This window comes from Poeciliopsis prolifica, unplaced genomic scaffold (assembly GCF_027474105.1).
Source record: "Poeciliopsis prolifica strain line A6 unplaced genomic scaffold, Auburn_PproV2 SCAFFOLD002, whole genome shotgun sequence".
NCBI classification, from domain to species: domain Eukaryota; kingdom Metazoa; phylum Chordata; class Actinopteri; order Cyprinodontiformes; family Poeciliidae; genus Poeciliopsis; species Poeciliopsis prolifica.
Window position 1 is genome coordinate 1,037,847 of NW_026562377.1, and position 266,552 is coordinate 1,304,398.

General features: G+C 42.1%; 23 protein-coding genes and 2 long non-coding RNA genes across 45 annotated transcripts; 7 read left to right on the top strand and 18 right to left on the bottom strand.

The window, feature by feature from the left end:
* Positions 1–9,422: 9,422 nt before the first annotated feature.
* On the bottom strand, positions 9,423–22,306 carry ntmt2 (N-terminal Xaa-Pro-Lys N-methyltransferase). The gene is made up of 4 exons (XM_055060094.1): positions 21,899–22,306; positions 15,500–15,672; positions 10,597–10,849; positions 9,423–9,800 (listed from the first exon to the last, which is right to left on the bottom strand). The coding sequence occupies exons 1-4, from the start codon at positions 22,095–22,097 to the stop codon at positions 9,544–9,546; spliced, it is 882 nt and encodes a 293-aa protein (XP_054916069.1). The 5' UTR covers positions 22,098–22,306; the 3' UTR covers positions 9,423–9,543.
* Positions 22,307–23,870: 1,564 nt separating this feature from the next.
* On the top strand, positions 23,871–55,426 carry kifap3a (kinesin-associated protein 3a). Its single transcript, XM_055060303.1, has 21 exons — positions 23,871–23,892; positions 24,564–24,745; positions 25,427–25,558; positions 25,991–26,136; positions 26,208–26,266; positions 26,339–26,477; positions 29,297–29,396; positions 29,555–29,679; positions 29,758–29,856; positions 29,955–30,133; positions 32,262–32,424; positions 35,670–35,770; positions 39,989–40,094; positions 40,168–40,280; positions 40,359–40,524; positions 41,189–41,314; positions 47,636–47,734; positions 47,821–47,906; positions 49,663–49,879; positions 49,960–50,050; positions 54,381–55,426. The coding sequence occupies exons 2-21, from the start codon at positions 24,723–24,725 to the stop codon at positions 54,538–54,540; spliced, it is 2,430 nt and encodes an 809-aa protein (XP_054916278.1). The 5' UTR covers positions 23,871–23,892; positions 24,564–24,722; the 3' UTR covers positions 54,541–55,426.
* Positions 55,427–55,434: 8 nt separating this feature from the next.
* On the bottom strand, positions 55,435–74,974 carry niban1a (niban apoptosis regulator 1a). Its single transcript, XM_055059365.1, has 14 exons — positions 74,662–74,974; positions 67,735–67,865; positions 66,970–67,098; positions 66,776–66,890; positions 63,526–63,690; positions 63,142–63,257; positions 61,081–61,185; positions 60,830–60,992; positions 60,576–60,763; positions 59,190–59,336; positions 59,005–59,115; positions 58,342–58,449; positions 58,067–58,178; positions 55,435–57,614 (listed from the first exon to the last, which is right to left on the bottom strand). The coding sequence occupies exons 1-14, from the start codon at positions 74,714–74,716 to the stop codon at positions 56,560–56,562; spliced, it is 2,700 nt and encodes an 899-aa protein (XP_054915340.1). The 5' UTR covers positions 74,717–74,974; the 3' UTR covers positions 55,435–56,559.
* Positions 74,975–75,468: 494 nt separating this feature from the next.
* Positions 75,469–83,187, bottom strand: trmt1l (tRNA methyltransferase 1-like). Of its 2 annotated transcripts, none has more exons than XM_055059406.1 (16): positions 83,085–83,187; positions 82,172–82,330; positions 82,026–82,088; positions 81,227–81,340; positions 81,091–81,155; positions 80,567–80,723; positions 80,376–80,496; positions 80,221–80,300; positions 79,453–79,705; positions 79,172–79,384; positions 78,656–78,846; positions 78,079–78,145; positions 77,845–77,999; positions 77,697–77,762; positions 76,067–76,193; positions 75,469–75,993 (listed from the first exon to the last, which is right to left on the bottom strand). In XM_055059406.1, exons 1-16 carry the CDS (start codon positions 83,143–83,145, stop codon positions 75,795–75,797), a joined length of 2,091 nt encoding a protein of 696 aa, XP_054915381.1. In that variant the 5' UTR covers positions 83,146–83,187; the 3' UTR covers positions 75,469–75,794. The 2 variants fall into 2 exon arrangements, with proteins under 2 accessions (XP_054915381.1, XP_054915374.1); XM_055059399.1 differs by having other exon boundaries at positions 77,836–77,999.
* A 665-nt stretch (positions 83,188–83,852) lies between these two features.
* On the top strand, positions 83,853–88,870 carry LOC129379211 (interferon-induced protein with tetratricopeptide repeats 5-like). The gene is given in 3 exon segments (XM_055059878.1): positions 83,853–84,610; positions 85,068–85,316; positions 87,144–88,870. Coding segments are annotated over 2 exon segments (1,302 nt in total). The 5' UTR covers positions 83,853–84,610; positions 85,068–85,311; the 3' UTR covers positions 88,441–88,870.
* A 193-nt stretch (positions 88,871–89,063) lies between these two features.
* prpf38a (pre-mRNA processing factor 38A) lies at positions 89,064–98,145 on the bottom strand. Of its 2 annotated transcripts, none has more exons than XM_055060062.1 (10): positions 97,954–98,145; positions 96,920–97,079; positions 96,698–96,819; positions 95,572–95,657; positions 95,300–95,410; positions 95,106–95,212; positions 95,004–95,030; positions 94,839–94,930; positions 89,767–89,815; positions 89,064–89,436 (listed from the first exon to the last, which is right to left on the bottom strand). In XM_055060062.1, the coding sequence occupies exons 1-10, from the start codon at positions 98,081–98,083 to the stop codon at positions 89,391–89,393; spliced, it is 930 nt and encodes a 309-aa protein (XP_054916037.1). In that variant the 5' UTR covers positions 98,084–98,145; the 3' UTR covers positions 89,064–89,390. The 2 variants fall into 2 exon arrangements, with proteins under 2 accessions (XP_054916037.1, XP_054916028.1); XM_055060053.1 differs by having other exon boundaries at positions 94,839–94,933.
* A 2,333-nt stretch (positions 98,146–100,478) lies between these two features.
* On the bottom strand, positions 100,479–102,925 carry LOC129379172 (zinc finger protein 37-like). The gene is made up of 2 exons (XM_055059826.1): positions 102,818–102,925; positions 100,479–102,256 (listed from the first exon to the last, which is right to left on the bottom strand). Exon 2 carries the CDS (start codon positions 102,239–102,241, stop codon positions 100,883–100,885), a length of 1,359 nt encoding a protein of 452 aa, XP_054915801.1. The 5' UTR covers positions 102,242–102,256; positions 102,818–102,925; the 3' UTR covers positions 100,479–100,882.
* Positions 102,926–103,709: 784 nt separating this feature from the next.
* On the bottom strand, positions 103,710–106,638 carry LOC129379260 (zinc finger protein 771-like). Of its 3 annotated transcripts, none has more exons than XM_055059965.1 (3): positions 106,381–106,638; positions 105,784–105,918; positions 103,710–105,469 (listed from the first exon to the last, which is right to left on the bottom strand). In XM_055059965.1, the coding sequence occupies exon 3, from the start codon at positions 105,463–105,465 to the stop codon at positions 104,332–104,334; it is 1,134 nt and encodes a 377-aa protein (XP_054915940.1). In that variant the 5' UTR covers positions 105,466–105,469; positions 105,784–105,918; positions 106,381–106,638; the 3' UTR covers positions 103,710–104,331. The 3 variants fall into 3 exon arrangements, with proteins under 3 accessions (XP_054915940.1, XP_054915935.1, XP_054915946.1); XM_055059960.1 differs by having other exon boundaries at positions 105,784–105,921; XM_055059971.1 differs by having other exon boundaries at positions 105,784–105,940.
* Positions 106,639–106,995: 357 nt separating this feature from the next.
* Positions 106,996–110,037, bottom strand: LOC129379251 (zinc finger protein 572-like). Its single transcript, XM_055059950.1, has 2 exons — positions 109,627–110,037; positions 106,996–109,399 (listed from the first exon to the last, which is right to left on the bottom strand). Exons 1-2 carry the CDS (start codon positions 109,669–109,671, stop codon positions 108,272–108,274), a joined length of 1,173 nt encoding a protein of 390 aa, XP_054915925.1. The 5' UTR covers positions 109,672–110,037; the 3' UTR covers positions 106,996–108,271.
* A 538-nt stretch (positions 110,038–110,575) lies between these two features.
* LOC129379227 (zinc finger protein 3 homolog) lies at positions 110,576–115,457 on the bottom strand. 3 transcript variants are annotated; one of them, XM_055059919.1, is made up of 2 exons: positions 114,934–115,457; positions 110,576–113,594 (listed from the first exon to the last, which is right to left on the bottom strand). In XM_055059919.1, the coding sequence occupies exon 2, from the start codon at positions 113,577–113,579 to the stop codon at positions 112,365–112,367; it is 1,215 nt and encodes a 404-aa protein (XP_054915894.1). In that variant the 5' UTR covers positions 113,580–113,594; positions 114,934–115,457; the 3' UTR covers positions 110,576–112,364. The 3 variants fall into 3 exon arrangements, with proteins under 3 accessions (XP_054915894.1, XP_054915884.1, XP_054915903.1); XM_055059909.1 differs by lacking the exon at positions 114,934–115,457 and adding an exon at positions 114,819–114,887; XM_055059928.1 differs by lacking the exon at positions 114,934–115,457 and adding an exon at positions 114,729–114,808.
* Positions 115,458–115,851: 394 nt separating this feature from the next.
* LOC129378630 (zinc finger protein 184-like) lies at positions 115,852–135,185 on the bottom strand. Its single transcript, XM_055058999.1, has 4 exons — positions 135,030–135,185; positions 130,921–132,587; positions 120,195–120,786; positions 115,852–118,982 (listed from the first exon to the last, which is right to left on the bottom strand). Exons 2-4 carry the CDS (start codon positions 132,501–132,503, stop codon positions 117,705–117,707), a joined length of 3,453 nt encoding a protein of 1,150 aa, XP_054914974.1. The 5' UTR covers positions 132,504–132,587; positions 135,030–135,185; the 3' UTR covers positions 115,852–117,704.
* Positions 121,643–125,428, bottom strand: LOC129379051 (zinc finger protein 70-like). The gene is made up of 2 exons (XM_055059619.1): positions 125,113–125,428; positions 121,643–124,261 (listed from the first exon to the last, which is right to left on the bottom strand). Exon 2 carries the CDS (start codon positions 124,244–124,246, stop codon positions 122,498–122,500), a length of 1,749 nt encoding a protein of 582 aa, XP_054915594.1. The 5' UTR covers positions 124,247–124,261; positions 125,113–125,428; the 3' UTR covers positions 121,643–122,497.
* Positions 127,442–129,257, bottom strand: LOC129379371 (zinc finger protein ZFP2-like). 2 transcript variants are annotated; one of them, XM_055060136.1, is made up of 3 exons: positions 129,233–129,257; positions 129,031–129,110; positions 127,442–128,673 (listed from the first exon to the last, which is right to left on the bottom strand). In XM_055060136.1, the coding sequence occupies exon 3, from the start codon at positions 128,563–128,565 to the stop codon at positions 127,774–127,776; it is 792 nt and encodes a 263-aa protein (XP_054916111.1). In that variant the 5' UTR covers positions 128,566–128,673; positions 129,031–129,110; positions 129,233–129,257; the 3' UTR covers positions 127,442–127,773. The 2 variants fall into 2 exon arrangements, with proteins under 2 accessions (XP_054916111.1, XP_054916104.1); XM_055060129.1 differs by having other exon boundaries at positions 129,031–129,233.
* A 2,790-nt stretch (positions 135,186–137,975) lies between the features above and the next one.
* On the bottom strand, positions 137,976–141,479 carry LOC129379145 (zinc finger protein 391-like). Its single transcript, XM_055059776.1, has 2 exons — positions 141,283–141,479; positions 137,976–140,061 (listed from the first exon to the last, which is right to left on the bottom strand). Exon 2 carries the CDS (start codon positions 140,044–140,046, stop codon positions 138,607–138,609), a length of 1,440 nt encoding a protein of 479 aa, XP_054915751.1. The 5' UTR covers positions 140,047–140,061; positions 141,283–141,479; the 3' UTR covers positions 137,976–138,606.
* Positions 141,480–142,189: 710 nt separating this feature from the next.
* LOC129378667 (zinc finger and SCAN domain-containing protein 2-like) lies at positions 142,190–151,993 on the bottom strand. The gene is made up of 4 exons (XM_055059059.1): positions 151,686–151,993; positions 149,309–150,722; positions 149,072–149,190; positions 142,190–144,415 (listed from the first exon to the last, which is right to left on the bottom strand). The coding sequence occupies exons 2-4, from the start codon at positions 150,648–150,650 to the stop codon at positions 143,087–143,089; spliced, it is 2,790 nt and encodes a 929-aa protein (XP_054915034.1). The 5' UTR covers positions 150,651–150,722; positions 151,686–151,993; the 3' UTR covers positions 142,190–143,086.
* On the top strand, positions 146,408–149,248 carry LOC129379409 (uncharacterized). The gene is made up of 2 exons (XM_055060185.1): positions 146,408–147,027; positions 149,016–149,248. Exons 1-2 carry the CDS (start codon positions 146,451–146,453, stop codon positions 149,045–149,047), a joined length of 609 nt encoding a protein of 202 aa, XP_054916160.1. The 5' UTR covers positions 146,408–146,450; the 3' UTR covers positions 149,048–149,248.
* Positions 151,994–160,120: 8,127 nt separating the features above from the next.
* On the bottom strand, positions 160,121–165,053 carry LOC129379126 (gastrula zinc finger protein XlCGF26.1-like). Its single transcript, XM_055059741.1, has 2 exons — positions 164,712–165,053; positions 160,121–162,965 (listed from the first exon to the last, which is right to left on the bottom strand). Exon 2 carries the CDS (start codon positions 162,899–162,901, stop codon positions 161,363–161,365), a length of 1,539 nt encoding a protein of 512 aa, XP_054915716.1. The 5' UTR covers positions 162,902–162,965; positions 164,712–165,053; the 3' UTR covers positions 160,121–161,362.
* A 676-nt stretch (positions 165,054–165,729) lies between these two features.
* Positions 165,730–169,510, bottom strand: LOC129379239 (oocyte zinc finger protein XlCOF6.1-like). Its single transcript, XM_055059940.1, has 2 exons — positions 169,152–169,510; positions 165,730–168,347 (listed from the first exon to the last, which is right to left on the bottom strand). The coding sequence occupies exon 2, from the start codon at positions 168,330–168,332 to the stop codon at positions 167,121–167,123; it is 1,212 nt and encodes a 403-aa protein (XP_054915915.1). The 5' UTR covers positions 168,333–168,347; positions 169,152–169,510; the 3' UTR covers positions 165,730–167,120.
* A 1,349-nt stretch (positions 169,511–170,859) lies between these two features.
* Positions 170,860–175,172, top strand: LOC129379280 (gastrula zinc finger protein XlCGF8.2DB-like). 5 transcript variants are annotated; one of them, XM_055059987.1, is made up of 3 exons: positions 170,860–170,990; positions 171,110–171,274; positions 172,358–175,170. In XM_055059987.1, the coding sequence occupies exon 3, from the start codon at positions 172,378–172,380 to the stop codon at positions 173,482–173,484; it is 1,107 nt and encodes a 368-aa protein (XP_054915962.1). In that variant the 5' UTR covers positions 170,860–170,990; positions 171,110–171,274; positions 172,358–172,377; the 3' UTR covers positions 173,485–175,170. The 5 variants fall into 5 exon arrangements, with proteins under 5 accessions (XP_054915962.1, XP_054915954.1, XP_054915970.1 ...); XM_055059979.1 differs by having other exon boundaries at positions 171,113–171,274; XM_055059995.1 differs by having other exon boundaries at positions 171,188–171,274.
* Positions 175,173–177,720: 2,548 nt separating this feature from the next.
* On the top strand, positions 177,721–181,457 carry LOC129379002 (gastrula zinc finger protein XlCGF57.1-like). Of its 3 annotated transcripts, none has more exons than XM_055059523.1 (2): positions 177,721–177,826; positions 178,895–181,457. In XM_055059523.1, exon 2 carries the CDS (start codon positions 178,904–178,906, stop codon positions 180,743–180,745), a length of 1,842 nt encoding a protein of 613 aa, XP_054915498.1. In that variant the 5' UTR covers positions 177,721–177,826; positions 178,895–178,903; the 3' UTR covers positions 180,746–181,457. The 3 variants fall into 3 exon arrangements, with proteins under 3 accessions (XP_054915498.1, XP_054915506.1, XP_054915515.1); XM_055059531.1 differs by having other exon boundaries at positions 177,739–177,816; XM_055059540.1 differs by lacking the exon at positions 177,721–177,826 and adding an exon at positions 177,846–178,052.
* A 1,072-nt stretch (positions 181,458–182,529) lies between these two features.
* On the top strand, positions 182,530–190,569 carry LOC129379015 (gastrula zinc finger protein XlCGF57.1-like). Of its 8 annotated transcripts, none has more exons than XM_055059563.1 (3): positions 182,530–182,592; positions 182,709–182,887; positions 184,008–186,866. In XM_055059563.1, the coding sequence occupies exon 3, from the start codon at positions 184,023–184,025 to the stop codon at positions 185,814–185,816; it is 1,794 nt and encodes a 597-aa protein (XP_054915538.1). In that variant the 5' UTR covers positions 182,530–182,592; positions 182,709–182,887; positions 184,008–184,022; the 3' UTR covers positions 185,817–186,866. The 8 variants fall into 8 exon arrangements, 7 of the variants coding, with proteins under 7 accessions (XP_054915538.1, XP_054915530.1, XP_054915549.1 ...); XM_055059555.1 differs by having other exon boundaries at positions 182,541–182,592; positions 182,706–182,887; XR_008608127.1 differs by lacking the exon at positions 182,530–182,592 and having other exon boundaries at positions 182,616–182,887; positions 184,008–186,687; positions 186,791–186,866.
* An 8,473-nt stretch (positions 190,570–199,042) lies between these two features.
* Positions 199,043–205,460, bottom strand: LOC129379501 (uncharacterized). The gene is made up of 7 exons (XR_008608189.1): positions 205,144–205,460; positions 202,925–203,000; positions 202,429–202,703; positions 202,315–202,338; positions 200,994–201,041; positions 200,049–200,335; positions 199,043–199,695 (listed from the first exon to the last, which is right to left on the bottom strand). It is a non-coding gene; the product is annotated as an uncharacterized LOC129379501 (long non-coding RNA).
* A 2,730-nt stretch (positions 205,461–208,190) lies between these two features.
* orc1 (origin recognition complex, subunit 1) lies at positions 208,191–219,301 on the top strand. The gene is made up of 17 exons (XM_055059376.1): positions 208,191–208,456; positions 209,143–209,270; positions 209,352–209,524; positions 210,535–210,925; positions 210,997–211,252; positions 212,342–212,401; positions 214,326–214,412; positions 214,489–214,696; positions 214,770–214,876; positions 215,126–215,227; positions 215,658–215,829; positions 216,511–216,618; positions 217,050–217,199; positions 217,931–218,050; positions 218,125–218,279; positions 218,354–218,441; positions 218,982–219,301. The coding sequence occupies exons 1-17, from the start codon at positions 208,362–208,364 to the stop codon at positions 219,174–219,176; spliced, it is 2,595 nt and encodes an 864-aa protein (XP_054915351.1). The 5' UTR covers positions 208,191–208,361; the 3' UTR covers positions 219,177–219,301.
* An 809-nt stretch (positions 219,302–220,110) lies between these two features.
* On the bottom strand, positions 220,111–220,589 carry LOC129351052 (uncharacterized). Its single transcript, XR_008604683.1, has 3 exons — positions 220,396–220,589; positions 220,298–220,321; positions 220,111–220,216 (listed from the first exon to the last, which is right to left on the bottom strand). It is a non-coding gene; the product is annotated as an uncharacterized LOC129351052 (long non-coding RNA).
* A 2,455-nt stretch (positions 220,590–223,044) lies between these two features.
* LOC129368837 (uncharacterized) lies at positions 223,045–233,244 on the bottom strand. The gene is made up of 9 exons (XM_055043996.1): positions 233,146–233,244; positions 231,861–232,080; positions 229,713–229,787; positions 229,366–229,633; positions 227,985–228,023; positions 227,201–227,230; positions 226,404–226,507; positions 225,601–225,709; positions 223,045–224,906 (listed from the first exon to the last, which is right to left on the bottom strand). Exons 3-8 carry the CDS (start codon positions 229,776–229,778, stop codon positions 225,605–225,607), a joined length of 612 nt encoding a protein of 203 aa, XP_054899971.1. The 5' UTR covers positions 229,779–229,787; positions 231,861–232,080; positions 233,146–233,244; the 3' UTR covers positions 223,045–224,906; positions 225,601–225,604.
* Between the last annotated feature and the right edge of the window lie 33,308 nt (positions 233,245–266,552).

Sequence of the window (266,552 nt, forward strand, 5' to 3'; positions counted from 1 at the left end):
ACAGCAACAACCATTAACTCTTCAGCACATCTGTATCAAATACAATATAAAAATCAACCGAAGAAAAGTGCTCAACACAGGAAATTGGATTCTGGTAAAAAAATCTACATGATTAAAAAACAGGACAACTATAAATGTCTACTCTGTATATTCAGACATTATTTCATCTAAAATTATTTCACAAGAACAGAAGAAAGAATGGTAGGATATTGGTCATATAGCACGTATTTCTTGACACTTTGCTCTTTGTGCTTCTGTCCAGGTTCAGTAACTCAGTTAGATTCTCATTGTAACAACAAGCTGAACTCTCCAACATGCATGAAGAAAGAAATACTGCCAAGTCTCAGCCGTGCGTAAAATGATACCCAGCTTTATAAAAATAACACTCCAGCTGAATGTTTCTCTGGTTTTAACTCTGCTGTGAGCACAGGTTCATCTCCAGACACGTTGGCAGATTTATGAGGAAAAGTTGCGAAAATCTAAACATTAAACTGATACATCGACCCAAATGATGCAGCATTGACTCAATATTACTACACTGTGCTGGTGCTCAGTCAGCGCTGAAGAATCACTCACCTCCATATTCTGAGCAAACAGATTAGGTCGGCTGATAACTAGCTGACCACTAGGAGGCACTAATGGAGCATTGAACTTTATTTGCCACAAGATCAGCAGATAATTAGAAGAAGCAACAATATAAAATAGCCGATTTTCATCCTTCACCAATGCATAAATTATGTTTCAAAGATATGAATGAATTTCAGGATTCACAAAGCACATTATATTTCCAGACACCAATTTTTTTATGCTGATATTTAAGAAACTTTTATTTGAAAATAATTTAAATTTCAATGACTAAATTCATCTGTAGCTCTGAATCACACTAAAAAACTCAAGAATTCAAGGTTAGATGGAAACATCAGTTAAGCAACACTTCATTTTCTCCCTCGCTCACACTGAACCTTTACTGCCCCCTAGCTTTTGGAGTCTGCATTGCTGCTGCAATTGTGACAATTTTCTAACTTTAGCTCCAGTTTCTACCCTATGTTTGATGTAAGATGTGGCATCTCTGTGTTGATTTCATTGTAAAAAGCAAATATTTCTACAAACTGAAGCAGTTCTGGTGCATAGCTGCAGACAGAACCATGCCAGATCTGATCCAGCAAATCTTGTTGCTGTAAAACATCTTGTTGCAAGTAGATCAGCAGGACTCTGCAGCTTTCCTGTACTGCTAAAAACAAATCTGGCAGCAGAAGTTACTGGTTATCCCCGCTTCACCGAACACACCTCCAGGGATTCAGAAACAGATGTTTTACATGACATACATAGCTGTCTAAAACTAGACCTGAGCCAGCCCTGAACTAGAAGCAATTTGATCAAATGAAAAAAAAAAGCCTGGTTTGGAAAACTAAACTCTCTGATTTAATGCGAAACATTTATTTTTTTGGATTAAAAGCCAGTTAGAGCAGCTTTTTTATTGACAATTACCAAATTATGCTGTGGTTGTTTTGTTGGAACATTCATTTTTCAGAACTGGTTGTAAATTAAGAAGCATTTTGCAGTTTTTCTCATGTGTCGTTTAATAAAATAACCCAGTTACAGGAGCTGGCTGCACACACTTCCCCCCCAAAACACCACAACACTTCACTGGGATCCACAAAATGTAGCCGAATAATAAACTGCTGGCATCAAACCTCCACTTATTATGCCGGTCGAACCCCCGCCGGCAAGAAATGAGCTCTGCCTCCCGAGATCAAGAGGCAGGAAATACCTGTAGCCGAAAGGCCGAGGCGCTCCGGTCCCCGCAGATTTACTGCAGAGGCTAATGGCTCCGAGCGGGGCCCTTTCCCCTGGCCTCCTCCTCATGAATACATCACATGTCACTCAGAGAGGGCCCAGACACACACGCATGCACGCACGCACACACAAACACACCCCCACACACACTGACATTCCTGCCTCACTATCCTTGCACGGACTTGCATTAATTCTGTAACAAAACCCTGACCTTTTCCCTAAACCTCAGGTATATACCTGACCTTACCACAAAAGTTGTGTCTTTACATTGTGTGCACATGGCAAAATGTCCACACAATAAATAATATTGACACAGTACTGGTTGATAGCTTTTCGGCAAAACATAGGAGCTTATAAATAGTAAATAACATAAATAACATTTAACATATAATAACGATTTTAAAAAGTACAAGTTCCACTTATAGTGTGACATTTTTCCCATGTAAAGTTACGTTTCTTCATTGTTTCTACAAGGCAAGATATGCTGAAAAACATTAATGTCCAAACAATGCTGGTCATCAGCTTTCTGGCAAAGCACTGCGAGTAAATAATTCATAAATATTGATTAATAAAGGACTATTTCCACTGATAAGAAGACATTTTCCCCTGAAAAGTTATGTTTTAAAATCCTCTATACCATGTCTGGTTGTACAGCGTGGAGCCACACAGCATTGCATCACAGGGCAGGTTTCACTCAAATCTCGCAAAGTCTCTCGAGATCAACCCCCAGTTCCGCGCGCGAAGAAGCGACACAGAGACGTCTCCTCTCTGGGAGGCCATGACGGTTTTCTGTCTTTTTATTTAAGATTTTCCTCGCTTTCTGCGTTAGGACCAACGCGTTCAGCATTTCTGTCTAAATGTTGGTTTTGTTAGTAAAACCTATTTTTGAATTAAACACTCTTGTTGGGGCCCTGCCCATAGCAATGCATAAGGAGAGCAGTTACTGACTTGCGAAGCAAGTCAGTAACTGCCTCCATGCATTGCATGGCAGGCACCTATTGTTCTTCACCTAATAGAATGTCTCTTTATTCTTCTTTATTTTTCTTCCGTAGACCGGAATGCGGCTCGCACCGCTGCGAGCCCACCCACAAAAGTGGCATCAAAACGTGCGGCTTGTTCCCGGCATTGGAGCTATTACTTTATGGGGAATCGGCGTTATGACGGCGACGTAAAAAGCAAAAAACGAGCAAAATTTCCAACTGCCGAACCGAAAAGCTCAACTGCCAAAACCTAGAGTGTAACTGACGTTTCGTTAGAGTGTGGGAAGCAGTGCGATTCTGACCCCAAATAAATTTTGAAATCGCCGCCACGCCCACAAATATCGTGCAATCGGTATGAAACTCGGACATAACATCGATACGTATGTCTGCTCCGGTAAAATGTTTTCAAAATTTTTCTAGGGCTTACGGTTTTCTGTCAAGGTGCTTTAGAGCAAAATCAAGTTCCAGCCTAACTGACGCTCTCCACCATACATTTTCATATTTTTATGGAAAATTTCAGACCTCAACACACACCATTTTTCTCTCATCGCTGTAATTACTATGAATGAGCTACAGATATGATTTGCAGGACTAACGGAGACAAAAAATAGCTCTCTCAAATGCTTCAAACGGTTTTTCGATACGTATCACGGTTTCCGAACGGCAAGGAGTTGTTCGGGCTGCTTTTTCCATTATAACTGACTGAGCTGTCTCACAAAGATAGAAATCTGTCTCTGCCTCACACACATGACGGTTGACCTCTTTAGAACTACAATTCCTGAAGGTTAGAACTACAACATGGCGGAACACTCAGTGCCTACAAGAGGTCTGAGCTGATTGTCAGAACTACAACATGGCGGAACTGTCAGTTACTACTGAGGAGGGATGAGCTGGCCTTTAGAATTACATTGTTTGGGCTTTTTATCACTGATTTTAACCAACCATTGTTACACACAGTATTTGTGTGGAAATTTTAAATTAAGCTGAATGAAAATTTCAAAATAAAAGCTGGAATATTTCCCTCAGGCCTATCAGAAAAACTAACTTCTTCAAGCATTTACAATTAAGTCTCTCCTTGTGTGTCCCACTGACATGAGAGTTGACCTTCTCCTTAGAACTACAATAACTGCAGGTTTGGACTACAACATGGCGGAACAGTCAGTGCCTACAGAAGAGGTCATAGGTGAATATAAAAACTACAAACATGGTGGAATTGTCAGTTACGACTGAGGGAGGACTGAGCTGCTCTTTAGAACTACAATTCCAGAAGGTTAGAACTACAACATGGCGGAACACTCAGTGCCTACAAAAGAGGTCAGAGCTGATTGTCAGAACTACAACATGGCAGAACTGTCAGTTACTACTGAGGAGTAATGAGCTGGCCTTTAGAATTTCATTGTGTTTGGGCTTTTTAACTGATTTTAAGCAACCACTGTTACAGACAGGAGTAGTGTGGCAATTTTAAATTAAGCTTAATGAAAATTTCAAAATAAAACCTTGAATATTTCTCTCAGGCCTGTCAGAAAAAACTAACTTCTTCAAGCATTTATAATTAAGTCTCTCCTTGTGTGTCACACTGACATGACAATTGACCTCCTCTTTAGAAACTACAATTCCTGAAGGTTAGAACTACAACATGGCGGAACACTCAGTGCCTACAAAAGAGGTCAGAGCTGATTGTCAGAACTACAACATGGCGGAACTGTCAGTTACTACTGAGGAGGAATGAGCTGGCCTTTAGAATTATATTGTGTTTGGACTTTTTATAATGATTTCAAACGGTTGTGTAACAATCATTTGTTACACACAGGATTAGCGTGGTAATTTTAAATTAAGTTGAATTAAAATTTCAAAATAAAAGCCCTGACATACTTTTATATTAGGGAATTGCTCTCTTGGGGATTATGTGACTTTTTTTTAACAAAACCACTGTTACACTTTGGATTATTTTGGACAGTGAAAATGAAGCTTACTGAAAATTTCAAAAATAAAAGCCTTAAGATTCCTTTCTGACTCATGCCTATTTTAGGGAAAATGGCTGCCTCAAACTGATAGAATTAAGTCTCCCCTGTCTGACTTACAGCTGGCAGAGGATCCATTACCATGGCAACGGAACACAAAGGGGCCAGCTGATTAGGACTACAAAAACGCATCACTGTAGTTCTAACTATGGCAGAACTCAGAGAAAAAAGCTGGAGTTTAGAACTGCTTGTGTTTTGGGCCTTTGATAACTATTTTTAACCAACCATTGTTACACATGGAATTAGTGTGGAAATTTTAAATTAACTTTAAAAAACCTTCAAAATAAAAGCCTTGACCATTTTACATTAAATAAGTGCTCTTTTGACCATTATATGTCTGATTTAACCAAATCACTGTTATACATGGGATTACATTGACCATTTAAAATGAAACATTCTGAACATTTCAAAATAAAAGCCTTAAGATTCGGCCGTGGCTAATGCAGCGCCGCAGGCGCTGCAATGATATTAGCTTGCATTATCTTTCCCTCTCAAGTTAGGGCACTGTCTTGCGCAGCAAGGCAGTGCATTAGCATTAGCACAAACATTAGCATTTCTCTGTTCCCCACCAGTGCACTGCCGTAGGCAGTGCAATAAGATTATCCTGCATGATCTTTTCCACTCAGGTTAGGGCTCTGCCTTGCACAGCAAGGCAGAGCATTAGCATTAGCCTTTTACCTTGCATGAGGTATTAGCTATTTCTCTTACTTATTACCCATATTTAGTATACTGAATGCAGTCAGTCATGCTTGTGACTCTCCACATTGTATTGATGACATTGCAGCTTTCTTAGCATGGATGCTAATGTTTAGCATCAGAACTCTGGATCCAAATCGACGGGCAAACTTTGGCAGGGCCCGGTTAAATTTCTTCAGGAATTTTCTAGTTCTTCATGGCGTTCTCCGATTGGAATCCGCTCCAACAGCCGGAAGTGAACTACAGCGCGGGGCATTCTGGGTAAATTCAACCAAAACAAACATGCTAGCCTGGCGCTAGCAGGAGAAATGGCTTTTTAGCACAAAAAAAAAAATCCTCCAACAGTTAGAATGTGATGGCTCAGTTTTTGTCCCGGTCCGGAAGCTCAGTTACCGCCTCGGTCCCTCTGTGAAGCGGATTAGCTTGATGGTTCAGGCTCTGAGCGGGAAATTTGAGGACTGGGACGGTAAGGCCCTGTGTCGCTGCTTCCACATCCAAAATGGCGGGACTAGTCAAAACGTACAACTGCAACAAAAACGTTTTAAATTCCTAGTAAAGGTATTTTTGGTTTCCTACATCATTGCTGCAGATATTTGGCTGTTCAAGTGTTTTGTTGATGACAGAAAATTTTATGTAATCACTAATGATCAGTGAAACTAAAATTATTTCAATACTTTACTTTTGAAAACTGATTTTGAGGAGCTCATGCAGCTGTAAATCAATCCCACATCCTCATCCCTCCACCATCGTGCCTCACAGTCAGATTGCTGATCTTTACTGTCTCCAAACACGGTTCTGCTTCTGTTGGTTTGGGTCAAACATCTCCACGTTGGTCTCCATCCATCCAGCCCGTCCTCGGGGCCTACAGATGGGAAGGATTTCCTCCGCCTTGTTGTGGTGAGCGGATTATCCGTCAGTCGCTGCTCAGCGGGACGTTGGAGTTTGAAGCCCAAGTTTTTCTTCTTTTCTTCGGTTTTCATGTTTCGTGCGGGTTCTGCTTGAACGCTGGTTTGCGAGCTGCATCGCAGTACGTCATGGTTTTTATTCAGCTCGGAGATAAAACCTCCGCAGTCAGAAGCACCTGATCCCGGCTCAAAGCTGCGCTCACTGGGTGAAATATTACATGTTCAGAACCGAACCGGGTCAGGGGAAAGAAAGTCTGTAACGAATCCCTGCCTGGAGGCCTGAGCGGAGCTGAGAAAAGCACTTTGAGAGGCTTGACGACATGCAGGGAGAATGAAGAGGCAGCCACTAGATCATCATCTGAACCGTTTCTCTGCACTGACGTGATTTACTGTGAGAAATGAGGAGAAGGCGCATTCCTCCAGCGGAGCGCCCCGGATCCAGGGAGGATCCAGCCGATTCCCGCTGCTTTCTCCCGGAGGTGTTTACTGTCCCCACGGGACGCGGCGAGCCGCAACACGGAGCAGGCCGGCGGCCTGCAGGGCGGATAGCGGCCTCTACAGGCCGAGAGGGGAGCTGCAAGCTGAGGAAAGGCCTCAAAAAATTAAAATAAAGACAAATAATTTACAAATACACCATGAAATAATACATTGCATCAAATATTATTCTAAATTAATATGATGATATAATATTAATAAATATACATAAAACGTGATTATTTATAGACATGTATATGTGTGTATAATAAACTAAATAGTGTCATAGACATGGCAAATTATAATACAAATGACAAATAAATGTATAATAAAATGCCAAATATTATATTGACATAATAAAATGAATTTAAAATATTGTAAACAATAAATTGTATGTTAATTAATTTTTTGAATTATTTGGAAAATGCAGATGATTCCTGTCTTCCTACTTATTTTAAAATAACACTTTTCATCATATCAACTAGAATGTGGGAAGCACACAAATCCTAGAACACAACAAAAGCAAAGATGCAAATGGAAATAATTCAATGACCACTTAAACTGGTAAAACTTATTTATATTTTAATTTTTTTTAAACAACTTTATTCCCAGACTGGCAGACATAGTTTTTGTGTCAGATTTACTCACACAAAACTCGCAAATACTAAAGTTCTAGCCGGAACGTCTGTATGTAGGAAAGAAAAATGTAACTAATTGCCTTAAAATTAAATGGATGTAATTATTTGATCCCAATGAAAGTACCGGCTCTAAATAATAATGATGCTAAATGTTTAAATAATCCTGGCAGTCGTCTCAAAATGCAAAGGTTGCGGGTTCGATTCCGGCTTCTTGTCTTGTTGATGTCGATTTCATGTGAGGTTAGAAACTGAACCTTCTCATTCTGTCACAACAGGCTTTCTATCCAAACAGAAGAGAGACCCTGTTAGAGCCACAGCACCAGGATCTGCTGACAGGCCCTGGGACTCCAAGCAAACAGTTTTCCTGGACAGTGTCATTGAAGGAAAGTAATCATTTGTAATTTTCAGCACTGGATATTATGTTTTATGATATTTTCATTGGGACAGTGGAGCCGAAGTGTTCCCAGACACGAACTCTGCATCTGATCTGCTCGGTGTGGGTCTGAAAGGCGTGACGGGACAAATTAGTGTTACTGCAGCTGATGTATGGAAGCGGCTGCAGGCTGCTGAGCTCTATTAGAGGCGATAGCTCTGACTGTCAGCCACGCTAACCGCTCCTGAAAAGGTGACGGCACATTTGGCTGCCATTAGCTACAAGTTTAACTTTGGGCCATTTTGATCTTTAATTCATGCTGGATGTGGAGACGCAGGGAGGGTCATGTGACGCCAGGCGGCCCGGGCCTCACAGGAGGGATGGATGTCCTCTGGACGGGTTTCATCCAGACAGAACCTGACAGAACCTGAAGACAAGCCAGCGCTGATATATGAAAACAGGCTCTGTTTGTTCAAACCGGGCCGGTATCTGATCCACCTCAGGCTGCAGCTGAAAACCATTAAACCAAAAACAATCTGCTGCCTCTGCTGTTTATAAAAACACAATAATCCTGGGGAGGATGAGTCCCAGGAGAGGACAAGATCTTCCTCATCCTGCTGCTCGCCCACCGGGCTTTTATGCTCAACTGTAAATAATTTGTAGCTTTTAATGATTTATTTAAACGGCTCTTCTTCCAGAGTGGAGAGGTTACCGGTTTAAACACGGCTCTGGATTTATTATGGATGTTCTCTATTCCATATGCAGTTTGTAAAGCTGCACAGTCAAAACTTAACAGCAATAATTTCTTTATTTTAGCTTTTTATCAGAGAAAACCAAGAGATTCAATCTTCAAACTTTCACCTTATTGTTATTCATTTATATCACTTAATTAGCAAGATAAACATTTAATTTGAAACTAAACATTTGCTATATTAACCTAGTTTCTAAATAGCTACAAACTAAATACTCAGCAAGCTAAATAGTTTAACAACTAATTGTTTATTTTCATACTAAACATGATGAAGCTGATGTGATCTACATTTGGTTAACATGATTTTGTCATGTGATCCAAAATTATGGCCAACATTTTAATGATCAAAATAATTTAATGTTTCTGAGTTTAAACTGCAACAATAAATATTTCAGTTTCTGTAGTTTAATGTGATTAAACTAAATCAAATCTTTAATTCGTAAGAAATGCAAAATCTGAAAGACAGATGAACTGATGAATAATCATTTGTTAATAAATGCAATTTATTCATAATTTCATTTGTTCAGTGTTAAAAAGCTAGCTGATTGAAGCAAAATAAAAATGCTATTTATTTATTTGACTGTATTTAATAAAATTATTATAATTTTTTCAGTTACAGGATGGAGGATGAAAGTAAAGTTTAATTTCAGCAGAACTTTAAATGTAGTTCATGAGCAACATCATCCTTAAAAATATAAAACAAGTTCTTGCATTCAAACAGAATATTTACATCTGATGCATCAGTGCAGCTACAGGCGGCTCAGACGATGCGTGACCGGTCCACATCCACCGTCACCTCTCAGAAAAACCGGACCAGCAGGGAAACAGAACCAGAACCACTCTCCGTGTTCCTCCCAGCATCTTAAAACCATCTGGTGTCGAGTGAAACGTTTCTGATTGGAGGCTGTTCACTTCATGGCCATCATCCAGACGGGCATGATGACCTCTGGGAATCCTTCCTGCCGCTCCACCGCCAGGATCTCCAGGCCGGCTTTGGACACGATAACCTTCATGATGTCCAGGTGGCGGCTGATGCTGCTGTCGATGGGGTCCAGCTTGCAGCCCTGCCGCGCCATGTTGTCCTTGATGATGAGGACGCCGTTGGGGCGGAGGCTCTTCTTGCAGCGAATCAGGAAGTTCAGCAGGTCTTTGTCTGTCAGGTGGCCTGGAGGAAGAGAAGCCAAAATGTTAGCCGGGTTATTTCTGACTCAAAACCTCTGAAGTGGTCTTGGTCAGAGCCGGCCCCAGGCAAATGCAAGCTAAGCAAATGCTTAGGGCCCCAACACCATCAGGGGGAACCCAAGAACATTTTAAAAATGTATATACACTTTAAATAACATTTTATAATACCTTCTAAATGCCATTACATATGGAAAAACGAAAAGTCAGGTCAAAGCAGACCGGAGATGGATCAAAGTGGACCGGAGTCGGGTCAAAGCGGACCGGAGTCGGTTCAAACCGGACCGGAGTCGGGTCAAAGCGGACCGGAGTCGGTTCAAACCGGACCGGAGTCGGGTCAAAGCGGACCGGAGTCGGGTCAAAGCGGACCGGAGTTGGGTCAAAGCGGACCGGAGTCGGTTCAAACCGGACCGGAGTCGGGTCAAAGCGGACCGGAGTCGGTTCAAAGCGGACCGGAGTCGGGTCAAAGCGGACCGGAGTCGGGTCAAAGCGGACCGGAGTCGGTTCAAAGCGGACCGGAGTCGGGTCAAAGCGGACCGGAGTCGGGTCAAAGCGGACCGGAGTCGGGTCAAGGCAGACCGGAGATGGATCAAAGCGGACCGGAGTCGGGTCAAAGCGGACCGGAGTCGGTTCAAACCGGACCGGAGTCGGTTCAAACCGGACCGGAGTCGGGTCAAAGCGGACCGGAGTCGGGTTGGTGTGAATTGCTCTTTCAAATTTCTCTTTTGAATCAGTTCTCAGTTGCAATCAGGGAACCTCAGTGAAGACCAGGAAGCACTTACACGCCACCCACTGCATCCAGATGACATCGTACTTGTTTCTGGGAGGCGTGAACTCCTGCAGGTTGAAGCAGTAGTAGGTCTCGATGCGGTCGGCGTCGTCGCCCAGATACTCCTCGTGCGCGTGGAGCAGGAAGTGCTCCATCATGTCGGCCATCTCTACTTTCTCAAACACGGGAAGAAGGACGCCCTTGGAGACGCGTCCGATCCCGGAGCCACAGTCCAGAGCGCAGTGTGTCCCGGCTTTCCCCGGCCCCTGTTGGGAGACCTTACATCAACGATGCGTCAAAATACAACTTGATTGCTCAAGGTTTTGATATTTCTGATCATTTTATCTCCTATTTTTGATCGTGTTTGAGAGTTAGGAACTCATAGAGTTAAAAACCAATCATCTGGTGTTAAATTCTCTTGAAACGTGCTTGAATCTGACATCAGGATGGGCGTGTAAAGTTATTTTCCATATTTAAAATCTCCATAAAGCTCTGTGCTTGGTTGCCGCGGCGTTTGGGTTCAGAGGAGCCAACAGTTCGGCTCCTCAGGGCTTCAAAGCAGTGAACTTTACCACCAGTCAGCAACTAAAAGTCAGCTCGACTTGAATCACGGCGGCTTTTCTTCCCTTTGGTTTGCTGTTCTGACCTCAGCCCAACCCTTCTGCGTCGGGGGGCCCCTGGGTGTGATCCGATGGAGGAAGGGGCCCCTGAGGAGCCCCTGGTTTCAGTGAATTACTGCCACATTTCTCTGCTTGTATTTACACATCTGCTTAACACGGACGGATTTTCTGCCACTTCTAATGCTCATGAAGGTGTTTCTATCGCAAAATCCTGTCTAAATATAAAACCTTAGTGTTTTATATTTAGACATATTTAAAGAGTTAATTGTATTAAACTGTATAATTGGCAATTAGCTGTACTTTCTGTGTTAAAGTAGCTTCTCAACTACGAAGGGAAATTTATGCAACCACAGACTTAAAGTTTAAAAAGTGGAAAGTTCTGGCTGGTTTTCACATTCTGAACCATGTGGTCATAATTTAAATAGAAAATGTTCAAAGTAAACAAGTAGCTTCCTTTTTAACTGGAATGAACATCCAGGGAATACAGGAACATTTAGAGATTTTATGGTGTTTTAAATTAAAAAGCAAACATTATAAATCATGGCCTCAGGGAAGAAATCCTTTTCCTGGTTTAGTGCAGAATAAAATGACAGCTAGGATTATTGTTTTCTGTTATTTATCCCATAGTAATAAAATTCATGCAACAATTATTGAATTTAGTTCATTTTATTTATCTGGTAATGTAATTTCATTTATGCAGCTTGTTTTCAGCAACAAGGCGGTCCGAAGTGCTTCTGAAGCCAAATGAGAACATCTCATCTGAAGGAACTTTACAAAACAAGCCAGTTTAATCCAATTAGCAGTGGAGGCTAACAGGCTAGCTGTGCTTAACCTGCACTGACCATAAATGCATTAACATGGGATTTAGCCGTAGCTAACGCTAAAGCACTGCATCAACTGCAGGAGCCAAAACTCAGTTGTAGTTTATTCAGTTTGGGGATAAATTAAATTTATATTCCTTATGATAATTCAGGTTTATTAGGATAAAAATGAGTATTTACCAGTTAAAACTGTCATGTGTAGGAATGTATTGCATCCGTCACTAAGGCTCTCTGGTGAATGTAAATATGTACATTTGTACTGCCGACTTGTTAAGCAGCTTTTATGTGTCGCTGTGCAGGAGCTACTTGGAGTGGAGACACGGTTTTCTCATTGTTTTACTCTTTTTGTGGCTAAATTACATCTGTGTCATTTTTATTTTTGAAGCAAACAGTTGAAATGTAAGAAGTGGATTTTTTGTCATGAACTGGACTGAAGGGAAATATAGAGAGAGTCGAGTTTATAGTTTCATTCACTAGGATCCGACAGCAAGTCATGATTCAGCAGCAGCTACAGCAAATTAACAGTAAAGCGTTAATTTCAACCATGTTGACAGCCAGTAGAATTAGTTCTCGGAATGAAAACCATCAGTTTGTGTTTATGTTCTGACTGTACTGCAGTGTCAGCCAGTAGCGGCGCCCCTATAACTCCTGAGCGGTGCTGTGTTTATATTAAAAGCTCTTTAAAGCACAAAGTGTTGGCAGTTTATAATTAGAGCAGCTGTTTAACAGATCCTGGATATAAGCAGGTCTCTGGGCCAAACATGTCCCCAGAATTAGCAACAGCATCACCCCCAGCAGCTAAAACAAACCTCGACAGAGCCGTCATGTGCTGCGTGCATGCTCCCCGCCGCATGATTATTATTTATATTCATCTAGACACGTTTGCCTCTTTCAAAGACAAAATAAGGTCGTTTTATCAGCTTTATTAGTTCTTTTGAATCTAATTTATAACCCGGTTTCTGGAGCAACAGCAGCTTTTAGATTCTGTAAAATCTTTGATTTTCTAGAAAAGGTGCAGAATCTTTTAAAATACTGCCTAAAAACCTGAGACATATCGTGCATAAAGCCAGAGGACTGATGCCAGAAATAATCACCCTGTAAGAAGCTGAGTTTTAATGTTCTGGTGGTGAAACAAACACTAGACACACGTCATCATATTAACAATTATCTACCAAAATCCAAAAAAAGCATGCAGTTTTATGATTTAAAATAGATTTACTCAGAAAATTGACTCAAATGTTCCACTGACAGGTTGAAATTTATCTCAGCCGTAAAATTTACATCATCCAGACAAACATTCAGATCTTTAGTTTTTAATACAAAATCAAATCAATAAGTCTTCCTGTCTAAGAACCGACGGTCCTCCAAACCTGACTTTGATAAGAAAAATGATTGTTTTTGCTGTTCTTTTTGAAAAGTTCGTTTTTCTTGTCTCTGGCTCACTGTGAAACATGTCCAGCTCTGTTCACTGACTCATGAAGTCAGTAAATATCTTATGATTTTATAAGATATTACAAGCAGTACTGCGTACTTTGCAGGCCTTCCCCTTGTGCCTGTTCTCCGACTCAAACTAGGAGAAATTTCTATGTGAAACACAACAAGGAGAAAAGGAAACGAGGAACCGACATCGTTTCCCAGCTTTCCCATCGTTTCCCCGTCGTTTCCCATTGTTCCCATCGTTCCCACCGTTCCCATCGTTTCCCATTGTTCCCATCGTTCCCATCCGTTCCCATCGTTTCCCACCGTTCCCATCGTTCCCATTGCTCTGGACATCAAAACTCTACCATAAAACAAATACTGATCCGAACCAAGTTTGGCTCATTTTTCCTGCCCTTCTCAACTGGCCCGGATTCTGATTGGGCCCATTTAGCAAATATAATTAGTAAACAGAAAAGGTTTTGCCCTTCGTACAGCTTTGTTCAGGGAGTTTTGGTATTTATTTTAAATTGCTGACTTGTTTCCGTCTAGTTCAAACAATAGATGTAGACTTAATGATGGATCAGCTTCAGTTGGTTTCAAACCCTTAACCAGTAAAATAAAACCCGACTCTAAAGTCCAAATGGGAGAAAGAAGAACTTGTTAGAACAGTCATGCTGCTGGCAGCTCGCTCGGTCTGGATGTGTCATGATATGTGGCTTTGGTTTGGATCTTTTCTTTGTTCTTTTATTACCAGATCTTGCCATTTTGCTTTATTTCTAGATGTGTCATGATATGTGGCTTTGGTTTGGATCTTTGTTGTTTTATTACCACTTCTTGCTGTTTGGGTTTATTCCACTGTTAGCTCCTTTATCTGTATTCCTGCCTGCATTTGGACTTTTCTTCAGATTAAAGCTCTTCCAGTTTATTACGTTACCTTCAGGTTCTCTCCGTTGTGTTTATCGCTCACCTTTCCCTCAGCCTGTTTCCCTCCTCAGCTGTTTTTTATCTCCTGATTTCCCGCTGCCTGCGCTTTGCTGCAGCTGTTTCCACTCACCTCTGATTAGCTGCTTTGGTTTCTTTGTCACTAGCTGTGTTTCCATTACAGATGTGCGTAAAACTTCGTTGATATTCTGCTAACGTAGAAAAAACACAATTTTGCAATTGCGGTGTTTTTCAGTAAATAAGAAATGCTTTTAAAATCAGACGTAAATAAGTTAATTAACGCAATAATCCATTTCAGCTAAACGTTTTCTACGTTTTTCATCCCGAGTTCTGGTCACCATTTTGGTTTTGCATCAAACTTAAGCAAATTTTATCTGCTTTTAGGAACGGCACATAAATCTAGGTGAAATTATTTCTGCAGAGACGGGATGATGAATTTCTCTCCTAAAATAGACTCTGATATTCAGCGACCAGCAGCAGAGAAACTGATCCAGCAGTGGAGGGAAACCAGAACTACAGCGAAGTGCAAAGCTGACGGAGAAGCAGCAGAATTATCAGGTTTACTCTGAAACCGGCTGATAGAACCGGCGATGTCTCACAATGCAGACGTTATTTCTGCATTGATAAGAGGTTTTATCTCTTCATTCAGATAAAAACCCACAAAGGAGCAATAAAAATCCTTCCTATCTATCCAGAAATATGTTGAAAGCAGCAACAAAGTGAATTAAACAAATTTTATTTTAATTTTTACATTTTATTTGTTTTGTCATTTTTTTTACTTTTCCAAAGAGCAAAAAAAGACATTGCTGAAACACCACAAGAATTGGTAAACAATATTTAAATTCCTGTCAGTGGAAATAAACTGTAAAAGTGAAGCTTATTTTACTTTCACTTTGTTTGAAATAAAACATCAAAATCAAACAGCAGAATCTTGTTTATTTTTATAAACATGTTGTAGAATTTCAGATATAGCTGCAGAAAAACTAACAAAATAAAACAATCATCTTTATTGAATTTATTATGAAATTATTTTCTTTCATTGTTGAACTTGGAGTGACAGCAGTTTTAGCTCAGGTGCATGAACAGAGCGCCGTAGTGCCATTGAGCAACTCACCACAAACCTCTTCAGAAACTGACGGGAGCTTTCCAGATCCACGTTGGAAATCTCAACGAAGTCTCCCATCATGCCCTCCTCGGAGGCCGGGACGTCTTCGTAGAACTTCTGCGCTCGGTAGTAGAACTGCTTCTCTCCCTTGATGAACTCGCAGGTGACGGGAAACAGCTTCACTGCGGAGACCGGAGACACTGTCAGCTTCAAACACTTCATCATGAAGGGAAAGTTCAGCGCCTCTAACGGGACGATGGGACCACCAGAACCTCAGAATGCCACCCGGCCCACTGCTGGCCAGTCCAACCTGTACCATTCCCCTCCTCACCTGTGGGGGCGCTGCGCCAGGAACCACTGAGGAAGACCCTGAGCACGACTTCCTTCTTCACCAAACGGAAACAAAATGGAGGCATCACATTTTAAGGGTTTCTCTTTTGTCTTCCTGCTAGCGAGGCTAACACATTTGTTTTGGTTGTATTTACCCAGAATTCCCTGCGCTGCAATCCACTTCCTGCTTTTGGAGCGGTCTCCAGGCCGCTTGGCGTTCACATACGGATGTGGGCAGCATCAGAGCAATGTTGCCAGGTTGCTTTCTGCTCAACCTTTGAACACATTTGGCTGGTGGTTAAAATTTGGGCTGCTTTTCACATCATTTTTTTCAGGTTTAAATAAAACAAATTTCTAAATAGTTTGCAGAAAAGCACAAAACCTCTAAAAATGCTACTACTTTTAATTTATGAGTTTATTTATCTATGGGAATCTCAGGGTGACATCTAAATTTAAGAGAAGAAAAACTCAAGTCTTATTTTGTTCAGAGTCAAGTTCTTTGCAGTCCCAGTGGGAAACGGTTCTGGTCAGAATACAGAACAAACAAAATGTACATGAATCACAGTCAGTTACATATGGGACAATCAACAAGTTTTATTTTGGGTTGAAATTTGGGCTAGTTTTTGTTTTCCTGTTGGGAGTTGGATGGGTTTTACGTTGCTTTTGGCTGGAGACGTTCAGTCAGATCTGGCAACCCAGAGTTCACTTCAACCGAACTGAAACGGAGGTTTGGAAGCGGATTGGAGTCCAATTACACATTCAGACCTTCCCAAACAAACCAGACAAGAGGATTAAAACGGACTGGAGTTTAATTTAAAAAGCCTGATGTGAAATTATGAAGGATGCATTTAAAATTCCCGGCTGATCTTTCGTTCTTTGAAGCAGGAAGTAAATCCTCCTCTTTGATGTCTGACTGTATGTCAGTGTTTCTGGGCCCGTTAACCCCGTTAACCCTCGTATTGCTGCCGGCGTCCTCCAGGGTTTATCTGCACTCAGCAGATCAGCTGCAGCAACAGGCTGAGACACTTTGGGAGGTCAGTTGTTGAGTTCCTTAATTTCAGATGTTTGCTTTGGATGGTTTCCTGCTTTGGATAAGTTTTCTCATAAAACCATCTATAAATGCTCATCACTGGTTCTAAGGACTTCTGTTATGTCATTTAACAGCTGAGGAGAGCCAGGAGGAGTCGCTCCGTGCCAAGCTAAATATAGAGCTCTGCTAATCTAATTATCATCCAACATTTCCTTTGAGTGGAGATCAGAGCTTCAGAGCAGCCAGCTGTCATGTAGTGAATGTCTCCTCCTCAGCTGCAGCATCTAAACAGCATTCTTCATACTTTGTAGCTTCCTACACTGATCATTGGACGCTCTCCAGAGGAAATCCTTCCTGATTCTGTTTGTTTTTAAAGTGCAATAAAAACTTTTACCAGTGTTTTATTGGCTGAAACATCCTGTCTAAAAAGTACTTCAAATATTAAATGAATTGATTTTAAAAGTTTGAAACAGAAGATTTGTTGATTTTTGGGCATCCAACAATCAGTTGTTTATTCTGTACCCAGAATGCATTGCTGCTGATCTTCTGCATGCTTTCTAATCATGACTATTAAAACAAAACCAGTAACAGTTATTAATATTCAACTATAAAACTGAAACTCAGTGAAAGTTCTGCTATAAACTGACTTCCTGAAAAACAGAAAGTCAGTTTCTGTTCTGCAGTAGCAACTGTGATCCTGTTGAGGGCGATATAACACGTTGTGTCAACACCATGGGGAGAGATGGGGTTCAATTTAGTGCTTTAACATTAGCTCATGCTAATTACCATGTTAACACCTTAGCATAAATAGTGTTTATGATCAGGGCTTGTGGGTTAGCGCAGCTAGCTTCTGAGCTCTTATGGATATTACATAGATTGGTTTTCTGGTTCAGTTAAACATTGCAGTCAATGTCACATGACCGAACAGACACCACATGACTGACCCTGATTATAGACATTACCTAAGCTAGCGCTAAAGCACGACACCAAGAAGTCATTTAGCAGAAGCTAACGCGCTAATTCAACCCTGTCAAATGTCCTTTAAGAGCCTCACTACATGAAGAATAAAAGCTGAACTTTATTCTACCGAAAGTTTAATAAACCTCTAATTTAGCAGGAAAATAATTAAGGGAAAGCTAAGTGCGCTAGGTGTTTTCAAAGTTATCAAAACCACTAACTGAAAAATTAGTTAGTGGTTTTAGCTAATTAGTGGAAGTGCGGCCTCAGGCAAGAAGAAAGCGAAACACCTGCTTTACTCCTGATGCTCCGTGTTTCCCTCTCAGGACTGGTTCCTGTTCTGAATAACGACCATCCCAGTGAAAAGATGTCTGACTTCAATCTGAGTGTCCTCCCGCTCAGGAAGCACGTGTTTGTTTGGATCTCCTGTAACTCGATAATCACTCGTCATGTGACACTCAGAGGGAAGGTAAGTATAGAAAGTTTGAGCAGGACAAAAGCGAGGAAACGCCAGCATGATGTCTGCAGAGCCGCCGTCTTCATCTGCCTCCCGCATCCAGAGCCCGGCTCGTTAGGTGCTGACCTTTCAACTTCTCAGAAAGAAGCTGTTCACCAGTGAAGGAAAAGATAAATGTGATGTTTCCAGTTTGAGCTTCGGTTCTGGGAGTTTAATCAGGAATATTCGGTGGAAGGTAGAAATGCTTCGTTATGCTGTAAATAATAAGCGGGGCCCGTTACGGTCATGTTTAGCACCAACTGACATGAGTTATTGCTTTCATGCCTGCCATGCCAGGCCATTAAAGGGCTTCACAGCGGCCGAGACGCGGATCATCTCCTGTTTCTGCAGCTCCTGGTCTGATGATTGACAAGCTGAAAGAGAGAAGAACTTTGCTTAGGGTGTCACATTTAAGGTGTGTTGCTTTCTTTCTGTGGCTGAAGTTCCTCAGGGTTCTGTGCTGAGTTTCCTTAATTTACTTATAGTTGACACTTCACTGCAGGGCTGATGACTGAAGCAAGATTTAGTGCTTCAGAGCAGAACAGAGAGCTGTGGGTTATTTCAACCATCAGGAGGTCCGATGGCTCAGCCTGTTCACTCTGGGTCAGCAGGACGGCCGATTCTCCAATTCAAGAAGTGGCTTCGCCTGGTGGGAGGCTGTCCAGTCCGCTTCTGTTTCTCACCTCGCCCCAAAGGCATTTTCAGGGATTGGTGCAGGAATTTGTGCCATTACTCAGCAGCTGTGTTCATTTCCAGCTCATGTTGGACCGGAGCAGGACGCTCGGTGTCTCTCATCCTGTTTGTCCTTCAGCACAGGCTCGCAGTCTGACGTGGTTGAAATGAGATTCAGCAGGATGACTCTCAGCTGCAAACGTTCTTCATAACCAGGTCCATCTTCTTGTCTGATCATCAAGTATGAATTATGGCCAAGAAAACAGATTCCTGAGCACAAGCAGCTGAGATGAGCCGCCTCTTCAAGGCGCCTAAAGCCAAAGTCACGTCTCACTCTAGGCGGTTCATGTCCAGCCAAGTTGGGTGTGTCTTCATTGGCAGCGTGTTCATCACTAGGGGTGAATATTGACAGGAAGGTGTGAGCTGCGGTCAATGCGCCAGTCATGCAACTTACATTTCAGTTTCTCTGAAGTCACTCCTCTGCCATAGTTGCTAAAAACTCATGTAAGCCTCCAGGCTGGTTACTGCAGACTGGGATTGGAAACCGTGGTTCAGACAATATTCAAGGAGTTTTAAAGTACCGCGTTTGCTCATCCAGAGACATAAATCTATGTGAATGAATGCAGTCTTCTGCCAATCACATCGCCTGTGCACAATACGAGGCTCGTACCGTCTGAGGACAGTACCGTCTGAGGCCCGTACCGTCTGAGACCCATATCGTCTGAGGCCCGTACTGTACAGTCTGAGGCCCCATACCGTACCGTCTGAGGCCCATATCGTCTGAGGCCCCATACCGTACCGTCTGAGGCCCATATTGTACCGTCTGAGGCCCATATTGTACCGTCTGAGGCCCATATTGTACCGTCTGAGGCCCATACCGTCTGAGGCCCATATCGTCTGAGGGCCCATACCATACCATCTGAGGCCCATATTGTACCGTCTGAGGGCCCATATTGTACCGTCTGAGGCCCATACCGTCTGAGGCCCATATCGTCTGAGGGCCCATATTGTACCGTCTGAGGCCCCATACCGTACCGTCTCAGGCCCATATTGTACCGTCTGAGGCCCATATTGTACCGTCTGAGGCCCATATTGTACCATCTGAGGCCCATACCGTCTGAGGCCCATATCGTCTGAGGGTCCATACCATACCATCTGAGGCCCATATCGTCTGAGGCCCCATACCGTACCGTCTGAGGCCCCATACCGTACCGTCTGAGGCCCATACCGTACCGTCTGAGGCCCATACCGTACCGTCTGAGGCCCTTATCGTACCGTCTGAGGCCCTTACCGTACCGTCTGAGGCCCATATTGTACCGTCTGAGGCCCATACCGTACCGTCTGAGGCCCTTATTGTACCGTCTGAGGCCCTTACCGTACCGTCTGAGGCCCACACCGTACCGTCTGAGGCCCATATTGTACCGTCTGAGGCCCATACCGTACCGTCTGAGGCCCTTATTGTACCGTCTGAGGCCCTTACCGTACCGTCTGAGGCCCACACCGTACCGTCTGAGGCCCCATACCGTACCGTCTGAGGCCCATACCGTACCGTCTGAGGCCCTTATCGTACCGTCTGAGGCCCTTACCGTACCGTCTGAGGCCCCATACCGTACCGTCTGAGGCCCTTACCGTACCGTCTGAGGCCCATACCGTACCGTCTGAGGCCCATACCGTACCGTCTGAGGCCCCATACCGTACCGTCTGAGGCCCCATACCGTACCGTCTGAGGCCCTTATTGTACCGTCTGAGGCCCATATTGTACCGTCTGAGGCCCATACCGTACCGTCTGAGGCCCATATTGTACCGTCTGAGGCCCATACCGTACCGTCTGAGGCCCTTATCGTACTGTCTGAGGCCCATACCGTACCGTCTGAGGCCCATACCGTACCATCTGAGGCCCTTATTGTACCGTCTGAGGCCCTTACCGTATCGTCTGAGGCCCATACCGTACCGTCTGAGGCCCATATTGTACCGTCTGAGGCCCGTACCGTACCGTCTGAGGCCCATATTGTACCGTCTGAGGCCCGTACCGTACCGTCTGAGGCCCGTACCGTACCGTCTGAGGCCCGTACCGTACCGTCTGAGGCCCGTACCGTCTGAGACCCATATCGTCTGAGGCCCATATCGTCTGAGGCCCATATTGTACCATCTGAGGCCCATGTTGTACCGTCTGAGGCCCGTACCGTCCCTAAGGCGCTTCCAAAAACTGGAGAGGATAAGACAAGGGTCTCCATCGTCTGGGAGGAGCTGAGAGTAGAACTGCTGCTCGTCTGCAGCCCGTTGATGAAGTTCAGCGTCAGTTCAAAATTATCAAAATATCGTCCTATCAAAACCATAATGGCTGGTGCTATGACTAAAGAGCTAATGTCTCATGCAGCATCTTAACTTAGACTCAGTTTATGACATCTAATAGAAACAGTTTTAGAAAATCTTTGAATGTTCTGAAAATTGTTTTAATGATATGATGGTGAACTTTATTTAAACAGGAACAACGTACAACCCACATAAATGTCACCATTTGACTTTACTACATTATTGTTATAGAAAAAGGTAATTAGCATCTAGAAAAAATGATTTAAAATGTAATAATATGCATATTTGTAATTTGTAAAGAAACTTCAGATGCAAATTAGTTGTTTTTAGAATAAAATGTACTTTGTCAGAATCTTTTTAATTTGTGTAAACTTGTTTGATTCTACAAAAATCTGAAACTCAAGAGTTTGAATTTAAGGAACACAATCTGACCTGAATATTTCAGAAAATTTACTGTCAACCTTCTCTGAACGAGTCCCAAAGATTCATTTAATCTTTCAAACTAATAGATGTGAAGGTGCGATTACTCAGTCTAAATAAATGTTTCCTTGTGTGGATCTGAAAGCTTCAGAGGGAGCGAATGACCCAACCTGCGAGCGATGCATCTTACCCAGAGGGATCTTCTCCATCAGGTACAGGTAGCTGGCGAAGAAGTCGCTCTGGAGTTTGTGGTGCAGGTGGAAGGACATGCTGTGGCGACACATGGTGTCGTCCGTCTCCTTCCAGCGGTCCCTGAACGCCTGATGAGCCGCCTTGAACTCAAAGTTTCCTGAAGAGTTGTGGTTTTTGTCTTCAAGGGTAATCTCCATGTTTCTTCCACCAGTGTTGGTCTCCAGAAACGGCGTGAAGGCGACTGACGCTTCGGATTCTGCAGCTCCAGTCTGGGACGCTGCTATATCTGTCCGGCTGAGTGATCAACACGCCTGTGACGGTGTTCAGTGATCAGCAGAGATCCTTTTCACTCTGGAGGTCCTTCCAGATTTACACATCACCTGCTGGGAGGGAGGGAGGCTTGGAGCTGAAACCTGTCCTGGCCAGCAGGAAGACGCCTCACTTCACAGCTTAAAGGTTTGAAATTCCCGTCCAGAACATGAGAATCCAACAGTTTGGCCTGAGAGTCACAACTTTAATCTGGCCGTCAGGTCTCCAGTCGTTCCTGTGAGTAAACGGTTTGGAAGGAGACGTTCCACATTGAAATGCATCATCTTCACTCTGCAAACTGGCACCAACATCATGATACATTGAGTTTATCATGCCAGGGCTCTTGCAGTAAGTCCTAAATGTGTGAATATCTGTTGGCACTCTGATGCGACCTGCCCACCATGCTGAGCTCTGACTGGTGTCACTAACAGAACTGGACCGGCGCCGCAGTGGGGATCATTTCAGCTCTGGAGTTTCATGCCTCTGACCTGCCCACCGCCTATTACTGTTAATCATGTAATTATGACCTGACATAATTAACAGTGCACCGCTGGACAGTCATTGATCAATCCACCGTTTCCAGGGACATGAAAACAAAACCCGAAAGAGGAAACCGGCCCAAACGTCCCGGTTCCCCTGATTAGTGCCACTAAAAAGTCACCAACAAATTAAAAAGCCAAATAAAGCTCTTTTCCAATGGAAATCTGTTAAAGAGTAAATATTTGAATAAACTTTCTGAGTAGGTCAGTAAAATAAGCTTTTGAATATTTCTAATAAATATTTGGTCTTTTGTATCGATTTGTTTCCTCTGAAGGTCTGTTAGCCATCCCGACACATTCACATGTTTTTATTGCGACTCGGGGAAACAGGAGCGCCTCAGGGCGCCGTTCTCGGCCCGGCCTTTTATTCTCACATCTCTAGATAAATAAATGAAGTGAGTATTCACAGTGCAGAGATAGTTGTATTGACATTTAGTGTTGTGGTTCTTATCAGTCTGCAATGTGCTCACAATAATAAAACTGTAGACTTTTATTTTGCTCTTTGAATCTCAAAACAAATTTGAAACTATAAACATGAAATGTAGAGATTCTGCAGAAACATTGTTCTAAAATTAGAAATGAATTATTTTGGTGAACAAATACCAAAACTAAACTTGAGAGATTTAAATTTCACTCTTCATTAGAAAGTTTGAATTCCCAGTTTGGGTTTAGTGGATCAGCAGAGCATCTGTGTGAATTATTTTCTCTCTTCTTTGCCGTTGATCTGCTGGAACCAAAGTATCAGTCGATCTGCCTGGGAATCGTTTCTGACCCTTCACACAAATGTCTCCGCCTGGTTCCTGACAGCCAGAGGATAAAATTAGAGCGATGACATCACAGATGGCCTGCTGCTGCTGAGACCAGCAAATGTTTTCAGGAGAGCCAATCCGCCGGGCCGGTTCTGTGACCGTCCGCTTCAACAAAACACTTCAACGAGTCAAACTAAATATTTCATTTTGCTTTTCTGACGTTTGTCTTTGTTTGATAGGAGATGTTTTATGTTTTAAGGTCAGAGAAATCACCATGACGATTTTGCCCAGCATCGAGAGCGAACGTCGTGCGAACCATCCCATCATGAACACAATCGAGTATTAGTGGCAGAGAAACATCCCACAGCATGATTCTGCCACCACCATGCTGGATGGTTTGATCATTTCAAACATCAATCTTTGTCTTCTATGACGTTAAAAAATAAACTTGTATAGTCTTTGTTATTTAGTCCTTTAGAGACGTCCAGTCTGAGGACGACGTTTCGGTCAGTTTGTTTTCTCAGATCTTCTCAGCAGTGATTTGTTCACTGAATCATAAAACAGCAGATGAACTAAAGTACAGCCATGCAGAAGCTGCAGCTTGGCTCCAACTCACTGAGCCAGAGGCAAACTCAGCCATGAGCAGCGACACCTTTTGACCTTTCCTCAGGTCGGCCGCTGCGTTGGGCCTGGTGTTGACCTCCTGACCTCGGTCTGCAGCATCCATCAGCTCTGCAGACGCACTTCAGTCTGAAAGAGGAAGTTTTACAGGAATCATTTTTGATCCTGGTAGAGACATTTTTAAGTATTCTTAAAAGAGGCTGTTCTTTCTCCAACAGCCAAATTCAGTGCATCTTGCTGAGCCACACAGGAATAAAAAATGGCTGACATGAAATTCCTTCTGAATCCTGAAGAACATTTTCAAGCCAAGCAGAAATGTTTATCTTTGCTCTCACTGAATAAAAGTTTCCCTAAAACTAACATGAAACTGAAAAACTAAAATCACTCACGTTGTTTTCTCTACGTCACAGTTGTTCTCGTTTGGTTTTATTGTTTCCGGGTGTAGAGGTGTTTCTAACAGCCACACCAGCAGGGGGCAGCAGCGGCCAGTCGCTCTGTTTCCGGTGAGCCTCCTGGCAACAGGCTGAGCTGACAGACAACATCCGGTCTGCGTGTCCTGCTGCTGCTCGTCCCTGCAGGTGAAACTGGACTCAGCCTGTCTGACATGGAGCCGCGCTGTCTGAAGAGGTGAGACCGGAAGCATGACGTCACGGCTCGCGTTCCGCCTCACAGCAGTTCAGGCCTTTATATAAATATGATTATTAAAATCTCGTTTTGCTCCGAGAAGCGGCCTGAAACCTGTTGCCATGGCAGCAGCAGGGGGGCGTGGTTCTTCCTAATATTTAATATTTAATTTGTTCTTTTTGCTGCATCTAAGAATAATAATAATTTACTAATTTAATTTGCAAATCTCTTTCCTTTAAGACTTTTATGATTTTCTTAAACTGAACCTATTTAAAATGTAACGTTTTAATTTGTCATTTATTGTAAATCTACAAATTTTCATATTTTATTTATAGTATTTTTTTATATTTATATATTTTGTTTAGCATATCTGCATCTTGTTTATACGCGTTTAATTTTTTAAATACAAGTACAAAGTTGAAATTAATGTTGCTGCCATTTTTAACACCTGGGTTAAATAAAAATATATATAATTTATTGAGGGAATCAATGAAACATTTAATAAAACCCATGAGTATTTGCTCAGCATCGAGAGCGATGCTGATATTGGCATTCATTTAATTGAGCTGTGTTTATGCTGCATAATATTTCTATGAGAGTAAAATAAATATTTTAACTGGCAGTCGGAGTTAAAATCTGAGCAGAGTTTTATTCTCTCCATTTCCCGTGTTTCTGGGCCTGAAGGAGGGTGACGGGATGCTCTCTGGACGTCCACCCCACTGAGAAGGCTCTGGTGGTCCAGTACGAGGTGGAGGCCACCATACTGGGAGAACTGGGAGAACCGGTGGTGGAAGAGCGAAAAGACTGTCAGAAAATGTGAGGAAATGAAAGTGTTGAACTGAAATGATTCAGTTTTAACTTGGGATGAACTGATCCATCTTTTCCACTTCTGATATCTGAGGTTTAGTATCGGCCAATCAGATGAATTTACTTAAAATGTTTATTTTTTCTAACCTAATCTTAAATATAGTGAATCTCAAATGAACCTGATAACTGCAACACACCAACAGCTTCAGCAGCCAGTGAAACCAGGAGATCATGAAGAAATAATGAAGAAACTGAAACTGACAGAAACAGCAGGTTCAGCCAGACATGGGAAAATAAACAATATTTCTTTTTAATGGTTAAAAATTCTGAATATAATGTAGAATAAATCATATGACGTGGCAAAAAGTACAGAATGAGAGAGAATGGATTGGGATCTTAATATCTGGTCTCTGGTTTTGATGAGCCGAGTGTTTGTCCCAGGATCCGCCTGAAGAGCCTGAACGCCAACACGGACACGGCTTCTCTGGCCCACAAGGTGGTGGAGGAATGTCAACTCATCCATCCGTCCAGACTGGCCGAGGTGGAGCAGCTGCTCTTCTACCTGCAGAACCGGAAACAGAGCAGCGGTACCAAACCCGCCTCGCGTCCTGCTCCCTGTGTCTGGATCCCGCTCTCAGCCCATCCATCTTTTCCACAGACAACCAGCAGAAGAAGAACGTCTCGCCTCGGGACTTCGCGCTGTACGCCGGAGTGGAGGTATGAGCCGACCGCCTGACCGCCGCCGGTCCTCTGCAGCGTCCGGGTCAACCGGGTCAACCTGTGTTGCAGCTGGAGGAGGCGAGCATCGGCGGCATCGACGAGTACGTGGAGCTGCTGTACGAAGAGATCCAGGAGAAGATCCATGGCGCCGCGCTCATCTTCCAGCTGGCCCAAAACCCGGATAACCTGGAGGAGCTGATGCAGCATGGTAACAGTGACGCAGCACGGTGACGCTAACGCAGTCGGTGACGCAGCACCGTGATGCTGACGCAGTTGCTGACGCAGTCGCTGATGCAGTCGGTGACGCAGTCGTTGATGCAGTCACTGACGTAGTCGTTGATGCAGTCACTGACGCAGTCGTTGATGCAGTCTGTGGTGCAGTCGGTGATGCAGTCGCTGATGCAGTCGCTGACGCAGTCGTTGATGCAGTCGGTGACGCAGTCGTTGATGCAGTCGCTGATACAGTCGGTGACGCAGTCGTTGATGCAGTCGCTGACGCAGTCGTTGATGCAGTCGTTGATGCAGTCCTTGATGCAGTCGCTGACGCAGTCGTTGATGCAGTCGCTGACGCAGTCGTTGATGCAGTCTGTGGTGCAGTCGGTGATGCAGTCGTTGATGCAGTCGCTGACGCAGTCGTTGATGCAGTCGTTGATGCAGTCGGTGACGCAGTCATTGATGCAGTCGTTGATGCAGTCGCTGATGCAGTCGCTGACGCAGTCGCTGACGCAGTCGGTGATGCAGTCGGTGACGCAGTCGCTGACGCAGTCGGTGACGCAGTCATTGACACAGTCGTTGATGCAGTCGGTGATGCAGTCGCTGACGCAGTCGCTGACGCAGTCGCTGATGCAGTCGGTGATGCAGTCGGTGATGCAGTCGGTGATGCAGTCGCTGACGCAGTCGCTGATGAAGTCGCTGACGCAGTCGGTGATGCAGTCGGTGACGCAGTCGGTGATGCAGTCGCTGATGCAGTCGTTGATGCAGTCGGTGATGCAGTCGCTGACGCAGTCGGTGACGCAGTCATTGATGCAGTCTGTGGTGCAGTCGGTGATGCAGTCGCTGATGCAGTCGCTGACGCAGTCGTTGATGCAGTCTGTGGTGCAGTCGGTGATGCAGTCGCTGATGCAGTCACTGACACAGTCGTTGATGCAGTCGTTGATGCAGTCGCTGACGCAGTCGGTGATGCAGTCGCTGATGCAGTCGCTGATGCAGTCGCTGACGCAGTCGTTGATGCAGTCATTGATGCAGTCGTTGATGCAGTCGTTGATGCAGTCGTTGATGCAGTCGGTGATGCAGTCGCTGACGCAGTCGCTGATGCAGTCGCTGACGCAGTCGTTGATGCAGTCATTGATGCAGTCGTTGATGCAGTCGTTGATGCAGTCGTTGATGCAGTCGGTGATGCAGTCGCTGATGCAGTCGCTGACGCAGTCGGTGATGCAGTCGCTGATGCAGTCGTTGATGCAGTCGGTGATGCAGTCGTTGATGCAGTCCCTGATGCAGTCGTTGATGCAGTCGTTGATGCAGTCGCTGACGCAGTCGCTGACGCAGTCGCTGACGCAGTCGCTGATGCAGTCGGTGACGCAGTCATTGACGCAGTCGTTGACGCAGTCGCTGACGCAGTCGGTGACGCAGTCATTGACGCAGTCGTTGACGCAGTCGTTGATGCAGTCGGTGATGCAGTCGCTGATGCAGTCGCTGACGCAGTCGCTGACGCAGTCGTTAATGCAGTCGTTGATGCAGTCGGTGATGCAGTCGCTGACGCAGTCGTTGACGCAGTCGGTGACGCAGTCATTGACGCAGTCGTTGACGCAGTCGCTGATGCAGTCGGTGATGCAGTCGCTGATGCAGTCACTGACACAGTCGTTGATGCAGTCGTTGATGCAGTCGGTGATGCAGTCGCTGACGCAGTCGCTGACGCAGTCGGTGATGCAGTCGTTGATGCAGTCGGTGATGCAGTCGTTGATGCAGTCGGTGATGCAGTCGCTGACGCAGTCGCTGACGCAGTCGGTGATGCAGTCGGTGATGCAGTCGCTGACGCAGTCGCTGACGCAGTCGGTGATGCAGTCGCTGATGCAGTCGGTGATGCAGTCGTTGATGCAGTCGGTGATGCAGTCGCTGATGCAGTCGCTGACGCAGTCGTTGATGCAGTCGTTGATGCAGTCCCTGATGCAGTCGTTGATGCAGTCGTTGATGCAGTCGCTGATGCAGTCGCTGACGCAGTCGCTGACGCAGTCGGTGACGCAGTCATTGACGCAGTCGTTGACGCAGTCGCTGACGCAGTCGGTGACGCAGTCATTGACGCAGTCGTTGACGCAGTCGTTGATGCAGTCGGTGATGCAGTCGCTGATGCAGTCGCTGACGCAGTCGCTGACGCAGTCGTTAATGCAGTCGTTGATGCAGTCGGTGATGCAGTCGCTGACGCAGTCGTTGACGCAGTCGGTGACGCAGTCATTGACGCAGTCGTTGACGCAGTCGCTGATGCAGTCGGTGATGCAGTCGCTGATGCAGTCGCTGACGCAGTCGCTGACGCAGTCGTTAATGCAGTCGTTGATGCAGTCGGTGATGCAGTCGCTGACGCAGTCGCTGATGCAGTCGTTGATGCAGTCGGTGATGCAGTCGTTGATGCAGTCGGTGATGCAGTCGCTGACGCAGTCGCTGACGCAGTCGGTGATGCAGTCGGTGATGCAGTCGCTGACGCAGTCGCTGACGCAGTCGGTGATGCAGTCGCTGACGCAGTCGGTGATGCAGTCACTGACACAGTCGCTGACGCAGTCGTTGATGCAGTCGCTGATGCAGTCGGTGATGCAGTCGCTGATGCAGTCGCTGACACAGTCGCTGACGCAGTCGTTGATGCAGTCGTTGATGCAGTCGGTGATGCAGTCGCTGACGCAGTCGGTGATGCAGTCGCTGACGCAGTCGGTGATGCAGTCGCTGATGCAGTCGCTGACGCAGTCGGTGATGCAGTCGCTGACGCAGTCGGTGATGCAGTCGCTGATGCAGTCGCTGACGCAGTCGCTGACTGTGTTTCAGAGGCGGTACTGGGAGCGCTGGCCAGAGTGCTGAGAGAGGACTGGAAGCAGAGCGTTGACCTGGCAACCACCATCGTTTCCGTCTTCTTCTGCTTCTCCAGGTGAACACAGGACAACATGGCGCTGCTGTCACATACCAATATGTTAGTGACAGGAGAAGTTAGGTTTGATTTCACTTGGTGAGATTAGAATGCGTCTCTTTGTAAACTTGTAGTTTCTCTGCAGCTTCCAGGTTTAGATTCCTGGATTTTTTTCCCAGCTTCTCCCAGTTTCACAGGCTGGTGACCCACTTCAAGATCGGCGCCGTCTGCATGAACATCACGGAGCACGAGCTGAAGCGCTGCGAGTTGTGGCAGGACGAGCTGCAGAAGAAGAAGAAGGCCGATATCCTTTCAACCCGCCCTGCAGCCGCGCAGCTGATTGACATTCCGCCGCAGGTCTGAGCTCCTTAACGAGATTCACCTGACGAGTTCCCCGACAACCAGAGTCTTAGGAAGGATCTCGACAAGTCGCTGAGGAAGTACCGGAGTCTGCTGGCCAAGCAGGAGAAGCTACTCAAAGGTCCAAACCTCCAGGCCTCCCGCTGTGACCTTCAACTTGACCTCCAGCTATGACCCCGCCCAGACAGGTGAACCTCTGTCTGCTCCTGGTCTCTGCAGTGTCTCTGTATCTACTGCTGAATCTGGCCGAGGACACGCGGACCGAGCTGAAGATGAGGAACAAAAACATCGTCCAGATGCTGGTGAAGCTGCTGGAGCGCGACGACCAGGAGCTGCTGCTGGTGGCCGTGAACTTCCTCAAGAAGCTCTCCATCTTCCTGGAGAACAAGAACGACATGGTAACCGCAACAGGAAAACAACAAAACTAAACATGATGATCAAAACAGAAGGAACTACTTGGAGAGTCGGAGGGTTTCTCTTCTACTGTTTTTCTTGTGTCGTCTCTAGAAAACTTCTGTAATCCAGACTCAGATTGAAACCAAAATATTGAACCTGAAAGTATTTCTGTTTTGGACTTTAAACGATGTTGTAAAAGTGACTGAAAGCTTCAGTAAGTTGGTTAAAGTTTGTAATTTTTAATGTTTATTAATCCAAATTGTTAAGTTCAGATTAATTATGGAGGAACTTTGATCCAATTCTGATTCACAGAATTGGTTTGATTCAGTCAGTCGAGGGTTTTTATCAGGACCAGACCCGGTTCGGACCCGGTTTATTCTGCATCTTTGATTCAGAGTAAATGTCCAGCAGGAAGGTTCTGGTTGGTTAATGGGTCCGGTTAACGGTTCTGCTCAGCGGCTGGACCCGGGTCGCACAGATGGAAGCTGAACTCCGGCTGTAATTGATTCAGGCTGCAGCTGATTAAGCAGCTCTGCTGGTTTCCCACACAGTAGCAGCAACTGGTTTAACTGGGAGCAGGTCGGGTCAGAGCAACATCTGAACCAGTGGCTTCGCTCTGATCCGTTCAGAACCCAGGTCCAATTCTGAGCCGAGACGTTCATCAGCTCAACGCTTCCACCTGCAGGACGGGAGGAACAGCCCAGTTTCTAATACCGGGCAGCAACCACAGAGACCGGGTTCTGGTTCCGGGTCTGGTTCTGGTTCTGGGTCCGGATTAACTGGTTGAAGGGAAAAGATGCAACTAGCATCAAGTCCAGATGTTTGCAGAACTGAACCCAGAATCATCCTGGCAGCTGCAACAGAAAGCAGCCGGGTTTCTAACAGGAAGCAGCCAGGTCTGCAACAGGAAGCAGCCGGGTCTGTAACAGGAAGCAGCCGGGTCTGTAACAGGAAGCAGCTGGGTCTGTAACAGGAAGCAGCCGGGTCTGTAACAGGAAGCAGCCAGGTTTGTAACAGGAAGCAGCTGGGTCTGTAACAGGAAGCAGCTGGGTCTGTAACAGGAAGCAGCCGGGTCTGTAACAGGAAGCAGCTGGGTCTGTAACAGGAAGCAGCCAGGTTTGTAACAGGAAGCAGCCAGGTTTGTAACAGGAAGCAGCTGGGTCTGTAACAGGAAGCAGCCGGGTCTGTAACAGGAAGCAGCCAGGTTTGTAACAGGAAGCAGCTGGGTCTGCAACAGGAAGCAGCTGGGTCTGTAACAGGAAGCAGCCGGGTCTGTAACAGGAAGCAGCCAGGTTTGTAACAGGAAGCAGCTGGGTCTGTAACAGGAAGCAGCTGGGTCTGCAACAGGAAGCAGCTGGGTCTGTAACAGGAAGCAGCCGGGTCTGTAACAGGAAGCAGCCAGGTTTGTAACAGGAAGCAGCTGGGTCTGTAACAGGAAGCAGCTGGGTCTGTAACAGGAAGCAGCTGGGTCTGTAACAGGAAGCAGCTGGGTCTGTAACAGGAAGCAGCTGGGTCTGTAACAGGAAGCAGCTGGGTCTGTAACAGGAAGCAGCTGGGTCTGTAACAGGAAGCAGCTGGGTCTGTAACAGGAAGCAGCCGGGTCTGTAACAGGAAGCAGCCAGGTCTGTAACAGGAAGCAGCCAGGTCTGTAACAGGAAGCAGCTGGGTCTGTAACAGGAAGCAGCTGGGTCTGTAACAGGAAGCAGCCAGGTCTGTAACAGGAAGCAGCTGGGTCTGTAACAGGAAGCAGCCAGGTCTGTAACAGGAAGCAGCTGGGTCTGTAACAGGAAGCAGCTGGGTCTGTAACAGGAAGCAGCTGGGTCTGTAACAGGAAGCAGCCAGGTCTGTAACAGGAAGCAGCTGGGTCTGTAACAGGAAGCAGCTGGGTCTCTGTGGTTCTTCTGTCTGCCGTATTTTAAAGTTTTATTTTTTCACGGACTCCCGCCCTCCAGATATTTAAACTTGAGGCTCGTTGCCCTGACCTTCCTCCTCCTCCTCCTCGGCTCTGTGGAGCCGTTGGGTTGACCTCCTGGTGCTGCAGAGCTGAGCTCCTCCCTGCCTGGTTCTAATCCTTCTGGTCATTGGACCGGGCCCTGCCGTGTTCTGACCGTGGCTCCCTGTCCCCCCCAGGCGGAGGCGGCCGCCGTGGAGAAGCTGGCCCGCCTGCTCCCCTGCGACCACCAGGAGCTCCAGAGCGCCACCTGTCGGCTGCTGCTCAACCTGTCCTTCGACACGGCGCTGCGCGGCCAGATGGTCCGGGTCGGCCTCGTTCCCAGGCTCTCCTCTCTGCTGGGTAAGTGGTTTCCGTGGTTACGGGCATCGTGTCTGGGCGGGGGCTCTGCGGCGTCTCCGGGGGCGGATCCGATAGCAGAACATAATTAACGGAATATATTTGTTAGAATAACACGGCAGAACCTCTGCGCTCAGCTTGTTTTTGTAGCAGCGAGTCGGAGAAGCGAAGGAGTCTTCAGAGGTTCGGGGGAGAAGGGGGAACTGGGGGGGGTCAGACGGGGGGGGGTCCTGCAGGAAGTTCCCTGAAATATTGCGCCGCCTCAAAGTTGTGACACTGTTGGGTCGGCCTGAATCAGCGAGAGTCCGCTGGGCTCTGCACGCCAACGCCGGCGCCATCAATCATCCGCCGGCTTCCCGCCTTTCATCCACCGCTGCTCCTGAAAGGAGAGGAGGCCTGACGAGAGGTCGTGACCCCTGGAGATCAGATCCCCTCCCGTTTGGTCCAAAACCGTCGCTGACCTGAAGGAAGACCTGTGTGATGCCCCGGATGACACCGGAGCGATGTCCGACCCGTCTGCTGCCGCTGCTGAGCAAGCTCTGCAGCGGCGGCAGCTTCATCCACAGGAACAGCAGCAAAACTGTTTACATCAAGTCAAACAGCAGGCCGTGAATCAATAACGACCATAAAATGAGCCAATCAGAGTGGAGATGTGAAGGAATGTCGATGTGACCCTTTAAAAAAGAAAACAGATCATTTTTATACAAATATGACCTCAGAAAGTTTTTAGAGAATCAGAATGCTTTTAGGTTTCATAATCAAGAGAAATATGAACATTTCTGCCATAAAATCACATTTTTCTCTACAGGAAGCTGATATAAAATTATCCAAACGAAACATTCCTGACTGGATGAAATATTACTGGAAATAAAACTGTATTTATTATTATATGTAAATTTTAAAACATCTGTTGGATCCTTATGGTCGTTAAAGACTCTGTGGAAGCAGACATAGATATAGATGGCATAGATTCTGAAATGCTGATACTTAAAACTTAACAATAAATAGTAGAATTTATTTATGCTACATAAAATAATCAATATAAATTTGGACTAAAATACAATAAAACTTGATCTTAAATTGTCTCAGTCCAATAAAATCAGGAATAAATCATCTTCGTTTGTAAAAGTGGGACCTGTTGGTTGCTGGGAAGACTCCCAGCTGATGGGATTAATGGGATTAAGGCTGATAGTGGTCTGGGTTTAATCTCATCAATGTGAGTTTAACGCCCCTAAATTACAGGTCATCCATTAAGCGATGATGATGATGAAGCATCTTGGTGTGAGTCTCCGACTGGTTTAAAACCAGTTAGTTCCAGCTGCTAACTGGGAAACAGTGAGAGCTGCTAATCCAGGCGCTGCTTTAAATCACTGGTGGAACTGGAGCTCTCCCAGTAAACCGTCCATCAGTCTAGACTCCATCCACACAGTTCAGTCCGGTTTAACCCAACTCCGGTTCTGTTGGTGAGGTGTGAACGCTTATTGACCTCTGACCTCTGGTTGAACTGAACTCTGGTTCAGTTTGAATATGACCAGAATCCGCTCCAAAACCAGGAAGTGGACTACAGCAGGGCATTCTGGGTAAATACAACCAAAGCTAACATGCTAGCCTAGCGTTAGCAGCAGAAATGGCTCCTGGTCTTCAGCCAAAGACTAAAGAGAAATCACTAAACTCTGACGCCTCCATCTTGTTTCCTCTGGTGAAACAGGAAGTTGCTCTTAGTGTCTTCAGAGGTCTTAGTGTCGTTTCCTGCAGTGGTTGTTGGTGCAGCGCCCCCACAGGCCAGGAGGGGAACAGTCTGGTTTGGGTCAGAACCACAGCAGCTGGAGTTGGAGCAGATGGTGGAGTTCTGGTTCCAGTAGAACCGGGTCGACCGGACCATCAGGGGGGAAATCACCTTAATGTGTGTTCTGGTTCTGGTTCTGGCTAATGAGAAGCAGATGTTCTGAAAACTGAGACTGAAACTTATTAAAGGCAGTAAAATTGATGCTTCCTCCTGGTTTCCCAATTAAAGTGACAGCAGAACTCACCTTCCCTCCCTGGGCTTCATCTGGTTCTGATTCTGACCCGCCGTTTGGACAGGGACCGGTTTAAACCGGGTCAGGCCGGTGGCCGGGGCGTGGTTGGGCGCTGGTTCTGGTTCGGTGATAATCTGCTCTCTTAACACATCAGACTGCGCTCTGAGGCCCGTTAATTCTCCGGGTCAAACCCATAAAGCTGCCGGTCCGGTCCGGTCCGGTCTGGTCCGGTCCGGTCCGGTCTGGTCTCTGTCTACCTCCCTGCAGCTCAGCTTTAAACATTAAAGATTCTGCAAATCTAATGATCAATAATCAATAATCAGACACAAATGGGATAAAACATTGTCAGAGAAACATTCAGCAGGAATCTTCAACAATCCCAGGAAAATCCTCAAAGGTTTTAAAGCGTTAAATAAAATCACAGTTTATGATCAAAGCGTAAAATAAGAAAACGAAGCGACGTCTGTTTTTGTCCCGGAGTTTAATTCTCTGCCTGTGATGGAAACGAGATCTGGGCATCACGAGTCCCACTGCTTTTTAATAAATTCGTAGTATTTGAACTTTTCAGTTTGCTATTACATATTATTGTTTTTACTATTATCATTGTTAGTCTTGTTTTTTATTTTCAGTTTTTAACTTTTAGTTTGAATAGGACGCTGCAGTTGCACCTGAATTTTCCATTTGCAGGGCAATAAAAGCTGCTTCTATTCTTCTGTTTAATTGTTAAATTGATGAAATAGCAGCACTGCTTGAACGAATCTAATTTATCTTTGATAATTCATGAAGAAAACAGCAACAAGAAACAAACTGCAGCAAACTGCAACAAACTGCAGCAAACTGCAACAAACTGCAGCAAACTGCAACAAACTGCAGCAAACTGCAGCAAACTGCAACAAACTGCAGCAAACTGCAACAAACTGCAGCAAACTGCAGCAAACTGCAGCCCTTCAGGACCAATGTGAAGATGAAAGATGTCGAAAGTGTAAAAACTGTTTGTTTTGAGCCAACTGTAGTTTTCTGTTTTTTACTGTCGGCTGCAGAGCCGTGAGAAGCTGCAGCCGCCTGCGGTTGACCTCCGACCCCCGGCTGTTAAACAGTCCATTCAGGCCGGTGATATTTGCAAAGGAACAGTGGGCCCCTCCTGGATGTGGTCGGCGGCGTCCTGCGGCGCGTTGCGGGACAAGCGGTCATTCATGGCTGACCCGCCTCCTGCATGTGTTTGTGTTGCAGCTGACGAGGTGCAGAGGCAGCGGGCCGTGTGCGTCCTGTACCACATCAGCATGGACGACGCATTCAAGTCCGTGTTTGCTCACACCGACTGCATACCGCAGGTAAGACTGGCTAACGTCGAGGCGCCCGCAGACCGAAGCGCCCGCAGTTAGAGACGATGGGAGGGAACAGAGCCTGGCATGGGTTCGGGTTCTGACCGGGTTCTGGGCCCGTTTTCCTCTTGTGACATGTTTGACAGATCAGCTTTAAACTTAGGATTAGCAATTTAAGGGGAATGTAAATAATTTCCAATGAATCTAGTTTATATAGCAGCTTGTAAGACCCGGCTTTTATTTTGATAGTCCACTTCCAAAAACAAATTGACAAATTAGCATTAATATTTAGCTCTGACCTAATATTTACAGCTAATCCCAGCTTCAAACTAGATATTTAAATTCAAGCACACCAAATATTTAGTTAGTTAGCTAAACATCTAGTTATTTATTTTACAGATTAGTTAGCAAAGTAAATATTTAACAAGATTATTTTATTTGGTTTGAATCTAATTATTGATTTTGCTAATTATATTTGTTGGTAGAAGGCTAAATATTTAGTTTTGATCTGAATATTTAAAGTCATGCTAAATATTTTCCTTGATAAAATAAAATTAATTTTAATGCATAAAATTAATAATTATGTTTCTAATGAAGTTTTTTAATCTATGACATTTATAAGTGTATTAATAACATGGTGAAAGTTTGACTTTTAAAAATCAACCCGTCTTATAACCTAAATTATTTACAATCGGCTGAGAGAGAAGGAACCCGCCCTGACATTTGTCCAGGTTCTGTCTGCGGTTCTGATCCAGATCAGCCCAGAATCAGATTCGCTCTGTGGGAAAACAAAGTTTCCCCCTCAGGCTGATTTGCTGGGAGTTTTGGAGCGTCAGTCGCTGCGTTGCGGGCGCTCCCTCCTGACCCGGCCGACCCGGTTGCCAGCCGACCCGGTCGCCGGCTCCTCTCCTGTCAGCCGATTGGTCGGCGCCGCGCGGCGTTAGCTTGCTGGGATTGAGTGTAAATGCTGTCCAGATGTGGATGTGAGGCTCTGCTGTTTGTTCAGAAGGTCGAGTCGGCAGCAGATCAGAACCTCGGCAGCGTGACCAGGATGTGACCTCTGACCTCGGCCCCGCCTTCCTCGCTCTCACTGATCCTGCTGAGAGACTTGGACTAAATGAAAGAGATGAATGTTTTTTCTCACATCCACAGCTGAGATCCTCAGACTTTTAGTTTTAGTCTGAAGACGGAGAGTAAAATTTAGAAATCATTTAGAAATTATAGATCTGTTATAATAAACCTCCTTCAAAATTAGATTTGCTTTTTTTTTCTTTCTTTAATTTAGTTCTCTTCTTTGGGGAGCATAAAGATGAACACATGATCCTGAAGAGAGGATCGAACATGAATGAGTGATAATTGTATTTGTTTGCAGCCCAACCAAACCGATCAGATCGTTGGACGTTAGCAGCTGATTGAGCCTCATTTACAGACGTTATGGATTAATACGTTTAACTGTTAGCTTCATTAAGTTTTATGACCTGAATGTTTTCATTTTACTTGATTTTTTTTCATGCTTTCAGAATCTCTGAGGTGTGAGAAATATGATATGGAGGAAAAATCGAGGAGCTTTCATCTGATAATATGACAGGTTTAATGTGAAGAACCAGATTTTATTAACGTGGGAAATAAACCTTCAGCTTCCTGAATCAGTTTTCTGCAGATGTTTTCCTCCATCGACTCTGTCGTCTTCTGAAGGTTCTGCTTCCATGAAACACGTCTGAAATCATCAGTTTCAACCATTTCTACTGATTCCCAGTGGGATTCAGGTCAAGGATGCACATTTATCACATCATTAACATTTTTTCTAAGTATTTTGATTTATTGTTTTTTTTTTTGTGGTAATTTTCAATGAATAATATTTAAAACACTTTAACAGTCCTTACTGTGGGGATTCATAGCTTTCTTTTATTCTCTCCCGTGTTTGTTTAATTAAAGCATCGATAAAATTCCAATAAAAGTGGAAATGCAGTCATGTTGTTCAGTTTACCGATATAAACCTGACTGGTGTCCTAAAGACATGCGTTACGGATGGGAGCGTTGTTCCAACTTTTATTATAACAACAAAATATTGTGATTAAACTTCTGAGTCTATATCGTCCCTAATTAAGGTCTGGACTTTGACTAGGCCATTCTAACCCAGTCCATAATGTCTTTGACTGGAAGGAGAGAAATGGGGGAGGACACACTTTTCCTTCTGTTTGTGTTTGTAAAGTGAAACAAACATCGAGGTTCAAAGGTCATGAATACTTTTAAAACCCCGTAAACATGTTTTCTGCCTTATTGTTGACTTTAGTCCCAGAAAGTCTCTGCTGACTCAGCAGGTCCGTCCAGGTGTGAAAACATAAACTTCTGTTCCCACCTTTCCTCCTCCGAGGCTCGGCCACTTCTCACTGGTCTGACCCCCCCACCCCTTCAATGGGGTCACCGTCCAGGAGCAGCAGCGGAGGCGGAGCAGGCTGCGGGCCCCCGGCGGCCCCCGGTGGCCGTCTGCGGTAAATGAGCAGACGCAGGTGCCAGAGAGTCTAGACGAGGCTGATTTGGGATCCGGGGCCCCCGGTATGTGATACCTAACCCCGGCCCCGCCGACGCTCCTGATGCTCAGCTCCTCACAGGGAAGAGCTGCACCTCCTCCAAACCTCCACCTCCTCCTCCACCTCTCAGCTCAAAGCCTTTCCTGTTTAATGTTAAATCAGACAGAGGGACGGGTGGACAGATGGGAGGATTAACATGAACTAGCATAATGAACTAGCATGATGCACTAGCGTGGACTAGTATAAGGTGCTAGCATAAACTAGCATAAGGCACTAGCATAATGAACTAACATATGGCGCTATCATGAACTAGCATAATGAACTAGCATGATGCGCCAGCATGAACTAGCATAAGGCACTAGCATGAACTAGCATAAGGCGCTAGCATGAACTAGCATATGGCACTAGCATGAACTAGCATAATGCGTGAACTAATATAAGGCGCTAGCATAAACTAGCATAATGAACTAACATATGGTGCTAGCATGAACTAGCATAAGGCGTGAACTAGCATAGTTAGCTAACATGAACTGACAGTCTCAGCTGCAGATCTTCAACACGTCCAGCTTTAATTATCACATTTCTACTGAACTAGAACCAGGAACTGATTCACTCTGACTGATTCCTTTAGAGCTGCAGTCTGATGATTCATTAACCGGTAATTTATTAAACTGTGGAGGTTATGATCAGTTATTATTATAAAACTCTGGAACCTCCAGCGTTGTCTTTTGTCGTTTGGATCAGATTACTGATGAGTCGTGAATATTGGGGATATTGATTCCTGCTGGATTAGTGCAGCTAGCTGCAGCTAACTCAGCCTGGATTCATCCGTCAGACTCAGACCTGCAGGGTTTATTCAAGATGATAAAAACCAGGACGTCAGATACATTTAGCATTAACCGATCACATTAACAACATTTAATTATAGTTTTGAGTTGATGGATATATGTTGATGCTCTCATGGAAGCAGCAGCAGAAAATATGATCAGTGTCGGTTCAGGAGTTTGAATGTCTTTCACTGAAATCTGATTTCAGGGTAAATCAAAATTTATATCATGATAAAATACTCACCTTGCTTACTAGTTCATATGTTATCTTTAAACCCTGAGTTCAGTCTGACATGTTTAAGGTTTTAGATATTCTGATAATAGAAATTCTTTTTTGTGTCTTTTTCTCTCTCTTCTCTCAGCTGTTCACATGACAGAATAATTTTTTCAATGTTTAAAGATCTCGGTGGAGCAGTTGTCTTCTTGATGGGAAAACAGAGTTTAGCTTTGTTTGGTGGGCGGAGCTAATCTGCACCAGCCAATCAGAATCCTTCTGACTGAATCAGGAAGATAAAAAGTGAATCCTGCTCAGGAGTTTCTGTTTTATCTGTTTCTTCACCCCCGCCCCATTTAGGCCCCGCCCCCTGCACGCCCAGCCCCGGCCCATTTAGGCCCCGCCCCCTGCACGCACAGCCCCGCCCTGTTCTGGGTTCAGAACTGGAGTTAAGCTGTAATTGGGCCAAGTTTACCTTTTGGGCTGGGACTCCAAAATTTCAATGTTCAGATCTGACGTCTTCTGTGATTGGCTGGTTCTGACTCAGATGAGCTCAGGATTGATGAAGCATCTACCTGAACTGATGATGATGATGATGATGATGATGATGATGATGATGATGATGATGATGATGATGGTGGTTGTTGTCTGGCAGCTGATGAAGATCATGCTGGGCGGTGAGGAGCAGCTGGACGTGGAGCTCGTCTCGCTCTGCATCAACCTGGCTGCCAACTGGAGCAACGCTCTGCTCTTCTGTGAAGGTTTGAGCTGCCGACCATCAGAACCGATGAACCGGAACCGACTGATCAGGTCCCATTGTCTCCTCCTGCCCAGGGAACGGCCTGAAGCTGCTGATGAACCGGGCTCTGAAGCTGAAGGACGTTCTGGTGATGAAGGTGATCAGGAACCTGTCTCAACATGGTGGACCCACCAAGAACCTGTTCCTGGTCCGTTTCCGTGTCCGTCGGCGGCGCTGCAGCGCCCGAGTCCCGGTTAGATGTTTTGTCTCCGTCTGGTCTCTGCAGGACCACGTTGGCGACCTGGCGGCCCAGATCCGCGAAGACGAGGCCGAAGAGTTTGTGATCGAGTGTCTGGGAACGCTGGCCAACCTGACCATCCCGGACTTGGACTGGGAGCTGGTTCTGAGGGAGTACGGCCTGGTTCCGTACCTAAAGCGGCGCCTGAAGCCAGGTACTGAAGCCTCCGGCTGCCATCGCTCGGGCCCGGTTATCAGTCAGGAGTCGGCTGAGGATGGAGAAGAGCCACGGCTTCCCTCCTTATCTGGAGCTTTGATTGTCGGTGACCTCTGACCCCGCTTTCATCTGTCCTGAGTTCACTGGATGCCGGCCAGAGGGAAGGTCTGGAGGTCGCGCTGCGTTCAGGGTCCAGACGGTCCGGAGGATTACAAACGTTTCTCTATTTTACTTTATCCAGAATATTAAAAAACTGAACAACCTTCTGGGCACTGGAGAGAAACAGTTTTAGGTGAAAGGTCAGAGGTCAGGAGATGTGGTTCTGCTACCAGGCTGCTCCCTGTCAACCCAAAGCATCTAGAAAGAAATGTGGAGGAACGCAGTGGAGCAGAGGCTGCAGGCCTCAACCCGGCGGCCGGCGGTTCGATTCCCGGACCATCTGCTGCATCTCTTCCTTCGTTCTCTGCTCTTCTTCCTTCATTCCTCCAAAATAAGAGCTGGAGGCTCCAAAACACTAAAAGCAAACCTGGAGTTCAGTAAGAAATGATTTAGATTTTGGCCTCGTTTAGCAGAAACATGGAGCCGCAGCAGGAAGAATCGGGCTGAAGCTGTTGAGCGTCTAGAGTTCACACGTTTCCTGCTGACGCTGCGTTTCCCAACAGGCTCTGCTGAGGACGACCTCATCCTGGAGGTCGTCATCCTGATCGGCACCGTCTCCATGGACGACTCTTGTGCCGCCATGTTGGCCAAATCCGGCATCATTCCTGCTCTCATCGATCTCCTCAACGGTGAGTCGCTGACTCTTCTTCTTCCTGTCAGGTTTCACCTCCTGCTGTTTACTGGCAGGAGGAGTTTAAACTCTGCAGGCGATGCTCATGACGTCTTTTCAGAAATTGCAGTTTCAGGTTTTACACAGATGTTTCAGAGCCAATGCAGAAAGAAAGGAAAGCAGTTCTTTGGCAGTAAATTTCTCCCAAAAAAGAAAAATCCAGAGTTTGAAAAGTCCAAAATTTGCTAGAAAAATCTCTGAAATTTTTAGATTTATTTCAGAAATATTTGAGAAAAAAAAACTTTCGAAGTAGTTTTTTAGGCCAATTTTTTAATTTCCAAAGTTTTTCTACAACTGAAAAACTGAGATCTATTCTGACCACCAAAGTTTTGCTTCTTTGTGGTGATATGATGGTTGTTCTAGTGTTTGGTGGTGATGTGATGGTTATTCTAGTGTTTGGTGATATGATGGTTGTTCTAGTGTTTGGTGATGATATGATGGTTGTTCTAGTGTTTGGTGATGATATGATGGTTGTTCTAGTGTTTGGTGGTGATATGATGGTTGTTCTAGTGTTTGGTGGTGATATGATGGTTGTTCTAGTGTTTGGTGATGATATGATGGTTGTTCTAGTGTTTGGTGGTGTTGTGATGGTTGTTCTAGTGTTTGGTGGTGATATGATGGTTGTTCTAGTGTTTGGTGGTGATATGATGGTTGTTCTAGTGTTTGGTGGTGATATGATGGTTGTTCTAGTGTTTGGTGATGATATGATGGTTGTTCTAGTGTTTGGTGGTGATATGATGGTTGTTCTAGTGTTTGGTGGTGATATGATGGTTGTTCTAGTGTTTGGTGGTGATATGATGGTTGTTCTAGTGTTTGGTGATGATATGATGGTTGTTCTAGTGTTTGGTGGTGATATGATGGTTGTTCTAGTGTTTGGTGATGATATGATGGTTGTTCTAGTGTTTGGTGGTGATATGATGGTTGTTCTAGTGTTTGGTGATGATATGATGGTTGTTCTAGTGTTTGGTGGTGATATGATGGTTGTTCTAGTGTTTGGTGGTGATATGATGGTTGTTCTAGTGTTTGGTGGTGATATGATGGTTGTTCTAGTGTTTGGTGGTGATATGATGGTTGTTCTAGTGTTTGGTGATGATATGATGGTTGTTCTAGTGTTTGGTGGTGATATGATGGTTGTTCTAGTGTTTGGTGGTGATATGATGGTTGTTCTAGTGTTTGGTGATATGATGGTTGTTCTAGTGTTTGGTGGTGATGTGATGGTTGTTCTAGTGTTTGGTGGTGATGTGATGGTTGTTCTAGTGTTTGGTGGTGATATGATGGTTGTTCTAGTGTTTGGTGGTGATATGATGGTTGTTCTAGTGTTTGGTGATGATGTGATGGTTGTTCTAGTGTTTGGTGGTGATATGATGGTTGTTCTAGTGTTTGGTGATGATGTGATGGTTGTTCTAGTGTGTGGTGGTGATATGATGGTTGTTCTAGTGTTTGGTGGTGATGTGATGGTTGTTCTAGTGTTTGGTGATGATGTGATGGTTATTCTAGTGTTTGGTGATATGATGGTTGTTCTAGTGTTTGGTGATGATGTGATGTTGTTCTAGTGTTTGGTGGTGATGTGATGGTTGTTCTAGTGTTGGTGGTGATGTGATGGTTGTTCTAGTGTTTGGTGATGATGTGATGGTTGTTCTAGTGTTTGGTGATGATATGATGGTTGTTCTAGTGTTTGGTGGTGTTGTGATGGTTGTTCTAGTGTTTGGTGGTGATATGATGGTTGTTCTAGTGTTTGGTGGTGTTGTGATGGTTGTTCTAGTGTTTGGTGGTGATATGATGGTTGTTCTAGTGTTTGGTGATATGATGGTTGTTCTAGTGTTTGGTGATGATATGATGGTTGTTCTAGTGTTTGGTGATGATGTGATGGTTGTTCTAGTGTTTGGTGATGATGTGATGGTTGTTCTAGTGTTTGGTGGTAATGTGATGGTTGTTCTAGTGTTTGGTGGTGATATGATGGTTGTTCTAGTGTTTGGTGGTGATGTGATGGTTGTTCTAGTGTTTGGTGGTGATATGATGGTTGTTCTAGTGTTTGGTGATGATGTGATGGTTATTCTAGTGTTTGGTGGTGATGTGATGGTTGTTCTAGTGTTTGGTGGTGATGTGATGGTTTTTCTAGTGTTTTGGTGGTGATATGATGGTTGTTCTAGTGTTTGTGGTGTGATGTGATGGTTGTTCTAGTGTTTGGTGATATGATGGTTGTTCTAGTGTTTGGTGGTGATGTGATGGTTGTTCTAGTGTTTGGTGATGATGTGATGGTTGTTCTAGTGTTTGGTGGTGATATTATGGTTGTTCTAGTGTTTGGTGGTGTTGTGATGGTTGTTCTAGTGTTTGGTGATGATGTGATGGTTATTCTAGTGTTTGGTGATATGATGGTTGTTCTAGTGTTTGGTGGTGATGTGATGGTTGTTCTAGTGTTTGGTGGTGATATGATGGTTGTTCTAGTGTTTGGTGGTGATGTGATGGTTGTTCTAGTGTTTGGTGATATGATGGTTGTTCTAGTGTTTGGTGGTGATGTGATGGTTGTTCTAGTGTTTGGTAATGATGTGATGGTTGTTCTAGTGTTTGGTGGTGATATGATGGTTGTTCTAGTGTTTGGTGGTGTTGTGATGGTTGTTCTAGTGTTTGGTGGTGATGTGATGGTTGTTCTAGTGTTTGGTGGTGTTGTGATGGTTGTTCTAGTGTTTGGTGGTGATGTGATGGTTGTTCTAGTGTTGGTGATGATGTGATGGTTGTTCTAGTGTTTGGTGGTGATGATGATGGTTGTTCTAGTGTTTGGTGGTGATATGATGGTTGTTCTAGTGTTTGGTGGTGTTGTGATGGTTGTTCTAGTGTTTGGTGGTGATGTGATGGTTGTTCTAGTGTTGGTGGTGATGTGATGGTTGTTCTAGTGTTTGGTGGTGATGTGATGGTTGTTCTAGTGTTTGGTGGTGATATGATGGTTGTTCTAGTGTTTGGTGGTGTTGTGATGGTTGTTCTAGTGTTTGGTGTGATATGATGGTTGTTCTAGTGTTTGGTGATGATATGATGGTTGTTCTAGTGTTTGGTGATGATGTGATGGTTGTTCTAGTGTTTGGTGATGATGTGATGGTTGTTCTAGTGTTTGGTGGTAATGTGATGGTTGTTCTAGTGTTTGGTGGTGATATGATGGTTGTTCTAGTGTTTGGTGGTGATGTGATGGTTGTTCTAGTGTTTGGTGGTGATATGATGGTTGTTCTAGTGTTTGGTGGTGATATGATGGTTGTTCTAGTGTTTGGTGATGATGTGATGGTTGTTCTAGTGTGTGGTGGTGATATGATGGTTGTTCTAGTGTTTGGTGGTGATGTGATGGTTGTTCTAGTGTTTGGTGATGATGTGATGGTTATTCTAGTGTTTGGTGATATGATGGTTGTTCTAGTGTTTGGTGATGATGTGATGGTTGTTCTAGTGTTTGGTGGTGATGTGATGGTTGTTCTAGTGTTTGGTGGTGATGTGATGGTTGTTCTAGTGTTTGGTGATGATGTGATGGTTGTTCTAGTGTTTGGTGATGATATGATGGTTGTTCTAGTGTTTGGTGGTGTTGTGATGGTTGTTCTAGTGTTTGGTGGTGATATGATGGTATTCTAGTGTTTGGTGGTGTTGTGATGGTTGTTCTAGTGTTTGGTGGTGATATGATGGTTGTTCTAAGTGTTTGGTGATATGATGGTTGTTCTAGTGTGTTTGGTGATGATATATGGTTGTTTTAGTGTTTGGTGATGATGTGATGGTTGTTCTAGTGTTTGGTGATGATGTGATGGTTGTTCTAGTGTTTGGTGGTGATGTGATGGTTGTTCTAGTGTTTGTGGTGATATGATGGTTGTTCTAGTTTTGGTGGTGATGTGATGGTTGTTCTAGTGTTTGGTGGTGATATGATGGTTGTTCTAGTGTTTGGTGATGATTGATGGTTATTCTAGTGTTTGGTGGTGATGTGATGGTTGTTCTAGTGTTTGGTGGTGATGTGATGGTTGTTCTAGTGTTTGGTGGTGATATGATGGTTGTTCTAGTGTTTGGTGGTGATGTGATGGTTGTTCTAGTGTTTGGTGATATGATGGTTGTTCTAGTGTTTGGTGGTGATGTGATGGTTGTTCTAGTGTTTGGTGATGATGTGATGGTTGTTCTAGTGTTTGGTGGTGATATTATGGTTGTTCTAGTGTTTGGTGGTGTGGTGATGGTTGTTCTAGTGTTTGGTGATGATGTGATGGTTATTCTAGTGTTTGGTGATATGATGGTTGTTCTAGTGTTTGGTGGTGATGTGATGGTTGTTCTAGTGTTTGGTGGTGATATGATGGTTGTTCTAGTGTTTGGTGGTGATGTGATGGTTGTTCTAGTGTTTGGTGATATGATGGTTGTTCTAGTGTTTGGTGGTGATGTGATGGTTGTTCTAGTGTTTGGTGATGATGTGATGGTTGTTCTAGTGTTTGGTGGTGATATGATGGTTGTTCTAGTGTTTGGTGGTGTTGTGATGGTTGTTCTAGTGTTTGGTGGTGATGTGATGGTTGTTCTAGTGTTTGGTGGTGTTGTGATGGTTGTTCTAGTGTTTGGTGGTGATGTGATGGTTGTTCTAGTGTTTGGTGATGATGTGATGGTTGTTCTAGTGTTTGGTGGTGATGTGATGATTGTTCTAGTGTTTGGTGGTGATATGATGGTTGTTCTAGTGTTTGGTGGTGTTGTGATGGTTGTTCTAGTGTTTGGTGGTGATGTGATGGTTGTTCTAGTGTTTGGTGGTGATGTGATGGTTGTTCTAGTGTTTGGTGGTGATGTGATGGTTGTTCTAGTGTTTGGTGGTGATATGATGGTTGTTCTAGTGTTTGGTGGTGTTGTGATGGTTGTTCTAGTGTTTGGTGGTGATATGATGGTTGTTCTAGTGTTTGGTGATGATATGATGGTTGTTTTAGTGTTTGGTGATGATGTGATGGTTGTTCTAGTGTTTGGTGATGATGTGATGGTTGTTCTAGTGTTTGGTGATATGATGGTTGTTCTAGTGTTTGGTGGTGATATGATGGTTGTTCTAGTGTTTGGTGGTGATGTGATGGTTGTTCTAGTGTTTGGTGGTGATATGATGGTTGTTCTAGTGTTTGGTGATGATGTGATGGTTATTCTAGTGTTTGGTGGTGATGTGATGGTTGTTCTAGTGTTTGGTGGTGATATGATGGTTGTTCTAGTGTTTGGTGGTGATGTGATGGTTGTTCTAGTGTTTGGTGATATGATGGTTGTTCTAGTGTTTGGTGATGATGTGATGGTTGTTCTAGTGTTTGGTGGTGATATGATGGTTGTTCTAGTGTTTGGTGGTGTTGTGATGGTTGTTCTAGTGTTTGGTGATGATGTGATGGTTATTCTAGTGTTTGGTGGTGATATGATGGTTGTTCTAGTGTTTGGTGGTGATGTGATGGTTGTTCTAGTGTTTGGTGGTGATATGATGGTTGTTCTAGTGTTTGGTGGTGATGTGATGGTTGTTCTAGTGTTTGGTGATATGATGGTTGTTCTAGTGTTTGGTGGTGATGTGATGGTTGTTCTAGTGTTTGGTGATGATGTGATGGTTGTTCTAGTGTTTGGTGGTGATATGATGGTTGTTCTAGTGTTTGGTGGTGTTGTGATGGTTGTTCTAGTGTTTGGTGGTGATGTGATGGTTGTTCTAGTGTTTGGTGGTGTTGTGATGGTTGTTCTAGTGTTTGGTGGTGATATGATGGTTGTTCTAGTGTTTGGTGGTGTTGTGATGGTTGTTCTAGTGTTTGGTGATGATGTGATGATTGTTCTAGTGTTTGGTGGTGATATGATGGTTGTTCTAGTGTTTGGTGGTGTTGTGATGGTTGTTCTAGTGTTTGGTGGTGATGTGATGGTTGTTCTAGTGTTTGGTGGTGATGTGATGGTTGTTCTAGTGTTTGGTGGTGATGTGATGGTTGTTCTAGTGTTTGGTGGTGATATGATGGTTGTTCTAGTGTTTGGTGGTGTTGTGATGGTTGTTCTAGTGTTTGGTGGTGATGTGATGGTTGTTCTAGTGTTTGGTGGTGTTGTGATGGTTGTTCTAGTGTTTGGTGGTGATATGATGGTTGTTCTAGTGTTTGGTGGTGTTGTGATGGTTGTTCTAGTGTTTGGTGGTGATGTGATGGTTGTTCTAGTGTTTGGTGGTGATGTGATGGTTGTTCTAGTGTTTGGTGGTGATGTGATGGTTGTTCTAGTGTTTGGTGGTGATGTGATGGTTGTTCTAGTGTTTGGTGGTCTTGATAAACGTTCCCTGGAGACTGGAGTGTTTTTCCCGTTTCAGCCCAACAGGAGGACGACGAGTTTGTCTGCCAGATTCTCTACGTCTTCTACCAGATGGCGTTCCACAAGACGACCAGAGACATCATCATCAAAGACACGCGTATCCTTCGCTGTGCGCTGGAGTAATTCATCCTCATTCACCCTCATGGCGTTGCAGGAAATCTTCTCCTTTACTCCCGACACCAGAGGCTCCGGCGTACTTCGTTGACCTGATGCACGACGGCAACGCGGCCATCCGCAGAGTGTGTGACAGCACCCTGGACATCATAGCGGTGAGTGGCGCCTGCAGGGACGGCTCCCCCTGCTGGAGGAGGACGCAGTGTGTAAATGACGATCATTAAATCGTAGACATGAGTTCTGATAGTTTTTCAGGTTCGGTTGGGTTTTATCAGGGTCTGGTTTCTATTCGGAGCTCATTTTTATGTGTGGTCACTAAAATCCTTCTTTTCTTGGACTCTTCATCGGTTTCAGAGTCTTCCTCACCTCCTGAAGGCTCTGAGCAGAACAGAAAACATGTCATGATCTTTATTTTTCTGCTGCAAGCAGAACCAGGATGTTATCAACGAGTCCCCACCAAAATAAAAGCATGATGAACAAAAACTAAAGTAATTTTCCACAAGTCCAAGTCAAGTCTCTGACTTTTTATTTTGTTTTCTTTTGATCGATTAGTGAATGTTCCTCCTGTTGTTAATGCTGTTGGGATGGACTCCATTAGAGTTTTTATTGTGCTAGTCACAGGATCTGTACTTAATTAACTTTATTTTAATCAAAACCAAAATACTGAGAAAATAAGCAACATTTTAATTCAGCAAATGTATGAAATAATTGGATATGTCAGCTGAACTGCAGAAATATTTATTGTTTTTAATCTGTTATTGATTATCTAACCATCCGATTTAAGCTGTTATTTTGATCATTATTGATAAATAATGATCAAACTATAGATCCTCAGTCGTCCAGGTTTTTCTGAGAGAGAAACAGGAAATCAAATCTTCTCGTCTGAAACTTGATTCATTTTGTTTTCTTAATAAAATCATAAATGTTAGATATTTTTAATATCTTAGCAGATTCTGCTGATGTTTGACCGTCCGTCCATCAGATCGCAGACCAGGCGGTGATGGACGGCTGCGGTTCGCTGCCAGCCGCAGCGTGAGCGCTGCCAGACCTCCGATCAGCGAAATTATTTGAGACCAAAACCAGGCGGCCAATCGGACCGAAGGAAGTGTTTCATTTAACTGATCAGGGAGGCGATTTGCACATGAGAGGCAAGCAGGGGGCGTCTGGAGTGTGTCAGGGGCCGACGGCGCCGTCATGGGGGAAAACACACACACACTCACACACACTCACACCCACTCTCACACATACACACACTCACACACACACACACTCACACACACACACACACACTCTCACACATACACACACACTCACACACACACACACACACACTCACACACATACACACACACACAGACAGACAGACGCACACACACACTCACACACACACACTCACACACACACACACACACACACACACAGACAGACGCACACACACACACACACACACAGACAGACAGACTCACCTTTGATCAGAGCAGCTGATTACATCGCAGATTTATGGAGAAAACAGGAAGTAGACGAGCTCATACTGCTGATCAATAACCGATCAGTGTCGCTAACCCCAGCGCCGCCGCTGGCTCAGCTCCTGATGATGGTGATGATGATGATGATGAAGACTGAGGTTCGGAGTATTGAAGCTGCAGGGAAACAAAATATTTCAGCAGAAACAGAAACTGAACACTGGAGGCTTGTAAGGATTTTATCACAGATTAATACTTTGAGAGTCAAATCTCAGCTAACTGGACCCATAGAAATCATACCAATAATTTTGGGATTTTTCAAGATGGCTGACATGATTGTTGTGGAAAATGAATTTTCACACTAACGTCACCAATGAGATGAAAGTGTTTGGAGTCCAAACATCCTGAACTGTAGCGGTCATGTCTGTCCCGCTTCGCCTCTCCTCAGGAATACGACCTGGAGTGGGCCAGGAAGATCCAGACGGCCAAATTCTGCTTCTACAACAGCCAGTGGCTGGAGATGGTGGAGAACCGGCCGCCGGACGAGCCCTTCCTGTTCGGAGACGAGCCCTTCCTGTTCGGAGACGAGCCCTTCCTGTTCGGAGACGAGCCCTTCAGCGGGAACCGGGCCGTGCTGGAGCGGCCGGACCTGTTCTACGCCGCAGGTACCTTGAGAGCCCCGAGTGGGACCGAACCCCAGGGTCGGTTCGGGTCGGTTGGGGTCTCAGTGTGTCGTGTCGTTCAGACGGGATTCTCTCCGGAGACGGATCCGTCAGCCCTGGTTTCTACGCAGAGATCCAGAGCGATGAGCTGGGAGAGGCGGAAAACCTGAGCAGGTATTGAACAAGCCGAGCCGACGGTCCAACGTTTCCGAAACAGAGAGGCATGATGGGAACTCAGGGCCAATACTAAGATCCGCTGTTTATATCGCTAATCGATATTATCAATATTATAGATCCCTGCTGATCCCTGAACTATTGAGCTTCCAAAATCGAGTTTGAACAAACCTTGGAGTCACAGCATGGCCTAGTCAAAGTACAAACCAGGGTGGAGGAGAGTAGAAGAAGTGGGTCAGGCAGGATGTGGTGGAGGAAATTAAAGCACTTCTGGCTCACAGAGGGGGCGGGGCCAGAATGTAAATGAGTTACTTTCAGAATGATCAGCAGGGATTGATCAATAATCCGATCAAAATTACGTGTTCAAGGTAACTGTGGCATCACAGCACATAACCAGATCCGGTTTTACTTATCGGGCCGGTTCCGATGTTAATGCCGATTTATCGTATGTCCCTAATCCCGCCTGAAACTCCGGGCGTGTTCGTTAGGAAGCACTGAACTCCGCCTGCTTCCCTTTATCCCGTCCTCTGACCGGCGCCGGTTCCCCTGCCGGCTGACCCGGGTTATCGGGCCGGTCCCTGAAGGCATCGCTCCACCCTCTGAGAAGCTTTGAGAACAAACACTCTCCGGCCGCCTCCACGGCTCCAGTGGATCTACCCACTCCATTCCGAATCCCATTCCGACATTCCGGGCTGAAACTTAAAGCCGATGGCTGGGAATTAAAACTCATTGCTGTTATCACCAGAACCGACCTCGGGTTTCCTGCTAGTCCCCAGAACCGGGCAGCAGCTGATGGGATCCACGGCTGAGTTGATGGATTGTTTGGGAAATCCAGAGTAGATTCAGAGAAAATTGTCCCATTATCGGAGCGCTGCTCGCGTGAGATGAAGCTCCTGTCGGCAGACTGTTCAGCAGGAATTTTTTCTTTGGCCCCGGCCGGGTCCAGAACCCGATCCGAACAGACGACAGACGCTTCGCCTCCGTGGTGTTTGTGTTGTGCTGTCCATCAGCGCGTCTCTGACAGCCCGGAGCGGCGGGGGAGCCGCTCGCTTTCACTTAGACTCAGCAGAATAATCAGAGCCAACCCGGCCGCCGGTTCTGAACCGCGTGAAACATGGTGTGAATCGGACCTCAGAGAGCCGGGCCAGAACCTCAGGAACGTGTCTGGATCTCGATCCACAGGAACACTGAACATCACCTGACACAATCCAGAAACGATTTTAAGGTTCTTCCTGCTTTAAATAGGCCGATTTCCAGTTTCCTGAAGTTCCAGTTCAAGTATTGAAACATGAACAAATGAAACCATGTTGATCATTACAGGAAGGAGGAGCTAATCAATAATCAGGCTGATGAAGCGTCTGTCACGCAATCACTTCAAAAATAAACCTTTTCAATAAAGAATATGCTGCTAAATTACTGAACAATATTTATTGTTTTTAACCTTATTTAGGTTATTCAAACATCTGATAAGCTAACTCCATTAGCACCACGGCTACACATCAGTTTGTCCCAGCATCCAATCAGATCCTTTAGAAGCAGAAATTAATCTGAGAGAAGACGCTCCGACATTTCAACGCTTCGATGTTTCGTTTAACTTTACGGTTTTCTGAGGCAGAAACATTAGAATATAAATATTCTGTCCTGTTTACAAAGAAAGAAAGAGATTAATTGCATAAAATTTTTAGCGTGTTGAAATGTCTGTAACTAATCAGTGTGGTTCATTTATCAGCTGGTTCTTCACTGCTTTCATTTCTATAAAATCCTGCATGTTCACTTTGTAACCATCATTGAATTTTGATTAACAATAGAAGTTTTTGTGGTTTCTCAGATTTTAATATCCTGGTAAAATGTTTGGAAGACGATGAACGACGTTTATCATTTTCTCCACTGGGAAAATGAGAACTGCAGACGCTGGAATTGCAGACGAAATGCTGGAAAATTAATTTCCTTTCTCAGATTTTCTGACAGATGAAGGTGAAACTGAGGCGATAAATTCCCTCTAAAGCGGCTTCTTCAGGGGAAATGTCTCAGATTCTCCTCCTGGTCCGGTCCGGATCCCGCCGGAATCAGAGCTTCACTGTTCCTCCTTTAGCCCAAATCCCAAATCCTGTCTGACAGCCTTAGCGTGTGGAGAGGGAAGGGACATATTTCTGCCCCGGTGGGGGGGAAACATGGCAGAGGAGGAGGAGGAGGAGGAGGAGGAGGAGGAGGAGGAGGAGGAGGAGCAGAATGAGGAAGAGGAGCAGAATGAGGAAGAGGAGGAGGAGGAGGCGCTGGACGTGATTTAGATAAAAACTTAATGACTGCAGCGCGGCGGGGAAACGCAAGCAGCTCGTATTTTAGCCAGACAGGAAGAGAAACGCTCCCACCTTCTGGAGAAATCCCAAAAGTTCTGGATGTGAGGTCATGATGATGTGAGGTCATGATGATGTGAGGTCACGGTGATGTGAGGTCACGGTGATGTGAGGTCACGATGATGTGAGGTCACTGTGATGTGAGGTCACTGTGATGTGAGGTCACGGTGATGTGAGGTCACGGTGATGTGAGGTCACGATGATGTGAGGTCACGGTGATGTGAGGTCACGATGATGTGAGGTCACGGTGATGTGAGGTCATGATGATGTGAGGTCATGGTGATGTGAGGTCATGATGATGTGAGGTCACGGTGATGTGAGGTCATGATGATGTGAGGTCACTGTGATGTGAGGTCACGGTGATGTGAGGTCACGGTGATGTGAGGTCACGGTGATGTGAGGTCACGATGATGTGAGGTCACGGTGATGTGAGGTCACGATGATGTGAGGTCACGGTGATGTGAGGTCATGATGATGTGAGGTCATGGTGATGTGAGGTCATGATGATGTGAGGTCATGGTGATGTGAGGTCACGATGATGTGAGGTCACGGTGATGTGAGGTCATGATGATGTGAGGTCATGGTGATGTGAGGTCACGATGATGTGAGGTCACGGTGATGTGAGGTCATGATGATGTGAGGTCATGGTGATGTGAGGTCACTGTGATGTGAGGTCATGATGATGTGAGGTCATGGTGATGTGAGGTCACTGTGATGTGAGGTCACGGTGATGTGAGGTCATGATGATGTGAGGTCACGGTGATGTGAGGTCATGATGATGTGAGGTCGGTGATGTGAGGTCATGTGATGTGAGGTCGGTGATGTGAGTCACGTGATGTGAGGTCACGGTGATGTGAGGTCACGATGATGTGAGGTCACGGTGATGTGAGGTCACGATGATGTGAGGTCACGGTGATGTGAGGTCATGATGATGTGAGGTCATGGTGATGTGAGGTCATGATGATGTGAGGTCATGATGTGAGGTCATGATGATGTGAGGTCATGATGATGTGAGGTCATGATGATGTGAGGTCATGATGATGTGAGGTCATGATGTGATGTGAGGTCATGATGATGTGAGGTCATGATGATGTGAGGTCATGATGATGTGAGGTCACGATGATGTGAGGTCATGATGATGTGAGGTCATGATGTTGTGAGGTCATGGTGATGTGAGGTCATGATGATGTGAGGTCATGATGATGTGAGGTCATGGTGATGTGAGGTCATGATGATGTGAGGTCACGGTGATGTGAGGTCATGATGATGTGAGGTCATGATGATGTGAGGTCATGTGGAGTCACAAACAGCCATGCTCCTCCTCTTCATCGTCCTCCGTCTCCACGGCGATCCCCTCCAGCCATGAACTCCTGCTTCCCACTCCCACTGTGGGCGGCTGGAACATTTGGGCCTCTGCAGGTCCGGTTGGTGGACGGAGGACGGGTTGGGCCCAGAGGAGGTTTGGGAGTGGAGTGAGAGCTCCACCTAGTGGTGAGTTCTGTCTCTGCAGCTTCAGTTGTTCTGAGTTGTGGAGGTTTGACCTTCAGGGTCATGAAGATGGTTCCAAGGTCGGCCTTCTGCCAGCTGAAGGTCATCCAGGGTCAGAGGAATCCAGAGAAACTGATCCATGTTCACCCGTCGTCCATTTACTGCACAGCAGGGCCGGAACCAGCCCTCTGGGGCCCGGAGCACATTTCATGTGTAGCTTCATCGTTGCTAAGCTACAAGCTGCTAGCATTAGCATCATCCCGTTGTAATTATGGTGACTGATTTGAACAGGAATAAGAACCTGAAGTAAAAATATATGATGTCTGAAACGCAGAGTTTTATGTTTGCCATATTATGAAACTTCTGGAAACATCATGACATCATCTTCCAACAGAGATGAAACAACTGGGCTGTAAAAATAATAGAGGAAATTTATTTCCCTGTGTGACAGAACTTACTATATCGACATGTTCCTGTTCTGTTTTCAGGTTCTGGTTCTTATGCTGGTTCTGGTTCTCTTTGTCCTTCAGCAGTTTGGACCAGTTCATCCCGTCAGTTTCCGGCCCGATGAGCAGATCTTCTACAGCTACAGCGCCAACGCTTCCCGGTAAACCCGGATCCTTCCCCAAGGTCTGGGACTTGGACTAGGCCTTCTGGTTTTCCTTTGTGTCTGTAAGAAACCAGAACCTGGATGGTTCTGGTTCCGTTTGAAACCTCCTGCGAGAGAGGAACTGCGTTGGGGTCAAAGTTAATTCATATTTAGGGTTTCTAAGTGGTTGGGTCTCATTTCCCTGATCGATTCTCTAATCCCAAAAATCTCAAAGCCCGCAGCACCACCAGCCTCCACCATGTGGGAAACTGGGTCTAGTTAAAGTCCGATTGTGTGTGGTTAAACCGCTTTAAAGGGCCCGTTACTGTGGCAACTGCAGACGGGCAACTCAAATGCTCCTGATCAAAACATGTAGAAGCAAAAGATCAACAGTCCGAATGTTCGGCAGAACCAGAACCGGGCCACAACAGAACCTTTGAGTTTCCACAGGAGATCATAAAAAAGTAGATTTTGATTCAGACAAATTGAAAATATTTAATCCATAAACAGCATAAATATATTTATTACATGTATTTAATGTTATTAATCTGGATCATTGAAACTATAAATGACATTTTGAATTCAAGAGGATAAAACTCCAGCAGTGAAAATAAAAAATATTTTCCTTTTTTTCTTTGTTTTTATGGCTTCAATGTTTTGACTTGTTTTGTCCAAAATGTCCCGATCCGACCCAGACTGACCCAATCCGACCCGGTGTAGAACTTTAATGTCTGGCTGATGTCTGGATCTCTTACCTTTCAGCCTCACTGGTTCTGATGCAGCAGGTCCGGTTTTGATGGGTGTCCAATGTGCGGCGCGGGGGCCATTTTGTGGACAGATTGGTCACAAGTGAAGGCTTTTATTTTGAAATTGAAATGTTTCTGTGCTGATAAATCACTGCGGCTCAATCTGCTGCTAGTTTCATCAACTTAAATAAAAAAACAAGAGCCGACTGAAACCTTCATGCTTTTATTGTGAAACGTTACTACAGATGTCTGTTGGTTCTGGAACCAGGAGGAAATGTTCTGGTTCTGACCCAACAGAATCCTGCTGGTTGGTCTAAACAGCTTTGTCGTCGTCATCCTGCTGCGTTTGCTTTGCTGGGAGAACAGAACCGGTCCGGCGCAGGCACTTCGGTGAGGAAGCTGCCCGTCTCCATGGACAGCGAAGGCACCACGTGTTTTAAATTCCCACTAAATCCAGTTTATCCATGGAGCAGAACCAGCTGGTCCAGAATGCTGCTCCTGGACCAGACGGTTCTGGTGAAACAGGAATTCAGTTCCTGCTGGGATTCTTCATGTCGGATCGAACGAAACCAGCAGATCTGATCCGGCTGGATTCCCACAGTGGGAACAGCGGGAATCTCGTCCCGGAACGTCGGGAAGCAGGTCAGTGATGGAGGTTCTGCTGGCACCACGGCAGTAGGGGAGAACATTCCTGACAAAACTCACAGTCTGATTCATTTTCCAGAAAAAATAACTGGATTTCAAGAGTTGAAAATTTGCTACAAAGAAAATGGAATTTCAAAATTAATCTCACAAATATGAGAAAAATCACTAAATTTCCAACAAAAAGTCAAAATTTTGATGGGAAAAAACTCAATCTTTGATTTTTGAATCAGAAATCATTTTTTTTTTCTATCAATGCCGTCATATCTGGACCCGGTTGGATAGTTCCAGACCCAGTTGGGTAGTTCTGACCCGGTTGGGTAGTTCTGACCCGGTTGGGTAGTTCTGACCCGGTTGGGTAGTTCCAGACCCAGTTGGGTAGTTCTGACCCGGTTGGGTAGTTCTGACCCGGTTGGGTAGTTCTGACCCGGTTGGATAGTTCTGGACCCAGTTTGATAGGAAAGAATCATCCTGCAGGACGTCACCGGCAGGAACCCGGTGAAGTTCTGCAGAACTTTCTGCTTGGACTCAGATGAAGCCAAATGGTTTAGAAAAGCTTCCACCATAAAACGTCTCAAAGTTCCTAAAGTCGCCTCCAGCTGAAACCTGATAAATGATTTGTTTAAATAAGTTATTATATCTTCATGCAGCAGTTAAGGCGGTTCTGGTTCTGGTTCTGGATCACCCAGTTCATTCCTCTTTGGGACAATGATGCTCCACCTCGATCACCTCCACCAACAGGTTGCGGATGTCGTTCACGGCGTCCAGCGGCTGGACATCGGGCCCGGCGGGCCGGGAGAACGCAGCTCGGTCCGGTTCTGATGGACTCTCTGCCGTGGTTCCGGCTCCGGCCTCCACCCCTCCGGTCTGAGCCTCCATGGACGGTTCTCCCGCTGAGGTCTGGTCCTCGGATGTCAGCGCTGACTGGACCTCCAGGAGCTCAGAGGTTTCTGAGGTTCCTGCTGTGGACTCCAGGTCGGACCGTGGAGAGTCACGACCCACCGAGACGCCCAGGGGGTTGGGATTCGAGGCGGAGAGGGACTCCGAGGCGGAGAGGGACTCTGCGTCCTCCGTCTTCAGCTTCAGACCGACGTCTTCTGCTTCTTCACCACCAGGGGGAGCCGCCAGCATGGCTGATGGCTGCTGGCCGGCGGCTGCAGGCTGAGATCCGGTTTCTTCTGCTGGATGATTCACAGGTTCATCGGTTTGGTCCAGACTTGGAGCTTCTGAAACAACGGAAGGTTCTGGAGCTCGAGGTTCTGGAACTGGAGGTTCTGTAACAGTTGGACCTTCTGGAGAAGCAGCAGGAGGTTCTGGAGAAGTGGTTTCTGCCTCTTGTTGGTCTGTTCTCTGGGTTCTGGGTTCTTCGGTTTGGATGGAGAGATTTTCCTGGATCTGTGGTTCTGATGGGTCCAGAGTCTCGGCTGAAGGTGGTTTTGGGTCTGCTGAGCTGATCCCTTCTACCTTCAGCGTTCGGTCGGTTCTGGTTCCTTCGACTGCTGTCGGTTCCAATTCCTTCAGCAGCGTCTCGGCCGCCTGCAGGACTTCTGCTCCTACGTTCTTCTCCGTGGGACCGGGGCGCGGCCCGTTGACGGCCAGGGGAGACGGAGGAGTCTGGGACGGGGACCTGATGGAGGAGGCCAGAGCCGGGGCGGGGCTGCCGGGCGTGGAGACGGAGGACAGGCTGGAGCGGCTGCTCTCCTTGAACAAGTTGTGTTTATGCAGGCTGGCGGCTTCCTTCACCACTGCAGGACCAGCAGAGAACAGGAGAGGTGAGGAGAAGGAGGAAGAGGAGGAGGAAGAGGAGGAGGAGGAGGAAGAGGAGGAGGAGGAGGAAGAGGAAGAGGAGGAGAGGCAGGAAGAGGAGAGGGAGGAAGAGGAGGAGGAAGAGGAGAGGGAGGAAGAGGAGGAGAGGGAGGAAGAGGAGAGGGAGGAAGAGGAGGAGGAGGAGGAGAGGGAGGAAGAGGAGAGGGAGGAAGAGGAGGAGGAAGAGGAGGAGGAAGAGGAGAGGGAGGAAGAAGAGGAGGAGGAAAAGGAGGAGGAAGAGGAGGAGAGGGAGGAAGAGGAGAGGGAGGAAGAGGAGGAGAGGGAGGAAGAGGAGAGGGAGGAAGAGGAGGAGGAGGAAGAGGAGGGAGGAAGAGGAGAGGGAGGAAGAGGAGGAGGAAGAGGAGGAGGAAGAGGAGGAGCTGCTTCCTACCCTTAGAAACCTCCTTGTCCAGGATTTCCAGGAGGATCTTCTCATAGACGTTCTCCACATGGATGAAGTTGGAGTAGTCAGTGTAGACGGTCTGTTCCAGACCCTGGAGCTCCTGTGGACAGACAGAACCGGACCGCATGAGGACAGAACCGGACCGCATGAGGACAGAACCATGAGGACAGAACCATGAGGACAGAACCATGAGGACAGAACCGGACGTCTACAGCCCAGAGCTGCAGGTGCGTCTGGACAAGGTTTACTGGTTTGAGGCTTACTGGTTTGCAGGAGTCGGCCAGGTTCTTCTTGATGAAGGGCAGCATGATGGAGACCAGGGCTTCCTGGAAGATCCTCTTCCTCACCGTGCTGCTGTCGTAGTCAAATTGCTGCAGGGAGAAGAGGTCAGAGGTCAAAGGAGTGTTAACTTTAGATGTGCAAGTCGTGGGTGAAAAGTCTGGGAATATTGGTCAAGTCAAAGCTAACAGCAGATCCATGCTAATGGACAGCAGAGGGAAAAGGAAAAGCCAGCGGCTGACCAGCTGGTCTCCAATGCTAATGCTAACACTAGCCATTACTCTCCCCCTCACTTAGAGCATCGACGGCTCAGTTACCGGAGCCAACCCGTCAGTCAGATCAGCAGCTTCATGAAGCATCCTGCCTTCAGAACAACTCAGAGTTTAACAGTTTTAGTTTTTAGCGGCTGCAGCAGCAGCTGCTGCTGCAGCTGAGTCCAGCTTCGCTGCTTCCAATGCTAAAGGAAAAGTCACAAATGTCATCAGGCCACATGGATGTTTTATAGAGCTAAATGTGAGTCCATCTGTCCGACAGCTGAAGTTCTGACCCAACTGGGTCATCAGCAGAAAATGAATAACTGTTGCAGTGGTCTAGTCAAAGCCCACACCAGAACCTGCCTGAAAACAGTGACGGTGACCTTAACTGACCTTCAGGATCCTGTGCTTGGCCTTGTCCATGACGGCGCCGGCCGTGTCCGGGTTGTCCTGCAGGGCTTTCTTCAGCATCAGCTCCAGAGTGTACGCCGCGTTCTCCATCAGCTGGAAGCAGCGAGGAAACCGTCAGACCTGCAGCAGCAAAACTAACCGGAAAACCTGGCAGCTCAGCCTTCCACCTGCTGCAGGTCGATCTGAGCGCCGTGGGTCACCGCCGTCATGGTGCTGAACCCGAAGCGCTCCTGCAGGTGCTTCAGTTTGTCCTGCAGGGAGCTGATCTTCAGGCAGCAGTCCAGCAGGTTGGGTCTCGCCATCTCACCCAGAGCCTGAGGCAGAACAGAAGGACGGATTTAGACCCGGGACTCTGCACGGCTCAGCACACGTGCTCAAATGATTCTCAGTGTCAAAGCTGTGAGATCAGAAGATATTCAGCCAGACAGCAGCATGGATCTGAGAGGCAGTAGTTCAAGGCCTTAAGGAAGTCAGTCAATATTAATCCCTGACTCGGTTCTGGTCCGATGCAGCAGCCAAACGTCTCCAACAGCTTCCCTTCTTTCTTCCTTTGATAACATCTCAGTACAACTACATGTTGCAGCTCGTCAATCATTTCCTCCAAAGTTGTGTGGTCGATCAGAAACACCCTGATTGGTCCAATGGAGCGACTTCAACTTTTCTCCCAACTTATTTTTGACGGTTTAGCAGCTGCTGGTTGGAGTTGAGCTGATTTGTGCGTAGTGAACCCAAAGACAGCAGTTGCAGCTCAGAAACGCCTCCCTCCTGATGCGTTTGTTGACTCATCATTCATTCAGTCACTGTGATGACTGAATGAACTGAAATGAGCCGATGTTTCTGTGGTAACACTGACCAGACTCAGAGTCTCCAAGCGAACCTGTTTTGTTTCTATACATGGTAAACCATGATGGTGGAGCATTGTCTCCATGGTTAGTAATGATTTTAATGAAGTTAACTTGAACACACAGAGAGTTTCCCGTCCTTATTATCGCCGTTTTCTCCCCTCATCAAGCGATTAACGATGAAACGACACCGACTGTCAGGCTGCCAGCGGTCTGCATTCTGGAAAACTTTAGAGGAGACGTTACTTTGAAGTTTAAGGCTCAGAGGGACGTTTTCTGAAGGTTCAGCGGCAGGAGAAGCTCGATTCGGCTCGGCTCGGCTCGGTTCGATTCGGTTCGGCTCGGCTCGGTTCGGTTCGACTCGGTTCGGTTCGGTTCAGTTCGGCTCGATTCGGTTCAGTTCGGCTCGGTTCGGTTCAGTTCGGCTCGATTCGGTTCGGTTCGGCTCGGTTCGGTTCGGTTCGGTTCGGTTCGGCTCGGTTCGGTTCAGCTCGGTTCGGTTCAGTTCGGCTCGGTTCGGTTCGACTCGGCTCGGCTCGGCTCGGTTCGGTTCGGTTCATGAAGGTCTGAGTAAAAATGAACGTCCTGGTCGCCTGGTTCTCATCACGCGGAGAGGAAACCTGGAAGATCCAAGTCCTGTACAGGTGAAGTTCTACAGTGAGTCGGTACCGGATGGGGTCCGGCAGTTCCAGACCTGCAGGAGGAACCGACCTGTTTCAGCTTGTCGTTCTCTGCTCCCTGCAGGACGGCCTGGCACACCTCGTCCATCTTGGCCTCCATCAGCTGCCGGCCGTCCATGAAGCCGGAGCTGATCGGCTCCATCAGCTCCTCCAGAACCGAGCCCAGGTAGGGCTGGACGGACTCGGAGCACAGCTGCTCCGCCGGCGCAGAGACCTTGGCTGGAGAAAAGAGTCAGAACGGAACCGGCTGAAGCTCTGAGCCTGGCGCTGCAGGCGGCTCGTTACCTCGGATCTTCTCCTCCAGCTGCCGCCGGGCGTCGAGGATCTGGTCCATGTCGGAGTGCATCAGAACCTCCTGCTGCCGGACGGACTCCCTGCACTCCTCCTTCAGCGCCGTCAGGCCGTCCAGCAGATGCTGCTGGACCAGGATGTAGGCCGCCTCCATCGTCTGGCAGGTAGAGGAGTCGGAGCGTTTCAACCGCCGGCCCACATTACAAGTTTTAGAAGGAAATTCTGAAGGTTCTGATCGGACTCACGATGAACCACGTCTTCTTCCTGTCGGTCTTCCTGGCTTTGAGGCGAGGCAGCAGGTCGTTCCCCAGAGACGGCAGCAGCTTCTCCATCACCAGGTTGGCCATCACCTGAAAGCAGAACGCAGTCCAGCCGTCAGAACCCGGAGGATCAAACCCAACCCTAACCTTTAACCCTTAACCCTACCCTAACCTTTAACCCTTAACCCTACCCTAACCTTTAACCCTTAACCCTACCCTAACCTTTAACCCTTAACCCTACATTAGATTATTATGTTATGTTGATAACATAGAAAGAGAAATATTAGTTTAGTTCAACTAACTAGTTATACTAGTTTTGATGTCACTAAATATTTAGTTAGCTAGTTAAATAAGTTAAATAGTTAAGTAGTCAACTACAAACTAACTAAATGTTGCCCTGGTGACATTTCAAATGTCTTTGAAAACAAAACATTTTCTCTTCTGAACAAACAAATGGTTGCTGGTCATCCTGTGTTGCTGCATCATCAGTTCATAGAGCTGCAGAGCTAGAATGTACTCAGACGCCAAATGGGGGCGGCGATCTGATGAAGGTTCTGAGGCTCTGGACCGCCACGATGAAGCAGACGCGCCTGACCCCGACGACCCCAAGGCGGCCTGACGGTCAGCTGATTGTTGCCTTTGTGGAGCAGTTTGTTTCATTTCTGGAAAAATAACTGAAGCATGCAGCTAAAAATGTAGCAAACTTTCTGAACAATGGTTCAGTGTTCAGATGGGATGCATGACTCTGCAGGCGTGGAGTGAAGACCAGTCGTCCCAGTCATCACTCAGCTCCGAGCCTGAGGCAGAAACTCTGAGCTGTCGGGTTTATTAGCAACAGGAAGCGTGACTTAACGCTGAGCTCAGCTTCCTGAAACAACAGCAGCACACAATGGAGCGGCGTGTGGGCGGGGCCTGCAGGGGAGCCGCCACAAAGAGCCGCTCTCCTCCGGGACTCAAAGCTGAAAACTTCCTGCAGACCCAGAACAGATGAAAACAGGAGCAACCAATTTCATAACTGTAAGAAAACCAAGCAGCAGGTTTTATTGGTCAGCTGCAGCCAATAGGAACGTTTCCTGTTCTGATGTTTTCAGGCAGTTTGTTCCAGAACCCAGAGAACCAAAGGCTGCCTGGTTCTGGTTCTGGTTCTGGTTTCAGTGACCTTTTGGAACAACCGACTGATTTTCAGCAGGATGGTCCTGCTGGTATGGAGTCACATTCCTGCCACAAACAATGAGGCGTGTTTATGAGGGAGGAAGTGTTTGACCCTGAACGCAGCACGCTGAGTTCAGAGCAAAGCCGAATTCATCTCATGAAATTCACCTGAACGCCCAGAAGAACCAGGCAGGCAGAGGCAGCGTGCTGCGTTCAAAGACCTGGAGTAAATGGAAACGCCTGTGTTCAGAGGCATTTCTGTCTGGATTCATAACTCTGCTGCTCTGACTGCTTCCTGAGCTCCTCGGGGTTTTTGGCAGGAATGTGACTCTTTCTGCTGAAAACGAAAAGACGCAGCAGATTTTCTGTTTCCTGTTGAGACGTGAAACATTTCAACCCGAGTCAGCCGATTCTGCCTCCCTGACCCGGCTTTCACTCCTGATCTCCACCGTTTCCATTTTGGGGGTTTTATTGTGAAAAGCAGCAGGAAGTCCGGCCCACTGATGGTCCTCTGGTCCTGAATCATTTATGAATATGAACAGAGTTCATGTTCATAAACTGTCTGGTCTCGATTGGAGAGCAAATATCTTAATAACCAGACAAAACTAACTTATAAAAGTGACTTTTTAGCAAGAATTTGATGCTTGTTTTCAGTCAATAAATCCTTGATATTGATGCAAAAGTTCATGTATAATCTGATATTCTTCCTTTGTCTGCCAGTGGAATCAGAACCGCTTGGTTCTGATTGTCAGTGGAAGCTTATAGATGTTGAATGAAAGCATTTCAAGAACAAAACCTTGAGGAACTCCAGGGGGAATTTTTGTTTGCCCAGAAGTATGATTAATAAACGACAGTAAGACGTGGCATGATGCCGCCGCGCCGCAGCAGACCCACCCGCACGTCGCTGCCGATCAGCATGTCCCAGGCCTCGTACTGGCCCCGGTCCTGACGCAGCAGCTGGATGGCCTTCAGGAACGCCTGGACTTCACACGTCTTCTTCTTCTGGAAGTCTGGAGGAAACGCAGCAGAGTTCAGGATCAGTCTGTCGGCTCGTTCATCGGCGTCGGCGATCTGCATCATCTAAAGGTTCCCCGGGTGCTCAGGTGAGCCTGTCACCATGGCACCAGGGAAGCCAGTTAACCTTCAGCTGCGATGCTGAGCATCACAGCTGAAGGTTTCTGTGCAGCAGCTAAACGTCTGATTCTCATGTGATCGTCAGGAAGGTTTAAACTCGTCCTGCTCAGGGAGAAGCAGCAGGACTGAAGCGGCGTTTCCCACCTTGGTTCTGGTGCTTGATGCAGTCCGACAGGAAGGAGATGAAGGCGGCCTGCTTGGCCTCCTGCTTGAAGCAGAAGTAGGAATCCCTCCGGTAGGGCAGGCGCAGGTAAACCGGGAATTCCCCCGGCATCCCCAGCAGAGGAGGTGCGAACTCCTCCTTCACGTCTGAAACAGCAGGAAAAACTCCAGGTTGGACCAAACAGAGACTCCAACTAAACCTCCTCCTATTGGTCCGGCTTCAGACAGAACTGTGTCATCACTTCCTGTTTCCTGTCTGGATCCTATAAACTACAGCAGCAGATTATTTAATGTTTCTAACTCAGAGGATGATTAATAACCTTTCAGACTCATATTTGTTGTTGGTGTTTATAGGAGGATCGACTGTCTGACCTTCAGGAAGCAGCAGAGAAAAAATGATAAAGAAGAAATACTGCTGCTAAAAACAGTTGGAGAGAAAGTAGAGGAAGGAAAAAAAATAGTGGAAGACGAAATGGTAATAATAATAATAATAATAATAATAATAATAATAATAGTAATAAATAAATGTCATAAGTTAAATCATTCCTGATGGTTCATCCTGCATCGTCCATTTAGAACCAATGTTTACATTAAATATGCAAAAAATGGAAACCAAGTTCTGTTTTTCCACAGAACGAACTTTGTTTTTCGGTTCAGTGATGCTACAGATTGACCTCCAGATTGACCTCCAGATACGAGCAACAGGAGCTCTGATTGGTTACTGCTTCCATCCAAATCAGCTGCAAAAACTCAAAACAAAACTTTCCAGAAACCTGAAGCTGAGCAGAGACGGTTCGTTTTCAGAGCAGAAATTATTGCATCATCGATTCCTGCAGAGAAATGAGTCGGCTTTAACACAGAGACTGGATCAGGAAGCAGCGGGGGTCAGAGGTCAACCAGGCAGGTTAGAACACATTAAACTGTTTCCAAACTACTTCAGCTTTCAGTAAAACCGAAAGCTGGAGCAGAAACCTGGAGCTGCACTGATCTCATCGAGAGGAAGGTATGGAGACAAGAATGAAATCCAAAAAGCTTCAATATTTGATCATTTGAGGATTAAAGGGTCAAAAGGTTCATAATTTACCAACAAATCAAAGAAGATTGTCTCAAAATGGAATAATAACGAAGGCTGTCTGTCATCCGAGTGTCGTAGAAATAATCCTGATAGTGGAGGAGCTATCATAAAACACCCCTGAGGGACACCACAGCTCATCTGAGGTTCTCAAACAATCAAATCTTGTCTGCAGGTTTCTGTTGATCTCAAAATGAGATTTTTAGGGTAAAGACCAAGTAGACCTGGTTCTACTGGAACCAGAACATCTGCTCCACCTCCAGCTGCTCTGACCCAAGCCAGCCTGTTCCCCTCCTGGCCTGTGGGGGCGCTGCACCAACAACACTGCAGGAGACGACACAAAAACCTCTGAAGACACTGAGAGCAACTTCCTGTTTCACCAGATGAAACAAGATGGAGGCGTCAGAGTTTAGTGATTTCTCTTTAGTCTTTGGCTGAAGACCAGGAGCCATTTCTGCTGCTAGCGCTAGGCTAGCATGTTAGCTTTGGCTGTATTTACCCAGAATGCCCTGCGCTGTGGTTCACTTCCTGCTTTTGAAGCAGGAGTAATTGAACTTGCTGTTCACATTCAAACTGAACCAGAGTTTGCTGCAGCTGAACACATATGGAGCAATTTTCCTGCCACAATTCAAGAGCAAACATTTTCCGTCTGAAAGCAGGTATGGATATCTTTCTTCTCAAAACTTGTAATGATTGTATTCAAAACTTCTCTTCGCGCTTGGTCAGTTTAGAATCTGGTCTCCATCAGACCAGACTCTAAACTGTAAAACTCCAAGCTAATGACTAATGGCCACCAAGCTGAAGGAATAGCTTCAGCTAAAGGAATAGCTGAAGCTGAAGGAATAGCTGAAGCTGAAGGAATAGCTGAAGCTAAAGGAATAGCTGAAGCTGAAGGAATAGCTGAAGCTAAAGGAATAGCTGAAGCTAAAGGAATAGCTGAAGCTAAAGGATAGCTGAAGCTGAAGGAATAGCTGAAGCTGAAGGAATAGCTGAAGCTGAAGGAATAGCTGAAGCTGAAGGAATAGCTGAAGCTAAAGGAATAGCTGAAGCTGAAGGAATAGCTGAAGCTAAAGAAATAGCTGAAGCTAAAGGAATAGCTGAAGCTGAATGAATAGCTGAAGCTGAAGGAAAAGCTGAAGCTAAAGGAATAGCTGAAGCTAAAGGAATAGCTGAAGCTGAAGGAATAGCTGAAGCTAAAGGAATAGCTGAAGCTAAAGGAATAGCTGAAGCTAAAGGAATAGCTGAAGCTGAAGGAATAGCTGAAGCTGAAGGAAAGCTGAAGCTAAAGAATAGCTTCAGCTAAAGGAATAGCTGAAGCTGAAGGAATAGCTGAAGCTGAAGGAATAGCTGAAGCTAAAGGAATAGCTGAAGCTGAAGGAATAGCTGAAGCTGAAGGAATAGCTGAAGCTAAAGGAATAGCTGAAGCTAAAGGAATAGCTGAAGCTGAAGGAATAGCTGAAGCTAAAGGAATAGCTGAAGCTGAAGGAATAGCTGAAGCTAAAGGAATAGCTGAAGCTGAAGGAATAGCTGAAGCTAAAGGAATAGCTGAAGCTGAAGGAATAGCTGAAGCTAAAGGAATAGCTGAAGCTGAAGGAATAGCTGAAGCTGAAGGAATAGCTGAAGCTAAAGGAATAGCTGTAGCTAAAGGAATAGCTGAAGCTGAAGGAATAGCTGAAGCTAAAGGAATAGCTGAAGCTGAAGGAATAGCTGAAGCTAAAGGAATAGCTGAAGCTAAAGGAATAGCTGAAGCTGAAGGAATAGCTGAAGCTAAAGGAATAGCTGAAGCTGAAGAAATAGCTGAAGCTAAAGGAATAGCTGAAGCTGAAGGAATAGCTGAAGCTAAAGGAATAGCTGTAGCTAAAGGAATAGCTGAAGCTAAAGGAATAGCTGAAGCTAAAGGAATAGCTGAAGCTGAAGGAATAGCTGAAGCTAAAGGAATAGCTGAAGCTAAAGGAATAGCTGAAGCTGAAGGAATAGCTGAAGCTAAAGGAATAGCTGAAGCTAAAGGAATAGCTGAAGCTAAAGGAATAGCTGAAGCTAAAGGAATAGCTGAAGCTAAAGGAATAGCTGAAGCTAAAGGAACAGCATAAATATGGGACCCAAATGGGGGAACAGAGAAACCTGAACAAACAGCAGCATCTGATGAGTGTTTCTACTCACTGCTGTCATCAGGGTAGCATTTGTCCACCATCTCCATGTACTTGTCCTCTGTGGTCAGAACAGTGCCCCCTGTAGGCAGCAGCTTGTATAACGCGTTGGCTCCTTTAACATAAGACTGACAGCAGAACCAGAACCGGGTTATGAACAGAACCTCCTGGCGCAGCATGTTGGTACCAGAGCAGTTTTTCACTCACCTGCAGGCTTTCATGACACTCCAGGCAGTAGTTAGCTCTCACCACAACGAACCGCTCCCTCCACTTCCTGTTGTCGTCAAAGTACCACACGGCGTCTTCATAGAGGGCGATGGCTTCCTCTGGCGCCTCCTGTTGGTAGAAACAGTCAAAGAGGAACTGAAGCCATGAAGACGATGCTAACTTTGAAAACGCTTAGCGCACTTAGCTTCTCCTAAGCTCATATGTCTGTATGAATTCATTAGCACTAATTTTGTTTTGTAAACTTCCAGTTGAATGAAATGAGGCTTTTTGTTATCAACTGCTAAGAATTCAAGGAGTTAGATATTCATGCTCTTATTTTGAAGGGAGAGTATTTTCTGAGCAATTCTGTTTCCTGTTCTCTTTCTTTTCAAACAGGAAACATGGGAACAAAATAAACATAATATAATATCTAAGGACTATATAGAATATGGAAATTATTATGTTAGATTTAAATACCAGCATTTAAACCTGATTTTATATAGATATTAAAATCAGGTTTTATGTGACTCTAGGAAAGGTCATAAGGTCATGTGATGACCTGGGCTTGTTTTGCTTTGATAGTGAATCCGCCCAACTTCAGTCACCCAAACAACACAGCTGGAATCAATACGTTACAGTGGCCTAGTCAAAGGCCAGCCCTTATCCTGCCTGATAATTTATTCATTTATTCATCGACCCGCTTCCCATCAACATCCATCAGCGACCGTCTGAGTGGCGGCGGTCTCCATGTCGACGCATCCTCACCTTCTGCTTGAGCAGCTGAGTGATCAGCTGTTTGTTCTGCTTCAGTTCTTCCTCCACCTGGGCGAACCGGGCCACCGAGAACTGCTTCCTGTAGTACGGAGCGAAGTCCTGGAGCTCGGCCTGCGCCTGGCCTGAACCACAGAACGGACACAAGAAGAAGAAACAAACATGGCGGTCAGGCGGCTGATGGAGGACGAACAGATCCGACTCGACCCGGATCCAGACGGAACCGGACTGATCCGGACGGATCCAGACGGATCCGGACTGATCCGGACGGATCCGGGTCGAGTCGGAGAAACAATGAAACGTTATTAGATCCAAATCAAGAAAATCCACTGACTGAAGATGATCAGAAAAATCTGCTGACATAAATAAATATCATTTATGGATTAATTTATTGATTTATAGCCATTAAGTTGAACCATAATAATGGAACATTAACCAATATATTGGATCATGTATTGATCAACGATCATGTATTGATCGTTGTGATGATGCCACTCATCAAATTGAAATAGTTGTTTCATTTGACTTGATACTGAAATGTGACAAACTAATAATTTTCCTTTTAGTCACTAATCAGATACTATTATGATTATTGATTTGATTATGATGATGTTTCTGATCCAGTTCATCACCTGGATCAGCAAATTTCAGAGAAAATCCTCAGATTTTATTCTGCTGAAACTAAAGCAGTGAATCTGTTTCCGCTGGTTCGTCTCTGCTGGAGCCTCTAACTGGTTACACTGGGAACCATCAGCTCCAGTTGGAGGAAACTGGCATTTTAAGCCTCATCTTCATGGATGAACATGCAGATGTTTGGCTCCATCATCGTCGGGTTTCCCCACGGCGTCCCGCCTCCCAGTGGGAAACAGCTGGTCCCAGTTAAAATGAGAACCCAGAGAGCCAATCAGGAAGCAGCAAAATGTAAAACTAATATGATAATCAATGATTTGAAATAAAAGCTCATCACAAATCCAGACCTGCTGGTTTGAAATGATGCAAATATTGGCTGTTTAATAGCAATAATCGATCAGAAGACTGTTTAAAATCATCTGTATAAATCATGATATTTAAAGGGCCAGTCTGCTTTTTCTGCAAGCAGCAGCTGCACTTTGAATCTCCTTGTTTTCTTCCTTTGGTTCTGAACAATACGGATCATTAAAGCTCCTGATGATTTGCTGCCGACTGAACGGCGTGGACATCCGGGAGGCTCAGCTGGAAAACGACCTCTGACCCCAAACACAGCAAACTCAGGTGTTTAACAAAAACTGATGTTTACTTCAGGATCTCTCATTTTAATATTAATAATATAGAAAGTTAAAAGTAGAAAATACAAAGACGTTGGCGACCGTCGGCCTCTGCCTGCTGACCGACACATGCAAGCAGAAAACGTGCAGCAGGTTTCGGACCTGATGAGTTCTGCAGCTGCTGTCACACACACACACAACACACACACACACACACACACACACACACACCACACACACACAACACACCACACACACACACACACACACACACCACACACACACACACTCTCTCTCTGCTCTGGTGAGCTCATCTGTTTAAGGCTGGACCAGCTGGACTCAGTTCAGCCTCACAGGAAATTTGAATAGAGACGACGTAGTTCATGCAAAACATCTGCAGCTCTAGTTTGTTTCTTCTTCTCTGTTTCAGGTTCCATCATAAAACCAAAATGGAGGAAAGAATCTGGAGATGAACTTTGAAACTTTGTTTCTACTCAAACACTGAGAAACTTCTGCAGATCAGAGTTTTAGTCCAACAAGAGAAAAATAAAAAGACTCCTGAAAACAATTGGCTCATTTTCTGTTGTTCACATTCATGAGCGATGAGCCGCCGGTCTGCTCCGCCTGCTGACTAACACACTAATCAGATCCAAATGAGCTGCAGACCAAGCAAATAAAGTGGAGCAAACAAAGCATCAGAGCCGCTTTATGGAGGAAAGAACCGCAGAGACGACCATCGCCTGGAAAAAGCAAATCACTGCAGGAGGAAAAACATCAGTTTGGTGTTTCGGTCAGAAAAGACGGGCTGTGGGTCCAGAGAAGAAGAGGAACGATCTGGATCAGAGGCAGTTACCGAAGCAGCCGACAGTCAGAGCAGTGAATGAAGCATCAACTAACAGGTTGGGCTTCCTTTAAGCCTTTCAGGATATTTTCCACCTTCAGTTGGGTCGACCCGGTTCTACTGGAACCAGAACATCTGCTCCACCTCCAGCTTCTCTGAGTCCAACCAGCCTGTTCCCCTCCTGGCCTGTGGGGGCGCTGCACCAACAACCACTGCAGGAGATGACACAAAAACCTCTGAAGACACTGAGAGCAACTTCCTGTTTCACCAGATGAAACAAGATGGCGGCATCAGAGTTTAGTGATTTCTCTTTAGTCTTTGGCTGAAGACTAGGAGCCATTTCTGCTGCTAGCGCTAGGCTAGCATGTTAGCTTAGGTTACCCAGAATCCACTGCGCTGTAGTCCACTTCCTGCTTTTGACGAGGTCTCCAGTCCACTTGGTGTTCACATTAAAACTGAACCCAGACCGACGTTTAGAGGACCAGAGGTCAGAGGTCACACCTCACCAACCGAACTGGACCTTCTGGACCGACGGGCTGGACTCAGAGAAAATCCAGCCTCAGAAACTCTGGATTGTTTCTCATGAAATCCTCGAAACAGAAATCATTTTAAAAATGAATTAAATGTTTATAAAAACAAAAGATCGTTTTAATTTTCCTGCAAAATTCTCATCCAGCATGAATCTGCATAAATCTGCAGGTCAGAGGTTCTGACTCAGTTAGCCAAAACCTCTGACCTGCAGACCTGATGCTGTGCTGCTGTGCCCAGACAGGTTTCATGTGACCTTTGACCCCAGAGTAACTCAGGATTGTTTCCTCCAGGCGATATGAAGACCAGCATCTTCACCTCTTATTCAAACCGTTTCAGATCTGAAAGGGCTCAGATATTTACATACGCCTCCTGGTGTGTGGAACCAGCCGGCCCGGTTCTGGGCCGGCCCATGTCTCTGGTTCTGGTGGAGTTTCAGTCTGGATGTGAATCATCATGTGAAGCGGGGAGCCGCTCTGCCAGTCGGACCGGCCCGGCCCAAACCAGCGGCGTGTCGGAACGCGGGTCTGTCGTTTCCATAGCAACACTCTGCTGACCTCACATCCTGCTGCCAAAATAAAAGCACGACAGTCAAACCTGGATGAAAACCTGCAGCCATTAGAGGCTCCGACCCAGAAACACAGCCGGTCCGGTTCTGGTAGAACTGGATCCGTCTAAACCTGATCCGTGAACACGTGAAACTCCTCAGCTTCTTATGAATCAACATTTGTCACAAAGTCTGAACCTGAATGAAGGATTTCCAGCTGCAGGCGAGTCGCCACATGTCACACGTTTCCACACACGGCAACATGTAAACAGAGGGAAAGTTTCCACAGTGGGAACCGGTTCGTCCACGGCGTCGATCCACAGGGAAACTTCCCAAACAGGGAAAACGGCAGGAAAACCAGGGATCACAGGCCTGGATGTCAGAGGAACTTCACTGGAGAGACGAGTGTTTGAGTTTCATTTGAGTTTCATTTGATTTCTGATTTAATGGAAAAGCAACACTAGTCTCCATTATCTCCATTTCAGCTGTAAATTATTCAATAACTTTTATATTTATGTTGAAAAATGAGGAAAATCAGGATCCGGATTGTTCCAGCTCCTGACCTGGATGCTGGAGTTCAGCATTTCTGATCATTTTTCTGTTTGGACCAGAACATCTGAAACAAGAACTCTCAGATTCTGCAGCTCTGACATCATTTTTAAAACATATTTCTGGAATCTAAAGGTCTGGCGCCGGCCCAGCAAGGCGGTGCCGGGAGCAGAGCCGGTCAGACGTGAAGTTTGAAAATCCTGTCAGCATTTCTGCAAACATTCCTGCAGCTGGCAGAGGAACGTTACGACGCTTCGCTCACACTCTGAGGTGAGGACTCGAGTCGGGCCGAGTCCGGAGCGTTGGGTTTCCCCTCCGTCTGCATGTCTGAGCGGTGGCGTAATGGCAGCTGGCGGGAGAACGGGAGGAAACGCGGAGCGGGAACGCCAGGATGGAGCAGCAGCTGCTGCTGGAGTTCAGACTCCTGACTGCAGCTCCTCGCTTCACCAAGAAGCTTTTAGAGCAAATCTCTGGATTTACATGAATGTTAAAAATGGATCGATCCAGTAAAATGAAACTTTTCCATGTAGAAGAATAAAAAAAAAAGACAATCAGGGATTCTGGAGTCTCAGTCCAGAACAGAACCTGCACATGTGGTTCTGACTGAGTTTCTGCATACATGAGGAGAATAGATTCATAAATTCATCAATAGATTTATAAATCAGCTCAACGTGTAAATTAACCTGAATTATCTGCCACCAAATTACTTAAACATCAGAAGATTATCAGTTTCTGATCAGTGATCAGTGATCAGGAAGCTGAACTGAATCAACGCCTCTGTGTTGTTATTGTTTTAAGTGAGAACAGAAAAGCAGCGACTACACTGTAAAAACTTTTTTCTGGAAAAATTGGCTGATTTGAATATTTGGGGATCAGGTAAAAAAAAAATCATAAAGCAGCAAAAAACCCAAATATGTGAGAAATGACATCATGAACTGAAATGAGCTTCTGTCTGTTATGATCGACTGAGTTTCTTAGAGGTTTGACATAAACGTATGTATTAAAGATCTGCAGCTTTCAGCTTCTATGCGACACGAATCTGGAACAAACTTCCAGAAAACTGAGAAACTGTCGAAACACAGAGTTCCTTTAAATCTGGACTGAAATGCAGCCGATCAATAATAATATTGATCAACATATTGGTTGAGTGTCTGCTTTGTTACTGAAATGTTTTATAGAAATAAACTGGACTCCAGGTTCTACAGAACCCTGCTTCATCATAAACATGATGAAACTGGATCCGGTGTAAAACAGAGACTGAAAGGTTTGGAACCAGAACCAGAACCGGAACCAGAACCAGAACCGGAACCAGAACCAGAACCGGAACCAGAACCGGAACCGGAACCAGAACCCGAACCGGAACCAGAAGCAGTGAAACTACTGGAGTCAAGATCCAAACATTTATAGCATCTGATGAGATCTGGTTGCAAAAATGACAATGATGATGATGATGATCCAGAAATGCTCTAATTCTTCCTCATCAGGCAGCAGGAAGTGAGAAACAAGAATCCAGCAGAGTTGAGATAAAATCTGGTGTTTTATATCCAGGTCATGTTTGGACTAGACCGTTTAGCGTAGCAACCAAAACCAAAGAAAGGTTTCTTGTGCTGAGCTCCATGTGGAACCTGAAACCAGAACATGTGATCACACCTGGAACCGGTTTGTCAACATGAGGCTCAAGATCTCCAAAGTGTGGAGGGCCGACGAAATCTTGCATGAAAACATCAGGAAGTTCCCGGCGTCCATGAGGCTTTATGAGAACCTCAACGCTTCGCTTCCTGAGAGCCGTTCGGTTTGAGGCTCAGCGGATTCATGAAGAACCCGCCTGAGTCTGGAACCGCAGCAAGATCAATAAATATTTACATTTATTGATAGCTGGTCGTCCTCCAGCCTCAGAACCGACGGCTTCATCTGGACAGACGCTCCGCAGAATCTCATCGGCTGCTTTTCGTTACAAATGTGTTAAAACGTCACAAGTCTGGCGTTTCCATGAAACAGGAAATGAAAGTGAAATCCCAGATATCCCATCGATCAGCCAATCAGAACAGGCCGAGAGACAAGCCCCGCCCTCCTGGGAGGATGGATTCAACATGGCGGCGTCATAGAAAACAGGAAGTCGGGTCGTTTCCTCTGGTTGTTGTGACGCCTGACTGTTGATTCCAGTTTGTTTATGAAATAATTTTATTCTTTATCATTGGAAACATTTCAGAGAAAACTGGAATTTCCTTTTAAATTGGCTTTTTATGAAATAAATGAAGTTTTTCAAGATTTCAAGTTGGATTTTCATCCTGATGGCTGCAGGTCCAGAACCAGAACCAGACCAGAACCAGAACCAGAACCAGACCAGGACCAGAACCAGAACCAGAACCGGACCAGGACCAAAACCAGACCAGGTCCAGAACCAGAACCAGAACCGGACCAGGACCAAAACCAGACCAGGTCCAGAACCAGAACCAGACCAGAACCAGAACCAAAACCAGAACCAGACCAGGTCCAGAACCAGAACCAGAACCAGACCAGAACCAGAACAAGAACCAGAACCAGAACCAGAACCAGACCAGAACCAGAACCAGAACCAGAACCGGACCAGGACCAAAACCAGACCAGGTCCAGAACCAGAACCAGAACCGGACCAGGACCAGAACCAGACCAGGTCCAGAACCAGAACCAGAACCAGAACCGGACCAGGACCAGAACCAGAACCGGACCAGGACCAGAACCAGAACCGGACCAGAACCAGGACCAGAACCAGGACCAGAACCAGAACCAGTCCTCCCTCTGTTTCTCTTCTCTGTTTTCACTGAGTAAGTTAGAAAAAGTCTCCGAACCGAGAGAAGATTGACGAACTGGGTCAAATTATTTCTCTGCAGCAGAACCGCCAGAGCCTCCGAACTGCGGCTGAGATTCTCCCAGCAAACCCAGTCTGATCCGAACCGGAACACCTGCTTTTCCTGCACCTGCGGCTCAGGTAATCTGCACATAAAGCCAGCCGTCACCGCAGACACGCCCAGAGCCGCACATCCCGCAGGGACCCGCAGCTCAGGCAGCAGGAAAACCAGAACCGAGCCGGTTCCTCAGGAAGAGAACCAGCGGCAAGTAATCGGACTACTGTGATCCAGTACTCTGATTACACCGATCCGCGCAGACCAGAACTTTGTTCTGAGTCCAGGTCCCCCTGCGCCCGCTGAGAGTCCGCGGACCCCAGGTCTTACCTCTGATGGAGGCGGATTTGGCTTCATCCAGCAGGCTGGACGCGGAGACCCCCATGATGCTGCTGCGGCTGGAGCTGCTGCGGCTGGAGCTGCTGCGGCTGGATCCACAGGTGCGAACTGGATCAGCGGCTCCGCGGAGAGGAAGAGGAGGGAGGCTCCTCCTCCTGCTCCTCCTCCTCTTGATCTTCCTCCTCTTCCTCCTCCTCCTCCTCAGTCCCGCAGGTTCCTCATGTTCACCGCAAGTTTATCATCTAAATTATTCATGTAAATAAAATCCAACAACCAGAAACAAAGATTATAAAATAATCCGCCTCGGCCAGAAGTTTACATACTGAAAGCAGGAATCCCGGCTGATGATGTCATGGGTCTGGAAGCTTGTGATTGGTTAGTTTAAAGTCTTAGAGTTGAATGGAGGAAAACCTGAAACTTAACTGTTTCTACGGACACGATTATTTTACTGGACGATAAATTGTCCCAATAATTATTGTGATAAATGATAATATTTAACATTTTCCATTAACCTGATAACATTAAAGTGATTGAAGTTATTCCTCGAAGAGACTTTAACCCACAAAGCAGGTTCCCTAACAGAGGCAGGTTGCATTGTGGGAAATGTAGGAGCTCAGGCATCCAGACTGTTATTATTATTAATGTGATGAAACTTCTAATATTTATCTGCAAATCAAAATATTTCAACAGGCAAAATTCATTTCTGTGAAGAAATTTTTAATTTATTGCTGGAGAAAAAATCTGTCAGAATTTTATTAGATTTGGTTTTTAACTGAAATATAAAACGGCAGCAAAAAATAATTTTCAGAAAGATTTTTATTAAAGAGACAAATTAAGATAAAAAGGATAAAATAAAGATTTTGGGTCAATTAAATAGAATCTCATCAGTTTGTGCTCTAATAAAAGTCCAGCAGGCAGGACTGGGTCGGGACCGGGTCAGGTCCGGGTCGGGTCAGAACTGGGTCGGGACCAGGTCAGAACCGGGTCAGAACTGGGTCGGGTCGGGACCGGGTTGGAACCGGGTCGGAACCGGGTCGGGACCAGGTCAGGACCGGGTTGGGTCAGGCTGGAACCAGCTCGAGTCTAGGTCAGGTTTGGGTCTTTCAGGAGCGGCGCTGCCCGGCTCAGACCGCCTTCTCGTTACTCTGGCCGGTGTTGGTGCCGGTGTTGGTGCCGGTGTTGGTGCCGGTCGGGACGCTGTACTTGCTGAGGATGGACTTGAACTGCTGCAGCGTGGCGTCGGTCCGGACCCCAATCGGGTCGAAGTGGGTCCGGCTCACCCTGAAGCCGGCCTCCGTCAGGTACTGCAGGAACTTGTTCAACCTGCGAAGGCAGAGCAGCGGAGCCGTTGAGCCGGGCCGGACCGGGTCGGTTCCGGGCGCGTCCAGGGACTCACTTGGGCATGTTCATGCCGCGGATGCTGTGCCGGTGGATGCTGTAGTAGAACGGCGGATGATCCAAAGACGCATCAGGCCTCAGCTTCTTCATGACGTTCCCACAATCCTCCCCGCTTTTCCTTTTGCCTGCAGGAAAACGAATATCATCATCTGCATCATTATCATCATTATTATCATCATTTTTATCATTATTTCTATCATTATTATTATCATCATTATCATCATCATATCATTATTATTAATATGTTTCACTCGTTCCATAACTCAGATTATGAGGAATTTATAGAAACACAATTTATAGATCGTTATACAGAATAAATATCAAAGACTTGATGGTTATTATTCACAACTTAATGTTTTTTTTCTTATTTTATTATAGTTTATTATCATTTTATTAATGGAAGATCATTTATTTGTTGGTACTTTAACACATTATACAGAACAGACATGAATATATGAATTATATGAATTATTACAAATTTCTGATAATTATTGTAAGATAATATTTTATTAAACTTCTCTGTTTATATCTTTGTACACCTGTTTATAAATATTTATATCCTGTATAGAACTTCTGGATAGATGCAAACTCCATTTCGTTGCTTTGTACATGTGACAGTGCAATGACAATAAAGTTGAATTCAATGTTCACGTTTTCCTCCTAATTATTTGTTCTGGTTGTTTCCTACGGTTTTAGAAAATGTGCTTCTAATAAATAAATGAAATATGTAAAGTAGAATTTGCTGCTCATGATTACAAATCGGTAAAGTAAAACATATCTAAGTATGAAACTGTTGAACAGGCTGAAGAATCACAGCTTGACAAACTGAACTAAACAGTTCAATCAAGACGCTGCAGCTGCAAGAAACTGCAAATCTCAGCTAAGATCAAAGCAGAAAGTAAAAATAGATTCTAAATGAGAAGATGTGAAACTTTTCTAGATGAAAGAGCTCTACGTGTCGGAGGACTGCAGACCGTCAGAGGAAATCTGAGCCCTGGGTTGATGAAATGTTGCTGCAGTAAGAGACACATTGACTCCAGGCAGAGAACAATGCTGCACTGTGAGAACGACTCAGATTGTTTCAAGTTGTTTCGTTTGCAGAAAACCAAAGTTCAGCTCAGCAGAAACAGAATCGCCTCGTTTGGATGAACTTTCCTGTTCAATGTGAAGCGAAAGACAAAAACAGTGAGGAGGTTTTTTCACTCCGGTGGAGACGAGACAGACAAGCTTATCCAGGTTTATGATTTAAGTATAAAGAAATGTGGAATAATATCTGTTGTTTTGTTAGAAGTATTTTAAATAGAAGCTCAATCCTGTTCAGATGTTATGACTTATTCACTGTGATGTGTTAGAAAAATTATTTACATGATTATTATTATTATTCACTGAGTTTAAGATTCAAACTGAAAAAATTAAAACTGAACAATTAATGTTCAACAGTTTGAGTTATGATTGGAGACGTTTCCACTAAATAACAGCATCCATGAAGACTTTTGGTAAAAACCCAGAAACTTTTTACTTGCAGGAAAACATTTAGCAGTGAATTCTCCCACACTGCCCCCTACAGGACAGACCGAACCACTGCTGCTGTTTTCTGTGCAGACGGAGCTAAAAGCAGAGAAACTGACCGGCCTGATCAGCTGGACCTCCATCCTCTCCGCTCTGCAGCGTCTTGATGACGACGCCACACTCCACTGCAGCACAAACACAACATTCAGCGTTTTATGCCGCAGGTGCACCGGGCGGCGTCAGAGCCGAGGCGGTTACCCTGGTTACCGAGCGCCGACGACCCGTGCACCAGCGACTTGAGCGTGGTGCACTCGGACTCGCAGATGAGCGTTTTGACGAGCGGCTGGATGTCATCCATGCTGTGCTGCACGGCGGCAGACAGCATCCTCCTCAGGAAGCCGGTGTTGAAGAGAGGGCCGGCCCTGCAAACACAGCCGCTCATCCCACTGCGTTACACTTACAAACAAGCTTCCAGTTTTAATTTATGCTCCTGATTTTTACCACAGAGGGCCCAGCTGCACCGCCGTCTTTCCAGGCAGACTTCCATGACAGTGACAGGGAACAGTGTCTGCAAGAAAAGGAGTTAAAACAGAATTTATCCTGCAGGTAAAAGTTAGTTTCCTCCAAATGCAGCAATAATTGTGTTGAAATCAAATAAATTTCAACACAATGACAATGTGCTAAGAAAGTTTAACAAAGCTAAACCAACATAATCCAAGAAGTTAGGTTAAGATGAAGCAAAATTAGAAACAAAAACTGAGCTTTAAAAAAAGTTAAGTGAAGTTAAATCATCTTAGAATCTAAGCTTGTAGATCTATGCTAATAGAGACGTTTGTTCCTGTTTCCTCCAACAGGGATCAAATCAAATCACAAGCTCTGCCTGCTGGCTTCTATTAACATGGTCCATTTTAGGGAACTTATCACTTATATTACTATTATTATTATTATTATGTTGACTTGATTTGTTTGGTTTTTGCATTGTTTAGTTCCTCCTCATTCACTGAGCTGAGATAAAACTATCATTCTCTACTTGGAGCAACAGCCGAAGCTTCAGTCGCCCAGTCTGACCGCGGCTCACCGTCCACCATGTTGCCCAGTTTCAGGAACTCTCTCTCCTCACACCACTGGCAGTGGACCAGCCTGCGGAGTTTCTTGGCCGACTCGTCTGCTTGAGTCGGGCCCCTGAGGACTCTGACCACCACCAGCACAAAGTGCTCGACGGCCACGGCCAGCAGAACCTCGATGCCTTTGTTGCAGCGCGCCGCCGCCCTGCAGGACGTCACAGGAACAATTCACTGAACGGCTCCATTAAAAACAGTCAGAAAAGAAATGATGTCACGAATCACTACGCCTATTTCTGTAACCTGGAAATATAAATATGCGGCAGTGGTGCGCCGCCTGTCGCATTCCGACCAATCAGATTCAAGTATCTGAATTTACAGCAGAAACAGGAAACTTACTCCACAACTCAAGCAAGCAGCAGCAGACGCGTTCAAGAGCCACTCAGAGAAGATACTTTATTCTGCCGCCCCTTTCTGATGCCGCCCTGGGACACCGCCCACACCGACATGCTGTATTGACTCAGAACGTGTACCTGGCTACCGTGGCGACCACCATGCGGGCGGCCAGCTCTTTGTAGTACTCGGTGCGTACGATGTGGCAGCCGTAGTGGCGCAGCGTGACGTTGGGCGACTTGGCGTAGAGCGAGCCCGTGTCGGTGGACGTCACCGAGACGATGCCGAGGTTCCGGATGTTTCTGAAGGCAGCATCCAGGTAGTTCACGGCCGTGCCGAAAGGATCCAGGTGGCTGGAAGGTTAAAGGTCGAAGCATTTACGTCTGACATCAGACGCTCAAAGGTTTAAAGGTCAACCTACATGTAGTCAAACGGCCGCAGATGCATCATGACATTGGCGTCCATCTTGACGACCTCCACCGTGGCGACGGGGGCCGTCTCCGGCTCGCAGCCGGCCCTGTCGGGGCCCCGAGGCCCTCGAGAGCCGCCGTCGACCCGGATGCCGTTCAGCTCGCAGTTCTCTCTGATCATTTTCACGCAGGCGTCGCTGATGTCTGTAATCGTCACTCTGACGGTGCTGCGCAGGTGTTTGGCCCACTGGAGGCCCATGATGCCTGAGGAGCAGCAGAACCCACACAGTTACTCCGACCCAAAGTTCATTCAGGTACTTTTCCCATCTGAGCTCAGTTTGGTTTGGAAGATTCATTTTCCTTTAATTAATAAAACAATCATTTGAAAACAGTTTTTGATTTTCTGTCAGGCAGTTTGCTGCAGGCGCCCCCTGTTGGTCCGCAAGGTACTGCAGGGATTTACTGTTGTGTTTGAAAATAATAATGGATAAGAGGCGCTCATTCTACGAAAATCTGAAGAAATGAGTAGAAAGAAAAACAGCAGGAATCATTAGATGAGCTGAAGATTCATGTCTGCAGGAAAAATCTTCAGTTTCTCAGGATGAAAGGCCAAAGTTTTGGTTCCAGGACGGCAGCTCGATCCTGAGCAGGAAGCAGTTCATTCAATCAGGCGTTTAGTAACTAACAGTTTCATTTCAGGTTGTAAATGTAAAGTAGTGTTTGTGAAATCTGTTAATCCATCAGTCTGCTGGTCTCTGTCCAGTTTCATCTGGTCTCACCTGTGGCTCCGAAAGCATCCAGACACTCCAGCGGGTTCCTCTCCTCGGCCAGAACCGCCAGCGAACAGAACACCAGCTGCCTGCAGCACAAACACGCAGCTTCAGCTTCAGCTTCAGCCTCGGTGTTCACTCACTAACAGACGCAGCGTCTCCACCTGTTGGTCTTCATCTTGCGGTTGAAGTACGTGTCGCTCTTCAGCGGGGTGCTGTGGTTCGGCAGCAGCTGGACGTTGGTCCCCAGCTCCTTCAGGATCTCGTAGGCCTGACCCGAAGGCGCTGTGGATGACAAGCGGATCGTGAGTGGAGCGTCCGGCCCCGTCGGACTCGCGGCGGCGGCGGCGCTCACCGGGCTCGTCCAGCTGAGCGTCGGAGCCGCCGGGGTAGCTGGCCTCCGTCTCTCCCTTGTTGAAGTGGCGCTTCAGGTGGCTGATCATGTCCGTCTTCCGGGCGATGGTGACCGAACACACCACGCAGTGGAAGTGGGCCATGTGTCGACCCGACGCCTGGAGGACGGACAGAACCGAGTCCGCTTCAGGAACTTCTCAAAGTCTGGCGGCATTTTTTATTTACGTTGTGTTTTTCTGCTGATCGCTGTGTCATCAGCGTACAGGATCACTTTTCTCTGAAAGTTTGTTATGATACAGATAAAAAACAACATGCTTCTGTTTGCTGGGCGGCTTTTATGTAACCTTCAGTCTGCAGACATTCTCTGCAACTTCCTGAAACATTTTCTCCAGTCTGAAGGCCGAAGAGCTGAATAATTTAGCAGCAAAATGGTTTTTGAATGGAAAATGTGACTTATTAAAATGAAATGAATTGCAATTGATTAATTCAAACCCTGCAGTGATTAGCAATGGAAATCATCCTCACCTGATCTCCGCTCAGGCTGGGTTTGGGGTTCCTGCAGGCCAGGTGACAGATGCACATCCTGCTTCCTGCAGGGAGACGGAGGTCAAAGGTCAGCATCAGGCTGAAGCTGTCAGGATGCGCGTCTCTGCTGTCCTACCTTTAAACTCCACATAGACCTTCCAGTGGAGGTTCTGCAGGTGGCGGCGCAGCTTGTGGCTGTAACACGCTTTAAACTTCTCCTCAGGACACAGAGGGCAGGACTTCCGACCCGCTGGACAGAAACGGACAAACCACCCGCAGTCAAATGATTCTTCATCCGCATTTAGTAGAATATGTTTCGATTTGAAGAAATTAGCGTCATTAAAGGGGCAGTATCATGTAAAATTTCGTTTTTTCAGGTTTCCATCATGTCAGAAAGGTTTTCTCATCAGAAACAAACCTGGACTGTTTTATTCTTTCATGCATGTTTCAGAAACCCTTTGATCTCCATGGCAACCATTAGCTGTGCTGAAGGCCTGGGCGGACGAAGCCCCGCCTTCGAGGCAAAACTCCTCCCCCACTCAACTCCTTCAGACTAGCCAGCAGCAAATAGCAAACAACTGATGGAACTGCTGAGCTCCTTATGAGAGACGGAGGCCTAATTCAAGGCATTAAATCAGGAAATAACATTTCTTTTAAGTCATATTTGATATATTTAGCATTTTCATAAAAACTGAAGGTAACATAGTGACTTGATTCACCAAGTCCCTGGAAAACACACAACATTGCCCCTTTAATTCCTGAGTTAAAGCCTGAAAGTCATTATTTTATCATCACTTTTTCTATTAAACTTTCAATTTAACCCCTTATGTGATTCCTATGTAATCTTAATCAACTTCTGATATTTTATCCATATTTTTTCCTCCATAAAGAATAAAAAGAAGACAGCAGAGAAATTCCTGAGGACCTGAACTCACCACCATCAAGGTCCACCAGCATCTCCAGTCCTTCCAGTTTGGTCTGGATGGAGATGTGTCTGTCTGCAGGCAGGAGGAAACCGCGACACGTCGTTACGTCCTGCGTTCCCAGCCGCTCGCTGAAACCAGACGGTTGGGTGACTTACCGCAGCTGGTGGTGGAAGGTTTGGAGTCGCTGTCAGCCGCAGCATCGCTCCGCTCTGCAGTGCCTGCAGCACCTGCAGCAGCACCTACAGCACCTGCAGCAGCACCTGCAGCAGCTACTGCAGCACCTGCAGAGTCTTCCTCCCTGGTGTCTTCATCACCTTCACAGCCGGATGAGAAAAATTCAAATAAAAACTAAATAATTACCAGGTGATTATATGTTGAAAGTAAACTCTGACAGACGCTCAGCTGACTGAATGTTGAGGTTTTTATCATCTATCACGTCTAACAGTTTATGGTTTAAAACTGAACAATAAGAGGAAAACAGAGATGAACAAACCCCTCCCCCACTTGTTGCTGCTGCAGCTAAATAAAGTTAGTAAATACAATAAAAAGTTTGTTCATATCTTAAGATTGTAATAATTAATGCACAACGTTGATTTTTGTGTTTTGATATCAGAATTTCATACCAACCAACATATGGATTAAACTTGGAAACAGATTTTTTTTTCTCGCATCAGTTCCTCCAGTTCTGGTCACGTCAAGTTTTTGTGCGTAAACTGGAAAGATGCGCACTTTTCTGCACAGCGGCTCTGCAGCGCAACTCCGTGGTGATTCCGCCGCGCATTAAATATTCATAATGATGGTACTATTTGGTTTGATCCCGGGGAAGCCGCTGCAGCTGCAGACCCGCTGCAGGCGTCCAGCTCTGCGCCTCCAGCCTCCCGCTGTGTTGACTGTTTAGGCCCAGTGGCGGAGCTCCGCGCTGAGGCCCTCGTCCCGCTGCGCACTTAAAAACTCAGATTCCTCCAAAATTCACCACGCAGCAGAAGCAGCCTCCAACGCGGTCATTTAAAACGCGCTTTTTCTCCGCAAAATGAGCGCAAAATGGTAAAGTGGCGCAGTTTTACTCACGTTTGATGCCTTCGTCCTCCTGGTGCTGCTGAGGAGCGTCCGCCTCTTTCAGCTCCGCCATTTCCAGCTGCAGCAGCAACCAGGAAGTGCTCTGACGTACGGTTACGTACGTAAACTGCGTAACTGCGCAGCGGAGTCCGCTGCAGAAAAAAACATTCTGCCTCAAAGTGAAATCAGTAAAGTAAATATGATCCAAGCCGAAATTACAGGAGAGATATTATCATGAAATTTTATGGCAAATAACTTTTCAGGCTTTGTTTGAAAAATAGGCGTTTTATTATCGAACCGCAGCATCAGCGGCGCAGCGGCCGTTAGTTAACGCGCAATGTGCAGGCGCCAAATTCAATTCAAAATTCCAGACAATTTCTGAGACTAAAAACTGAAATATGAGGAAACAGACATGAGATCAGCTCTGTGCGAAATTCAGCTTCATTAAATGAAATGTCAGCCCACATAAGGCAAAGAACCGGTAGAAATTTAAACAGCACTAAATTCACTAAACCGTTTAGTTTGATTCATAAAGCAATAATCAAAACGTCCAGCCGCCATGTTGGATTTCTGGCCCAAAGTTTCGTTTCAGCTCTGAAGTTTCAATCCCGGGAAAATGAAACTTAAGGTTCGTCTGACTGAAGCGACGTCGCTCTCTGGACTCACCCGCCGTCGCGTGACGTCATTCCTACAATAACCCTCAGCGCGAGCGCCGTGCGATCATTCCGCAGCTGCGCCTCTCAGAGAAACCTGGAGAAGAGACTGAAACCTGGAGAAGAGACTGAAACCTGGAGAAGAGACTGAAACCTGGAGAAGAGACTAAAACCTGGAGAAGAGACTGAAACCTGGAGAAGATGTGAAGGCCGAGAGGCTCAATTTTTCTGTATACAAAATAACCTGCAGGATTGTGGACAGAGGCGCAACAAACCGATAAAAGGGATACAATAATTTATTTTAAAAACAACTAGTTAAAAAGGAAACATTTACTGAAGAAGGATTATTATACAAGTCCATATAAAAAAGTCTTAACTGGCCCACAACAGGGGGAAAAGGAAGGGGCGCGGTCCGCTGCTGCTCACACGTCCAGCCCGGTCCAAACAATCCTCCAGTCACACGAACCTCAGTGAGCGCTAGCCAACGGCTCCGTTCAGGGGAACACGGTCCTTACTGCTTCTGTACGTCCAGCTTGATCTCCGGTTCTCAGCCCAGCAGTCCCACTTCCTTAGCCGGCCGCCCGCTCCTCTGCCGCGACCAGATTAGCAGTCCTCAGGGCCGGTCCCTCCTGTAGCCAACGCCTGAAGCCAGTCCGAGCCGTCTGCCGCTCCTGTTTCCACACATCACTCTGTTGAGATCGAACAGTGTTAGGGTCCCTTACCGCGGCATGTCGCTTCAGGCCATCTTGGACTTTGTTCCTCTTCTAATAGAAGAGCCTCTTGTTGAACAGCGCTGAAGGTCGCATCAGGGTCTAGGCGCACAACTCGCTTTAGCAGCTGAAGCATGGCGCCATCCTCCAGGCCAAGCAGGAATTGGTCCCTAAGGTGAATATCAGTGGGTGCTTCAGTTGCATTGTGTTTCTGTAGTTTACGGTACAGCTCTCTCAACCGGAGTCCGTATGCCTGAACGGACTCACCTGGTTTCTGCACACAACCAAAAAATTGTGATCGTAAAGCAGACACAGGAACCTTCTTTGTATACAAGTCATCCAAAACTGAAAATATTTTTGTCACCCTATCACGTTCATCATCACAGAGCACATTAATTTGGCGTCTGGGCAACCCAGACAAGGCACCAATCAAAATTTTTACCTTATGCGATTCAGGCAAATCATTTGCATCTAAAAGACCTTGTATTTGCTCCTTCCATTCGTTATATTTAACATCTTCATTTTGCCCTACAAATTTAGGAATCCATGGGGCACCAGGATAAATGGGCATCATCATCTTTTCCCTTTTTTTAAAAAAAATGTCTAATAAAACACTGTTCACAATCCCGCAGACCCTGCTCACAAAGAGACTGAAACCTGGAGAAGAGACTGAAACCTGGAGAAGAGACTGAAACCTGGAGAAGAGACTAAAACCTGGAGAAGAGACTGAAACCTGGAGAAGAGACTGAAACCTGGAGAAGAGACTGAAACCTGGAGAAGAGACTAAAACCTGCATTAGAGACTAAAACCTGGAGAAGAGACTAAAACCTGCATTAGAGACTAAAACCTGCAGATCCCAGAGAAAACAGCTGGAAAATGAGGTGAGTGATGAAGTTAATGACCATAACTTCACATGTTAACCAGTAATTTCTGTTTGTATTTATATTACTCCAAGATAGGGGAGAAATATAAATTCTTTATCGTTTCAGATGGAGAAACAATAAGGAAACATTCATTTTATTATTGTTATTTTTTTACCAAAGCGAAATATAGAAATACATTGTCTTAGAAGATTATAACTAAAACCATGTGAAACCAGGAGCCTAACAGCATCAGGGGTTTCTTTACTGTTTACACATAAACCTGTTTATTAGGAAATAGTTCATAAATCTTCACAGCAGAGACGCCTCCTGCAGCATGTCGTCATTTATTGGTGGTGTAGTTTTTAATGTTTAAATCAAAGTTCTTCTAAAAGGTCCTACAAGGCAAATTTCACATTTTGTATGTTTTGATACATTTGTGTCACTAGTGCTTCTAAAAAAACTTTCAAGAACATTCATCTGTTTTCTCATGCTTGGAAAATTAGCCTGTTCAAAACCCTCCAAAATGTTACGTCACATTTGGTTGGAACTGCACCTAGCAACCACACAAGAGATCCGCCCGTCACCTAGCAACCACAGGAAACCTCCGCCCGTCACCTAGCAACCACAGGAAACCTCCGCCCGTCACCTAGCAACCACAGGAAACCTCCGCCCGTCACCTAGCAACCACACAAGAGATCCGCCCGTCACCTAGCAACCACACAAGAGATCCGCCCGTCACCTAGCAACCACACAAGAGCTCCGCCCGTCACCTAGCAACTCAAAGTGAGCTCCAGTACATTTGGTCAGCTGGTTTTACTGCTGTAGATGCTCTACAATGGCTGCTTTTCCTAAATGTTGCCATTAGCAGCTTATTTGGATTTGAAGTGACAAGAAACCCTAAAACAAGAACTGAGCAGAATAAAACCTCATCACCTAAGAATGATTTTGGACTTTAGGATTTGTAATGAACACGTGTGTAGATAATAGATGTGTGTAGATAATAGATGTGTGTGTAGATAATAGATGTGTGTAGATAATAGATGTGTGTAGATAATAGATGTGTGTAGATAATAGATGTGTGTAGATAATAGATGTGTGTAGATAATAGATGTGTGTAGATAATAGATGTGTGTAGATAATAGATGTGTGTAGATAATAGATGTGTGTAGATTATAGATGTGTGTAGATAATAGATGTGTGTGTAATAGATGTGTAGATTATAGATGTGTGTGTAGATAATAGATGTGTGTAGATAATAGATGTGTGTAGATAATAGATGTGTGTAGATAATAGATGTGTGTAGATTATAGATGTGTGTAGATAATAGATGTGTGTAGATAATAGATGTGTGTAGATAATAGATGTGTGTAGATAATAGATGTGTGTAGATAATAGATGTGTGTAGATTATAGATGTGTGTAGATAATAGATGTGTGTAGATAATAGATGTGTGTAGATAATAGATGTGTGTAGATAATAGATGTGTAGATAATAGATGTGTGTAGATAATAGATGTGTGTAGATTATAGATGTGTGTAGATAATAGATGTGTGTAGATAATAGATGTGTGTAGATAATAGATGTGTGTAGATAATAGATGTGTGTAGATAATAGATGTGTGTAGATAATAGATGTGTGTAGATAATAGATGTGTGTGTAGATAATAGATGTGTGACATTCAGTGTCGCTCTGGGCAGAGAAAATCAGATAAAAGAAGAAAGTGCAGGAGCAGGAATAGAGAAATGTAAAATTAGTGGAAAGCACGAACAATACGTGTTTTATTTTCAATTACACTGTCTAAAGCTCTTTAACTTCATTAATATTTGTTTTTGTAATTTTTTTCAGTTCTGCTCAGAGTCTGCAGTCCAGACTGAAGGCCCTGGATTGCCACTTCACCTGGGATCTGGACCCCAGCAGGGGCAAACTGTTCCGTATCAGGGATAAGCTGGAGGACATCGGTACCGATGAGGGAAACGTCTGGCTGGGTCACATCTACAACCTGCTGGGCTTCGTCCAGTACCAGCTGGGCTCTAGTAAAGACGCCCTGGACCTCTTCAACCGGGCCGCTGAGACCTTCCAGAGGCAGAGAAACGCTGATGAAGGTCCCTGGCTGATGGTGAACTTTGGGAATCGGGCCTGGCTGCACCATCACCTGGGAGAAGATGAGAGGAGTGAAGACTTCCTGTCAAAGGTCGACGGTCTGATGAGGAAGAAGAAGGGAGAGCGCCACCCAGAGGTCTTGGCTGAGAAGGCCTGGACCCTGATGAAGTTTGATAAAGAGAAGAAGCAGCAGGCTTTAGAGCTCTTCCAGAGAGCCATCCGGATGCAGCCGGACACCGTGGAGTGGCGGAGCAGCTGGATGATCGGGCTGCTGAGCACCTTCAAGCACAGTGAGGTGGAGCCAGAGCCTGGCATCTGGGAGGACCTAAGGGTAGCTAGAGAAGAAGATCCAGAAAACTTGTACCTCGCCGCTGTGGACCTGAAACAACAAGCCAAGAGAGGCGAGCGAGTTGAAGAGGAAGCACAGGAGTTGTCCGAGAAGATTTTACTGAACCCTGTCAGCTGCTACAGTGGCATCAAACCCCTCCTGAGGACCTACAGACAAATCGAATCCTACGACGATGTGATCGACGTGGTGGAAAGGGCCCTGACGAAGGATCCAGGTTCCCGGTACCTGAAGAGATGTGCTGCTCTTGCCTACAAATGGAAGATTGTTTTTTCCAGAGACAGACGCCCGAGTCAAAGAACCTTTGACCGAGCAATCAGCTTGTTGGAGGACGTCATCTCTTGCTACCCTGAGTCTTGCTTAAACAAGAAGTTGGACTTTGCAAGTGTGTGGGCCAAGTCCGGTCGCGGGCTGATGAAACCAGATCAGATCTACAAGGAGTTGCTGCAGAAATCTGTGGATCCTGCAGACCAACAGCAAGTTTACAACTGCTACGCCTAGTACCTCCACTTCGACCGGCAGGAAAGGAACAGGTCCGTCGAGTATCACATGAAGGCTGCAGCCATTAACCACGACTCTTTCTCCCGGATGAACAGCATCAAGGCGCTGGAGAAGATCCGAGACCGCGGACGGTCCAGAATGTGCTCAGAGATCCGGGAGTTTCTGGAAAACCTGGAAGGTGTCCAGACTGTGTGAAAGCCACTTTCACAGACCAGATCCAATGATCCTTCTGAATAATGTTCTGCTTCTAATCCCATAATTCCTGAATTTATATCTAATTGTGCTTAAATGTTATTACTGGTGTTTTGCTGTCAGATGACTAATTACTTGGATAAATTTGAACTTTGCACCAATCAGCGTAGCTTTAGGTACAATGCTAATGCTAGTATTCTGACACAGTTTGGTTCTCAGATTAGCAGAAATGAAGGTTGGAAACGTTTCACGCTGATGGATTTCTGGATGAGACGTTTCATTTTGAGGTTTTTCACCAGGTTCTGATGTCCCAACGTTAGTGAAATGTTTTAAAGCTCAAGGTTCATCATCTCTGCTTCATGTAACCAAGAACAGATTTACTTCATTCAGTTCATGTGTTAATAAAATGGCACAAATAAAAAACTTAAAAGAATCTGTGTTTGATCTCTTGCAATAAAATAAAATCAGCAAAGTTCACAGAATATTTTTATCCCAACAGAAATTAATTCAACTGAATGTTGTATTCATAAATGAAAACACAAACAGGATTAAATTAAACTATATTTTGTAAACATTTGTAAAAATTGAGCTCTGCCTTAAAGGCGACGCTAACCGTATCACATCCATCAGATTTTCCAAGATTTGTTTTATTTCACCTGAAAACTTCCCATTAATTTTCTCACAGCATAAAAATCATCTAATATCAAGGTTTTTATTTCTGGGATGTTTTCATTGTTCAGAAACTCAAACAAAACAAAACAACAACATTTCATTATTTACAGTTTTATCTGAGGCGCCCAAAGCATCTGAGAATATTGTTTTGTTTCCAGAACCATCAGGGATCCAGATTATCAGAACCTGAAACTGCTGGAATAAAAATAAAAAATAAAAAATGAAAAAGATTGAAAGGAAGAGTTTGTGTGTGGAGTAAAAAACGTCCAGAGGGACGGAGGTCAGTCGTTTCCTCTCCGGCTCTTCTTGTGGCTCTTTTTGGAGCTTCTGTGAGAATAAAGCAAACAGAACCTTCAGTCCAACAGAACCAGGAACAGAAATCAGGATTTTACTGATTTTAATGGATAAACTCAGGCGTAAATCCACACAAACACAGGAAACCCTGACAAACATTTAACCGCTTTAATTTTATATGAAATATGAAATATCAGTGCTAATGCTTTAAACTGGAACAGCAGTTTAACCCCACTGGTTTAATGGGAACCAGTGGGACGTTTTTACCCCAGAAGATGTCAAGCAGGAGTTTCTGCTGCCACATGAAAATGATTTTTGTTGGTAAATTCAGATTTAAATCTGCTGCAAGCGATCCGGACTCACCGCTCCGGGGTTTTGGAGTGGCTCCGATGTCTGTGGCTTCTGTGGTGACCTGATGAACAAACAAACAGCTCACATTTATTTCCCATCATGCAGCAGGAGAAAACATCTGTCTAAAAACGTCTGAACTCAAACTGAAGCTGCAGGTTTAAAATGTTGAAACAAAACAAAGTGACGAATTGAACTGCAGAATAAACAACATCTAGAGATCAGGGATGATTCAGGATTCACCGATCTGAGCAGGACGTGGAGTCACACGACCAAACTACAGTCACACGACGACCAAACTACAGTCACACGACCAAACTACAGTCACACGACCAAACTACAGTAACACGACCAAACTACAGTCAAAAAACCAAACTATAGTCACACGACCAAACTACAGTCACACGACCAATCTACAGTCACACGACCAAACTACAGTCACACGACCAAACTACAGTCACACGACGACCAAACTACAGTCACATGACGACCAAACTACAGTCACACGACGACCAAACTACAGTCACACGACGACCAAACTACAGTCACACGACGACCAAACTACAGTCACACGACCAAACTACAGTCACACGACGACCAAACTACAGTCACACGACAACCAAACTACAGTCACACGACGACCAAACTACAGTCACACGACCAAACTACAGTCACACGACCAAACTACAGTCACACGACCAAACTAGTCACACGACCAAACTACAGTCACACGACCAAACCACAGTCACACGACCAAACCACAGTCACACGACCAAACCACAGTCACACGACCAAACCACAGTCACACGACCAAACTACAGTCACACGACCAAACTACAGTCACACGACCAAACTACAGTCACACGACCAAACTACAGTTACACGACCAAACTACAGTCACACGACCAAACTACAGTCACACGACCAAACTACAGTCACACGACCAAACTACAGTCACACGAACAAACTACAGTCACACGACCAAAGACCAAACTACAGTCACACGACCAAACCACAGTCACACGACCAAACCACAGTCACACGACCAAACTACAGTCACACGACCAAACTACAGTCACACGACCAAACTACAGTCACACGACCAAACTACAGTTACACGACCAAACTACAGTCACACGACCAAACTACAGTCACACGACCAAACTACAGTCACACGACCAAACTACAGTTACACGACCAAACTACAGTCACACGACCAAACTACAGTTACACGACCAAACTACAGTCACACGACCAAACTACAGTCACACGACCAAACTACAGTCACACGACAAAACTACAGTCACACGACCAAACTACAGTCACACGAACAAACTACAGTCACACGACCAAAGACCAAACTACAGTCACATGACCAAACTACAGTCACACGACCAAACTACAGTCACACGACCAAACTAGTCACACGACCAAACTACAGTCACACGAACAAACTACAGTCACACGAACAAACTACAGTCACACGACCAAAGACCAAACTACAGTCACACGACCAAACTACAGTCACATGACCAAACTACAGTCACACGACCAAACTACAGTCACACGACCAAACTACAGTCACATGACCAAACTACAGTCACACGACCAAACTACAGTCACATGACCAAACTACAGTCACATGACCAAACTACAGTCACACGACCAAACTACAGTCACATGACCAAACTACAGTCACACGACCAAACTACAGTTACACGACCAAACTACAGTCACACGACCAAACTACAGTTACACGACCAAACTACAGTCATACGACCAAACTACAGTCACACGACCAAACTACAGTCACACGACCAAACTACAGTCACACGACCAAACCACAGTCACACGACCAAACCACAGTCACACGACCAAACCACAGTCACACGACCAAACCACAGTCACACGACCAAACTACAGTCACACGACCAAACTACAGTCACACGACCAAACTACAGTCACACGACCAAACTACAGTTACACGACCAAACTACAGTCACACGACCAAACTACAGTCACACGACCAAACTACAGTCACACGACCAAACTACAGTCACACGAACAAACTACAGTCACACGACCAAAGACCAAACTACAGTCACACGACCAAACCACAGTCACACGACCAAACCACAGTCACACGACCAAACTACAGTCACACGACCAAACTACAGTCACACGACCAAACTACAGTCACACGACCAAACTACAGTTACACGACCAAACTACAGTCACACGACCAAACTACAGTCACACGACCAAACTACAGTCACACGACCAAACTACAGTTACACGACCAAACTACAGTCACACGACCAAACTACAGTTACACGACCAAACTACAGTCACACGACCAAACTACAGTCACACGACCAAACTACAGTCACACGACAAAACTACAGTCACACGACCAAACTACAGTCACACGAACAAACTACAGTCACACGACCAAAGACCAAACTACAGTCACACGACCAAACTACAGTCACACGACCAAACTACAGTCACACGACCAAACTAGTCACACGACCAAACTACAGTCACACGACCAAACTACAGTCACACGAACAAACTACAGTCACACGACCAAAGACCAAACTACAGTCACACGACCAAACTACAGTCACATGACCAAACTACAGTCACACGACCAAACTACAGTCACACGACCAAACTACAGTCACATGACCAAACTACAGTCACACGACCAAACTACAGTCACATGACCAAACTACAGTCACATGACCAAACTACAGTCACACGACCAAACTACAGTCACATGACCAAACTACAGTCACACGACCAAACTACAGTTACACGACCAAACTACAGTCACACGACCAAACTACAGTTACACGACCAAACTACAGTCATACGACCAAACTACAGTCACACGACCAAACCACAGTCACATGACCAAACTACAGTCACACGACCAAACTACAGTCACACGACCAAACTACAGTCACACGACCAAACTAGTCACACGACCAAACTACAGTCACACGACCAAACTAGTCACACGACCAAACTACAGTCACACGACCAAACTACAGTCACACGACCAAACTACAGTTACACGACCAAACTACAGTCACACGACCAAACTATAGTCACACGACCAAACTACAGTCACACGACAAAACTACAGTCACACGACCAAACTACAGTCACACGACCAAACTACAGTCACACGACCAAACTACAGTTACACGACCAAACTACAGTCACACGACCAAACTACAGTCACACGACCAAACTACAGTCACACGACCAAACTACAGTCACACGAACAAACTACAGTCACACGACCAAAGACCAAACTACAGTCACACGACCAAACTACAGTCACACGACCAAACTACAGTCACACGACCAAACTAGTCACACAACCAAACTACAGTCACACGACCAAACTACAGTCACACGACCAAACTACAGTCACACGACCAAACTACAGTTACACGACCAAACTACAGTCACACGACCAAACTATAGTCACACGACCAAACTACAGTCACACGACAAAACTACAGTCACACGACCAAACTACAGTCACACGACCAAACTACAGTCACACGACCAAACTACAGTTACACGACCAAACTACAGTCACACGACCAAACTACAGTCACACGACCAAACTACAGTCACACGACCAAACTACAGTCACACGAACAAACTACAGTCACACGACCAAAGACCAAACTACAGTCACATGACCAAACTACAGTCACACGACCAAACTACAGTCACACGACCAAACTAGTCCACACAACCAAACTACAGTCACACGACCAAACTACAGTCACGACCAAACTACAGTCACATGACCAAACTACAGTCACATGACCAAACTACAGTCACACGACCAAACTAGTCACACGACCAAACTACAGTCACACGACCAAACTAGTCACACGACCAAACTACAGTCACATGACCAAACTACAGTCACACGACCAAACTACAGTCACATGACCAAACTACAGTCACACGACCAAACTACAGTCACACGACCAAACTACAGTCACACAACCAAACTAGTCACACGACCAAAGACCAAACTACAGTCACATGACCAAACTACAGTCACATGACCAAACTACAGTCACACGACCAAACTACAGTCACACGACCAAACTACAGTCACACGACCAAACTACAGTCACACAACCAAACTAGTCACACGACCAAAGACCAAACTACAGTCACATGACCAAACTACAGTCACACGACCAAACTACAGTCACATGACCAAACCAGAAATACAAACAGCAACAAGTCAGAAACCAGCATCAGCTGTTCATATCGACTCAGTTTTCTTATCGGACCAGAACCGATCCTAATGCCAGTGAAGTCTGGAGCTCAAACCTAAACATGCCACACCTGGCAGGTACGCTACGGAAGCCCAGAGGGGTCACAATTTAATACATTACAGGGAGCAAAATAAATAGTTATATATGTTTCAAACAAAACTAGAGATTCATGAATCAAATAAATTCATTAATATTTATCTAAAGTAAATTTAGACATTTTGTGTTTTATTTTATTTAAAAATGTCATTTAGTGCAGCGCATCATATTTACTTTATCCTCTGCAGTCAGTTGGCTGAATTATGGAATAAATTAAGATCTTTAAAATACTTTTTATTATTAATTTGATGCATCAAGTTAAAAATTTTGAATTTTTAACCAACATTTTCCACAGCAGGATTATTATGTACATCAAACGTAAAGAGGAAACTGATCTGGTTCTGCTCCGGTCCGATGCAGCTACGGATCAAATTTGGATGAATTTAACCTGAGAGGCATCAGAACCGGGACAGAACCTGGACAGAACCGGGACAGAACCCGGACAGAACCGGGACAGAACGGAGATCGTTTCTGTCCTCATGGCTTCCTGCTGAGAAATTTTTCGACTATTTTTGCTAAAAGTTGCAGCCAAAGTTAAATGTTTGTCATTCTGTCCACACAGCAGTTATTCTGCAACAGAATGGATCTGCAGCGGCATAGTCAAAGTCCAGATCCTAACCCGACTGTAATGCTGAGCCTGGATCAGAGAGCAGAAAGAGCGGAACGTACCGGGCGATTTGGAGCGGTGCCGCCGGTCCCTGGAGCGGCTGCGGTGGCGCCGCGGGCTCTTGCTGCGGTGACGCTCTCTGCGAGGCGACGGGCTGCTGGGACAAAACAAAACTCCTTTAGAGTCCCAGCAGAACCCAAACGGGTCAACGCAGTCGGGATTCAAACCTCCGTCTCTTGGGCGATCGGCTCCGCCTGAAACGCAAACAGTCGGGTTAGCGTCGCCGCGGCAACAGATCGGCTCTGATCGATAAACGGGCGACAACGAACCGGCGAGGAGAGCGGCTGCGTCTGTAGCGAGGCGACGGCGAGCGGCGAGGCCGGTCGTTGTCTCGGTGACCACGTCTGTGGGGCTCCGGGCTCGGCGGCCGCTCGAACTGCAGAGCAAAAACTGACAAGTTGGAAGAAAAAAGAAACTTTCCGTCGTTCATATGAACTCAAGTTAAACGTCTTTAAAGGGCGACCTTCTCCTCTTCCTCGTCCTCTTCCTCGCTGCTCTCCACCTCGTCCAGGTCTTCCTCCAGAGCGCTGACCCGCGGGTCCAGCATCTCGGCTTCCTCCAGAACCTGCCTCTTCTGCAGCACACAGAACAAAATGGAGTCACCTTCACTGGGACCAGGATGTGAAGAAGACAGGAAGCTCAGAACCAGCGCCTGGAAAGAACTTCCTGTCTGAACCGACTTGGACGGAACCAAACCGGACCAGACCGGACCAAACGCTGAACAAACAGACGGACCTGAAGCCGCGGCAGGATGATGTCACACACTCTCTCTGCGTGGAGCAGCTCATCGATGAACTCGTCAACATGCATCAGCTCAAACTCTGGAGGAGGAAAACACACACACACACACACACACACACACACACACACACACACACACATGCACGCACACACACACACACACACACACACACACACACACACACACACACACACACACACACACACACACACACACACACACACACACACACACACACACACATGCACGCACACATGCACGCACACATGCACGCACACACACACACACACACAGGTTCCAGGTCAGAGGATGAACCCAGCACCACTCCAGTAAAACCAGTAAAGACTCCCAGCTTCTATTAATAAATGTTTTACATCCTTCAACTCAGCAGAAACTCAGAAAAAGTTTCACTTCATATTTTCTTCTAAATTATTTTAAGTTTTCAGAATCTGAATCTTTTTCAGCTACAAAAAATTCAGACATAAACCAGGAAGTGTTTATGTCTAAATAAATATAAATATTATCAGATAATATTATCTTATCAGATATTAATATCTGATAAGATATTAATATCTGTATTGGTCCTGATGTTACAGGTTCAGCTGATGATGGTCCACAAGGGCAGATCTATTCAATCTATTTCTATGCTTTATTTTACATTATACTTTCTGAATCCTTTGACTCAAAGTTTATTTTTGTTTTTTTACATTTGACCAAGATAATCAACTTATTGTTTTTGTCAGTGTCATTTTCTTTATTATTTATTTTACACTGTCTGTTATAATTTTAACTCCACTGAACAAATTAAAGTTGTTTTTTTACATGTTTGACCAAACTGGTCAAAATATTCATGGATTTCAATTTCAATGGATTTATGACTGTTTAAAAATAGAAACGTTTTAAGTTAATTGAGCTGTTTTTCAGTGTCAGGTCGGCCGGTTCTGATCCACAGATATCAGCGGTGAAAAGGCGGATCAGTGAATCTCTACGTTACATCACTCACATAATTCATACGGAAAAGAAACCAGATGTGGTTTCAATCTAAAGAATCTTTTGGACTTCCCGTCTTTTCCCAGAATTCCTGTCGGTTCCGGTCCCAGTGGATCTCCACCAGCTCACCTCCGTTCCGGTTCTGACTCTTGATCTTCCTGTAGTCGTTGTAGAGCGGCTCCAGGTACTTGTAGCAGTCCACGGCGGTGCCGGTCAGCCTCATATACATGGCTCCCAGCAGACGAACGTATCTGAGGAAACAGAAGAAAACATTTCCTCTGAGCGTCATGAACCCGCGGCGGGTCCGACCCGCAGCTTCTCTTGAAACCCTGGAACCTGGAGGAATCTCACTTAAAATCCTCGTTTTTGATGAACTCCACGATGATGTCTTTCTCCGGCTGGATCTGGAGCATCTTCAGCGTGAGGCAGAGGAACGGAGTCGGCTTGATGTTCCCGCCATAAACTCCTCCCACAAACTTCAGCTCCATGGCTTTGTCCACCACCAGCTCCGCTGCACAGACAGACACCAAACTGAATTTATTTAAACTCCCGGAGGAGAGACTGAGGGACGAGACAGGAAGTCAGAGATGAACCCAGGAAACATCAAAGTGGGAGAGAAAAACAAAAACTGGGTTCAGTGCTGATCATATCTTTAGCAATGAAAATATCGCTGATATGCAGAATAAATAAACATGATGCAAAACAACAACGAGAAACGCTGTTAGTTCATGTTTAGTTTATTTAATATCAAGATAATTAACTGATTCCATAAATTAGTGATCAGTGCAATAATTGCTCTTCACTAAATAAGGAAAGCTAACCATGTCGCACAAAGTTTTATTTCTGTGGACAAACTGCTGACATTCTGACTGTATTTTACTTCATAAAGCCAAAGGAAAAATTCCACCTCAATAGAGAATAAATTTTGGTCTGATATTTATTACAATGTAAAGTTTCTTGCTTGGTGTTTTATGTTTTGTCCTTGACTTAATATTATTTTCTATCTGCTGAACCTTTTGGACGTCAAGTGAAGAAGCAATAAACAGTAAATATAACTGTTCACATTTCATCCTTTTATAACATACAGTACCTACTGTAAATATTAGTTTAACTTTCAAGTAGAAAAATGTGACATTTCCACCTTTACTTTAATAAAACTTAGAGTTTTATTAAATGACTTTCTGGCTCCTCCATCCAACAGAAAAGGCGATTCAGTGCCATATTAACTTAAATTAAAAACAACTGTTTTACATAAAACGTTAATAAAAAATATCCAAATGTAAACCTGTATTTTAACTATAACTGCCACCGTCAAGCTGCCCTGCAGGGGCTGAATGAAATCTCGTTCGTTAGCCTTCAGGGAGCTAACATGCTAACTCACTGACCGGTCAGGCCGAAACATTCCTCCTTCCAGTATTTGGACTCATAGATTCGGGTCCGGATGATTTTCTCCACCAGGTACTGCGGGTTGGTTCCGTGGATGCTGTTTGCATCTTTAACGGTTCTGTTTGCCATCGGAGGGAAACTCTGCTAGCAACGAGGCAAACGCAAGCTAATAGAGAATCACTTCCGGTTCAACTTTGTGGGGCGGGAGGACCGTTAATACCCCTCATGTCCAGCAGGGGTCACTGTTTGACTGAAAAATACTCAATTCGGATGAAATTGTTTACGTTCAAAATTTAATACATGAGAAAACTATTAAAAAGTTATTTAAACAGTAACTCTATCAATAGTAAACCTTTGGATATTAAAACCTTTGAGCCTTCATTTTTGTTGTGATAATTTTCTGTTTCCAATCAAAGAAAATACATTTAATTTTAAAATATTATTAGACTTAAATAAAAATGTGGAATTACTGAAAACTACATTCAATACCTATATAAAGGTTCTTTTCAAAATGTATTTTTGAATCATTAAATGCCTTCATCTGATTACATATTCTGATTTCTAGATAAGGCTGTAACTGCAGAACTGAATGTTAGTGACATTAGGAAAGGAGTGTATCGTCATTTAAAACCTGGATTCTTGTTGCTTGTAGAAAACTAAAATGCATAAAACGCAAACCAAATGGAGCTCAATAAATAACTTTTTGAAATTGTATTTTAATATATTACATATGGAACAAATATCAAAACTAATGTATTTAGTTATTCAAAACATTTTTGTCATGTGTACAGAAATATGTGTTAAATTAAGTAAACTACCTCAATAGTTGCTTTTGTAGTCAACATCGTTTTGGGGTTGGGGACAAATGTCAAAGGATGGATTTGTGTTTTTGCAGTAACCCAATTATCTAAATGTGGATTATTTATTTCTTCTTAAATTAACATAGACATTAAAAATGCTGATGACAGAACTCAAGAGTTAACGTTGTTGCATTTCTGATACAAACCTCCTTAAGGTTGTCTTAGACATTTCTGACTGAAAATTAGAGAATCCCTTCATTTCCACATTTAAAGCAGCAACCTCTTTCCTAAGTGACATAAAATAGCAGAAGTTCAACTTTGATTGTTTCATCCATATTTGTCTCCTTACAGAAATCCAACCCTTCTGCAGTCCTACAGATGACAGAAGATTGGCTGATGGAGGAACCTCTGCTCCTCCAGTGATGCTGCTTTTCACATAAAAACATTTTTGTTTCTTTGACATTTGTGTTACTTATATAAATGCTTCATAATTCATAATTCTTTCTAGTCAGTGAAGAAACAGAAACTTCCCACCAGTCAGTCTGACAGTCGTCCGTCTTGCAGTACGCCATCACCAAAAAGCAGAAAAGACCCATTCCACTGGTCAGAGACCCAGTCTACTGGTCAGAGACCCAGTCTACTGGTCAGAGACCCAGTCTACTGGTCAGAGACCCAGTCTACTGGTCAGAGACCCATTCCACTGGTTAGAGACCCAGTCTACTGGTCAGAGACCCAGTCTACTGGTCAGAGACCCAGTCTACTGGTCAGAGACCCATTCCACTGGTTATAGATCCAGTCTACTGGTTAGAGACCAGGCGGGGCGTTTGACGCAGCTGAGAACCAACTGAGCCACTGTTCTACCAAAGGCCAGCACTGAGACGGCTTTAGAAAAAATTATGCAGAATTAAACAAATTTACACAAAAATGTCAAAAATTTGCACAGAAAGACAAAGACATAACATTAAACACCTACTAACATAGGTAACTTGTGACTGTAGTTTGTCTTTAGTGGCCTTTATTTGAAAGTAATTTGACAAGAAAGACATGCAGCAAATATTACCAGGCCGGGAATCGAACCTGCGACTGCTGAGGCCTCCATAGGGGGTCATGCTTTGCCTCTGCACCACCACAGCACGAGATAATAAAACCTTCTTGAGATCGATTATATCTTTTATTTAGCTTCTTCTGTGTGGAACTTCAAAATAGAAGAAGCAAAGATCGATTTGTTTAAGACGGAGCGCATCTCGCAGTTCACTGAGAATAGACTTTAAGAGACTGTTGTAGGTTCAGAAAGGACTGAAGGGCTGAGCACCATCAAACATCTGCTGCTGTTTTAACTTCCAGACCTCTCAGATCTTCTGGTTGTGGTCTTGAGAGATGTGCCCAATATGTAAATGTGTTTATGTTCCCACTGCTGAGTCAAGGATGTTGATGAATGTATAACATGGATTGGTGGTCTAAAAAAAATGACTTTCATAATGGGAGCAGAGACGTACCGGTCTTCATCCATCTTCCTCCTCTCATCCCAACCAGCCACATATTAATATGTCCATATACTACATGTTATTCCTTTAGTCTGCAGATATTTTGTTGTGCATGGGTCAACACATTTTATGAGAGATTGTCACAGCATGAGCCAGGAAATAACTGAAAATGAACAATAATCCTTAAATTTTAGATCACAAAAACATTAAAGCTCAATGAAACATAAGAGCCATAAATAATCACCTTTATTTCCAATTACATCTCGTTTCAATAAAAAGCTAATTATGAATTAATTTGTGATGTTCCAGGAAATGCACCTCCTCTGGTTCTCCATTGTGATTCCCCAACCTGCCGTCCCAGTTCAGCCCCAAGTTAAACGCATATCTGAGCTCCTCTCTTCCAAACTTGATCTCGCTCCACTTTTGCAATCTTTGCTCTGTCATGTTACGACAAACTACATTTGCTTTCAAATGTGCATTAAACCTCAGAGTTAAACGTTTACAGGTATGTTCAGACTTCAGGAGGGATGTACTGATGCTGTGTCAACCATTTTACAATGTGGCCTTTCAGGCCCGGGTCAAACTGCACAGTGTATGAACTATGACAACGACGACAGTCTCACAAGCACATGGCCATGTGTTGACTATCTCTCCTCTGCTTTGTGAGTTGTCATATGTCTGCCCATGCTACCACATTCAGTAAAAGATTTACCACACACCTCACAGGAGTCGGGCTTTTCGCCCGTATGAGTTATCATGTGTTCAGTCAAATTGCTGCCGTACCGGAAGGAGTTACCACAAACTGTGCAAGTATACGGCTTCTCGTGTGTATGACTCCTCATATGTCTGTCCACTCTGCTACATTCACTAAACGATTTACCACAAACTTCACAGGAATATGGCTTCTCGCCTGTGTGTGTTCTCATATGAATAGTTAAATGGCAGTTTTTCCTGAAGGACTTACCACAGACTTCACAAGAATATGGTCTTTCTCCTGTGTGGATTCTTGTGTGAACATTCAAACGGCTAATAAAAGCAAAAGACTTGCCACACACTTTGCAAGCAAAGGGTTTCTCTCCAGTGTGAGTTCTCATGTGCCGAGCCATGCTACTGCTGCCACTGAAAGATTTACCACACACCTTACACACATGCAGCTTCTCACCTGTATGGGTTCTCATGTGACCCACCAACTCACTGCTCTGTCTGAAAGATTTACTGCACAATTCACAAGGGTGGGGTTTGTCACCTGTGTGAGCCTTTATGTGACGTGCTAACTCGCTACTCCGCTTATACGATTTGTCACAGAGCCTACAGGAATATGGCTTCTCTCCTGTATGAGTTTGCATGTGAGACGTCAAGTATTTACGTCTTGTGAAGGATTTGCCACATATTTCACAAGAAGGAACATTTTTATGATGTTCTAGTTCTGAACTGTCCAGATTGTCCCTGATATTTCTGATGTCCAGATCTGTATCTTTACTGGATCCTGAGTCTTCCTGGTTGCTTCCTTGTTCATGACGGTTCGCATCTTCAGGATGGATCCCAGAGAGGTTCTGGTTCTTGTTTGGTTCTGGTTCACTGCCGTCCCTTAGCTCAACAGGTTCCTGTTTTAGTACAATCTGCTTCCCATCCTGATCACTGCAGAAATCCTCCTGCTCCTCTTTAATCTGGATAAGTTCTGGTTCCTCCTTTGTCTCCATCATCTGCTCCAGTTCTGGCTCATTATGGAATATTTCCTCATCAGCAGGAATCGCCATAGAAGTGTTGTTCTCCTGCTTTGGTAAAATCTGCCCATCATCCTGGAAGATCCTCAGTTGAGTCTCTTCTTCTTTCATTGACAGAAGTTCTGGTTCCTGTTTCGTCTCAGTGATCTGCTGTGGATCTGTTTCCCCCGGTTCCTGTTTTATTTCTACAGGATTTGAAATCTTGTGATCAACAATTGAATTCCTCTCTTTCGTTATTAGAAGATTATCAGCCAGAACCTCCCATGTAGTGACAGACATGATGCTGAGGGAGACCTGAGGACATAAAGAGGACACAAAGAGGACATCGCTGTAATGAGATCGAAAAACAAAACTAGACATAGAAATTATAAGATCTGGACGATTGAGCTCATCCCAACTCAGCTGCACCCACTAACTTTAAAATGAAATATATTGACAACTTTTAGTGAAACATATAGCAGTAAAACAGAAATAAGTACCAAAAATACTTTTCCAAACATGAACATAACAAGGCTCCTTTAAAATAAAAAAATAAAATAACAATAAAGACATATTATATTCCATATGGGACATTGTTTTGTTGCGGATTAACTCTGATTATTGGCATGTATATTGTTCGGTAGTTCTAGTTTGTGTTGCTACCTGGAGAAACGTTGCCACTCACAAGATGGTGGCGGCGTGACGTATTGTTTCTACGAGGCATCTGCTCTTTATTTTTCGTGTTTATGCATCAGATTATTTAATCTCCAGATAATCTGACTCTGGCCGCTGATTCCCTCTCAACATGTTGGAGGCGATCATTGCGGTAAACAGTCAATATTTACGGTCAGAACCGATTAAATATGATTCTCTCACCTTATTAACTTGTTTTTATTCTTCAGAAAACAGAAAAGCGTCCAATAAATGTCCAGCAGCCTGAGACCGTTAAGAGCTGCTCTCCAGAAGGAAACGGGTTCCCTGCGCTTCTCTGTTAGCACGGAGGCTAACAGGAAATGACCTTTAAAGACGGAACAAATACGATCAGTCAACACTCTGTTGGTTCATTACTGCCACCTCTCGGCCAGTGTTTGTTCCTACAGCGTATTTCAGCAGTAAGGAAGTTCAAAGTGATAAAAGATAACAATAAACAAGCAAAAAACAATGTTTACATTAATTTGGCACAATAAAGGTTTTAAAGTAAAGAAAAGTTGTAATCCAGACTAAAATTAATCAATTTCCCTTTTATTATTAACCAAAGGAAACGAACAAACTGATTTTGTCGCTGTGATTTGAAGAAAATCAGTTTTGCAGTTTTCTGAAAGTTTATTCCATATAAAAACCGAATGTTATAATAATGTTTTCTGTAAAGACATAAAACAGTAAAAAATGTGACAAATGTGAATTACAAAGAAAATAATAAAGAGTTAGTCTTTGGTCAATCAAGGAAAACAAATCTATACTGCATTACATTTTAAATAAGTAAACAGAATCAATTAGTGTAAAAAAAAGTCAACATGTTAAATATTCCACGCATTATAAGCAGGACAACACAAATTTAAAAAATAATATAGATGTTAGAATAAAAAATGTTTTGCTCTTTATGCATTTTGAAGTTTCACAAATCATTTTAATTTATGAAAAACGGTTTAATAATGTAAACATTTGCATCCATGTGTGGGGATATACTAACTCACCCTTCACCATGTAATGATTTTTTTAAAATAACTGTTTCAAGTCCGATTTAAAGGAAAATATAAAGAAAGGCAGAAAAGTCAAGACTTTATTAATGAGAGTCAAAAGTTCAACAATAAACAGGTTTATAATATACAGAAACAGATGCAGGTTATACATTAAATACCAATGGTTTCTGTATACAAAATAAAAGTATGTGGACATGATTTAAAACATTTAAGTATACAGACACACAAAACAGATGGCAACCCTACGGTTGTCATGATATTAAAGCTTCAAACTCAATATCAATACTAAGAAAATACCATAATATCAATAGCGTTGAGTCCAGTTAAGAGCAAGACATATGATTAATGCAATGATATTTCAACTTCATTAATCAGGGACAAAACCAATGAGTATGGGAGAATTCAATCCTCATTATAAAAATATGATTTAAAACTGTCAGTATAAGAGCAGAAAAGGTCATGCTTTCTAAATAATAGATGTTAGCAATGTAAGCAAATTATTCTCTCTGAAAATGACACTTTTACAGCAACATCCATAAATAATCTCTTTACAGTTTATCAGCAGGAGATGAAAAGCATGTGATTTACATCCAAAACTGCACGTAAATACAGCTTCTCACCTGTATGAAAAATGAAAAGGTATTTTTGTACCTGAAACCTTTTCCCCCAATCAAACATGAGAAAAGCTTCTCATCTGTGTGAGTTCTCATGACGACTCAAATGGCTGCTATATCTAAAAGACTTTCCACACATTTTACAAGAGTAGGGCTTCTCCCCTGTGTGGGTTCTCATGTGCACAGCCAAGGAGGATTGCCTTGTGAAACCTTTTCCACAGGTCAGACAGGAGAAAGACTTCTCACCTGTGTGACTTTTAAGGTGACGAGTCAAATCACTGGGCTGTACGAAAGATTTATCACACACTTCACAAGTATACGGTTTTTCACCTGTGTGGGTTCTCATATGTCGAGCCATTGTATTACAGTGACGAAAAGATTTACCACATGCTTCACAAGAATATGGCTTCTCCCCTGTGTGTGTTCTCATATGTCTGGCTAAGTTACTACAGTGGCTGAATGATTTTCCACACACTTGACAGTGATAAGGCTTCTTACCTGTGTGGGTTTTCATATGTTTGGCTCTGGCACTACAATCAGCAAAGCATTTATCACACAGTTCACAAGGATATGGTTTCTCACCTGTGTGAGTTCTTATGTGGTCAGTCAGGTACTTGTATGTAGTGAAACATTTGCCACATACTTCACAGGATGGTATATTTAGTTTAGCTGCTTTTAGTTTTGAGTTGTTTCCACCCGGGTTGCTTCCTTGCTGATGCTGGTCTTCAACTTTAAGGCTGTTCTCAAAAAGAAGTTGGTCCTTGTTTGGTTCTCTGTTGTCCCTAAGCTCATCAGCAGGAGTCACCATACAGGTGTCAACTTCCTGCTTCTCCACCAGCTGACCTCCATCCTGATCCTCCTCCTCCTCTTTGATCTTCACAGGTTCTGGTTCTTCTGGTTCCTCCTTCACTTGTACAGGTTCTGGTTCCTCCTTTGTCTCCATCATTTGCTGTAGTTCTGGGTCATAGTGGAATATTTCCTCATCAGCAGGAGACACCATAAAGCTGTTGGTCTCCTGCTTCACTAAAACCTGCCCTTCATCCTGGGAGATCCTCAGGTCAACCAGTTCTGCTTTGATTGGTTTTGGTTCTGGTTCCTCCTCTTCCTCTTTTATCTGTGCAATGTTTGGAGTATTGTAATCAACAGTTAGGTTTCTCTCTTTGGTTATGAGAAAGCTGTCCTCCAGAACCTCCCATGTAGTGACAGACATGATGCTGAGAGGAAGAACAGAACAGATTATTTACATTTCTGTAAAATGTTTTTATTAAGAGAAAACAGTAATGTGAGGTTTGTCATTTAAAGTGATGGTTGTAATTATTACCATGGTTGGTTAAGTAATCATCAATATAAATACATTTAAATATGAAATCAAATTTGTTTGCAATTTAAGCAAATTGTAAATATCAAAACTTGTTTAAATTACTCAAAATGTTCATGTAATATTTGTAATTTTAATTTGGAAAACTTAAAGTCCAGCAGGAAGTAGCAGGTGGGCAGGTTGAGGACCTGGAACCACATGTTTACTTACAGAAAGAGCTGGAAGCGGTTCAGAGCCCAATAAATGTCCAGTGTGATGTCCTTTTTGTCCGCTTTAGGAAGAGACCCATTTCTCCTCTTTGTCAGTTAGCTTGGAGGCTAACTGGGCTCCTTCAGGCTGCTGTTGCTGCTGAAACAGAGAAAAATCACTGTGAAAGGGAAGGTTAATAAAACTGTCAGCCGTTAGAAGGAGACCAGCATAAAGGATGTTTTTTCTAATACAGTATCACAATATCTCAATCGACAACAAAGACCATTTTTTTCTATTCTGAGTCCATTACAATACTGTAATAATTCAAATTAAATTAAAAATAAAAAATACTTTATTTATCCCAAAAGGAAATGAAATTCTAAGTACATTATTTGCATTAGTTGAATGGAGACTTGAGATATTTTTGTTATTTGCTTAATAATCTGACAGATTAAAGTGTTTATCTCTTGCATCACAGTGAAACATTCATAACGAAGCTGAACTACAGATCATACAAATTTAAACATTTTACTCGTTTTGTATTTCACACCATGAAACCCACTAAATAAATAAATAAAGCCATTCAGTTGGAAACAAACAATGATGAGGAAAACAAACCATGGAGCTGATAACGCGGACACGTCCCGGTTCCTCCGCGGCATTAACTAGTTCCTCGGTCATATTTTCTGTCTTCCAGTTGATTTGGGGTCGATGCTGTTGATTTTTTTCTCCGGAAGTTGGTCTTATTAATTCTCTCTGAAGATGAACCGAAGATTTCGTCAATGTTCCCACTGAAATATCCAGCTCACACAGCAAAAACCGTTTTCCAGCCGAACATTTACAGATGGAACCCTGGAAGCTAACGCTACTAGCTTGTCCTTGTTTACTTCCGCCGGAAGTCCCACACAGAGAGTTGCAGTCAAAACAGTTCACATCCTTTGAGTTCCGCCTCCGACTATAAGCATTTGGGTTTTTATCAACTATTGATATTCTGTTTTTTTAATTATAATCAACATAAAAATATTTTTTCTATTTATATTTTAATTATTTTATAGATAGATAGATAGATAGATAGATAGATAGATAGATAGATAGATAGATAGATAGATAGATAGATAGATAGATAGATAGATAGATAGATAGATAGATAGATAGATAATGTAGTTCTGAGGTATTTCTGAAAAACATTACATCACTCATAAAGTTTCCAGAGGAAACTGGAGGAGTCTGTAATTAAATTCAGCAACTTTATTTAATATCCAAACAAGGCACCTAAGGGCAATAGAATCAGCTACAGCTGAAATACACATAAACAATTAAAATCCATCCATTTTCTTACACCTTCTCCCTATTGGAGGAGCTGCTGCCTGGGCGAGAGGCGGGGTCACCTGGACAGGTCACTGATGCAGGGAAACACAGAGACAGACAGGAGACACACACACACACACACACACACACACACACACACACACACACACACACACACACACACACACACACACACACACACACACACACACACTTACTTTGGGGTTAATTCAACCGTTAAAAGGTTTTCTAAAACGATGTGCTCTTATTTATTAAGTTATGCTTTGCAAGGGTCAGTACAGCCTAACAGAAAATATTAGTACATTGAAACTGGGGGATTCACAGCAGAGGCTTTGGGGAGACAGAAGTTTTCATGCCCAGATTATTTCTGCAGATTGTTAACATCTGTTGAAATGGTTTTCAGATGTTTGTTTTCACACAGACCCACTGAGCCGAGCTCCTGGGAAACTTAAACAGCAAACATGGCACAGCGGTTCAGCTATTACGAGTTCACGACAAACACGCAACAAATATCCAAATGATCAAACATGTCGTGTTAAATACTGAAATAAAATCTACTTATGTTCCAGTTATAAATCAAAGGCAAATGTAAACTTTTAGATTTGATTTAAATGAACTCAGTTTTACAGTTTTCTGTCAGTTTGTTAATTTTGTTTGGTTCTGGGAACTTGAACCGAAACCTGAGTGGTTGATATGACGACAGGTGATTTATGGATTTTGGTGCGAAGCCACCGTGTGATTTATAAACCAACATGTTAAAGTCTGTTTTTTTGGGTTACAGGGATTTTAGAACTGGGTTGATGAGCTCTTCTTTCCTGGTTTGGTGAAAAGTTAGGAAAGAAGAGGAATAACTAGTTACACCAGGACTTTTAAGGCTTTGGGACCAGCTATTACTGCAGATAAGAATCAAAGATCAAATAGACATCAGAGTAAACATTGATCTGATTGTAGAAATACATTCATCCTGATTAGTTTTTGTACATTTATTAACTGCAGTCAGCAGTTTATTAGTACTAGTTCTGAGTTCTCTTCAGTTTGCCTCCACCATTTGTTCACAATTCCTCACATTATTACATCACAGCCAATTCCTTCACTAGCAAGCAGACTAATGGGAGATATGATGCTTTCTGGACCTACTGGTTCTGCTGGAGCTGGGAAACATTTCAACTGTTAGCAGCAGCTATAATTTTCTGCCAGTCTCACCTGTGTGAGTTTTAAGGTGACAAACTAGACTTTTTCTCAATCTGAAAGATTTGTCACATAGTTCACAAGAATACGGTTTGTCACCTGTATGAATTCTCATATGGCAGACCAGAGCACGATGCTGTACAAAACGTTTATGACAACATTCACAGCTGAACAGTTTCTCGGCTCTGTGAGTTCTCAGGTGATCAGCCAAATTAACTTTCTGTATGAACGATTTGCCGCACAGTTTGCAGGGATGTGGCTTCTCACCTGTGTGAGTTTTAAGGTGATCAGCTAAATGACTGTTACGTCTGAAAAGTTTATCACACAACTCACAATGAAATGGTCTTTCATCTGTGTGAGTTCTTTGGTGACAAGTTAAAATACTTCTCGTGCTAAAAGATCTGTCACACATGTCACATGGAAAAGGTTTTTCACCAGTGTGTGTTCTGAGGTGACGTATTAAATTACTTCTTGTGCTAAAAGATTTATCACACGTGTTACAAGGATTTGGTTTCTCCCCAGTGTGAGTTCTAAGGTGAGCAGTCAAGTAGTAAGGCTTAGTGAAATGTTTTCCACACACACTGCACAGGGGCAAATAGGACGTTTGTCTTTCTCGTTCTGCATTGTCCATCTGATTTCTGGAGCGGTGAGGTTTCTGCTCTGGCTGCAGATCTTTATCTCTACTGGATCCTGAGTCGTTCTGGTCGCTTCCTTGGTTCTGATCTTCAGCCTGGATTCCAGAGAGGAGCTGGTTCCTGTCTGTTTGCTCAATGTTTGGAGAAACCATCACAATTTCAGGCTCCTGCTTCACTGTCAGATGATCCTCCTCTTCCTCTTTCATCCTCACAGGTTCTGGTTCTTCTGGTTCCTTTTTAATCTCTACAGGTTCTGGTTCCTGCTTCGTCTCCGTCCTCTGCTCCAGTTCTGGATCCTCATCAGCAGCAGTCGCCGTGGAGACGCTGCTCTCCTGTTTCACTAAAAGCTGCTCTTCATCCTGAAAGAGTTGAATTTGTTCTGCTTTGATTGGCTGCGGTTCTGGTTCCCCCTGCTCCTCTTTTATCCGTCTTTGATCATCCATCAGAACATCTGAAGTCGTAACAGACATGATGCTGCGCAAGACCTGAAGGAAGAACAGCAGGATGTTAACGGCAAATGTTTAAAATTAATATCATCTGGAAAAACTTTAAGAATTCATATTTTACTAATGTTTTTTACTGTAACGTATAAAATAGCTTTTAAACATCATATTGTAAACACAGGCAAAATATTTCTCAATCATTTTAGGCCTCAGGAGTTTCTGGTTGCACATTTTATCAGAAAAGGATGAAAAGTCTTCAGAATCCACACCTGAACTAAAGTTGTCAAAAACACGAATCTGTGTCTGTCCTCCATGTTTCCACGTCATTCAGCCACCAGTGACGTCATGAAACCCGGAGGGTCAAAAGTCACAAACACAAAATCTTCTGATGCTGCAGCCCAAAATAAACCCCCAAAAAACCAAATCACACACATGTCTCCTTCCTCCGCGGTATCAACTAGTTCCCTGACCCAGTTCATTCAGAACCGCGCAGTGAACGTACCGCGAGGTTCCGAAATCATTTGGGTTTTCCAGCTGATATCCGACAGTCTGAGCTGATCCTCCAAATGACGTCACAACAATATCTGGTTTCATCCATTCAGATTAATGAGAGTTTCAGCAAAAACATTTAACCAGATATTCAGGATGAATCCTGGAGCTAACGCTGCTAGCGCCTTCTGGTTTACTTCCGCCGGAAGTGTCACATGTAGCTTTGCACTAGAAACAGTTAACATCCTTTGAGTTCCGCCTCCAGCTCTAAACGTTTAGGTTTCCATCCCATGATTTATTTTTATATTATTTTGGACATAAGCCAATCATTTAATGTGATGTATTACTTACATAAAATTAAATGATTTACTTTTTACAGGGACAGTGCATATTATTTACATTTCTGTAAAAACACCAGTTAGCCAGAAGACTATTTTTTTTATCTGCAGCCTCCAGACAAACGTTAAAGTCTCCAAAAGAATCAGAGTAAAATGACATATTTGTTTCAGTGAATTCATCTTGAAATCATCCATCGTCTGTGTCAATTCATCCTCACACAGGAGCTTGTTTGTTGTGTGGAAAATCTCTTCCTCCTCATGGAAAATGTTTTTAATATTTCTCCAACAGCAGCAGCGAGTCGCTCTCTGATGATTAACCGAACATACTGAAATATTCATCTGCAAACAGCAAAAATCACTTTATAATAAAAGGTAACAAGGATGCCTGGAACTTTTTTATTATTATTAATTACTTAATTATACAAAATCATGTGGCATATACATACATGGAGAAGTCAAATTGTACAGGCTTAAGGCACACATATAACTAAAACATAATAACAAAATAATAATAATAATAAAAAAAAGTTAAATAAATAAAATCAATAAAATCAGTCAGACATTAAACTGAGGGATTACAGAACAAAAAACAGAAAAAGACAAAAGGGCTTTAGTTCTCAAATAAAGTCAGGTCGTTATGAGCGTCCAAAAGTTTGTTTTTGATCAGTTTTAAGGTTCTGAAGTGGTTTTCCATCAGAAGGTTTTTACAGGCTGAAAAGTCCGGTTTTCTATTCCCCACTTACAGAGTGGATGAAGAATTTGGCGAGGATCAGCAGTTTGTTAAGAACCAGGTCGGTTAGGATGCCTGGAAATCTCACAGCAAAGTTTCTGTTCTTCTTCTTCTTCATGTCGCAGGTAGTCAAAGAAATAAACGGTGCATTACTGCTTTAAAAATAAATACGTTTAAAAATGCAATGAGACTAAAACCTCACTTATCATGTCAAAAATCAGTTGGATGTTTTAGAACCATCTTTTCTTCTGTTTCTGATACCGTTACTTTAACCTGTTTGACACTTTCAATTTCTAATCTAATGAAATTTTGATCACAATTAGCCAGAAGACTATTTTTCATCTGCAGCCTCCAGACAAATGTTAAAGTCTCCAAAAGAATCAGAGTAAAATGACATATTTGTTTCAGTGAAGTCATCTTGAAATCATCCATTGTCTGTGTCAATTCACAGGTTCCAACTACAAATATTTTTTCTGAGTCTTGATCTAAACATAAACATATTTTTTGCCAATTGATTCAAACAACTTTAAGAATGACTTTAGCATATCCATAATCTAACAAACTGCAGTCATGTAAAATGAATGTTTATTACTGCTCTGGATTAGGAGGTTCTGAAATTCTGCAAAAAATCCATAATTGAAGAAGTATACACCCATAACATATTTATGTATATGTGAAATTAATTGTGTTACAATCTGGTCAACCACTGCAACAAAGGAAAGACATAAAGCAGAGATAAATTATAATCAGTGTGTCTTGGTCTTTTTGTACATTTTTGCAGTAAAAATTGCTGATTTTAAAAATATTTGTAAGAACTTTTGTTGTAGTTTTTCCTCATTGGAAGAAAAAAAGTGAATAAAATAAGCAGACAGATTTGGGCACAAATCTTTTTACTCGTTAAAGAGATTCAGCTCAATTTCAGGTCCCAAATAAACATGAAGCAAGAAAAGGGAAGGCAGGTCAGGATTCTTTACACCATGAAAACAAACATTCAGCTTCAGCAAAATCACTAAATATTGTAATAAAACTAAAATAAATCTATTTTCCAGTTTGTATTAATAAAGCACAATTATAAAGAAATGGGATTTTAACATTTATTTAAAAAAGCTGTTCCAAGCTTTGATAAGCGGTGAAGTGTGTATCTACAGGAGCCAGTCAGTGACGTTCTCTACTGTCATAGCTTTGACTAAATACCAGCTGCACCAGGTTCTAAGGCTTTGAAAGCAGTCACTGCTCAGAAATGCTCCAACTGGGAAAAGAATCAAAGATCACTTTGTTCTAACATTATTTTATACTATATACATGGCTCCAATCAGATTCACCATTTGTTCACTTTTCCTCACATTATTCATTATTATAAAGCTGCTAATTCCTTCACAAACAAACAGAGGAGTCATGAGTGGACACCTTTAGCAGAGTTGGCAAGTACTGAGTGTTTAGCAGCAGCTAGCTAAGGGTTTTTGTCAGTTGCATCTGTATGAGTTTTAAGGTGAAGAACTAAACTTTTTCTCCATCTGAAAGTTTGATCACACTGCTTACAGGAATATGGTTTCTCTCCTGTGTGAATTCTCATATGGCAGGTCAGATCACTATGATGTATGAAAGATTTATCACAGGACCTGCAACTAAACGGTCTCTCCCGGGTGTGAGTTCTCAGGTGATCGTCTAAACAGGCTTTCTGTGTGAAGGATCTGTCACACAGTTCACACAGGTATGGCTTCTCCCCTGTGTGAGTCCTGAGGTGACGCAATAAATTACTACCATGTTTAAAAGATCTATCGCAAAGTTCACAATGATATGGCTGCTCACCTGTGTGAGTTCTGAGATGAGATAATAAATTACTTCTCTTTGTAAAAGATTTATCACACATATTACAAGGCAGCTGCTTTTCACCTGTGTGAGTTCTGAGGTGAGAAGCTAAATGACTATTCCGTTTGAAAGACTTTTCACAAAGCTCACAAGGAAAGAGTTTCTGTACAGGTCCATCCGAGTGGTTCCTCATGTGAACCGTCAAGTACGATCGCCTGGTAAAATATTTGTCACATATTTTACAATACGGCTTATCCTTCATGTGGGTTTTCAAGTGAGCAGTTAAGTAGTAAGGCTTAGTGAAACGTTTACCACAAATGTTACACTGGTGAAAATCTGATTTTTGCCCTTGTATTTCTGAATTGTCCACATTGTTGTTTCTACTGGATCCTGAGTCGTTCTGGTCGCTTCCATCTTCAGCCTGGTCCTTGTTTAGTTCTGGATCACTGTTGTGATTTTGATCATTAGTATGAGTCACCATAAAGGATTCAGGCTCTTCCTTCACTACAAGATGATATTTAACCTGATTGCATTCCTCCTCTTCCTCCTTAATGCTCACAGGTTCTGGATCTTCTGGTTCCTTTTTAATCTCTACAGGTTCTGGTTCCTCCTTTGTCTCCATCATCTGCTCCAGTTCTGGTTCACTGTGGCACATTTCTTCATAAACACGAGTTGCTGTAGAGGTGCTGGTCTCCCGCTTCAAGATGAGCTGTCCGTCATCCTGAACGACCCACAGCTGGATTTTTTCTGCTTTCTTTGGCCGTGGTTCTGGTTCCTCCTCTTCCTCTTCCTCTTTTATTCGTCTCTCTTTATTTATGAGAAGATCATCAACCAGAGCCTCTGAAGTAAGAGACATGGTGCCGTGAAAAACCTGAGGGAAGAACAACAGAACATGAATGACATTTCTGTAAAAACCCATCAGATGAAGTCTGTAAAAAATTTCAGGGTATAAATATCCTTAAACTCTTCACTATGAAACAGTTTTTTAAAATGTATTTTAAATCTATCTAGACAAACAATAGATCTGAAAATATAAAAAAGGAAAAGAAGAAAGTAAAATATGAACATTGGTGAACATTTTCTGCAGAGCAATTGTCTTATTCTTAGACAATAATTATGTTACCGTTATGTTATTGGAAGATATTATTGACAAAACTCATGCACCAATTACAGGGTTTTAAAAAGATGAAGACAAAAATACAATTGAAAGAAATAATGTTTTGCACCTCAGGTAATCCCTTCTTCAATCAAACTATATAATGCTGGTCACATTTAAAAGAAAAATAAATGACAAGAAACGTCATTTATAATAATTAGCTTATTATATTTATTATAGATTACCTATAATAAGTATAATAAGCTGAATTAAGGAGTCTTTGTGTAAAGCTTTGCTGTCTTTTCCTAAATCCTACCGTATAACTCAGAAAATCTTTTTCTTCTGCTAAAATAGGAGAATTAGTTTTCTCCACTGGGTTTACTAAAACCAACAAAGCTCCTGAAACACAGATCTTTTGTCAGTCTCCATGTTTACACCTGTCTGATTTTACAGCTACAGTGACATCAGAGGAGGATCATAATTCATAAACACTGGATTCTTCTGGTGCAATTTACTAAAGCCCACTGTGGAAAATCTGAATTTAGCATCTGGCATAAAAAGACTTTATTTTTCATTCAACTGTAAATTTAAAACGTGCATAATCAGCAACATTCTGTTGAAAGACTCGAATAACAACATAATAAACACGAATAAAGTATCAATATAAATATGGAAAGATAAATGGGAGCTTGGTAATCTTATGGCATGAGGAAATTAAGGCCTTTTAATGTCATAAAATAATTTCATAACTGTACGCTTTATCTACTCTGGTTATTTTTTTATATTATTTGCTTTATTAACAGAAATTATAAAGCGTAGCAACAAATACTGCGCGGTTTAGAAACACAGAATAAAGTCCTAATGAAGCTGCAGATCGACACGAATTTTACAGACATTACTGATTCAAACCTGTACTTTCACATCACGAAAACACCAAAAAACACAATAACTCCTAACAAAACAGCCAGAAAAACACAAACGGTGACGAATAAAGCAAACCATCGAGATGTAAACTTAACACAGACACGTCCTCCTTCCTCCGCGGTGAGAACTAGTCCCCTGAAAATATTCTCAGCATTTCAGTTATTTTATTCAGAAGCTGCTGTCAACATACCGGGAGGTTCGAGATGACTTGGAGTTTCCAGTTGTATCCAGCAGTCTGAGCTGAGGATCGATATTGATGAATATTTCTCCAGCAGCAGCAGTTAGTCGATCTCTGATCAATTCTCTCTGATCATTAACCGAAGATATTTTACTGTAGACACTGAAATATTAAGCCAACCAAGCAAAAATCGCTTTTTAACCGACGACAAACACAAAGAAGCTTATGAGCTAACGTTGTTAGCGCATTGTTTTACTTCTGCCGGAAGTCGTCTTCATCTACTTTTTGAAAAACCTTTATTGAACAAAATGAACAAAACGAAGAGCAGCGCATATATTAACTGTAGACACTGAAATGATCAGTTCACGCGGCAACAACCGTCAAATCGGTAAAATACAGTAAAATCCCTCAGAAGCTAACGCTGCTAACGCTGCGTTGGTTACTTCCGCCGGAAGTCCCACACGGATGTCTGCGCTAGAAAAATGTATATCCTCCAAGTTCCGCGAGATTCAGATATTTTTTTAAACTTTATTTCCAACATTATATTTTGGTCACTGCAGTGCAATATGTTTCGTTAATATTTTCACAAATTAATAAATCTAAGCTAAAACTAATGCTTTTGTTTCTGTGTTCAATGTTCAGCCAAATAGTAACAACACTTCAAAAAATAACAGGTTGGCTCTGCTGCCATGTTTCATCTGCAAAGGAGTCTTCCAGTCAGAATTCACTTCATTGGAATAATGTATATAAAAGACTCTGCAACAATCAGTGATTTAAACAAGTTTGTACATGGAGGTGACAATTGTTTAAAGAAAGCTTAATGACAAAAATAAAATTCCTTGGATGAAAATAAAACATTTTTATTATATTAGTTTTAATTTTATTTACACTCTCCATATAGATACATTATATCTATATTTTGCTTTAAAAACATCGTTTTGCCCAGGCCTCCATGCAATCAGCAGTCCGATCATCAGATCATTCACACACCTGATATAAACTTATTGCGTCTCTGGAAGTGCTGTTTACATTATATAGATGTATAATATAAGATACATTTATTGGCCAATTGATTTATTGACCAGTTGATTTGTGGGTGCCGATTTCCTGAATTTTGGGGGATTGGCCGATACTTACATGTGAAGCCCATCTTATCCCCTGATCTTATCTTCGTCAGCAAATGGAACAGCAATATCAGGGTTACGAAAGACATCTCTTCACTTTAATAATTAGGTAAATGTTTTTTAATATAAAACATCCAATTCAATTTATCTGCCAGGCGAGTCATTGGTGCTGATTTCCTTAATTTTGGGAGATCGGCTGATTTTTACAGGTGCAGTCGATCTCATCCACCGGTGTTATCAACCTCGGCAAAGGTCTAAAAATCAACCACTGTGCTTTTCTTTTCTCCCGTGAGAGAGCTGTGACTGACAGACCGGCCGACCAGCTCACATCTGCACATTTACAGTTAACAACAGTCACCCATTTTTTGCCAATTCAGCAACTTTTCTGATAGACTGAACAACATTTCAGACAAAAAAATGGTATCGGAATCGTTAAGTTTGGCTTTTCAAACAAAACAGTAATCGGTGATCGGCCAGAAAACTGCAATCGGTGCAGCAGACAGGAATGTTTAGGTGAAAACATTTCACTTAGGCTGTTGCTTTCAATATTTATAGATGTTAAAATCTGCGGTTAGATCACAAAACCAGGTAATGAGGAGTCAGATAAAAAAAAAAATCGAATGAACAGCTGGAGAATCCAAAAATTACAAACCAAACTGGTTCCAGTGCTTTAAATGACAAACTATTCAGATATTTGATGAGTAGAATCATAACTATTGGATATTTTTAAAGAAGATGTGCTTTCTCTTAATAAATGTGGAATATAATTTTTTAAATCACATGTGTCTTTTTAATTTGAAAAATCTTTGCCATGTACAGGAGACAGGAAGGCAACAAACCTCTGATCAAATTCATTAATCAATTTGTTGTCAATGCAAACAAATGTTACAACTGAGGGACAAATAAAGGGTCATTCTGTACTAAGATAAATTGTGTTTCAAAACCAACATGGATCCATTTTTACAGTGTAAACAAGGATTTGGTCCATGGAGAGCAGCAGCCCTGTACAGTTACTATCTGGTCATTTTGCTGAATATGATTTTTGTGATCATTTTCTTTTGTGATGTAGCAGAAGGCAGCTACACTCATTTATTCTCCAACATGTTTTTGTTGCTTCACTATTTAGCATCTGATTGAACATTTCTCTTTAATTTGTAACACTAGGAATGGAGCAGCTGTGAAAGTCGTCTCAACCAGAACTTCATCAGTAATGTTTTACTGACCATTTAAAGTTTCTCTCAGACATAAGTGTCGTAGCATTAGTTTTCATGGCATCTTGTTTTTTTCCTATCTATCTGCCTCATAGGGAAAGTATCTCTAGCTTTAGTGTTCACCTCATCAGCTAAAGAAGGTTATTTTTGGAAACTTGAGTGAGGATGAACAGTTTTCCACCTCCTCATAATGCTAAATTGCACATATTTGTCCAAACACATCAAAATTTAGCAAAAAGTTAATTTTTTATTTGTCCAGTAGATGGACAAACTTCCTGTAAAGGCATCACAAGAATAAATCTTTTGGCCTGTTGTATGAATTATTAATATAAATGGTTTTACTTTACAAAAAAGTAAAGGGGCTGAATTGTCCCTTCCTTCCTTGTTTCAACCAATGTATTAGTTTTTAACTAAATAACTGCTTCCTACAAAATGCCTATCTCATAATTTATGACCTCTCACTTGTATGCGTTCTCATGTGATAAGTCAAAGCACTACTTTTTCTAAAAGATTTATCACACAACTTACAGGGATACGGTTTCTCTCCTGTATGGGTTCTGACATGCTCAGTTAAGGCGCTTTGCTTGGTGAAACCTCTTCCACAAGTCAGACACGAGAAAGGTTTCTCACCTGTGTGGGTTCTTACATGAATAGTCAACTGACCACCATATCTGAAAGTGCTATCACAAAAGTTACATGAATATGGCTTCTCACCTGTGTGAGACCTCAAGTGCACCGTCAAGTTAGACTGTTGGGTGAAATCTTTTCCACAAGTCAGACAAGAGAAAGGTTTCTCACCAGTGTGAGTTCTAAAGTGACGAGCCAACTCATTAGGCTGTCTGAAAGATTTATCACACAGTTCGCAGGGATGTGGTTTCTTGTCTGTGTGAGTTCTCAGGTGTTTAGCTCGATTACTGTGGTTAGTAAAAGATTTACCACAAAATTTACAAGTATATGGCTTCTCCCCTGTGTGAGTTCTCACGTGGTCTGTCAAGTACTTACGCTTAGTGAAGTATTTACCGCATACTTCACAAGAGGACAAATTAGTGTTTTGTGTTTTTGGTTCTGAATTGTCCATATTGTCTCTGTGATTTCTGGTGTCCTGTGGTCTCTTCTCTGTCCTCAGGTCTTTATCTCTACTGGATCCTGAATCTTCCTGGCCCTCATATTCAGCGTGGTATTCAGAGAGCAGCTGGTCTTTGTTTAGTACTGGTTCACTACTGTCTTTTTGTTCACAAGCTAAGGTTATTACAAAAGTCTTGGTTTCGTGCTTCATGACAAGCCGTTCTTCATCTTGATCACTGCAGATATCCTCCTGTTCTTCTTTAATCTGAACCCGTTCTGGTGGTTCTTCCTTAATCTGCACAGGGTCTGGCTCCTCCTGCTCCTCCTTCATCTCTACAGGTTCTGGTTCCTCTTTTGTCTCTATCATCCGCTGCAGTTCTGGTTCATTGCCACCAGGTGTCACCATAGTGGTGTTGGTCTCTTGCTTCACTAAAACCTGCCCTTCATTCTGAAAGATACATTGTTCAACCTGTTCTTCTTTGACTGATTGAAGTTCTGGATCCTCTTTTATTTTGGTCACTTGCTGCGTTTGTGCTTCCTCCTGTTCCTTTATTTCTCTAATGTTTATCTTTTTCTCAATGACTAAGGTCTTCTTTTCAGTTACAAGAAGCTGCTCAGCATCAACCTCCCATGTAGTAACAGACATGATGCTGCAGAAAGCCTGAAGAAATAAAGAACAATAGGAGATTAATGTTTTGTGTTTTTTTTTTGTGTGTGTGAAATGGTCTTCGCTTGTATCATGTCCAGCCGATCCCAAAGCGTTTCACTCTCCATTTCACACCCTGATGGTGGCAAGTTACTGGGCAGGAGCCACAGGTTCCTGAAGGCGATCTGACAGAAGCAAAGCTGCCACGCAACTGACCACCACCAGCAAGCAAGATGGCTGAAGTGTCCAAAGATGGAAACGGATAGAGTAGGGTTCAAACCAGCCACCAACCTATTATAGGATGAACTCCACTGTGTTTCAGAAAACTGAACCAAATAGTTTTCTGTTTGGTCTTATACTGGTTCAAAGCCAGAACAAGTAAAACCAGCACTGAACTGGTTCAAGAAAAACGGTTTGGTTTTGGTCAAGTGAAGAGTTGCACCATTATGTCGTTTTAGATGTTTTGATCTGAAAAATGAACTCCAGAGTTTTAAATGTGGCTCTCAAAAGCTTGTCCAGATGGGATGCAGTTTCCTTTGAGTCTTTGGCCTTTAGCGCCTGGCAAAATGTTAGTTATGGGGTTCTGCAGGGTTCAATGCTTGGACCACCATTAAACAGCATGGGATGCATTTCTCTTGTTAGGAGGATTATTCTCAGCTGTAATAATCTATGAATCCCAATCCAGAAGACATAAGCAGCAGCATTACTTTTAGGGAAATCAATTATAATCAGAGGCGGAGCTGATTCCAGTCATTCTCCTTTAGTTTGTGTCAGTTCTGTTTTCTTTCAATTTCTTTAGTATTTTCAGTCCTTATCCATAATCCATTTGCTTTATTAGCTATTAGATAAGACAAATAATTTGTTTCTGATATGATTAATTTTTTGGAGCATTTTAAAAAATATCCAGTGGAAAGGTGACTTTAGTTTGGATGATTATCAATATTGGATGAGCTGCACTGAAGGTCATTGCTTTGACCATGAAGTGATTATTGGAGTTGAAATTCGGGCAGAAGTTCGGGTTCCACATTCATTGATGGTGGAAACCCACCAGTTCATTTTATTACAAACCCACAGCAGTAATATCTAAATATCACCATACAGACTAAATATCACAAACTGGAAATCTGTTTTCAGAAATTAATTTCCACCTCAATACAAGGACACATTTCTCATGAAAATACCACCACATATTTTGCACAGACATGAACTGGTCATTCAGCGGCTCACCCTGCAGGGTTCTCCTCTCCCGCAGCGGTTCTCCTCTCCCGCAGCGGTTCTCCTCTCCCGCAGCGGTTCTCCTCTCCCGGAGCGGTTCCTCTCCCGCAGCGGTTCTCCTCTCCCGGAGCGGTTCTCCTCTCCCGCAGCGGTTCTCCTCTCCCGGAGCGGTTCTCCCCTCCCGCAGCGGTTCTCCTCTCCCGGAGCGGTTCTCCTCTCCCGCAGCGGTTCTCCCCTCCCGCAGCGGTCTCCCCTCCCGCAGCGGTTCTCCTCTCCCGGAGCGGTTCTCCTCTCCCGCAGCGGTTCTCCTCTCCCGGAGCGGTTCTCCTCTCCCGCAGCGGTTCTCCTCTCCCGCAGCGGTTCTCCCCTCCCGCAGCGGTTCTCCCCTCCCGCAGCGGTTCTCCTCTCCGCAGCGGTTCTCCCCTCCCGCAGCGGTTCTCCTCTCCCGGAGCGGTTCTCCTCTCCCGCAGCGGTTCTCCTCTCCCGGAGCGGTTCTCCTCTCCCGCAGCGGTTCTCCTCTCCCGCAGCGGTTCTCCTCTCCCGCAGCGGTTCTCCTCTCCCGCAGTCTGAGCTGATGTTCGGTGTTTGTTCGGTTTGTTTCTCTCTGACGATGAAAACAAGGTTTTGTTGCCGCGAAGGGAGCAGCAGCCAATCAGCTGGCGCAACAAAAAGCGTCTCTAACCGATGATAAACAGAAGGTCTGGAAGCTAACGAAGCTAGCTGCTTGTTGTTTACTTCCGCCGGATGTCTCACACTGAAATGTCCTCTAGAAACAGAGCTTTGCTCTTCAGTTCCTCCCCCTCCTTCAATTGTTTTTCATTTAATTCAAATTATTTCAAATATTCTAAAGATAAATGTTGAACAACAGGCTGAAACGACAGTTTAGAAACAATGAATAATTATAGTAATATGGAAATAACAGTTAAAAATGGACAGTGGTCATTATCAGGAGACTTCATAAAACTTTTTTAATTAAGTTTTTATATTAAAGATATCTGCATTTTTAACGTCCTGTTACCAAAACAATGATGTAATCAAAAAACCTTGTTTGAAAACTTTGCAGGTAATTCTGATGTTTTTCCAGGCAAGAAAGTCTTTATTTAATTAAAATTGAGTATTTGCTCAAATAACTATTTGTGAAATACTGTCAAATTCTATGAAACTAAGTTTTTCTTACGAATCCAAAGGCATGTTTAACCTCTTAATAATATGAATAAAATGGTACTTCTACATCGTTCATAAATAACATTTAAAAGTATAATCTATTATAGAGAAAAGCTCACTCACTCACTCACACACACACACACACACACACACACACACACACACACACACACACACACACACACACACACACACACACACACCTTTAGCCCCTCCTACTGAGGAAAGGGGGGTCCACTCCTGGTGACCCGTATCCAGGTGAGGGAACATTTATGTCATTAATTGGACTCATCATATGAGACGTTTGAAATGTTTAATAGTCCATTTGAAACGATACATTGACACAATGCAAAAAACAAAACCTTCTTTCATAGAGGACTTTGCAAAAAGTCGATCCTTTACCAAAATATAAGCAAAAAATAATTACATAAAACAAAAAACAGCATCAGGAAGAAAATCCAACAGTAAAAGAAAAATAAGATGGGATGAAAAAAATTAAAGGGAGAGGGAGATAGATGAGCAACTGGCTGTCCTATACTTTGAAAAACCTTGATTTAAACCATTCAGGAGAGTTTTCCACAACCAAGGACAGAGGAGGAGGACTGGTCTACCAACTGGGATCCAGCACCAAGATGTACAGTCTCCATGGCTTCACCGTAACTCTGTCACCGCTCCGTTGATTAAAACCAAAAAGGTCAACTGACACCATGTGTGTTCATGTCCAGACAACTATATGTCGCTATTGCCCTTTCAACCAGACATTTGAACGTTTACTGGTGTATAAAAAAGAGTGTATTTGGGGGTGTTGTGGTATGTGAGTTCACCACATACCACTAGAGCCAACAAAAACTTTTAAAAAAAGAGCCGAAATAAAATATGGTGGTGACAATGGTAGGAGTTTCTTTCAAAAAGAAACATTTACTTTCGTCAAACACATGTTCAGTAAGAGGGATTGCTGCAGTAATTTATCTACTCAATGAATTCAACTGGACTTCCTTTGATAGAAACTCAACTTGGCTGCACTGGATTATAACAAAGACTGAATGGAATCAATTTGATAAAAGATTATTTTATAAATCAGACACGTTTGCTCTGTAAAACACCTGAGAACACCATTTGTAGGGAATTTAGAGCCAAACTACTGCAGTGTCTCAAGAACAAGACGCCTCAATCATGTGAGTTGCATAATGATCTAACAAAATTGTCTCACTCATGAAAGATTCATCACAAATGTCACAAGGACAAAGTTTCTTTCTCATGTGAATTTTATGATGATTTTTCAGAATAGTCTTGGTTATGAAAGATTTATAACAAATTTCACAAGAAAAGAGCTTGTCTTCATCATGAATTCTTCTGTGGCGAGCCAAACTACTGCAATGTCTAAAGGATTTATTACAAGTGTCACAGGAATAAGGTTTCTCACCCGTGTGAGCAACATAGTGATCTTTCAGATTAGACTCAGTCTTGAAAAATTTCTCACAAGTGTCACACTGATATAGCTTCTCATCTGTGAGGGTTTCTGAAAGATTATGATAATCTTTCAGAACAGTCTCAGTCATGAACGATTTGTGAATTTTTCTGTGGCGAGCCAAACTACTGCTGTGTCTAAAAGATTTATCACAAGTGTCACAAGAATAAGGCCTCTGATCTGTATGAGTGCTGTTGTGATCTACCAGATCAGACTCAGTCATGAAAGATTGATCACAAGAGTCACAGAGATACATTTGATCTCCTGTGTGAGTTTTGTAGTGATCTTTCAGGCTGGCTTTAGTAATGAAACGTTGAGCACACAACTCACAAGAATAAAGCTTCTCTCCCCAGTGACTCATTCTGTGACGAGTCAAGCTACCGCAGTATCTAAAGGATTTCTTACAAGTGTCACAAGAATAAGGTTTCTCTCCTCTGTGAATTAATTTGTGACGAGTCAAACTACTGCCGTGTCGAAAAGATTTACCACACAAATCACAAGAATAAGGCCTCTCTCCCATGTGAGTTCTTCTGTGACAAATCAAACCACAGAGTTTTCTGAAGGATTTATCACACAACTCACAGAAGTGAAGCTTCTCTCCCACATGGATTCTTTTGTGACGAGTCAAGCTACCAATGTATCTAAAAGATTTGTCACATGTGTCACACGAATAAGGCTTCTCTCCCCTGTGAATTATTCTGTGACGAGTCAAGCTACTGCTGTGTCTAAAAGACTTATGACAAAACTTACAAGAATAAGCCTGCTCATATGAGTGGCTTTCCATGTCCACAGGTACGTATTGATGCTTTCTGTGATGTTTGACCCTTAATTCACAAGACTTTGGCTCCAGATCTGCATCGTTGCTTCCCGAGTCTTTCTGATTGCTTTCTTGCTGATGTTGAGCCTCAGCTTTGAGGCCATTTGCAGAGAGGAGTTGGTTCTTGTTCGGTTCTGCTTCACTGTCATCAGAAGTCACCAAAATGCTGTTAGACTCCTGCTTCACTACGAGCTGATCTTTATCCTGATTAATGCAGAAATCCTCTTTTATATTCATCAGTTCTGGGTCATTTTGTGCCTGGACAAGTTCTGGTTCCTTTTTAATCCTGAAAGGTTCTAATTCTCCTTGATCTGCAGGTCCCAGTTCCTCCTTTATTTCCACCTTTGGTACATTGAGGACTCTTTCTTCATGAGTTACCAGAGAGGATCTGGTTTCCTGCTTGAGTAAAAATTGTTCTTCATCTTGAAAGGTCCACAGTTCAACATGCTCTTGTTTGATGGGTTGTGGTCCATCTTTCGTCTCAGCCACCTGCTGTAGGCCTGGTTCTCCCTGTTCCTCCTTTATTTCTGTAACGTTTGGCATCTTTTGGTCAACAGTGGAGTTTCTCTCTTCAGCTATGAGAATTTGATCAGCAGGACCATCACAGATCGACATGACGCAGTGGAAAGCCTGGAGGAATGAAGAACCGCAGAACAACTTTAATGTTGTGACTCTAATTTTCAAATGTAGTTTTCTCTTTTTGAAGTTTTCAGATGCTGGCCAATCAGATAACCCGATACTGGTTTACTTCAACTGTTGTTGAGTATGAAGTGTTTGTGATGTCTGCTCTTACGTTTTCGGCTGTTTTTGATTTTTACTGTTTTCATCTTTTGAGCCCATTAATTGGTCGACCCTCTCAGCTTCACTGGTATCAACTATAAACCATCTGCTGTGCTAGTGAAATGCTCAGAGCAAGAAAGGCACTTGGGGTTATTTGTGTATTAAAAAAACTTTTTAAACATTAAAAAAAAATAATAAAATAAAAACAAGCAATGCTCAGCCTGGTGGTATTGGGACATCAGGGGGGAATAAAGCCTGGCGGCCCACCAGGCTTATAATACACTGAGGGAAACCCTGGATAAAGATAAATGTTCTCACAGGTTTTCAATACTCAGTTATAATAAACTCAGATATTATTAGAACAACAGGACAACAGGGCTGGTGATTCTTTGAGTAAAGCCAATTTAGACTGAGAAAGCATTAAAGATCCATCGATGCTGTCAGTGAATATCACAGTTAGAACCTGATCAGTGATCAAAACTAAATCAGAAAATACAAACGTGTTTTTACTGACAATCTGGACAAAATTACAAGTGAAGCTTCTATTCATCAACAAAGTGATTAAAAGATCCTTGAACTCAGAGAATCGGGTTTATGAGTGCAGAATATTTATGTTTCAAAGATGATCATAAACAAACTGAAGCTGAAACGTTTGGACCGTTTCTGTGCGCAGAGCAGCTGAATGAGCGCGTTGAGCTTACCGGCCGGTTCCGGGACGGTTCGGGTCGGTTGGGGTCTGTTCCGGTTAGGGTCGGTTCCGAGACGGTTCGGGTCGGTTGGGGTCTGTTCCGGTTCGGGCCGGTTCCAGGACGGTTCGGGTCGGTTCCGAGACGGTTCGGGTCCAGTTGGGCTCAGCAGACCGAGCTGAGGTTCGATCTATTTGGTTTTTAATATTTCTGCAGAAACGCTTTTTTCCCTCTAACCAAACATGTTGTTCCTGCAGACACTGAATATTTCAGCTCAAACATCTAAAAAGCTTCTATCCGACGGTAAACAAAGGGAGTCTGGAAGCTGTTCGCGCCTTGTTATTGACTTCCGCCGGAAGTGTCACGGTGAAATCTACCCCAGAAACAGTTTTGGCCCCTGAGTTCCGCCCCCCGCCATAAACCACATGATTTTAAAGTCTGAATGAACTCAGTAAAATAAACATGGCTGACATATTTATCTTAGAGACGGATTCTTATAAACTTTATTTCAATATGACTCAACATGTGGCCACAGGGGGCGGTAAATGTTAAAATATAAGCAAATAAATGACATAAATATACGTTGTTAGGTAGAGAAAGAACAGTAAATGAAAATGGTTCAGTGAAAAACTGTGAATTTTGAGAAAACTTCTCGTTTCCAGATTCTGTAGAAGTTGGAAATGAGGCCAAATTAGCTTACAGGTAATTTAGATGAGTTTCCATGAAAACTACAAGTTCTGTTCCAAAAATAAGAGTTTCACAAAGAACTTGATTTAAATCAGTGAATCCATTCAAAAACCAAAGTTTGTGTATTATGTTCATTGATTATATACAAATAGATGTATTTCAAATGTTTGTTTCTTTTAGTGTTGAGAGGAGGTCCAGTCAAAGTTTCCAGTGATGGTTTGAGGTGCCAGGTCATCTGCTGGTGTTGGTCCACTGTGTTTTCTGAGATCAGAGGTCAACGCAGCCATCTACCAGGAAGTTTTAGAGTACTTCCTGATTCCTGCTTTATGGAGATGCAGGTTTATTTTTCAAACTCACACACAGGGCCAAATCAATAGTACCTGGTTTAAGGATCATAGTATCCATGTTCCAGCAAGCTCACCTGACCTAAACTCTATAGAAAATCTCTGAGCCATTGTGAAGAGGAAGATATGATGCACCAGACCCAACAACTCATTAGGTCACCATCAGAGCCACCTGGGCTCTCAGCTGAGGCACAGACTGATGGACTCCATGCCATGCCGCATTGCTGCAGTAATCTGGGAAAAAGGAGCCCAACTAAATACTGAGAGCTGAACATGTTGTTACTGTTCATGTTCATACTTCTCAGTTGGCCAACATTTCTAAAAATCCTTTTTTTGTTTTGGTCTTAAGTAATATTCTATTTTTTTGAAATACTGAATTTGGGGGTTTTATTAGTTGTAAGTGATAATCATCAACATTAAAGAAAAAAACATTTGAAGTGTGTCAGTCTGTGGATAACAAATGAATATTATACACAAGTTTCACTTTCTGAATGGAATTACTGATTTAAATAATTTTTTATATTTTAATTTTTTGACTAGCATCTTTATGTTGTAAATCATACACAGCAGCACTAAAATATTAGAATAATAAAATAACTAAAGTTTATTTGTATTGAATATTTCAACAAGAAGGTAAATCAAAGTGCTTCACATGATAAAAACTGAAAGCAAATAAACACAACTCAGTATTTTCAGATTAGCTTAGCATGTAAGATAAATGTTGTTTCTCCATGTTCGGTTCTGGTAATGAAGAGCAGGCCAGAAATTACTGGACTGTTCAATCCATGAACAGTCCAGTAATTTCATTTATTTAACTTCCACACCCCAGTAGAAGTTCATTCAAAACCAGGCAGTTAACAAACCTGGGGATTATGTCTTGATGGATTATCTCTGATGAACTGAGGATATTTGTCAATGGAAGCTAACGCTGCTTCCATTGACGCTGCTAATGCTGCTAAAGCTGCTAACGCTGCTAAAGCTGCTAACGCTGCTAAAGCTGGTAATGCTGCTAAAGCTGCTAACGCTGCTAAAGCTGGTAATGCTGCTAACGCCTTCATTCCTTCTGTCAGAGATTGATGGCAGAACACACTTATTACAAACTCCACCTTTTGTTTTTCTCCCAGACCCTTTGAATCGTTTTGGATCCAGTTGTTTTCTGTGGGTTGCATTTTGACTGTTTTATTTCAATCTTTACTGTTAAATTTTAGAATGACAGTCTATGAGGAAAATAAGAAATCTCAAATATTATTGTCAGATCATTCTGAACAGACAAAAAAAACAAAACATAATAACACAACCAATATCAATCAATGTTATGTATCAACTACTTTAATGTGCACAATTTGTACATCGCCAACATGGATGAAAGTTAAATTCTGAATAAATGTGAAAGTTATGGAAGTATACATACGCACACCAATTCCATGTAGATGCTAATTAGCAGAGAATGAAGAAACAGAAAAGTCATCCAAGCATTTTTAAGAGCTTTATAAGTATCATTGAAATGGATTGTATAAAAGTCATTTTTAATCTATATGAAATTAGTTGATTTTACTATACATTTCTGTACAAAAATATGTCCTGGAAAGCAGCTTGAGATGACATTTGTTGTTTACAGACATAATAAAAACTGAATGAAACTGAATTACGGGTTGTTACTTGAGTGAATCCTAAGGTGACGCGCCAAATTGCTGCGTTGTCTAAAAGATTTGTCACATAGTTCACAAGAATAAGGCTTCTCACCAGTGTGAGTTCGAAGATGACGAGCCAAATCACAAGTCTGTCTGAAAGATTTATCACACCACTGACAAGAATATGGCTTCTCACCTGTGTGAGTTCTCATGTGACAAGTCAGATCACTACTTCGTATGAAAGATTTGTCACACAATTTACAATCATACCGTTTCTCACGTGTGTGAGTTCTCAAGTGCATAGATAAGGAAGATTTCCAGTTAAAGCCTTTTCCACATGTCAGACATGAGAAAGGCTTCTCTCCTGGGTGAGCTCTCATATGCACAGTCAGCTGTTGACATGAAGATAACAATTTACCACATATGTCACAAGACAACAGGGTGTTTCTGCACCTTTTTAGTTGTGCATTGTCTTCCAGTTCTACATTTTCTGTGTGATTTCTGTTGTCCTGGTGTCTCTTCTCTGGTTCCAGATCTTTATTTCTGCTTGATTCTGGTTCACTGTTGCCTGTTTGCTCATTAGTGGGAGTCACTGTAAATGTTTCAGGCTCCTGTTTCACTGCAAGCTGTTCATCTTGATCACTGCATTGATCTTCATGTTCCACTTTGACCTGGACAATTTCCAAATCTTCTTGTTCCACTTTGACCTGGACAATTTCCAAATCTTCTTGTTCCACTTTGACCTGCACAATTTCCAAATCTTCATGTTCCACTTTGACCTGCACAGGTTCTGGTTCCTCCTTCATTTCTACCGTGTTTGGGATATTTTCTCAACAATAGTTCTTCTTCTCTGTTCCAAGCAGATGATCAGCCAGAACCTGTCAGGTGGGAACCGATGTGATGCTGCAGAAAGCCTGGAATGAAGAACAGTACGACAAGGATTACTGTAAAATGGACTTTAATTTTTCTGGAATAAACTGCACTGCATTTAGCTTCCTTCAACCACAAGCTTTTTGTTCCGGGTCCGTCGAAATGTTTTTTTTTTATTGTAGGGAGTAAATTTCTACCTGCTTTTGTCTGATTTGGTTCAAGTCTAAGCTGGAAAACATGGCGAAGAAATGTATCACAGAAAAGCAGCCTGATCACTGCAAAAGGTTCAGGAAGTAAATATAAATCTATCTCCCCTCTACCAACAGATACAATAAGCTTAGATGTAAAAATGGCTCTCTGATCTTATTGTGCTTTTAGTTCTTTCGGAACTGTTAGCATACCCGATGTGATGCCGATCATCTCTTCCTCCTAAAGCTCGAGGTTGTTGAATATTTCTTTGACGGCGGTAGATATTCGCTCTCTGTGCAGAAGAATAGAAGATATTTGTCACTATAGCCAGTAAAATATTCAGCTCACACAACAAAAACCATCCTGTTAGCGATGATAGCACAAAGAAACTGAAAGCTAACGCTAGCGCCTTACTGTTTACTTCCGGTGGATGTGCCACGTGCAGATTGTCCGCCACAGCATGTAAAGTTCCGCCTGGGCTGAAAACTGTCCCAATGTGTTCCATGTTGGCACTGGCTCAACACTTAAAACGGTTTTATGCTAAAATTATTACAATTACAAAGTTAATACAACGCTGATAAATTATGCAGCCCAACACCAAGTATGCGTACATATGTGGAACCAGAGAAGAACATCACTCCACCGCACAGACATATGGCCTGCAAAAGATTTACTGTAGAAATAAACACCGCGCTTTCACTTCCGCCTCGAACTATTTTCAGTTTTTTCTTGTTTTGACTCAAAATATTTTCTGAAAGCTGAATTATCACAAGTTTAATACTGATTTCAACATGTGAATAAATTGATAAAAACCACAGTTATGCCACACTGTCATCCATAATGCATAACAATAAGATTTGGTTCTGCCTCTCAGGTCATCATGTCCCTGCTTTTGTGAAATTTTATACCAAATATTTTTATAAGTCCAAAACTCTGACCTTATAGCAGAACTGTAAATACAGAACAACATTTAAGTTGGTTTTTTACTAATTTCTTTTAGTACTAATTGAAAAAAGTTTCTGATCATATGAATAGATGAAGAATCATTAGACGTGTAGCAAAAGCAAAGGAAATGGACTAGCAGTGCTCCTCTGAAACAAATGGTGCGATGCAGCTCATCTATCCGTGACGGATCATCTTCGACGTTTAGATTTCACTGCAGGGCTGCTGAGGACAGACATGGACCCATAATACAGAAAGCACAGAAACAATATCAGAATTATGACTGCATGTCTAAACTTCTCTATGAAAACAATTGACATCAGAAAACACATCTGTAGTCAGAACACCTAATAAATCTAAAACAGTTTTCCACCTTATTAATGTTGGATCTTGTTCATTTGTGTTATAAGATTTTCCATTTTTAATGTATCAAACAACGCAGGACCCGACATCATCATGTGGTCGTCAACTGTTAGGTTATAAAAACTGCATATTTGTTGGAGTAAGGAAGATGCAAGCTGATTCTTTTCCCGATAATTTATTGAAAGAATATGGACAGTTCATGATCAGACAACGGTTCAGAAGTTCAGGAGAGAAAACTGTGTTAATTCAGCCAGAATCAGTTTTATACAATAAATTCAACAAGACCGCAAAGTTGGGGAAGTCCATGAAAAGACAGATAGGCACCCAATTGACTCTTTACATGATCAATTCATCTTGATTTCAGAAATAGTGCATATGAAGGGTTATAGTGCTTTACATGATAAAAACACAATAACCAATTATGAAACAAGCAATAAACTACATTTTGTTAAATGCCGTCATCAAAATAAAGCAAATATACATCAGAAACATTTATCAATATTTCAGTTGCTCTTAATCAAACACAACTCTACATAATTTAGTATTTAGCCTTGATTCAGAGAAACTGTTGTGTTTAAAGCGAAACACGGCAAGAAGATCTGAACCGAGTTGAGTTTCATCCGTTCACCTTCAGTCCACTGGACGAATAGCTTCTCTCACTTCTGACTAGTGGAGCATTTCTACACTTTTTTGTCATGCCTAATGTGTTTGGTATGAACACACCAGAGCTATAATGGGAGCAATAGAATCCATGTCTGAAATGTTATAATCTGTCAGCCAATAATTCCCTTTCTCACCTGTGTGTTCGCATATGACGAACCAAATCACTTTTCTGTATGAAAGATTTATCACACACTTCACAGAGATACGCCTTCTCCCCAGTGTGAGTTTTCATGTGTCGAGGCATACTACTGAACTCACTTAGTAATTTACCACACACTGTACAAGATGACAACTTCACACGCTTGTGAGTTTTTAGATGACGAGTCAAATCACTACGCTGTCTGAAAGATTTATCACATACTTCGCAATTGTATGGTTTATCTCCCGTGTGAACTTTCATGTGCATTGTCAATTTATATTGTTGTTTAAAACCTTTTCCACAAGTAGGACAGGGGAAAGGCATCTCCCCAGTGTGGGATAATGTGTGGTTGGCTAAATCGCTACGCTTTCTAAAAGACTTGCCACACTTTTCACAACTATGTGGTTTCTCATCCGTGTGAGTTTTTGTGTGACAAGCCAAATCACTTCTCTGTCGGAAAGATTTATCACACAATTCACAAGAAAAAGGTTTCTCACCTGTGTGTGTTCTCATGTGATACCTCAAGGTAGTTTTCTGGATAAAACCTTTACCACAGTCCAGACATTGGAAAGGTTTCTCACCTGTGTGAGTTCTCATGTGACACAACATGGTGGTTTTTTGGATGAATCCTTTACCACAAACCAGACACTGGAAAGGCTTCTCACCTGTGTGGGTTCTAACGTGGACAGTTAGGTCAGGTTGCCTAGGAAAAGCTTTACCACAAGTCAGACACTGGAAAGGCTTCTCACCTGTGTGGTGTGTCATGTGAACCTTCAGGTCAGGTTGCCTGATGAAACCTTTCCCACAAGTCAGACATAAAAATGGCTTCTTGTTTGTGTGAATTCTCATGTGAGATACCAAGTACCTGTATCTACCAAAACTTCTGCCGCATACCTTACATGAGATCAAATTAGTTTTAAAACCATTTGGTTCTGATTTGTCCACATTGTCCCGGTGGTTTTCATTGTCCTGAAGTTTCCTCTCTGGCTGTAGATCTTTATCTCCACTGGATCCTGAGTCTTTCTGGTTGCTTTCCAGCTGTTGTTGGCAATCTTCAGGGTTGTTCACAAAGGGGAGTTGGTCCTTGTTTGGTTCTGGTTCACTGTTATCTTGTTGCTTATAGGTAGGAAATACTATACATGTTTCAATTTCCTGCTTCACTACAAGCTGCTTTTCATCCTGTTCATTGTAGAGATCCTCATGTTCCACTTTAATCGGCCTGAGTTCTGGTTCCTCTTTAATTTGTACAAGTTCTGGTTCTTCTTGTTCTTCTTTAATCTTCACCAGTATTAGTTCTTCCTGATCTTTAATCTCTATAGATTGTGGTTCTTCCTGTTCTTCTTTAATTAGTTCAGGGTCCAGTTCTTCTTTTGTCTCCATCATCTGCTGCAGTTCTGCTCCATTGTGGAATATTTCATCATCAGTTGCAGGAGTCATAGAGTTGTTGGTCTCCTGCTTCATTAAAAGCTGCCCTTCATTTTCAAAGACCCATAGTTCGATGGGTTCTTCTTTGATTGAATGAGGTTCTGGTTCCTCTTTTGCCTCAGGTATCTGCTGTGGTTCTGATTCCTCTTTCATCTCTGGTCATAGAGATCCACTCTTCCACCAGGACAGAATCAGCGAGAACCTTCCAGTCAGAATCAGACGTGTAGGTGAGCCCGGCTGGGGGAAGAAAGAACAGCAGAACGTCAGCAGTTTCATGGAATGAAGAAGCTTCGCTCGTACGACAGATGAACGCTGACATGTTTGGATGTTATTTATTCATTGGAAAACATCTTTGAAGGTCCTGAAAAGCACAATGTAAATCTGATGCCCTTTAATTTTAATTATTCACATTTTGACATGATTGATTAATGTTTGGTTTGCGTAGAGTAATCACAAAGTATTGAATATTAGAGGAAATGAGACAATTTCTCTTTTCCACAAACGGATTAAACGTCCCAGTTTATTCTGAATAGAGGAATCGTGTGCATTCACAAATCCATGCTCATCACAAACCATGTGAGAATAGTTGATCTCAAAGTATTTTTATTTAAAAGAGCAAATGTAAAAATAAAAAAACAACACTAAATACGTGTATTTTTAATGGGGCATTAATTTCCAAAATCTCATGTCAGCTGTTTGTTCCTCCAATCTAACAGTTTTAAATAACAAACTCCAAACTAAGCGCCTGATTTTCTGTTTTCAGTTTTAGTCAGTGCAAATCACAAGTACCTGATAAAACTGACATTTCCATTTGTTTTTAAAATATTATTCAATTTTACAATGAATGATGAAGCTGCTGCCTTTCTCATACTTACAGTTAAACTGATGCATTAAACTCAGCGAGTTTTTCTTTTTCTCAGAATGTGAGCTAATTTTCTTCACTCCTGTCTTTTCATTGATCCATCATGAGATCTGAATACAAACCAAAGATCAATGCTGTTTTTTCTGCTGTTGGCTAATGTTTTATCTTTACTCATTAATGGATATGATTTCAAATCTGAGTAACTTTATTCAAAACAAATTCAAATGAAAGTAAAAGTTCAGGCACAAAACCTCAAATTGCAACTGATGTAACTGATTACTTGTCGTTGTTCCGACCCGCTAGAGGCTTTATGAGGCCATCATTGTTACACACTGTGTATTATTTCTGTTAACACATGTTAATACAGATAAATGGAGAAAAATTAAACAGATATTAACATTTAGAATGAAACCAGAAGGTAATGTGTTATGCAATATATAGCAACATTTAATGGAAATAAACTCCATGGAATTATTTTAGAATATTTTTCCTTCTTTGCCCCTTCCAGTCTGGTGAAACTAGAGATTTTATTAATTAACATTCTCAGTAAAATGCTTTGAATATTTTATACTCAGAGTTTCTGCTTCTCCTCTTCAGCTGCTTTTCTCAAGAAAAGGAACTTGGCTCCAAAAACCAACTAAAAGTAAGTAAACAAAGCTCATGTTTTAGTTTGACAGGAAGTGTCTGGGATGTTCTGGCCTTATAAGGTATGATCAGGAACTTAACAGCAGCACAGATTCAACCAGCCTGGGGAGGCAGTGAAGGGTTTTTATTTCCTCTGAGAGGAAAGGAAACTAAAGTCAGGCTCAAATCTCTCTTGGCATTAATGTCAGTCTATCAGACGCAGCGCAGCCACAAAGTGTCCACAAAGTGGGCAGGTCCCTGTGGACCAGAAATGACAGGACATGCTTTATATCCTATCATGTTGATTTTTATTCGACAATATGACGCCACATGTTTTTGTGCATACGCTTTGCACATGAGGCTCCTGGTATTTTGTCGAGATCAAAACCTTCCCAGGATTTAAGCTCCTTATTATCGGTCACTACTTGCTGGATTGTCTTGTTACGTCTCCTCATCTCGTCTCTGGTTGGGATTTATTTTTGTTCCTTGGACTTGTCTCATCTTTTGCAAGTTTGATTTTTCATTCTTTCCACTAAATCTACAACAGAGCGTTTACGTCTCCTGGGTTCAGAGTTCAACCACATCAAGATGATCAATGTTTGAAGTTTGAACAGACTTGGTTGTTAGATAGGAGGTCAGAGTCCAGGGGAATGTTTTAGTCAGCTTGTTTTCAGGAAGCTTCCTGCAGCTGTTATGTACCAAACCCTCCTCAGCATTCAGCCTCACCTCAGCCTGGTGACCAGACATCCATCTGAGTTCAGAGGAGAGCAGGAGGAAGTTAAACACGTCAAACACATCCACAGGACAAAGTCCAAAATATCTAATCACTGGAGGTGAGATGCTCGTTGTTCTAATCAGTTTTGTATTGGTTTCATTGTTCCTGATCATTGATCGATGTGAACAACACGGACACGTCCTGCATGTTCAGCTGACTACATTCTGTGTTCCGGTGTCAGTTCGGTCAGAATCGCGCTGTTCGGTCAGTACCGTGCAGTTTGGACAGAACCGCTCAGTTCGGTCAGTACCGTGCAGTTTGGACAGAACCGCTCAGTTCGGTCAGAACCGTGCAGTTCGGACAGAATCGCGCAGTTCGGACAGATCCGCTCAGTTCGGTCAGTACCGTGCAGTTCGGTCAGAATCGCGCAGTTCGGTCAGTACCGTGCAGTTCGGACAGAACCGTGCAGTGAACATACCGGGAGGTTCTGGGCGGTTCGGGTCTCCAGCAGTCAGTCGGTCTGTGATGGATGATGATGATGTTGTTACTGCAGACACTGAACCTTCAGCTCACTCAGGAAAAATCATCTTCTGACCGACGGAAGCCTGGAAGCTAACGCTGCTAGCATCTTGGTTTTTACTTCCACCGAATGTCCCACACAGAGAGAGTTCCTCTAGAAACAGTTTCCACCCTTTATGTTCCGCCTCCAGCTACAAACACAACTTTCCAATAATAATTTTGAAAATAAGTAAAGATAAAGTTGACAACAACTAAATTAGTTATTTTGCCAAACAAAATCCTTAAAGACATTAAGATGTAATGTTTATGAAACGAAGGTCACTGCTGCGACACACCAAACAGAACAAACCAGTTGGGTTTCAGCTTTGGCCCCATCACATGCAGTGACGATGGAGTCGATCTTTCCCATCAGAAATATCATCATACCTTCAGTAACAGACTGCTTTATCCTGGCGGCACAAAGGAGCGACATCACAGATCCTTCCTCCCAGCAGCTGTTGAGTTTCTATCCATCACTGCTCCCATCAAACTCAGCGTTTACATCCCTGCTGTTGTTAGCAGTTAATGACTGAGCACTGCTCTGTTTACTGTGTTGTAAATGTACTCTTATTGTGCATTTTCTCACTTTTATATTTTTACCAATTTAGATCCATGTTTGACTATTAACATTTTTTGATAATTATTTATGGAATTATTAAGTTACATATTGTTTAGTTAACTTTGAGCCATCATGAAGAATTTATTAGTATTTTGTGAAGTAATAAATTCAAAACTACAAGCAGAAGAAACTTTATATGAAGAATCATCACTGACACTTATTTCCAATAAAGTCTGAGAATTTATTCACAAAATATCTTCACTTAGAAGGTATTTTCACCAGTCTCACTTAGTAACTTTACAGCTGAATTATCTCTAAATAGTCTCTGCCTACCGACATGCAATCAGCGACTGATGGGAAACAAAAGAAAGTTACACAGTTAATGACAAAGTTGGTTGGAAAATAAGATTAATGAACTAACTATGGCAAATGAAATGGAGTACTGAAAAAATACCTTAAAACTACTTAAAACAAGAAAACAGAAGACAGATTAGCAGAAACACAGTACAGCTAAACAGCATCACAGATCAGCACGGCCTCCTGCGGTGACCTCTGACCCCTCTGCAGTGTCCCCAACAGCATTAGAGCGGCTGATGTTTGAAACCGGCATAACAGTGAACCGTGACTCCGGCCAACCTTACAAAGGATCACGGTTTGGATCAAACCAGGTCTTCATGTATCCTAAGTGACTAAGTGTGTCTTCTTGTTTTGATGCTGGGGATCCGTCGTACTGGCACCGGTCCCTGGTCCCAATCCCAGTCCTGGTCCCGGTCCCAGTCCCAGTCCCAGTCCCTGGTCCCGATCCCAGTCCCAGTCCCAGTCCCTGGTCCCGATCCAAATCCCAGTCCCAGTCCAGGTCCTGGTCCTGGTCCCGGTCCCAGTCCCAGTCCTGGTCCTGGTCCCGGTCCTGGTCCCGGTCCCAGTCCCTGGTCCCGATCCCAGTCCCAGTCCCAGTCCCAGTCCTGGTCCTGGTCCCGGTCCCAGTCCCGGTCCCAGTCCCAGGCCCAGTCCCTGATCCCGATCCCAATCCCGCCTGACTGGTTTGGAGGCTTTGGGATTAAAAGAAGCCGGATCTGGAAATCTGTCTGTTGGCTTGACTTCAGGAAAATGCTAAAAAACCAACAGCAAAATAAGAAGTGCTGACATGTAAATAAAGTAGTTACTGCCGTACATGTCGGAGTTTCACGTTCCCCACTGACAACGTTTAATCATAATTCCCTGTTATTTTACACCAAACCAGGGACCCTGTCAATGTTGTCGGAGGTAAAGATGGCTTCCGTTCCTCCAGCAAGGGGCGTGTCACTGGATTCAAACTGAGACCACGGATTGGTCAGTCGTTGCGTCATGTGACGTCATGTCAGTTGAGTCAGGGGTCATAACTATGTTTGAGCAGAAGAGTTTGTTTAATAGACACGTTAGTCTAAAGTTGATGCAGTGAAGCTGCAGCAGTTACAACAACGAGGCTAAACAGAACTACATCCAAAATGGCGGCAGCCTTAAAATAAGGACTCCGTGGAATAGATTATATAATATAGATTATATAAAGAATAGATAATCAATACTACTGACAGCCTGCTGTAGAGGTAACGCTGTTAGCGCGTTGTTTACTTCCGCCGGAAATTTTCTTCTTCTTTTCTATTATGGTCGACAGTCAGCAACTTCCAGGTGAACACCGCCACCTACTGTAGCAACACACGATGAAGTTTTCATTTTGTATCATGAAGATAAATAAATGGTGCTTTCCTCACAGTGAAAATCCTCTTTGTGTTCTAAATTTAACTGTAATGTTCTTCTATTTTGTTAATAAATATCCAGACCTTGTTAGAGTTCAGAGGGTTGTGATCATTCATTGTTTTCTGCTTGAATTCATTCCTTCATGAGAAACGGACATGTTGAATGGATTATTCCAAGTCTGGAATGATGCCCTGATTCAAATAAACTATCAAGTTTAATGAATAATAAATTATTAATTGTAATTTTAAATTAACATGTTTATTCCCACATTTGTATGAGTTGAGACTGTAGTGACCTGAACAAGCTTCTGTTTGTGTTTTATTTTTATTCCTCACCTAAAGGTCACGACCCACCTCTGTGATTTAGACTGACCCCAACTTGCTAAGCATTAAGTTATATGAGCAAAACTTCATTCAAAATTAATGAAATTAATGATGGATTATCAAGGTCAAATAAAAACAGAAATCAGTGAACCAGTGGGTGAACATAAAAGCCAGTTTTAGACTCTGGAAACAAAAACCACATCATAGATAAACAAGTTTATTCCAAGCTTAATGATGAAAATGCAAAAAATAAAGTTTCTATGAATTAAATAAATCAAATAGAAGCAGTTTGAGGATCATGAGCAACAGCTGCACACAAATACAAGAGAACTGACCGTAGAATCAACTGACAGCTGAACGCTGGCGACACCTGCTGGCTTGACTGGGAAACTGCTGTTGATGTGAAAATTATTGCACGAAGCAGATCCATGATCACTTTTAAATTCATCAAAATATATAAAACTATGTAATTGGCTATGATAAAATGAGCAACAAATACCACTAACATCAGAAAATGCTTGGATTTGTTCAGTGTCACACAGTTTTCCAGATTTAAAGCCATGTTTTAGTTTTAAATATACTCAAGCGCTTTTACAAAATGATTATTCAATCGTTTTGAATATTCAAAATTATTCTGTTCTGCAACTCCAAACAGTCCAATATAGAGGTTGGACTCTTTTGAAAATAAGTTATAAAAATAAAAGTATTCTGATTCTGAAATGATTCTGATTCTAAGTAACAAGTAGTATTTTCACCAGCATCATGTAGTAACAGACATGATGCTGCAGAAGACCTGAAAGGACGGCACAACATTAATAGTTTTGTAAAAAGGTTTTCTGACAGCAAAGAATTCATCACATAATTCATGACAAGATTGCATCTTATCTGTGAGTTCTCATGTGTCGATTGAGAACATTTCTCCATCTGAAAGATTTCTCACACAATTCGCAGGAATATGGCTTTTCACCCGTGTGCGTCCTCATGTGACAAGTCAAATCGTTATTCTCTCGAAAAGATTTCTCACACATGTCACAGGAGTACGGTTTCTCACCCGTGTGAGTTCTCATGTGGACAGTCAAGGTGCTTTGCTTGTTGAAAGCTTTTCCACAAGTCAGACATGAGAAAGGCTTCTCACCTGTGTGCGTTGTTATGTGATAAGCCAACTGACTACTGCCACTGTAGGATTTACCACAAACTTTACAGGAATAAGGTTTCTCACCAGTATGCGTTCTCATGTGTCGTACCAAATTACTACGATCTCGATAGGCTTTTTCACACAACTCACAGGGATATGGCTTCTCACCTGTGTGAGTTCTCATGTGTGCAGTCAGGGCAGGTTGCCTGGGGAAACCTTTCCCACAGGTCCCACAGGAGAAAGGCTTCTCACCTGTGTGCGTTCGCATGTGACAAATCAAATTACTGCTGTTAATGAAAGATTTATCACATAGTTTGCAAGCAAAAGGCTTCTCTCCTGTATGAGTCCTCATATGTACGGTTAGGATTTGTCGAGTGGTGAAACATTTGCCACATACGTCACATAAAGGTAATTTTTTTTTATGTCTTTTTAGCTTTGTGTTGTCCATGTTGTCACCTTGTTTTCTGTATTTTTTGTGTCTTTTCTCCTTCAGCATTCTTTTATTATTTGATCCGGAGCCTTGATGATTGATAACTTGCTGTTGTTGGTGTTCAGCTTCAGGGGGCGTAGAAGATGGTCGATGATTCTTAATTGTTTCACTGGAGTCTTTTTGATTTACGGGAGGAATCTGAGTACAGCGACTAGCATCCCGTTTCACCAAAACTTCCCCTACATCCTGAAAGACGTAGAGTTCAACTTGTTCATCTTTTACTTGCCAAGCTTCTGGTTCCTCTGTCACCTCAATGATCTGTTTTGGCTCCTCTGGTTCCGTATTTTCAAGTTGTGGTTCTTGGTGGTAGATTTTGTCAGATTTAGGAGTCAACCTTAAGGAGTCACTCTCTTGCTTCATTACAAAATGTCCATCCAGATCCTTGGAGATTTGCTTCTGTTCCTCTTTAATCTGGACTATCTTCACCTCCGGTACATTGTGGACTATGTGCTCGTCAACAGAACTCACTATAGAAGTGTTGGTCTCCTGCTTCACTAAAAGTGACTTTTCATCCTGTTTTTCAGTAATAGATTGAGGTTCTGGTTCCTCTTTCGTTTCATTGATTTGCTGTCGTTCTGATTCCTCGTGTTCCTTGTTTAAATCTACAGTGTCTGACATCTTTTGATCCAGAGTAGAGTTCCTTTCTTCATTTATGAGAAAGTGATCGGCAACAACCCTCCATGTAGTAACAGACATGATGCTGCAGAAGACCTGAAAGGACGGCACAACATTAATAGTTTTGTAAAAAGGTTTTTTTGATAGATAATGGGAAAAAACAAAATGTAGATAATATTTTAATGAATCTTTTTTTTCTTTTTTCAAATTGAGAAAATAAGGAACAGTGGAGACCTGGCTCCTAAAACAACTCCAAGAACTCATTAAAGACTCATCCAGGAGGTCACACATTTAAAGCATTTAAAGCTCTGCAGGCCTCATTCTGCCTCATTTAGCTAATAAAGTAAAAACACTTCAGCTGTTTTTCAAAACTGCCTGCTATAGGAGATCCTTCCTATCCACAGCATCACCATCAACAACTCTTTTGAGATATTTGGATAAATTATCATATTTAATTTCCCTTAATGATAACTACATGAAACTATGTAGACACCAAAACTGTCAGTATTTCAATGAAGATGTTGGTGACAAATAGAATAAATAAAAATGACTAAAGGTCCTGATCATTATGGACAAGTGCAGAAGCTTTAAATTTTGTGATGCTTATCATGTGATAAATGTTTTGGTGTTCAGTTAAACTGAAAGTCATTTTCAAAAAGTAGATTTTCTTTTATGTTGAAAATTAGATTTCCAGCTTTGCAAATAATGTTTGTGTTCTTTATAAAGAAAATGAGAAACACTGTTTAGACATTGGTTTTTAACTAACATTGGTTTTGTAAAACTAATGTTCTGATTTGTGAAACAGAATAACTGTAAATGTTCACTTTTTTTATTTTTTTACACCACAATTACGTACATTTTGGGTTAATAAATGCAACTATAATTCTGGTATCTTTCAGAAGATCCTGAAGGAGAACATCTGCTTGAGCAAAACAAAATCTAGATTTGGAAGCGGCCTACTCAAAACCCAGATTTAAATCTGACTGGCTTGCATATTTTAATCCAGTGTGTCACAATAAAACAGTTTCAGTAACAAATGTAGGCCTGAATGCCTCCCTGTGATGGACATGACTCATTTCTCAATCAAACGTAAAATTAACATACTTATCTGAAAGAAAACTATTGCAAATATTCAAATAAGGTACATTAATGCTTCATAAATGTACCTTGTTATCAGGGTTCCGTTGAGCTAAACAGGACGTGCTGCCCGAGCATCAGCCATCGCAACCATATAATCATCCGCGGTATCAACTAGTTCCCTGAACTTATTCTCTGTATTCCAGAATCAGTTCATTCAGAGCCGTATAGTTTACATACCCGGAGGTTCCGAGCTGATTTGGTTGGGGTTTCCAGCTGGTACCAGCAGTCTGAGCTGATGATGGATCTCTTCCTCCTAAGATGTTGAATACTCGCTGCTGAGTCTGATGAAGAACTGAAGAAACTGTCACTGAACCATCCAGCTCACACAGCACAAAGCGCTTTCTGACTGACGATAAACAGGAGAAACTCTGGTAGCTAATGCTACTAGCCTTCTGTTGTTTACTTCCTGTGAATGTCCCACGCGGAGTTGCACAGCAGAAACAAGAGCGCATTTTCAGTTCCGCCCTCAGCACGACACTGAACCTGGTTTCCGATTTCATGTTTATTTTTTATGACAAAATGTTTAGTGGCTCCAATGTTCTAAGTTTCAAAATGGTGAATAATTTTATCAAAATTAAACAGTTAACCAAATTATCATAAGTAAATTATATATTTTGGAAGACTTTCTCCAACCATATTTTAAACCAGTGGGTGAACTTAGATTCTTATTAAAATTAGATCTTTTTTTTTTAATTCATTAAACTGTCCACGTTTCATTAACAAGCTGTCCTGGTTTACATGCCAATATGGAATATGGAAGACCTGTAATATTTTGTATAATATACTTTTTTACTCGGTTTTTAGTTTTTAAACCTTCTCTTGCTTCTCTGATCCCAACAAACTCAGCGTTTGTGTTTATTGAAATAACTTTTTATAAAGTACCTTGTGATATATTTGCTGTGAATTACCACTACACAAAATACTGACTTGAATTACTAGTTTTTGCTATTTTTTAAAAATACTTGTGGTCTGTTTTATGTAAACTTATGCACACTCAACACTTATCAAAGTAATGGGTACAGATTGTGAGATGGGGATTATGTACAAGTCAGTGAAAAGACAAAAAAAAAATACAAAATACCAATTAAAAAGAATGAATGTAAATAGTTTAATCATCCACACACAACATATTTTAATCATCTGAAGCAGGACACCTCTAACACTCAGGAAGGACAAATCAAGAATAAAAACCCTTATTTTAACGCTTCATTCATGTTGTATCAACACATAAAGCTGTAAGCTTTGTTGAAATAACATTTTTAAAAGTTGCTTTACATGACATGCAAGTTACAAAATAATCTCCAGATATAAAATACAGCAATCAGTAATAAAATGAAACCCAAGCAAAATAAAAACATACCTGTTAAAAAGGATGAATTGTGATGAGATTTATAAACATGCCTATCAGAACATCCATTGAAGCCTCTTGGCCAATCAGAGATCACCAGTAGAGGCAGTGGTTTCCTGCCTGGGACCAACAGAGGAGGGTTAACTTCAACCCCCTGTATTAAAATATTTGATGATGATTATGTGTGATGATTTTGATGATGGATTAGAAACAATGTAGTTTGCTGCATGTTTCAAAATTGACTATTGTGTTATGTTTTAACCATGAAAATCATTTTGATCTGCCTTGTTGCTGAAATGTGCTACACCAATAAACCTGATGAGTCTATGAATCAGAGAGCATCACCTGAGTGACGTTTGCTCCCCCACCTTCATCAAATCACACAAAATTGGTGTCACGTGTTTGTGCTACGTTTGGGCAGCAAATTTTTTTGTTTGTAATATCTTCAAAGCTTTGGCTTTGAAGATATTAATGAAATGTTAAAGGTCAAAAGGTCTACCAGCCCCCCCACTTTTATGAAATAAAACAAAATCGGTGTCAAATGTTTGTGCAGCAAAACATTTTGTTTGACACCAATTTAGTCCGATTTGAAGAAGGTGGGGGGGAAACTTCACTCAGGTGAGAGCAGCTCTGCTATCGCAGAACTTCCTGGTTGGCATTTTTGCATTTGTGTTTAGTCAAACTAAATTTGACAGTGAAGGATTCCCCACAGGCTTCACAGGAATACGGCTTCTCACCTGTATGAATCCTCATGTGCACAGTCAAATTATTCTGCTTGGTGAAACCTTTTCCACAGGTCTGACATGAGAATGGCTTCTCTCCTGTGTGAGTTCTAATATGACGAGCCAGATCGCTGCTCTGTCTGAAAGATTTGTCACACAAGTCACAAGAATATGGTTTCTCCCCTGTGTGGGTTCTGAGGTGGCGGGCCAGATCACTGCTTTGAATAAAAGATTTATCACACAGATCACATGGAAAAGGCTTCTCACCTGTGTGGGTCCTCATGTGATAACTCAGGGTAGTTTTCTGGATAAAACCTTTACCACAGATCAGACAGGTGAAGGGTTTCTCACCGGTGTGGGTTCTCATGTGGACTGTCAGGTCAGATTGAGCAGTGAAACCTTTTCCACATGTCAGGCATGGGAAAGGCTTTTCAGGCGTATGAGTTCTCATGTGTTTGATCAAATGACTGCTATCGGTCAAAGATTTACCACACACTTCACAGGAGTAGGGCTTCTCACCTGTGTGTGTTCTCAGGTGAATGGTGAGATGACTGTTGTCGTTAAAGGATTTTCCACAAAACTGACAGGAATATGGTGTCTCTCCTGTGTGAGTTCTGATGTGACGGGCCAAATCATTGCTCCTCCTGAAAGATTTATCACACAGTTCACAAGGGTATGGCTTCTCACCTGTGTGAGTTCTCATGTGGACGGTCAAGTTGTACTGCTTGTTGAAACCTCTTCCACAGGTCAAGCAGGAGAAAGGTTTGTCTTCTGCTTGAGGTGTCATGTGATTAGCCAACTCATTATGCTGCATTAAAGAATTACCACAAAACTCAAAAACATTTGGTTGTTCTTCTTCCTGATTACCACAGAAGTCCTCCTGCTCCTGTTTGATCTCTACAGGCTCTGGTTCCTCCTTTGTCTCCATCATCTGCTGTTGCTCTGGTCCGTTCTGAAATGCTTCCCCATAAGCAGGATTCTCAATGGAGGTGGAGGTTTCAGCCTCTTGCTTCACCAAAACCTGCCCTTCATCCTGAAAGATGCACAACTCAATCTGTTCTTCTTTAATCACTCGAGGTTCTGGATCTTCTGTCTCAGTCGCCTGGAGTTCTGGGTCCTCTTTTATTTCCAGACCGTTTGGTAAATCATGGTCAAGCAGAGAACTTGACCTCTGCTTGCTAATGAGAATGTGATCAGCATCAACCTCCCAAGTAATAACCGACATGATGCTGTGGAAGACCTGAGGAAGTCAAAAATAGGAGATTAGTAACTGTTTAATGAAGAACATTTTTTTTTTTACAACACAAAATTGTGTGTTGTGTTTAGTTGTCTTTTTCATCCAAGACAATGTGGGATGAAAAAGAACTAATTACAACCAGCACTTCCAAATACCACACTAAGCAGCAGAAACAACAACACAAAATGGCAGGATAAGAAAAACGCAAGAGATGATAAAATAAACTCTTGAAATCTGTGACCAAAGAAAAAGTGTAATTGAATATACAATTATGCTTTTCTAATTGTGAAATCATAATTCAGAATTATGATTTCATTTTAGGTTATATTCCTATATTTGTTGAACTAAAATGTGACATGTGAAAAATATGTCATAATTTAATTGCAGTCTTTTAAAATTAGACTTAGAACATAACCCTGTCGACTTGCACACCCCACACTTTTACAACTTTGCAGAGCAACTGCAAAAGACTGTTTGGACTGTCTTTATGCGTCATGATTAAATTAGGAAATGTGTCATTAATTAACAATCTGACTCAGCATTCACATCGTAGTTATGAAAACCATTTGTGAAAAATAAGCAGATTCACTTTGGATTCCTCAGGACAGTTTGCCACTCCCAAGATGGCGGACCTAAAGACGTTACGTTCTTGCGGGGCAAAGAAGCTTCCAGATGTGGAGTTTTGAGCTCCAGTCACAACAACATACTAGTTTATTTCAATCTCAACAAAAAGCTAAATATTCAATGGAAACCTTCAGTTCGGCAGCTTCTGTTTTAAAAGTTGTTGAACTGCCGACATTTTCTCCTATGTAAAAATATGAACTTGTGGAATATGTCGATTAACGACACTAAATTGATCAATGAACTGACTCGTCTTGTTACCTGAGCTAGAGTTTGGTCATACTGTTTGCATTCCTGTGTTCATTCAGAACCGGGCAGTTCACGCACCTGCAGGTTGAGATGATTTGGGTTTTCCAGCTGGTATCAGGAACCCGCCTGACGCTCAAACTGACATTAATCACCCAAAACACCGGAAGGTTCCGCTCACGCAGCACAAACCGCCTTATAAACAGCGAAAAACTGAAGGAAGCCTGGAAGCTAACGCTGCTAGCGCCCTGTTATTTACTTCCGCCGGATGTCTCACACGAAGACTTACACCAGAAACAGGAACTGTGCTCAAGGTTCCGCCTTCAAACATGAACGTTTGTTTTTCTACAGAAGTTTTGCATTTAATTTTATTCTGATTTCCAATCCAGAGTACTCTTGGTCCAGTCCTGAAACACTTCAGTCAGACTGTCACTCTAAAACATTTTAAATGTACCTTTGCTGTTTGGCTAGAGATTAAACTTCAAGGAGGTTTTCTCAAGTCAACAAGTACAACATGATTTAAATTCAGATTATTTTTTTTCCCCAGTTAATATTAACTGAAGGCAACTTAACCAGCCTTGTTTTAAAGGAATTCCTTTTTTCAACTGGTTTAAAGGTATTTTAAATTCACGCCTCCGGACGTCCATCCACTTCAGAAACAGGCTGTCTTTCCAAATCCAGCGCATGTCGCCCCTCTCCGTCCGCTTGATAAAATAGTTCTTGTCTGTACGTGGAAATCCATCGAGGTCTTTGCTGATGGTGCCACAGCAGCAGATGGAAACAAGCCGTGATTATCTGGTTTGATTTTGAATAGCCGGTCGTAGTCTGGCTCTTCTACTGGGAAATATTTACACTCAGCATAAAAGGACAAATTTAGTCTTTCCTTTTCTTTGTCGCCTTCGAGGCAACCAGCTGAGGAACATTGTCTTTCCCTCCACATCCTTCACTTTAATCTTTGCTTTTCCTCCCAATTAAACACAAAGTCATTTAGATGTCTGGTCTTTTGCTCACTAATATTTTAATGCAGCTTCAGCACACATGATGTCATCAATGATGTCACAGATGCCTTTGATATTCTGATTCTCTGTATTCTGCTTACAATTTCTCAGCTTTCTGATCTGCGTTTCGTTTTGCTCTCAAGTTTTCCTTTTCAAACAAAAAAAATCTCAAAATGTTGAACTTTTTCAGGAAAAGGCAGGAATCTGCTTCCTTGGATCCTGAAGAAATGAGGAAAACGAATGAGGCGGCGGTCCAAGAACTCATGGAAATGAACGAAAAGCTTCAGAACGTCAAGGACCGCCAGTTCCAGAAACCAGATTGCAAAACTTTGAAGAAAGCCGAGATGAAGTTGAGCGAAGCTTGTGAAAAACAGCGTGAGAAATTACATTTGGAGTTAGATATCTGGGAAGCAGAAGAAAAAAAACGGATAAATTTAGAGAGAAAGGCATTTGAACATTTAGAGACGACAAAAAGGATGAAGCAGGAATTAATCCAGAAAGAGATGTTAGAATCTCAGTGCAAAGCGTCCAAAATGGAGCAAGAAAGGCTCATAAAACTTAACACAGCGCTGCTAAAAAACCTTAAAGTACTGAAAGACAAACTTTCATATCAAAATGCACTGCATCATAATCACAGACAGACTAAGAATTCAGTCGAAACCTTGATGAAGGTTAAAGAAAATGTTGTGAAAGAGATGAAGAATCATGAGGATTACTGCTGGGCTTGGAAGGAGAAAATCAGAGAAAAAGGTAAAACATTGGAGAAAGTAAAAAGAAAGACGACTGAATGTTTACAAGAGCTTTATAGTATTGAACAACAGTTAATTGATAAGCCTGTCTTGAAATATATCAACGAGAGTGCAAAACAAGAGAAGGAAAGGCTGAAAAAACTGAACACAAAGCTAGAAAAACATCTTCATGTCCTAAAAGACGATCTGTCCCGTCAAACTGAGCTGCTCCGCGATTACAGCAAGGCTGAAAATACGGTGGAAGAGCTGCAGGAGATTCGGAAACATTACCTGAGAGATATTCAGGATCTAAAAGTCAAAGAAAAAATGGAACCTGGGACCAAATCAAAGTTTACCAACCATGAGGATGAGAAAAAGAAAAGGCTCTGAACTTCAGGGTCAATTTAATCAGCACTTAAACCAAGAAACAAAGAAAGGCAACAAATTCCTATAGATTCAATTTATATTCAAGACTGAAGGAAAACAAAGTTATTATGACTGTGAGAGAGAGAGACAGAGAGAGAGAGAGAGAGAGAGAGAGAGTGTGTGTGTGTGTGTGTGTGTGTGTGTGTGTGTGTGTGTGTGTGTGTGTGTGTGTGTGTGTGTGTGTGTGTGTGTGTGTGTGTGTGTGTGTGACTGGTTGTTTGTCTTGTGTGTCTCTGTGCTTCCATCACAACATTATAGTTCAAATGTAACAATTATTGCAATGATAATAATAACAATAATAATAATGAACATCATATAAATAAATGTTTACATGACATTTAATGTTATAATAAATCACATAATTTCAAACATCATCATAGTCTTGGATAAATATGAAATCAGACTAAAGCATAAACTATGATAATAAAATAATTTATTTTATAAATAAATGATAAAATAAATGGGTATACTTAATGCCGATCACAATATAGATTATTATCATGTAATATCTTAGCATGTATCATGTCTGTAATAGACATGAAATCAACAATGTTTCATTGTTACACTTATTTTATCACTGTATATAGATTATTGATAATATATATATTATCAATAATATATGTTATGGGGGGTATATTATCTATATAGACTGTTTATCACATACAGTCTATATATAAACACTGCTGACTGTTTGTGGACATCAGTCTCTCCTTCTCTCCTCCATGATAATCATGCAATATCAATATTTTGATATTTGATTTAAATTTTCCTTTAAGATAAGCTAACTATTTGTTTTAAAGACAAAATATTAATTTTATGTAATAGCCTACTGGACAAAATATTAGAATATTTCATATTTTAGCCACAACCATTAATTACAAAACACAGGAAGCTGTAAAAAAGCTAAACTTTAGATTTTTTTCCCCCAATAGCTTCTCTGGTAGATGCAGTTCGAACCCATCACTGGACCTGATTGACAGATCGAAGCTGATATTTTGCACTCAGTGCTTTGCAGAATAAATGTTTTCTAGACTGAACAGTTTTACTCCCTCTGATCAATATTGAGCAGATAACAGAAAAAACTGCAACGTCTAAATCAGGGGTGCTCAAGTCCAGTCCTGGAGAGCTACCGTCCTGCAACTTTTAGTTGCAGCCTTACTCCAGTAGACCAGGCTCAGCTCTGAACAGGCCTGGTAACGAGTCATTCATTTGATTCAGGTGTGTTGGAGCAGGGAAGCATCTGATAGTTGCAGGATGGCAGCTCTAGAGAACTGGACTTGAGCTCACCTGGTCTAAATCATCTCAAGTTTTTGTGAAGCAATAAAAGTAAAAATATTGATAGTTTACAAATATGAAACTCTGAAAATGTTCTGGATTTTCTGTTGATGAATCAGAGTTTGATTCCTAAACTCAATCATGGAGCTTTGTTTTGTTTTCTGATAAGTGTGGAGAGATCCAGTTTAACGAGCTGAGGTTTGGTTGACTCAGTCATTTCATTGTGAAGATGATTAAACTAGAAACTTCATGACTTTTACAGCCCTCCTCTTCCTGGATCCAAAGTGTCGTTCTCCTTTCTGCTCTCAGATCCGGACTCAGCAGCCGCTTGCTGGACCTGAAGATGTGGCCTGTGATTCCTGCACTGGGAGGAAGCTGAAAGCCTTCAGGTCCTGTTCGTTCTGTCTGGGAGAAAAACACTCAGCTCCCTTTAAGAAACTCAATGTGGTGGAGCTGACCACGAAGGTCCTGGAGAACGTCTGCTCTAGTCATGATGAGGTGATGAAGATGTTCTGCCGCACTGATCAGATAGCAGTAGCACTCCAAGCACAGAAAGTGGTTTATCCATTATGCTAATGTTTGCAGGTGTTCGAGTAATTAACTGCAGACATGTTTAGTCAGTTTACGTCTTGATGTGAAAGCCTCGCCACACGACTGGCAGGAAAACGGCTTCTCACGTGTGTGCGTCTTCATGTGCACCGTCAGGGTGTATCTTTTAGCAAAACTTTTTCCACATACAGGACATGAGAAGGGCTTCTCGCCTGTGTGGGTTCGGATGTGATTGATCAGCACAGTGTTGTCAGAGAAGGATTTACCGCAGTCATCACAAGAAAACGGCTTCTCGCCCGTGTGGGTTCTCATGTGAATCATCAGATTACGCTTCCGGGTGAAACTTTTTCCACAGGTCAAACACAGATGAGGCTTCTCACCTGTGTGAATTCTCAGGTGTTCATTTAAACTGCCTCTCACCCTGAAGCATTTCCCGCAGGTCGGGCATGAGAATGGCTTTTCGCCAGTGTGGATCCTCATGTGACGAGCCAGGTCGTAGCCAAGCCTGAAGGACGAGCCGCAGACCGTACAGGCATGCGGCTTCTCCTCTGTGTGAGCTCTCACATGGATTTTAAAGGTGGTCTTTCTGATGAATCGCTCTCCACAAATCGGACATGAAAACGGCTTCTCCCCTGTGTGGGTTCTCACATGGATGGTCATGTCAAAGCGCCTATAGAAGCATTTTCCACAAGTGGGACAGGAAAAGGGTTTCTCACCTGTGTGGGTTCTTGTGTGACTATCCCACTGACTGCTGGTTCTGAAGGATTTATCACAGAATTCACAGGGGTACGGTTTCTCACCCGTATGAATCCTGACATGTTTAGTCAAGTTATTCTGCTTAATAAAACCTCTTCCACAAGTCGCACATTTGAATGGTTTCCCATCTGTGTGCGTTCTCAGGTGAGCAGTTAGATACCTGAGCTGAGTGAAACTTTTCCCACACATTTCACAAGTAGGCAGTTTTTTCCTTTCTCTCTTTGGTTTTGACTTGTCCACGTCGTCCTTGTGATTTCTGGTGTCCTGATGTCTCCTGTCTGCCTTCAGATCTTTTTCTCCACTTGATCCAGAGTCTTTCTGGTTGCTTCCTTGCTGCTGTTGGTTCTTGCTTGGTTTACTGTTGTCTTTTTGCTCACAACCAGGAGACACCATGGAGGTTTCAGCCTCCTGCTTCACTACAAGGTGATCTTCAGTCTGATCACTGCAGCGTTCCTCTTTAACCTCTACAGGTTCTGGTTCCTCTTTAGTCTCCATCGTCTGCTGGAGCTGTGCAGGATTCACCAGGAAGCTGCTGGCCTCCTGCTTCACCGCAAATGTTCCTTCATCCTGAAAGATGGACAGCTCAACGTCTTCCTCTTTCGTTGGTTGAGGTTCTGTTTCTTCTTTAATCCCCGTCATCAGCTGGGGTTCTGCTTCCTGCTGTGGTCAACACTGGAGTTGCTCCAAAGTCGACATGATGCAGTGGAAGGCCTGAAAACAGAAGAGCATCAGCTTTAATGTGAAGTTCAGAGGAAATGGTCAACGTTAACTCAACCAACTTTAAAACCAATAAAGATAAAAGTTAGTCAAACATTAACAGTTTATAAAAGTGAAACACCAGAAAGGTTTCTGGTGATTCTGCTGTTGAAGCAGAGTTTTATTCCTAAACTCAACAATGATGGAAAAGTTCAGGTGGATGTTAGAGATCTGCAGCACTTTTGTCTGCTGACAGAGCTGTAAAGCTTTTACACCTTTTTAAAAAGATGCATTATCATCTAACCCTAAATGAAGTTGAATTGATATAAATATTACCTTTGCCCTGATGCATCAAGGCAAAGGTAAGTGCACTAAAACAGCAGTGCACTGGAATCACTGAGAAACCAAACACATCACTTTGTACAGCAGCAAGGAGTCTTTTGTTTCATTACTTGATGCTGTGGAGAGATTAGATCTTAGAGGTCTGAGATTTTGGTGACTGTTGTTTGTTTTGAACTGAAAACTGTTACAGTTAAAATTTAAACTGTAGTACTTTAAGAGCTGTTCTCCAACTGGTATCAACCTGGAAGCTGAATGGAGCCAACATCTGCTGATTCAACTGATTCAAGAACAATATGGTGAAAAACTTACTCAAGAAACTGCAACTCATTTTTGTCCATCCCTGCATATATTATAAGGGCCTTATATGTGTATGTGTTGTGAATATATTTGTTGAATTTTATGGTCAAAATATTGAATCAAAGTTAAACGATGAAAGGTGTAGAAAAATAGATAATTGATGTACAAATGATGTTTCAATTTATCAAATCTTTACATGTTTGTGAAATAAAAAGGTTTATAATGCTTTTAATGGCGGTACATCTTCCCCTCCCAATATGGCGGACAGCCTGACGTGCTGCCGCAGCGCAGACAGGCCGCAGTTAGCTCGTCACCGCTCGCCAATAACGGCTTTCTTACCGGTGAAACTCGACTCTGTCCCTCTGGAAAATCCTCGAAACGATCCGGTGTCTGAAAATGTGGCAGTTTTCTCAGCTCCTGTGCCTTTAAAAGGAAAATGCTTCTTCTCCTCGAACACTTAGCTTCTCCCTTAGCTCGGATGCTAACTAGCCGCTCTCACGCTACTGTTGCTGATAAAACAGATAAATCTGTATTAAAAGAATCCTAGAAATTATGTCCGCACTTGAAATGAGAGGTGATTATGTTTAACGTCTTCCAATGATGAGCAGAACCGCACCAACCTTAGATTTAGCGTTTCTGCTTGTGGTTGGTAAACCGACTGAGATGGAGCACTACCGCCATCCTGTGGTCAGTACCGGATCGACAATAACAAAATACTATCAGACAAAAATATTTCAATAAATAAGAGACATTGTTAAAAGATCTCTTATATAGGTATCAATTTTATGCTTGTGTTACATAATTTAGCATTCAAACAAAAAACATTTTCAACTGTCATTAATAATTTACTAATTTATATATTCCACAGAAAAGAAGCAAAAATAGCCAGTAAATTTTCAAAAAATGTGTATCATAAAAACGAGAAACAGCTCATCTTTCTCAGCTTTAATTTGGCATGTCTTCTCCACATTCACTACAACAAACCAATTATCAGCAGAACATTATTACATGATAACGCTCACCTTTCATCTGTCAAAAGTTTATGAAGTGGCAGAAAAGTAAAAAATTTAAATTATGTGCCCCTTAAATAAAGGTTGTTGTAAGAGCCAAATGACCTAAATGAGCATTACTTGTGGCACAGCTGTGACAGTTAGTGGTGGGCGTGTCGTAAGTGGGCGTGACTGTCACTTAGTATGAATGAGAGCCGTACTGACGCGCTGGTCACTATGTAGAAGGAAACGGGTGCACCGGGTGGAGAGTCATAATTTCTGTTGACCGTGTTAAATATTGTTTATTGTTAGTATCATTATGATTTAGCCTGGTCAGCATGTGTCAGTTCTTAAGTATTTAAGCTGATATATAAAATAAATTGATGGTAACAACAACAACAAAGGAGCCACTTGAAGTTATTAGAACACGCGTCATGACAGCAACAACCTACCCAGTTAACCCTGTGCGACCTTCTATATTATTGTTAGTTTCTACCGCACGAATATCGTCAACAGAAAATGACAATTGAATGAGCGGCTTATGGAAAGAAAGTTTGGATTCTTCGCTTCTGCTTGGAACAGTTTGGAACGGTAATGGCGCATGAAGCGCAGATCAGCGTCATCAATTAACTGAATGAGATTCCTTCATTGCAGCGTAATCAAGTCCGCTGGAACTGAGGTATGGACACATACACACACTGAGTATCGTTGTCTGAAGAAGAATTGTTAAAGACAAACAACGAGAAATGGAGTCAACTGGATCTAAAACAAGTTCAGTTGTCAGCGGTAAAGATGAAAAAAGACCATCAAAATTAACTGTCAAAGCATTACAAAATAAAATTGAGAAACTTCAAAAGGATCTCAAGACAAAGGTTCATAAAATTAAAGGAGAAATAAACATTATAAAAGAACTTATGAGAAATGAAGGAAATCTTGAGAGTGTTCAGTCTCATTGTGATGATTTAAAACTATTGCTTGAAAATGCAAATCAGCTGTATGAGTCTGTTATTCCATTGTTTCCTGCTGAAGAACAAGAAAGACAAAACACTTGGTTTTTAAGCCTGTGTAAATATAATTCTGTATTTGTACAAGAAGTTGAAAAGTGGCTCTCAGGTGCAGGAATCAACAATGCAGCTCAAATGGGTGGAGAAGCTGATTTCAATCAGGCTCAATTGTCCAGTTTTGAACCTGGTGTGAATAAAGAGCTTAATGCACCTTTAGTTTCTCAGCATTTACAGTGTGTTGACAATGCTGATGATGTGGATGATATTAAGCCAAGTTACAGTGTTTCTAATGTTGATAGCAGAAAGTCTAGAGGAAGTCGTTCATCAAGAATTAAGTCCTCTCTGTCTTCTACAGCTTCAGCTCGTTTTAAAGCAGAAGCAGATATGGCTGCATTAAAGGCACAACACAAGCTATTGAAACAGAAACATGCTTTAGAGGAACAGGAGGAACGGCTAAAAAAAAGAAAGAAGAACTGGATTTGGAGGTTGAAATTGCAGCCTCAATGGCTAAAGTTAAAGTGTTCCAGGGCTCTGTCTGTTCTCAAGTATCTAGTGCTGCACAGAATAAGTCTGATGGCATGAATTCATATTTGGAGCATGAAAATAAAAGATCTCAAATGTTGAATGTTGATGCAGATACATTTGTACCTACAGCAGCTGGAACTGATTGTCATAATAAAGCTCCAGACTTTCAGTTATATTCTTATTTGGGTGCACGACCTAAAGACACAAAGGTTAAACAAATTTCAGACACATTGACTGACCAGGTGAAGATAAACAGCACCAGTTGAAGTTCCAACACAAGAAATGTTTCATCAAGTACAGTTACAACCATCACAATATAAAAATGTATTGCCAGTTGATGAAAATAAACAACTGTTAAGTGTTTTGGAGAGACAGAATGAAATTACAAGCTTGCTTGTAAATCAACAATCTTTATTTTTTCTGCCAAAACGGGACATACCAATATTTGATGGTGATCCACTCCAATTTAAGACATTCATGACAGCGTTTGAACACAGTATTGAAACAAAAGCGCACAGTGCCAAAGACTGTTTATACTTCTTGGAGCAGTATACCAGAGGTCAGCTTCATGACTTAGTAAGAAGCTGTGTTCATATGCCTGATGATTCTGGATATGCTAAAGCTAAAGCTTTGCTTCAAGAGCATTTCGGTTGTTCATTGAAGATAATTGCTGCATACATGAATAAGGTCTTATCTTGGCCTGCTTTGCAAGCAGAGGATGCAAAGGCTTTACAAGCATTCAGCTTTCTGCTCAGGGAATGCTGCAATGTGATGGAAAACAATGGATGTATGCATGAGTTGGACGTTCCTGCTAATATGCAAACAATTATCAAAAAACTGCCCTTTAAACTGCGGGACAGATGGAGAAATGATGTGTGTGATTTACAGGAGAAGTTTAATAGAAGAGTAATTTTCAGTGACATTGTTCAGTTTGTAGAAAGGCAAGTGAAGATTGCCAGTGATCCACTTTTTGGTGATATTCAAGATTCTTTATCTCGACCAAAGAAGGATGTTGGAATCTATAAATCACAACAGCGATCAAAGATAAAAGGAAGTAGTTTCGCTACTATTGTTGGAGATATGCAGAAGAAAGCTGACCTTGAAGTAAAGAAAAGACAGGAGACAACTGTTAAAAGGAGTTGTTTGTTTTGTGAAGCTGGACATTCCTTGGACACATGCCCTCTACTGGAAAGGAGGACACATGTGGAGAAATTGACATTTTTGAAAGAAAATGGGGTGTGTTTTGGCTGTTTATGCACTGGGCACATCAGCAAAGATTGTAAAAGGCGACACTACTGTAAAGTGTGTAGCTTAAGACATCCCACCATGTTACATGTCTTTTCTAAAGAAAAGGAAATTGTTCCAGTTCATAAGAAGAAGGAAGTGGAGACAACAAGTGGAAGTGCCTCCGTTTCTGCCCAATCCAGTGGTCTAACTGGGGCCGGTGATCTCAGTTGTACTCTCTCTATTTTACCAGTCAGAGTGAAGTCTACAAAAAGCCAAAAGACAATAATAACATATGCTTTTTTGGATCCTGGAAGCTCTGCATCATTCTGTACTGAAGAATTGATGAACAAATTATATGTCACTGGGAGACATACAAGCATCCTTTTACGAACAATGGGTCAAGAAAAGGTGGTTGAAAGCAACATTGTGTCAGATTTGGAGATTGCTGGGCTGAATGAAGACATCTTTTGTGAATTACCTGATTTATTCACACAGAGAAACATGCCTGTTCATTATAACAACATTCCTCACCAAGAAGACATCGAAAGATGGCCACATCTGAAAAATTTGAAGATCACTGAAATAAATTCAGGAGTTGATTTGCTCATTGGAACCAATGTGCCTAAAGTACTTGAGCCATGGGATGTCATTCGGAGTCAAAATGGAGGACTCTATGCAGTTAAGACGATTCTTGGATGGACAGTGAATGGACCTCTCAGAGGAGACTGTGATGTTGACACAAGAGAGCTAAAATCAACTGTTACTGTTAACAGGATTTCTGTGTCAAAACTGGAGGACTTGTGGCAACAACAACTGAAGGTTGATTTTCCTGAATGTTCTAAAGATGAACAACCTGGATGGTCCAGAGAAGATATTCAGTTCATGGAGCGGGTTACAGAATCAATTAAGCTGCAAGATGGACGTTACACCATTGCTCTACCTCTGAGACACAAAGATCTGAAAATGCCTAATAACAGGAAAATGGCAGAACAATGCGTTTTGAATCTCAGAAGGAAGTTTACTAAAAGCCATCAATTTCTTTCTGACTATACCAACTTCATGAATGATATAATTTCCAAGGGCTATGCTGAGAAAGTACCAGTTGAAAATCTTGAAAGGTGTGATGAGAAGGTTTGGCATATACCACATCATGGAGTATATCATCCTCACAAGAAGAAGATAAGAGTTGTGTTTGATTGTGGTGCTACATTTGGAGGAACATCTTTAAACACTCAACTCTTACAAGGTCCAAACCTCACCAGTTCATTGGTTGGTGTCATCATCAGATTCAGAAAGGAACCTGTTGTTATAACAGCAGACATTGAGGCCATGTTTCATCAGGTCCGAGTACCACCATCTGACTCGGATCTGTTGAGATTTCTCTGGTGGCCGAATGGAGAGTATGAGCAGCAGCTGGTGGAATACCGAATGGTTGCACATCCTTTTGGAGCTACATCATCTCCAAACTGTGCATGTTTTGCACTGAGAAGGTGTGCAGAGGATAACATACAACTGTTTCCATCTAATGTTATAGATGCTGTGCTTCACAATTTTTATGTGGATGACTGTTTGGTTTCTGTGAGCACAGAAGAAGAAGCTGTGTCATTATATCAAGGACTTCGTGATTTGTGCAAGAAAGGTGGATTTCAACTTCTCAAATGGATAAGCAACCGACGCAGTGTTCTTACTGCAATACCACAGCATGAAAGATCCATTGAGGTGAAGAACCTGGATATGGAAAATGATGATCTACCTGTGGAACGTGTGTTGGGTGTACAGTGGTGTGTACAATCAGACCTGCTGAAATTCAAGATCATTCTCAAAAATAGACCTCTGACAAGACGAGGAATCTTGTCCATCATAAGTTCCATCTACGATCCTCTTGGCTTTTTGGCACCAGTTGTTTTGGTCGCAAAGGGGATTTTACAAGACCTAAGCAGAAGACATGTTGGCTGGGATGATTCTTTGCCGCATGATGTGTTACAGAAGTGGAAAAACTGGTTGGAAGAACTTCATCAGCTTGAACAATTTGAAGTTAACAGATGTTTGAAACCACAGGACTTTGGACAAGCCACAAATTTGCAGCTTCATCATTTCAGTGATGCAAGTGAGAATGGATATGGAACAGTGAGCTACTTGTTGCAGTATAATGCTGATGGACAGGTGCATTGTGCATTTGTAATGGGTAAAGCTCGTGTAGCTCCACTGAAACCAATCACCATCCCTCGAATGGAGTTGACTGCTGCAGTGGTTGCCAGCCGTATGGATAAGCTGTTGAAGAAGGAGTTAAGAATGGAACTGAAAGACTCAGTATTTTGGACTGATAGTACTTCAGTTTTGAAGTACATCAACAATGAAAGATTGAGGTTCAAGACCTTTGTGACAAATCGAGTTGGAGAGATACTCAATTTGTCAAATCCCTTGCAGTGGAGGTACGTTGCTACCAGTATGAACCCAGCAGATTTGGCATCCAGAGGAACAAGTGTGGAGTCTTTTCTCAAGACAAATACCTGGATGTCTGGACCAAAGTTTCTTCATAATCCTGAATGGAAATGGCCTACAAATCCTGAGTGCATAAGTCGTTTTGCTCAGGAGGATCCAGAAGATCCAGAGGTCAAGACATTGGTTTCTGTTAATGCAACATGCCTTAATGAGCAAGTGGATCCAATTATGGATTTTATTCATACAGTTTCCTCTTGGAACAAACTAAAAACAATGGTTGGGTGGCTACTCAGGTTCAAACAATTGCTTTCCAAACTGGCTCAAAAGAGAGCACAACTGAAGTTGGAACTTGCAGACTCCAATCTTGATGATGAAAAATTTCAAGAAAGGCTTACGAAAGAAATGAATGTCTACAAGAAAGATGTTGCATTGGGCCTTAACAGTAGAGGAGTTTGAGAAAGCTGAGAGTGCCATCATTTGTTATTGTCAAAGACAACGATATCCAGAAGAAATAACAAGTTTGCAAAAACATGAAAGTGTGAAGAAAACAAGTCAGCTCTACAAGCTTAATCCTATTCTTGAAGGTGGTGTATTGAGAGTTGGTGGAAGGCTAAGCAAAGCAGCTATGCCAGCTGAAGCCAAATATCCAGCCATATTGTCTAAAGATCTTCACATCTCTGAAATCTTACTGCGCCATATACATCATCAGACAGGCCATGGTGGACGTAATCATATGCTCGCTGAACTACGTCAAAAGTATTGGATCCCAGGTGCCAGTGTTGCAATCAGAAAGACTCTATCAAGGTGCATAACTTGTCGACGACTCCATGCCACACCAGGAATTCAAAGGATGGCAGACCTTCCACAGGAACGAGTGTATCCAGACAAACCCCCATTTACTTGTGTGGGTGTGGATTGTTTTGGTCCCTTTGAAATTAAGCGTGGCAGGAGCCTGTTAAAACGATATGGAGTCATTTTTACGTGTATGGCAATAAGAGCGGTTCACCTTGAGATGTTGTCATCACTGGATACTGATTCTTTCATCAATGGTCTACGAAGATTTATTGCCAGACGTGGTCAAGTGTTGGAGCTGCGTTCAGACAATGGAACCAACTTTGTAGGAGCTGAACGGGAATTAAGGGAAGAAATTGAAAGATGGAATCAAACTCTGATCAGTAACACTCTCCTTCAGAAAGGAATAAAATGGTCTTTCAATCCTCCTACTGGCTCACACCATGGAGGTGCATGGGAAAGTCTTATTAAGTCTGTGCGAAAGGTGTTAAATTCTGTTTTAAGGACGCAGAGTCTTGATGAAGAAAGTCTTCATACAGTTTTCTGCGAAGTTGAGGCCATTATCAATAGTCGACCTATAACCAAAGCATCAACTGATGTTCAAGACCTGGAAGCACTAACTCCAAATCATCTTCTTCTTCTAAAGACTACACCTTCATTACCACCAGGAGTGTTTTCCAAGAATGATGTATACGCTCGGCGAAGATGGAGACAGGTGCAATATATGGCGGATCTCTTCTGGAAGCGTTGGTCAAAGGAGTACTTGCCTCAACTACAAGAGCGACAGAAGTGGCAAAGAACAAGACGGAACTTCATTCCTGGAGATGTTGTCCTCATCGTGGACGACTCTGCTCCACGCAACTCTTGGTTAATGGGAAGAGTTGTGAACATTGTTCCTGATAAAGGAGGACTTGTGCGATCAGTTCGCATCAAGACTAAGACAAACTACCTGGAAAGACCCATTACCAAGTTGTGTCTGCTTCAGGAGGCGGAGATACCATGAACATTTTAATAACCTTTTCTCTCCCTTTTTAGGATTGTTAGTGACTTTCTTTCTAATCGATTGCTTACTCAAGAAGAATAGATTAGGATGAATTTGATATTGAGTAAATTTATGGTCATTTATTGCCGAGGCTTGGCTCTTATAATGTTAATATGATGGATAATTATCTTTATAATAATTAGGGGCCGGTATGTAAGAGCCAAATGACCTAAATGAGCATTACTTGTGGCACAGCTGTGACAGTTAATGGTGGGTGTGTCGTAAGTGGGCGTGACTGTCACTTAGTATGAATGAGAGCCGTACTGACGGTGGTCAGTGTATGAAGGAAACGGGTGCACCGGGTGGAGAGTCATAATTTCTGTTGACCGTGTTAAATATTGTTTATTCTTAGTATCATTATGATTTAGCCTGGTCAGCATGTGTCAGTTCTTAAGTATTTAAGCTGATATATAAAATAAATTGATGGTAACAACAACACAAAGGAGCCACTTGAAGTTATTAGAACACGCGTCATGACAGCAACAACCTACCCAGTTAACCCTGTGCGACCTTCTATATTATTGTTAGTTTCTACCGCACGAATAGTTGTTATTCCACTGTTATATGCAAAGTTAGCCTAAATAAATAAATGTAATTTCCAAATTATTTTTGTTAAATAAGGGAGGAGTGATTGGTTAATACAAAATAATGAAGAAAAAAGTAGTGGTCGAAAATGAGTTAGAAGAGTCAGAAGATCATAGAGTCCAAAACAATTGCAAGATTGTTATAGGAGTTTGTATAGTACATTATTTAATATTAGTGTATAAAATATTTCAGTTAGTCTCATAATTGATTACAGATGCAACAGAAACAAGCCAATCACACATTCAAGGTGAGATGATTTGTATTATTCACCAATGAAAGGATTAACAGATGATATTTAATGTCAGTTACACTTATGCTGTTTTGTAATAAAACAGAAAAAAGATAAAGTATGTTTAATGATTGAAAACATGTCCGTCTTCAAAATAATACATTTACTTAAACATTTTCCTAACTGATGATTTATCAGAAGTTACCTACTAACGAAGTTTTTAAAGAAAAGGGTTTTACGGTTTCATTTGGAGTAATTAAACCAAACAGTGGGAGAAAATAAATGTTTCAGAGCAGCATGGACTCCAAAGGAACTGACAATTAAAGTTCTTTTTATACAGATTAAATTTATTACATTCCGAGCTGTTGAATAAAGAAAATACAGTCGAGTTTAATAAATCAGAATATTAAAGAAAAATACATTCATTCATTCATGTCAAACACTGTAGATTAAATATTCAAACACTTGAAAGCCTTTATTTCTGTTAGAATTTTTCACTTAACATTAAACTTAAATTTTAAATAAAAAAAACTTGACATTTAAATTAGATCAGAACAAGAAAAATACATTTAAAGACATAAATGTGGGCTTAATGAAAATATGTTTAATATCTGCTTGAAGGTTATATTCATGTTTTCATTCTGACAGATGAGCCTGTATTCTACTTGAATATAACTGAACCTTCAGCTGCAGACATGTAACCTCTCATATCAGCCACAAACTCTAAAATGCAGCATGTGAATTTTGGTACCTTTATTTTGTTCATAAAAATGAGAAAAAATACTTTAATTTATTGTCAATTTAACCTGGATTTGAATTTGACTGAAGTCCAAAAAAGGTATTTTTTTACTGTTGCTTTGTACAAGTGCACTCAGTCATTCCAAAATGATAATTACTATTAATTTTAAACAAATATAAATACATTTATTAAGCATTAATAACATTTTTGCTTTTTAGAAAACAGAAGACAAGAAAAAGTCTGGAGAAAAATCAGATGTTTCTCCATAATCTGATTTTTTTTTCTCCAACTAATCAATTCCTGAATAATGAACAGTGACAATAAAATTATTTTTTCAGTAGGTGGTGCTGTTACTCCAAATCCAGATCATATTTTACCCTATTTTGAGTAAACAAAGCTTGATATCCATTCCTAATGCAAGGAAAACCCACTGAAGGCTCATTTAACACACATGTTTAGTCAGTTTGCCTCTGGAAATGAAGGCTTCCCCACACGACTCGCAGGAAAACGGCTTCTCACCTGTGTGAGTCCTCATGTGGACAGTCAAAGTGTATTTCTTGGTGAAACTTTTACCACAATAGGGACATGAGAAAGACTTTTCACCTGAGTGAGTTCTGACATGATTGAGCAGTATAGTGTTGTCAGTGAAAGACCTTCCACATATATCGCAGGAATATGGCTTCTCGCCTGTGTGGGTTCTCATGTGAATAGTCAAATTGTGCTTTCGAGCAAAACTTTTCCCACAGTCCAAGCAGACATGGGGCTTCTCGCCCGTGTGAATTCGGATGTGTCCATTCAGACTTCCTCGCTCCCTGAAGGTTTTCCCACAGGTCAGGCATGGGAACGGCTTCTCGCCCGTGTGAATCCTCATGTGACGAGCCAGATCGTAGCTGTAGTTGAAAGACGAGTCACAGACCTCGCAGGCAAAGGGCTTTCCCTTTGTGTGAGCTCTCACGTGAAAGTTGAAGGTGATCTTCCTGATGAAACGTTCCCCGCAAATATGACACGAGAAAGGCTTCTCGCCCGTGTGGGTTCTCATGTGGACGTTCAAGTCGTAGCGTCTGGAGAAACCTTTCCCACAAGTAGAGCAGGAACAGGGCTTCTCGCCTGTGTGGGTTCTTGTGTGGCTGGCCCACTGGCTGGTGGTTCTGAAGGATTTATCACACAGTTCACAAGGATAGGGCTTCTCACCCGTATGAACTCTTTCGTGTTTAGTTAGGTTGTTTTGCTTGGTGAAGGTTTTCCCACAGGTCTCACATCGAAAAGGATTCCCAGCAATGTGGATTTTTGTGTGGCTGGCCCACTGGCTGGTGGTTCTGAAGGATTTATCACACAGTTCACAAGGGTAGGGTTTCTCTCCCGTGTGAATTCTCATGTGGACGGTCAAGTTATTCTGCTTGTTGAAACCTTTTCCGCAGGTCGCACACTGGAAAGGCTTCCCGTCTTTGTGAGTCCTCAGGTGAGCCGTCAGGTATCGAAGTTGAGTGAATGTTTGGCCACAAGTTTCACAAGAAGGCAGGTTCTTTTTACACCGTTTCTTTCTCAGCTTCGGCTCTTTATCTCCATTTGATTCCAAGGTTTTCAGGTTGCTTCCTTGTTGATGGTTCTCATCATAAGGGGGGTTTACAGAGAAAAGTTGGGCTTTGTTTGGTTCAGGTTGACTCTCTTCTTTAATCTCTTGCTTCACTACAAGCCACTTTTCATCCTGGTCCTCCTGTTCCTCCTTAATCAGCACCGGTTCTGGTTCCTCTTTAACCTGCTTACCAGTCTCCCTCAACTGCTCCAGTTGCGGTACATTGTTGACGACGTCCTCATTTGCAGAAGTCACCAAAACCGTTTCTATCTCCTGCTTGATTAAAAGCTTCTTTTCATCCTGATGAAGGTGAAACTCTTCCACTTCTTCTTTGATCGACTGAGATTCTGGATCCCTGCTCATCGCCGCCATCGGCTGAGAATCTGGTTCTGACTGCTCCTCCTTCATTACTTGACATTTAGTCCGTCGAGCCAAAGACTGGAGGTTTTGTTGGAAAAAGCATTTGATCAGTCTGCAGGAAAAGATAGAAGATGTTTAATGTTAAGATTGCTAAAAATGCTAATTGTTATCCTTTAAAATTAATCAGAAAACTGCAAATTACATATTAAAAAAATTAGATAATATTTATACAGCAAAGCTTAAAGATTATTTAAAGTAATTTAAAAACTTTTGAAAATTTAAAACAAAGTTTGATGTATTCAGTTGCAAGATTTCAGCTTCTTTTCATGTTTGCTTCATTGAGAAAACTTTTTAAAATGTAGATTGTGATGGACCGAGTTAAAACAGGAGGAGTCACAGGATATATTTAGAAAAATAGGGTTTTTATTTTAACCCAAAATCATAAATGACAAAAAATAAACTGAGCTCATAAAAGAGGTCAAAGGAACAAAAAACTGAACTCAGGCAAAAGTGTAACCAAACTAACTGCACAACAACATAACTGACCTAACAAAGAAATGACACACAGGGGTTTATATACTGGCTGATCAGACCATGACACAATAGGGGTAACTAAACAAATACAAATAACACAAAACAAATAATACAGCTAAGTTTGGCTAAACTAAAGATCCAAAAATGAAAATCAAAACAAACTTCAAATACTAATATTTTCTTAAATACAAAACTTACCCAAACAAACTACTATATCCCCCTGCCTGCAGGAACTATTGGTGTAATCCAATTAGCACTTCTTGTTGACATCAGGGTGTGGCCATGGATTTGGCCATCACATAGATCAAACCAGATTATTCATGTCAAGTTTTTAACGTTGCTACTTCCCAAATCAGGGACAGACTGAAAAATTAGTTTTTTTAATTACAAGATTAAAGTTGAAACAATGTGAAAATAAAGTCATAATATTAGCAGAATAAATTTGGAATATTAACATGAAATGTGGTAAAATTACAAGAAAAAATCATTTTAAAGAACAAAAGCTTCAATCAGTGATCCAGATCTAAACCATGTAGAACTTTTTCAATTACTATTTTTTTTTCCTCCCAAGTATTAGTTCATTCTAGTATTATGACTTTATTCTCACATTTTTAAAACAATTCTCTTAATTTTGCAATGAAACATTTTATAACCATTCCATGAAGCACAGTGTTTATTTGCTTCCTTTAATTGGCAGATTTGTCTGTTTGGGGAGGGAAGACTTCTGGTTTCAGCCCAAATCACAGGATTTGGCCTTACAGGAGAAGAAGAGGGACATGATGCTGATTTAAAACGTAAAAGAACTTAATTTGTAATAATGATTTCATGTTGCAAAAAGTGGACAAAGAGCTCATGGATTTGTATAGCAAAAACTTCAGATGTGCTTAAAACACAGTAATGATGAAAAAAGTAAAGTATTGTTTCAGCAATAGCAGCATCAACAAAAGAAAATTCAATCAACATTCACCCAGAACACTGCGATTAAAAAGTCAGTTTTAATCTTTCAGTGACAAATATGAAATTATTTTTTGTTCAAATAGATGTTATTTCAGGGACTAAGAAGATAATATTTATTTTTCTTTGTGTTTAACTACATACAGCAACATAATATGTTTTGTTTGGGGTTTATAACAGTTTACTAAAAATGCAAACAAACTCCATTTAGACCAATAAAACCGCAGCTTCGGTCACTGAAATACTTCTTTGGCTGAAGTTGCCTATACCAATATGGCGGCCACGCTGACGTGTTGCTTCAGCTACGCCAATGTAGCAGATAGGAAAGCTAGCATTTATTGCTATAGTTGAAAAGACAAGGTCCTCTTACCGATCAAACTCGTTTTCCACTTAAATGAGAAACTCATTTAACATCCCAGGATCCAATAAACGTCCAGTATTTTCTGATTTTAAGACATTTTCGTGTTTCTGGCTTCAGTGAAACTGGTTGCTTCTGTCCTCGGGGAGTTAGCTTCTCAGTTAGCTCAGAGGCTAACGGGCTTCCCACAGGCTGTTGACCAAACGGAAAGGAATCGGCGTTGAAGGAAAGCTGGGTCTACTGCCAAAGCCTGGGGAGGAATATCGTTCAAAGTAGTCGTTATATGGAGAGCACGAAGCTTTCCCCCTGTAAATAGTTGGTAGCAACCCAGCAGGGAGCCACATTATCGCGATTTCTCCGTGAGGCGTTTCCCAGCATGCTTTGCTGCATAGTGGTGCATTAAGGTTCACCTCACATTCCCCACATAATGGAACTTAATCTGCTTAGTGGGATCTAATGTTTTTAAAATTACTGTGAGGTATTTTTCTATTAATTTTCTGACTTGAATACATATAGAGTAAGAATGTATTTATTGAGTCAAATGTATCAAATGTATTTATTGAGTTGCTTGTTCTGAAAGCTGGAGTCAGAAAACAACCTGATGATTTAGTTGAGCACAGAAAACAGGCAATAAATTTAAACACGAAGAGAGGGAGCTTTTGGACCACGAAAGGAGACGTGTGTGTTTTAATCATTTTTAGCCTCAGAACAAGAGCAGTTCGGTAAAAGGACCATTGAGGTTCTGCACAGCTACAGAACCATCCTGGTGTCATGTCACAATAATTTTTCCTTTTAAAAAATAAACATAAAACCCCAGTACTTCAAAATCCAAACTGAAATTGTTGAAATTCAGAATTTCTAGATTATTTCATACACAAGGTCATCATTTTATTGGGAAAAACATTTACTGTCCTTCAGTTCTTCATTTGTTTAGCTGTAGTTTTCCAGGAAGCTGATCTGTTTGTTATGCAGAGAAACATTTTGCACCTGATGCATCGCATGACACACACACAGAATAAACACAAACAACTTTCTCCAAAGCATAAGAATTTATTAACACAACAGTTTAACCTTACAGTCAAAATGTTGAGCCAAACTCAAAGTTATCAACATGCAACCTGAAAAAAGGAAAAAGAAAGAAACTTAGAAACTCATTTATAATAGTAAAATAATAGAAAACAACAATGCAGCAAAATCACAGTTCAGGATGGGATTTAGTACAATATCAGACTAAAAGCTGATGAGGAATCAATCAGGGAAACAAATGCAGACTTTACAACAGACAGAAAGGCATGAAAGCAGCTGCAGCTGTTTCTGCAGGTGAGTTAAGTTTAAGCAAAAGATTAGCAACTCATTTACTTGTTTTTGCTAATAAGTCAATTTAAACGAAGTAGAAGTAGCGAGAGAGAGAGAGGAGTAAATGTGGATTTTTAAACATGCAGCATTGGGACAGCTGCATGTGCTGGACTGATGTAGGAATAACTAACTGTTTGGGGGAAACTAGTGTTTGGAAGATGGCTTGGGAAAAAAGTTTTTATTTAATCATTATATGTTTGAAAGCAAATATCAGTTGTAAGTTATTTCCAGTCTTCAAGTTGTGAAAATAATTCAACTCACTGCTATCTGTCAGATGTAAATATATACTTTTTATTTAAAATAAAGTCAGTTAAAGTTTAAATTCACATTTTATTTTGTTTGCAAAAAAAAGTGCTGTCATGGTGTGGAAACTAGAACAATAGAGAAACTAGAACATTTTTACAAGCAACATAAGTGAGTTTCAGTCACATAAAGTGATGGAAATTCTAAAAAAAGAAAAAAAAATTATCAATAGGTTAGTTTACTATTAAAATAATTGTTAGTTGCATCCCTATTGTTTCCATTTAACCAGGTCTGAACAATAAACTTTGTATTCTGCTTTAAAACCATCCATTAGAAAAAATAATCGAGCAATAAAATGGTTGAATATTCAAGAAGAAAAATAGGATTTAGCAATTTGAAAATACATCAAACCAATAAAAATAATCGATATCGGAATCCTAAATTAATTTATCGCTGCCCAGACACAATCCCCTTATTCTGAGATGACGAGCGATAACGTTCCTTAAGTATGAAGTTTAGCAGTTCTTAAAGTTCAGGGTCTGATTTTCTTTTTTGACATTACAAGAATCAGGTCGCCATATTTGTTAAACAAACAGTTCTTCTACTCTGTTCCCATATTATTGCAACTTCATTGGGCAATTATGACTTTATTCTCATATCTATTTTTCCTAGCCTGGCCCTTTTATTCCATCATATAATCCTAACACTTCCCATTTTAAGATTTCAACATCAGTAAACATTTAGCATGAACGGTGAAAATGTCAACGTTTGAGCCCCATTGCTGGGTTTCTCGAGATTATTGCTTGATGGATTGATTTCCTATCACCCAAGATGCTTTTCATCTTTTCGAGACTTAATGTGTTGCCTGAAATGACTGTTGTCACTGAAACATTTACCACATGCTTTGCAAGAGTACGGCTTCTCTCCTGTGTGAGTCCTCATGTGAACTGTCAGATTATACTTCTGAGCAAAACCTTTTCCACAAACACGACAGACGAAAGGTTTTTCACCCGTATGAACTCTGATGTGTGTTTTTAAACTTCCTTTCTCCCTGAAATTCTTTCCACAAGTCGCGCATGAGAAGGGCTTCTCGCCTGTGTGAATCATTTCATGATTAGACAAATGCCAGCTATAATTGAAAGAACTGCCGCAGACTTTACAGATATACGGCTTCTCGCCTGTATGACTCCTCTCGTGAACATTCAAGGTAGTCTTTCTGGCAAAAAGTTTTCCACATGTCAGACATGACAAAGATTTCCCACTTGAGTGAATCTGCACATGCCTGTTGAGTGTGTTTTTATGGGTGAAACATTTCCCACAAGTCAGGCATGGAAAGGTCTTCTCCCCTATGTGAGTTCTGGTGTGGCTGACCCACTGACCGTTGGTCCTGAAAGATTTATCGCACAGTTCACAGGGAAAGGGTTTCTCCCCTGTATGAATTGTCCTGTGGGCAGTCAAGTTGCTCTGCTTGGTGAAACCTTTTCCACAAATGGCACATTGGAAAGGTTTCCCATCTTTGTGAGTCCTCAGATGAACAGTCAGGTATCGAAGCTGAGTGAAACTTTCCCCGCATATCTCACACGAAAACAATTTTTTCTTCTGTGACGTCAGCTTTTTCATTTCATCTGCGTCTTTCTGATTGCTTCCTCGTTGAAGTTGGTGCTTGTTTTCATAAATGCTTGCAGAGAGGAGTAAGTTTTGGTTTGGTTCTGGTTTACTGGAAGGGGTCACAGCGACAGTCTCTGTCTCCTGCTTCACTACAAGCTGCTCTTTGTCCTCTTTAATCATAACAGGCTCAGGTTCCTCCTTTATTATGTCGTCACCAGCAGGGGTCACTGTGAAGGAATCAGTCTCCAGTTTCATTACAAGCAGCTCTTCCTCCGGAGAGACGCAGAGTTCAACCTGTTCTTCTTTGACATCTTGAGGTTCCGGTTCCTCCTGTTCCACTTTAATCTTGAGAGCGTTTGGACTGGAGTTTATCTCTTGGTGAACAAGAAACCGATCAGCAACAACCTCCCAAGTAAAAGTGGACATGGTGGAGTGGAAGACCTGACAGAGAGACAAAGCAGGACTTTAACAAGAATATTTTATGGAAATCTGAAATATTTGGAGTTGCTTGCTCAAGAGTAAATGCTGCAGATTCAAAAACTTGATTAAATTTCTGCTCTATCATTTAGGACTGAAACAATTAAAGCAGATTGATTGTGAAAGGCTAAATAATCATCAGCTAATTTAATAACCAAATAACTGCTAACAAAATATAGACTCAAAAGAAGACAGTTTGCTGAGAAACAACATAGAGCTGTAATGAAACTAAAACTGTATAAAAAAAAAACATTTTGAATTTAAGAAGTCTAAATCTGTTCTACCCAGAATCCCTCAGGTGATAGTTTTACCTGCATCACATTTCTTAAAAATAATAATATAGTAAAGCATGGCAGGCCGCCAGGCGAATAAAACACCCTGACATTGACTGTTTGCTTCTTAATTTCATACAGAGAAACTAGCAATGAGGTGACTTTAACTGACTGGATTTCTGTATCCTAAAAGGCACATTCAAAATTAACAGGGCTAAACACTTTTTCAGTTTGTTTATGATCCTGTCTTCACTTTCTTGGAGCTGTGGAGCTATATACATTCAATACCAGCCTCCACCAACAACTAGGCTCTCAAAACTATTTATATGTGTATTATTGTATGAGTTTGATTGTTTAATTTGTTTCTTGTATGCTGTTGTGTTTCTTTGTTTTTACTACCCGCTGTTTCCACTCCCAATATGGCGGAAACGCAACGTCTCCGTCCAGAAGCTAGCTAACATTTACTGTCCTAGCACGTCAAATATTGCTCTCTTACCGTAAAAATCTCGTTCGTGTTCCTCGGAGAATGAGATGCTAGCAGTGCGGAGACCAGTTAGCCTCCAGTAATGTCCGTGAACAGTTGGTTTTGTCCCCTTTTCTCTAAAACTAAACTGTTTGCTTCTTGTTCATAGTGTTAGCTTCACCGCTAATACTATAGGCTAACTCGTCCCTATCAGGCAGCTGTTGCTCCTAAAACAAGAGGAAACTAGGCCTTAAAGGCGTGTTTCAAATGTCAACAAAGCTAAGAAGGCGATATGGCTGTTTTAATAAAAAAGCGAAGAACTCAAACTTTATTTCCTCATCTTCTTTCTTTTAGCTTTTGGGGTTGGAAGGCAGCCCCATTCACCGTGCAGTGCTTCGGCTTCTTCTTCTAATTATTAGCGTTTAGCAAACAACCTAAAAGTGCGCCACTGGTCCCACCAACTGGTAAGGAGTGGACATTAGCCTCTGACATCTAATTCAAAGTACACTGAAGAAATTGTAATGTCGTGATCTCCTAATATACATTTCTCATTTAAATATTTTCAATGTATCATATTTCTTCCGGTGCACAATAATGTGTTAAACTGTTTCTTCCTGAGCATAAAACATTCAATTGCTTGTCTGTGTTTATTTTCCTCACTTTCTTCTTCTACTATTGTACAATTTGCATTATTTGCTTTTATTTCTACCGTTAACGTTTTGCTTTCTCTGCTTTTTTCTCTCCATAGAAGCTACTTCTGGTTCTGATTGGCGGCAGTTCCTTTCTGCAGGAGAGCGTCAGCTGAGGCGCTGATGCATCAACTAACTGTTGTCTCTGTCCTGTTGCTGATGTTTTTCTGGTACTCTGCCCATTCTGCTGGAGGTTTCTGCCTGTTAAGGGGAGTTTTTCCTCTCCATTGTTACTTTATGCTTCCTCAGTATGAGGGACAGCTGTATGGATGACACAATGTTGTTACTACGTCCAGGAGGATTGAAAGCTGTAGGTCAATAATGTGAGGAAATCTGCTGGATTTCCTAAAATAGAAACTTTTTAAAATTACCTTTAATCATTAATTGAGTTAGACACAGTGAGTTATAAATCATAACGTATGTGACTTAAACAAAGTGACATTTTTGTAAAGTTCTTCGAAACAACATTTGTTGTGATTGAGGATAAATAAATTAATTGGTTTGAACCGAATTTGAAAGATGTCAAAATGGTTGGTCATTATTTATGTTTTTGTGAATGACTTCAAAGAGGTTTCCCTTGCATGATTCAGACTCATCTGTTCAGTCCAGTTTTCTGCTATTTTCTGTTTTTCAAAACTCTCTTTTTCACTTCCTGTAAGTAATGCAATGATATATATGGTAGGCCTACAACAGAAACGACAGAAATCAAAACAGGGTAAACATGAAGCTTAATGGCTGCGAGTGAAAGGGATGAGCTCTTAAAACTGTCGGTATTAATGGGTTAGTGCATGCAATTAACTTAAAAAGTTAATATTACATAGTACAGATTAATCGTTTTACCCATTTTGACCCAAAAGCCTCTCTCCAGGAGGGTTGCCTGCTAACGGTCTGGCACTGTGGTCTGCAGTGCAGTCGGGTGAAAGGGCAGCGGACCGAGCTCAGATCCTGGCGCTTCCACAAGCTGATTTTGGTGTCAGATGCCAAGGACTCAGTGATTGATTTAATATCACAAATGAATAAATGTATTTCAAAAACAGAAGAATATATAAACATCTACCCAATCGTTCTGAAAGTTCTGATCAACGCAACCTACCATTAGGTGGCACACGATGGTGCTGTTTTTACAATAAACACCAGAAGAAGTACGAAAACAAGAAGAGAACGAAAATGAAGAATAAGTTCCGTCAGTATTTCGCTATTTTCTGCTATTTAATTTCTGCTTTCTGTGTTTAATATACTTTTATAAGCTTTGATAGTATTTCTTAGTTTGTCTTGAACACTGATGTTGTCTTGGTTTACCAGCAGCAGCAGCCCGAAGAAGACCTGTTAGCCCCCGAGCTAACAGAGAAGCTAACAGAGAAGCTAACTGTTTCCTTTCAGGATAAATGCGACAAAAGGAGACTTCACATTGAAAATATTGGACATTTACTCAAGTCCTTCTCGGACGAGCAAACACGTCAAGAGTCGGTAAGAGAGCGATATTTGGCGATCTGTTGATTCAATTGCTGTATTGAATCCCAGCTAACAGCTTCTTGTGCTGCGAGCTGCTGTGACACGTCAGCGTCTCCGCCATGTTGGGAGAGGAAAGAGCGGCCTGTAACGCATTAAAGTGAATGGAGGCGCTGCAATTTGAAAAGCATCAAATACAGTTTAGTGTTTGCATTTTACATGAAATACATAAAATGTTTCGAATACAAGTGTTTATTCTCATTCCTTTCGGGACTTTGACCGTCTCTCGAGGGATAGAGGTGAAAATAACCTTCTGGCTATTAACAGATAACTGTCCAAATGTTCAATTATCTGTTAAAACCAACAGCCTTTCATTTATGATGAATTGACTGAAGCTACCACTTGGGGCAGCATGCACGATAGTACCCTCGTCACAATAATCCGATATTAAACCGCACAGCATTCTGGGAGATGTAGGCAGAGGAAAGGCTGTAGCCCAGGGGTCCCCAAAGTGGGTCCTTGAGGGCTGACATCCTGCATGTTTTAGTTCTCTCCCTGATTTAACGCACCTGGATCAAATGATGGCTCATTAGAGGCCTAGAACATCAGCATTCTGAAAAGGTTGTCACTTCCACTAAGAGAGAACTAAAACATGCAGGGTGACGGCCCTCGAGGACCCTCTTTGGGGACCCCTGCTTTAGCCGATCAACCTCTCACAGCTAGCTTAGCAAGGCCGGTGGAATCAACTAACTCACTTACCTTTTCTTTACTTAGCAACAACCTGCTGGTAACTTATGAGTGCTTAAAAATAAACAGCATCGAGTGTAAACAGTAATTAAAAGAGGAATGGTCAGGCTACAGTTTGGCAGTAGTTAAGATATTTCAAACAGAAAACTAACCAATAATTATCTAAATCAACTGATATGAATACTTATCATTATATGTTTTTAGCCATATTGCCCAACCCTATTTACTGAAGGACTGAATGAGAACAGTGACAGAGCGTTAAATCAGATTTGTGGAATATCCACATTTTCTTTCTTCACATCTCACACAGATTTGTTTTTACCCCTTTAATAAGCCCTAATTCTCTCTTGTTAGCGCAGGCTTTCCACGGCATCATGTCTGTCATCACATGGGAGGTTGTTGGCGATCACTTTCTCATCAACCAATCAAGCAACTCCGTTCTGGACTGTAACGAAGACAATGTGGTGGAGGAGAAACTGGAGGAATCAGAAGCTCGACTAATTAAAGAAGAAGAGATTGAAGTCTGCATCATTCAGGATGAAGAGCGGGTTGATGTGAAGAAGGAAACTGACACATGTATTCTGACTTCCACTTGTGAGGAAACGTTTCACAGTGAGCCAGAACTCCAGCAGATGTTAGGGAGAAAGAATGAAGCAGAACAAATTGATAAGGAACCAGTTGAAGGCAGTGCCTTCCAGGAAAACGACCAGCAAGGAGTGAAACAAGAAACGGACACCTTCATGGTGATGCCTTCCTGTGAACCAGAACTAAACACCGACATTGTACAAGACAGAAACTTTTCTTGTGAAGTTTGTGGTAAATGTTTTACTAAATCTAACTACCTGACTGATCACATAAGAACCCACTCGGGTGAAAAACCCTTCTCATGTCTAACCTGTGGGAAAGGTTTCACACAGAAAACTAACTTGATTGTACACATGAGAACCCACACTGGCGAAAAGCCCCATTCCTGTCAGTTATGTGGGAAATCTTTCAGAGCCAGTGGCCATTTGGCTAGCCACATGAGAACTCACACGGGGGAGAAGCCTTTCTCATGTTTGGTGTGTGGGAAAGGCTTCACCCAGCAAAGTAACTTGACTGTTCACATGAGAACTCATTCTGGAGAAAAACCTTACTCCTGTGATGTTTGTGGGAAAGCTTACAGTGACAAAACATACTTAAATGATCACATAAGAAGTCACACAGGCGAGAAGCCTTATTCTTGTAAAGTGTGTGGCAAATCCTTCAGTAACCGGAGTCCTTTGACCAACCACATGAGAACTCACACAGGTGAGAAGCCGTATCACTGCAAAACCTGTGGTAAAGCTTTTAGCGACTGCAGCAATCTGGCTAAACACATGAGAACTCATACAGGTGAGAAGCCCTACTACTGTAATGTTTGTGGTAAAGCTTCTAGTGACAGCAGCAGCATGGCTAAGCATATGAGAACCCACACAGGTGGGAAGCTGTATGCTTGTTAAGTTTGATGAAATAACTAGCAGATTACATAAAAACTTTATATTCTGTCTGAGCTGTTGAATGGTTCCTAAATCCATCTCCTGGTGCCCATCTGCTGCCGGATGTGGGGTTCATGTTAGAGAGGCAACAGAACCAGCAACCATTCACACATCCATTATCACACACGCTTCTTCCCTGGGGTTATGAGAGTGCAGGTGCCTTTCTCCAGCAGTGAGGTGGTTTCACACTAGAGAGGTCGCCAGTCCATCTCAACTTTATGTAAATTTATTAGTTACATTTTGGTAACACAAAAATAATAATAATTTTAAAAAATCCAAACTTTTCAGGTTCAAAATTCTTTCAGTTTAATTTTCAAAAAATGTTTTCAAATAAAAAAAATCTTTTGAACGAACTTTATGGCCGCAATTTATCTCCATCTTAAATGTGTGAGGAGTCCAGAGAGAAACTGCTTTCGTTTCAAAGTTAATGCAGGGAATGTTCTAGAAATGAGCAAAAGGAGCATTTTATTTTGCAATTATGACAAAACCTTACAGCTAATTCAAAGTGCGTCACTGCCGCTGCATTACAATCTCATTAGTGCATCTCATCCTTTTTCCTGTCCAGGTTGTTGAGAATTGAGCCCAGCTTGTTAACTTCTTACCTGGATGATTCTGCAAACTGAATAAAAATTGCCCCAATTTCCTTTTTAATCTGGTGGTCATCTTAATTTTCAAAGATAAAAAAAATGCTTGGAACTGACATATCTGATCCATACAATGGTTCCCAAATTTCTGTTACCGCAAATCATTTCTAAAAAAAAAGAATCCCAACAAATGTTGCTGCAGTGAGAGAAATTTCGATTTCTAGTTGGTTTTGTTATAAAAAAATTGACATATTATGGATCTTGCATCTGAATATTACTTTAGCTTTTTTCTTAGAATATAACAGACATGTTTAATTATTTTTCACTTGCATAATAATTTTTCTGGGACTACAACCCCCTCTAGTGGACGAATAAAGATCTGAGTTAAACCTGTTTGACGATTATGAAGACATTTTAACTGGAAACTGAAACGTTTATGGGATTATTACTTCCTGATGAATCTTGGAGACGTCCTTGATTAGTTTGCTTTGTTTCAGTATAGATTTACATTTTTTTTTTTTACACACAGGAAACACAATGAATGGAAATGTCATTGCTCCTCTGCAAACTGCTGGCTCTACCAACATCTGTGATAAATCTTATGTAGCCAGTCACATCCGGATTTATCCAGGTGAGAAGCCGTTTTCCTGTGTGAGAAATCATACAGAACCATCTTTGGCTTTTCATGTCAGAACAGGAGATGATCTGTGTTCGTCTAAAGTGTGTGATAAACCTTTCAGTATTGCTGCCAAACATGCATCTGCTACATACTGGCTTGAAGAGGGTGAATATGTATTCAATCTCTTGTTGGATGTCTCATTTTTGAAAACATGTCATTACTTTGTACAAATCAGTTTTCCTCCTTTTTTTTTTTTTTACTTTTTTTGTCAAAAAGTCCAATTTTGTTCCTCATGGTTTGTTTGTAAAGTAATAAAATGGGTAAAATATCCAAATGGATGAATACTTTTTAGAGGTACTGCATAATATGTGGATGACTCATATTGACAGAAACTGTTTTGAAAGAGGGGCTAAATCTGTCCAAACCCTGAGTACAGAAATGAAGACCGTTTAAGAAAAAAAAATTACTTTAGTGTGTTAGGAAAATTACGTTTAGTATGTCTAAAAACATTGAGGCAGAATGTAGCTTTTACACATCCTGTCCAGTAAGAGGTGGTATTGTACTTACAATTCTTCTGTCATCTACTAAATAAAGCCGAAGAAGAAGAAAAGTAAGGGAAAGATTGTAGTGGTTCTGCTCTGGTCCATACTCCAGTCTGGAAGGTGGCGGTAAAGCACCTTTAAGTTGTTTGCCAACCGCCATAAAACAAAAAGAAGAAGAAGAAGAAAAATAAGGGAGACTGCGGCTCCGTTCACTGAATGTAAATCGTTCTTTGCGTTTTGTCTCTTTATGAGCTTTAATAGTATTTGCAGACAATCTTTCGCAGTGATGTGTTTTTTCTTTTAGCAGCTCGAACAGCCTGATAGGACGGTTAGCTTCAGTTAGCTCTGAGAAGAGCTGCAGCAGCTGGTTCCCGGTCAGAAAATGGTGCTTTAATAAAACTTCATAACTGATCGATCATTTCTTCTCAACACTGAAACATGACAGTCCAGTAACAGCTGTTTTCACGAACTGTGACAGCAAATCCAATCGCAAACTTAAATCACATAGCAGAGTTCAGCTGCAGGAGAAGCCATATCCCTGTGACCTCTGTGACCTGTGTGCCAAATCATTCGTAAACAGGACCGACTCAGTCCGCCACCGGAGGACTCGCATAGGCGAAAAACCATTTTTGTGTGAATTGTGTGGAAAATTATTCACAAACAAATACATTATGTTAAAACATGCAACAACTCACACAGACAAGATGCCTGAGAAGCTGTTTCCTTGTAATCTTTGTGATGAGTCTTTTACTGACAGCATTCAGCTGGACGATCACCTGAGGAGCCACACAGGAGAGCAGAGCTTCTCATGCGTCACCTGTGGAGAGAAGTTCTCCAAACCCTACAGTCTGACGATGCACATCCGGACTCATACAGGAGAAAAGTCGTATTTATGTGAACTGTGCCCTAAATTATTCACTGCCAGATATAAACTGACTGCACATGTTTGTGAAAATAAACCTTAGAAAGATATTAAAGTTTATAAAACATCATTTTTTTGACCCACAGATGAAATCCAACTTATAACTACATTAAGTATTATCTATTTTGTCATTTACAAAATAGATAATATTTTGTTTAAACCAGGACAATTCAGTTCTTTGGTAAATTGTACAGATCAATGGAAATAAAATCATCTATTGTAGATGTGCATGAACGTGGATCCACTCAGCTATTTTAAAAAAATAAAAACACTATTTTTTAAATAGTAGAAAAATATGTATAAACAAAAAATGCAAACACTATTGATTCTTTCAATTTGTAAATAAAAAGCATGTCTTTTTGGTGCTGATTTCATTACTTGAGGCCAATATAACTTAACAGAAACCCAAAATAGCTTACCAGTAACTTTAACACCATTTTACTATCCTTATTTCCCTCTCAGGCAACTTGGCTCCTTTTTGTAAAGGAACACCTTTTATAACTTGCCTTGGAATTTGTTATTTCTAGCTTAAATATTTTTCATTTATTCAATTATATATATTAACCAGAAGCAGTTTGTTTGAGTCCTTTCAGCTATTTGTGTTATGAATAGAAAATGTGTTGACAGGAGAAACATGACCTGAAACCTTCTAAAAGCTGAAGTCTTTCAGGTGTTCTTTTGATTAATTTAGTTATAAAATGTAACTGAAGCTAATCATATGCGTATTTTGTCCAATTTTTAGACATTAAATTGTTTTGTTTGTTTTGCCTTGAGACCTCCAGAAGCATCATGTCTGTAAATATGTGGGAGGTTGGTGGTGATCAGTTCTTTATTAAACCAGAAAGCAACTCCATTTATGATCACAGCTTACAAAATGAAATAGAGATGAAAGAGGAACACAAGCAACCAGATGTACAGCAGATTTAGTTTCAGCAGGACAGCCCATGATTCTGAACCTCTTTAATATGAGAAGTACTCGAAAAATTGATTGAAAGAGCCGAGTGGACAATTTAAACATTTTAACGTATTTTAAGATCATTTTCTTTTGATGATTAACATTTATTAGGATCAACTTTAGTCACCATAAGTACTATGTATAAGTTATTAGACATCAGAATGAGATTTTGGATGAAGTTGGGCAATTTGAGCAGAACCACAGTTATATAATTTATGATTTTCTTTCACTTTTTGTTTTTCTGTATAATTTATGTCTGTATTGTTTACATTTGTAATTCTTTAAGCAGTTGGACCTCATCCAGAGGATCCAGGTTATATTTTGTTGCTTGAAACAGAAGAACATATTCTTACATTGGAAATCAAATGTTGGAGGAATTTAGAAAAAAATAGAGAAACATTTAATTAAATAAATGTACTATAAAGAGATTCCGAAAGTAAAATTATTCCACGTGTAATTAGGTTGTTTAGGAAAATGTATCTGACAATTGATAATGAAGCTGTAAAAGAAGAAAACATTTTGAGCGGTCCTCCAACCAGCAGGTGTCGGTAATACGCAGCTTCGGTTTCTTAGGACCCGTCGAAACAAGAGAAGAAGAAAAATAATACAGAAGAAGAAGAACTTTGGTTTCGTCCTGCTCTTCTTTTAAAGCCTCCTCCACACCTTGGCTCGTTGTAAGCTGTGGTAATATTGACAGATTCACTTTGATATCAGTGTTTGTCTGTTTTAGCTGCTCCAGCACCCAGAGCGACATCAGTTAGCCTCCTAGCTATCGGAGAAGCTAACGCTCATGACAAGAAGCAGCTAGTTTCGTGCTGGAGAAACGAACAAAAAGTTTTCACAAAGGAGATTATTGGACATTTGTTGGACGCTGTGTGGCTATTGGCTCTTCTTCTACAGAATAAAACAGGTATAGCTGGTAAGAGAGCCGTCTTCTCACAAAATTAGACAACAAAAACGTGCTAGCTGCCGCTTTGACTCCGAGCTAACATGTGAGTGTGTCCACCATATTGTGAGGGGAAACAAAGGCTAGTTAACCGTGAAACAGAGCTGAGGTGTTGTGATTTTAGTCCAACTCACACAGCGATTTACGACTCACTAAACAAAATTATGTATCGTAAGAGTTAGGACGAAGCTGAGGTTGGTTTCCGGTTCGGAAAATGGCTAAAGGGCGATTCCACCTCATTTTTCACAGCCTTTCCCATCTTTAATCAATCCTAGTTTAAAAACTAATACACCTAGACTCTTCAAACCTGGACTGGATTATTGTCCTCTAATAGCTGAATTAGTTTCACTCCAGAAACTAATTCTAGCAATCTTAATTGTTTTATAGTCCTTATTTTTGCCACAGATTAAATATCTCTTCCAAAACATTTTTATGGACATAAAATCACTCTTTAAAGGTTCACAAGGTTACACTTTGAATGTTTTAAAACGATTTTCTTCATCCAACAAAATAGGAAAGAACCGTTGGTGCATCAGAGCTGAGCACCGAAGACGGCTGTCCAGCTTCAGGACATAGAGCTTTGGCCTTGATGCCTTCATTTCAGTGGATGCAAGAATATACATCCTGACCATTTCGTTTGATTAGATTAATGCCCAGCATCCATCCCTTAGGTCTGAAGGAGGCATATTATTATGGACTGGGTCCTACTAACAGCTGAAATCAGTTTGTTTTTGTTCTTATAAGGTTAACAATGCATATAAATACATTTTGTCAAAATTATTAAATTTGTTTTGTTCTATTTTCAGGTCTCAAACATGTCCGTTAATATTTGGGTGGTTGCTGGTGGTCAGTTCCTCATTCAACAAGAAAGCAACTCCATTCATAACCACAGCTTACCAAATAATGTAGAGATGAAAGAGGAACCAGAACGCCAACCCATCAAAGAAGAACAAGTTGAGCTCAGCATCTCTCATGAAGAGAAATCTGTAGTGAAGCAGGAAGCTGACGCCTTCATGGTGGCTGCTTGTTGGGATGAAATATTCCAAAATACAAATGAACAGATGATGGAGACAAAGGAGGAACCAGAAGCTCCACAGATTAAAGAGGAACAAGAACCTGTTCAGATTAAACAAGAGGAGGAGGAGGAGGAACTCTGCAGCCATCAGAATGAAGGTCAGCTTTTAGTGAAGCAGGATTCCAACAGAGAAACTCCTCTCTATGAGGAAAAATACTGCAGTGAATCAGACCCAAACCAAGACCAGATCCAGTCTTTAAACTCCTGTAAAGCTGAAAACCAAGACCGGCACAGATGCAAAGATGGAGATGAAAAGCTGACAATCAATCAGAGCCACATTGTTAACCGTTCAAAACTGAAAAAGCTCCAGAAAGACATGTGTTCTTGTAAAATATGTGGAAAAAGTTTCATCAGGAAAACTGCCTATAAAATTCACATGAGAAACCACACTGAGAATCCGCATACCTGTAAAGTGTGCGGTAAGCCGTTCAGCTACAGCAGTGGTTTGGTTCGGCACATGAGAACCCATACAGGTGAGAGACCGTTCTCATGCAAGACCTGTGGAAAAAGTTACATAAACAGATGTAGCTTAAGCGCACACATGAAAACTCATCTTGGAGTGAAGCCATTCCCATGTGGATTGTGTGATAAATCTTTTACCAAGAGGCAAAATTTGGTTTATCACACCAGACTCCACACAGGGGAGGCACCATTCCCGTGTTACACCTGCGGAAAAAGCTACGTAAGCAGAAAAAGCTTAAAAAAACACAGTGAAACACACGTCATAGTCCATACAGATGAGAAGCTGTTCCCTTGCGGGTCGTGTAATAAGGCCTTCAAAAACAAACGAGGTCTGGATCGTCACAGCAAACTCCACACAGGCAAGAGGCCGTTTTCATGTTCCACCTGTGGAAAAAGCTACGCCACTAGAGATGGCTTAAGAGCGCACTTCAAGGTTCACCTGCCTGAAAAGCCATATCCGTGTGACCTGTGTGATAAAGCTTTCACGGTCAAGATCAACTTCGACCGCCACCGGAGGACTCACACAGGCGAGAAGCCGTTTTCGTGTGAAGTTTGTGGGGATTTTTTTATTGACAAGCTGGCTGTGGTTAAACACATGAGAAGTCACACGGGAGAGAAGCCGTTTCGGTGTGATCTGTGTCCTAGATCTTTTCATACCAAATTTCATTTAGGCTGCCATAGAAGGACCCACACCAACGAGAAACCCTATGCATGTGACCTGTGTGGTAAATTATTCATAAGCAGAGCTAACGTTGCCCAACACATGAAGACCCACAAAGGCAACAAGCAGTTTACGTGCAAAAAGTGTGGTGAATCTTTTAGTGACAGGAGCAGTATGGCCAAACACCTGAGGAGTCACTTAGACAAGAAGATGTTTGCCTGCAATGTTTGTGATGCATCTTTTTCCGAAAGCATTCAGCTGGACGATCACCTGAGGAGCCACACAGGTGAGCAGAGCTTCTCATGCGTCACCTGTGGAGAGAAGTTCTCCAAACCCTACAGTCTGACGAAGCACATCTGGACTCATACAGGAGAAAAGTCGTATTCCTGTGAACTGTGTGGTAAATTATTCACTGCCAGATATAAACTGACTGCACATGTTTGTGAAGATAAACCGTAGAGAAGATTGTAAAGCATCATTTATTTGATATGTAGAAGGAATGAGGCCCATAGCTACTGACCTACTTTTTTGTTGTCGTTTTACCTTTTTTTTACCAAAGTAATCAGGAAAATTCAGTTTTTAGTTTTACTTCTAGATTTTCATGGTATTAAAATATCCAAATCCATCCATCTATTGATTATGCCCATGAATTTTGGCCCATTCAGCTCAAATCAACGTAGACAAACTTTGTAAATCTACAGGTTTACAAAGTCAGTAACTGGATCTGTGGAGTCCCTGAAGGCGCCGTTTTGAGTCCACTCTGGTTTGCATGCTGCCAGTTTGTTTCACAGTATAAATGTTACTTTCGCTGCTTTGCTTTGTTTTGCAGATTTATTTGCCTTTTAAGGCAGAGACTGACCGATTTCAGCTGTTGTGACATTGCCATAAAAATGAATGAAAATGCCCTTAAAGTTAAATGAAAGCCAAACAGAAATGTTTATCACTTATTCAGTGCTTCAGCCTTTTTGTCATACTATTTTGGAAAAGTTTTAATGATCTTATTTTGCTGCTGAAAGGCCCAGAAGAATCATTAAAATGAGATTTTTAATCTTAATGAGTGTTTCGCTTCCTGGCTAAACCTCTTACACATTGAAAGAAAGACCTGCAGTTTGTTATGTATTCTGCTTTGTATGAATTCAATTAAAGGAGGAATAAATTGCTGAGTGTTTTACATGATTTTTTTGTTGTTGTTTTTACAGTTTGGATTCAATGTGTCAAATGCTTTCAGGGCATGAAATTAAAATATTTAGACAAGAGTGGGTGAGTTCACCTAATGAAGAGGATCTGTATTTTTGTTTTGGTCAGTAAGCGGATTACATAGAGCCAAGCTCTGGTTTCATTTGGTAGAAACCTGGTTCATGTTCAGATTTACACAAGTATGATTAATATTAAAACAAGTAAGACATGAAAGTTAAAAGAAATTATGAACAATTTTTGTTCCAAAACAGCACCAAATTTAAGTCCCTGTATGTCAGAGCAGCAGCTCTGTGTGGATCATCATCAACTGACAGTCAACAGCAGAGTTCAGTCGTAACTAGTTACATTTATTCAGTTACATTTAACCGAGTAACTTTGAGAAAATGTAGTTTTAAGAGTATAGAGTTTGGAGGCCTTAGTCCTCGTTGCAGACGTTAGGGATTCGACTCCCGGTCTCGGCGAGCTTTGCTGCATGTCTTCCCCTCTGTCCTCACCCTCCTTCCTGTCTGCAAATGTCAAAAATACGTGCCACTAGCACCGCAGAAGCTCTTGGGGAAAAAACACTGATAAAAAACAGTTTGATAAGTTATGTATTTAAACAAACTGATTTGGAGAAATTTTCTCTTGTCTAATTTTGTCATATTTTATTTATTTTTATGAATTACAGTAATTTTCATCCTTAAAATACCAACATTTCCATTTTATATATTGGTCTGTCTGATAATGTATTTTTTTAAATATTAAATCATCAATACTTTGATCAGTTACTCAGAACTTGAATGCACATTTTAACAAATACTTTTTACTTTTTTTTGAGCAGTCCAAAGAAATTTGGTTTAATGAGAAAAACAGGGCAAATAATCGTAACAAGCATTTTGGATAAACTCTACCTCTGAATCACATAGACAATATAGATTTTTTGTTTTTAATTGTAATTATGTTATTGCTTATGAATCCGTGTAATATTTTTAGCATCCCGATCCACACCCACTTCCAGTAGGTGGCGGTAATGCTCACCTGAACGTTGCTCACCAAATGCCGTTAAACAGAAGAAGAGCTCGGCAGGCTAGGCAACCGCCACAACCAAAAGCAGAAGAAGGAATTTGAACGTTGGTTTCTTTCTGCTCTTCGGCTAAACTTTGCTAACCTTCACATTTTGTCTCACTGTGAGCTCCGATAATGTTAACAGTCTCACTTTAATGTCGATGTTTGTCTGTTTTAGTAGGTCAAACACCCAGTGAGACCAGTTAGCCTCCTGAGAAGCTAACAGCTTCAGGAGGAGAAGTTACCAGCTTCTAGTTCCAGAGAATCGCGAAAAAAACTTCGCAGGAAGATTATTGGACTCTTATTGGATTCTGTGCGGCTGCCAGATCTTCTTCTAGGGAATAAAAGCAATACTGTCCGGTAAGAGAACCGTCTTTTGACCAATTAAGGCAACAAATGTTTGGTAGCTTCTGCGTTGACTGCTAGGTGCTAAAAAACGTCAGCGTGTCCTCCATATTGGGAGAGGAAACAGCAACAAGTCACTCAGTACCGGGAGCGGAAGTGCTGCGGTTTTAAGCTCCATTCATTGCAGTTTAAGGCTCATATTGAACAAACGTACGTGTTCTACTCGTTAGGTTATAATTTTTTTTTTATTTTAGTGAAATAAGTAAACACAATTAAGTTTGTTTGTATAGCAACAAGGCAGTTCAAAATTCTTTTCATCATGAAAAACATCAAACGCATAAAAAACATGTATAACGACAAAAACCCTAAATAACACAACTGACTTCCAATTTGTGAAACTGATTTCATTGCTCATTTAACCCATTCTGACATTTTACTCCAAAAACGCAAATATTCTGCTACTTATTTTAACTTTCTACATTTACTAATCTTTATTTTTGCCCCATAAATTCACTCCAAATTATAAGAGACAAACCTTTGCGACTTTTATGTTTGCTGGGAATATGTTGTTTGTGAATTTGTGTTTTCATCATTTAAATAACACTAAGTGGTAGTCATACTATTTCCACCGTCAAGAATGTTAAAACAGCAGAAACTGACTTCCTTTAAATCTCAACTAAAAACCACCTGTTTAGAATTGTATTTGAAGTGTAATATGTAACAATGTATTGTTCTGTGTTACATTACTTTGTGTTTTTGTGTTCATGATGTAAAACACTTTGAAATGCCTTGCTGCTGAAATGTGCTATACAAATACAATTTGATTTGATTTAGGAAAATAAGTTTATATGATTCTTAGATTCATCTTGATCAGTTCTCTATGTTGCTCTAAGAGAAAAGTCCTATAATGCACAGACTCAGTCCAGTAAGAGAAACAAGATAAAATTATTGTAGTGTATAAGAATAGGAGCAAATAATAAGTTTTACTCCCAATACCAAACTGGAACCTCCTAATACTTAAACATTTTCAGGTGTTTTTATGTATTTTTAAAGCATTTTTTACCCAAATCAATTCATATCAATACATTTTGTCAAAACCTTTAATATTAAAGTGTGTCATTTGTTGTTCCTTCAGGTCCCAAACAGCATCATGTCCGTTAACGTTTGGGTTGTTGCTGGTGATCGGTTACTCATTCAAAGAGAAAGCAACTCGGTTGGTGATCACAACTCACCGACTGATCTACAGATGAAAGAGGAAGACAGAAAACCAGATTTAAACCAGATGAAGGAGGCACCACAGTATCAACCTATCAAAGAAGAACAAGTTGAGCTCGACATCTTTCATGACGAGAAGTCTGTTGTGAAGACGGATGCCGATGTCTTTCAGGTGTCTGCTGGTTCTGATGAAATATTCCAGCATAAACCTGAACTGCAGCAGATCACAGGGATGAAGGAGGAACCAGAACCTGAACAGATTAAAGAAGAACTGGAGGAACTAGAAATGGTACAAATTAAACAAGAAGAGGAGGAACTCTACAGTGATCAGGATGAAGATCAACTTGTAGCAAAGCAGGATTCCTTCAGAGAAACTCTTACGCATGAGGAAAAATACAGCAGTGAACCCGATCCAAACCAGAAACAGGTCCACCCGTCCAACTCCCCTGGAGCTGAACACCAACCAAAGGACGGATGCAGAGATAAAGACCTGGTTTTGGATGTAGATGAAGAGCGGACAAAGAATCAGAATGAAAGTGTTAAACACTCTGAAATGAAAAAGCTAAAGAAAAGCATGCGTTCCTGTAAAATATGTGGAAAACATTTAATCAGGAAAACTCTCCTGAAAATTCACATGAGAATCCACACTGGTGAGAAACCGCATACCTGTCAGGTCTGCAGTAAGTCATTTAGCTTTAGCAGTCATTTGGTTCGTCACATGAGAAATCACACTGGCGAAAGACCATTCTCGTGTCAGACTTGTGGGAAAAGCTACATCAACAGAAGCAGCTTAAACGCACACATCAAGGACCATCTGGGAGAGAATTCATTCCCATGTGGATTGTGCGATAAATCTTTCACCAAGAGTCAAAATCTGGTTTGTCACATGAGACTCCACACAGGCGAGAAACCATTCTCATGTCCAATCTGCGGAAAAAGCTACGTAAGTAAAAGCAGCCTGAAAAAACACAGCATTACACACAACCTAGTAGACACAGGCGAGAAGCTGTTCTCATGTGGTTTGTGTGATAAGTCTTTCAAAAACAAACGAGGTCTGGTTCGTCACGTCAAACTGCACTCTAACAAGAGGCCATTCTCATGTCCCACCTGCGGGAAAAGCTACACAAGTAAAGGCGCTTTAAAAGAACACTCTAGAGTTCATCTACCTGAAAAGCCATATCCCTGTGACCTCTGTGATAAAACCTTTGCAGCCAAGATTAACTACGACCGCCACCGGAGGACTCATACAGGTGAGAAGCCATTTTCATGTGAAGTTTGTGGGGATTTTTTTATTGACAAGTTGGCTCTGGTTAAACATATGAGAAGTCACACAGGGGAGAAACCGTTTCCATGTGACCTGTGTCCTAAATTTTTTCATACAAAATTTAATTTGGCGTGTCACATGAGGACTCACACTGGTGAGAAACCCTATCCTTGTGACCTTTGTGATAAATCGTTCATATCCAGAGGTAACTTGGACCGTCACCGGAGGAGTCACACAGGCGAGAAACCGTTTTCATGTGAAGAATGTGGTAAATTATTTACCAACAAGATGTCTATGGTTAAACACATAAAAAATCACACAGATAAGAAGCTCAAGAAGAGGTTTTCCTGTAATCTTTGTGAATCATCTTTTACCGACAACATTCAGCTGGAAGATCACCTGAGGAGCCACACAGGTGAGAATGTCTTCTCTGTGGAAAGAAATTCGCCAAACTTTCCGGTTTAACAAGTTGGACTCAAACAAGCACTAATTTACCTGCTCGGTAAATTATTGGGTTCCGGTCATAATCTGACTGGATATGTACGTAAATAAGCCTTAAAAAAAGTTTGTAGAATATATTTTGACAGGCAGGGGGAATGTGACCAGGGCTATTATTATTACTTATGTATTATTGTTTTCCCCACTTTGTATTTTACAGGTAATGATTTTACCTGTAAAAAGGCATCTCATGCTAACTGGCTTATGCCAGGGGGAACCAGTATACTTTTGTCATAGAAAACCAGCAGCTGTCTTAATTGAAAGCTAATCAAAATATAGAATGTTATTTAAAACATTTATCTTTTTGCCTGTAAAAATGATTTTTGTCCATTGTTTTATATCAAACAAAATAGAAACCAAATAGTTTCTAGTTGGCCAAGAAGCCTTTTTTATTCTGTAAATTTGCTGGAATCCTTCATCTGAATTGTTCTTATTTTTGCTGTTTATTGATATTTTTCTTATTATTAATAAGTGTGTATGTGAAAGAATAGTACTCTTTTCATAAAACTGTTTGTGAATATTGATTTCTGCAAAAATAATTACAATGAAATAATATATTTTTTTAAATAATTGCATAAATATTCATTCCCTTTGGTGTTTCTAGTTTCTGGAACCGGGATCACTTGAGTTCACTGTTAATAAAGACTTGTCTGTCTGGAAGGTCCATTCACTGGTTCATCAGTTTTCCTGGCTACTGCATCAAGATTAAAGAACTCTGACCAATCAGAGAAAAGCTTATTGAGAAGCTTCAACCGTTTTGTTAGGAAGAATGGAGAAAAACTGCAGCGTCCGCAGACTTTCTGATTCCAAATGTGCATCTAAAACTGAGTCAAACGGGGTGAATATTTATTCAACCACTTATTTTATGTTGCATATTTGTATTTGTCATTATTTTGTACAAATCTGTTTTCACTTTGACATCAAAGGCTTTTCTTTTGCAGATTTCTTCTAAAGGTTCCATTATGTTGCTTAAGATTGGTTTGTAAAAACAATAAAAAGGGTAAAACATGGTGAATAGTTTTCTATGTGCTTTATATGCTTCTGCATAAAACATGAAAATGATTTACAAGATTTCAGATAAGACGCACGACTAAACATCCACAGAGGAAAAGGATAACTAACAAACTCAGACTTTGCTATTTTTGTGCTTGTTCTGTCTTGAGTGTCTTCATATTAAACAAAACATTTGTCATAGGTCAAAGGTCACCCAACCTATCACATTTACAATATCAAAGGAAATATGGTGATAATCGATTGTGCTACAAATATTTTAGCAGCACAGCATGATTAATATATATCAGTTTTGTAAATAAGACTTCGTTCTCACAATATACCAACAACTGTGATTTTTTTAAAAGACAGAATTTACAAACCTTTTTGGATGTCGTGTTTTCCCCCGTCAGTTGTAATACTCTCCCGAGTCCAACAGGTGGCGGTAATGCGTCGACCTGCAGGCTAAATGCCAAGAAGAAGAGAACGAAAGAAAAAGGATCAATTAAAAAGTTTTTGTCGTTTTGCTCTTTATTGAGTTTGCCCTCTTATTTTATCCCAATAAAAGCGCTCACAGCCGCTTCGGCTGCCTGGTGACAGCGCTTTCTCTCCGATTTCTCTCCGTTTAAAGAGCAACAGCAGCCGCAGGGAGAGTGGTTAGCATCGGAGCTAAGTGAGAAGCTAACCCCAGGACATAAGAAGCAACCGGTTTCCCTTTAGAGGAAAGGATAAAAATGAGTTCACACCAACAACACTGAACGTTCATTGGGAACTGGTTTGCATTTTCTGTAACCAAAGAGAAACAACCTGATAACCGGGTAAGAGAACCATTTTTAACGAGCCGTGTCAGCAATTACAAGCTAACAGTGTTCTTTAGATGCGGTGACACGTCCGCCATATTGGGAGAGGAAACATCGGTAACCTCACCCTTAAAATGAGTAAATGAACAGATGTTTTAGCCATTAAAGCGTTTAAATGAGATGAGGCTGGAGTTCAGCACATTTTCCACATCAAAATGAGTCAGTTGAGGTGGTTCTGCATCCACAAAAATACAGATTGTGAAAGAACCACAGTATGAACAATTAAAATATTTGACACCATTGACCGATATATATTATTCCAGCTGTAGAGTTGGGTTTGACTCTCTGGAACAGCACCTTACTGGTTTGGGTCTTGCATAAAGAATAGTGCCTTTTTTGTATCAGTAGGTCATTTCTTAGCATGGGAGACAAAACTGCTATGATGATGCAGCGGATCCCTTCTTTAATGTCTGCATGCTCCTAATAACTCAGGTTATAACAAGCAAATAGATTAGCTACCATAACTATGCGGATGAAAGTTGTGGTATCATTTGATGCGTAAATGATACCATAACTTCATCATCGCATCATTTCAGTGACTGAACCCATCCAAGCACTGAACAGATGCTTAGAATAAATCAATGCATCAACGTGCCATAATTTTCTCCAACTGAACAGAAAAAAAGTTACTATCTTTGGACCTAAAGAGTCAGCACACAGCTTCAGTTATTACAGCTAGAAACTAGCAATCGGGTTAGACATTTGAGTGTAGTGATGGACTCTGACCTGAACCTTCAGAGCCACATAAAGACAATTCTAAACTCCTGCCACTGGTTCCCTGTAGTTACTGTACTGTTGTTAGTCTGTAAATTGCTGACTCAGCACCACAGGACCTTAAAGATCTGCTGCTGTTTTATCAACTATCCAGAACCAGACAAACAAACATCCAAAAAACTGCAAAACTGCTGAAACAACTGAATTCCTTTAAACCAAGGCCTTGGGATCCCTCTCCCCAGTGACATTTCCCCCTACAGATTACTTTGACATTTTATATTTATATTGTTTATATTTTGGTCATCTGATGGTAAAAAAATGTTCTTCTTTCCGTCAGGCCGTCATCTTCATCATGTCGGCGTTTACCTGGGAGGTTGTTGACGATCACTTTCTCATTAACAAGGAAGGAAACTTCAACCCTGACAAGAAGAAACCAAACGACCCAGAGAGGAAAGAACAGGGACGACCAGAACCAAAGCTGATGATGGAGATTAAAGAGGAAGAAGACCGACAGGTGGAACTGTCTGGTGATGCAGAGCAGGTTGTTGTGAAGCAGGAGACGGACGCTGAACCAGATCCACCGACAACCGAGGAACATCAACCAGTCAAAGAAGAACAGATTGAACTGAGTGTCTGTAACAAAGTGGTGAAGCAGGAGGCAGAAACCTTTACAGTTCCACCTAGTGAGGTTCTCCTCCACAGAGAACCAGAACTTCACGTGATCCAGGCGAAGGAAGAATTGGAATCTGAAGGGATTAAAGAGAAACAGGAGGATCTTTCCAGTAGTCCAGATGAAGACCAGCATCTACTGAAGCAGGAAATCGATGAAGACCAGAACCAAATCCTCTCTACAAGCTCAACTGAAGCCCACGATCTCAGTGAGACGCTGCATATCTGCAAAGTGTGCAAGAAATCCTTTGAAAGCAGCAGTCAACTGGCCGATCACACAAGAAGTCACTCTGGTGAAAAACCCTTCCAGTGTCTATCCTGTGGAAAAGCTTTCACCAAACAAAACAACTTGGCCGTCCACATTAGAACCCACACGGGTGAGAAGCCGTTCTCCTGCCTGACTTGTGGAAAAGGTTTTACCCAGAAAGGCAACTTGAGCATTCACATGGCAACGCACTCGGGCGAGAAGCCCTTCTCCTGCCCGACTTGTGGAAAAGGTTTCACTCAGAAAAGTAACCTCCACATTCACATGAGAACCCACTCGGGCGAGAAGATGTTTCCATGCGAGCTGTGTAGCAAATCCTTCAGCTTCGGTTGCCAGTTGGCGACTCATATGAGAACCCATACAGGCGAGAAACCGTTCCTTTGTGTAGCGTGTGGAAAACGCTTCTCACAGCAAAACTACTTGACTGTCCACATGAAAATCCACACAGGTGAGAGGCCTTTCTCCTGTCCCACTTGTGGAAAGAGTTTTATCAAGGAGTGGAACCTGACCGTTCACATACGACGCCACACAGGTGAGAAACCGTATCCTTGTGAAGTTTGTGGTAAGTCCTTCATCAATAAGAGTCATCTGACCAACCACATGAGGACTCATACATGTGAGAAGCCGTTCTCCTGCCTGACTTGTGGAAAGAGTTTCACCAAACAGGGTAACCTGACCGACCACATCAGAAGCCACACAGGCGAGAAGCCATATCCGTGCAAAGTGTGCAGCAAGTCATTCGTCAACAAAAGCCATTTGACCAATCACTTGAGGACTCACACCGGGGAGAAGCCGTACGACTGCAAGCTGTGCGGTAAATCTTTCACAGACTGCAGCAGCATAGCTCAGCACATGAAAACACACACCGGGGAGAAGCCGTATCCGTGTGACGTTTGTGGTAAATCCTTCAGGAACAGAAATCACTTGGCGTGTCACATGAGAACCCACACAGGGGAGAAACCTTTTTCATGTCCGATCTGCAGAAAAAGTTTTACCCAGAAAGGGAATTTGAGTATTCATGTGAAAACTCACACAGGGGAGAACACACAGGCATGAGACGAAGCATTCTGCGATTTACATGGTAAATTCTTTTATTCAACATGTGTATAATACAACTGTCGTTATCTTAACCTTCTCAGAAAAACTTTTAAATCTAAAGCTGCTTTCATACCTGATGGTCCGGTAGACTCGGTTCTGTTCAAGTAGGGACGTCTGGAAACAAAGAGCCATGAAAATAAAACATATTCTTTTTAAAATATCACCAGCTTGTTGTTGTAACATGGTAACAGAAACTTAATAAGCATTTAGAGCAGCTGGTTACATTTCAAAATAAGAGCATCAACATAAATCACACTGTTTGAATAACTAACAGTGAATTTTGTGACATGTTTCTAAATGTTTCTATCTTGTCATTACAGTAAAAAACTAAATCCATTTTGGTTACTGAAATTGTTTGAACCTGACAGTTAAAAACAAATAATAAAGAAAAAGAATTAAAATGATCATATTTTATTACTTATTCTGGGCTTTATTGTTTTTATTTGTATATAGTATTTATGTTTTCTTGTCACTTTTTCAACTACATGTGGCTGCAAACAAATTGATGAATTCTCCTGACCTGTTTAGTGAAATATATTGTTGAATTATTTAGTGATTTATTGAATCTTATTTTGAATCAGTTTATTTTTCCTCCTAAATCTGTCAGACTGAAACTCCTCGTCTCATTTTTTCTGACTTGTCTGGAAAAGTTTTAAACAACAGAAACAAACCCAAATCTTTAGATATTTTTATCATCTGTGATGCTAATAAAAGACTTAAAGTTTCTAACAATTTAGATTTTATTTATTCATGCCATAAACATACCAATTCAATATAGAAAACTTTTAACAAGGCAGATTTGTTCCAGTTGCCCAGAATAAATTACACACAGGCTGATTGGTTTCAAGCCTTTAATTCTGTTAATTATGATCGTTTTCTTCTTCGAGAGGCAGAAGAAATAGTTTAGATCAGATTTAAAATATTACAGCAGATCAATTAAATACATGTAAGTGCAGATTGTGAGGGAAAAGCACAGATACTGTGACCTGGGAGAATAAATGTACTGAAACAAACTGCATCATGTTCAACATTCTGACCTTCCACCACTAGATGGCGACATTGTTCCTAAACTGGAATATGATCATGTCAGGATTTCAACCCAGATGGAAAATATTAAGAAAATCCAACATTTATTATTATTCTATCAAAAATCCCTTAATTGTTCAAATAAACAATTAAAAATCACAACTGCTTCTCACATTTCAGGTGAATTTATTCATCAGTTGCTACAGGATTTTATGAAAATTAGCTTATCTGCAGCCTTTCAGGATGAACAGACGGATCCTGAGACACATTAATGTGTCCAGAAATTGAAATCTGAAACGAGGACGAAGCAAAACTAAAACACTGGGAACAAAATGTAAGATATCGGTTTCCAATTGATAAGGAATCTGGAAAAGCAGAGAGAAATATTAATGCAGAAATGAATAAAGCAGACACCAGTAGAAAAAGCCACGTAGCATCAGCAGCTTTCAAAGGTTTCCTGGACATCGAGCAGCTGCTAGTCTGCAGTCCTGAAACAAAACAGTTAATTATTGACTAAATATTCAACATAATAAATAGATGCTTGAAATAAAATCATGTCTTTAGCTCCAGACTGATGTTACTGTAACATTTTGACCCGTTTTAAGCTTTAGGAGAAAATTCACAGGAGAATGAATTGAACCTCAATGGGAGGATTTGATTTGATCAAACATTTTACAGCTCAGTGAAACTGTTGAAGCTGTTTCAACACTGACCTCCTGAGATCCATGACGTTTCCAGATCAGCCACATGGTGAGGAAGAGGAGCAGCAGGAGGAAGCAGGACACAGAAATGTGAAAACCAACGTTTGTCTCTGGGTGAAACGACAGGATTCACTCTTTAAAGGAGCAGCATCATATAAAGTCAACTTTATCATATTTATATTGTTATTCTCTCATCAAAACAAAGTGTTGCTTTAATCAACCAGAGCAAAGCGCCTGGCTGGACCAGCTGCTAGTTTAATCAAACTTCAGTTCTTATCTGACAGCATCGCAGCTTCATCTGAACCACGGTAAAGATGTTAAAATCCAAAATGTCACTGTTTACGTTTCATTGTTTGGTGGATCAGTTTGAACCTGTTAGCAGAACGTTAGCTGCTCTGTTCAAGTGTTTTAGTGAATTGTGTGAATGGACTGATACTCAGTGACGGGTTCGGGTCGAGGACAGACTGGAGCACAAACACCAGAATCACATTTCAGGTCAACATGTTCTGAGCCGTCCAGCCAAAACGTTCAGCTGTAAAATGTTTGTGGATGTTTTTACCGGTTCTGTTGAAAAGGATTTGGAAACCTGGACCTTTGACCTTTAGCTCCTTGCTGCCTGTGAGGTTCCATAAAACCAGGAGGACGGTCTCTGGTCGGGCCGAGTCCCAGAGGCACACAGAGCATTTAGAGGAGAAGATGAAGGAGAAGTCACAGGGCGCCGGCTCGGACCCGTTGGTACGGCTCGGACCGGTTGGTACGTCGGGTCCAGAGGTTTCGGGTCCAGTCGTCACAAACGCCTGAAATGACTTGAGCCTCTGAGGAAGAGGAGCTGAAGCAGCTGAAGTCTGACTGAAGAAACAAAGATTTCATGTCAACATGCAGCAGGAAGTTAAAGACAAACTACCATAAAACAGAAAAAGCACAGAGTGATTAACAGCGCTAAGCCCCGCCTCCTGGCTCTGATTGGTTGTTTTAGTTAGAACTGGGAGGCAGCAGAGCAGCTCAAGTTTTTTCACAGATGATCTCAAACAGGTGCTGCTTCCTGTCCAGGCATTGCAGGTGTGGACTCACTTCCTCCAGGTTTCCTGCCAGAACCAGAACCGGAGAAACTGCAAGAACTGAAGCAAACAGGAACCACATGTTTGGTGAGCCTAGAAAATGTAAAAAAAATAAAATAAAATAATAATCAAACTAAAACCTTACAGGCTGAAGGTCATTTAACAAACATCCACAGTAACACCTCAGTATACACAACCTGTAAATTTAACTCATTTGTTGTTTTCTTTATTCGTCTGGAGGAGAAAACCATCAACAAATTCACTGAGTTATTTACAGATTCTTTATTTTCCATCATGAGTCAGATGATCAATAACTGGATTCAGGATTCGTTTTGTGTGCATCTGCAAAGGCAGCGCAGCAACTTGAACCAGCTGTTAAAACCAGTAGCAGACATTTTATCCATTATCAACAATAATCAAAACACATCAAATACGTTGATCAATCTTCCATTTATTATGGTTCAAAAGAAACTGAGCTTTGCACCAATCAGACCCATTTTCTTACCTGAAGGTGAACGTTGAGACCATCTGCAGAATCTGATGCAAAACAATCAAATCTTCACACTTATAGTTTCATAAATCTCTTCTCTTTGGGAATCGATGACAGCCTGATGGTACGAGACCTGCTGACCAGAACCTGCAGCCAGAATCAGTTGGACTCGGTTCTTTGTTTTAATACGTTTTTTGTTTTCCTTGACAGCAGCTCTGGACGGAGGAATCTGCAGGAGGTGAAGTGCAGAGCTTTGTGAAACCAAAAGAGCAAAATCCGCTCCACCCAAATTCCATCATGCAGTCAAGAAACAGAAAAAAGTGTTTTACTGAGGAATTCAGGAAGAATCAAGAGGCGACTGCAGCTTCTGCTGAGAAAGTGACAGGAATATTATTGCTGCTTTTAATTTCAATTCCTCTCTAGACTTTCACCAAAAATGTATTTGGACATTTAGTTGAGATATTCTTATTTATATTCAGTTTTAATGAACAAAAATACATTCTGTCCTTTAAGGTTTTAACTTGAGGATTTCTGTCCTGATGGCAAAACGATGAACAGCAGCGATGAACCGACATCAGCTGCACAAGTCCATGTAATATCCTTCTGATGTAGAAAACAATTTTTGAGTTGCAGTGTATCCATTAAATAAATGCAATTAAAATTAGTAATACGTATATATATATATATATATATATATATATATATATAGCAGACTGGATAGCTCAATACATAAGGCATCAGTATATCACCCGAGAGGGCAGGGTTCGAATCCAGTCTGGGTCCTTAGGCAAGACCCTTCAAGCTACTGCCTACCTCATACCATGAGAGATACTAAGTTGCATAACATGCCGGCTCAGACGTCGCCCGGCCAAACAAGGTCTGCGTCAGGTGTTGGGGAACCAGAGCACCTTGATGACAAATGGGCTACTGGAACAAGACGGAAATGGGCGAGAGATGAAAATGTGGATCTGTTGGAATGCTACTACTCAAGTAACCCTAGTGAGAGAGGTTACATGCAAAGACTGGGGAAGGAATGGTTACTTCGACATCCCCAGTCAACACTAAGCGCTAAACAACTAGTAGCTCAGTGTTCCAACATCTGCAAACGGCAACTGCTATCACAACTTGAGATTGACGAGATACAACACAAATGCTACGGCAAAAGGGAGGAACCCGGATGTCAGGACTGTGGGGACTTAACTACAAGTCCCCACCCAGTGAGGGGATACACGGCCCCAATGAGCGAAACAGAGCTGAACGAGACAGCTGCTGACCTGAGAGAGAGAATCATGACCCGAATGACAACCAGGCCTCCCCGGCGCCAATTACAACGGCTGAGTGAAGTACCATCTGAAAGTCTCATTGAGAATGTGAATGCAGCATTGAGAACGATCCCTACCAACACCATAACAGAAACCAATGAGCTGATCTACAACTCAGCATCAGTGATCCTTGAGATACTTGGCTATAAGAGCAACCATGAGACCCAATACCACCATGGAAAAGACGGTTAGAGGCTAAAATCAAGGTAACAAGGAGGGAAGTGAGCCAACTGTCAGAGCTCCACAAGGGTGCAATGAAAGACCAGTACCCAGAAAGTACAGGCAGATGCCCATACCTGAAGCACTCGAGACTGCCAAACAGAGGCTCCAAGCCTTGTCCAGCCGCCTAAAGAGATACACAAGGGAGAATGAATCCAGAAGGATTAACCGGCTCTTCTCCACTCAACCAGCTAAGGTGTACTCTCAATGGCAGGGTAACAATAACAACAGAGCAGACCCACCAAGGCTGGAGACGGAACAATACTGGAAAGGCATATGGGAAAGGGAGGCGTCCCACAACAGCAATGCACAGTGGCTGATCTCTCTACGAGAGGACCACAGCAACCTCCCTGAGCAAGCCCCGGTAACCATCACTGTGACAGATGTCCAAGAAAGAGTCTCAGGTATGAAAAACTGGACAGCACCAGGGCCTGACATGATCCATGCCTACTGGCTAAAGAAACTCACTGCTCTCCATGAGCGAATGGCAGCCCAAATGAACCAGCTGCTACAAAGTGGGACTCACCCTGAATGGTTAACTGAAGGGCGGACAATCCTAATCCAGAAGGATCCATCAAAGGGTCCAGTCCCACCCAACTACCGACCAATAACCTGCCTCTCCACAACCTGGAAGCTCATGTCAGGCATCATAGCGGCCAAGATAAGCAAAACACATGGATAAACACATGAGCACGGCACAGAAGGGTATCGGTGTAAATACCAGAGGAGCCAAACACCAACTCTCGTAGACCGCACAGTTGCCCGAGACTGCAAAACCCGACACACCAACCTGTGCATGGCTTGGATTGATTACAAGAAAGCCTATGACTCAATGCCGCATACTTGGATCATTGAATGCTTAGAGATGTATAACATCAACAGGACTCTGAGAGCCTTCATTGCAAACTCGATGAGGCTGTGGAAAACCACCCTTGAAGCCAACTGCAAACCACTTGCACAAGTGTCCATCAAATGTGGCATATACCAAGGAGATGCTCTGTCCCCGCTACTGTTCTGCATAGGCCTGAACCCCCTCAGCCAAGTTATCAACAAGACTGGCTACGGATACAGACTCAAAAATGGGGCCAATATCAGTCACCTACTCTACATGGATGACATCAAGCTGTACGCCAAGTGTGAGCGAGACATCGACTCACTGATCCACACCACCAGGATCTACAGCACTGACATTGGAATGTCATTCGGACTAGAGAAATGTGGTCGGCTGGTCACAAAGAGGGGGAAGGTCATCCACACAGAAGGGGTCTCACTCCCAGAAGGAACAATAGCAGACATAGAGGACAGTTACAAGTACCTAGGTATACCACAAGCAAATGGCAACCTCGATGAGGTCACAAGGAAAGGAGCCACAGCTAAATACCTCCAACGAATAAGGCAAGTCCTGAGAAGCCAGCTCAATGGCAAGAACAAAATCCGTGCGATAAACAGCTATGCCTTGCCAGTAATCAGATACCCTGCTGGAATAATTAGCTGGCCAAAGGAGGAGATAAAAGCCACAGATATTAAGACCAGAAAGCTACTAACAATGCATGGAGGGTTCCATCCCAAATCCAGCACCCTGAGACTGTACACGAGCCGCAAGGAAGGAGGCAGAGGACTAGTGAGTGTGAGAACCACTGTCCAGGACGAAACAACTAAGATCCATAAATACATCAGGGACAAAGCCTCAACAGACAATGTGCTCAGTGAATGTCGCAGACAACAGGGAACGGAGGTTGAGGTGCCAGAGATACCATCATGGGAGGACAAACCCCTACATGGGATGTACCACCAGCAAATAACCCAAGTGGCTGATATCAGTAAATCCTACCAATGGCTGGAAAAAGCTGGACTCAAGGACAGCACAGAGGCCCTCATCCTGGCAGCCCAGGAACAGGCCCTAAACACCAGAGCAATAGAGGCCCAGATCTACCACACCAGACAAGACCCAAGGTGTAGGTTGTGCAAGGAGGCCCTGAGACAGTCCAGCACATCACAGCAGGGTGCAAGATACTGGCAGGGAAAGCGTACATGGAGCGACATAACCAAGTGGCAGGCATAGTGTACAGAAACATCTGTGCAGAATATGGACTGGAAACCCCGAGATCAAAGTGGGAAACACCCCCAAAGGTGGTGGAGAACGCCAGAGCTAAGATCCTGTGGGACTTCCAGATCCAGACAGACAAAATGGTAATGGCGAACCAACCAGACATTGTCGTAGTGGATAAACATCAGAGGAAAGCCGTTGTGGTAGATGTAGCAATACCAAGTGATTGCAACATCAGGAAAAAGGAGCACGAGAAACTAGAGAAATACCAGGGCCTCAGGGAGGAACTGGAGAGGGCCTGGAAGGTGAAGACCACAGTGGTGCCTGTGGTCATCGGTGCCCTCGGGGCAGTAACCCCCAAACTGGAGCAGTGGCTACAACAGATCCCAGGAACAACATCAGACATCTCAGTCCAGAAATGTGCAGTCCTTGGCACAGCCAAGATACTGCGCAGAACCCTCAAGCTCCCAGGCCTCTGGTAGAGGACCCGAGCTCAGAGGATAAGAACCACCCGCGGTGGGTGAGAAGGGAATTTTTTTATTTTATATATATATATATATATATATATCTAAACTTAAATGTAGACAGACCTCAATAGATAGATATAGGTATTAGATTATCCTGCTTAAAGCCCAACCTGTAACCAAAGACCAGAGGATGCATTTTAATGCTCAGTCTAATGGTTTTTAACATTTATGGAATTTAAACATAAAAATATTCTGACTGCGTCGCTCATCGGCGCACGGCCTCTAGATGACGTCACTAGATGGCGACATTGCTCCAACTGCTTCAAATCTGCTAATCTGGATTAGCCGATCTGAAAATACGGAATAATCATAGCAGGGTTTTAACAGAGACAAAATATTTGATTATAGAAAAATAAAACCCAGCATTTAGATTTTTATCATTTGTTCCAACTGCTAATTTACATTAGTTACAAATAAAACTTAAAACAACAATGTATTTTTAAGATCCTGATCTCAAAAATAAATGTGTAGTTTTATTGCACAAGATCAATTTTCAAAAACATATTTTAAACAGAAATGTCAGACTGAAAAGTTTTCATTTGTGCTCAAATTCTGTGTGACGTTACACAATCAGCCTAAATGTTGTAGTCTTCAGGAAGTCTGAGTCGCTTTGAAAGCTTCATCTTCCTCTTGACGTTTCAAATTCTTTATAGAGCTAGGAAATTATTCCTTCACCATGGTTTCTTCATGAATCCTTTGAAGGATGCAGTTTTCCCAGCTGCATTTTAATAACACTTTTTCCTTCCACTTAACTTTCTATACTTAGATGAAGCTCTGTGAACAACCAGCTTCTTTGTAGCGACTTGTAGTGTCTTCTCTGTTTTGTGTCCCCAGGACATTTGTCAGAGTGAGACACTGTGAGTTTCTATATGTTCACCAGTTTGTTTTAATCATTTGCGTCACAACTGACTGCATGAAAAACATGCTAACATTTAAACAAGGCGTCTTCTTTTGTACATATTATTAGTGATGAACATCTGAGTATTTAACTGTGATTTACCATCTTTAATGTTGTTGTTAGCTTAAGAAATAAAATTGCTCTACTAAAGCCACACAGTGCTAATAAAGATTATTACCTTACATTATTTATCTGTAATGTAATCGTTATGAGACTGAAAATTTATTTCTGACAACACAGATGAGACACTTAAACTTCCCCTCCCCCAAAAAGTCAATTTTCTTAAAATGAAAGATAATTAAATCGAAGTTTGAGGTTTTAAATATTTAATAGTTTCTTCATCAAAATACTTAATTCAGTGAAAGCAAAGACCCATTAAAATCCCTGAGCAATATTAATAAAAATATACAAAAAAAGTACAAAATGGAACAGAAAAACATGTTAAAATCCTAAAAACATATCCATATATTATATTTTACTGTAGAAGTCTTTGCACATCATGTATATTCCTGTTTTCAGTTCACATCAGACAGCATGATTTTAAAAATCTGTTTCATTCCAGCTTCATTCTAATTATTCAGTTTTTTTGTTTTAGTGCATCGTCAGATTAAAACTTTGATCCAAAATAATAAATATTAAAGCTGAAGGAACCAGAAAGTCCATTGATCTGGTTCAAAGCTGAGGTTCACATATCAACCTGAGGCGTAATGCTGCAACTGTTCAACTTACTGCATCATTTAGTAAAAATCTGTAACAATTATAAAGTGAATTGTTTTCCTTCTTATGAAAGTCTGTAGCTTTATGTCTATATCTAAATATAAAAATAATGTGCAAAGTATTTATAGTTTGGTTAAAAATTCTATAAAAGGTAGAAAAAGGCAGAAGATAGTAAGAAATACTTCAGGCTGGATCAGGAGGTCAAAGGTCTGCAGACATCTAGCAGCTTGACTGCTGTTTTGGATCTGGAAACAAAACAGAAATGTTTCTGGTTATTATTGACTAAATATTCATTCTAATAGTTAAAATCTGATATAAAGGATCCGCTGCTGATGGACTCAAACCTCTAAACTATTTCACCTCAATGAGATGAAGGTGGAGCATCAAACAGTAGAAATATGAGATTCACCTTACTGTTAAAAATGAGATTTCTTAAATCAGATTAAATTGTAAAGGTTCAATGTTTTTTCCCCTCATTTATCGGAGGTGAACTGAGCTAAAGCAGCCTGGTCTGTGAACAAGTTCTTCCTCGGAAACTATTAACTAGTTGCAGCAACTTTAGTCCAAGTGTTTAGAAGCAAACAGGAAATAAACTTACAGGAAGTGGTCATTTAAGCAACAGATCCATTTCTTGGTGTATTGATCGGTGCAGAATGTTTGCTGTACCAAACGACGCCGTTGGATCCATCAACTGGACTCTGAAGAACCAAAAGGTTCAGGGAAACAGAGATTAGTGTTCAGCTGATCTGATGTTACGAAGAGAAACTCTGAGACTGAAACGCTCACCTGGGGACTTCTGACGTTTCCGTGCCAACCAGGTGATGAGGAGGAGGAGAAGGACAGTGAAGAAGCAGCCCAGAGAAATGAAGACTCCGATCCTTCCTCCTGAAAGAAAACAGTTTCATTCTCCATCAGAAATGTAAAGTTAAGTTGCCTTAGTTTTATAAATAACACCCAGGTTTGATATGCTTTTATTTTGGTAATGGAAACGTTTCACATGTAAAGGTTAGCAGCAATACAGATAAAGGATATAAAGCAACTAAATTTTAGCTTCAACCAATAATAAAACAAGGTTTTGAAGTCACTTTAAATGTTCATGAAGAATCTGTGATTGGTTGAGTCAAAGCACTGATGGAGCAGCCAATGCATAACAGATGGTGTAAAGATTGTAATGTTATTTATTCTTGTTCTTTTAAGATGGTTGTTTTTGATGATGGCCTCATTAAACCATATAACTAAACACTGAAAGACAGATTTAAATCTAGACCTGTCATTACTAACTAGAAGTGATAAACGATAATATTGTTGTTTGAGACCATTTTCCAGCATTGTAACGGCTTAATAATGTAAAATCACATTCTCAAACTTTAAGTTGTAATTTAACAGAGGAAGTGGAAGACATGGAAATGATTGAGCTTGTTTTCAATAATCATGTGGTTAATTGATTTATTGGAACAGGACTATTTAAATCTGATACAAGTTGGAAATTTATATTAATTGATGTGTGATTGTTTGAAAATCAAAGAAGAAAACAGAAACTTACTTTGGTTATTTGGTTCAGATTCCGGTTTTGTTACAGCTGCAGTGGTGCCTGAAGAGAAACATAATTTTTGTTTTACAGAAATATTTCTGACTTTATCCAGAAAGCAGCTGGATTGTTTAATCATACTTCAGTTTTTTCTTAATCTGATCTAAGAGCTTCATCTGAAACTTCAACAAAAGGTCGAGAAGCAAAAGTCCACCATGTATCTCTGAAAATGTTCTGATTAGCGTCTGATCAGGTTGAATCCTGCTGCTCTGTTTGTTAAATGTTTAGTGCAGCGGTTTTCAAAGTGCTCTGGCGCCTCCCCTGGGGGGCGCCAGAGCACTTTAGGGGAGGCGCGGTGCGAGGGAAAAAATAAACCGAAGAAGAAGCTATCTGCTTGCTGTCTACTGATGTGAGAGAAAAAAAACGGACAAATTTTTAGTAAACCTGCTCATTCCCTTCACTTCAACCTATCTCTGTGAATGTGGGTTTTCTGCTCTCGCAATGATAAAAAGCAAATCCCGGTCAAGGCTGCTGGTTGAAAATGATCTGCGGTTATTCCGCTCCACAGTGCAACCCCGCATTAACCGGATTTGCGCATTAAAAGCACAAGCACATTGTCCCCACTAAAACGATGGTGAGCTGAACAGTAATGTTGCCAATTTAGTTAAAATCATACATAAAATGCGTTACACATGATTCAGGACCGTGGTAGAAAAAAAGGGGTGCGCATAGCGTGCGTAAATGTTTGTTCTTTGTAAGCCTCCGCTCTTTCATACAGCACGCTCTTTTAGCTCGAGATAAATTGTTTGTTTAAATTGTTTAGATGAGCCACAAAAAGAGCTCCACAATTTGTAACTGTTTAGGTTTTTGATTTATTTTTTAATTTTAAGGAAATGTGCAACATTTACAGATGTGTTCCAAAGATCTGATCAAAATGTTTTTGTTAAGATGTGAAAACACTGTTGGTATCTCAAACATGAAACTCAGAAGCTCAGATGTAACGTTTTTGAGAAAACGGTTGAAAAATGAGTTTGGGGTTCTTATTATTAGAAAAATGAAAAAAGGGCATATTTACCATACAAAGGCCCTGATAAAATAATTAAAATGGGAGAAAATGTTTTAAAATGTTCATGTTAAATTTTTATTCAGATAAAGTGTCATTTTAAAAGATGAGATGGTTCTAAGCATTAGGTGTTTTGTAGTGGCATTTGTTTGTGTGTGGGTTGATTATTGAGGGCATGGGGGGCGCAGGAGGCATTGTGCTCCTTGAAGGGGGCATCCTTTCATACTTTGAAAACCCTGTTTTAGTGAATTGTGTGAATGGACTGATACTCACTGATGGGTTCGGATCGAGGACAGTCTGGAACAGAAACACCAGAATTCAGGTCAACATGTCCTGACCCGTCCAACCAGCAGGAACATTCAGATATAAAAATGTGGATTTTCTTACCGATCTTGTTGAAGAAGAGTTTTCCATTTTCTCCCTCCATCTTTATCTCCTCACTGCCTGTCAGGTTCCATAAAACCAGGAGGACGGTTTCTGGTCTGGATGAGCCCCAGAGGCACACGGAGCTTAGAGGAGAAGATGGAGGAGAAGTCACAGCGACCCAGCGCTCCAGCTGACGTGTTTCGCTCCCATAAGTTCGTCATATCATGGTGTTTGTCGAAGACGAGGCTAATGTCTTTAGCCTCTGAGGAATTGGAGCTGAAGCAGGTGAAATCTGCCTGAAACACAAGAAACAACAGAATCCATGTGAAGATGTGGCAGAAGTAAAGGACAAACAGAATTAAAATAATAAAATAATGAAACTGGAAACAATAACAAGGCCTGAAATGGGAAAATATGTCAAATAAAAACAAGACAAAAGTTGTGTTTTTGAAGACTCAATTTATGTAAGAGTTATGTTTCTTTTATGTACATCATTAGATTATAAAATATTAGTTACCTTTCCTTGGATGCATAGTGTTACCAAAATCAGGAACCAGGACATTTTCCAAGAGTGAATCTTCATATTTTAGTGCCTGAGAAAAAAAAAAAGAAAGTGGTCAGTTCACATTCTAATAATGTTAAAATAATACACATTTTCTTAAAAATTAATTAATACTTATAGTTTTATTTGAGTAAATAACTGTTGGTTTATGTTTCTATGTTCACTATCCAGCTTTTTGGTCATTCATTGTCTCAGTATGGATGAAACACATTTGAACAATTTTGATTTAAATGTCAAACGAGAAAAAATGAGCCGTTAAATGAACTTTTTAGTTTGGTGAGGACGGCAGCAGGCTACGCTCTATATTTCTTTATCTTTTTAGTCCTGTAAAGCTTAATAAAATGTATTTCCATCTGTTTCACAAAACTGAATGTATACACATTTGCTAAATACTTTAAAAACAGTTTTCTGGAATTTACGAGCCCAGAAGACACATTACTTCCGGGTCCATTTCTTAATATATTTCCTCCCTTCATTCACAAACGAAGAGACCAAAATAATCCTTAAAGCAGTCGAACTAAATTAGATGTTATTCTGCACAATTTTGAATGCGTCAATTCATATTTTTGCCATGGAAGCTTGAGTCGTGTGCTAGCTTAGCTGAGAAGCTAGGTTAGCACTAAGCTAAAGTTGCCGGTGAACCGTGTTTTTAAATCGCCATTACAAAGCCGAATTTATTCCCATATAGTAAAAACTCTAAGTCAGCATAGACTAACCGGCTGATCTGTCAATTCAGCCTATTAATGTATTTAGCTTTAAAATCCACACGAACATTATCGAATAATTCGCTTTATTTCTGCAAATCAACTTACCTAACTGCGCTTTCACACAGCTCGAGTTTTCTTTTTTAGTTTATTGAAACGAAAAGGGTTAAACGTGAATTTAAAGGTTTAACTTTTCCACCAAATCGTAACAAAATAACCTGACAGCATTGAAGAAATTTAAGCATATAAAATCTTGCGGCTGGATCTCGATCTTAACTCGGTTAACTCGAAGGCACTGAACTGGCGAAGGGGAGCGTCAGGGAGGGCGAGTCAGATGAAGTTTGGCTTGTGTTGTCTTCCTTAAACGATGAAGAACAGTCGCTTCTTCATCGTTTTCTATTTTCTATGGCGGTTGACAAACACCTTCAGGTGCATTACCACCACCTTCCGGATTGGAGTATGAATTAGATGTTCAACTATTACGCTCTAGTCCTAAAATACTCGTTGCTATTTAAAAAAAAACCTAAAAATGCTGCTAGAAATGACGTCCTTTGATGATCTTTGATTCCCTTACATCTATTTTTTTACTTTGATTCTTAGTTAAATGTCTACTGTTTACCTCTCTTTCACGTGCATATGTATTACATTCTAAATATGTTCTACTATTTACATTTGTGCACAATAATTCCAACAACCTGTTCCTTGTTTATGGATTGTTTTTAAGAGTGTTATTTCATCTTGCATGGCCAAATCTCATCCTCAATTTATCTTTTTTGTTTTTAATTATGTTACATTTTCTAAATTCTCCAGATAGTATAATTCTCCATTATACTATTCTGATTCCTTGCCTTTGTACTCAAGTTGCTATTTGTCCCAGAATGTTTTCTTTCTGCTGAGTAATTACAACAGTCCAAAATGACGTGGTTCAGTTTCCATACTTTGACAAAACTCAGGTCCAATATCATGCTTCCCTAATAAATAAAGTATTGTTAAGGTTGATCTTGTTAAAATGGATTTCTCCTTTCTATTCTGTCCACTCCTGGCTCTGCATTGGTCTTTCTAACTGAAAACTTAAAACCACAGAACTGAGGTGCAATAAATTTTATGTTTTCCATAATGCCCCGCCATCAGAAAACAAATATCTCGTAATATCTCTACAGTCAAATACGTCATTCTCATTATTGAACCATGAGAGTTACGTCAGCGTTTTTAAATATAGTGACGTGGTGATGAGCACCAAGCGCCGCCTAGCGTCACTTTGCTTTCCTGCAAGTATTTAAAGAAAAACAAGAAGTACGGAAAAAAAACAGGAACCAAAAGGAACCAAGATCCGACTAATCTAGAAAGGAAAGTCTAGATGACTGAGGGTTAGAGAAGACACTTGGTACTATCTGGACCAACCAATAGATTTTTTAAAACTTGATGTTTTCAAAAATACATTTTCAACAATTATCTAAAACAGCAACTCACCATTTTCCTTTTCTTGCTGTTGGCCTGTACTCAATGAGCCTTTCAGAAAACTTTTGTCTTTCACAAAAGGAAAGAGTAAAAACAGACCCAACACGAAGAATGGCTCATCTTTCAAATGTAGAGTTGTGAAAAAAATAATAAAGAATAAAAGCCTGGTTCTTTATATATCTTCCAGATTTAAACCAGAAAGTCATCTTCCTAAATCCAGTTAGAACCGAACTACAGCAAGAACACGATAAAAACATTTTTAGATAAAAAATAAATAAATAAATCCTCCTCAGTAAATGTTATTTTATTCTCTTTCACAACTCCTGTTTGAACCAGCAGTTTCCCCTGTGTCTGCCTATATAAAGTGGTAGTGGGAGGCCACTCCCCTTCACACATCAGCTCCACCCTCCTTCTATCAGAAGAACTGAAAATGCATGTGTGAGCGTCTTCTCATGCAGAGACTTGTCCTCTGTACTGACGAAACATGTTTTATCCCTTAAAAGATCGGACAACATCAGCAATTCTAAAGGATTTTTATTCAGCTGGACTGAGAATAAAAATGGCTGAAAGGCTTCTTAAGGTCACAGACCCCTGATTCAGACTGAGGAACACTTTAATAAATATTTAATTTTATATGTTAGTCTCATCATGCTTTGCATTCCTCTGTATTAAGATGTTGCTGCCCTTATTATGTAGTTCTCAGTCATGCTTCAGGGCAGCAGTATAAAGAAATGTCGATTCAAAGTCACCAGGGTGACACATTTACAGAAACACCAACGGAAAATGGGTGGAGTTTACCTTTCTTTGGTTAGCAGACTGCAATGAAAGCTGAGTGGGCACAGTAAAAACCATAATCTTTCTTGATCTGAGCAGATAGAAACAACTCCAGTTATGACACAGCTCTACATCATTCTGACTCAGAACCATCCAAGCACTAAACAGATGCTTAAAACAGAAAGATGTGTCAAAACTTTATCCAGCTAAACAGAAAAAAACTGAAGTTATTATCGAGCCTAAATACAAATGATCTAGAGTTGTAGATCTAAAGTTATAGATCTAGAGTTAACTTCAGTTATTCCAGCTGGAAACTAGAGATCAAGCTGACCTCTGACCTGAGCCTTCAGAGCTACATAAAGCCAGGTCCAATGTGTATTGATGACTTTTCAAAAATTGTAAAAACAAATAAATAAAGTATGAAGAAAATAGACTGTTAAATAGTAAAAATATAATTAAACTACTTTTCTAAAGCATTTTACAGCAACAAACAATTGATATAACAGCCTTTATTCTTTATAATCACTTCTCTTCTGATCAAAGTTGCTTTTTCATTTGCTTTATTTCCAAACCTAAAGCTGGAGACACTTGTGAGTTTAGGAGCATTGGAGCTCCATAAATTATTTTTAGGCAAAAATTAAAAATTTGTTTGTAATTATGTTTAAATTTTCTGATCATTTTAGTTTTTAATCATGGGCATATGTGAGGGAAAATATTTCACTACAGGAGAAGAATACTAAAACAAAGATGGTGGTGAACTTATTTTAACTTTTCAACTGAAATGAGGAAGAGAGCCGTGTGGGAAGGCTGTTCTCATTACAGAAAACTGGTCTATAAATAAACACAGCAAATACTTATTCTCAGGACTTGTAAATGTAAAGAATAACATAATAATTTACTAAGCTGAAGATAGCATTTTGTCTTCAAACAAACTGCTGAGGACAGAAAACTTTCTTCTGAAGACAGTTTTCTGACTCCAAAGTTGATAAAATGTTTCGCTCTTCTCTAGAACTGCAGATAAGGCAGAGTTAGAAATGTTTCAGGAAGGAGAGCCTGATCGTTTCCTCTTGTTGCTCAACTGCCTTGTGGGGGAAGGGCCAGATTGAACCGGCCCTTCCCCCACTGGAGGATAAAACTGGCTTTCAGGATTATAAAGGTTGCAGTTAGCTGGTTCAGACTGAAGAAGAAGGTAATAAATATGTTAAGTCCCACAGATTAGCCTCCCATTCTGCTCTGCTTCAAGGTGTTGCTGTCCTCATCATTTTGTTCTTAGTGTTTCAGTCAAATGTGTTTTACTCTGGTGGAGACAAAACCCCCAGAGGATCAGAGTTTCCAAAACGTTTCCGGAAGAACGAGAACCGAACAGTAGCTCTGTGTCATCAGATCTCTGTGAGAGAAATAGGAATGCAGAACGGATCTGATGAACTCTTTCATTATTCAGACCGAAACAACTCAGGTTCTGACTTGTTTTGGTCCAAAATCTGTTTTCAAAGAAAGAAGTGAAAAGAATGTGAAACATGAGACAGGCAAAAAACAATTTTATAGCGTTAAATCTTTCAATTTAACTTTAAACTATTTATGATTCCTATCAGGCTTTTGTTTCTGAGTTTCTGAGCTACTTGATGGTATTGTAGTTTGGTAAAATAATATTTTATTAAAGGAAATAAAACAACTCTAACTACCTTTCACACCTCAGAAATGATAAATAACCAGATAAATTGCGCAAGAAAATATACTAGGCTGCAACTTAGGTTTTGATGTTCAGATTCCTGTTTAAGAGGGAATATTTCATCATCCAGTCAAAGCAAAGAATCAAACTGAGAAGCTCAGTTGAGGGAGTGGACAAGCTGAGCAGGGAGGACAGAGAGAAACATGCATTAGTCAGACGAAGAGCTGGTCTATAACCGCAGGCGTTGACTTGAGTCTGAGTCAGATGGCCACATGCCTGTTGAACTGGCTTCATGCCAGTTCAACAGGCTTCAAGTTTCCCTTCCCCCACACTGTTGATCTGGCGTGAAGCCAGAAGCCAGTTCAACACCCAGTGTGGGGGAAGGGAAACTTTCAGTTCTGAACTGTGAAAACCCTGTAAAGTCACAGCAGGTCAAACTGCCAATGTTTCACTTCCTGAAGCAGACAGAAATACAAATATGCAAACACAAGTTTTAAAATATCATAGAGCTATAAACAGAGTTTATAAGACGATCACGTGACTTCGCCGCTAAAGCAGCTGCTCTATGGGAGTAGTTAGATGCGTTCTCCAGTAGGGGCGCTGTTTAAAACTGAGTGGCTGAATTATTTTCCCGCGAAATTCCTTTTCACCTCACTTCCCCCGAACCTCCGACTGAAGCTGGTTGTTAGTGAAACTACAGGGTCAGTCCAGATTGCCTCCCGAACCGAGCAGAAGGACGGTTTTTATCTCTCCGCTCCGGTTCCGAGCCGCCAGCTGAACCGAGAGGATGAAGTATTTCACCAGGCTGCGAGTGAAACGGATCTATGAATGGCGCGGAGCTCCGCTCGTCTTCAACAGGAAACTCAACACCTCTGAGTATGGGTGAGAAGAGCCAGCAGCTTTTATCTGCTGATGTCATCATCTGCTGATTTAATCATCTGGTGACAACAAAAGGAGAAGTTGATCTATTCCAGTTATTTATGGCAAATATTACATTTATGCAGATTAACGTCACATAAACAATTTCAGTGATTATGGTTGAATATTACATGAGACCAAAAAACATAGGATTATTAGTCAATTACTGAGCCTCCAAAGAAACTGCAGAAAGCTGATATACTAAATATACTGATAGAAAGTTGTGTGGAAGGATAACTGCTGCCTTGAGTGTTATGAAGGCAAAGTTTACTAGTCAAGTCCTGATGGAAAATGAAAGCAGATCTCCTTACAGAGGGATCCACTGAGTTCAGACTTGATCCAACCTGTTGGCCCAAACAGTGGCCGATTACTCGGTTCTCCTGGAAGATCTGGAAACATCAAAATGGACCTCAGACAGCTTTAGGTTCTCAGCCTCTCCACTGTGAGGCTATGAGGCCTTGATTTTCTAAATGAAACGTAACATTTACTTTCATTTGTTTCCTGACTTTTTCCTTCCACTTAATTTTCTGTGAATATATCTGAATGCAGCACTGTGTGAACAGCGAGCTTCTTCAGGCCATATTGTTGACCAGCCATAAGTAAATCATCGGTGTAACATCAGTTTTCTTCTGTTTTCCTGTGGTTTCCAGCTCTCTCTCCATCAGGGTGGAGAGTCTCCCCCGGACCACCGTCATCAGCGCCGGGCAGCACATCCTGATCGAAGGCGACGACGACGACAACCCGTACGTCGCCAGAGTGGTGCGGCTGTTCGCAGACGGTCGGTTCCAGGAACTGGATTTAAACTGAACCGGCTAACCCGGGTCAGCGCGAGCTGACCTTTGACCTGCTGCCTTTCCAGAGAGCAGCGCGCAGAAGAAGGTCGTGGTCCAGTGGTTCGTCCGGGTGTCCGAAGTGCCGCCGGGCAAACTGAAGCTGCTGGGCAGAAACCCTCACCCACAGGAAGTCTTCTTCTACGAAGGTCACAGCTGTGAGGACGAGGTCAACGCCGAGTCCGTCCTCCGACCCGTTCAGGTGACGATGGTTTCAGTTCCTCTCTGAAATAAACATGTTGACATTAACTAAAGATGAAAAAAAGCATGTAAATTTACTGCAACATAAACAACTAAATGTATAATTAGAGAAAAACTACAGAAATTCAATAAATCAATTCTTCAAAATTAATAAAATTTCTAGATTTAATGGACAATTATATTCTGATAATTACATTTAAAATACTCCTGTTTTCTTTTAAAAGTCAAGCAAAAGTTAAACAAATGGATCAAATCTGATCTAAAGAATCAGATAAATGTTAAAATTCAGTAAAATGCTGAATCATTATAACGATTCTATTTATTTAATGTTTCATGTTTAAAGATGCATCTCTGTGGATAGTTGGATATATTACAGCAAATTGACTTTTGAAAGGTTATTTTTTTCTTTTCATTCAAAACGTTTGTCTTGAATTTTGATTCTGAAGCTTCACGTTTTATTGTTAATTTATTTGTTAAATATTTTAATATTTCCATTGATTTGTTGGATAAAAATATGTTCAAAGTTTGATAGATTTAATGAGAGTTGATGCATTTTTTATTCTTAATAGTTTTAGTATTTTAAGTTTTTTTCATTCAGTTGTTTAATTTTTTAATTCTTTTTCATGATTTACATTATTTATTCTTATTTGAATTAAATTAAATGTATATATTTCTATTTTGTTAGTTCAATAATTATCTGCTATTTATATTTAAACATTCGCATTAATAATTAAGTATTAATAATAACAATAAATGCTTTTTCTTTAATACATAAATAAGTCATTATTTAATAGATGTTAAATAAATAATATAATTATTTTAATCAATATTTTATATAGTTTAAATAATATTATATTTTTACTCTTCATTCTCATTCTGTTTATTATTTTATTTAGTTATTTTTGTTCATTTTCATCATTTTTATTTTTTCCTTCAGAATATTTTCGGTCGTTTTAAATTCTTCCTCTGCTCCTCTCTGTCATCTGGTTGTTGACCTTTTGACCCCTGCAGGTGAGACACCTGGACGCCGCCGCTCCGTTCCCCGTCTCTGAGGACGAAGACATTTTCTACGTCAAACTGTCCTGGGATTCCAGAACCTTCCGACCCGTCGACCCGTCTCTGCTGGACGCTTCCTGCACTCGCTGCCCCTCCCTCCCTCTCTCCCCGCCTCGCTCGCCCCCCACGGCGGCCCCGGCCGCCAGGGGCCCGGCCCGCCGCGGCCTGCCCGCCCCGGACCCCGCCGTGATGCGCGGCGCCACGGCAACGCCAACGAGCAGCAGGAAGCCTGAGGCCGAGTCGCTGCACTCCCTCACCAAACTGTCGGCCTCCAAATGCCTGAGCGCCAAGCGGCGCAGCGCCACCCAGAGGACGCCGGGCGTCCGCAAGAAGCTGCAGCTCAGCAGTGAGTCTTCCTCGCGCGTCGTCATCAATCAGGAAGTAAAACCGGCCAATCGCAGCACTCTGTGTCCTCAGGTCCGGACGAGCCGGCGGCGCTCAGAGACGACGTCCTGCAGCAGCTGCTGGAGGCGGAGCTAGAGGCGGGGGGGCGGTCCGCCGCCGCCGCGTCCCCCTCTGAGCCGCCCCACATCACCCACAGCCTCACCCCCCTCCGCAGGACCAGCAGGACACCCGGTCGCCACGACGACGTCCCCCTGACGCCGCGCTCCGTCCGGCGCCGGGAGTCTCAGAGCGAGACGGACAGTCCGCAGGCCGGGGACAACCGCAGCAGGTCAGAGGTCAACCTTTGACACGAACCAGACGATCAAATCCTCATTTTAATAATTTTTAGTTAAATTTGTTCAGTTTTGCAACAAAAATGCAGAAAAACCTGCAGCGACGTTTCTCACCATGGTAACAAAGACATGGTTTGGATTAGGATTAAATTAGGATATAAAAATAAAAGATCCCGTTTTTTCATCCCAGATCCTGTTTCAGGGATTTTTCTCAGTTTTAGGGAAACTTGGGGTTAAAAGTGGCTTTGAGTTCAATAATTTTATTATAATATTATGACTTTAATTACAAGATTAAAGTCATAATATTGGCAGAAAAAACATGAGATTTTTCCAGAAATTAACATTTCAAAACTGAGAGACAAAAGTTGATCAGGATCTGATGTGAGCAGCTCAGGTTGTTTTCTCTCCTCTGTGCTGAATAATTTGATGAGGATTCGAAAAAAGATGAAATATTATTTCTAAAACTAAAAGTTTAACTTAATAACATTCTCCACATTCCTCCTTTTAGTTTTAGTTTTTCTGTTGGAATCCTCATAAAATACAATCTTAATGTTGAAATGATTTGACTTTACGATCACAATTGAAAAAATAAAAATCTTCTTAGAGTTTGATCTGAATTCAAAGTCCAAATAAATGAAAGTTTTAAAACAAACGTCTCAAACAAAATGGCCGCCCTCAACTTTCTGGCATCACTGTAAAAAATTAAATCTTCATAAACCAAAGAGTTACTGAAAGGATTTGAGTCTGCAGTTTGTCTGAACCGGTTCAGGGTTCAGAACCGGTTCAGAACCAGCTGGTTCCTCTCAGGCCTCAGCGGGAATCCTCCAGCCGCAGAAGAAGAAGAGTTTCTCCAGGGAGAAACCACGCCCCCTTCAGGGAGACGTGAGTCTGACACCCGAACACATCGCCATGTTGCATTTAGGTCACCTGGTGACAGTGGGAAACAAGATGGCCACCCTCACCCAGCTCTGAAGCAAAGGCTGCTGGGAGTTTGAGTCCTGGGTCTCTGTGGTGGTGGTTCTGCACAAGAGGTGAATCTGGACCTCAGAACCAGAGATGACCTTTGACCTTTTCTGTGTTCCCAGCCGAACCAGCACCAGGAGGAAGGAGGTCCAGACTGGGACGGAACCAGTTCTGGAGGTTCTGTGAGTATTTTTACTTTTCAGTTTCAATCAGTAAAAACATTTTTCTTAGTGAATCAGCATAAACGGCCTATCCAAAGTAAAATGAACGCTTTTGAACAAACAGATGGAAAATAAATGAAATCACCTGGGAGACATATTGGCCCATTTGTTTAAAATATTTTATTTAAAAACAAAACAAGTATTATCAGTTACTAAAAGAAAAAAAAAATTAATTTAAAAGATCTCCGATTTTTTTCAGCAGGTTTTCCCACTGCGCCCCCTGCTGATGGGCTTGGGATAAGCTGATCAGAATATGCTCTCTAACACAGAAACTAATCAATAAATCAATAACGGTCAATCAAACATCTCCTGGCATGTCTAGATGATGTTAAAGCTTGGTTGGCTTTGAACTTTTTAAATTTTAACGAAAAGAAAACAGAGGTGATGGTGTTCGGACCCAGTGGCTCCTGTGAGTCCTCTGTTGACCTTTGACCCTTGGAGGTGTATTTTAAACCTGTTATTACAGATCTTGGTTTTAAGGTGGACAGTGATTTTAAATTGGACAGCCACATTAGAGCCGTGGTTAAGTCCAGTTTTATCATTTAAGGCGATTGGCATCAGTAAAATCTTTTCTTTCCAGGCAGCATTTTGAAACAGTGATCCACGCTTTTATTTCAACTCGACTGGATTACTGTAACTCTCTATATCTGGGAGTCAGTCAGTCATTGCTCTCACGTCTGCAACTGCTTCAGAATGCGGCTGCAAGACTTTTGACAGGAACTGGAAAGAGAGAGCATGTGACCCTGTCTTGGCTTCACTTCACTGGCTGCCTGTTTATTTTAGGATCCGTTTTAAAATTCTTATGTTTGTTTTTAAATCGCTGCATGATCTTGCCCCGGCTTACCTCACTGAGCTTCTTCACCCTTACATACCTTATCGGTCTCTTAGATCTGCAGATCAGTTGCTCTTGGAGGAACCGAGATCTAGGAGGAAGCTCAGAGGGGACAGAGCTTTCTCTGTCGGGGTCCTAAGCTATGGATGACCTGCAGGTCAGAGGCCCCTTCACTGTCCACTTTTAAAGCTCGTCTTAAAACCCTTCTATTTTACTTGGCTTTCAACTCCAGCGAGATCTAGTTTCATATTGTATGTTTGTTGTTTTAAACTGTATTTGTTTTTATCTATTTTATGTACAGCACTTTGTTTCAGCTGTGGTTGTTTTAAAGTGCTTCATAAATAAAGTTGGTATGGTAATATCTGAATTCAAAGCAGAGAAAATCTGCTTTGAATTTTCTCTGATTATCAATCACAGACTGATTGATCATTTCAGGTTTAATTTTTGGCTCATTTTGATTATTTCAGGTAATAAAACCATAAAACACATTTCCTCTTGATATTATCGTATCACATCAGATCTTTTTTGTGTAAAGACAGATTTAATTGCATGTTGAGTGTTTGGTTATGAACTGCATGGTTTCATCTTCCAGCAGGACTTTAGGGGTCTAGTCAAAGTACAGACAGTGCAGTACATGGAGATACTGCAGCTCAGGGCGATCCAAACGTTTTGTCACATGGCCAGAAAAAAACAACTCAAATCAACCAAATGGAGTCAAATTTACATTTTAGATCCAAAATTAATGCAAATGTGAAAATAATTTTTGGACAAATTTATCCTCAGAATCAGAACAGGATTCGCTTTATTTATCCAAGTTTAGTAAATTCAGCTGATTTGTCAGTTTTTCGGCTCAAGTTATTAAAAAACCTCGTTTATAAAATATGAATGTTTTTATTTTAAATTTTCTGAAATTAGTGTTGATAATAATTCTGCCCTGATTACAAATAATAAAAATCCATCAGCATCAGTTCATGTGTCACTCTGAGTTGGATCCGGTTCTGTTTGAACCCGGTTCTGTTCGCTGCCTGACCTCTGACCTGCCGGGTCCCTCAGAGACGAGGAGGAGGAGGAGGACGGCGCCCTGAGGGTCTCCAGGAGGAAGTCGGCTCTGAAGGTTTCGTCTCGGATCAGGAAGCAGCTGTGAGCGCCGACCGTCCAGAACCAGAACCTCCCTCCGACCCGCGGGTCCGATCTCCAGCTGACGTTTCTCCCTCAGGAAACTTCTGGACGACCGGCCGATCTCTGACGAAGACGAGGAAGACGAGGAAGACGAGGAGTTCGTTCCCAAGGAGCTGCAGAGCGGCGACGAAGAGGAGGAGGATGAAGAGTTGGAGGTGAAGAAGAGCCGCCGCTCCTCTTCCTCGGCGCCGACTCGTACCGAGCGCAGAACCTCGGCCCGAACGCCGAGGAAGACTCCGAGGAAGGTGAGTGTTGCCATGGCAGCGACTGCAGAAAGCGGTTGCTACGGTTCTGAGCTCCTCGGTTCTGGTTCTGCAGGCCGGTCCGATCACGCCGCGGACGCATCGCCACGCCGCGCCCAGCATCCCGACCCGGACCCAGCCGGCCCGTCGCCCCGCCAACGTCCTGGAGGAGGCCAGAGCCAGGTGAGAACCGGGTCAGAACCGGAACCAGAACCGGGTCAGAACCGGAACCAGAACCGGGTCAGAACCTCTTTCTGTATTTCCATCTGTTGTCCCGCCCTCAGACTCATCTGACCAATCAACAGACGGAACGTTCTCTCCTGGTTTCAGAGTCCGGTTCTGGTTCAGTTTGATGTAACAAAGTTTGACGGACCTCCCGAACCGACCCGTCAGGTTCTGCTGCCGTTGACCCGTCTCTCTCTGCTCCTCCAGGCTCCACGTGTCGGCGGTGCCGGAGTCGCTGCCCTGCAGGGAGCAGGAGTTCCAGGACATCTACAGCTTCGTGGAGAGCAAGGTTCTGGACGGAACCGGAGGGTGAGGACGGTTCTGACCCAAAACATCCAGAACCTCCAGGTTTCTGCTGCATCCTGGCGCTGAGCCTGGAGGAAAGATCCGTTTTAAAAGTCAAACATAATAAATGAAAGTGACTTTTTATGACGTTATTCTTTAGTGTCGGTTTTATTAAGGAAATATTTCATATTTTAACACGTCAGCCTCTAATTAAGAACTTTTTAAATGACGATTTTCTTCTTTTCATATGTTTATTCTGCTAATGTTGTTTATTTCTAATAATATGAAATATTTATGTCTTATGCTGCTCCTAATAACTTTATTCTAATATCTTAACATTTTTAGATTTTTCTGTTTTTAATAAGTTGTTGTTGGGGCCAAAGCAGCTGCAGTTCCTCAGTGTGTCTGCAGGGGGAGCTCTCCGCCCGCAGGCTGACCCGCTGCTCTTCCTCAGGTGCATGTATGTGTCCGGCGTGCCGGGGACGGGGAAGACGGCCACGGTGCAGGAAGTGATGCGCTGCCTGCAGCAGGCCGCCGAGCGGGACGAGATCCCGCCGTTCGTCTTCATCCAGATCAACGGGATGAAGATGACCGACCCCCACCAGGCCTACGCCCAGATCCTGCAGGTGATTGGCCCAAAACCGACCCACAGGCTCACCCGCCAGGCTGACCTCTGACTCATCGGGTCGTGGTTTTATTTCAGTTGGGAATTAAAGGATCCGCATTTCATTTTTTCATTATTTCTAATAATTTGGGTTTCTTTAAAGAGCCGCTTCCTTTTTGTTATTAGTTGCAGTTCCTTAATTTATCACCAAATATAATGTGAATATTATCAAATATTTAAAGCTTTTATTTCTGGTTATTTTGATGACTCTGAATCACAGAATAAAAACCTAAAATTTAACATATAAGAAAATTTGATTTAAAAAAATGTAATTAAATTAACAGAAATGTCAGGTGCACCTTTTCCTTCCACTCAACTTTCTACAAATAGTCTTGAGCTGCACCTTTTAAAGTTGATATTATTAACTGCAACAATATTGACTGTAGATTTATATTCATGTATGAACAGTTGGTGCAGCTGCAGTCGCAGCCTCTCTAACTTGATGTTAATCTTTTATTTTTTCTGTCAGTTTGAAGAACAGAAACTAATTAAACTCATCTTATGATTTTACTGTGAAACATCTGAGTGAAACGTTTTTGATGTTTTCTTCCTCTTTCTTCTAGTTTTTACAAACAAACATCCTGTTACTGATCACTAATCTGATGATATTAAAAGCTGATGAAAAGTTTGTGTTTGTCTGCAGAAGCTGACGGGTCAGAAAGCCACGGCCGACCACGCCGCCGCCCTGCTGCAGAAAAGGTTCAGCAATCCGGCGCCGAGGAGGGAGACCACCGTGCTGCTGGTGGACGAGGTGGGCAAGCGGCATTTAATCCTCACGAGTTCAGATTTGATTGAGTCTAACCTTCTTGGCTCTGAATGAAATCAGCAGATTTAAAAGTTAAAAATGGCAGCAAGAATCTTCTGCTTGTTCTCCAAAGCGTGACATCATTTCCTGCCCCTGTGATGTGTTGGTTTGTGGTTCCTGTACTGAACGTCCTGTTTGCGAAACGCAGACCCGAATAAAGGCGGCGAGGTTTTATTCACATTCAGTCATGTGATCCGTAACAAAGTCCAGAGTAGAAACAAACCCGACGGAAACTGCTTTCAGTCAGAAATGAAAAGAAATGAAAAGGCTGAATTTTATTCAAACTGTCGGTTTGTTGATGGCAGCAGCTTTCCTCAGCATCTTTACCATAAAGCGTTGATTTTGCGGCCCGTTGCCACGGCGACCTGTCTGTGCAGCTGGACCTGCTGTGGACCAGGAAGCAGAACGTGATGTACAACCTGTTCGACTGGCCGACGCGGCGCCACGCCCGCCTGGTGGTGCTGGCCATCGCCAACACCATGGACCTGCCGGAGAGGATCCTCATCAACCGCGTGGCCAGCAGGCTGGTGAGGGAACACTGGGGTCAAAGGTCACCATGACGCCACTCTGAACAGCTCACATAAGGAGAACCTGAACTTTAACTTCAAACCAGCTTAGTTTACTGCAGCGGGGCCCAAAGGGCGGCTCCGGGGCCACTTAGGGCCCTTTAAATGAATGGATGTGGCCCTTAAACTCAGTTCAAGAACGAAACAAAGACAAGTTTTTGTTTTTTAATTATAAGTTTTATCAGCTTGAAATTGTTTGCTTTTGTCAGCAACCAGGAAGTGAGAATAAAAACATCCAATAATATTTACTAAAATAAAGATGTGAACACAAAATGTTAGCAAGCTAGCGATCTAGCTGGCTAACTTAAAAAACACAGTTAGAGCAGAAATTAATCCGAAACTGAACAAAGAAAATGAACCTTTTGTATTTAAGGTAAAGATATTATTTGTAAATATGTTTGACCCAGAAATCCTCAGTCTGGTGCAAATTATGGAAAAACTCAAAATAAATAAGAAGTCTCCTTTTAAGTACGTTTTGCTATCCAATTATTAATCAGTTGATGCAAAAAATAATCAATGAATCTTCAAACAACCAACTGTCCATTAAAGCTGTTATTAAATGCTTCTTTGGATCTTTGAATGCATTTGTGATATTGAATAAAATCAGTGGTTCAATAAAAATCTGCTGAATGTCAGAATAACATAAATAATTGTTTTATAGTATAAAAGCCCCTCTGACCTCTGACCTTCAGGGTCTGACCCGGATGTCCTTCCAGCCGTACTCCTTCAAGCAGCTGCAGCAGATCGTCACGTCTCGCCTCAACAAGCTGAAGGCCTTCGAGGACGACGCGCTGCAGCTCGTCTCCAGGAAGGTAAGCCTCCCCTCCCCCACCCGTTTCCAGTCTCTGTGGGAACCGGCCGGCTCAGCGCTGCTCTCCTCCGCCAGGTGGCGGCGCTGTCGGGTGACGCCCGCAGATGCCTGGACATCTGCCGGCGGGCGACGGAGATCTGCGAGCAGTCGGCGGCGGCGCTGGTCGGGATGAGCCACGTGATGCAGGCGCTGGACGAGATGTTCTCCTCGCCGTACGTTGCCGCCATCAGGTGAGCGTCCCGGCCGGAACGGTGGGGGGCGGGGCTTCGAGGAGCGGCTGACGAACCGCCAAGTTTGTTTCCAGGAGCGCGTCGACGCAGGAGCAGCTGTTCCTACGAGCCGTCATCGCAGAGTTCAGGAGGCTGGGACTGGAGGAGGCCACCTTCCAACAGGTGAGGTCAAAGGTCACAGCCAGTGTCGCCTCCAACAAGTCAGGTCAAAGGTCACACATTGGTCAGAGCAGGACCAAACAGAACCAGTGAGCAGAGAATTAGAACAAAGAACTCGTTCATAGAACCATTCAAAAGAATCAAATCTTGTGAACGACTCATTAGTTCTCTGAATCCGTCTATTCATTCATCCATCCATCATTCATTCATCCAGAGGAAATGTATAATCAATCAGTCATTAGGTAATAATTGATTGATTGTCAGATCCGTGTTCAGAGTCATTTTTATTCTTTCTGCTCTGATCAGAAAGAAACAGCAGAAGTTCAGTTGCTCTTTCAGTGTCGGCCATCTTTGAGTGCAAAGATGGCCGACACTGAATCGGCTCACAGTGAGTGAAACCATGAGAGGAATCTCACACAGTCATCAACTACTAATGTCATTTAAATGTAGTGAGGCGTGATGAAAATATTCCTAACAATAAAACGGTTCCAGGCGTGGCTAACCTTCAGATTGTCCGGCTTTGCCCTGCGTTCCGTCTGCCAGGTGCTGGTGCAGCACCAGGCTCTGTGTCGGGTGGAGGGCCTGCAGCCCGTCGGCGTGTCGGAGGGCCTGGCCGTGTGTCGGCGCCTGGGAGCCTGCAGGCTGCTGCTGCTGGAGCCCAGCCGCCTGGGGGTCCTGCAGAGGCTCTGGCTCAACGTGAGCCAGGACGACGTGCTCTTCGCCCTGAAGGCCGACTGACCAGGAGGAGGCGCTGTTTTAAACCCGTTCCGGTTTTTCTGTGGTTCATCCCTTGTTTTATTAAATGTTTCTAGTTCTCAAAGTACTTTCATGTTTTCTGTCTTAAATATGCAATAAAACTTAAAAAAAAACTTTTAGTGCAACTTATTTGTTGATTATTGACAAGTTATTATAATTAAACTGAGCCTCATGGTCTTTAAGCAGAATATAAAAATCTTTACCTTCATTTGATTTCCTGTCTGGCTTTATCTGTTTTCTCCTGAAATCTTTTTAAACTTTGTAAGAACTTGATAGAAACAAACCAAGATTTAAACAGAAAACACAAATCATAAAAACATTAAAATGTTTATTTTATGAAAGCAATAAAAACATCCAGTTATGGAGTCTGGAGGTAAAAGTTGAGGTTTTAGGTTCATGTCTGCAGCAGCGTCGGGTTCCTCCTGGAATGAAAAGATATATGAAAATTTATCTTAAATGTTGGGATCAAGGATCCAGATGATATTTGAATTATTTTCAGTTTATTTAAATTTCTACATTGTTTCATTACTGAACACCAGCAGTGGAAACAGGGCTGCTAATGTGCTAATAGCAAAGCTAATTTTAGGCTTAGCATTTTTGCTAAGCTAATGCCACGATAGCATTAGCTTCCTCTAACTACCATATTGCTATAGCACATTAGCTTCTGCTAAATACAGTGGTTAGCATTAACGTACCATGTTGCTACATAGTTTTAGGATTAGCAAATTAATATTTATCAGCGTTTATGGTTTTTTTGCTAGCGATGTTCAGCCCACATGTTGATCATGGTGACCAGCCTCCCATTACAGAGACATAAATCCTTCATTAAGACACAAACCTGCATCTCTGCCAGGCTCTATAGATCCGTTCCCTGTTTTGGTAAACCACAACACCGATGATGATGATGATGATGATGATGATGATGATGATGAGGAGGAGGAGGAGGAAGATGATCAGCCACCAGAGATCTTCAGATGAAGCCGTAGGAAATGGAGTCAAGCTTGTGTTCAGGAGTTTTTCACCTGGAGTTGAATCAACACCAACATCTGATGTTTATTCATAAAAAACCAAAAATGTTTTTTCATCCAGGCAGAGAAACTCACCAGTTTCCATGGAGACGGGACATCCTGCAAACAGATTCATAATCTGGGATTAGAATTACATTTTAAACCCAAACTCAGGTTTAGTGAATTCATCTCACCGCTCTCCCTGATCGGTATCTCTGTGCCGTCTCCCTCCAGGATAAGGTCAGAGGTCACGTTGTTGCAAACAACATGAGCCGTTTCCTGGAGACAAACCAAACATCTGGATGGAGGAGGAGGAGAGACGGAGGAGGAGAGACGGAGGAGCAGAGCGGGAGGAGCAGAGCGGCGTCACACCTGGACTCTCCCACAGGTTCCCCTGATCTGCTCCAGCAGGGTACAGCTGATCCACCTGTCTGACCTTTGAACCCTCTGCCTGAAGGCATCTCAGAAGATCCATCCTGAAACACAAAGAGCAGAAAAAATCCTGACAAATCAGAGACTTGATGAATGATCACAACGTTCAGAAACTTTCCTGCCAATAACTGTGAAAGGTTTAACCACACATCAAAAAGGAAATGTTTTGTTTGTTAAAATATGATAGTAAAATAGGCTTTAGATGCCACAATATTTATGTTTTTATTCATATTATCTCCAAATCTTGATTATGAAATAATCAAAGCTACATTATCACAATTACTTTATGATTTTGTTTTTAAAAGTAGTTTTATTGCACTGTAATTTTCAATTTTTCATGACTAACATTAATATAAAATATTGCTAATCTTACTTGAATAAAACTTCTGGATCTTCTGTCCACAGTAAGAAGCTGAAAAACAAACATGACTAAAACCAAAAATACATGAAATACAAAGACAAACCAGTTTACATCAAAGTGAGACCTCCTGTTAGTTCACAAGCTTTGTAGATTGTGTTATTTATATTTGCAGAAACATTTGCAGGTGTTCCTTATCATTATTATAGATCTGAGTTTGGTTGAGTACCCAAAAATTGTATTCAAGGAAAAGTAACACAAAATACTTTTACAGAACTAAAAGTAAAAAGTTGTCACCCAAGAAATAAAAAGTATTTTGTAAAAAGTCTATTGAAGTACAGAGTAACTAATCAAATTATTAATCACTTAATATTTTAAAATTTAAATTAGTAGCAAACAGACCAAAATATAAAGTCAAGTGGAAATTTAGGTATTTCAGGAGCAAAATGACAATAATTCATAAAAGTAACATAAAAGGAAGAAAAAGAACGAAAAAAACCCAGATCAGTTTCTTTCAGTACAAAAAAACTTGAAAACATTTTTTACACCATTAAAAAATTTTTTAAAGTAAAAAGACTCCTAAGTATATTTTTAAAATGTAACTGAGTAAATGGAAGTTTGTACCCGACTGTGTCTCATCGGTGTTTGTTGTTTTGTTGACCCTGAGCGTTTGTCATGATGGTGACAAACCCACCGCTTTTCTGTTGTTTCAGAAAATCCTCCAGGCTGATTCTGATCTTCTTCCAAACTGGAAGAAGATCAGAATCTTCTGCCTCGATGTTCCGAGTCTGAACTGACTTCATCAGATCTCCGGCTTGTCCTCAGGACCCGCATCCTCCCTCCCCTCGTTTAAACTGTATATTGCGCAGGTTTCGCCTCACATTTTCACGGAAACTCCGCATTTAATCCGCAATCGGAGACTAAAGCTGGCCTTCTACGGCCAGGCCCCGAGGCGGACACCCGGCCAGCTTCGGGTGGGTGTCCGCCTCCGAATCTGGACTTCGGCTCCGGAGTTCAGTGAAGGTCTCACCTTTATTCCTCCACTGGAAAGTCGGAGCAACAAAATAACTTTGACTGAAACAAGATCTTGCAGACACGGCATGAGAACTGTCTCCCTCTGGGTATCGCCTGATTTCCATCATTTCAGACTGAACGTCAGAACAATAATCCTGAAAACGCTTACCCGCTTTTGACGCTGCCGCTGCTGACTTGCGCCAGTCACATCCGTCTGTCACATCTGGTGCGAAATAGACGCCTGGATCCGCCTCCTGCATTCTGTGGGTTGGATGCACTTGTCGGATCCAATAATGTTTAGGGGGCTGGTCCTCAGTGATGCTGAGGATCACATGAATTGAACCAACAAGAATTGTACATTTAAATGTCGGCATGAATGGAAAAATAATATTTGTCCCTCAAACTGTGGACAATTGTGCCCAGATGTGATTAGTTTGATCATTCTTGCACCACTTTTTTAGGCACATAGTTCAGAGTTGAGGATGATTAAACAAAATAAAAGCTTTTTTTCATTAAATTAAAGAGATTTCTGATTGCTTGGAAGGTCTGCATGACCACCAGACCTCCAAGAGTCTGGCAGTAGGATTCTGGATTAGCTGTTAGACACCATTAAAATTATCCAACCCACTGAAAACAGCTCACATTTTTTGTCCTTCAGAAGCCGTTCTGGGGATTTTATTCATTTTTCTTCATCCAAACTCGTCAGGTGGAGTTGATACCTGAAAGTTTTAGTCTCATCTTCACCACGTGGTTTTTCAGCCTGGGCCCCCAAACTGATGGAGAGACGGAGCAAGGAGCCCCAACTTGATCTAGGACTTCCGTCGTAGATCAAATATTCTTAATCAATCAGTCAAGTTAATTTGTTCAGCACATTTCAGCTTTATGTCAGAGTCTGTCACTCCACCCAGCGTTCATCCTAATTATTCAGCAGTAATAACTGAAGCTGTGCGTTGACTCCAGATCTTTCAGAAACACATTTATCTGTTCTAAGCATTTATTCATTCATTGATTTATTTTATTTTGGTAAACTGTCCACATCACCAGAAACAACAAAGAAATAACAATAAACAACAAATAACCCACAATTTACCAAAAAAGGATTAGGCTGAACCAAAGCTTATTCTTACCTTCCCTATTTTTTAACCCTTTAACCTACCAGGATATTTTCACAATACATATATAAATCTAAATAATGGCGTAAGATTTTATCATTTTACATCTTAATGCTCTTTTAAAGTTTACTGAAAAAGAACATAAGTTACATTCATCGTTCAGTTCATTCCAATTTCACACCAATAACTGAAACACATCCAGACTTTATCTGGCTCTTCTCTTTTGCACATTCAAATATAAACAAACCTCACAGATTATATTTATTCTCTCTTAACTTAAATCATTTCTGAATACCTGAAGGAAGACTTTTGTTCAATGCTTTAAACATTACTTCCAGTATTTTTATATAGACAATATCTTTAAATTTTAAAATATTACTTTGACTAAAAAGTTTATCCGTTGGTTCCCGGTATCTCACTTTATTAATAAGCCTTACAACTTTTTTTTTTTTTGCTGCTTAACTAATTTTTCAATAGTTGTTTTATTTGCATTTCCCCAGATTTCTGAGCAATAAGACAAATAAGGCATAACCAAAGAAGAATAAATAATATGCAAGCCTTTAACATTTATTAAATCTTTTATTTTAAACAATATTCCAATAGTTTTTGCAACTTTGTTTCTAATATATTGTATATGACCACTGATATGTAATCCCCCGCAGGTGATTGGATGGGGTCAAAGGTCACCTGGTGACATCATAATGTAGAGCTGAGTATCATCTGCATAGATATGGTAGCTAATATTATTTCCTGTTATAACCTGAGCTAGTGGGAGAATATAAATATTGAATAGGAGGGGTCCTAGGATTTCCAGTTGAAATAAAGGAATTTCTGTTCTTTAAGATTCAAGCCAGTCGAGCACCGAACCGGAGAGTCCGACCCAACTCTCCAGTCGATTCAGTAATATGTCAAAAGCTGCACTGAGGTCCAACAGAACAGAATATTCATTCTCTCAGATCAACATTGGGACTCATTAACATCTAAAACATGATTACTGTTTTATTCATACTCCATAACAAAAAAGCTTTGACATCAATTTAAGGAGACAGAAATTCTAGCTGTCAGATGAAGAATTTATATCCATTATTGAATTGGATGAATGATGTAAAAAGGAAAAAATGGAAGTGATAATAAAATTTTTTTTTTTACAGTTTTTTAGCTTGTAAAGGATATAACTTTATGAAATGGCAGGTTTGATGACGGAGAAACCCACTATGATGGTTTCTCTGCTGATTTGAGGGTTTTAAATCTTAATGATTGTTTTAGGACAGACTGTCTTCAGTCAGAGGCTTCCTCAATCTCACTGTAACACAGACCGCTACAGGGATCTTCCCTGCCAACAGCCATCATCACCATCTACAATAACTGAAGATGGTCATTGCAGATGAATTTGAATTCATGAGTTACAACATTTAATTTCCCTTTATTTTCAAATTAAAATTTGATGTCCATCATTTTATTGCTTTGCACACCTTCTCTTCATCACTCCATGTGTTTGCAGGACACCTTGTTTGATTGATTGATCACAACAGTAAGAAAACACAAATGAGCAATAATAATAATAATGATAAGTGAATGCCACTCTGCTACTAAAGCCTGTCTAAAGAAGCCTGGAGCTTAAGCTTAAAGATGTCGGGTCAAAGATGGAGCAAAGGTCTAGAGGAGGGTTGTTCCAGAATCATTGTGCTGCCCGGTCACCCCGAAGCTTTACTCTTTTCCTCTGATAAAACTTCATCTGATGACCTGATTTCTGCTGATAGTTGCGGCGGTTTGGTCAGTGGCTTCGGTCCTGTGAACACAGACACATTCAGGTCAACAGTGAGAAAATGAATAGATCCAAAGCCAGACAAGAAAGCCGTAATGTTCAAACAAAAAGCGGCTCTAGGAATTCACCAACAGAAGAATAACAAAGTTCAGCTGCAGGAGCTGGTTGTGTGAATCACTTCCACTGACACTGAGAGCAACTTCCTGTTTCACCAGATGGAAACAAAATGGAGGCGTCAGATTTTAGCGTTGGAGGATTTCTCTTTAGTCTTTGGCTGAAGACCACCACACATTTCTCCTGCTACTGCTAGGCTAACACGTAAGCTTTGGTTGTGTTTACCCAGAATGCCCTGCACTGTAGTCCACTTCCTGCTTTTGGAGCGGTCTCTGGTCAGCTTGGCGTTCACATTCAAACCGAACCAGAGTTCACTTCAACCAAACCCAGATCAAGATTTTCAGGCAGACCAAAAACATCCCAACTGTCTCTCCAGGCAAAAATCACTTACGCTTCCTAGGAACATCTGTATCTTTGGACCTGAGCTTGTCCTCAGACGTTTTCACACCTGAAGGGCCAGTAGACCCGGTTCTATTGTAACCAGAACTTCTTCATTTGCCAACCCAGAAAGACTGAGGCAGTATGCAGACTGCGATTATCACCAGGTTCTGCTGAGGTTCTGCTGGGTTGAAAAGTGAAAACAGTTGGTGAAAACAGAACTCACCGAGTCAGGGTCCATTTGAAACATTCAGCTCTCTGTTTTCCGTTCCACACTGGTTCAACAAAACCACCTCTAGATTATGTGAAGGTTCAGCTATTCCACCAGAACCATCCTGGAACATCAAAACACACAGAGCCCGATTTCATGTGGTTCCTATCAATTAATCTATGTTTGTAGATTTAGCATTTTGAGAGTCAATCAATCTCATGCACTCGCTGCCAGATGTGCAAATGGTGGAGAAACTGTTACAGGATAACTGTTCACCCACTCTCATCAGTGGCCATGCTAACTAGCTTTAGCAATCTGGCAGGCTGTGCTAGCTGCATTGAAGCAGAAAGCAAGAGATTGATTGACAGCGCTAAGCTCCGCCTCCTTGCTCTGATTTGTTGTTTGTAGTTACTGAGAGAAGACCAAGCAACTCGATTTTTCACAGATTATCTGTCTCATAACATTCTGTCATAAAACATTGACAGTTTCAAGAAATATGTAAAAAATATATTATAGTTAAATTCTATAGTTTCAATAGAAACTACGGAGCTAAAGTCTGTTATTTTTTTAATAAATTTGTTGTACAACAGTTACTCTCTGAAGTAGTAAGTACTTATAAAAGCGTGATAATAATATTTACATTTCTTTAAATATAATTTTCCAAAATCACATGCATAATAATAATTAATAGTTGCAGTTCATATCATTCTTTTGTGTGACTATGGTTAACATGTTGCTTGTTGAAAGTGCATCAGGCCTCAGTTATCCCTCTGGCCTTGATTCAAACTTTTTTATGATTCTGCTTCAGAAAGACCCACCTGCTGCAACCCATGAGCTCTACACAGACCCACCGCAGTGAGGATGAGGAGGAGGAAGAGGATCAGGGAGACGACAGCAGCAAAGTGATTTCTTGTGTTCTCATCTGTAGAAACATGAAGTCAGACTGAAATCAGGTCAGAGAGATGATTCAGCAGAAACAGGATCCGATTCAAAGCTAAACCTGATTGATCTGCGGAACACCTGGCAACAGGTGAGCAAAGATATGGAGCTTCAAGACAGAGAGAGAGAGTCAGAGCTGAGGAACATCTCAAAGATGAAACCATCCACATCCAGACAAAAATACGATTTAATCATGACGGATACTCTGACATGTTTCATTTATTTCTGGAAGTGCTCCAGCTTTTAAAATAATAGGTTGTCTTTTCTAAGCAATATAAATTTATGATGCTGCTTAGAATAGTCACAGGACCAGAGCTGTTTACTGTAGGTCTCAAGTTTGAGACCTGCAGCAATACTGGCAGGAAGTAAACAGGAATACTTGAGGTCTGTCTCAAACTTATACCAGAGGATGTCAGTTTTTTCATACAGCTTTAGACTATCAGATGTTTAAGATTTCCATACCTGAAACAACCCCAAAGTTAACTACATTATGGTCATTCCCAGAGATGAAGATTGATGTTGTTTAAAACCTAAATTTTCACAGATATAACTGACCCAAACTGTAATCTTTTATGAGTGTTATGTGTTAGGGAGGTCTTTAGATTGAAATGAAAGCATTTATTTTGCAGGAGAAAATTAGGGATTCAAGTTTTAATCTGAAGTGACTAAAACGTACCAGCAGGGGGCAGTCTGGGTTCATCCGGAACTGAAAACAGGTCAGAGAACAAAACATTAGCTTCATTTACTTCAGTCATTTTTAAAATAAGAAACTCCTAGGAGTATTTTTATTGTACCAAACTTTTTACTTTTACTGGATTGATAATATTTTCAAGTAACACTTATATTCTTGATCAACAGTAGCTGTTAGCTGTTCGCTAAATCCCCAGAATTGTCCCAGACACAGTTTATGTCAGAGTGAGACATCGTGTTTGTAACAGAACAATTTCTATTGTTAAACCTCAAGTTGCTGCCAAATCAATGTGTGAATGCAGCTCCCTGATTGGTCGGTAAGACCAGACCAACACATTCTGTCTTTTATCTACTGTAAGTTTTGGGTTCAGAAGCTTTATGTTACAAAAAAAAAAACAGTATTTTTTCTGCCTGAATTTATTCTTATTGTTATTGATATTTTTCAACCAATATATGATTATATTCTCTAAAATAACCAGAATTTGCACATAACTTTATTTTCCATCAGATTACATTTTTGTCTATAAATTAAACCAGTTACTCATTACAGTCACTTTTCTGTTTAATCTTGGGTAATGTTGGCATTTCTTTAAATTCGACTTGAGTAAAAATGAAGCGCTGCTACTTCAGCATAATTTTGTGATATTCTTCAATGATTTAACTCACAATCCAGTTTTTACATTTTTAAAGCTAAACACCAGTAGATTTGTTGAATATTTCTGCAGTCAGAAGTATAGATCAGGTAAAGAGTCACCTGGGCGGGATTTTACCTGTGTAAAGCTCTGCAGCAGCAGGTGGCTCCGGGCAGACTGGAACAGAGCAACACGATCAGCTTCATTTATCAGCTTAACAAGGAGATTGACTTTGTTTCAATGCTTTCAGAAAAACACATGAAATATAAACTTATAAACTTAGAGAACAAAAATTACAAACACAGTTGCAGGTATACCCAATATATTAATGATATTTCTTTAAGGAAAGGTTAGATCTGTAGGCTTAGTTCATTTAAAAACAAATTAATCTGCTTGAAATCGATTCTTTCTTGTCATTGTTTCTTGATGGAGTCGCTGAGCAGCAAAGTGTTTGTGCAGCATCATGTCCAGTCAGAGACAGAGAGACATTTCTGAGTTAATTCAGAATCAAACCTTTGGAGAAATTAAGCTGAATTTTATCAAGAGATTTTATCCTGAAAACATCTCCTCGATTTCACATATTTAGTCGTCACAGTGTGATGATTAAATGTATGATTATATTTGAGATATTTGGAGAGTTGAGGCCATGTATGACTCGTTTTAAGAAGCAGATTCTGCAGGATTCAGACCAGATCGACATGAATGCTTTAAATGCGCTGAGAGCCAACAGAGCTGATCCTTCACTGAGTCACTTTCTATTGACCATAAAACTCTGCAAATTGGAATTACGGAAATAAATGGTTCTAATGGAAAAACACAAATTTTGACATGACTTTGATTTTCCAATAAAACTTCTTTGCGTTTAGGATGACGTGTTTCCCCTCCGCATCATTCATTTGTATTTTTCGCAAAACTGAAACCCCTTTTTGGCGCAAATAGGCAGCAAGCGCCATTTTGCACCAAAGCGGTTACTGCTGACCCGCCCGGCTCAGTGCAGCTGCTCTGACAGAGTCACACAGTTCAGCAGAGGTTGTGTGTCATTCCAAAACATAAATATCCTTTAAAATCACCGACTATTTCCCCGCATCCGTAGAAAATCTCTGCGGCCCAGAGTCCTAGAGGCCCAGGGTCCCCTGGCTAAGCAGCCACGCTCCGACTGCAGACTGGCCCTTGCCTGTCTTGCTCATTTGTTTGTTTTGTTTTCTTGTTTGGTCCTCATGAAGAGACTAATTACTGTTAAAATCTGTCTCAACGAGTCGAGTAACAATCTGACACATTTCTAAAGACTTGTCACATGAATCAGCTTCTTCACATGTGATATTAATTTAATATATTTAACTAAAACATGGAAATTGCAGAATTGTGTTTTTTTGACGTTAGCAGAATATTTATGCATTTGTAATGGAAACGCATCAGAACTCTGGATCCAGTTTTTCTGTCTCAGCTGGATTTCCTAAAATATTATTATTTCTATAAATGATAAATAGATTCGGTCCAGAGCTGTGCAGCCGGTCCGTACCAGTCCTCTGGGTCCAGTAAGGGTCTCCGGGTCGCTCCAGGTACAGAGCGGCTCCATCCGGCAGGTCGGCGCAGATGATGAAGACCTGCCCGAGTCGACAGACCTCACAGCGGGATGCAGGGGGGGAGAAGGAGGAAGAGGAGCACTGAGGAAGAGGAGCGGAATCTGGATCCTTCACCCACAGGAAGCCCTGGTCATCATGGTTACTGTGGAGCTGCGTGGCATTCACGGCTGCAGGATCCGAGGAGCTGGAGCAGGTCAGGTTGGTCTGATAGGCAGAAGGAGAGGTCAAAGGTCCTGCTTGTTTCCCATTTTTAAAAATCTGATGTTTGGTTTCTAACTCTGACCTGCAGCTTCCAGCTGACGGCAGAAACTGGAGCCATGACACTTAGCAGGAAAACATGGCGGAGCATGTCTGAGGCCTGAAGGACAAAAGGTCTCATTAAACTTCCTCTATTAAATGTTACGTTTTGTAAACTAAATTAAAGGATATAAACTAAAAGCACCTTCAAAGACACATGGCTGGATGTAATTTGCAGAAAGACACCTGTCGCTAAAACACATTTTTCTAGAAGATAAATTATCACAAAAACAATGAACCAAAAGATACCGTTTTGGAGATTTTATTAAAATGAAATTATAATGCAAGTTCACCGTCTCAACGACCAATAAACTTTAATTTTGTAAAGAACAATTAACAATAAAACTGGAAAAATGTCTAATTAAAACACAATAACCAAAAATAATAAATAAAACAAATAAAAAACACAGAACTGAAAGTGTGTATAAAATGAATTACAAAACCTCGGTAAACTAAACTGCCCTTCAAAAATTATTGATCAGACTGGAAATTATCAAGCTCATTTTAATTCACTAGGCAATTAAGGTAAAGTAATGTTATTTATATATCTTGTTGTCTGCAGCAAAGCCTTGGAAGCAGAGCTCCTCCGACAAGCCAAATGTTATTATGGCAAACTGGCCTCAATGTTTTACCAGAGACATTTTTTGAGTTCCCCAACCTTGGAAAATTCTAGAACCCCAAAGAAATCATGAAAAAAACTTTTGTATTGAAACATTATCAACATGAGAATGCCATAGAAACAAATAAGGAAATAAATCGCCCTCATTAAAGAAAAAAAAAAAAAGCCTAAACATGCAGTAAATAAATCGAGTTTCAATCAGTTTTGCACCAAAGAGTAAATAATAATAAACAAGTTTTCACTGCGGTTCGGTAAGAGCCATATGAATGAAAGTAATTATTGATACGACAGCAAGAGACTTTGACACGGGGTGGGCGTGACGTCATCTGCAGGTTTTGTGGGGAAGGGTTAGGGTTGGGGGGGAGGACAGATGCGGCCCTTTACACCCATTAGTTTGCCATGTTTTATAATAATAATAAAATGATAAAATAATAAAATGTGTTAATTATTATTAAGTCTTTGGTGCAAAAAAACTGATTGAAAATCAATTTATTTACTGCATGTTTAAGATGGATCTGCACTGAAAGCAGCTCTTTAAACCAGACTAGAACACAACAGACATACCCAAAATGTCAGATGATTTATTACCCCGTGATAATAACTCAGAAATAATCCAAATTAGTATGTATTTTTATTTATTCACTATTTACCAAACGTTTCTGTTCTATAAGTTCTTGGTGCCTTTCTATCCTAAAGGAAAAGATGTAAAACTTCAGATTCACAAAAAGATATTAACATTCATGAACAAACCTACATAACCTTTTATTAAAGGACCAAGTACAGCGGCAGGCGTAAGAAAGGCTTGCTGTAATTAAGTAATTAGGCCACATAACTGATCAGTAAGCTACAGTATATAGCCTATATGTATATATTAATTAACCCACATTTCGTTACATTTCACTGTAACAACTTTAATGAGCCACCAAACTTGCTCTTAAGAAACTTCCTGTTTATGGTCCCTCCAATAATGAGGTGATTTCCCTTGGTTCACAACCATCGACAGGTCAATTTCGTGTCGATGGTTGTGAACTCCACCCTGAGGATGCCTCAGGGTGGAGTTTCAACCTGTTGGTCATCCTGAGGCAGGTGGAATTCAACTGGATGAATTTTCAGTGTGACTGAGACAGACTCTGATAAACCTCTAAACTGGTAAGCCATGCCACTCACACTGTAGAAATAATTATAGAAGAGACAGAAATGGCCGCAGGGTGATTGTTTTTGTCCCAGTCCGCAGGACTTCCTCCAGTTTGAAAAGATTCAGCCTGAAGAAATATGATATTCTTTTCATTGATATAATTTTACTAAGCTTAATTACAACTAACCTCTGCGTTGTAAAAACGTTTTCAATAGTGCAACATACTGTTTTATTTGAATCTATTCAAACTGATTTGCGTTCTTAAAGACTGTGTCTTTCTGAGCAACATCTGCAGCGAACAAGAACACATTTTTAAAATAATTGTTTTAAAAGTTGCTCTGAAAAATTAATGCCCAGTACAACCATAAGTTATTACTCACTGTCGATCTGACGGCCAGCGGACAGGTTGAAGAAGCTTTTTGATCCAACAGGAACAAGCGCTTCGCCAAACCTTCTACGTCACAAAACCCCGCCTCCTCCCACTTCTCTCCCGCAGACGGGCCTTTGTCTCGACAACCATCAGGCGCATAATTCTCTCCAAATCCGAAATGATCAACACAGAAAAAATCATCGCTGGTTTGACCAACTTTTAACAAGATCCTGCAGATGAAATAAACAGAAGACTTTCGGTTAATCCCACAGAAATCGATGAGGAAATATCCGGTGAACTGGACGACAGCAAGACACGGAAATAAGTAAGAACCAGTTTTAGTTCAAGTCCCGTCCGACCCGCCCTGTCCCGCCCCGCCCCGCCCCGCCCCGCCCCCGTCCCGTCCCGCCCCGTCCCGCCCGTCCCGTCCCACTTCCAGGCTCTGCATGGCACATCTTTCTCCCTCCCCTCGGTCCTTGCTCTGACACACATAAGGGCGACTGGCCTGCAGGATACTGTCAGAGTTCGCACAGCACTTCTACCACTGCGCCGGACCCACATGAGCACAAGCACATCTCCACTAGAGACAGACTGAGGACCATCAGAACCACAGCGGTCTTCACCTTCCAGGCCCTCTCCAGTTCCTTCCAACGTAAGTACTCCAAAGTGGGAAATTTACGGGAAAATGTAAATGATGCTAATATGTTTTATTTTTGCTGTTTTTTATATTAAAACGGCAGTTTTCCAGCCAAAACGGGAGAGTTGACGTGCAGCCAGGAGACGCTGCTAAAGGGTTTCATCCCGCATATTATGGACTTATTTACATGAATATCACTGGTTTAGTGATGACAACTCACTTTCTATGTTGAATTAACTTAAAGCTTGTAAATTTTAACTTCAGTGAGATTTTTACTTTGACTTTACTTGAAACAATGAAGTTCAATACAGAGTCTGTATCCTAAATTTGACGTCATGACGCAGGATTAGCGTATCAGAATGAAGCATGACCCCAGGATGGAGGACACAGGCTATTCTTACAAGACTTTGATATAAGACAGCTATGGAAAGATAGTTCAAATCCCAAGGCCACTAACCTTTGAGAAATGAAGAGAACATTTTTCTGGTAAATTAATTGGTTCCCATGTTTTGGAGGGGAGACAAATTATTTCAGGTGGCTAAAATATACTCTTTTCCCCCTCGTAACTCTGGCAATCAAGGAGCAAATGCTACCAAAATCACAGGATTAATTGTTGTTGATGAGGGGAATACACACAGTTAAGGATTAATTTGTTCACCGGGGGCCTGCTGCTGGCACGGCCGCCTCCACCCTCCCTCTGCTGGGCTTCAGGGAGACGAATCCACCGCTACCTGATTGAAAACCATCCGATGTTACAAATTATGAGTGTTTACAGGAAATATACAGTCTCAGAATTGGATGTAAAAACAACATTTTATCCCAGACAATAATAAAATCCAAAAATAAAGAAGAGAAGCAGGAAACGCCCTGCTGTCCTCCTGAATCCTCATTCTTGAGAGAATATTCCAACAAAACCCCAAACCAACAGGCTCCTTTCGTCAATAAAGTAAAGACGCAGAAAGTTCAAAGTAAAGTGTTGACAATGAACACAGAATATTTCTAAAATTTGAGAAAATGAATCCAGGAAGTCGCAGATCTTCATAAACGATCCTCTCCGATGGACGACTAGGAGGAGAATGAAATGCGCATGCGTGATCTGCGTTGATCTGATGGAAGAGAAACTGAGTTTTTACGACCTGCTGCTGTTACAAAGATCAGACATCAGCAATACTGCAGATATTCATGCTCAGCAATGAGAAGCTCTGAGTTTCAGCTTTTAGTTTTTTATTGTTGCAAACATTCAGCTGCATGTTGATGCATCAATCACCAAATCTCACAGTAACACTTGCTTCCTTGGTTCCTTTCAGTATTATTATTATTATATTATTATTATTATTATTATATTATTATTATTATTATTATTATATTATTATTATTATTATTATTATTATTATTATCATTATTATTACTGCAGCTCTGGACCGAATCTATTTATCATTTATAGAAATAATAATATTTTAGGAAATCCAGCTGAGACAGAAAAACTGGATCCAGAGTTCTGATGCGTTTCCATTACAAATGCATAAATATTCTGCTAACGTCGAAAAAACACAATTCTGCAATTTCCATGTTTTAATTAAATAAACTAAATTAATATCACATGTGAAGAAGCTGATTCATGTGACAAGTCTTTAGAAACGTGTCAGATTGTTACTCGACTCGTTGAGACTCAGATTTTAACAGTAATTAGTCTCTTCATGAGGACCAAACAAGAAAACAAACAAATGAGCAAGACAGGCAAGGACCAGTCTGCAGTCGGAGCGTGGCTGCTTAGGCAGGGCCCCGGGGCCCAGACGCCCATCGGACCCAGAGGCCCCGGGGCCCCATGGGCCTCTGGGCCCCGGGGCCTCCTGAGCTGCTCTGTATTGTGCATCAGGACAAAGAACAATTTTCTATCATCTATCTTTTATAACCGCAGAGTTTTTCTCCGGATGCGGGAAATAGTCGGTGATTTTAGAAACGTGTCAGATTGTTACTCGACTCGTTGAGACACAGATTTGAGACACTAATGTTTAAAGAACATTTATGGGTTGGAGTGTCACACAACCTCTTCTGAAGTGAAAAAATTGAGCAGAATCAGCCTGGACTTGCCCCTCTCCGCGATCTGCCAAATGTAAATGCAGATTACCTCCGGAATGAATCAGCTGCGCCCCAACACAGCTTCTTCCTTATATGGGCAAACGGAAGAGTGCATAATAGACTTAGACTTCCTTTATTGTCATTGTACAAAAAAAAAAAAAAAAAAAAAAAAAAAAAAACCACAAGGTGAATCTTGACAACGAAATGTCGTTACTTGGCTACCAGTGTAGCAGAGCTAAAACCTTAAACTACACAATAATAAAAACCAGTGCCATAGAATCCACAGGTTCAGTGTTGTAAACAGACATGATGCCCCGGCTATATAAGTATTTAATTTGAAAGCTAAATAATTACAAATATTTCTTGTGAATTAAATATTAGTTTGGGATTCTGACATGTATAAATGTATATGTGGTGAAAATGTGATTGATAAATTAACACCCACGTTTTTGTCTGACAGGCAAAATCAACGAAATTGCTTCTTTTTTACTGTGTAACTTTATGAATAACACAGTTTATGTTCTGACTCATGATTTGAACCCATGTCGGAGGAAAGTTTGGACATTAGAGTCGTGGTTCTGCTGATGGGAGGTTTTCTGGACCAGGAAGAACCAGAAGCTCCACCTGCAGCTTCATGAATGAATGAATGTTTTTCTCTAGTGTGACGCGTGAGTCACGTGGCCGCAGGTGGGCGTTTCCTCTGAGTTCACTGCCTGTTGAAGCGTCTCGGGGCCGGTACCGGTTCCGAGGCCGGGTTTCTGCGCAGCATGGACCGGATCTGCAGGCTGCTGGCGCTGACGGGTGAGTTTATGATCGAGTCCAAATCATTCCGGATCATTATTGATGATCGAACTTTTCATTAATACAGTAAATGATTTGATCTGTTAATTATTGCCAGCTGAGTGAAGATGCCCCCCTCAGCTGCGTTTGTGCAGCAAAAATGTTCATTTGTGCTGCTTTGGCAGTTAAGTCCTGCAGCATTAACTCTGGTGACAGTTCCCTGCTGAGATGAACTGACTGTAGCTTCATCGCTGCAGGAAGAATCAGGAAACAGCAGCAGCAGCAATCAGGCTCCACTGAGTGGTTGAGTAGTTTTACACCAAATCTGTCAGCCACACGCCAAAAACTCACCGGAGGAGAAACTTTGTGTAACTGAGACTGTAGTGACACAAACAGGGTTGAGTCAGAGTGGCTGGGGCTTTTCACAACAGCAAGAAATGAGATTTCAGCCTTTAAATTCACCTCTCATCTCGCAGCACACGCAGATTTTGCTGATATTGTAACCACATGCTTGAGATTTCATCTTATCTGGTCTAGTTTCAGTTCAGCAAATGAGTTAAAAACTGGCCACTAAAACCAAAAAACTGATTGTTTAATCGTATCAGACGCACATGTTGTAACGCTGTTTACACTCACACTCACCTGTATTCCTTCTTCACCTGTATTCCTTCTTCACCTGTATTCCTTCTTCACCTGTATTCCTTCTTCACCTGTATTCCTTGGGTCTGCAGACTGCAGTGAAAACATGTCCCGGTTCCCCTGATTAGCCGATCCGGGCCTGATGAACCTTCTCCTCCCAAAATGACCCAGAGAATCCATCAATGACAAAAACCCAGAACAACATCCAAACCTGATCTGTTTCCTGTTTGGAGACAGAGACTGCTGGCTAGCACATTGCTATGCTACCTTGTTAGCGCGGAAGCTGTTCCTGATCTCAGTATAAACAGCTGATTGTTTCTGCCTTACAGCTGTTTTATCAGCTGTGCCATGATGGTATATACATCATTCATTTCAGAGATAAAACTGTAACTGCCACACCACCCAAAACTACAATCAGGCATATCATTATGACCACTTCGCTGATACTGTGCTAGCTTGTTGACTCCCTCTTTGATATCTAAGCATTCCTGACTTTCTGAGTCAATTTTCTTTTCATTTATTTCAGGTTTGGTGCAGCTGCTGCTTCCTGCAGCTGCTGCAGACCTTTCACTTCTAAACTGCAGCGTCAGTCGACTTTCAGCCCGTTTCTTCAGGTACCAGCTGTCCCAGTGGACCGCCCCAGATGACTGCGACACACAGTGGACAGACCATGATGTAAGTAAAAGGAGAGACAAGACAATGAGATGAGATGTACTTTACTGCAGAAAATAAAGTGATGATGTGATAAACTTCATCTTGCAGAAGGTTGTGATTGCCCAGGGTTCTTCAGTCAATGAAAGCCTGGTGGAGAATGTGACTGTCAACCACATCGACCTGAAGACCTGCTACCCTCACCTGAGACACATCACCATGTGTCTGAAAGTGAAACAAACTTCACCATCAGAGAATAAAGTAGGAAGAGAAACAAGTGTTAAAGAAAATGTTAAATAAGCAGTTTTAGCATCAATCTGTGTACAGATTTAAATGATGCATTGGATTAAATTTCATTGTTTCCTTCCTTCAGTTTGATCGGACTGTTGACTGCAGAGGTGAGAGCTGACTGTTTCCACAGAAACATGTTTCTGTCAACATGTTGGCTTTTCTTCAGCTCATCAGCGTATTTCCTGTTGTGTTGCAGTGAACTGCAGCGTCTTGCTGCTCGATGGTGTTCCTGCACCAGGCAGTAAGCGCTCTGAGCTTCATTCACTCATACCAAGTTGTGGTTGTAGATACTTTCTCATTTTTAACTTCTCTGATGAGCACATCAGTTCAGAAAATGTTCAGTTTTGGACAGTATTTCATTTGTTGTCACTTTCCACATGCAACACCTTCTACTCACAGATCTGACACATCTGAGTATTGGTAAATTTTGTTTCATTAATTGTTCTCGGTGCATAATATCCACAATGTGTTTTGCCCAAAAAACATTTTCATGTCTTAATTTTTTGCCTAAAAAGTTTGTTGATATCTCCTCCAAATGTCAACACAAAAATATAAATTAAATTAATCCTAACGGACTAATCATTAACATTAGCTCTGCTAATGCTAAAGCAGAAGCTAATGCTAACGTGCTAAATTAAACCATGTTTACGTGTCACATTAAACCTGCACAGTTTGCACTGCAGGAAGTGATACTTTGAGGCAAAAGTTTAACTCACTGTTTCAGTTTTATGATTGTTGAACATTGCTAACTTTGGTGCTAAGTCTGATGCTAACTTTATTGTTCACTCTGATGCTAACTTTGTTGCTAACTCTTATGCGAGCTTTGCTGCTAACTTTGTTGCTAACTCTGATGCTAACTTTGCTGCTAACTTTGTTGCTAACTCTGATGCTAGCTTTGCTGCTAACTTTGTTGCTAACTCTGATGCTAACTTTGTTGCTAACTCTGATGCTAGCTTTGCTGCTAACTTTGTTGCTAACTCTGATGCTAGCTTTGCTGCTAACTTTGTTGCTAACTCTGATGCTAGCTTTGCTGCTAACTTTGTTGCTAACTCTGATGCTCATTTTGCCAACTTGACTGCAGCAGGACTTTCTGAAAACACGCAGTAGATTTTGAACTACAGTCAGAGCTGATGTTTAAAATTAATTCAACTGACAAAACAAAATGAGCAACGACAGTAAAGCACTAAATGAAGAATTAGCTCTACTGTTAGTGGATTAGCAGAAACATTAGATATTATTGCCTTGATTAAAGTCCAAATCAGACAAGTGTATCATTCTTCACACTCAGCTCTGATGCTCAAACAAGACAGATTAGTTAAGAAAATGTATTTATTGTTTATCACAGACACAAAAGTCTACACATCAAAAATCACAATAACACAATAAAATGTAATCAAAACTAAAAACTTGAGAAAACCAAAAGGTTTTCTCAAGTTTTTCAAAACCTCCAGTCAGAAACGCGAAGCTGCAGGAGAAAACTGTTGCGATGATGTGAAACTTTCATATTACTATAGTAGTGGAAACAAACCTGCTTGTGCTCCAGATGACTGCATTTTCAACTTTGTGCAAATGAAGGTCATTAAACAGATTTCTGACTCAGTACTGAAGAAAACTGGCATCATTTTTCATAATGACTGACCGGCTTCCTGTTTGAAGGAAACAGGAAGCAGGGAGAACAGAGAGGTAACGCAGCTTTCAGGGGAATTTCAAAACAAAAACACCCAAAGAAAAAGAACAAAAGTCGCTGCTTTTATTGAGACACCAAGGAGACATTGTGCAATTCACTTGTGCATCCTACTAGTTAAAGCACAAGTGAATTTCACAATTGGTGAATTAGTGAATGCAGCATCCACAAAGTCAAAACCTCAGAAGTTATCAGACTCTGTGGATTATCTGAATCAGTGGTGTTCAAACTTTCTGCCTATAATTAATTGCAAATCTCAGAGTTTTAACTTCTGCTTTACTGATGTAGTTCAAACCACATGAACTGCAGACATGTCACTCTGTCTGAGCCTTTACCAGCCTGCGCTGCCGACCTGGACTCTTCTGCTCTAAATCTCATCAGTGCTACTGTCTTTAGCACCAGGATGTTATTTTTAAAATTATCCAAGCTAAACTGTAGCTTAAGGAAATCCTGTATTGTGAGGATTTGGGTTTTTGTGTGTTTTGGTTCATTTGTCGTGCTGCTGCATTTCCAGCTGTCCCTCATTTGCTCATTCTGCTGTTTCTGGTATGAATGTTGGACGAGTACAAAAGGCAGATCTTTGTCTCACTGTGATAATGGGTTTTGGTTCAAAAGTGACCTGCAGGTTTAAATAAATCCATCTCCACTGCATTCTGTTGCTTTGCCTCCAACCCTGCTGGTGTGTCTGGATCTTTGTAACCTCTGTGTGTTTCCTATCACCGTATACTCAAACCAGGACATGTAATTTGTAAGATTGTTTTGTTAAATTAAAGCTGCAGTTTGTAGCTTTTATAAAAAAATATAAAAAATTCTTAAAACTGTCTCCAGTTATGAGACGGATGATCTGTGAACAGATAGATCTCCTCCTTCGTCTCCCTGAGCTGCGATTGCAGTCTGAAGAAAAACACCAAAAACAAGCAGAGCCAGGAGGCGGGTCTTACTGCTGTCAATCATTCTCATGTAGTAGTTGTGTTTCTTTTGTTCTTGTTTCTCTGCAGTAACTCTCATTTCTTCTTTGTTTTCCAGAGTTTTGCTTTTCTGAATCTGTGTGCACCGACACTTTGACGGCGCATCTCATCCTCGGTGTTGCAGTTGCTGTGATTCTCGTGGGTTTGATCATCTGTTTTGTCGTCTACAAATACAAACTGAGAAAATCTGCAAATGCAAACTCATACAGTCCACCAATTCAAATGCAAACCAAAGGTCATGTGATCTGAGGTCAGGAGTGCCTGTTTGTCTGAAGTCATTTGGCAGCTTTAAATGCAAAGTTCACCTAAACACACCATGCAGTTATTTTACAAAGTTCTTTCAAGCCTTTAGGAATCACCGTTGTTGAGTTATCAACATTAAATTTAATATACCTTCTCCTAATGTACCTTTCCTGGAAAAGAAGCATCGTTTTTGTCTCCTTTCTGAACGCTGCGTCGCATTTTGTCCAACATGTCATAAATTTTCATCAAAATACAGTTTCTATAAGTTTTGCTTTATTGTTTCCTATTTTCCTTCTTATATGCCCCTTAAACTAAAAAATGGAAATAATGAATCTCTTCAGTTATTGACAGATTGTTTGGCTGAAGTTAAATCTTGGATGGGACAAAACTTTCTTCACCTAAACCAAAGAAAAACTCAAGTTATATTATTTGGCCAAAGTCAGATCAGATTCTGGGTTCTTTAGCTCAATTTTGTGAGACCTCAGTTAGGAATCTCGGCTTTACTTTTGACAGCTGTTTAAAGTTCGATAAACAAGTTAGTTCTGTCGTTAAATCGAGTTTTTATCACCTACGGATTTTAGCAAAAATCAAATCTTATTTTTGTTTTAAGGACTTTGAAGGACTGATCCATGCCTTCATTACCACTCGTCTGGATTATTGTAATTCTTTATATAGTGGCATGTTTAAATCACAGATTCATCGACTTCAAATGATCCAGAATGCAGCGGCACAGCTTCTTACAGGAACCAGGAAACACGACCATATAAGGCCTAAGCTGGTCAATTTACACTGGCTGCCTGTTATGTATCAAATAGATTTTAAGATTCTTTTTATTAACTTATAAAGTTTTGAATGAGTTAGCTCTCCCTTATCTTTAGGACCTTTTAAGATTTCAGTCTGTGTCCAGAACCCTCAGATCAAACAATCAGCTATTACTTACAGTCCCTCGGACCTGACTAAGGAAAAGAGATCGGGCTTTTCGGTTGTTGCTCCTAATCTATGGAACAATTTGCCTTTTCAGATCAGATCTGCTAGCAGTGTGGATCATTTTAAATCGCTTCTCAAAACTCATTTTCATTCGTTGGCTTCTAACTGAAGCAATTTGATATTCTGTTTCTATCTATTTGTGCTACTGTCGTTCCTGTGCAGCACTTTGGTGCAGTTCCATACCTGTGCTATATAAATAAATTTGACATTGACATTGATTTCATGACGGGAGGATTCTTGGAAGGATGCAACCTCTGAATTAATTAAAGGAAAATTTGCTTGGGAACATGTTTTACTGTTTTTACTGTATTTTCTGCCTCTGTTTGAGGTTAATTAGGCCAGTGTGATGCACAAAGCTACTTTCTGCTGAACCCATTAATATAATTTCTGCTGATGCTTTGATACCTTGAATAAATCTTGTGAAGGTGTGAAACTGGTCCTGTTAGATTCAGCTGCATTTCATTCTGACTGCAATAAAAATACTTTTACTTCAGATTCTTACTTTTTGTTGCCTTTTTATGCACCTCAAAGAGATCAATAATAAAGTTACTACTGAGTTATAAAGAAGTGATAAACTCTGGATCATGAAGCCAATACATAATAAACCGTCTATTTTATCTATTTGTGAAGGAAAAAAATGTTAGTTTTTGTTTCATTTGTTCCTTTTGTTAAATTAAAGTTAATAACATTAAGTCAACATTAGATTTCTATTTAACTGCCTTTCGTGTGTTTCATTATTTAAATCCTATTTTAGCTGCTGATTGATAATCCACACTCACCCATTCAAATCTTCCAGGTTGTTGTTTTTTAAAACGTACCAAATCTGCATTACAATGAATTGATTGGTTTGCAAAACTGTGATAACAAAGCAAAGTCTTAGTCAGCTGGAATGTTTCTTAAAATGCAAATATGAAAGTAACACCTTCGTTGACATGAATCTGAGCATCTGTCATAATTCAGGGGAAGCGTGACGTCTCTTAGTGTTCGAATAGATTGTGGTGAAGCAACAACAAGCAGTGGAAAAACGTCTCACACCTCTAAGTTTGGGGTGTCACCATCACGATGAAGCAGGAAGAATCCAGCTGCAGAGAAAAAGCAGAAGATGATGAGTCATGAGTTATAATTACAAAGATTGTGTCAACACTTCTCAATGGATGTGATCTCGCACCAAACCAGGAACATTTCTTAAATTTCTTAAATGCAGAGTCATGCAAATGGAAAAGAGGAAATAAAAAGAACTAAAACCAAGAAAAAAAATAAATCAGCAGCATTAAGCAGGGCGACTGTTAGCAGTATGATACACTGTAAACAACATAATGCACAGAATCACATTCCTCTAACTGCCATCATCCACTGTGACTGCAACTGGCAGCAGGAGAGAAAACATCCGTGCTCTCATTTTGATGTTTTGTGTTTTCAAAGTTGAAGAGGAGGAATGAGTGTAAAGTCAGGAGGAAACGGGTTTTAAAAACATGGTGCAAACAGATTCATTTTTATCAACAGCATCAGATGAACGTTTTGAGGTTTAGATGGATTGAGGCCTGGTTCTGCAGACATGAAGCAAGGCTGCAGCAGCTCCAGTCAAACATTTGTTTATTTCAGGGGAAAAGCTGCAGATCGTATCACTGAAATGTCTAAATATCAAACTGAAGTGTGGCTGAAGCAGTGGCACATGTTTCTCACTGAGCTGAGAAACATGTCCAGACATGTTGTGCCAAAACCATTCAATGATGCTTCGTTCTCCAGACCACATTTATTAAAGTAGATGACATGGTTTGGTCAGGGGTCAGGGGTCAGGGGGGCTGGGGTCAGGGGGGCTGGGGAGCCAGTTTACATAATGTCGTCTGTCCTGCATCTGCAAATAAGTAAAAACAGAGTTCGCTTTCAAACTTTTAAAAACAAACATTTGGCAAACTTATGTAATAACACTTTTTTGTCAGCTGCAACCAGGTTTTACGTTTTCGCTTTTCTATTTATTGAGTTAATTATTTGTGATCTTATTGTTTTTTCTCCATTTTTTCCATAAACATGTAAAAGAAATTCTGATAAATTCTTAAAATATTGCAAAGCTGGAGAGGCACCAGCAGCTCCAGACCCCATCAGGGACAAGCTGTAAGAAAATGGATGGATGTTAAAGATGATCTGGAATAATTAGAAAAGAAGCAAAACTGTGAGAAGGAACTTTGCTTTGCACATGAATGTTTGGATGAGTCATGGTCTCTCTGTACACACACACACACACACACACACACACACACACACACACACACACACACACACACACACACACACACACACACACACACACACACACACAGAGCGCTGCTGTGTTTTAAAATTTTTGAACGATCTGAATCTGAAGCTTGTCTTTTTTCTTTCCCCGACATTAACAGAAATCAAGATGAATTTTCCATTCTTGCTGATTATTATAACTTTATGATGTTTCTGTTTCTTATTTGATCTTTATTTAAAACTCCTTTACAAAATGATATTTACACGAATCAATAAGACATTAATAACCAACCAGAGGGAAAACCAGACATGTTTGTGAAAACATTAACAGAAACGTGGTGAAAAAAATACATTCAAAAAGTAAAGATTTCCTCTTCATTTAGCTGAACTTATATTCAAATCACAACATAAAACCTGCAGCATTTGAGAATGAAACAGTAATGAGAGACTGACAGCTGAATGTGGGATTTTAGAGCAGATTGTGAGGAAAACTAGCCAAAACGGTTTTATATATAAGTTAAGGAGTTTAATTAATGCTTTATTAGAGCTGAACTTTCATTTCAGTAAAATGTTGTCATCTGATTTGTGCTTTGTAACAGTAGAGAAAGTTTATATTTTGGTTTTGAAAGCAGTTTCAATCTGAAACAATCTCTGGGTGAGAAGTGAAACTGAGATTATATGATATAAATAAAGCTTGTGTTAATATAAACTGGGGTGAATGAATGAATGAATTGGCCACATGCAGACTTTGATCAACATGATTTAATTTTATGTAAAGTTTATTTTTTTTTTATCTCTCTGCTCATCGGGTTTTCCACGTGATTTTTCCTGGTTTTATTTAATTGATGTTTTTGTATTTTCCTGCTATGTTTAGTGTTGAGTATTTTAATAACCTTTTATATAAATAAATACTAATGAATTGATATCTGAAACGGTTCAGCGGATCTTATGAAGACAATCCAAATATATAATGTATTTATTCCTATTATTTTAATGACTATTAGTGGCTCCACAGCGCCATCTGCCGCCAGGCAGTAATGAAGATGTTGGAAAAATCTCTAGAGATGATAATTAGGCCTGTAAGTTATAACTAATAATTATTATTAGTGGTGATCAGTAATTATTCAAAGCTGTACAAAGAACATATATTTTTAGCATTTAACATTTTGTTGAAAAACATCAGATTGATGTTTATCAGTTTCTGTTTCGTTGCTCGGAGCTGACAGTAAGATACTTTTCTTTTTTCTCATGTTTTCTTTCATTGATAGATAAAAATTAAAACTAATGTATTTGAATATATAAGCTGTTTACAGTTTTAAATCCTTTGTAATAAATTGATTTTTTTCCAATATAAAGTAGTTTAAGAGATATTAAAGCTGCAATATGAAACTTTTATTAAAAATATGGGCCACAAAAGTATTTTAAAATTTATTCACTCAATAACAATCTAAATTAAATGTTAAATTATTGTAGTCAGAAACGTTGAAAAGGTTTTGAAGAAGAAAATTATCATAAGTCCGGCACAAGACTAAGTTTTTGGGGTTGATTATTTTCTTTGGACTGAATGTTTTTCATTTGAGTTAATGTTGGTTGATGCTTGTGCTTTAATGAATGAAAATATGTTTCTTTCCACTCAGATTTTTAAAAATAAGATATTATTTTAAATGTTGCTCTACAAGATGATATTCATCTCCATAACCGTCTGCGCTTGCATTGAGGGGACCAAGCAAAATCCTTCAGAGGGACCCAAGTGGCCCCGGGCCGCGCTTTGGACACCCCAACACAGACAATTTGTAAAGAATCCAGCTCCTCCCAGTTCTCCCAGTAGAAATACACCGATCAGTTAGAGACAACCAATAAGAGCCAGGAGGAGGGTCTTAGTGCTGTCAATCACTCTTGTGTTCATCACTCCCAACAGCTGATTCACCACAACATCTAAACCAGCTGGCCCCTTTCAACCCTGCCTTCCTCCTCCTCTTCCTCATCCTCTTCATCCTGCTCTCCTGTCACAGATGAGAATAACCGCAGGTGAGAAAAGCTGAATCTTTCTGATTTTATTAAATTACCTTCAGGGGTTTTTGTGATCATTTGTGGTATTTTTATACGCAGTGAAAAAAATTCAGTCAGTCGACAGGAGGAAGAACTGAAACAGCTCAGATGAATGAAACATTTACAGCTCCAGGTGGTCGAAACTAATTTAATATTTATAAGACGGCCAGTCAGTTTGTTTGAGATGACACTTCTGATGATCAATTGAATGAAAAGTGGCTCATTCTGAAGATTTTTCATTTTGCAACTAAAAAAGCAATACATTAAAATGTATTTTACTTTTTTTAAAAATAAATAAAGAATTTTTTTCTTAAAATAAACGTAGTGAACGATTAATCATTTGAAGCAAAGGAAACATCTGCAGACAGCTCAGACAGTTCTGCTGGACTGAACATCAGTACAATGTAGTTTATATTTTCATTTATTTGAATAATAATTGGTAGAAAAAGGTTCTGAATAGATTTATTTGACTGGATTTGAACCAAGTGAAGCTAAAAGTATTCAACCTGTGGAACATAATTACAGACAAAACGTTTTTTAATCTGAACTGCAAATTTTATATTTTTCATAGAGTTTTGGTTTAATTACTGCTGAGAGACCAAAACCGAAAATGGACCATTTGGCTCCTATAACCAACCAGAACAAACCCAGATGACTTTATTGAATGATGGCTGAGCTACTGAAGGAAAAAAATCCTGTTTGAATGAGGAGCTGATTCTGTTTGGGTGGTTTTGTTTTATTCAGGGAGGAAAACGGACCGGAAACGGGTCAGCTTCACTCCATGCAGAAGCAGAAAGAGCTCTGGGCTACTTTAATGTGGTTAAATTAGCACTTTTGTAGGAAAAATATTACATTTTTAACAATAAAAATGAAACCAGAAGCTGAATGTGAAACCAATTGGCTAAGATATAGCAGATGAAATTAATTTAATAAAATCATGTTTGGTTTAGATTCACTGCTGGGTTTTCCTTTCAGGATGTAATTTTGTTTTCAGTGAAGGAAGCTGATCAAATCATAAATGTTCTTCACCCTGCAAGTTGAAATGAAATCTTTGTTTCAAGCAACTAAAATGTTAAAGGAAAAATTAAATAATGAAGGAAACCAAAAAGAGTAGTAATTATTAAACATAAAAGTATTAGCTGTAAGAGTTTAATCTGATCCTCTGTAACCAGAGTGATACATTAAAGACCGAAGTTGTAGAGTCAATTTAACCTGAAATGTTTTCACTTCATCAGTTCATCTTCTGTTAAGGCTTCCAATACTCAGGTGAAATTCATTTATTATTTAATGGAAACACAGCAACTGCTAAATTATGTTTTTTCAAGTCGTCGGAGCGCGTCAGGAGCCGATCATGGTTCCAGACGCTGAATCCAGTCCTCCAGTTTGTCTCCCCGGAGCTGGATGTTGTGTGAAAACCGTCCCGCCGTTGTTAGTCGGGGAGGAGACAGGGGCGCTGCTCACCGTGAGAGGAAAACGAAGGAAAAAGTCGGCAGTGTGGCATCATGTTATAAGAGGAACAGGTTCGCTGTGACGTCACCGCCACCGCCTGTAGCACAGTGGCTCCGGTTCACCACGACTTGATCCACGGGTCCATGGTTCGAAACCAGAAACGGGACAGCAACATGAGAAAAAAAGCGGTGGAAAGGAGCCGAGAAAAGAGCCGACCTGTACCGCAAATAAGAAATATTAAAGTAAAGGCAGCGGCAAGGAACATCACTACGACCAGTCCTCTCTGGCACAAAATCTCTCACTGGACCTACCCAGCTGCGAATCGAAATATTAACGTCAGCTCACCTGAAACAGCAGCAACTGTTGAATCATGGACGGAGACGCAGCAAAAATCTTCAGGTTCAAAATCTCTAACTTCACCCTCTCTGGGCCAGTAGCATACCTGACGTGGTCCGGATCACTGGTGCTGCATATTCCAGCACTGCTTGGTTTAGAGATCCACCTCTACCCCTTGATTTGCCTGGCATGGAGCCGCCTCTGTACCTGGATTTGCCAGAAAACACAGAAGCGGCAGCGGCCTCTGACGGTGTGGGTCTGAAACCCGCCTCCAGAGTTGATGAGGAACAGCCTTCTCCCCAGCGGCGTCTGGCCTGATGAGCGGCTTATCATGACAAGAGGATTCCCAAACATCTCAGGCCAGCAGTCCAGCCCTGCTGTCCCTGACACCAACCGACTGAAAGTCCGCCGCCTGCTCGCTACACAAACTCCAGGAACTTTGATAAAACTGTCAGAAAAAACTCAATTCAGTTATCAACTGCTCTTGATGCCCTGCGTGGCCGAAGTGATTTGTTTCATTGGCAAAATTCCTCCAGACGGCATCATGTATTGTGTATTGTGATTTGCTCTCCATCAATAAAATGAATTGAAGAAAAACATTCAAACTCTCCGCTGTCTCTCAGATTTCCTCACTTTGGCATGTAGTGTGCCTCCGTCCTAGAGCAGTGCGTTCAAGTCGTCGGAGCGCGTCAGGAGCCGATCATGGTTCCAGACGCTGAATCCAGTCCTCCAGTTTGTCTCCCCGGAGCTGGATGTTGTGTGAAAACCGTCCCGCCGTTGTTAGTCGGGTAGAGGAGACAGGGGAGCTGAGAGGAAAACGATCTGCGATATTTCGGTCCCCGTCATCTGAGGTTGCGGCTCATTGGTAGTTACTAATTTCACATATTACAATGTTCCAAGAAGACGGTAAACCGTTATTGTGTTTGTCATTATTGTGCATGACAAACACAATAATAATATTAAAAAAGAAAGAAAAGTAACACTAAGGAGGAGATCCAAAAGCGATTGTTTCGTCTGAAAATTGAGAAACCGCTGAGCAGCACTTGTTACCGGTGCAAAGCGACACATATTAAAATGTGAAAGGGCGCAATGAACAAGTTGAGCTGCAGAGCCCGCTCAGCGCGCCCTCAAAATCGCCCCGCCGTGGTTCGTCGGGGAGAGGGGACAGGGCAGATGCTCACCCTACAATGAAATCGAAGGAAAAAGTCGGTGTATGGCACGGAGAAGGAGAGTTGCGGACTGCAGCCCGTGACTCCATGTTATAAGAGGAACAGAGTTCACCGTGACTTTACGAACGACGAGCCAGAGCGCAAAAGAGAGATATTAAAGACAACACATCAGCAAGAATCACTACGACCAAACGTTAACATCAGCTCACCTGAAGCAGCAGCAACCAAACTGTTAAACCATGAACGGAGACGATGCAGCGACAAGAAGCCCAATCTGCAGGTTCACCATCTTTGGATTCGCAGTACATTTGAATTGCCACGAGACTCACCGACCGGCGCTGCACATTCCGGGACTGTGTAACTCAGAGATCTACCTCTACGAGGCGTGGTGCTGTCTCTGCAGAGGTTTCGCGGCCATGTGCAGCTGGATTTCCCAGAAAACACAGAAGCGGACACAGAAGCGGCAGCGGCCTCTGGACTCCAAGATTCTGGAGGCGGCCTGAAATCCGCCTCCAGAGTCTAGACTGACACATGTTGACAAGATTATTCTCAAACGCATCTCAGTCCAGCAGGCCGAACCGTGGCATCCCTCACACAGGACTGAAACTCCGCCACCTGCTCGCTTCACAAACTCCAAGAACGTGAATGAAACTGGTGGAAACCCACAATTCAGTAATCAACTGCGCTTAATGCACTGTGTGGCCGAACATAATGTGGCCGAGCCGAAATGATTTGTTTCAATTGCATAAAATTCCTGACATGCATTATGAATGGCCCCACATGAATAAACTGAATTGAACAGAAACTTTAAAACTCTGCGCTGTCTCTCTGATTTCCACAAGTTTTCATGTTGTGCGTCTCCATCCGAAAGAAGCGCGTTCAAGTCCTCAACGAGCTGGACGTGTCGGCGGGGTATTGATAAATTTATCTTTATTGTGACTGAATTATAGTTAAAATATATTTAGAACGTCATTAGCATTATACACCTTATATAACAGTGGTGTGATTACAGTATGCTCCAATTACACTCTTTAGTCACACAATGTCTTTTATTAATCTGCTTTGTACATTGATGCTTCTTTCACATGACAGTACTGCCAACACATCAGGCAACCAGAACACAGAAGGATCCATTTCACTTTACAGGTGAAACTAATTATTTGTCACATTGGCAATGTGCTCTTGAAAAATGTTAACATATTGAATACACAAATTGTCAACATATTAAAAGTTTATAGACCACATGCTTGTTAAAATTCGCACAATTGTGACAAAAATATTTCAGAGTACTGTTTTAACTCAATGTCACAGTTTTCCAGTATGAAACTGACATTTCTCCAGAACATTGACATGCTGGCCTCTCGCAGAATTAACTTGTTATTGCTACATGAACTGGCTTCATATCAGACGCTCCGATCTCCAATTCTCCTCCTGCTGCTGGAAGCAACGACTGAGAGCAGCTCTGAAGCTGCTGCTGCTGCTGGTCTGAAACCATAAACCACAGATCAGTTCATCACTTTGCCTCAAACACCGTGGCGGCGCATTGTTGCGCACCGCTCAGCATATAAAAATCAACTGCGTGCAAACTAAAAATATGAATAAAATATTTACTATTTACAGTAAATATTTTCATTTTCTGTCTGAAACGCGCATCGATCTGTGCGCTGATGTTCATTAAATGCACGTAAATTTTGCAAGAGGAACTTGGATCCCCAATGAAGAAGAAAAAGGAGTCGGACCGGGACATTAAGTCCAAACGGGTCTCGTCTGGTTCAGATTGTGTGAGAAACTGTAAAGTTATGATTTTATACCCCAACATTTGCCTGGAATGATTGATTCGATCAGATTCACCTGACGGATGAAGATGTGAGGAAAAGTGTTGCTGAGCAGAATTAGGACGAGCTGAGTTTGAACATTTCATCTGAAGCGCGACCTTCAAGATGCCGATGAGGATGAGGATGAGGATGAAGAGGAGACAGATGATAACGGCCCACAGATGATGCCTGGATGGAGCGGGAGCAGTGATCGGTGAGGGAGGCTGAGGACAGACTGTAACAGAGACCGGATCAGAGCAGCAGATCTGTAGCAGCTGCCCGGTTCCGTCCCTGTAGAGTACCAGAACCGGGACGCATGGAAGTCCAGAGGTGGAGAAATGAGCAGCAGGAGGAGCAACAACACCACGGCAGAACGTCTCACCAGTCTCGTTGAAGCTGATGGAGCCTCCGGGCCCTCCATGAAGAATTTCACGCCGGTCGGCAGGTCGCGGCAGACCACTCTGACCAGCTGGTCCAGGCAGACGGAGCACTGGGAGCCGGAGGATCCGAGGCAGGGAGGCAGGGGATCATCGGATCATCTCTGGCCCAGAAATCTCCGACATCGTCCTTCTCGTCGTACAGCTTGGAGACGGCGAGAGCTGCTGGATCAGCTGAAGTAAAGCAGGTCAGATTCATCTGCAGAGAGAGAAAGGCAAATAATTTCTGATGGTCTGAACTGGTTGGACTTAAAACGGGTTAAAATGACAGCAGATACCTTGGAAAACAGTTAGTGGATCCTCTGGCTCCACTCGGTGAAATCCTTCCAACAGGGTCCAGCATCTGGAGGAGAACAAGTGGAGAACAGCAGCTCTGGAGGATCTGAAGCTCAATGTGCTTGTATTTATAGTTCAAGGGGCGGATCCAGTCAGGTGGATATCTGGATTCTAGCGTCAGTGATTGAATCCCGCTGGTTTACAGCTCATCTTACAAGCCCAGAGATCATACTTAGTTTTTACTTTCTTTTTCACCTCCCAAATCTCGGTGCCGACAGCCGAGGTCGGAGAACACGCTCTCTCGGAGCCGAGATAGAGAACACGCTCTCTCGGAGCCGAGGTAGAGAAGACGCTCTCTCGGAGCCGAGGTCGGAGAAAACGCCTCTACTGCGTTATGCACATATTCCGGGCTCGCTGTAGTCGCCGAGCCCGGGACACATTGTAATGCGGTTCGGTGGAGTCGCTGCGGGAGGTATATACGGCTGAATCGAAATGATTTGTTTCATTTATAAAATTCCTCCAGATGACATGCATTGTGAATTCAGTAAACTAACTTGAACAGAAACTTTAAAACTCTGCGCTGTCTCTCTGATTTCCACAAGTTTTCATGTTGTGCGTCTCCATCCGAGAGAAGCGCGTTCAAGTCCTCAACGAGCTGGACGTGTCGGCGGGGTAGTGATAAATTTATTTTTATTGTGACTGAATTATAGTTCAAATATATTTAGAACGTTATATTAGCATTATATACTTTATATATCAGTGGTGTGATTACAGTATGCTCCAATTACACTCTTTAGTCACACAATGTCTTTTATTAATCTGCTTTGTACATTGATGCTTCTTTCACATTACAGTGCTGCCAACACATCAGGCAACCAGAACACAGAAGGAGCGCGCTCTGAGGTTGCTGTACTCGGAGCGCGTCAGTAACCGATCATGGAGGAAGCGTCAAATCCAGTCCTTGTTCAGGTGGTCGTAATTTTTAGAGCAACTTCTGTCCGGACCTGATCAGGCAACCAGAACACAGAAGGATCCATTTCACTTTACAGGTGAAACTAATTATTTGTCACATTGGCAATGTGCTCTAGAAAAATGTGAACATATTGAAAACACAAATGTTAAAAGTTTACAGACAACATGCTTGTGAAAATTCGCACAAATGATACAAAATATTTCAGAGTACTGTTTTTCATACTTTAGTGTTTACTTTCTTTTTCACCTCCCGTATCTCGGAGCCGACAGCCGAGGTCGGAGAACACGCGCTCTCGGATCCGAGGTCGGAGAAAACGCCTCTACTGCGTTATGCACATATTCCGGGCTCGCTGTAGTCGCCGAGCCCGGGACACATTTTAATGCGGTTCGGTGGAGTCGCTGCGGGAGGTATATACGGCTGAATCGAAATGATTTGTTTCATTTATAAAATTCCTCCAGATGACATGCATTGTGAATTCAGTAAACTAACTTGAACAGAAACTTTAAAACTCTCCGCTGTCTCTCTGATTTCCACAAGTTTTCATGTTGTGCGTCTCCATCCGAAAGAAGCGCGTTCAAGTCCTCAACGAGCTGGACGTGTCGGCGGGGTATTGATAAATTTATCTTTATTGTGACTGAATTATAGTTAAAATATATTTAGAACGTTATATTATCATTATATACTTTATATATCAGTGGTGTGATTACAGTATGCTCCAATTACACTCTTTAGTCACACAATGTCTTTTATTAATCTGCTTTGTACATTGATGCTTCTTTCACATTACAGTGCTGCCAACACATCAGGCAACCAGAACACAGAAGGAGCGCGCTCTGAGGTTGCTGTCCTCTGTGATCTCTCTGAGGTTGCTGTCCTCGGTGCGCGCTCTGAGGTTGCTGTCCTCTGTGATCTCTCTGAGGTTGCTGTCCTCCTTGAGCGCTCTGAGGTTGCTGTCCTCGTTGAGCGCTCTGAGGTTGCTGTCCTCGTTGAGCGCTCTGAGGTTGCTGTCCTCGGTGCGCGTCAGTAACAAATCATGGAGGAAGCGTCAAATCCAGTCCACCAGCACTTCTGTCCGGACCTGATGTGTCGCCCCTCCTTTCTCTTCCCCCTCTGAAGAGGTTGGAAGAGAAGCATCGCAGCTTGGAATTGTGTGAAAACCGTCCCACCGTTGTTCGTCGGGTAGAGGAGACAGGGGAGCTGCTCACCCTAAGATGAAAACGATTTGCGATATTTCGGTCCCCGTCATCTGAGGTTGCGGCTTATTGGTAGTTACTAATTTCACATATTACAATGTTCCAAGAAGACGGTAAACCGTTATTGTGTTTGTCATTATTGTGTATGACAAACACAATAATAATATAAAAAAGAAAGAAAAGTAACACTAAGGAGGAGATCCAAAAGCGATTGTTTCGTCTGAAAATTGAGAAACCGCTGAGCAGCACTTGTTACCGGTGCAAAGCGACACATATTAAAATGTGAAAGGGCGCAATGAACAAGTTGAGCTGCAGAGCCCGCTCAGCGCGCCCTCAAAATCGCCCCGCCGTGGTTCGTCGGGGAGAGGGGACAGGGCAGATGCTCACCCTGCAATGAAACCGAAGGAAAAAGTCGGTGTATGGCACGGAGAAGGAGAGTTGCGGACTGCAGCCCGTGACTCCATGTTATAAGAGGAACAGAGTTCACCGTGACTTTACGAACGACGAGCCAGAGCGCAAAAGAGAGATATTAAAGACAACACATCAGCAAGAATCACTACGACCAAACGCCTCTGGCACATTAACATCAGCTCACCTGAAGCAGCAGCAACCAAACTGTTAAACCATGAACGGAGACGATGCAGCGACAAGAAGCCCAATCTGTAGGTTCACCATCTTTGGATTCGCAGTACATTTGAATTGCCACGAGACTCACCGACCGGCGCTGCACATTCCGGGACTGTGTAACTCAGAGATCTACCTCTACGAGGCGTGGTGCTGTCTCTGCAGAGGTTTCGCGGCCATGTGCAGCTGGATTTCCCAGAAAACACAAAAGCGGACACAGAAGCGGCAGCGGCCTCTGGACTCCAAGATTCTGGAGGCGGTCTGAAATCCGCCTCCACAGTCTAGACTGACACATGTTGACAAGATTATTCTCAAACGCATCTCAGTCCAGCAGGCCGAACCGTGGCATCCCTCACACAGGACTGAAACTCCGCCACCTGCTCGCTTCACAAACTCCAAGAACGTGAATGAAACTGGTGGAAACCCACAATTCAGTAATCAACTGCGCTTAATGCACTGTGTGGCCGAACATAATGTGGCCGAGCCGAAATGATTTGTTTCAATTGCATAAAATTCCTGACATGTATTATGAATGGCCCCACATGAATAAACTGAATTGAACAGAAACTTTAAAACTCTGCGCTGTCTCTCTGATTTCCACAAGTTTTCATGTTGTGCGTCTCCATCCGAAAGAAGCGCGTTCAAGTCCTCAACGAGCTGGACGTGTCGGCGGGGTATTGATAAATTTCTCTTTATTGTGACTGAATTATAGTTAAAATATATTTACAACGTTATATTAGCATTATATACTTTATATATCAGTGGTGTGATTACAGTATGCTCCAATTACACTCTTTAGTCACACAATGTCTTTTATTAATCTGCTTTGTACATTGATGCTTCTTTCACATTACAGTGCTGCCAACACATCAGGCAACCAGAACACAGAAGGAGCGCGCTCTGAGGTTGCTGTCCTCGGTGCGCGCTCTGAGGTTGCTGTCCTCGGTGAGCCTCTGAGGTTGCTGTCCTCGGTGCGCGCTCTGAGGCTACTGTCCTCGGTGCGCGCTCTGAGGTTGCTGTCCTCGGAGCGCGTCAGTAACCGATCATGGAGGAAGCGTCAAATCCAGTCCTTGTTCAGTTGGTCGTAATATTTTTAGAGCAACTTCTGTCCGGACCTGATCAGGCAACCAGAACACAGAAGGATCCATTTCACTTTACAGGTGAAACTAATTATTTGTCACATTGGCAATGTGCTCTAGAAAAATGTGAACATATTGAAAACACAAATGTTAAAAGTTTACAGACAACATGCTTGTGAAAATTCGCACAAATGATACAAAATATTTCAGAGTACTGTTTTCATACTTTAGTGTTTACTTTCTTTTTCACCTCCCGTATCTCGGAGCCGACAGCCGAGGTAGAGAAGACGCTCTCTCGGAGCCGAGGTAGAGAAGACGCTCTCTCGGAGCCGAGGTAGAGAAGACGCCTCTACTGCGTTATGCACATATTCCGGGCTCGCTGTAGTCGCCGAGCCCGGGACACATTGTAATGCGGTTCGGTGGAGTCGCTGCGGGAGGTATATACGGCCGAATCGAAATGATTTGTTTCATTTATAAAATTCCTCCAGATGACATGCATTGTGAATTCAGTAAACTAACTTGAACAGAAACTTTAAAACTCTCCGCTGTCTCTCTGATTTCCACAAGTTTTCATGTTGTGCGTCTCCATCCGAGAGAAGCGCGTTCAAGTCCTCAACGAGCTGGACGTGTCGGCGGGGTATTGATAAATTTCTCTTTATTGTGACTGAATTATAGTTCAAATATATTTAGACATTATATACTATATAAGTATTGTCACACAATGTCTATTTCTGCTTGTATTCTTTATATCAGTGCTTGTTCTGAGCTTGCTACATCAATTGCCTATTCACACAATGTCTTTTATAATCTGCCTCTTGTACATTGATGCTTCTTTCACATTACAGTGCTGCCAACACATCAGGCAACCAGAACACAGAAGGAGCGCGCTCTGAGGTTGCTGTCCTCTGTGAGCGCTCTGAGGTTGCTGTCCTCGTTGAGCGCTCTGAGGTTGCTGTCCTCGGAGCGCGTCAGTAACCGATCATGGAGGAAGCGTCAAATCCAGTTCTTGTTCAGGTGGTCGTAATATTTTTAGAGCAACTTCTGTCCGGACCTGATCAGGCAACCAGAACACAGAAGGATCCATTTCACTTTACAGGTGAAACTAATTATTTGTCACATTGGCAATGTGCTCTAGAAAAATGTGAACATATTGAAAACACAAATGTTAAAAGTTTACAGACAACATGCTTGTGAAAATTCGCACAAATGTTAAAAAATATTTCAGAATACTGTTTTTCATACTTTAGTGTTTACTTTCTTTTTCACCTCCCGTATCTCGGAGCCGACAGCCGAGGTCGGAGAAGACGCGCTCTCGGAGCCGAGGTAGAGAAGACGCTCTCTCAGAGCCGAGGTAGAGAAGACGCTCTCACGGAGCCGAGGTAGAGAAGACGCTCTCTCAGAGCCGAGGTAGAGAAGACGCTCTGTCGGAGCCGAGGTCGGAGAACACGCTCTCTCGGAGCCGAGGTAGAGAAGACGCTCTCACGGAGCCGAGGTAGAGAAGACGCTCTCTCGGAGCCGAGGTAGAGAAGACGCTCTCTCGGAGCCGAGGTAGAGAAGACGCTCTCTCGGAGCCGAGGTAGAGAAGACGCTCTCTCGGAGCCGAGGTAGAGAAGACGCTCTCTCGGAGCCGAGGTAGAGAAGACGCTCTGTCGGAGCCGAGGTCGGAGAACACGCTCTCTCGGAGCCGAGATAGAGAAGACGCTCTCACGGAGCCGAGGTCGGAGAAAACGCTCTCGGAGCCGAGGTCGGAGAAAACGCCTCTACTGCGTTATGCACATATTCCGGGCTCGCTGTAGTCGCCGAGCCCGGGACACATTGTAATGCGGTTCGGTGGAGTCGCTGCGGGAGGTATATACGGCTGAATCGAAATGATTTGTTTCATTTATAAAATTCCTCCAGATGACATGCATTGTGAATTCAGTAAACTAACTTGAACAGAAACTTTAAAACTCTCCGCTGTCTCTCTGATTTCCACAAGTTTTCATGTTGTGCGTCTCCATCCGAGAGAAGCGCGTTCAAGTCCTCAACGAGCTGGACGTGTCGGCGGGGTATTGATAAATTTCTCTTTATTGTGACTGAATTATAGTTAAAATATATTTAGAACGTTATATTATCATTATATACTTTATATATCAGTAGTGTGATTACAGTGTGCTCCAATTACACTCTTTAGTCACACAATGTCTTTTATTAATCTGCTTTGTACATTGATGCTTCTTTCACATTACAGTGCTGCCAACACATCAGGCAACCAGAACACAGAAGGAGCGCGCTCTGAGGTTGCTGTCCTCGTTGAGCGCTCTGAGGTTGCTGTCCTCGGTGCGCGTCAGTAACCGATCATGGAGGAAGCGTCAAATCCAGTCCACCAGCACTTCTGTCCGGACCTGATGTGTCGCCCCTCCTTTCTCTTCCCCCTCTGAAGAGGTTGGAAGAGAAGCATCGCAGCTTGGAATTGTGTGAAAACCGTCCCACCGTTGTTCGTCGGGTAGAGGAGACAGGGGAGCTGCTCACCCTAAGATGAAAACGATTTGCGATATTTCGGTCCCCGTCATCTGAGGTTGCGGCTTATTGGTAGTTACTAATTTCACATATTACAATGTTCCAAGAAGACGGTAAACCGTTATTGTGTTTGTCATTATTGTGTATGACAAACACAATAATAATATAAAAAAGAAAGAAAAGTAACACTAAGGAGGAGATCCAAAAGCGATTGTTTCGTCTGAAAATTGAGAAACCGCTGAGCAGCACTTGTTACCGGTGCAAAGCGACACATATTAAAATGTGAAAGGGCGCAATGAACAAGTTGAGCTGCAGAGCCCGCTCAGCGCGCCCTCAAAATCGCCCCGCCGTGGTTCGTCGGGGAGAGGGGACAGGGCAGATGCTCACCCTGCAATGAAACCGAAGGAAAAAGTCGGTGTATGGCACGGAGAAGGAGAGTTGCGGACTGCAGCCCGTGACTCCATGTTATAAGAGGAACAGAGTTCACCGTGACTTTACGAACGACGAGCCAGAGCGCAAAAGAGATATTAAAGACAACACATCAGCAAGAATCACTACGACCAAACGTTAACATCAGCTCACCTGAAGCAGCAGCAACCAAACTGTTAAACCATGAACGGAGACGATGCAGCGACAAGAAGCCCAATCTGTAGGTTCACCATCTTTGGATTCGCAGTACATTTGAATTGCCACGAGACTCACCGACCGGCGCTGCACATTCCGGGACTGTGTAACTCAGAGATCTACCTCTACGAGGCGTGGTGCTGTCTCTGCAGAGGTTTCGCGGCCATGTGCAGCTGGATTTCCCAGAAAACACAAAAGCGGACACAGAAGCGGCAGCGGCCTCTGGACTCCAAGATTCTGGAGGCGGTCTGAAATCCGCCTCCACAGTCTAGACTGACACATGTTGACAAGATTATTCTCAAACGCATCTCAGTCCAGCAGGCCGAACCGTGGCATCCCTCACACAGGACTGAAACTCCGCCACCTGCTCGCTTCACAAACTCCAAGAACGTGAATGAAACTGGTGGAAACCCACAATTCAGTAATCAACTGCTCTTAACGCACTGTGTGGCCGAACATTCTGTGGCCGAGCCGAAATGATTTGTTTCAATTGCATAAAATTCCTGACATGTATTATGAATGGCCCCACATGAATAAACTGAATTGAACAGAAACTTTAAAACTCTCCGCTGTCTCTCTGATTTCCACAAGTTTTCATGTTGTGCGTCTCCATCCGAAAGAAGCGCGTTCAAGTCCTCAACGAGCTGGACGTGTCGGCGGGGTATTGATAAATTTATCTTTATTGTGACTGAATTATAGTTAAAATATATTTACAACGTTATATTAGCATTATATACTTTATATATCAGTGGTGTGATTACAGTATGCTCCAATTACACTCTTTAGTCACACAATGTCTTTTATTAATCTGCTTTGTACATTGATGCTTCTTTCACATTACAGTGCTGCCAACACATCAGGCAACCAGAACACAGAAGGAGCGCGCTCTGAGGTTGCTGTCCTCGGTGAGCCTCTGAGGTTGCTGTCCTCGTTGAGCGCTGTGAGGTTGCTGTCCTCGGTGCGCGCTCTGAGGCTACTGTCCTCGGTGCGCGCTCTGAGGTTGCTGTCCTCGTTGAGCGCTGTGAGGTTGCTGTCCTCGGTGCGCGCTCTGAGGTTGCTGTCCTCGTTGAGCGCTCTGAGGTTGCTGTCCTCCTTGTGCGCTCTGAGGTTGCTGTCCTCTGTGAGCGCTGTGAGGTTGCTGTCCTCGGTGCGCGCTCTGAGGCTACTGTCCTCGGTGCGCGCTCTGAGGTTGCTGTCCTCGGAGCGCGTCAGTAACCGATCATGGAGGAAGCGTCAAATCCAGTCCTTGTTCAGTTGGTCGTAATATTTTTAGAGCAACTTCTGTCCGGACCTGATCAGGCAACCAGAACACAGAAGGATCCATTTCACTTTACAGGTGAAACTAATTATTTGTCACATTGGCAATGTGCTCTAGAAAAATGTGAACATATTGAAAACACAAATGTTAAAAGTTTACAGACAACATGCTTGTGAAAATTCGCACAAATGATACAAAATATTTCAGAGTACTGTTTTTCATACTTTAGTGTTTACTTTCTTTTTCACCTCCCGTATCTCGGAGCCGACAGCCGAGGTAGAGAAGACGCTCTCTCGGAGCCGAGGTCGGAGAAAACGCCTCTACTGCGTTATGCACATATTCCGGGCTCGCTGTAGTCGCCGAGCCCGGGACACATTGTAATGCGGTTCGGTAGAGTCGCTGCGGGAGGTATATACGGCCGAATCGAAATGATTTGTTTCATTTATAAAATTCCTCCAGATGACATGCATTGTGAATTCAGTAAACTAACTTGAACAGAAACTTTAAAACTCTCCGCTGTCTCTCTGATTTCCACAAGTTTTCATGTTGTGCGTCTCCATCCGAAAGAAGCGCGTTCAAGTCCTCAACGAGCTGGACGTGTCGGCGGGGTATTGATAAATTTATCTTTATTGTGACTGAATTATAGTTAAAATATATTTACAACGTTATATTAGCATTATATACTTTATATATCAGTGGTGTGATTACAGTATGCTCCAATTACACTCTTTAGTCACACAATGTCTTTTATTAATCTGCTTTGTACATTGATGCTTCTTTCACATTACAGTGCTGCCAACACATCAGGCAACCAGAACACAGAAGGAGCGCGCTCTGAGGTTGCTGTCCTCTGTGAGCGCTCTGAGGTTGCTGTCCTCTGTGAGCGCTCTGAGGTTGCTGTCCTCGGAGCGCGTCAGTAACCGATCATGGAGGAAGCGTCAAATCCAGTCCTTGTTCAGGTGGTCGTAATATTTTTAGAGCAACTTCTGCCCGGACCTGATCAGGCAACCAGAACACAGAAGGATCCATTTCACTTTACAGGTGAAACTAATTATTTGTCACATTGGCAATGTGCTCTAGAAAAATGTGAACATATTGAAAACACAAATGTTAAAAGTTTACAGACAACATGCTTGTGAAAATTCGCACAAATAATACAAAATATTTCAGAGTACTGTTTTTCATACTTTAGTGTTTACTTTCTTTTTCACCTCCCGTATCTCGGAGCCGACAGCCGAGGTCGGAGAAGACGCTCTCTCGGAGCCGAGGTAGAGAAGACGCTCTCTCGGAGCCGAGGTAGAGAAGACGCTCTCTCGGAGCCGAGGTAGAGAAGACGCTCTCTCGGAGCCGAGGTCGGAGAAAACGCTCTCGGAGCCGAGGTCGGAGAAAACGCCTCTACTGCGTTATGCACATATTCCGGGCTCGCTGTAGTCGCCGAGCCCGGGACACATTGTAATGCGGTTCGGTGGAGTCGCTGCGGGAGGTATATACGGCTGAATCGAAATGATTTGTTTCATTTATAAAATTCCTCCAGATGACATGCATTGTGAATTCAGTAAACTAACTTGAACAGAAACTTTAAAACTCTCCGCTGTCTCTCTGATTTCCACAAGTTTTCATGTTGTGCGTCTCCATCCGAGAGAAGCGCGTTCAAGTCCTCAACGAGCTGGACGTGTCGGCGGGGTATTGATAAATTTCTCTTTATTGTGACTGAATTATAGTTCAAATATATTTAGAACGTTATATTATCATTATATACTTTATATATCAGTAGTGTGATTACAGTATGCTCCAATTACACTCTTTAGTCACACAATGTCTTTTATTAATCTGCTTTGTACATTGATGCTTCTTTCACATTACAGTGCTGCCAACACATCAGGCAACCAGAACACAGAAGGAGCGCGCTCTGAGGTTGCTGTCCTCCTTGAGCGCTCTGAGGTTGCTGTCCTCGGTGAGCGCTCTGAGGTTGCTGTCCTCGTTGAGCGCTCTGAGGTTGCTGTCCTCTGTGATCTCTCTGAGGTTGCTGTCCTCCTTGAGCGCTCTGAGGTTGCTGTCCTCGGTGAGCGCTCTGAGGTTGCTGTCCTCCTTGAGCGCTCTGAGGTTGCTGTCCTCGGAGCGCGTCAGTAACCGATCATGGAGGAAGCGTCAAATCCAGTCCTTGTTCAGGTGGTCGTAATATTTTTAGAGCAACTTCTGTCCGGACCTGATCAGGCAACCAGAACACAGAAGGATCCATTTCACTTTACAGGTGAAACTAATTATTTGTCACATTGGCAATGTGCTCTAGAAAAATGTGAACATATTGAAAACACAAATGTTAAAAGTTTACAGACAACATGCTTGTGAAAATTCGCACAAATGTTACAAAATATTTCAGAGTACTGTTTTTCATACTTTAGTGTTTACTTTCTTTTTCACCTCCCGTATCTCGGAGCCGACAGCCGAGGTCGGAGAACACGCTCTCTCGGAGCCGAGGTAGAGAAGACGCTCTCACGGAGCCGAGGTAGAGAAGACGCTCTCTCGGAGCCGAGGTAGAGAAGACGCTCTCTCGGAGCCGAGGTCGGAGAAAACGCCTCTACTGCGTTATGCACATATTCCGGGCTCGCTGTAGTCGCCGAGCCCGGGACACATTGTAATGCGGTTCGGTGGAGTCGCTGCGGGAGGTATATACGGCTGAATCGAAATGATTTGTTTCATTTATAAAATTCCTCCAGATGACATGCATTGTGAATTCAGTAAACTAACTTGAACAGAAACTTTAAAACTCTCCGCTGTCTCTCTGATTTCCACAAGTTTTCATGTTGTGCGTCTCCATCCGAAAGAAGCGCGTTCAAGTCCTCAACGAGCTGGACGTGTCGGCGGGGTATTGATAAATTTATCTTTATTGTGACTGAATTATAGTTAAAATATATTTAGAACGTTATATTATCATTATATACTTTATATATCAGTAGTGTGATTACAGTATGCTCCAATTACACTCTTTAGTCACACAATGTCTTTTATTAATCTGCTTTGTACATTGATGCTTCTTTCACATTACAGTGCTGCCAACACATCAGGCAACCAGAACACAGAAGGAGCGCGCTCTGAGGTTGCTGTCCTCGTTGAGCGCTCTGAGGTTGCTGTCCTCGGTGCGCGTCAGTAACAAATCATGGAGGAAGCGTCAAATCCAGTCCACCAGCACTTCTGTCCGGACCTGATGTGTCGCCCCTCCTTTCTCTTCCCCCTCTGAAGAGGTTGGAAGAGAAGCATCGCAGCTTGGAATTGTGTGAAAACCGTCCCACCGTTGTTCGTCGGGTAGAGGAGACAGGGGAGCTGCTCACCCTAAGATGAAAACGATTTGCGATATTTCGGTCCCCGTCATCTGAGGTTGCGGCTTATTGGTAGTTACTAATTTCACATATTACAATGTTCCAAGAAGACGGTAAACCGTTATTGTGTTTGTCATTATTGTGTATGACAAACACAATAATAATATAAAAAAGAAAGAAAAGTAACACTAAGGAGGAGATCCAAAAGCGATTGTTTCGTCTGAAAATTGAGAAACCGCTGAGCAGCACTTGTTACCGGTGCAAAGCGACACATATTAAAATGTGAAAGGGCGCAATGAACAAGTTGAGCTGCAGAGCCCGCTCAGCGCGCCCTCAAAATCGCCCCGCCGTGGTTCGTCGGGGAGAGGGGACAGGGCAGATGCTCACCCTGCAATGAAACCGAAGGAAAAAGTCGGTGTATGGCACGGAGAAGGAGAGTTGCGGACTGCAGCCCGTGACTCCATGTTATAAGAGGAACAGAGTTCACCGTGACTTTACGAACGACGAGCCAGAGCGCAAAAGAGAGATATTAAAGACAACACATCAGCAAGAATCACTACGACCAAACGCCTCTGGCACATTAACATCAGCTCACCTGAAGCAGCAGCAACCAAACTGTTAAACCATGAACGGAGACGATGCAGCGACAAGAAGCCCAATCTGTAGGTTCACCATCTTTGGATTCGCAGTACATTTGAATTGCCACGAGACTCACCGACCGGCGCTGCACATTCCGGGACTGTGTAACTCAGAGATCTACCTCTACGAGGCGTGGTGCTGTCTCTGCAGAGGTTTCGCGGCCATGTGCAGCTGGATTTCCCAGAAAACACAAAAGCGGACACAGAAGCGGCAGCGGCCTCTGGACTCCAAGATTCTGGAGGCGGTCTGAAATCCGCCTCCACAGTCTAGACTGACACATGTTGACAAGATTATTCTCAAACGCATCTCAGTCCAGCAGGCCGAACCGTGGCATCCCTCACACAGGACTGAAACTCCGCCACCTGCTCGCTTCACAAACTCCAAGAACGTGAATGAAACTGGTGGAAACCCACAATTCAGTAATCAACTGCTCTTAACGCACTGTGTGGCCGAACATTCTGTGGCCGAGCCGAAATGATTTGTTTCAATTGCATAAAATTCCTGACATGTATTATGAATGGCCCCACATGAATAAACTGAATTGAACAGAAACTTTAAAACTCTCCGCTGTCTCTCTGATTTCCACAAGTTTTCATGTTGTGCGTCTCCATCCGAAAGAAGCGCGTTCAAGTCCTCAACGAGCTGGACGTGTCGGCGGGGTATTGATAAATTTATCTTTATTGTGACTGAATTATAGTTAAAATATATTTACAACGTTATATTAGCATTATATACTTTATATATCAGTGGTGTGATTACAGTATGCTCCAATTACACTCTTTAGTCACACAATGTCTTTTATTAATCTGCTTTGTACATTGATGCTTCTTTCACATTACAGTGCTGCCAACACATCAGGCAACCAGAACACAGAAGGAGCGCGCTCTGAGGTTGCTGTCCTCGGTGAGCCTCTGAGGTTGCTGTCCTCGTTGAGCGCTGTGAGGTTGCTGTCCTCGGTGCGCGCTCTGAGGCTACTGTCCTCGGTGCGCGCTCTGAGGTTGCTGTCCTCGTTGAGCGCTGTGAGGTTGCTGTCCTCGGTGCGCGCTCTGAGGTTGCTGTCCTCCTTGTGCGCTCTGAGGTTGCTGTCCTCTGTGAGCGCTGTGAGGTTGCTGTCCTCGGTGCGCGCTCTGAGGCTACTGTCCTCGGTGCGCGCTCTGAGGTTGCTGTCCTCGGAGCGCGTCAGTAACCGATCATGGAGGAAGCGTCAAATCCAGTCCTTGTTCAGTTGGTCGTAATATTTTTAGAGCAACTTCTGTCCGGACCTGATCAGGCAACCAGAACACAGAAGGATCCATTTCACTTTACAGGTGAAACTAATTATTTGTCACATTGGCAATGTGCTCTAGAAAATGTGAACATATTGAAAACACAAATGTTAAAAGTTTACAGACAACATGCTTGTGAAAATTCGCACAAATGATACAAAATATTTCAGAGTACTGTTTTTCATACTTTAGTGTTTACTTTCTTTTTCACCTCCCGTATCTCGGAGCCGACAGCCGAGGTCGGAGAACACGCTCTCTCGGAGCCGAGGTCGGAGAAAACGCCTCTACTGCGTTATGCACATATTCCGGGCTCGCTGTAGTCGCCGAGCCCGGGACACATTGTAATGCGGTTCGGTAGAGTCGCTGCGGGAGGTATATACGGCCGAATCGAAATGATTTGTTTCATTTATAAAATTCCTCCAGATGACATGCATTGTGAATTCAGTAAACTAACTTGAACAGAAACTTTAAAACTCTCCGCTGTCTCTCTGATTTCCACAAGTTTTCATGTTGTGCGTCTCCATCCGAGAGAAGCGCGTTCAAGTCCTCAACGAGCTGGACGTGTCGGCGGGGTATTGATAAATTTATCTTTATTGTGACTGAATTATAGTTCAAATATATTTAGAACGTTATATTAGCATTATATACTTTATATATCAGTGGTGTGATTACAGTATGCTCCAATTACACTCTTTAGTCACACAATGTCTTTTATTAATCTGCTTTGTACATTGATGCTTCTTTCACATTACAGTGCTGCCAACACATCAGGCAACCAGAACACAGAAGGAGCGCGCTCTGAGGTTGCTGTCCTCTGTGAGCGCTCTGAGGTTGCTGTCCTCTGTGAGCGCTCTGAGGTTGCTGTCCTCGGTGCGCGCTCTGAGGTTGCTGTCCTCGGAGCGCGTCAGTAACCGATCATGGAGGAAGCGTCAAATCCAGTCCTTGTTCAGGTGGTCGTAATATTTTTAGAGCAACTTCTGTCCGGACCTGATCAGGCAACCAGAACACAGAAGGATCCATTTCACTTTACAGGTGAAACTAATTATTTGTCACATTGGCAATGTGCTCTAGAAAAATGTGAACATATTGAAAACACAAATGTTAAAAGTTTACAGACAACATGCTTGTGAAAATTCGCACAAATAATACAAAATATTTCAGAGTACTGTTTTTCATACTTTAGTGTTTACTTTCTTTTTCACCTCCCGTATCTCGGAGCCGACAGCCGAGGTCGGAGAACACGCTCTCTCAGAGCCGAGATAGAGAAGACGCTCTGTCGGAGCCGAGGTCGGAGAACACGCTCTCTCGGAGCCGAGATAGAGAAGACGCTCTCTCGGAGCCGAGGTAGAGAAGACGCTCTCTCGGAGCCGAGATAGAGAAGACGCTCTCTCGGAGCCGAGGTAGAGAAGACGCTCTCTCGGAGCCGAGATAGAGAAGACGCTCTCTCGGAGCCGAGATAGAGAAGACGCTCTCTCGGAGCCGAGGTAGAGAAGACGCTCTCTCGGAGCCGAGGTAGAGAAGACGCTCTCTCGGAGCCGAGGTAGAGAAGACGCTCTCTCGGAGCCGAGGTAGAGAAGACGCTCTGTCGGAGCCGAGGTCGGAGAACACGCTCTCTCTGAGCCGAGATAGAGAAGACGCTCTCTCGGAGCCGAGATAGAGAAGACGCTCTCTCGGAGCCGAGGTAGAGAAGACGCTCTCTCGGAGCCGAGGTAGAGAAGACGCTCTCTCGGAGCCGAGGTAGAGAAGACGCTCTCTCGGAGCCGAGGTCGGAGAAAACGCTCTCGGAGCCGAGGTCGGAGAAAACGCCTCTACTGCGTTATGCACATATTCCGGGCTCGCTGTAGTCGCCGAGCCCGGGACACATTGTAATGCGGTTCGGTGGAGTCGCTGCGGGAGGTATATACGGCTGAATCGAAATGATTTGTTTCATTTATAAAATTCCTCCAGATGACATGCATTGTGAATTCAGTAAACTAACTTGAACAGAAACTTTAAAACTCTCCGCTGTCTCTCTGATTTCCACAAGTTTTCATGTTGTGCGTCTCCATCCGAGAGAAGCGCGTTCAAGTCCTCAACGAGCTGGACGTGTCGGCGGGGTATTGATAAATTTCTCTTTATTGTGACTGAATTATAGTTCAAATATATTTAGAACGTTATATTATCATTATATACTTTATATATCAGTAGTGTGATTACAGTATGCTCTAATTATACCTTTTAGTCACATAATGTCTTTTATTAATCTGCTTTGTACATTAATGCTTCTTTCACATTACAGTGCTGCCAACACATCAGGCAACCAGAACACAGAAGGAGCGCGCTCTGAGGTTGCTGTCCTCTGTGATCTCTCTGAGGTTGCTGTCCTCCTTGAGCGCTCTGAGGTTGCTGTCCTCGGTGAGCGCTCTGAGGTTGCTGTCCTCGTTGAGCGCTCTGAGGTTGCTGTCCTCTGTGATCTCTCTGAGGTTGCTGTCCTCCTTGAGCGCTCTGAGGTTGCTGTCCTCGGTGAGCGC

Coding starts and splice junctions, on each gene's coding strand:
- prpf38a (XM_055060053.1), bottom strand. CDS start 98,083: ATGGCAAACAGAACCGTTAAAGATGCAAACAGCATCCACGGAACCAAC. Junction 97,080..97,953: donor GGAATGTTTCGGCCTGACCG/GTCAGTGAGTTA, acceptor CTGTCTGTGCAG/CGGAGCTGGTGGTGGACAAA. Junction 89,816..94,838: donor GCACCGCTCCAAATCGCCCG/GTACGTTCCGCT, acceptor TTTGTTCATCAG/GTCACCACAGAAGCCACAGA.
- LOC129378630 (XM_055058999.1), bottom strand. CDS start 132,503: ATGAAAGAGGAATCAGAACCACAGCAGATACCTGAGGCAAAAGAGGAA. Junction 120,787..130,920: donor CGTCATATGCGAACACACAG/GTGAGAAAGGGA, acceptor TTTCATCGTCAG/AGAGAAACAAACCGAACAAA. Junction 118,983..120,194: donor GGAGAGGAGAACCCTGCAGG/GTGAGCCGCTGA, acceptor TTATTTCTTCAG/GCTTTCTGCAGCATCATGTC.
- niban1a (XM_055059365.1), bottom strand. CDS start 74,716: ATGGGGGTCTCCGCGTCCAGCCTGCTGGATGAAGCCAAATCCGCCTCC. Junction 67,099..67,734: donor CTCAGCTGCTCAAGCAGAAG/GTGAGGATGCGT, acceptor TTCTACCAACAG/GAGGCGCCAGAGGAAGCCAT. Junction 59,337..60,575: donor AGAACGACAAGCTGAAACAG/GTCGGTTCCTCC, acceptor GTTCTGCCTCAG/GCTCTGGGTGAGATGGCGAG.
- trmt1l (XM_055059399.1), bottom strand. CDS start 83,145: ATGGCGGAGCTGAAAGAGGCGGACGCTCCTCAGCAGCACCAGGAGGAC. Junction 80,724..81,090: donor CCAGCCTGAGCGGAGATCAG/GTGAGGATGATT, acceptor TCCGTCCTCCAG/GCGTCGGGTCGACACATGGC. Junction 79,706..80,220: donor GGATGCTTTCGGAGCCACAG/GTGAGACCAGAT, acceptor GCTGCTCCTCAG/GCATCATGGGCCTCCAGTGG.
- LOC129379280 (XM_055059987.1), top strand. CDS start 172,378: ATGTCTGTCATCACATGGGAGGTTGTTGGCGATCACTTTCTCATCAAC.
- ntmt2 (XM_055060094.1), bottom strand. CDS start 22,097: ATGGAGATTACCCTTGAAGACAAAAACCACAACTCTTCAGGAAACTTT. Junction 10,850..15,499: donor AGTTTCTGAAGAGGTTTGTG/GTGAGTTGCTCA, acceptor GTCTCCCAACAG/GGGCCGGGGAAAGCCGGGAC. Junction 9,801..10,596: donor CTGGATGCAGTGGGTGGCGT/GTAAGTGCTTCC, acceptor CTCTTCCTCCAG/GCCACCTGACAGACAAAGAC.
- LOC129379409 (XM_055060185.1), top strand. CDS start 146,451: ATGTTGAACTTTTTCAGGAAAAGGCAGGAATCTGCTTCCTTGGATCCT. Junction 147,028..149,015: donor GGAGAAAATCAGAGAAAAAG/GTAAAACATTGG, acceptor TTCTGCTCTCAG/ATCCGGACTCAGCAGCCGCT.
- LOC129379260 (XM_055059965.1), bottom strand. CDS start 105,465: ATGTCTGTCACTACATGGGAGGTTCTGGAGGACAGCTTTCTCATAACC.
- LOC129379051 (XM_055059619.1), bottom strand. CDS start 124,246: ATGTCGATCTGTGATGGTCCTGCTGATCAAATTCTCATAGCTGAAGAG.
- LOC129379251 (XM_055059950.1), bottom strand. CDS start 109,671: ATGGAGGACAGACACAGATTCGTGTTTTTGACAACTTTAGTTCAG. Junction 109,400..109,626: donor TTTTGACAACTTTAGTTCAG/GTGTGGATTCTG, acceptor TTCTTCCTTCAG/GTCTTGCGCAGCATCATGTC.
- LOC129379015 (XM_055059563.1), top strand. CDS start 184,023: ATGTCCGTTAACGTTTGGGTTGTTGCTGGTGATCGGTTACTCATTCAA.
- LOC129379239 (XM_055059940.1), bottom strand. CDS start 168,332: ATGTCCACTTTTACTTGGGAGGTTGTTGCTGATCGGTTTCTTGTTCAC.
- kifap3a (XM_055060303.1), top strand. CDS start 24,723: ATGGAGCCGCGCTGTCTGAAGAG. Junction 30,134..32,261: donor TGGAGAACAAGAACGACATG/GTAACCGCAACA, acceptor TGTCCCCCCCAG/GCGGAGGCGGCCGCCGTGGA. Junction 49,880..49,959: donor GGACCTGTTCTACGCCGCAG/GTACCTTGAGAG, acceptor CGTGTCGTTCAG/ACGGGATTCTCTCCGGAGAC.
- LOC129379172 (XM_055059826.1), bottom strand. CDS start 102,241: ATGTCTGTCACTACATGGGAGGTTCTGGCTGATAATCTTCTAATAACG.
- LOC129379126 (XM_055059741.1), bottom strand. CDS start 162,901: ATGAAGGAGGAGCAGTCAGAACCAGATTCTCAGCCGATGGCGGCGATG.
- LOC129368837 (XM_055043996.1), bottom strand. CDS start 229,778: ATGCTCCGCCATGTTTTCCTGCTAAGTGTCATGGCTCCAGTTTCTGCC. Junction 229,634..229,712: donor CCGTCAGCTGGAAGCTGCAG/GTCAGAGTTAGA, acceptor TCTGCCTATCAG/ACCAACCTGACCTGCTCCAG. Junction 226,508..227,200: donor ACCCAGACTGCCCCCTGCTG/GTACGTTTTAGT, acceptor ATGTTTCTACAG/ATGAGAACACAAGAAATCAC.
- orc1 (XM_055059376.1), top strand. CDS start 208,362: ATGAAGTATTTCACCAGGCTGCGAGTGAAACGGATCTATGAATGGCGC. Junction 208,457..209,142: donor CTCAACACCTCTGAGTATGG/GTGAGAAGAGCC, acceptor TGTGGTTTCCAG/CTCTCTCTCCATCAGGGTGG. Junction 218,442..218,981: donor AGGAGGCCACCTTCCAACAG/GTGAGGTCAAAG, acceptor TCCGTCTGCCAG/GTGCTGGTGCAGCACCAGGC.
- LOC129379371 (XM_055060136.1), bottom strand. CDS start 128,565: ATGAAGGAGGAACCAGAACCTGTGCAGGTCAAAGTGGAACATGAAGAT.
- LOC129378667 (XM_055059059.1), bottom strand. CDS start 150,650: ATGACGGGGATTAAAGAAGAAACAGAACCTCAACCAACGAAAGAGGAA. Junction 149,191..149,308: donor ACTGACTAAACATGTCTGCA/GTTAATTACTCG, acceptor CATCATGACTAG/AGCAGACGTTCTCCAGGACC. Junction 144,416..149,071: donor AGGCTTTCAGCTTCCTCCCA/GTGCAGGAATCA, acceptor TGACTTCCTCAG/GTCTTCCACAGCATCATGTC.
- LOC129379145 (XM_055059776.1), bottom strand. CDS start 140,046: ATGTCTGTTACTACATGGAGGGTTGTTGCCGATCACTTTCTCATAAAT.
- LOC129379002 (XM_055059523.1), top strand. CDS start 178,904: ATGTCCGTTAATATTTGGGTGGTTGCTGGTGGTCAGTTCCTCATTCAA.